Source organism: Heloderma suspectum, chromosome 3 (assembly GCF_057233095.1).
Source record: "Heloderma suspectum isolate Gila_16-S chromosome 3, 16-S_ref, whole genome shotgun sequence".
In the NCBI taxonomy this organism is placed as follows: domain Eukaryota; kingdom Metazoa; phylum Chordata; class Lepidosauria; order Squamata; family Helodermatidae; genus Heloderma; species Heloderma suspectum.
In genome coordinates, this window is record NC_139460.1 from 297,672,764 (window position 1) to 297,961,121 (window position 288,358).

At 43.4% G+C, this 288,358-nt stretch overlaps 6 protein-coding genes across 27 annotated transcripts in view; 4 read left to right on the forward strand and 2 right to left on the reverse strand.

The window, feature by feature from the left end:
- RSRC1 (arginine and serine rich coiled-coil 1) overlaps positions 1 to 22,123 on the forward strand; it is a 350,934-nt gene extending 328,811 nt beyond the window's left edge. For 4 of the 9 annotated variants that reach the window (XM_084847365.1, XM_084847366.1, XM_084847359.1 and 1 more), the window contains 3 exons: positions 2,842 to 2,948; positions 4,826 to 4,972; positions 7,424 to 22,123. In XM_084847365.1, coding sequence (XP_084703491.1) covers positions 2,842 to 2,948; positions 4,826 to 4,972; positions 7,424 to 7,516 — 347 coding nt within the window. In that variant the 3' untranslated portion in view covers positions 7,517 to 22,123. The remainder of the gene's footprint in view (positions 1 to 2,841; positions 2,949 to 4,825; positions 4,973 to 7,423) is intronic. The other 5 variants (XM_084847368.1, XM_084847360.1, XM_084847363.1 and 2 more) reach the window with 4 other exon arrangements.
- A 14,841-nt stretch (positions 22,124 to 36,964) lies between these two features.
- Positions 36,965 to 63,816, forward strand: MLF1 (myeloid leukemia factor 1). Of its 9 annotated transcripts, XR_014789615.1 has the most exons (11): positions 36,965 to 37,080; positions 43,523 to 43,676; positions 48,378 to 48,422; positions 48,551 to 48,595; positions 49,820 to 49,864; positions 53,456 to 53,542; positions 55,959 to 56,087; positions 57,463 to 57,622; positions 60,537 to 60,669; positions 61,339 to 63,057; positions 63,386 to 63,808. XR_014789615.1 is itself a non-coding variant. In XM_084847351.1 (10 exons), exons 1-10 carry the CDS (start codon positions 37,034 to 37,036, stop codon positions 61,448 to 61,450), a joined length of 957 nt encoding a protein of 318 aa, XP_084703477.1. In that variant the 5' UTR covers positions 36,965 to 37,033; the 3' UTR covers positions 61,451 to 63,816. The 9 variants fall into 9 exon arrangements, 6 of the variants coding, with proteins under 6 accessions (XP_084703477.1, XP_084703479.1, XP_084703483.1 ...); XR_014789616.1 differs by lacking the exon at positions 48,378 to 48,422; XM_084847351.1 differs by having other exon boundaries at positions 61,339 to 63,816.
- A 7,771-nt stretch (positions 63,817 to 71,587) lies between these two features.
- Positions 71,588 to 119,699, forward strand: GFM1 (G elongation factor mitochondrial 1). The gene is made up of 18 exons (XM_084847350.1): positions 71,588 to 71,717; positions 73,744 to 73,896; positions 78,111 to 78,243; positions 79,895 to 80,099; positions 81,947 to 82,063; positions 82,347 to 82,497; positions 88,216 to 88,370; positions 90,039 to 90,123; positions 90,324 to 90,461; positions 91,015 to 91,116; positions 92,441 to 92,497; positions 92,945 to 93,082; positions 93,551 to 93,633; positions 112,168 to 112,330; positions 114,505 to 114,649; positions 116,599 to 116,759; positions 118,211 to 118,264; positions 119,338 to 119,699. The coding sequence occupies exons 1-18, from the start codon at positions 71,670 to 71,672 to the stop codon at positions 119,467 to 119,469; spliced, it is 2,220 nt and encodes a 739-aa protein (XP_084703476.1). The 5' UTR covers positions 71,588 to 71,669; the 3' UTR covers positions 119,470 to 119,699.
- On the reverse strand, positions 91,240 to 107,310 carry LOC146351477 (latexin-like). Its single transcript, XM_084847358.1, has 6 exons — positions 107,115 to 107,310; positions 105,285 to 105,347; positions 103,684 to 103,861; positions 101,303 to 101,439; positions 96,109 to 96,171; positions 91,240 to 93,928 (listed from the first exon to the last, which is right to left on the reverse strand). The coding sequence occupies exons 1-6, from the start codon at positions 107,241 to 107,243 to the stop codon at positions 93,830 to 93,832; spliced, it is 669 nt and encodes a 222-aa protein (XP_084703484.1). The 5' UTR covers positions 107,244 to 107,310; the 3' UTR covers positions 91,240 to 93,829.
- An 18,965-nt stretch (positions 119,700 to 138,664) lies between the features above and the next one.
- LOC146351478 (ovocalyxin-32-like) lies at positions 138,665 to 153,517 on the reverse strand. The gene is made up of 6 exons (XM_084847369.1): positions 153,234 to 153,517; positions 145,184 to 145,246; positions 142,864 to 143,002; positions 141,270 to 141,397; positions 139,934 to 139,996; positions 138,665 to 139,283 (listed from the first exon to the last, which is right to left on the reverse strand). The coding sequence occupies exons 1-6, from the start codon at positions 153,486 to 153,488 to the stop codon at positions 139,122 to 139,124; spliced, it is 810 nt and encodes a 269-aa protein (XP_084703495.1). The 5' UTR covers positions 153,489 to 153,517; the 3' UTR covers positions 138,665 to 139,121.
- A 52,976-nt stretch (positions 153,518 to 206,493) lies between these two features.
- Positions 206,494 to 236,543, forward strand: MFSD1 (major facilitator superfamily domain containing 1). 6 transcript variants are annotated; one of them, XR_014789618.1, is made up of 18 exons: positions 206,494 to 206,676; positions 209,981 to 210,033; positions 212,370 to 212,482; positions 213,373 to 213,415; positions 213,573 to 213,640; positions 213,932 to 214,040; positions 214,845 to 214,947; positions 216,749 to 216,847; positions 217,851 to 217,962; positions 220,512 to 220,568; positions 221,749 to 221,905; positions 222,629 to 222,726; positions 224,471 to 224,583; positions 226,196 to 226,243; positions 228,461 to 228,521; positions 232,819 to 233,140; positions 233,768 to 233,879; positions 234,991 to 236,329. XR_014789618.1 is itself a non-coding variant. In XM_084847372.1 (17 exons), the coding sequence occupies exons 1-17, from the start codon at positions 206,517 to 206,519 to the stop codon at positions 235,048 to 235,050; spliced, it is 1,566 nt and encodes a 521-aa protein (XP_084703498.1). In that variant the 5' UTR covers positions 206,494 to 206,516; the 3' UTR covers positions 235,051 to 236,543. The 6 variants fall into 6 exon arrangements, 5 of the variants coding, with proteins under 5 accessions (XP_084703498.1, XP_084703496.1, XP_084703500.1 ...); XM_084847372.1 differs by lacking the exon at positions 232,819 to 233,140 and having other exon boundaries at positions 234,991 to 236,543; XM_084847370.1 differs by lacking the exons at positions 232,819 to 233,140; positions 234,991 to 236,329 and having other exon boundaries at positions 233,768 to 234,042.
- The last annotated feature ends 51,815 nt before the right edge of the window (positions 236,544 to 288,358 follow it).

The window sequence follows — 288,358 nt, forward strand, 5'->3', positions numbered from 1 at the left end:
CTGTCATGTGTGTGTTTGTGTTTCGTTTTTTAAAAAGACATATTTTGGATACTAAACACAAGGTCCCTGAAGCCCTTGTCTTGGTTTAACTGATTGTACAGTGCCGCCTGCTGTTTTCAGGCATTCACTACTACAGAACTATTGTGTTGATTTACAGAGATAAACCACGTGGTTTGAAGAGACAGATTGAAATTGAAGCTTGCCAAACCTCCTGCAGAACTGTATTGATAGTTTTCCTGTGTATTCATATTTCTCCTTTTTTTCCCACCACCTTTGATAATAAGATAAAAGCAGCAGAGCAACTAGGAGCAAGCTTAATTGTGATTCTTATAGAAGGAATGATTTATGTATGAAAAGTGGCATCAACAGTCACTAATACAAATAGTTCTGTATTTTCAGTCTGACTAGAGTGAAAGGACTTGCTGTCCAATGAGTTAGTATTGATTTTTTTTGTCTGTACCCTCTTAGCTTTCTGACTCCATTATTTTTTATTTTACTATGAAATATATATCCTTACTACTGACATCTGACAAACATTATATGGAAGTCATTTTATCTACCAATAATGTGTTTGTCAACAATATTGTAGACTAATGGATACAGCTTCCTTCCAGTCCATTTTTATCCAATTAATGTCACTGAAGTAATTCAGGAAAACATTCTGTGACTTTGTTTCTCTTGGGAAACATGTCCCCAGATTGTGCCTGTCATTCGCATTAGAGCACTCACAAATATCAAAGGTCATACCCATGTCTTCTCATGGTTTCCCATTGAATATTTAATACTGCAAAAACAGTCATGTGTATTGGTCACATGTGACAATGTACATATGATGTGTATACCTTTTCCCATACAGATGTGATATCTGTCACCGGTGTAGGAAAATCAACATGTGTGAATCAACCCTAAGATTCTAAGGCAGCTTGGCATTTGTCTGCTTGTTGAGTACGCTTGGGTATAAAATCTTGATACCATTTCTACCATAGGAGTGACTTGCAAGCATACCTCACAGGCCACATTGTGGTTTATCAGGGGGAGAGAATGGGCAACCTGTAACCTTAAGGGTACTTTTTGAAATACTTAATGCTAATTACATTGAGTTTTCATCACCCAAGGATTTCTATTTTGTCCATCCTGATTTATATGTGGATTCTTTCCCACCATCTCCTATCATCATACCAGTAGTAATGGCAGCATTCCATGGGTACATAAGCAAATACTCAATGTCAGTGAGCCACCTGATCTAGCCTTCCATGTCTGACACAAGGTATTAGCTTAAGAGGAATGTGCAGTACTATATTTATTTCTATTGCTGAGTATGCCAGCATTAGGTTTTTCACATTACCCTGGTCATTTCTCCCTAACGAGGCCCGCCTGGTTAAAACTTTTCGGTGCCAGGTTAAAACTGCCCTCTTCTCTCAGGCATTTGGCAGTGTAGAATGAGTTTCTTGATCGTCTCTGGCTGGTTGTTTCTGTTTTAAATATATGTTGTTGTTGTGTGTGTTATGTGTTCTTCGTTATTACATGAATGGTTTTATATTTTAAATAATGTATTTTAATTATTTTTAATTTCTGTGAACTGCCCAGAGAGCTTTGGCTATGGGGCAGTATAGAAATATAATAAATGAAAAATGAATTAATGAATTTAACTGACCGAGTGCAGCTTTAAATTATATATTGTGCAAAATTATGTTTTGTCTGCCTCTGAACAAGCAAAGCTTTTACATATAACCAAACATACATGCATTGTTTGTCTGCATAAATAAATATTGAAATACTCTGCTAGATAAGGGTTGGTGTACTTCAAACCATATGGAATGGACATTTTAAAGAATAATTACGGTTCTAATACTTTTTAAGGAAGTGTAGATGAGGGATCATGGCTTCTCTCTCAACAAAGCTTCAGTCTATCCAGAAACCTTTCCCAACCCAGCAAATATCACAAAACCTTGTGTTCCTCCAGTGTGTGCTGTAATACCTCTGTGATCTGAAGAAACTTTTAACTGTCATGGGATGGATTTACTTTGCGTTTCTCAGTGCGCATCACAGTACTTGCATTCTGATGCATCTTTTTGTTGTCAGTATATATTTGCCTGATCTTACTAATTTTGTTTCTATCAGAAGTGAAAAATGTATTATTCATATTTATTAAAATGAAACTCGGAGGAAATGAGTGAAATTACTATAGCATTATTTTTTCTAATTCTACAACATTCTTCAAATATTTCCATTGTTAAAAGCTTGAAAAACTTTTTAAAATGCCACATGGAAGCATTATTAGAATATTAAAGTAGCATACATGAATACAATATGGATACTTTCAGAGAGCTGCCTTTGGGATACAGTGGGCTCTGTATAGAATCACACATCATTTTATAGCAGTGATTCTCAGGGTGTTAGGTAGACCTCCTTGAGAAGCTCAGACTGTTGCCATATGATAGGTGGGCTTTTTATTGAGTCAGGAGACAAAATACCAAGTCTGTACTCCTTCCAAGCATTATACTGAACTATTTGTACGTTCTTCAGGGGCGGGGGGTGGGGTGTATGCCTATACTCACTGTAACGAGAATCAAACTTAACATTAACAGATGCTTTATCAGCAGTGTCATCCTGTTGTAAGTGGTGTAAATGGCAAAAATTTCAGTGTCGTTGTCTAAGGAGTTGTTTTAGCCTTCTCATCTTTTTTTCTGAATAAAGCAAGAATAGTTTATCCTAGACAGAGGCATAGCTTGCCACAAATTTTTCTGTTTCCTGAGCAGAAGAAATACTTTAGAAGAATATTACACAGTGTTGATCTTAAGCATATGCTAAACCATATTGACATTATACCCTCTTCCATAGACCAAACCAGCCTCGTGGAGCAAGTGAAACGAGTAAAAGAAATTGAAGCAATTGAAAGTGACTCCTTTGTTCCACAGACGTTCAGATCAAGTAAGGAAGTCAAAAAGGTAAGTTTTCAGTCTCCTTCCTTTGCATAGAGCCCGTTATGAGCCAGTGCAAAGCTGGTATATTAATGTAATTTACATTGACGTTGACATTGACATTGGCTGTTCATACTAGTAATCCTAATCCCCAGTCAGAAGAAATCAGACAAATATGGATCCTAGTCATGATGTGATACTGTATTTAAATGTGGTACATATTTGAATCATACATAAATATGTTTTTGTCAACAATAATGTGCTTAATTTGTATAATTTTTTCTAGTAGCAGTGAAATACAGATTCTGTTGTAAATAATGATTTTTGGCACAGTGATTATATTTTATGTATTACAATAAAAAGTATTAATGGCTTGTATCCAGAGAAACAAAAGGCTGATTCTACTTGCATACGAGGCCTTTTGTTTCCCCTTTCCAGTGTAGGGATGTCAGAGGAATCTAGTTGGGGGGTGGAGCTTGATGAGCTTTTATCACCTTGGCCCCCAGACTCCGACTCCGTTCCATCTTCTGCCAGCTGGCCCGACTCAGTGTGCAATGAGTCAGGCCAGCTGGCAGAATTTCCATGAGCGTGTGTGTGTGTAAAAAAATATTTGTGCAAATTATGGCTGTGATTTGCACAAATTATGCAAATTTGCACAATTTCTATCCAAAACATGCAAATATGTGCACTTTGCAGCTGAAATTTGTGCAAATCTCTATTTGTGCACTTTACAGACAAGACCAAAAAAATGCATTTAAAGTCCCTGGAACTCAGGGAAACTGTGTGGCTTGGGTCGCAAAAGCAAGCTGAGTCGGGTGCACCACGGAAGTCCAGCATGCCCCAAAATGTCAGCTCTATTCCAGTGGGAATGCTCTGGGAACACCCCCCATAGCCCCCCAAAAGTCCTGGATCTTCTTGAACAGCATGCCATGTAGTGTGAGAAGCTGCAGCCAGACAAAATTAGCACCCCCTCCACCAATGCACAGAGGTGGGTTTGAGGATCGAAACCAATATCTTTATAAATATCTGTCTTCATGTTTACAAATACAGACAGTCCTGATTAAAAACAATAATTATTCTGGAGAATTTTTGGTTAATTAAAGTGAGGGAACTCCTTCACACAGAGTTGTGGGTTTGGGAGTGGATTGAACAAGCACCTTCTGACAGATCGTTTTCCCAACACTGTCATCAAATTCTGTGTCAGAATAAATGTGCCCCCTGTAATGTACAAAGGGAAAGGCACTTTTGGTGCATGCTAAGCAAACCGATAAATTCTGTGTGAGTTTGTTTTTAAAAACTCATGCTGCTCTTCACATATTCTTGGACACATACCTTTTCTGATGTGGATGTTCAATCTCTGACACAGCCTTCTCCAACCTGGTGCCCTGCAGATAGTTGGAATACAACTCCCATAATCCCACAGCCACATCAATCTACTGCCACAAGTCAATGATGTTTCAAACTACTCAGGGCAGAATTTATTTGACTATAAAGACTGCCTGTTCACACAGAACGGTAACTTACACTCAGTGGATGAGTGTGGGTTGTTTTGAACCATGGATTGTATGTAGAACCGTGGGTCTGAATGCAGCCACATTGGCTTGTTAATCATGCAGTGTGGCTTATTTTCTTGAACAAGCCATCTTGAGAACCCACAGTTTGTTGTTGGGTTGTTCAGGGTTGTTTACAAGCACCCTCATGGCTAACAAGCCACACTGGCTGCGTTCAGACAAAATGATAGCCCACCCTGTGGAAAACATGCTGCATTCAGACAAAATGCTAACCCACGGTTCAACAAACAACCCACAGTTGAAAACAACCTACACTCAGCCATTGAGTGTGGTTAGCGTGTTGTGTGAACAGCCCCTTTGTGAATGTTACTCAGATCATCCTATCCCTTTTAGGCAGCAGAACCTGTTGAAGTTAAGAGTGAACCGGCAACTGCAGAAGTGGGAAATATTGGTCTGACTGCTACTGAAAAAGAAACAGTAACTGGAATAATTCCTACCGCAATCAAATACCAAGATGAAAACTCGCTTGCCCATCCCAATGTAAGTGTAGTGATAATTATTATGAAAGCCTTTGACTAACAAAGTTTATGTAGAGGAGGAGAGGCAAGGTTATGTGATCTATGTATCCATATTTAGATACAAGTCCAACAAACAGCCTTCAGAAAACTAAAACTCATAGCATGAGCAATACTGTGTAAAAGGGGATTCCAGTTGCTATATCCAGGCTTAGGTAGGGCTATTGGAAGATCTAATCATTTTCCAAGGCATTCTTGCATTTTTATTTTCAGATGAGAGAGAGAGTGTGTGAGGGGCGGTGGAGAACCACTTTTCATGATTTTACGGTAGATCTTAAAATTCACTTCCGTTCCAGAGTATCCTCCTTTGAACAAAGACTAGCCAGAATTCATAGAGCCATAAAACTAGTATCTTGCATGCCCCCACCCCCTCAATGCCTGTGCTGACTGAAGCACTAGGATCAGATCATATAACTAGACCAGTTGCCTATTTATTTTCAAGTTCAGTTTATAGTGATTTTAGCCTTTAAAACCTTAATCAACCTGAGACCAGAATTGGTCCAACTGCCTTCTCCCATATGAACCTGCCTGAAACTTGACCTCAGTTTCAGAGTTCCTGGTCTCTGTCCTGTCATCATTAAGAGGTTCAGCAGGTGGGAGAGGACCTTTTTGATAGTGAGACTGAAACTTTAGGATGCCCTCTTAGTGAGGTCCTTCAGGCAAACCCAGAAATCGACCACCTTGATGGCTAAGGTGGTATATAAATGTTAATAATAAATAAATGTATTTGTTTAGTCAGGCTTTTTATGCTTAATGACCTGCTGTTTTAGTCTGATGCTGCTGTTTTCACCATTCAATTCTGGATTTTGATTTGTGTTTTTAATATGTTTTAATTTGTTTGATATTTTTGTGTGTGCTATTTTTCTATAACCCACAAGGTTATATATTTTTATGGGAAAGGCCACAAATCAAATAATAATGTCACTACAAGGCACAGCTGTAAGGGCATGACAATCTGGCTGCATATCGTAATATATGGAAGTTCAAATCTAGCCTCTTGAGCCCAACCCTTTTTCTTTCTTTTCTTTACCTGACTTACTTCAAAGTAGGTGTGTTTAGAATCTAGGGTACTGTTAAAACTCAGGCCACATGCTTACTTCTGCACCCAAGGGGATGACAACAAATTTTAATGGTGCAGCTTTTTAACTGCACAAAGTCATATTTTCATATTAGAGAGCAAAACTGAGAGAATTTGGTGTCCTAACAGAATTCTTTTACATCTCATGATGTTTCCACCTGCTTCAAAGGCAACAACATAGTGATCATTCAAGAATGTAGTATGAATCTATGGAAGGAAATCTCTTCCTACCCTTACTCTTTGCTCAGGGGGTAGAATAACACCTTATAGTACAGTTTGGATAATTGGTTGGACACCATGGTTGATTTTTTGAAAGTGAGATGTCAAAGCTCAAGCCTGCCCAGAATTCCTCAGATGCCAGGTGCTTATGGACTGACTCCTCATTAGTAAGGAATGACACTTTTACATTTACACAGGAACAATTACCTTTACTACAACTACATAAGTTCCACAGTTGACCTCAAGCAATCAAAATACCTTTCAGGGGCTAAGCCTTAGTTATTTATCACATTTGTATACAAAGTGCTCTTGTGAGGTAGGTTAAGATGAGAAAAAGTGACTTTCTCAAGCCCATCTGATTTGCTTCACAGCTGACTAAAAATCTAAACCTCGATTTCCCACATCCAAACTCAATAATATACCATACAGGTTCCTGGTAATCTCTGGCTTTAATTAAGCCTTGCTGTACGTCCCTTGGATTGAACAGTCACCGCTCATTGTATATAGGGCATAGTATAGATGTCTGTCATTCATACATAAAACTTTTCTTCTACCAAGGCATGTAAAGGCCTAAGATACTTGAGGAAGCACCTCCTTTCCTGAGCTTCCTTCCCAATTAGCTTTAGGCGTTGTAGGCACTCTTCACTTGCCACAACAGATATCTGCAAATCTAGGGAGATGCATGAAGGATTCAGTCATCTGATACAGGGATTAAGTTCTAATCAGAGATGGCAGACCTCAGTCCTACCTAGGTGTGTGGCCACTGAATGTACTTAGTGCCACACTGTAGTTACTTAGTAGTGAGGGAAAGGTATTAGATTTATACTCGGGGACATTCCTGTGTAAATGTACTCAATCTCTGGTGCAAATTATGCCACAGTCTGACAGATGCTGAACATCTACAGAAAAACCAATACAATCCTAACTTTGACTAGATTATTTGAATGTACATTTCCCACTACAGTACTGATTGTTCAAGGTTTCTAGCAATGAATGTCACAGGGTATTTCCAATACTCTCAAACCCCAATCTCAGCAGGACATCTGACAATAAATGTCACAGGGTATTTCCAATACTCTCAAACCCCAGTCAGTTGTACCTTTTTTCCTTCTCTTGTAGCTCTTTGTTGACAAGGCAGAAGCAGAAGAAAGATGGTTCCAGAGACTGATTGCTCTTCGACAAGAGAGGCTAATGGGCAGTCCTGTGGCCTGAGTGAATTAAATAGCCTACAGAATTTCACTGTCTTCTGTGCTATAAAATTCCAGTGAGAAAATTGGATGAGTGTCCAAATAAATATGGCTGATGGGAAAAAGAAGATTTTAACCTGGTCTCTGTTTGATGCCAAATTTGTTTTAGTTCAGTACTGTAATTATGTAACTATGTGTTCTCTGAATGCCTGGTGGAACAGGTGGAATGTAGGTGGGTAGAATGCACAGGTAGAATGAAGGTGGGGTATGAGGGAGCATCAGAAGAACTGCTGAGGCACTGTCCTGAAGGCAGCCAAGAGATCTTGTCTGTGCTTTCTGATGGAATCCAGGCCTATTAGAAAGAACTTAACGGGGTTCTTTTCTCAAGCCATTTGACAACTGTGATACAATTTCTTTATAATGAAATCTTGATAACTGAAATCTACCCAGAATTAGACATTTCTTATTTTGTTTTATTTTTAAATAAATAAATAAGTTCCCCAGAATGAGATGTCTCTCTGTCAAAGACTTTAAACTATATACCTCTCTCTCTCTCTCAACAGAAGCAAGTCTGAGTTTTTCTGTTCTTTGATGTTGTCATTATCAAATTTTAATCATATGCTTTGCTGTCTGTGGAATAATTTATTGTGAATATAGAACACAGGCAAATAGAGGGAAATGAAGAAGTGATTATTTGGCTGTTTTCAAAGGAAACATATCTCCTTGTTAAGCTATATCCAACCGTAAAGTGTTTGGATACTATTTTGTTGTTGTTGTTGTTGTTCAGTCGTGTCCGACTCTTCGTGACCCCATGGACCATAGCACGCCAGGCCTTCCTGTCCTGCGCTCTCTCCCGGAGCGTGCTCAAGTTCATATTCATTGCATCGGTGATGCTATCTAGCCATCTCATCCTCTGCCGTCCCCTTCTCCTTTTGCCTTCAGTCTTTCCCAGCATCAGGGTCTTTTCCAGAGAGTGTTCTCTTCGCATTAGGTGGCCAAAATATTTGAGCTTCAGCTTCAGTATCTGTCCTTCCAATGAGCACTCAGGGTTGATTTCCTTTAGGATGGACTGATTTGACCTCCTTGCAGTCCAGGGCACTCGTAAGAGTCTTCTCCAGCACCACAGTTCGAAAGCATCAATTCTTCGGCGCTCAGCCTTCCTTATAGTCCAGCTCTCACAGCCATACATTACTACTGGGAAAACCATAGCTTTGATTAGACGGACCTTTGTCGGCAAGGTGATGTCTCGGCTTCTTACTATACTGTCTAGGTTTGCCATAGCTTTCCTCCCAAGGAGCAAGCGTCTTTTAATTTCATGGCTACAGTCACCGTCTGCAGTGATCTTGGAGCCCAAGAAAGTAAAATCTGTCACTGCTTCCATTTCTTCCCCTTCTATATGCCAGGAAGTGAAAGGGCCAGATGCCATGATCTTAGTTTTTTTAATGTTGAGTTTCAAACCAGCTTTTGCACTCTCCTCTTTCACCCTCAACAAGAGGCTCTTGAGATCCTCTTCGCTTTCTGCCATTAGGGTGGTATCGTCTGCATATCAGAGGTTGTTGATAATTCTCCCAGCAATCTTAATTCCGACCTGTGATTCATCCAACCTGGCGTTTCTCATGATGTACTCTGCATATAAGTTAAATAAGCAGGGTGACAATATGCAGCCTTGTCGTACTCCTTTCCCAATTTTGAACCACTCGGTTGTTCCATGTCTGGTTCTTACTGTTGCTTCTTGACCCTCGTACAGGTTTCTCAGGAGACAGGTAAGGTGGTCTGGTACTCCCATCACTTTCAGAATTTGCCACAGTTTGTTGTGATCCACACAATCAAAGGCTTAGTCAATGAAGCAGAAATAGACGTTTTTCTGGAATTCTCTTGCTTTCTCTATGATGCAGCGAATGTTGGTGATTTGATCTCTAGTTCCTCTGCCTCTTCGAAACCCAGCTTGTACTTCCGGTAGTTCTCGGTTCGCATACTGCTGAAGCCTAGCTTGTAGGATTTTGAGCATAACCTTGCTGGCATGTGAAATGAGCCCAATTGTACGGTAGCTTGAACACTCTTTGGCGTTGCCCTTCTTTGGAATTGGAATGTAAACTGACCATTTCCAGTCTTGCAGCCATTGTTGAGTGTTCCAAATGTGTTGGCATATTGAATGCAGCACTTTAACAGCAGCATCTTTTAGGATTTTAAATAGCTCAGCTGGAAGACTGTCATCTCCGCTAGCTTTGTTGTTACTAATGCTTCCTAAGGCCCACTTGACTTCACTCTCTTGGATGTCCGGCTCAAGTTCAGTGACCGCACTATCATGGCTATCAGGGACATTCAGATCTTTCCTGTATAGTTCTTCTGTGTATTCTTTCCACCTCTTCTTAATCTCATCTGCATCTGTTAGGTCCCTGCCTTCTTTGTCCTTTATCATGCCCGTCTTTGCACAAAACGTTCCCTTGAGATCTCCGATTTTCTTGAAAAGATCTCTAGTCTTTCCCATTCTGTTGTTTTCCTCGATTTCTTTGCATTGTTCATTTAAGAAGGCCTTCTTGTCTCTCCTTGCTATTCTCCGGAAATCTGCATTCAGTTGGATATATCTACCCCTTTCTCCCTTGCTTTTCGCTTCCCTTGTTTCCTCAGCTACTTGTAAAGCCTCATCAGACAGCCACTTGGCTTTCTTGCATTTCTTTTTCTTTGGGATGGATTTCGTTGCTGCCTCCTGAACAATGTTACGGACCTCCGTCCATAGTTCCTCAGGCACTCTATCAGGTCTAATCCCTGAAATCTATTCCTCACCTCCACTGTATATTCATAAGGGATATGATTTAGGTCATACCTGAATGGTCTAGTGGTTTTCCCTACGTTCTTCAATTTAAGCCAACATTTTGCAACAAGAAGCTCATGATCTGAGCCACAGTCAGCTCCAGGTCTTGTTTTTACTGACTGTATAGAGCTTCTCCATCTTTGGCTGCAAAGGACATAATCAATCTGATTTTGATACTGACCATCTGGTGATGTCCATGTGTAGAGTCGTCTCTTGTGCTGTTGGAAAAGAGTGTTTGCTATGATCAGCGTGTTCTCTTGGCAAAACTCTATTAGCTTTTGTCCTGCTTCATTTTGTACACCAAGGCCATGCCTGCCTGTTATCCCGGTGATTTCTTGACTTCCTACTTTAGCATTCCAATCCCCTATGATGAAGAGGACATCTTTTTTTGGTGTTAGTTCTAGAAGGTGTTGTAGGTCTTCATAGAACCGATCAACCTCAGCTTCTTTGGCATCAGTGGTTGGGGCATAGACTTGAATTACTGTGATGTTGAATGGTTTGCCTTGGATTCGTACTGAGATCATTCTATCATTTTTAAGATTGTACCCCAGTACTGCTTTTCCCACCCTTTTGTTGACTATGAGTGCTACTCCATTTCTTCTAAGGGATTCTTGCCCACAATAGTAGATACAATGGTCACCTGAATTAAATTCGCCCATGCCTGTCCATTTTAGTTCACTGATTCCCAAGATGTTGATGTTCAATCTTGCCATCTCATGTTTGACCACCTCCAGCTTACCTTGATTCATTGATCTGACATTCCAGGTTCCTAAACAATATTGTTCTTTACAGCATCGGATTTTCTTTTCACCACCAGACACATCCACAGCTGAGTGTCCTTTCGGCTTTGGCCCAGCCGCTTCACTCTTTCTGGCGCTACTTGGAAATACCCTCTGCTCTTCCCCAGTAGTATATTGGACACCTTCCGACCTGAGGGGCTCATCTTCCGGCATCATATCTTTTAGCCTTGTGATACGTTCCATGGGGTTTTCTTGGCAAGAATACTGGAGTGGGTTGCCATTTCCTTCTCCAGTGGACCACATTTTGTCAGAACTCTCTGCCATGACCTGTCCATCTTGGGTGGCCCTGCACGGCATAGCTTATGGCTTCACTGAGTTACGCAAGCCCCTTCGCCACAACAAGGCAGTGATCCATGAAGGGGATACTATTTAGTAGCACTGTGCAATAAAAATGAGACATACCACTGGAGTCTATGCTACCTTCCCCACTGATGCTCAACTACAAAATATCTGCAGCGAAGTCTAGACATGGAACTCCTTGACAAGAATTGGAATCTGGCAATTGTATAGGAAAGGCACCCAGTATCCCTAAACTATACATGAGAATAAAAATGTAGTTTTAAAGTATACCATATTAAGACTCCAGGTTCTTTAAACATTGAGTATTCTGTGTTATACATGCTTCATTCTCAAGTTTCAGTTACATTCAGAAATGTTTACATCACCACTGGCAGGCTAAGTCATATTAAAGACACTGCCAACTGCCACTAAGTGAAAGATTAACATTAGTTTATAAAGCAGCTATTCATATTTTATGGTGTTCACTTTGTAGAGTATCCCGGATGCTGGCTGAGATACAAAGTGGTACATGTGATATTTTGCATACAACCAGGGCATTTCAGCTTCTCCTCACATTGGTGCCTCCCAGAGGTTAGGGGGCACCTCTAGAGCAACACCATGATGGGGTAAGCGGGATTGCTGTTCGAAGTAAAAATGGGCTACCTATTTCCCTGTGTGCACAAGGAATTGTTTTTCACAAACACACAGGCCACTCTGGGTCCCATCCCTTTTCTCCTATGATAAATTACTTTCCTGTGTGTATAAAATATAATGCTGCATTAGGTGCTGAGTTATGCACAAAGGGATCATGTATATGTGGCCCCTTTTCTACATTGCATTATTATGGGATATATATATTGGGCTGGGGTGGAGAGATCTACAGCTTCTAACTAATAAACCCTCCTTTACACAAGCTAATTACTTTAGCTTTTCTGGCTAATAATTTCTTTTGGTGACGCTTGGGAGCTATGTACTAAGAATGCCTGAATTCTTTTTTTGTTATTAACAGTTTATTAGATGTTTTCCATTTTCCAATACAATACCAACAGTAAATTCTTAAAATTTACTTTTTAAAATTCTGAATTCTTAATAGTTGAGGGATTTTGAGAAAATTATTGAAGGCTACAAGTGAATGACATTATATAAAATCTTATCTGTTCCTTTTTTCCCAGTTCATGCTCAATGAGTTCTTTCTTTCTTTATCAGTAATACTTCAATACCTCTTAATATAATAACATCCCTAAGGGGGCAATCCTATGGCCGCTAGACAGCAGCTAGACAGCCATAGGATTGTTCGGTTTCCAGAAACTGACCTCAGAGCCCGCGCTCTGAGGTTAGTTCCCAGAAAACTGCCTCCCCGCCCCTCCCCTGCCACCTCATCAGTGGTGCGGATCATCCCTGGGCTCCACACTCAGATGAGCAGCATGGAATGGGGCAAAAGGGGATGTTCCCAGGGGTGGGGAGTGCAGAAGTGCTGGTATGACACTTCCTATGTGTCATCCACGCTCCGAAGTCCTGCAGCTTGACAGCTGAAATTGGCCGTCTAGGTGCAAATGCAGGGTGGGTGGAGAACAGGGGAGAAGATTCCCTCTGCGCTTCGCCTGCTCTGCATTGGATAGGCAGTCACCTCTGAGTTTGGAGGCAGCTGCCTCTCCTGATAGGATTGCTCCCAAGTGGTTCAAATATAAATATTAAAAATCACATTCAGTATACACTGTTAACAACAATTCCAGTTACAATAACAATATAAAACAATACAAGGAGCAGTAAGATAGAAGAGCATGTGATTAATTGCAATTAATAACAAGCCAGAGAAAACCTGGGTGAACAAGTGAGTTTTCAGGAGGCATTTGAAACATACCACATTTTCTACGTCTCCAACTGCATGAGAGAAGCTTTTCCAGAGGGCGCATGCCGCCACCAAGAAGGCCAGCCACCAAGATGTTACATGGAGACATTCTGTCAGTCGCAGAAAGATCAGCAAGGCCTCCTCTAAACATCTTAAAGGAAGCTGGGTATATAGAGGGAAGGTGATCTGCTAGATATATTTTTTATATATTCTTATAAATTTTATATGTTCTTTACTGGATACATATTTTAACTATTAGGACTAACATAGAATGTAAAATAAGAAACTTATTTGCTGTCATCAGGTGCTAAAAATATATATATATACAGAACTCAGAAGGAGATGCCCAAAAGGCTTATGACTGATTATTTACTTTCACTGAAGGAAAAAAAGAAAACCTGATTCCCCATCAGACAATGCTGGCTAGATTTTAAGATACTCAATTGCAAGGTGGGCATAGAAAACAAATCAATAAGCTAAAGGCATTTAGTATGGCAAGAATACTTGCTCATGGGGGTCATATTATGCACTCCTAATCTTCCCAGCCAGCTTCAGGGCATTAGATCATATTTATATCTTCTCCCATATATTTGTAGATACAAAGCACATTCATTCTTGAAGCATCATATTGCCAGCCAAACTTTGTTTTATCCCTTAAAATATTTTCTCTCTTGTATGAAAGATGAGTAGAAAGCTGAAGGAGTAGGAGACAAATTGCTTTATTCAGTAATATAACTAGTTGAATAATAAGTAGGCCTATTTTCATTAATCTATATACTACTGAAACTACCTTAATCCTATTACTAGTGTGTGATCGCATGCATTTTTTCTCAGTTGCTTTGCCAGTAGACAAATGGTCCTTCTATAACAGAGTAATACTTTTCAAAATGCTCTACTCTGTTGTAGTGTAATCAATGAAGTGAAATCTGGAAAGTGGGTTATGTGGCATGTCCTCATCCAGAGATTCTTTCAAAATATGTTACCAGTATGTAGGCAACCCTAGACTACCTGTTTAACCACACATAAAATGAGATGCCATCTTAGAGTACTATTAAATTCTTCACTCTAGATGTAGGGCATACAAAATTTTCTATTTCCAGGAATCACACTCTCAGACAAGACTTGACTTTTAATTCTTTATTCTAAAAATATCAGAATAACAATACATGCATAAATCAAACAGATAATACATTCAACATCATCTTAAGTCAAAGCTTCTAAGTAGAGCAATAACAATTGTTAGTTTCACGTTTACTAACCTGGTTTACAGGCGACATGTTGGGTGTGGTTGATCCAAAAGGATAGCTCCCAATGCTGTGTGTTTGAAGTCTCCTTTAAATACTTTTTGGAGGCTATAAAATACCTTTAGCTTGTTTTTACTTAATTTATTTATGTCCCATTCAGCTACATTCCTAAAGATATATTTATTCTAAATCACTCATGTCTAAATAATATTACTTCTTATCAAGATAAATGATTGTAATGACATTCCAGAATCTCATGACATTATAGGCTTGTTTGTGATACAAGAATTATTTCTCCATCCTGTCTTGTATGTATTCTCAAAACACATCTCTTATATTTATGATCTGAGAAGGTCCTCCTTGTTACCTTGTCTGATCACATTCCTGTTTTTATGAGTAAACTAATTGTTTTCATGTCACTATAAATCCAATATAGGCACTGACCCCATGGTGCCCCAAGTGCAAAACTTGGCACCTATTGTTTGGATTTCTCTCTTAACCGTAAAGAGTACCCAAAGCCAATCATCAATTACTAATTGTTTGGCACTTCTGTTTCCAGTCTGAGAAATCTCAAAGATTAGACCAGTCTAATTACTCTTGTACCAAGAGGCCAAGCTGCATTGCATTAGTAATTGGAATTCCATGTTTTAAACCAAAATTTTCTTGGAGGAATCTAATGATTGAATTTCCTAATTGGGCAGAGGAGGTAAGGTGGTACAAATATTAAAGATCTGTTTGATTTGCCACAGTTATATATATTTTCACTCCTTCCCAAGGGATTGGAATGTGTTACATCTTATATAAAGTAACTATAAAACATAACCTCATATTACAGTGCTAGAAGCCCATCTTAACCAAATATAAGTTTGGTCTATTTGTTAAAAAGTAGGGGGAAAGCACTGGGGTGGTCCAACCCCACATATTATCTCTTGGTGTTTGTCTTCCCCAACAAAAACCAAATGTGCCTCCTAACTGGCTATAGCAGCAAATCCCTCTTCCTCTTACACAGAGAGGCCTATTAGCAGGCTGCTCAGTGTTAGGGCAGGCACTGTGACCGTAACATTTGGCAGGCATGGACATGGTCACTTTAAGAAACCCTGCCAGCGCAAAGCTAGGCAGAGGTGGGAAAACTGACAGCAAAAAAAGATGTTGCTTAAAACCGCTGCAGGTCACGTACATAAGGCCAAACATAGCAGCACCAATCTAATCAAAACTGTACATATTCAGAAGCCCCGAGCCAGGCTAATTTAATTATGCACACATACGTCAGCCCTGAAGTCATTTCCCCAGGTATAATTTATGATTGGTCCAGGTGCAAAACTAGGAATTTCTCAATTTTTTGGAAAGGTCACAATTTTGAATAGCTGTAGGCTCAGCACTTTCTTGATTGGTTTGCCCATCCCGAATCCCCTCTTTTGACATTTGTGATGATTCCGGCCACGACTTGCCCCAACCTTTTGTTTTCAGCCTGGAATAGCTGTCTGGCCTGGTTTGCATGATCAGTGGCTTATTTCCTTGCCCCCAGTGGACGTGCTGATTGCGTGCCAGGGGATTAGCATAATTAGCCTTGGTAGCTGTGTAATTACCCCTTGGTATTGTGCTGTGTGAACCCAGCCAGGGTGACCTGTTGCCACAGAAAACAAGCCACCCAGAACTTTACAACAGCCCATGGGTTCTGGGTGGCTTGCTACCCATGCCAACAATTCACCTTGGCCAGGTTCACATGATGCAACAAACCGTGTTGAGGGTAATTATGCAAATCCACTTGGCTTGTTAACTGCCTACCAATCGTGTGAGCCTGGTCATTGAGACCACCTGGGAATCATTCCCTAGCTTCTTTGTCATGTCAGACATGGTACCCATTGCAACTTGGTAACCTTTGCTAAAACAGTATAAGAACCTTGAGTTTCAAGCTCTCATTGTGCTGGTTTACCCAATTGGATCTATTCATGGCTGTTGGACCAGTAACATACTGGGACCACGCTGTTGAAAGCACTTTAGTCTCCTGGCCTCCCCACTCATGATTCCAACCTGCTTCCTGGAGCATGGCAAACTTTGGAGTTCTGTGGCCACCCAGGGCCAGGTATCTCCTCCATTCATCCCAGACAATCCCAGATAGAGCCCGTTGCTTCAGTTGGCCTTTGCAATCCCAGATAGATGCACAAAGAGGCACAGAACACTGCTGTCACCCTGCTCCACCAATTTTGCCCAGATACCCCACAGTCTGGCTGCCTAGGTTCTCACCTTGCCAAAGCAAAAACCCACTGTGACCTCTTTTTAAAACAGATTTATTTTTCATGCTGAGACCCTAGGAGTTTCGGTGTGCCTCAGTTTTCAGTTTCAGGAACTGGTTACTCAAACCTAAGGAAAGGTATCTTTCACAGATCTATCCTATTTTCAGGAGGCCCGTCATCTACAAAGTGAAGCCTCCTATTCTGCACTCCCTTTTCTATTGTATGTTGTGAAAAGTGTGATACAATTCAGTCTAATTCTGGACAGTATTTGGCTGGAAACCACGTCACTCTGCAGCCTTCCCTGATCAACTTGTAGGAAGGATCGCAGCTGAAACTCCTATTGCTTCCCCATGTGTGTTCTGTATGCCCACATCAGTCAGCCAAGTCTTCAGGAAGATTCAGTTGATATGATTGTGGTTAGAAAGAAATGCCCCTTCAAGATTGTCCTTTTTCCTGAGAGGAAGCAGTGCATGCTCAAGGCACTGGAAATTGGAGTGTGTGTTTGTATCCAACTGTAGGTAACCCCATCCTACCATCCCCTTTTGTTGTTGTAGCTGTGCACCAGAACTAGCCTGATCGCATCACATGCTGTTAGGACAAGCCTCATGAAACCCTTTCCTCCCCAGTCTTGCAAGCTTATCCCAAACTGTTTTTTCCTCTCTCCCAATAGTGTCAGGGCTCCCAATTTGCCTAGCCCCAACACATGTTTGCAGCCTAGTCCATACACCGCAGCCCTCACTTAGGCATGGAGAGAACTCTTATGCTTATCTCCCCAATGTTCGCTTTTGATTTTCTCTGAATTTTCTTTGCCAATATTTTGGGATTTTTCTGCATACAGTTGCTGAGAAATGTGCAGCAGGAGAGGGGTATTTCATGTCCTGCTTTTGGGCTTTCCACAAGCATCTGGTTGCCCACTATGTGGAAAGAGGATGCTGGACTAATAGACCTTTTACATGATCCAGCAGGGCTCTTTTTATGTTCCTAAATTAATCAGTGTTATGCTAAAGGCAGCCAACTAGGTAGCATTCTGATTCTCCATCTTTGAAATGAATGGTACCTTAGAATTACCTTAAATGTATGGACCAGCTTTATTAAAAAAGGGCTCAGAGCCATTATTGCATACCATCTGGTTGCATCCAGTGTTATCTAGTAAAAGTGTGTATTTTTCTGTTGATAGTTCCTCAAAGTGAATCTACAGAGGCTTATTGGCCCTCATCAATTATTGTGAGGGCTGAACCATAGGCAGCTGCTCAGTGGGAGCCAGGAATTGCGCTGGGAATCAGACCACGTCAAGAGCCAGAAACAATGGTTGTGCAGGCTAAATTTAAGCCGAAAGAGGTAGGATTTCATCAGCCCTTCCTGTTAAGCAGAGCCAATGGCCAGCCTGCATGGGTAGAGCCTGCCCAGTACTGAAAACCTTTACTGCCTGAGCAGATGCTCCAAACTGCAGTCCTGGTGGCCCGCCACTTGGGCATCTGCGCACAGAACTGGATTCTTGGCTCTGGCCCCAGGAGCTCCTAATAATGGTGTATCCTGCCATGGATGGTTTGGATTACAGCAGACTACTGAAAGGAAATGTTCTTCTGTTACTAATTCTTTCCAGACAGTACTGCATTTTGTGCTCTTAGTAATTAAGAAAAAAATGTTATCTTACAATGAATAATGCATCAGAAAGCACAAAATAAAACATTCTCTTTCTAGTACTCGGATTCTTCCATTGTTTCCTGATACTTGATGCATTTTCTTCGTAAGTCTCTTCTTTCAGTGATTTGCTGCCAGCGTCATCTTCTGCTGCTCTGAGTGCCTTCAGAAAGGCTCCAGTAGGCAGCTATTCACCAGGCCCTGACTGTTAGGATGAGAGATCTGCTGGCTTGGATAAAGTCAAGGCAGCTGTTGAAGCTCTGGCAGGTAAACAGAGCCAGGCTGATTTCCTTTCCTCCAGCCACTGGGATGTTACCATCTCAATAATCACTTGAATCCCACAAGTATAATGGATTCTATAGTGGATTCTAGTGAGGCAAATGCTTATTCTGTCTACAAAAACACCCCTTCACAATGGGAACAAAGTATAGTTTCTAAGTAAACTTGAAGGCTATCTACATGTATGATAGTATTCTCTGTGTGGAGGCACAGCGTGTCTTTTCCAATTGTTCTATGAAACAGCCACGTGGAATTTACTCTGAACTAGGGGACTTTGGTGCTCACGGTATTCATCAATTCTCCTTATTGTATCCTGTTTGTTAACAACTGGACCCAATTCTATCTAGCCTTCCACCCCTCATTGCAATAAAAATTGCAATAAATTACACTAAAATCTCTTATTGCAAAAGATGTTTAAGGTATGTGATGTGGTTATTGACATGATGATGAGTATGGAAGTCATTGTTCTCCATTAACCTAATAAACAGTACTGGTTGTATATTCATATCTCCTTAAAGAACAACAGAAATGTTCCAACACAAGAATTTGCTTTTTAGATTTGCAACCTTATTAATATTTTCTGAGAGGTGCATCACAGGCTGCTGACCTCTGACACAGTATAAAAGATTTTTGTTGCCGTGACTGAAGTATATAAGCATTATTTATTTACTTGTAAATTATTGATGATCCTCTAATTCATATGTGATGGGAGGAAGTGGGTCTGCAAGTGACTTATAAGTGGAAGTGTGTCAAGAACCTGTAGAAATCAATGATGAATCTATCTATAGTTAGTCCCAGTGTAGGTTCTGTTTATGCAATCATGATGAATGGCAGATCTACTAATGGAGATTTTAAAAATGTTGTTATTAGTGATTAATGTGTAATACTTGAAACCCTGGGAAATATGTTTGTTTTCTGTGGTGTGTGTAAAGGATTTCTTGCTTGTCTTTTAGTGCCCACTGGATACCAAAACCTAGGGGGGAAAGGGGAATAGCATATAAGGGTTCCCTACACACACACACACACACACACACACACACACACACAGAGGGTTCAAGTAATTTACAGACTGTTATTAAGAGAGGTCTTATGCAATAAGCAGTCTATTGATATGGCTAGTCCAGCCAAACACACACACAAGGATGCACAGGATATTTTGTATTATAATTGGAGTTTGGTTTTCAAAAGTTGTTCTCTTAAAAAAAAAATCAGTCTAGTTTGCATGTGAAGTAGAACTGAGACCAGATTATCTCTTTCAGGGTGGTTCAGATCCCTGTCAGTTTGAACACAACTGTAGTGTGTTCCAGAGGACATTACAAAAAGGGTCTACAAGTCTGCCCTTGAATTTATATACAGTTAGTATAAAAAATATGTGTAATTTTCACAAGCTTGATTATTTTTCAGTCTTCTGATTTGCAAAAATGTCTCCGTTTACAGTAGTGATTGGGAATGAGAAAAGGGGAAAGAGAATTAAATGAAACAGTTGGCAAGAGGTGGTAGAGGCTCTGGGATCCCTCTGCTTTTTGGAAGCTTCATGTCAGTCACAATCAAATTCTGTCACCATATGCATTCTGAAAGTTCTGTAATTTCAGTGTTCTTCGTGTCATTTTTATAATCACTTTTTGCAATAATTGTTTCTTGAAGCAATTTCGTCTTCAGATATTTGTGTGACTGAATTTATCTTTCTCAATAATCTACAGAGTGAGGAAAAGGGACCCAAACAAACCTGGAAAATGATGAGGATAATTCTTGTGATGGTCTAGAAGAGGTCACTTGATTCTCCAGAAAGTGGTCCAGGGGATAGCCATGTATTTGCCTCTCTCATCATTCTCATCTCATCTCACCTACTTTTGATACAGTAGGTTGCTGTCTTCTGCCTGACTTCCTTTGTGCTGTAGCAGAGCCGGTCACACCATTAGGCAGAGTGAAGCAGCTATTTCAGGCATCTATTCTGGATTTCATGAGAGGGCAGCAAATTGTTATTTAATTTATTTTTATTGTAGCTTCTGATCCCAGGGAAATGTACTTATTGGATTTTCTGTCTCAGGTGCCAAAACAACTTGGGCAGCCTTGAATACATGACATGGGGATGGGGTGTCAGCCAGCAAAATGTCTTGGGCCCGTCTTGTGACCTAGGTGTCCTTGACTCTGCCTTCAGCTCCTCCAACATGTCTAATCATTCAGAACTGAGGGATTTTGCAATATAAACTCCCTCTTGGAAAGCCTCATCCCATTATGTGCACAAGTCCCGACCCTCCATAGGGTATATGCCCATCCATTTGGCCACCACCATTTTGTTTTTTTCCCCTTCTCACTCCAGTCCCTTTCATTATATGTCTTTTAGACTGCAAGCCTGAGGGCAGGGACTGTTTTATTAGTTTGTTTTGTAAGCCTCTCTAGGAGTCCTTTTTGGCTGAAGATAAGGGTAAAATGCTTCAAATTTGGCTGTGGCTTGTAACAGGATGCCAAACCATCACCCCTTCCTCTGCAATTAGGCTCCTCCTGTTTCTAACAAGCCCTTGCCACCTTTTACTAGCCCTTGCCCCCGATTATAAGAGGGTAGTGGGGGGTGGGTGGGAAGGAAGAGCTCGTTCCTTTTTCTGAGCTTTTTTTTTAAAAAAATACAAAATAACATGAATATTTAAAAAACATTGTATGGGAAAGCTCAGAAAATGATTCTAAATCAAGCTGAGGGGAGTTTACTCATCATGAATTCATACTTGGAGGTCTCATCAGTGTCTCAGATGTTTATATGTCAAGACTTAGCTTCTCACCTTTCCTCCCAGGTCCTTCTCTCCTCACATACTCATTGGCAATGTCACCATCCACCCTGTTAGTCATGCATGAAGCCTTGTTTGTATCCTTGACTCCTTCCTCTCCCATTCTCCTTATATTCAATCCATCACCAAGTCATGCCACCTCTCCCTTTATAACATTGCAAAAATATGCCTTTGCCTCTCATTCCCCTTATTAAAAATTATTTAAAGACTATTAGCAGAATGGTTCATCCTCTGATCATGTCCCACCCTGACTATTGCAACATTTCCTCTCTGATCTTCCATACTCAACACCTTGGCTGCCTCCCCTTTATCCAGAACTCTGCCTCCAAAATCATGTGTCTTGTGTCACACTGACAACACAATGCCCCTCCCTAAATTGCTATACAGTTTAATAATTAACAATGCAATTTGTTGCTAGCTACTGACAAAAGCAACAAACGTAGGGATTTACTAAAATCACTTACCTTTTGCGAATTATGCTGATGGTGGGGGGTTGGCGTTCCGTCCCTCCCCCCGGAATCCTGGCCAGGGGGAGGCGCTCTGTTCCTCCCCCCCGGAATCCTCCTTGGCCGGCTGTGCTCCGTGGCAGCTCCGCAGAGCAGCTGGCCAGGCCCAGCCAGGCCAGAGCCGTCCGCAGCCGGATTTCTGGCCGCGGAGGGCTCTGGGTAAAAAACAACAACCCTCATATGCAAATGGTGGCGGCTACGGCCACCGCCATTTGCGTTCCTTCTTTTTGGCCGTCTTAATCTACGTAAATATTTACGTAGACTATGACGGCGAAAATAAGGGGAACGCAAATAGCATAGCGGACGCTATTTGCGTTCCGCTTATTTTTGCCGTCTTAGTTTACGTAATTATTTACGTAGAGTAAGACAGCCCAAAATAAGGAATGCAAATGGCGCCAGCCGTAGCCGCTGCCATTTGCATACACCTTTTTTTTTTTTTTTTTATCCAGACGTTTTAGGCTACGTAAAAACTTACGTAGCCTATCACGTCTGTGTAAAAAACAAAACTTCAAATGGTGGTGGCAGCAGCCGGTCGGAAGACCAGCCACTGCAGCCGCCGCCCGGAAGATCCGCCCCAGGTAAGTCTCATCCCGGGGGAATCCGCGGGGGGGCAGGCCGTTCCGCCACAGATTTCGGGGGGGCGAATGCACTGGCATTCGGCCTCCCCGAGATCCGTGGCGGAATTCTCTGCCATCTCTACAAACAGGTACAGGCCAACTCACAGGATGGTTCCTCTAATAATTCAGTAAGGATCAGGGGCTTTATAAGGGAATAAAAACCAGGACACCATGTGATATCTTTGTTGGTCTCAGGCAGTCCATCTGTCAGGGTAGACACTGAGCCCATAGAATCCCAGAGTAGTTCTGATTTGGAGGAAGAGCAGTCGCTCCTGGGAGAGGAGCGCGCCCCTTTTTCCCAGGGCCCGCAGCTGACAGAGATTCCTCCCACCAACATTCCTAGATTAGAAAGCAGTCCAGGGAGTGACCCAGCACCGATAGCAGACTGGTTGGATGCGCGGCGCAGACACAGAGAGCGGCGCCAAATGGAGAGCGCGGAAAGGAGGCGTAGCGCCCGGTTGGCGCTCAAAGAACGGTTGCGCCCAGAGGATCCAAGGGAAAAGGGGAGGGATTCTCCCTAGTCCTTATATTCAGGGGGCTGCCAGTAATTGCCTTTCAAACGGGGACCAACTGTTCCAACTTAGGTCATAGGGATGCTGCTGCTCAGATCTAGTTGCTACCTGTAGAGTTGTAAATTGTAAAAGAAGAATAAAGCTTTGAAAAGAATCCCTTTGTCTGCGTCTGGACTTGGCTACTGGATTAGACTGAGAGAGCCCTTCAAGGAGCCCTTGACACCATCCTCCCCATCTGGATTTGGGCCTGGAAGACCAAGGAAAGGTGTGGGCGCATGGAAGGTAAGCTGTAAGCAAGCACAATTTGTGACAACAGATTACTGATGTTAAGACATCGGCCTTAGCTTCCAATTTCCTGGCTTTGTGGAGCTTGAGCCAACATGAGATAGCCATAACTATCTCATGATATCCTGATGAGCAAACTTTCTCAAAGTGGGCTAGATGAAACAACGATCCGGTGGATCCACAGTTGGCTACAGAATCGGACTCAAAGAGTACTTATCAATGGGACCTTCTCAAACTAGGGAGAGGTAACGAATGGGGTACCGGAGGGCTCAGTCCTGGGCCCAGTGCTCTTCCACATTTTTATTAATGACTTGGAGGAGGAGATGCAGGGAATGCTGATCAAATTTGCAGATGACACCAAATTGGGCGGGATAGCTAATACTTTGGAAGACAGAAACAAAATTCAAAGTGATCTGGATAGACTGGAGCGCTGGGCAGAAAACAACAGAATGACACTGAATAGGGATAAATGCCAAGTTCTCCACCTAGGAAAAAGAAACCAAATGCACAGTTACAAGATGGGGGATACATGGCTCAACAAAGCTTTAAGCGAGAAAGATCTTGGAACTGTTGTCGATCACAAGCTGAATATGAGCCAACAATGTGATGTGGCTGCAAAAAAGGCCAATGCTCTTTTGGGCTGCATTCATAGAAGCATAGCTTCCAAATCCCGGGAAGTACTAGTTCCCCTCTACGCAGCACTGGTTAGGCCTCATCTGGAGGACTGTGTCCAGTTCTGGGCACCCCACTTTAAGAAGGATGCAGACAAACCTATTCTATTCTATTCTATTCTATTCTATTCTATTCTAAACTCTGGTCTTAAAGTGCCAGGTTTTTAATAATTGAATTCCATTATATTCTTGCCTGTGACTTTCCGTTAGCCAGCTCCCTCTGCCATCTGAAGGTTATCTTCCCCGTTATAAGATTTTGCCCTTTCTCCCTCGCTGCCCCCTAATGCCTGGAATTGACTCCTAGAACACTTGCATAATGCTTCTCTTCCCCCCCACCCCACATTCCTTCTCAAAATCCAACTTTCCTGTGAGTATCTGAGCTGAATGCATATTTTATTACCTGCTTGCCCTTGCATTTGTCTTCTGCTCCCTTCCTCTGTTGCCTTCTCTGTGTTGATTTTCAGTTAGTAAACTTTTCAGGGCAGGAGTTTGTCTTTGTCTTATCTGTGAAGTGCCAGTCACACTGATGGTGCTATATAAATAATAAAACTAATGGCCCAACTCTTTCACAAATGGTCAGGCCCCATGATAAAGCTGGCACTATCTGTCAGTAAGGGCTTTCAAGTTAAGAAGCGCATGCAGTTAGACACAGCATTATGTACAAATATGTACATGTACATACAGCATACAAGGTTTGCCGTATGTACATGTACAGAGTATCATTTATTTCTTGCTGTTTGATGACATTTCTTTTATAACAAACTGGGCAACCCTTTCATCATACCTTGGTTAAAATGTGATAGGGACACTAAGAGCTAGTTTAAACTGCTTCAAAGGTCTGTGTGCTGCTAGTTGGCCATCCTTTGCCTAACGTGGGAAACCCCAGATATTCCTGTGATGCTATAAATGTTGTTTAGTATGTTAATTCCATCTTAAACCAGAAGGTGGCATCCAACAACCCAATCTTCATACTTCTTTTTAGTCTCTCATGTTGTATATGTAACATGCTACTATTTCAGTCTAATTACTTAATCTAGTGTTTACTCTTGGAAGAAGAAAACATCTATAAATTAGTTAAAAGGCAAATGTGCCAAAGAAACCAGCTAACAACTTTATTTAATGAGTAAGCATATGTAAAATTGCATTGGTTTCTGGTTGCCACTTTTCAGTGTTCACTGGAAGTTTACCTACATACTCAAGACTAGTGTATCCATGATCCATAATGAAATTTTCACCTTCAGATCTAATTCAGTCCCGCTAATGAAAAATAATGGATGGCGGGGCGGGAATCTCAAGCAGCTGATAGTTGGCTATCCTTCAATGACTGTACAATGTTTTCTCTGAATGTTTCCATAGTACATTTCTCTTGTCTCTGCGGTTTTGGTTTAGCTAAATATACACATCTTTTTCGTCTCTTTCTCCTTGGGAACATTGTTGAACATATTTCTTTTATAAGAAGCAGAAGATAAAGGAAAGCAAAATAACAAAATATGGACAGAAAGAACTTAAGCAAAGATCAATTGCTTAATTATCTTGGGCATTTGGAACATTTGATGACCAGGAGAGGCTTGTAATCACCTTTGCTCCCCCTGCACCTCTTGTACCTGCCACCAGGAGCCCAAAGTGTGAGAGACATTGGTAGTGGCAGCCCAAGTGAGAAAGCCTCACCCTGTAAGGGACTAGTATCTATCTGCTGCAGCAACCATTTTCTCAGAGATCTGCAACGGCCAAGAAAATTCGAATAAGGCTGGAAGATGCAACATCTAAGGTCTGGGTGAAAACTTTTATACACCTTTGCTCCTCCCAAATAACTCTTGCCTGTTTTGTTGTATTTTGAATGCATCGTAAGCTATATAATTCAGGGAGAAATTACCCAAATTTTAATTTACAATTACTCATCTGAATTTACTGTATATAGTCCCTGTGAAATCTCCCTGTGTGAAACACTTTTGTTTTTCCTGATTTCTCATGATGTGAGTAATGAATGACTGGATGTCTTCCAGGCCATTTGACTGAACAAGATTGTATGGGAAAATATATGTATTCAGCCCTCCTTGGAGGGAGCATGGGATATAAATGGGGTGGGTGGGTGAGCAGGTAGGTATCGTTTATTATGAATCTCTTTCACACATCATATTTGAAATTAATGGAATTTGCTCTTATCCATGCTATTAATTTAAGGAGAGCTTTCACAGGAGAGGTTCTTTGTACATTGTAGCCTTTGTTTTTGGTAAAAAAAAGAAACCCTCTAGATAATTTTTATGGAATTTAACAATACTATATTAATATCAACAATACATCAATATTGTAACATGGCTTTCTGTTCATGATGAATGGGCTTAACGAGGTGCCAATTCTGAATAAGATTTAAATAGCCATATCTTGGAAATTAATAAGAATTAATAAGGTAAATTAATTCCTAAGGGGAATTGCAGCAGAACTCATTAGTTCAGGAATAAAAATACCTCAAAACTTTTAATTAAAGATATTTACTCTGAATGAATACTACTTGGCAGGTTTCTGCAGACTCTATAATCTCATTTATGCAAATGTTTTCATATATTACTGGCGACATCATTAATCTCATTGGGAATGCCCTCCAGACTGACAATCCTGTAGCTGTGAGATTATTTCCTCCAAAATCCTTTTTATCTGCATAAAAGAACTCTGACTCAATCAGACAACAATCGTAAAAAGGTCTGAGCAATTAGAGACATCACTCTTGGAAATGGGCTACTGACGTTAGCATGTTAGTATGCCTCTCATAATGAGCTTCTTTCTAACAGGAGACTCTAACATCCAAAAGAATTAAGTTTCTAAAGCTCCTCCTTCTTTGCACAACAGTAAAATTTCAGAGACTTGAATGAATTGGGAAGGGGATTCCATCTCCTAAAAAGAGATTCTTGAACTAGTTCTACCTGGCTACACCTTCCATTCCATTTCTGTTTTGAGCTTCCTCCCAAGAGCTCAGGGCTGCATTTATGGATTTTGACGTACAATCTTGTTGTACAAAATGTCCTGGAAGGCTTCTAATCATTACTCATATAATGAAAAAATGGAGGCTTCACAAGGAGGATATACAGTGAATTCAGAAAAGGTATTATTGTACATTAATGCTTAGATAATTTGTCCCTGAATTACAATTGTCTTTCCTTAAGTTCTACTTTCTGTCCATATTTTGTTATTTTGCTTTTTTTCCATTGTCTTCCCTTCTTATAGAAGGCATATCATGTTGCGAGGGGGGAAATATGATGTGTATATTAAATTAAACTAAATATATTTGAGAAATCAACAAATAATAACTATCCACAGCAGGCCAAAGGCCTCACATTACTATTCTATTAATTGTAGGGGAAAGAGAGAGACGTTGTTCTGTAATTAACTTACTTATGACACAAGCCTCTGGACATCAACTACAGATGTATGCAATATACATTATTTATTTAATTAACAGTGTGGGATACAGCAAAAATAATATATCCAAGCAATAGCAAATATGAGATAATACACCCCAGCAGTTGAAAGTGTGTAGATTCTGCACACTATAATTAGGACTAATTTTACTGTTGCAAGATGGAATCCTGGTCCAGTTGTCCCCTTTGAAGATTAAAGAAAGGGACATGGAATCCACACTATAGACTGTAACACGCTGATTATGGGGAATAACGTATCCGTGAATGCCTATGTTAGCTGGCAAGGTGGAATACAGTCCTTGCCTACCAACCAGGAAAGTAGAGGATTGCTAGCAGCTGAGAAATACTGGCATTAGCAGAGGGAGAAGTGAGTTTGCCCACTCAATCACCTCAGCTGGGTCCAACTGCCATTTGGCTTCTCCTTTCCTGTTAGCAGCTACTCCATTTAGCTGCAGCAGAGGAAAAGGTGGGGCAGCACACTCCCTTGTACAGCTAGGACCCACTGCCATTTGGCTTCTCCTCATTCCACCTGGCCATCAAATATTTATATAATTAGCACCTTCATTTACCCCCCCCCGCCCCATCTGTTTTTTCCCCTATCCCTTTTTCCTTTTGTTTTGTTTCTGTGAGCAGAAACTCACAAGTTTACTATCAAATTGTTTTTTCATCTTTGCATATACAGTATCTAGAAATCTTTAGGCACTATTATTAATATTAATAATAATATTGAAGTCCCAGGTGGCATTAAATAGCAACTAGAGAAGAAAATGGGGGGGGTATCTTAGGACGCAATCCTATGGCCGCTAGACAGTGTCTAGATGGCCATAGGATTTTTTCAGTTTCTGGGAACTGAGCTCAGAGCCAGAGCGCCAAGCATGGTTCCCAGAAACCTGACTATCCTCCCCTGCTGCCTCATGGGCAGCACAGTTCGTCCCCAGCTCCATGCCTGTAAGAGCACTGCGGAGCAGGCAAAAATGGGGGGGGGTCCCGGGGGCAGAGAGGGGAAGAGACTGCAGAAGCGCTGTTACAATGCTTCCTATTCACCGTCCCACACACACACACTCCAACGCACCCCAGGTAGACAGCTGAAATCGGCCATCTAGCCACAAATGCAGGGTAGCTGGAACGCGGAGGAGAGGATCCCCTCTGTATTCCATCCACCCTGCATTGGATAGTGGGCCGCCTCTGAGTTTGGAGGCAGCCAACTATCCCCATAGGATTGTGTCCTCCACCACTTATATGTTCATACATTACTGAAGGGGGGAGGTAACCATTGGTGCCTAGGTTTGACAGGTGGGACTTGAATATGGTCTTGATGGGCTGCCCTTTGAGCTCATGGCAGGAATGCCTTGAAGGAACCTTATTTTCCTAGCAGTTGTCATTTTGCCTATGAACTGGTTTTCTCCAGAGTGTTTCACTTTCCACCAACATATTGTCTGGACCCTTCAGTTACACCTAAGGTTGTCCATATTTTAGTGCTCCTCTCCTGTCCAAAGGAAAAGAAATAGCATAAATTCAGTATTGGAGGATCCTGTTTCTTTTTAATTGGGTAGGAGCTTCTGAACCATCAGTGAAGCTTTCCCTAATGGGACACTGCTTTTATGTATCCTTGAAGATTTAGTGAAATCCAAAGCAGGCAAGAAAATGTTTATAAAAACACAGAAGCCAATGCCTATCAGAACACTTTCAACACTAAGGGTGCAATCCTATGCAGATAGGCGGCTGCCTACAAACTCAGAGGCCACTGCCTACCCAATGCAGGGCAGGAGAAGCATGGAGAGGATTGTTCCCTCCGCACTTCTCCTGCCCTGCATTTTTGGCTAGACAGCCGATTGCGGCTGTCTAGCCATGGGAGGGCAGAGCGAGGGAGGAGGCTGCCGTACGACACATTGGATGTGTTGTACAAACCTTTCCGCCCTTCCTGCCCTGGAATGCCCCACAGGAACCCTCCATTTTGGCCGCTCCGCACTCCTCTTGAGAGCTTTTCTGTGCTGCCTCCGAGGCAGCATGGAAATGGGGGAAGGTTGGTTCCCGGAAAACCAGATATCTTATGGCTGTCTAGCCGCTGACTAGCGGCCATAGGATTGCTCCCTAAAGATGTGCCACCCGGCAAGAGTTTATTTATCTTGTCTCTGTTAGGAAGAATGGCTATCAAGGCTCTGTTTGTCTAAACTAAGCGCTCAGTACTAAACAAAGTTAAAGCGAAAGACTCTGCACAACTGATTATAGTATTGAGAAATGGATTATCGTTGGGCATTAACAGAGATAATTATACAACGAAATAAATATAAAGTATTCATATTTATGTGTGTGTGTCCCTTCCTTGCAAGGAGCCCAATTCTATTTGCCATAAAAAGAGATGTAATAAATATAGTTATTGTTAATTTGGGTGGTTAAATCTCTCCCTCATAGCTTCCTACAAAAATGTCCAGTTTTTGTACTTGTGTAACCTCACATTCCCTACCAGCAACCCCTTGCCCTTGTGGTTGTGGGACCTGTTTCACACAGTAGTGGGATGAGTGATGGGGGAAAATGCTGGAGACCAAAATAGCAGTGTGGTGTCTCCAGCCCCCTTGTTCCCTAAAAAGAGGTAGGGGGAAATCAGTGGGCAACGTAGGATAGAAAAAGCAATAATTGGATTTATTTAACAGCGGAAGGGAGGAAGCAAAAGGAACATTAAGATGAATAAACAATTTAAAGTAAGGCTCTTAACATCAAAATGGGGGGGGGGAGTAGTCCATTAATTAGATGAGCCACAGCTGAGCAACGAGTTCTTAAAAGCTGCCACTGGCTGTACAGTCCGAGGCTCAGATGTAGGCGAGCTGCAGGGCTCAGTTTATTGTCACTTGGTTGAGCAGCTGCTGCACGCTCACTGTGGGAGGGCAGAAGAATACTGCTGCTTTCTCCTCACTGGTCTTCTCTGTTTTTTACACACACTTCTCTCTGGATTCCTTGGTCCTTTCCGCTCAAAATCTCTCTCAGCAACTTCCCTCAGAATCTATTCTCTTCCTCTCAAATCTTCTTAGAATTCCTCCACCCTGCCTCTCCCTCTTCACAGTCTCCTCACAGGGTAGTCTGGTGTCCTGCTTTACAGAGGACAGTCCTCTGTTTTGGAAACCTAGCAGAGAACAGGCCTCTGTTTGAAACCACCTTCTCTTTGATGGGCTATCCGGTCCAAGTCTAGTTTAAAAGAACTATCAGAAGGGAAGGTCCGGGGCCTCGAAAGTGCCCATCAACAGTTAGCACCTGGACAGCAGACTGAGCAGACACACCGGCCACCTAATGAGTTTTCTCCACTGTGGTGATGTTTTTTTTAATTTAAATAACAGTTATTTCTAAATTTGCACCTATATCTATATATATTTGCATATACAAATATTATGCAAATCGGCATCCCCCTTTGTTCTCTTTTTTTGGAGAGGTGTAAGCAGCCACCCTACTCCTCAGAACCACCAATCTCCTATCCCTACAGTGGCTCCTAAGAGTCAAAGTGCTGTGCTGCAGGTATCCCACAGGATTGTTTGACTTATATTGCTTCTAAATGTGAAGAGGGAGAGAAATGAATCTAAGTAGTCTGGAATGATAATAGGCTTGGGACCCCTTTCAAAATTCCAGGACATGAAGCATATGAATTACAGCACTGTGATGGAAGTTGTTGCATCTGCTGCGGGTCTGTCTTCACAGGGCCCCTCACCACCATCTTGTGTGGGTTTGTTGAAGGAAGAGCTGGTGAGGATAGAGGGAAGAGCACCCATTATTTTTGGTGCCAGTTTTGAATGGCGCCATTTATTTTGATTGGTTGAACTGCGTGCTCGGTTAGAGCCCAGCAAAAGGTGGCCTTTTGGACTGGTTCTGTAAGATTTTTATTAAGCCCATGTGTACTCTTTCTTGCACCTCTGCTAGTGGTTTCCTGTTGCCCACCTTGATTTGATAGGCTGCTGTTAAGTGTTGGTTTCTTACAGAGCTGGGAAGGCATTTTCCTCTGTCATTGACTGGCCTGTTGCTGGCTGAGGTTTTTCATATTCGTCATAATGTCTCCCCTTTCAGTTTTCTGAACTTTGTGAGATGGGGTGTGTGTGTTTAGAAATGGATGGTTGTGTTCTTTGAGATCTATTATTCAGCTTGTTTGAATACATATATTCAGACATGTATTCTAGTTTCACAAGAATTGGTTTGTCTCATAACAGTGAGCTGGGCAAGCCCAGTGCCAGGTTTGAGGGGCTCCGGGGCAAGGTTCCCTCTGTGGGATCCTCAGGATGCCGTGGCATGCTCCCCCACCCACCCCCATGAGCCTCTGTGGCTGTCTAATCTTCCCCCTATGTGAGTCTATAGTGATCCAGTCCTCCCCCACAACAAGCCGCATGGTGGCCTCACACCCACCTTGAGCAAAGTTACCAGGTGGCAGGAGGAGGAATGGATAGTGAGGAGAGAATACTGCAGAACTGCAGTGCTGAGTCCTTGAAAAGGAAAGAAAAAAGTCATGCTGATCCAGTTGGGATTTATTATTTTGTGTGTGTCTTAGTGCCAGCTGGGCAACCTGAAATGTCATTTAGCCAATCAAGGTAACTTTAAGGTTGTTTTAATGACAAATATCTGTCTAGGTACTGGACAATTAAAAAAATGCTGCATCAGCTAAGCCCTAGGAATGGATTGTCATTTACGATGATGTCATTTAAAGCAGGGTTGCCGAGTTCCTCTAATAGTCCAGATCATGTTTCTGCTGCCATTGCAAGAATCCAAAACATAGCTTTTGTCAAGTTAAAGGGGAAAGGGAATTAAAAATATGTTTTACTTACAAAATTTCAGCAATAAATGGAAAGCTATTAGGTGGCTGGAGGGGAGAGTAACATCACAACTCATTGCTGGTTCTGTCTCTGTGCTAGGGGCTGTAGCTCCATGGTAGAGCATGGAGACGATCCCAGGTTCAATCCCTGGCATCTCCAGGCAGGGCAGGAAAGACTCCTTCCTGAAACCCTGGAGAGCCGCTGCCAGTCAGTGTCAACAATACCAAGTTACAGTGACATAGGTAAGGCAGCTTCCTATGTTCCTATGTTCATCAGAATTTGTCACACTCTAGCATGATCAAGAAATTTAATCCAGTGCAGGGCTAGGCAGATGGGCCAGACTCAGTTTTTATTGGTTCCCATTGAATTCTAAGGGGCTATTGGGAACATGGTTTGGGGAAGGGGGGAAGGACCTGTTCTTTCCCACTCTGCTTTCCACTACCTTAGTTTAGTATTACTACGATTTAGCATTACTAAACTAAATATAAATCCATGGCACAGCTGCATTTGGAATACTATATTGAGGGAGTAATCCTATCTGGATAGGCAGCTGCCTCCGAACTCGGAGGCAACCGCCTATCCAAAGCGGGGCAGGAGAAGCACGGAGGGGATTGTTCCCTCCACGTTTCTCCTGCACTGCTTTTTCTGCTAGACAGCCGATTGTGGCTGTCTAGCTGCGGGAGCATGGAGCGGGAAAGGAGGCTGCTGTACGACACATAGGATGTGTTGTACAGGCATTTCCGCCCTCCCCGCCCCAGAACGCCCCCAGCCACAACCCTTTCTGGCCCCTCCGCACTCCTCTTGTGAGCGTGGAGGATGGGGCTGAGGCAGGGCGGACATGGGAGGAGGTTGGTTCTCCAGGAACCGACCTTGGAGCACTGGCTCCAAGGTCAGTTCCCGGATAACAGCATATCCTATGGCCGTCTAGCCACTGTCTATCGGCCATAGGATTGCTCCCTCTGTTATGGTTGCTCAGTCTCCAAAGAGATATAGAGCTGGAAAAGGTACAGAAAAGAGAGATCATAATGTTTAGGGACTGGAGTATCTTTCTTACAAACAAAGAGTATTTGAGGCTCTTTATTTAAAGAAAACAGCTAAGGAAGGTCATGGTATGGATGAATTAATTTATTTTATAGATTTCTATCCTGCCTTTTAGGGTATTTACTTTCCCAAGGTGGCTTACAAAACGACTAGAAAAGCAACTATATAATAAAATCACAAGCTATTAAAACAATTAAAAAACAACAACACTAAGGACACAACCCTATGCATGTTGAAACAGAAAAAAAGTCCTACAACTCCCAGCTGGCTGGGGAATTCTGGGAGTTGTAGGCCTTTTTCCAGTCTGGAGATGCATAGGATTGCATCCTAAGTAACACTAAAACAACAGCACAAGATAAACCCCATTTTAAAACACATAGTGCAATAAAATCACCCAAAATCAGACTAGTATAAAAACATTTTTAAGGCCCTTCTAAACACCAGCAAAGAGGGCCCTTTCATATCTGTGGGGAGGGTATGTCACTGATGGGAGGGCCACTACATTGAAATAAAATTTTCTAGAATTCTGGGTCACCCATTGAAATTGTTTGGCAGTGGATTTAGGACAGATAAAAATAATTCTTCACAAAACACAAGATTAACTTATGAAATTCACTGCCACAATATGTGCTGATGGCTACCACCTTAGATGGACTTAAGGGTATTCCAAATTCATATGGAATAGATCTATGAATGACTATGAGCTATTGTAGCTAAATGTTTATTTTTGAATAATTTGCACATTGTGAATGGCTTCCCCTCTTACAAATAAAGTGTTGCTTCTCCAGTCTATTGGTATTTTCACACAACATGCCGTGAAAGGAGTCACTTTAACTAGAAGGCACCAATTCAAAAGCAAAAACAATATGTCTTGTGGCAACTTAAAGAGTAATAAATTTATTATGGCATAAGCTTTCTTCTAGAGGCCACTTCATCAGATGCATGTTATCCTTTGTTGGCAGGTGCATATGGTGGTGGTGGGGGATGTAAATAGGTCAGAGGTAAATGAAATGTAAGGGGCCGCCGTGGCTTAGTGGTTAAGATGCTGAACTGCAGACTGGAAGGTCGGCAGGTCAGCAGTTCAAGACCCGAGTGCTGTGTGACGGAGTGAGCTCCCGTCTTCAGTCCCAGCTTCTGCCAACCTAGCAGTTCGAAAGCAAGAAATTGCAAGTAGATAAATAGGTACCGCCTCGGCGGGAAAGGTAACAGCGTTCCGTGCACCTCGGTGTTCAGTCATGCCGGCCACATGACCACGGAAGCGTCTTCGAACAGCGCTGGCTTTTCGGCTTAGAAACGGGGATGAGCACCGCACCCTAGAGTCGGACACGGCTGGCTGGGGACATCTTTACCTTTACCTTTTTTAAATAAAATGTTAAAAAAAAATACAGTGACAGTTACATTAAGCAAACACAGCAGGACAGTGTTGATGAGAAGACATACACCCTGTCATTGCTAAGTTCAAAAGCAGAGTTCTAAAGCAAGTATAGGCAGATAGAAGACTGTAGTCAATTGGTGGCCCACTAGCCAACTGGCAAAGTAGTACTTACGTTCTTAAGGATGTTCACTTACTCAGGAACACTTGACAAAGATGTCCCTATCTTCAAAAAGGGTAAAAAGGAGGAACCTGGGAACTACAGACCAATCAGTCTGACATCAATCCCTGGGAAAATTCTGGAGCAGATCATAAAGCAATCCATCTGGAAGCACCTTGACAACAATGCCGTGATTACTCGAAGCCAACATGGATTTGTCAAAAACAAGTCCTGCCAGACAAATCTGATCTCATTTTTTGATCAAGTAACCTCCCTTGTAGACCGTGGGAATGCTGTAGACATCATATACCTCGACTTCAACAAAGCTTTCGACAAAGTGCCCCATGATATCCTGATGAGCAAACTAGCTCAAAGTGTGCTAGATGAAACAACGATCCGGTGGATCCACAGTTGGCTACAGAATCGGACTCAAAGAGTGCTTATCAATGGGACCTTCTCAAACTGGGGAGAGGTAACGAGTGGGGTACCGGAGGGCTCAGTCCTGGGCCCAGCGCTCTTCAACATTTTTATTAATGACTTGGAGGAGGAGGTGCAGGGAATGCTGATCAAATTTGCAGATGACACCAAATTGGGCGGGATAGCTAATACTTTGGAAGACAGAAACAAAATTCAAAGTGATCTGGATAGACTGGAGCGCTGGGCAGAAAACAACAGAATGACATTTAATAGGGATAAATGCCAAGTTCTGCACCTCGGAAAAAGAAACCAAATGCACAGTTACAAGATGGGGGATATGTGGCTCAACCACACAACAAGCAAGAAGGATCTTGGAATTGTTGTCGATCACAAGCTGAATATGAGACAACAATGTGATGTGGCTGCAAAAAAGGCAAATGCTCGTTTGGGCTGCATTCATAGAAGCATAGCTTCCAAATCCCGGGAAGTACTAGTTCCCCTCTACTCAGCACTGGTTAGGCCTCATCTGGAGGACTGTGTCCAGTTCTGAGCACCACACTTTAAGAAGGATGCAGACAAACTGGAGAGGGTTCAGAGGAGGGCAACAAAGATGATCAGGGGACTGGAAACAAAGCCCTATGAAGAGAGACTGAAAGAACTGGGCATGTTTAGCCTTGAGAAGAGAAGACTGAGGGGAGATATGATAGCACTCTTCAAGTACTTGAAAGGTTGTCACAGAGAAGAAGGCCAGGATCTCTTCTTGATCATCCCAGAGTGCAGGACACGGAATAATGGGCTCAAGTGACAGGAAGCCAGATTCCGGCTGAACATCAGGAAAAACTTCCTGAGTGTCAGAGCAATACGACAATGGAACCAATTACCTGGGGAGGTGGTGGGCTCTCCCACACTGGAGGCCTTCAAGACGAGGCTGGACAGCCATCTGTCAGGGATGCTCTGACTTGGATTCCTGCATTGAGCAGGGGGTTGGACTCGATGGCCTTGTAGGCCCCTTCCAGCCCTACTATTCTATGATTCTGTGTGTTAAGATGGGCAGTTTTGCTTTGTAAATTTACATGTTGTCAGGCCATGGGTGTTGTTAAAAACAAAGACCAGACCAGATCATCGGCGGGGTTGTTTGTTTGTTTGTTTTCATTTGTGAGCCTTCTTAAATGTAAAAAGCGCTTTTTAATAATGATGGTGCTGATGCATCACGCAAGACGAAGATTTTATTGTATCTTTTTAAACTGCTGTTCGTTTTGCTTGTTTGCCTTTATACTTTTGCCTCACTTCGTGCTGTATATGTAAGCCGCCTTGTATTTTTAAAAATCAGGGTGGAAACGGACAGTGATTAAACTGTCAGCCAAAAAGGAGCTGGCTCTGCGCGTCGTAGCAATGGCGCGGCCAGAGCTTTCATCCTGCACCGCGGCCTTGATCCGGCTTCCTAACTTCCTGTTGCGTCTCAGCCGCGGCTTCGGTGGTTTCTCTCCACCAAAGATCCCGGGGGAACCCAGAACTCCCCGGAGGAGGGGGCGCGGCGCGGCGCATGGGAGAGAAGAGCGGCGCCCACAACAAACTGCCCGAACAAACCGCCGGAGCGGGAGGCCCGGCCTCGGAGCCGGTTGCTACGGTGGCAGCCCCGCCCCATTGTCGCCCACCGCCATGTTGGATACGCGCCAGAGCCAATGGGAAAGGACAGGCGCAGATTCCGAGGGAGGGGAAGGGGCGGGGCGGGGCGGGGCCGCTGCTCGGGCTCTCCGCGGGGGAGGCCCCAACGGACAGAGCTCGAGTAGAACCGGGCCGAAGCAGCTCCCGCCGCAGGAGAAGAGCCGCCCCGGAAGCCGCAGTCATGTTCGGGGGCCTGTCCGGGGTCTTCGAGGACGACCCCTTCTTTCGGTGAGGGGGCCGGGGGAGCCTGAGTCGAGCTTAGTGCGGGGGCCGCCATGAGGCTGAGCGGAGCGGGAAGGGCTGAGCCAGTGCGGCGGTATCGGGTCTCCCGTGCTGAGGGGTTTAGGAGAGAGAAGGGCTCGATTGCCACGGGATGCTCAGCCCCTCATGGCGTCGGCGGGCGCGGGAGAAGAGGAGAATTGCCGCATTCTGGCCTTCTAACCAAGGACAAGTCTTCGCAGTGCTGTTCTCTCTCGCTCTCATATCTGCTGTTCTGCCCCCCAATTACTGTTTTCAGAGGGGCAGCCGTCTTAGTCTGCTGTAGTGAAGTCAGCGAAGAGTGCGGTATCTCACGACTGTATCATGGCATACTCTTTCGTGGACTAGAGAGTGCTGCGTGAGATGCATGATGTGCTGTCCTCGGGTAGATGGCATGTACATGGGTTTGGGGTAGGGGATGCGGGATGACCCCACTGCTTGGCCTGCCAGCTGAGGATAACGCTTGGTGCATCTGATGCAACAGTCTAATCCGCGAAAGCTTATGGCATGGTGAGTGTCGTTTTTGTAATATTACGTGCTTATTCACGTTTAACAGAATCTGCCTCTCCACCCTTGTGTGTGAAAGGCCTTTGTGCCTCACAAATGTACCTCAAAGGCCTTTGTACCTTATGCATTTCATGGCCTTTTGGTCCCACTAATCACGGTCTTTCCCTGTGTATAAGTGTGTGTGTGTGTATGCCAGCTGAGGATAACACTTAATAAGTATGCCTAGGTGAGCCCTAGTCCATGAAAGTGTATGCTACAATAAGGGCACAATCCTGTGCATGTTTAGACAGAACAAAGCCCTACAACTCCCTGCATTCCCCAGCCAGCCATTCTGGCTAGGGAATGCTGGGAGTTGTGGGACTTTGTTCTGTGTAAACATGCATAGGATTGCACCATAAATCTGTCAGTTTTTAAGATGCCATCAGTCTCTTTTTGTGTCTGTATCTGCTGTAGCAAACAGGGCTACCCTTCTGGAACCTTCCAGTCTTCTGGAACTGTGCCACTGGTTGCCGTGTGAAGAATGGCTAGAGTCTGCTCTTGCTGCAGCACATCAGTGTTGTTTAGGTTCTTTACCGCCATACTGAGGGTGCCAGACTAACAAATGTTATAAGCAGTGCAGTTCTCAAGCCCAGCCAAAATAAAAGGTGTTTCCAAGGTGCTACCTATACAGAAACCTCATTGCTTCCAAGAAGATATAAGTTTAATTCATGCTAAAAGGATACATTTTTAAAGCTTTCTGGAAATGGGCTAAGTATTTTGTTTTTTAACTTTACAAATACAAGAATTGAGACTCACACTATTTCTGTGTTTAATTTCAGAAAACAACATGAGTGTTCGATATGACTTTTTCACAATCTCTACAATACAAAGTCCAATTATGTGTGTGTGGGGGGGTATTAATAGGCCTATGGAAAAATACTGATATAGATGGAAAATAGTGATATAAAAAGGTGGAAAAATGCTGGTGAAAAATACAGAGGAAGAATACTGATATAAAAAGGGTCTGAGAGAGCAATTAATGGGTTATCTTAATTTTGCTGCTTATTTGGTTTATTTTGAATAAATACTGAAACTAGAAGACAGAAAATGTTAATTTCATTTGGTCCATTTTGCCCTATCAAAATAGCACATGCGCAAAATAAAAAGGCAAGGAGGCAAGTTATAATATATAACTCTTCTAGTAATTTAGGCCAAAAGCTCTGGGATTCCTGCTTCTTGTTCCGTGTGTGTGTGTCAGATACTGTATTTGATTAACTTAAATCCCTATCTCCTACTTCAAATTTTAAGTTTAAAGATTTAGGCTGCAATCCTAAACAAACTTACTAGGGACTAAACTCCACTGAATGCAGTGGAAGTTATTTCTGAGTAAACATATATAGGATTGTGCTGCATGTTCCCTTCCTAAAAAACATTACGACTATGATCCTCTGTATTACTGTAGAGCTCAGTGGGGCTTACTCCAAAATAAAAGTACGTAGGATCAGGCCCTAAATGTAACATTTAAGCTTCCGAATTATAACTTAAATCTAGGAAAATAGGTTCCAGTTACTTAATCCACTTCAGTGTACTTAAGGTATTTCTCTAAACTGGGAGAAAATTGGCTGCCAGATCTCTCTCACTTTGGGGGATATACTTTATTTTTAAAATATTGTTCTCACTATAGAACATCATAACAGCAGCAAACACCCATTATTTCAGAATAAAACAGTTCTACAGTGTTCCTTGTGTTAGATAGTTCCTTTTATTTTTCCTTATTTGAGACAAGATGGAGACAGAGCTCCATCTTGTCTCAAATATATGTGTAGCGCCCTTGTTGCTGGCCTCTTACTTGTATGTCCTAGTTTAACCAGGGATAGGTTTTAGAATTCACTTTTTATTTTCCATTTGCCTGATGAATCCTTTGACAGAAGGTAGTTCTATCCTTTTGTGGACTAATTTCATGCCTGTATACATACTTAGAAGTTGTCATAATCAGGCTTGATTATTATTCTGATGTAGGTCTAACTTCTCTTATCAGCTGTACACCCAGGTGTTTGTTTTTGTGAACTCCCTTAGTCCGTACACACCTACTCCTACCTTCTGGTGTATCCCTCTTAAGCTAAAATTGTACATGATCACAGATAGTTTGGAATAAGAGTGAACTTGTGGATGAGTTTTCCCTGTGTCAGCAACTTTTTTAGGTTGCTCTTTTTGCACGGCTTTCAGCATTTATGTCAGCTTTGCAGCCAACTTCTACTTTATTGAAATCCAGCGGTGCTGATCTGAAGACTTGCATGCACAGGCAGGTCCTTTCCTTTGCACTCAGTCTTCCTTCATTTGAACCACAATCTTGTCTCTTTAGTCATCATGTAGAAGACCAAAGGTGACTTGCTTTTACTTTAAAAAATGGAGTGCAAATAAAGCAAAAAAGCACTGGGCCGTGCATACTCCACCTCTGGGAGATACTCAAGGTTGTATCCAGTTAATGGCTTCTGTTAGCAGAACAGGGAGGCCATGATTCCCCCTCCCCATGCAGCCCCCTGTTCACCCTCATATCTGCTCCAGAAGATTGGGGGGCCTTCCAGAGCAGATTGGGGAGGTGTAGGAGAAGAGGGAAAAGTCTCATTGTGTGAGGAAAAGTCTGCTTACACAGTGCTGGATTTTGCACACAGTAGTGTTGCTGGGTCAAGGCCAAAGGGTTCTGAGCCTCCAATTATATTGTGTCTGTTTTCTTTATTAGTCATCTAATTTCTGTCACAATATAGGAGGAGTTAAGCTTTAAAAATGCATAGCCAGCATCCCCTAGAGCACTTTGGAGGAAATCTCTTATAGGATGTTTGCTTTGGCTTCTTAATTGGTGTTTGAAGGGAAAATACATTGCATGGGGGTAGACCTGTCATCCCCAAAGCAAAGCAGTAAACATGAGGGAGTATCTGTTAAATAGAATCCATGCTGTATTATGTGTGAAGGAATAAAACTACTGATAGATGCAGGAAGTTTCTTACTGTGGCCAGTAATGCACAAAGATGAGTTGTTTGTGGAGGACCTGCCAACATGTAAATGGCAGTCTGTTTAAATAAAACACCCTACTGGTGGGCTGGTGTAGCACTGTGGCTAGGAAACTGAGCTGTGAACCTGGAAGTTCCCAGTTCAGATCCCACTTCTGCATGAACTCTCTTTTCTAAATTTACTAATTTGGAGTTCTCAACAAGGATGATAATTGCAAAATGAATGAATGAACATGTGCACTTTAGAAGTCTTTAAAAAATGTTATGATATCCACAATAAGTAACCTCAGTGGATAAATCTGGGATGTCCCCTAGTAACTTCTCAGTCTTTCTTCTTTTTTTGGTAAACTCACATTCCAGAAGGATATCTAGTCCTAATGTAGTAGTCAAAGAGTGGAGCAGAAGGACAATATTGTACATGATACTCATTAGAGTATTTAGTTAGTAGAAATCTTTGAGATACTGTTCGAATATAGACAAAGCTCATATCGGCAGTGTTTGGGCATTGGAGTAAACCATGGTTTATTGTGACGGGGAAAAGCCTAGCCTCCTGCTGGGTTCATGTGCTCCCTGTTCACTTTTCCTCTTCTCGTACAACAGTGAGGAGGCATCTGTGTTTGATTAGCTACAGCTTTTCATGTCATTGAGACTCGACAAGCTGTGGTTAATCTTAACAATGGACTGAAACAAGCCAGCTTTCTAAATCATGGTTTGAAACTGGCGTGTTTCAAACAATTATAGTTAAAATTAACCACAGACAACATGAGTTCAGACAACATGAGAATCCACAGTAAATAAAAAATGGAAGTGAAAGCTTCTGAACTCCTTGTAGCTGCACTGGAGGAGGAGGGGGAGCATGCAAGTCATGACAGTCAACCATGGCTTATCATCGTGACATCCAAAGGCAACTATCACTTGAAGCAAGGAATCCTTGCTTATTAAACCATAACGTGTAGCCTATTTGATCCTACTTTGCTCCTCCCACTTATGAGCAAACAAACCAGGCATAGCTTAGGGTTGCGTTTTCACCTGGGATTACAGTTTATTCTGCCCAAAGAAGCCTGGATTCATAAGCCAACAACAAACCTTTCTTTAAAGCTGGCTTATGATCCATAATGCTAAGTTATTGGTACCTTGTTTGCCCGCTCTTGCAAGTGTGGGAAGCAAAGTGGACATGAAGTGGTTGCATGCTGGTGCATGCAGCTTGTGCACATTCTGGGCCATTTTGAATATGCAAGCTGCCGTGGGCACACACCATGATTTGTGTCATGTGAACCTAGTCAGTGGGGTTTATGTGAGGGTTAAACACCTGCTGGATAACTGTAGAACAATCACATAACCCACACCACCTGGGGTCGCACGACACGACAAGCCATAGCACACACCCACTGTGGCTTGCATATTCCGAATGGCAGCTGCTGCACAGTGTGGTGCCCCACAAGTGAATTAACCTACAGTGGTTTACTGTAATAAGTGAACTGACTCTGTGGTCTAATAAGCCACAATTCCTGGCTCAAAGCGACAGGTGAACTCTGCCATTGTCATAATAGGTAGTTGGGTTTCTTGTTTTTCTTTTAAAAAAAACAAACATATATAGGGACCATGCAGTTGTCTGTTATACTAGCCACAGTGGCTGACAAGTGTCTGGTTTAGAAGCTGTTCAGCATCTAATTCAACTTGTAGTTTTCACTTGCAGTAAGTGCTATCTATTCTAGACACTGCAAACTGGATCATACAAGTGGATACTTCACCTTGGGATTAACTTCTAAAACAGTATACTAATATGAAAGCTTCCTCTGCCTCACAAGGAGAGATCTTGAATTGGCAAGCCAGAAATACTGTCTAGGATAAAATTGGTTTTATAAATGTCTCCCTGACCAAGCAGCTGTTCCTGGGAAGCTCTAGTAGATCTCAGTCAAAGTCTTCCCTGCTCCTGCCAAGTTTTTTTCCTGAATAGCGCAGACAGGTGCAGGAGTAATTTCCTTTTTGTGAAAGGCAGTCCAGTGCATTTTGTTTTCTGAGGAGTTGACTGTGATATTATTTTCATACAGTGTTCTGCTGTGGCTGGTGTTTCGTACCGAATCAGCTGTTCTAGTAAAGGTTTTGTGAGAAACATTATTAGTGTAACCTAAACTCTTTCCAAGGTACAAGCATATATAGCAGAACAAGCATAGTGGGATCTCTGTTTCCCTGTTGTAATTATGTATATTCAAGTTCTAAGGACAGAACAATATGCACTATTTCAGTCATGACAGATTATACCAATATAGAACTACAAAAGGTAAAAAGGTAAAGGTGTTCCCAGCCAGTCGTGTCCGACTCTAGGGGGTGGTGCTCATCTCCATTTCTAAGCTGAAGAGCCAGCGCTGTCCGAAGACGCTTCCATGGTCATGTGGCCGGCATGGCTGAACACCGAGGTGCATGGAACGCTGTTACCTTTCCCGCCGAAGCGGTACCTATTTATCTACTTGAAATTTCTTGCTTTCGAACTGCTAGGTTGGCAGTATATAGAACTACTAGTATACTGTAATTGGTAAATTAGACTCCTATAAAGTTCTAAACTCCTTCCAGTCAGTTCCTTTTGAAGGTAAGTAATCGTGCTGTGTGTCTGCATCAGGAGAGATTGAATGAACCCATTGCCCTTGGCCTCAGAAGAGATCATGCTCTGCCTCTCTGTATGAGTTGCTATTCTGGTGTGCTGCCTCCTGGTCTTTTTTGGTGTAACAATGAAATGTGTATCAAATTTAACTTTGAAAAACAGTGTGTGTTGGCTAATGAAAGTGTGGTAAACGCTGTATTTCCTCCTCCGAGATGGTGTCTTCTGTTAAATTGTACGTCTTGGAAGCTTACCTGTTTTCTAAATGTATAGATAGATATAAGCAGTCTCTCTCCCCCCTGCCCTTTAATATCGTCTTCAGGGATCCATTTGCTGCACATAATGAGCATCTACGGCGTTTCTTTTCTGAACCTTTTGGGCGGGATCCATTTCTTGCTATTAAAGGTGCTGGACAAGGACATTTAGATCAAAGAGGACATGCTGATCCTGGGATTGCTTTGAGGGACAGTCACAAGGTATGTCTTTCCTTAGTTTCATGCATTACATCATAACCTGTAATCCGTGGCAAGATATGGTGCTTCTCATTGGGGATTTTTTAGTTGCCATTCTCCTGATGATTTTCTGGGCAAGTTAGTTTACCTTTTGTTGCATCCAGTTTCTTGCATGTAAGTCAGGGATAATTATGTTTAAATCTCTTTTAAGTAGCCACCCAACATAGAACGTTAACTGAGAGAGAAAAAGACTAAATAAGACTTGTATTCTATTTGATCTCATTCTCTAGAAAGAGGTATGGCTCACTGATCTTTAAGTTTACATTTGTGCCAGTTTGTCTGATGGTGTGCAACCATGTAACATCTCTGTAACACTACTATAACATCATACCTAATGACATGTTGGTGAATTGGTACTATATGTCGTGTTAAGTTGCACTTCTATACACGCTTACCTGGAAGTGAGTCCCATTGAATTCAGTAGGGCTTACTTCTGAGTAGACATGCACAGGATTGCACTGGAAGTCACTAATTTGCTGACACAAGAATTCTTGGAATCTTCCTATAAGGAAGGTAAAGTAAATTGATATAAAATCTAATAGATATACTGTCTTCAAATATGAAACTGCAATAGTTTTTGGCTTTTCCTTTTAAATTAAATTGTGTTCTAGGTGTGCGTAATAAATCCATATTTCTGGTGTAAAACGTTGTGACTACAAAACTCTGGTTGGTTTCTGCATTTTGGAAGGCTATATGTATGTATTGTTTTAATCTTGGAAGTATCTTCTCTGACTAATGTCAGAACTGAGCCTTTGGAATTTGTATTCAAGGATAACACAACCACAGGGGGTTGTGGAATTGTGCCAAGAACAGTAGTCTATGAATGGGGAACTGATGCTTTAATATAGCTGACAGCAGCAGAAACTGTCACCTGCGGGTCAGGAGGGTAACCGCCAGATCTTGTTTTGTTTTTTTCCTTTTTGCTTGTACTCTGGTAGCTACTTTCAAATAGAAATCCAGTTGGGCTTACTTCAGATCTAATTCTGCTTTCATGAGCAGTATCAGGCTTTTAAGGCACATGTTAACATTTCACCAGATATGAAAAGATCGCTGCACATTTGGGCTTCTCAACCTTTTGTTCTGACTACAAGGGAGCTTGAACCTGAAAAAGAGAATGAATGAGTGGTCTATATCATATTATAGGTATCTGTGTGTGTCCTTCCCCAACTCCATTTCTTTAAATCATAGTATTACCTGTTCAGTTCAGAAAAGAATATATAGTTAACTACTCATTTCTGTTTAAAGAGGATTGGAGCAACATATACATTTCATCCTGGTCCTCAGTTATTATTTAAAAAGAAAAACAAAGCCCAAACACTCTTGCTGTAAGTGCCCCTCAGACATATTGTATGTTTACATAAGTAGATTAGAATTTATACTGTATGCACAACTCCCCAGGAAATGGAGGGGATAGAAATATTTTTTACTGGAATTTCATACCTTATATGGATCAGAAATCTAGGGCCTTCCTGACTTCATTGAACTGGGAAAAGCCCAGAATGCAGTCTTTAGATCCATGTTGAGTTTCTCATGCAGCTTCCCTTTGATCTGCAACAGTTATTTCATCTGTAGAACCATAATTCTGTCGATAGAAGTAGAGAATCTGTCTAAACTCATTGGGTTCTATCCAATTAACCCACCCCACCAGCAGTATCGCTTCCATGAATGGACAATGGGGAGAGGCAGTTCCCCTACCCCTGTAGTCACCACCCTCCTTAAAACCTGCCCCAGAGAGGTGGGGGACTTTCTGGAACAGATTTTGGGGGATGCATGGCAGAGGAGATAGTGGAAATTCCTGTTGTGCAAATGGAGATTTATTCGTGCTAAGTTGGTTTTTGTCCCATGCCCGCAAACAGCTCATTAACTGAGACTGAACACCTTGGGCAGTCAAGGTACAGTTTTTCACATGCCTACTTTTTTGGCAGTCAACCGGCAATGGCAATAAAGGGCATTTAAAAATAGAATGATGCAGACTAATCTATACACTTTCAAAAGTCAAACCTTCCCCCTGAAAGAGGGTAATGGATACCCTGCTGTCTGCCAGAAGAGGGCAATGGAGGATTTACCTGCTGTCGAGTTGCGCTATATACAAAGAGATAAGGTGCAAATATTTGCTTTAGTTTCTTGGAGGTATTGTGTTTTGATCAAATCAACAGCAGTAAAAAGAGTTCCTGTTAACTGACAACAGCTGAAAAGGTGCCTTATTTATCCTTCCAGCAGTGTGTACGTGTGAAAAGTTTTTTTTCTTTATGTATGTCTTCTGATTGTTTTAATGATGAAGGACTGTATCTATCTCAACACTGTTTATTGTATATAAAATTATATTTTTTATGGTCTAAACAAATAAACCTTGTATGTACTGTTTGCAGGCCCTCTATTTTGTGTTAAGATTATAGGTGCTGGGGAACCAGGTAAACTCTTCATGAAATCACTACAAGCATAAACATACATAGGGAACATAATTTATATCTAGCAGCTGAAAAAACCTCTAATGTCTAAGCGTATCCTGATACTGAGGGATACACCAAACCAGTGAGAGGTTGACTGGCAGATAGAATTACCCAAGTGGAGGGGCTGTGCATTTAGGAAGCAGGGCTGTTGTAATGATCAGCTCTGCACATGATTATATTATTAGTTCTTGGATTTACACTATGTATTACTGCATTCATTTTAGAAGGAAATAATACTGTGTAGCAGCATAGAAACAATCAGGTTCTTTGAGAGTAAGGTTTAAATTCATTTTTTTCCTTCTAAAACAAAGGAAGATTGTGTTATTTTTGAAGATTGCCATGCTTTTGTCTGTCAGTTGGCTTGATTATATTTCTTGCTTTTAAATGAAATCAGGTCATATCAACATGGGACAAACCTCTTCCTTAGAACATCTGCAGTAGCTAATACTATAATTGGGCTTGGTCATAAGTAATGTTAAACTGTCCTTTCATTAAGAGATTAAATCTTAATACTCTACAGCAAGGTGCTAGTTAGAACAATCTGGACTATTCAGGAACAGCTTGCTGCTGCTGCTGCGAAGTTTCTAGTCCACATATTTAAGGAAGGCTAAGCAATTCTTTCAAAACTAGCTACTCTGGGGTTACATGTGGCAGTAGTGCATTGCTGAGTAAATCCTCGATTTTAGTTGAGTGCAGGGAAGACTGTTCAAGCATTTGGCGGAATTTCTCTTGCACTCAAAACTCTGATAGTGAAGTTACTGCTGGGCAGGCCAAATCAGCTTCTCTGTCCCTGGGATGGGGAAAGAATGTAAAACAGGGAGACAAAGAAATGGGGATAAGAAAAGTGGGGATTACAAGGGATAAATGAGTCATGGTATTGAAAAGGTATAGAAATAGTAGGCTAAAAATGGGTAGAGTTGGTTTTACATGTACACTGGTCTTGCATTTGCACTGTAGAAAGTATTGTGTGCTTACTGAATTAGTAAAAAATGGCTGTTGTAGTAAAATAAAATTCCATGTGATAGTTGCATATAAGTATACCCTTCATCCATGCTTTTGGAAATTCAAATTTTATCCAGACTCTAATATTTTTTCCATGCAGAGATATTCAAGCCCACTTGGCTGATTTCTGAAAGTAACTGCATTAGATGGTGTTTATAGCATCATCTATTTATATATGTGTATTAGCATATAATTTCTTCACTGTGGATTTAGAAGTCAAACCATTCTGTATATGGTGATAGATTTACTCAGAAGTTCTTTGCAATGACCTTTGAAAGTGCTGACATGGGAGAGATGATTTGGTTTATTACCAGAGTTCTATGAATATTTGAGAGAATCTGTATGTATTTCATTGCTAACTCCACATAATCTCTTGCTTTTACATAAAATGATTGCTTGTGTGCAGACTAGCTGTATCACTTATTTTAATTTTTGTGAACTGCAGTTTATTTCAGCCCTTTGAAATTTAGTTACTAAAATTTATATTTTGGGTAGGAACAGATTTGTTCATTTTAATCAACATCTCTTCTGAACTGGCTGATCTTGACAGCAGATAGAATTTAATGTCTGGGAAAGCAAGGAAGTGTGCAATTCAGAACGTTGTAACTTAACTTACAGAACCATATTTTTAGTATATTTGAAAATATATTCAAATACAGTGTAAACTGTGTTAACTGAAGATCCCAATTTCAGGGTCAAATTCAATGTGACAGTGGCAGTCATGTTTGTTCACATACCTCCCTGTTCACAAATCAAGCAGAGAGGGGTGTCTAATTGTAGCGTCAAAAGGGGCACATGAGTGAGAGGAGCTGAATCCTTCCCCCCCCCCCATCTTACTTGTCCATGGCCTGTTTTTCCAATGCACTGTTCTCCCAGTCCAGCTCACTTCGGGTATCTGAACTAGGCTGTGGGGGAGTGGGCAGAAGTCTGGTTAGAAGGCCATAAAGAGATGGCAAGTTCATCTCCTCTTAACCCTCTTGTAGTTAAAATCAGACACATACAGCCACCTCCTGCTTTGTATTTGAATAGAGCAGTTGTGTAAACAACAGATATGGCTGCAAGCAATCGCTGAGTTTGGTCCTCTGTTTCTGTTATGCTGTGCTTTCTTTAAGCGTGAGTTAGGGAGGTTTTTTCAGATTTCATCTATTAAATATGAATCTTTAGTCCACAGTAGTAGTGCAGCAATTCACACAAGCGAATATTTTTCTTTCAGGCGATGAGCTGTCCCCTAATGCCTTTTGGCAGTTTTGGTGGCATGGTTAGTATACCAAAGAAACACAAAACTCTTAACTTTTGGTGATCTGGGCATGGCTTCTTTCTACATTTTAATCTTTACACTTTGTTACTAGTGCAACAATTTTACATGAACTGATGCTTCTCTTTCAGGCAACAAGTTTTCCGCTTATGCCTTTCGGCAGTTTTAGTGGCATGGTCAGTATACTAAAGAAATGCAGATCACTAATGTTTTGTGATATGGGCATGTTGTCATCATAAGGGCCTGTCCATACCAGTATTCTTGTCACATTTCATTTCAGTTTTTGGTCCCTCTGTGCCCTGGAACAAATCTTAAAATGTTTCTCCTTCATTCACGTTCCTCCTCCTTCCTGTAGGAAGTGTAGGCTTGAGGCAGTATCCTATTTGTCACTAGCACTAATGTAAATTATGTTACGCTAGCATAAGCTACCTCTAGTGCAACACTTATAGCATTTGCTGGCACAATGGGTTTCCTGTCACACCAGCAAACACTATTGGTATTGTGCTAGTGACAGTTTTTGCTAGTGCAGTGCAATTTACATTAGCACTAGTGCCAATTAGGATACTGGCTATGGTTTCTTAATTTTGTTGTGTGTATTGTTAACAAAGAGATGGGCAGACTTCAAGCTTGTGAAAAATCTGCTTTGTTTTTTCACTGTAACCCTGGGATCTACCAACAGGAGCCTGGTGCAAAATAATAGCTCAGGCAGATGGACGTATGCTAAGAATTAAGGAACAAAGTAGGGTGCCTCTGAGCACATGTTCAGCTCAGGAACCGTGGTACCAGAAACAAGCTCTCAGGTCCTTTCACACAAAAATCCACTCCTGGTTTTCCCCCAAGCATTATTTTTCAGTGTGGGGGGGAGCTTTTTTGTCAGAAACCATTCCAATCTATCCTCTGCCCACCCCGTGTTAACAAACACTGGATTTGCACAATTGCACTCCCCACCACAGATTGACCACATTGGGCCAAGGAACCTTAAGATAGGATCATGATATTGCTGGGCTCTGGGATGATAAAATGGCTAACTTAGCTTATAGCTATCTTGGCTTATACTAAACAAAATCTTCAGCTAGAAATTAATACACTTTTTAGATGAATAGATGATCAAGTTTAAAAAATCGAGGGAGGCGGGTGGCAAGATTCCAATAAAAAAGGTGATGGACAGTGAAAAGCACTTGTTCAGACTAATAGCACAAAAGCTTGTGCCTCTTCAATGAGATGAAGATCTCACATGAAATACAGGAAGTGAGTTTGGTGGCAGAGACTATGTGGACAATACCTCTTCCTTATGCAGCATTTTCATGAAAAGCTGCAGTCTGGATGCACCTTGCATGCATTCAGTCTTTAGGCTATAGTACTAATGCAACAATTTATATGAGCTGATATTTCTCTTTCAGGCCATGAGTTTTCCCATTATGCCTTTTGGCTGTTTTGGTGGCATGGTTAGTATACTAAACACACAAGTTTCTAATTTTTGGTGATATTGGCATGTCTCTCTCTTCTACTAAAGCTAAGCTTTTTGTAATTTGCTTTGTGAGTTGCATTTCAGTGTCCTTTTTTCCATTTTGTGGAACTTTTTAAAGTCCCTGTTAAACTTGTGGACATTGAAATGTTAATATAAAAGACATCTTTTTTCTCTTCCCCTTAAACTGTCACAAGAATAAAAACCCAGTTAAAGTTTCTGTAGTATCTGCAATATTATCTCTATATTAATCTATATATTCTGCTACAATTCATTCAGCCATATTCAGTTAATCTTTTCAACCGAATGAGAAGTCTATAACGTGGATTATGTGTCTCATACTACTTCGTGTTCAGTTATTCCAGTAACTACAGTAATAGCTTAGTGCATATTCCAGAATGGTGTGTTCCTAGAGGGTAGCACTATAGCGAGCATGTGGCTGGCTAAGGTTTGGGTCTACTATGCTAATGACACGGGTCCTCTCCTCTGACCATTCTATCAGTAAAATATTGTAGGTACATTTTAGGTCTTCTGAGGCCCTTTTCGCATGAAAGTTTTTCACAGAATAGATGTACTATTGTTACTCACAGGTTGTGTTGTGGAGATATTTGCATTTCCCCAACACTCAAGCCATCATATTCATTGCTGTGAAAATATTTTTAGTTTATTTGTTTATATTCTGCCTTTCTTCTTTGGCTCAAAGTACCTTTCCCACCCTCCAGCTAGCATGCCTACTGCAGTTGCAAGTGCTGAGTGAGTGTGACTGTGTTGTGATAGTGTAAATGATACCCTAAGTGTTGAGCAGGACATCTCTTCATCCATCTGCTTGCACATCTCCTGTAATGATGTCCTTGTGGTCTGCAAACAATTTTGCCATTAAAAATACACACATTAGTTTAGTTTTTTTAATTCTGTGGTCCCCTTATTTATTTATTTCATTACCGCCCAATAGCTGAAGCTCTTTGTGATAATCACTCTCTTCAGTGATTATCACACAGTTAGCTTAATCAGATTTAGGCTAATAACAGTAAAAGTATTTATCTCCTTCCCCACAATCCATTACATATCACACTGTGCCCTTTAATTGGGACTGGCAAGACAACCCAGCTAAATGCAGTTGAGATATGTGTTGAAGTCCAGTTGTCTGTACAAGCCCTTCTACTTACATCTTTGACTCTTTAATTCTTGAAATGTTGCTGACCTCATGCTCAGCTTGAAAACTTTGTTAAGGTTTCTCTCGATGCTTTTTTCTGACACTGGCTGTAATATTTATTTATAACATTTATATAATGCTTCACATCTAAACAGATTCCAGAGTGGTGAACAATAAAAGATAAAAGGAATAAAACACAATATTAGCAGTTATTTTAAAAACAAGAGTACCAGTGGAAACCATGACTGGTCGATCAGGGAAGGCTTGTGGAAATAAAAGTGTCTTCAGCCAGCACTGGAAACAAAACAGTGTTGGTGCCAGCCTTTTAATTCTAAAAGTTTTGTCATTCATATGGAAATGGTTATCTTAATTATATCTGCTGTGTCTTATTGGGCTGTATATTTTCTACAGGGTGATGGGTTCACCAATTGTGGAATGTAGCGCATTTGGCACTTTGAGAATCTTAAATATTTATATTGCCTAGCGTTCATAATTGCAGTGGGAAATTTAAAAATCTGTGGGTATTAAAGTCCAGTGAAGGCTGAGAAATCAGAAATGGTTGTGATGGGGCTTGTGGAAAGCATGGTTTGGAGGTTAAGCCTCTTGCCCTCTCTGGATAGTTCCATCATTAGTTAGAGTGATGCAGCTGATTTTGGGTGTCCCTAAAAGTTCTGTAATTTGTTATTGTTGTATTTTTACTCTCAGGGACAGGCATTTGTTGGATTTTCTGCCCTGGGAGCCAGAATAATAGGACCAGCCTTGGAATACTATTTACCCTGATTTGGGGATGGGGCAGCGGGCACCATCTGCTGTTCTGCCTCGGGTAGCAAACCATCTTGGGCCAGCCCTGTTTTGGAGTTCCAATCTCCCTGGCCATCCATTTATTACATTCCCTTCTTTCTGCCACCCTTTATCATTTTCTCAGAAATTCCAAATTCTGTGACTAGCACAGAAAAATACACTATACAGAGCAAATATTTATATGATTTGCTCAGTTCTGCACAGAATTTGGGTTTTGTTGCCATTACTTGGGCAGAGGGGGGTGTTGGCAGATGGGGTGTGTGCGTGTGTGTGTGTGTGTAGAATCTGCATTAAAACTATCCATGAATCCACTGGGCTTCCTAAAAAGGCTTTTGCATGCTTTTGTTAATGTTCTGTGTGTGTCTTGTGGTGGTAATCCATCAGTTGGACTGCTTGTGACAAATGGTATCTATGTAAACGGAAGCCTTGGTTACTGAGAAGTCATAATAGACATTGGAGCCAAGTCACAGTTCGTCATACAAGCCTGTTTGTTGAGCTCTCTCATCAGACCATATCCTCCTTCACAGAGAGTGAAATCTTATTCCTAAATTACAAATAATAAATCACAGAAGGGAATCTGAATTATGGATACTTTCATCAAATCGTAAATTGCTAACCTAGCCTAGTCATCCAAATTATCCATGTCAAAGGGTGTAGCTTTTATGAGCATATAACTATAACCTAAGCCTATGCTGTAAAAGAGAGGACTTTATTTTGTACCAATAATAATATAATGATACATAATAATATAATGATACATAAAAGAAAGAAGCCAAAAAGAAGCTTTTGTAATCTCAAATTGGGGAGGGCAGGTTCATGCTTTCTTTCACATAATGGTATAAACTGGCTTTTGTCAGTATTCCATTGCTTTGGTTACATTGGTGATAGTAACCTATAGCTGTTACTGTGCAATCGAATTTGAAAACTTGATGCTAGCAGGGAAACTACCTAAATTTCATACAATAAAATCAGTTCACATCTTGATCAAATTGGTTGAAGCTAATGAGAAAAGCCTTTCTGATTACTCTAGAGACCTGTATTTCAATGGCCTATTGCACTTTCCCCTCCAGTGGACTAAGGCCCAAGTGAGATGTGACCCATGATCTTCCTTCCATGGTTTTCATTTTAATAATGAGCAGGGAGCTGCTGTGAAAATTGGGGAAGCGTCACTTTGGAAGAGGGTGTCCTAATCTTTTCCTGCAATCTAAATTGTCTCACCCTAGTTGCATAGGAAAAAAAGACAAATAAAAATTTCCTGCATCATGTCTACTCTAGTCCCCGGCTCTGCACAGTGAGAGCTTAAAAGAGCATAATGGCAAAGTAAAAATGTTTTGTCTTAAAAAAAACAACAGCCATCACCTGCTGCCTTCCACACTTTGAACCTTTTTTTTTTTTTTTGCTGTAGCTTTTAATCACTATGTTTTTACCCTGGTGCTTTTGCTTGCTTTAAGTGTTTGCTTTTTGTTTAATGGGGATTATTTAAGATGCTTCTTTCTCAGTTTTCTGATGCGCCCTGCAAAATTGTAAATATTTATTTGTATATATATGACTGAACAGTGACAAGAGCCCTGAGCTGAACATATTATTTAAATTATCTTTTATCCTCTCTTTTGGCAGAACATGGATTTCAGGGATCCTTTCTCTTCAATGGACAGAATGATGTCAAACATGAGAAACAGTATGATGGACTTTCAAAGACATTTTGTAAGTTGGTGTTTTTCTTTATCTAAAACTAAAAGCTGCAATGGCTTTCTTCATTAAAGTAATAGGAGGAATAAAAAATTGGAGAATATAAAATATAAAGTACTAGAAGGTACTGTTAGAATTCAGTGCAGAAATATTAGCATTGCATTGTGGATAGGGATGTAAAATTCCCAGAAACTTGGAAGCCATGGGGGGAAAACTCCATGTTTTCCCCACCATGGTTTTCTGGGTGCAGAGGGGGGGAAAGAAAATTTTGGGGAAAACCCAAAAACAACCACCACCTAATACTACTGTAGTGCTCTTTATGGATCTAAGGTCACTTGGTTACTTTAGCAACATAAGATGTATTATGTATAACTTGGTTTGCTTATAAACATGGCTGGACCTCTCATGAGGCGGAGTTAATCCCTCATGCCTGCTGCCAGGAGTCCCAATACTGCCACCACTGCCTTAGCCTCGCCAAGTGAGGCATAGGGTGGGTAGGTGCTCCAAAGAGCCCCACTGGCCATTCTCATGCTGTAGCAGGAAAGCAGCTCCTGCAGCTCTGGGGAGCAGCAGCTACTGTTACCACAGCCACCACGCCTATGCTTCACTCTGAGGAAAGCATAGGTGGCCAGCCACTCTGCAGAACTATACTGGCCACTTCCCTGCTGTGGCACAGGCTACAACAAGAGAGTGTCCAGCACAGCTCTCCACAGAGCCCGCTCAGCCAAATGCCTCCCTCTGAGGGGTCCTTTTTCAAAGCGAGGCATTGGCAGCACAGGCAATCTACAGGGCTACCTTCCTGCCAGTGCCACACTCGCCCTCAGGTGGCAGGAGGTCTTGCGCCAGCTCTGCTCATAATATTATAATCAACATTTAAGACATTTAAAGAAATCTCAGTAAATGCAATTATTGTCTAAATAAACCATACTGCTAAATTTAATATTCCACAGATTTTAATTTATGAGCAAGTAATACATAAAATAGGAACCTAAGTGAAATATGTCTGACCAGAGGGAACTTCAGCAAGTAGTCCTTGAAACATCTGAATCATCCAGAAAGCCAGAAGCAGCAGGAAAAGCTGGAAGCAGAGGAAGACTGGTTTATGGCATCCATTCCTGTTTGAGGAATTGGTTGAGGTGGAGTTTGGAGAAATCTGATCTGAAGGAAAAGCTCTTGAGAACTTATTTAGCTGAGGAAAACTCTTTCCCCTGTCAGGAATGGTAACCAAGCATATTTAATTTAAGAACATTTAAGCAGTCTCCTGTTTTTTGAAGAGTGACATTTTATCCCCTTTTGTAAACAATTCCCATTAATTAACATTGTAATTTTAGTACATTTTGAGAGGCTGCCATTAGTGGTGGTGTCAGTCCCATGCCTATGCCATAGGAACCAGGCATAGAGGTTTTATTTTGGTGGCAGGTTTTGTAATTGGAACAGAATTTTCAAATGGAGAGGTCTGACTGGGAACTTCATTAAGAACTATGGCAGTGAGTTCCATAGACCAAGCCTCAACTTTAAGAAAGAAAGAAATGTAGGTGAGATAACTCACACATTGTTCCATTGTATGTAGTGGCAATGGCAGAATAACATACACTGTTTCTCTCACGTGTGACTTTTAGAACTACATTAATTGACTGCTATAGCATCTAACTGGAACAATTCCAGAAACTCAAGACTATAGAACAAAACCCAAATTGTCAATAATGCGGAATCCTTGGAAATTTCCCCCCTGAATGTTTCCATTTTTACCCCAGTGCTTCACATCTGTAATATTGAACATCGAATACATTCTAGCTCAAATTTGGGATTAATTGCATTTTTAAGCTTTGCCGTTATCTCCACATTGTCCATGAATTATGGGGTATTTTTTACAAGAAAGAGCTGTAGTATTTATGCATATGTTTTGCTGGAATCATTTTCACAAATTAAAGGTGTAACTTATCTTCCTCTCTACTCCCCCATGCCCACCATCTATGCTTAATTGCTGCATAGAGAATGAACAACACAGCCATATAAACAAGTTTGCAAACTTTAATAGCTGGCCTGTACATATCTATGTTAGTCCTTCGTGGTTTATAAGAAAGAAACTTAACTTCTGTAAATCTTCCCTTTGGAGAATTCTCAAGTAATTTTTTACTCACTACAGGTGCTCACTACAGGTGCTCAGGCAAGTGGTGGTTTAGAAGCCTGTTCTTGCACGCAGTACTTTTCATCCTGAATTCTGTTCTTTAAATGAGTGGCTACAGTGCTTATCATTCTAAACACTTTGCCGGCCTGGGTCTTGAGACAACCATGTTGCAGTGAGAGTTGCATTCCTATGAAATTTCATCTTTCATTGTCTAAAGGGAGCAATGCACACCATTAAATCTTGCCTTGCACTGTGTATCCTTGTGGTGGTTTTTATTTTGTTTTAAATTGTGTTTAACCTCAGGATAAAATGGCACTTGATCCAAATGCACACTCATTCAGTTCTTCCTCAGTGATGACCTATTCCAAGAAGGGTGATGAACCTCCAAAGGTTTTCCAGGCTTCAGCTCAGACACGTGTGGCTCCAGGAGGGGTAAGTTAATCTTTTGGGGTCCCCCACCTTGAGATGGATACATTTTTGAATGTATGAATATGCAGTAATGCATAGGGAACATAAGCTCCCAAATTGTCATGTTTAATCTGGTGAGTAGTTTGCAATTTAGAAAACATGTACACTTCTAATCCTAGTTTGTAATCATCTTTTGCTGGGTTGTGGTTTGGATGTAACAGCAAACAATGGTTTTCTGTGATCTAGGAAGTAGCAAAGTGAAGTGCACAGGGGGAAGGGTGAGTGTGCAAGTACAGGGCTCATCTCATAGTACCATTGGGTAAATTGACACAATGAATGCTTTTCAAGGCATTCGTTGATGAGACTAAACGAAATGTTGAAATACTTAAGCAGATAAGTTACTAAAATCTGGATGCAACAGTACACATAATTATCCCCTAAAATGCTACAAATAATTAGCAATAGCACAAAATAGCTGTCTTGATTCATCTGTTCACACCAGCTATTAAAGTTGAAACTTGCCTTTTAAGTGTTTAAGATGCCCTTTCATAATGCTTAAGATGCCCTTTCACTGGCTTCCTCACAGCTGTTGCATCTAATTTTGCTAAGAAATTTGAATTTGAACCCTGAAGTCAGGTTCATGAAAGATTATATGTAAGCAGGAGAAGACTGTTGAAAATAACCCACCGCAGATCACTTCAGAGCTCAGTCCTGTAGTTGGTTATCAGAAAGCTTCTAATAATATACTTATGAGCATGCCGATAAGCAGTAGCCAAGATTTTCAAGTTGGTTAGCATGTCATACTAATAGCTGGTGTCTCTTTCATGTAGCAAATACCAACACACACTTATCTCTGTAGCTGAAAGGTCCATTCACAGGCTATATTTAGGTTAGGCTTTGGTGTTTCTTGAAACCATTCTAACAGAACAATATTGAGACCTTGAAGTGGTAGAAATAGATCCTAACTCCTTTGTGTGTGAATCATAGACATGCATGTTGTGGCCTGGACACAGTTCAAAGAAGTGCATGCAAGGGCAAATTTTGCATGCAACTGGGTCATTGCTTGCTGGTTTTGCTGCAGCAGTTTTTGCTCCTAAGGAGACTAGCTGCTTCTTAAAAGGAACAGCCTCTTATCTCTTCCAAATTCGGCGTTGCTGCAGCAGAAATGACAGGTGAAGCTCCAGCTGTGTGTGGTTCTAATCAGTGCTAGTGCCTTTGTTCTGTGTTTTGTACTCTTCTCCCTTCCTTCCTTCCATATCCTATTTACAGTGAAGGCAAGATATCTGGGGTACATATATTGTTTCCATAATCTTGTAAAAGTTTGGTTGAAAAGGAAAATCCAAAAAGCTGACTAAAAGTATTCTTTCTTGGTGGTAAATGTTGTTGTCTTTTAATATAGATTAAAGAAACCAGAAAAGCGGTTAAAGATTCTGAAAGTGGGCTGGAAAAAATGGCTATTGGTCATCACATTCAGGATCGTGCTCATGTTGTTCAGAAGGCAAAGAACAACAAAACTGGCAATGAAGAACTGAATCAAGAATTTGTCAATTTAGATGAAGGTAAGAAACCTTATAGCCAGGATTTTTTTGTCATAACATGATCTATCAATGGTTTACATACGTTGGTTTGTGTAGACATGCATACACAGAAAAATGTAGTAGTAATAAGTATGTTTGTTTGTTTATGTCCTGCCTTTATTACATTATGTCCTGCCATTTCCACTTGCAAGGAACCAAGGCAGCTTACATTGTCCTCCGCCTCTCCTTTTTGTCCTCACAACAACCCTGTGAGGTAGGTTAGGCTGAGAGTCAGTGATCTGGTTCAGATGACACAATGGTCCACCATGGGTTAATTAACCCTTGGGGCACTAAAGCGTGTGCTGTCATCCACCATTATGAATATGCAAACCCTGGCTGGGGATTGCTGTAGTTTGTCACATCATCCGAACCTGGCCAGTGGGGTTTTTTATTTATTTATTTATTAAATTTATTAATCGCCCATCTGGCTGGTCACCCAGCCACTCTGGGCGATGTACAACATACAATAAAAACAGTTTAAAACAATAAAATTCTACAATAAAAACATTTTCTAAAATACCCTAACCCACCCCAAATGCCTGCCTGAACAACAACGTTTTTAATGCATGACGGAAGCTCATTAAAGAGGGGGCATGACGGAGTTCCCTAGGGAGGGAGTTCCACAGAGTGGGGGCCACCACAGAAAGGGCCCTCTCCCTCGTCCCCACCAGTCTAGCTGTCCTGGCTGATGGGACAGAGAGAAGGCCATCCGAGGCTGATCTTGTTAAGCGCCCTGTCTGGTGCTGCTGGAGGCACTCCTTAAGATAGGCTGGGCCAGAACCATATAGGGTTTTAAAGGTCAAAACCAACACCTTGAATTTGGCCCGGAAAACAACTGGTAACCAGTGCAACTCCTTCAGCACTGGAGTGATGTGATCTCGCCAGCGGCTGCCTTTAATCAGGCGAGCCGCCGCGTTCTGTACCAGCTGCAGTTTCCGAACTGTCTTCAAGGGTAACCCCACGTAGAGTGCATTACAGTAGTCTAAACGAGAGGAGACTAGGGCATGTACTACCGATGGGAGCAGATGGTCGGGAAGGAAGGGGCGCAGCGCTGTATCAGATGGAGTTGATACAGCGCTGTCCGGCTCACAGCTGACACCTGAGCCTCCATGGACAGCTGGGAGTCCAAAATGACCCCCAGGCTGCAGACCTGGTCTTTCAAGGGTAGCCGTACCCCATTCAACACCAGGTCAACATCCCCCAGCCTCCTCTTGTCTCCCACCAAAAGTACCTCGGTCTTGTCAGGGTTCAGCTTCAGCCTATTCCTCCCCATCCAGCCACTCACCGTCTCCAGACATTTGAACAGGGATTCTACGGCCAACCTTGGTGAAGCTTTAAACGAGAGGTAGAGCTGCGTGTCATCCGCATATTGATGACACTGCACCCCAAACCTCCTGATGATAGCCCCCAGCGGCTTCACATAGATGTTAAATAGCATTGGGGAGAGGATGGAACCCTGTGGCACCCCACAAGTAAGTGGCCACGGGTCCGAAACCTCCTCTCCCAGTGCTACCCTCTGGTACCTGCCGGAGAGGAAGGACTGGAACCACCGCAATATGGTGTCCCCAATGTCCAACCCCTCCAGGCGGTCCAGGAGCATACCGTGGTCAACGGTATCGAAAGCCTCTGAGAGGTCGAAGAGAACAAGGAAGGAGCATTCACCCCTATCCAGAGCCCTCCTCGTATCATCTACCAAGGCGACCAAGGCCGTTTCTGTCCCATGCCCAGGCCTGAAGCCCGACTGAAATGGGTCTAGATAATCAGTTTCTTCCAAGTGTGCATTCAACTGCACCGCCACCACCCACTCAATCACCTTGCCCAAAAATGGCAGATTTGAGACTGGGCGAAAGTTGTTCAAAACTTGAGGATCCAAGGAGGGCTTCTTTAAGAGCGGTCTTATCACTGCCTCCTTGAGGGCTGATGGCATCACTCCCTCCTCAAGGGAGGCGTTCACCACCGCCTTGATCCCCTCACCCAGTCTCTCTCTGCAGCTCATAATGAGCCAAGATGGGCAAGGATCAAGTAAGCAGGTGGTCGGCCGTACCGATGAAAGCACCTTGTCCACTTCATCAGGAGGAAGAAGCTGGAACCGATCCCACAAAACCGGTTTGCCACAGGCCGCCTCTTGCTCACTAACTGTATCCACAGTGTGCAGAGTAACACACCTAATCTGATCAATTTTATCTGCAAAGTGTCTTGCCAAGGCCTCACAGGAGGCCTTAGAATGCTCCAGTGGTTCCGGAGCCACAGGATCGACCAGGCTCCGGACCACTTGGAACAGCCTCCTGGGACAGCACTCTGCAGACGCGATGGAGGCAGCATAATATTCCTTTTTTGCTGCCTTCACCGCCACGTGATAGGCTGAAGATACAGCTGTAGCCCGTGTCTGATCGTCTTTGGAGCGAGACTTCCGCCACCGGCGCTCTAGCCGTCTCACCTCCTGTTTCAGAGCTTGTAACCGTTTTTTTGAGGGTTAAACAACCCTCGCATAACCCCATAATAGACAGCAGGTTATGCGAGGGTTGTTTAACCCTCAAATAACCCCCACTACCCAGGTTTGGACGACATGAAAAGCCACAGCACCTCCCATCCGGGGCTTGCATGTTCATAATGGTGGCCGGCACACGCCCCTGCTCTTCATGGGTAAATTAACCCACAGTTGGCTGTCGTGTCATGGGAACTGGTGCAGTGACTGCCCAAAGTCAACCAGTGAGCTCCATGGCTGACTGGGGACTAGAACCGAGATCTCCTGAACCCCAGTGCAACACTCTAACCACTACACCACATTGGCTCTGTAATGATGTCTCAGATTATTCCATATTATTTTTATTGGAATATCATTTACTGCATTGGTTGCCTTCAGTAAGGACATTCTCACTTTAAATGTATTACACAGCTGAAGCTCATGCATTTGATGAACAGTGGCAGAAGGAGATTCTGAGGTTCAAGCCCTCTGGAGGAAGAAACAATATAGATGCACCAAGACATAGAAGTATCCATCATGGAAGCAAGGAAGAAGCAACCAGAAGGTATACAATCATTGTTATCATCCTTGTATGGCATTACGGGAGTAAATTCTCAAATATGTCTAGCATGCTTTAAGATACTGGTGTGCAAATGCATTGCTTTTTCAGGAAAATAGTCATGACTGCTGTGCTGTTGGCACCATGCCTGCCTGCAAACAAGTTAGCATATTTATGTTGTGGTTGAATTGGAGGTTCTTTCTGTCCATCTGTCGAACTTCAGTTTAAACATGAGAAGTGCCTGCAGAAAGGAGAGGAAAAATTGTCTTAATGGCTCCAGCATCTTCGATCAATGCATAAATGGATTAAGATGAACGCAAATTGGGCTGGGGAACGAGGAGGTCATGCCACACATGACCGCTCCCCACCAGCTCTCTTAAGAGTCTCTTAACTTGATCCATGAATGAAGATTGAATTGAACAATAGTTTTATCCTTCTTAAAACAAATGTGGGGAAGGGGGTGCTGGTACACCACAGTTTGAACCCAGGTTATGGCCTCTATTTATTTCTATGTGAAATGGTACAGCTTTGTATTACTGCCGCTTTAGAGACATCTACCTATTGGTGACCAACACTCTTGGGTTTTTTAACAGATAGTTAAAAAGTTTATTGTGCAAGATGTTTTCTGTAAAAACCCTAAACATCAAGTATTCCCTTTTCTCATTACTGTTTCAGGGAGAAGACCTACCCAAGAACAGCCATAGAGGGGCCCCAATGGTCTAAATCTTCTGTGGAGAAGCTCAATATCAAGGGATCACATGTTCCTCTCAAAACAAGCAAAAAATAAATTGCTGTGTTGCTTTTCAAATTAATCTGGCTGTTTTGGGGAGGGCACAATAATTCTGGATCAATGAATAAGACCAAGCTTTCTGTTCTTAGCAGTAGTGATTTTGCTCTTTGACTACTGAATGTTTGTGACAGCTCAAACTCCTTCGCAACATTTGGTTTTGAGCAGTGAAAGTAAAACTGATATGGAAAAGCACTTTATGGTGTTAAAGCACAGAGTTTTTATGAACACCAACTGCTCTAGCAAGTGTGGAGACAACGGTATCACTGCAACTACAGGTGCATGGTTTCAAAGGAGTACAGTTAATAAACTGCTGTTTGTAACTCAAGCAATACTGCTGTGGTTTTGGTGAAGAGTCAGTCAAAGTCTAGAGCATTGTAAAGACATATCAATAGCTTTAAAGCAATACTTTACTGAGTAGCATGTGTACTACACTTCTATTAATCAGTCAATATTGATAGATGAGTCCTCAAAAAATGGTCAGGTAAATTGCTTAAATAAAACTGAATTTTGCCACCATTCTCTCAATTTTGTGAATTCCTTAGCACAGCCACCTCCCCTAAATTGATGGTCATTCTGCTGCCTTGGAAAATGATCCTGATTTCACCTCTGCCATATTCCTTGCTAAGGTCAAGTAGCATGTCGTTAGTCCCTTTCCTGTAGCAATAAACCACAGTCTTACTAATTAAACTGAGCTGTAACTATTTGGGCAGATTGGTGTTGGGAGTTATATTTGAGCTAGTGAACAACCAAGAAGTGTAATTCATTGCCACCTTTGTGAAGGAAAAGGTATTTCCAGGTATTCTAAATTAATTATTAGATATAATGGATTTTAAAACTTATTTTGAACAAAAAAGCCATTAATTTCCATGTTTTTATTTGTTTTCATTTTTGTATTTTAATTGTTGTCTTAACTAGTTTTGTACACAGCCTGTGATTTGTTAATGAAAGGGCAGTATATAAATATTTTCAGTAAAAATAGCATTTTCTTTTTTATCTGATGGCTGTTCAGAATAAGTTACCAACATATATTGCCTAAATCAAATTAATAACTTAACAAGTCAGGTTTTCTGGGGAGTAAAAAGGTATCAAGAATCTGAATTGCAGCATTTCCGTATTTGGGACTGCACATTCTGATTCCCTCTCTGAAGCATAATTATTTTAATATTTATTTTAACATGTCCCGTGTAGATCTATCTGTTATGGTTTGCACTAGTTTGTTTTCCCTTTGTTTTTAATAAAATAGCTTTCTGAATCATATTTCGATAAGTTTTATTAATAATTAATTTTACTTTGGTAAAAGTTTTAATTTTCATGAGTAAATGTAGTCATTCGTAATTGGAAAATATATGACCACTGAAACACATGTCACCTTCAAAATTCTGGACTGGAGCAAAAATCCACAAAAACCACATCAGGTGATTTAGAGCTGCTTCTAGCATGCATCTTAAGACTGTCTTTAGTGCTCTACTCTTCATCTTTACTACGTTCAGCTCTCTTTTGAAGATGCTTTCCTCTTGTTCCCTCGTGATTATTTGGCTCTTCCTTCGTTTGGTTTATTCTGTTTTGATGAGAAAGTTATGGACTACAGATGCAGAAGACTGTGGGCATTCTGATTTGGGGGGCATTTTCTCTTTCAAAACCAAAAAATGTTGCACAAAAATATATATCAGGGAATGCTTACACATTGCTTTCACAGCGGAGTTGCAGTTTTGCTGGCTGTGTGTTTTCACTGTGAAATATTCATGACGCTTCCATTCTTTTAATAGATGGGATGTTATTTAAAACGTAAGGTTATAGTCAACCTGTCGTTGTACAAGCTATAAGTACACCAAATTAAAGGCGCAATCCTATGCGTGTTTAGACACAAAAAGCCCCACAACTGTCGGTATCCCCCAGCCAGTATGGCTGGCTGGGACATGCTGGCAGTTGTAGGCTTTTTTCCTGTCTAAACATGCATAGGATTGCACCCTAAGTGAATTTGTCAGTTCTGCAAGTTAGCTCAAGGCTTCTCAGTTCAGACATTGCCCTTGTATAGGAATAGGCTTGGAAAAGTTTGAATTTCTGACATTTGAATGTCGTAACACATATAGACTATCCAACATAACATATACAAAGTAAAGGAACTGTACTGATACTTCTTTCAATAAATATCTTGGTCTATTATGATTTTTCTGCTCTTTAAAGTTGTGCAGGGAATAAATGTATATGTATGCATATTCTTGATACTGAATAAACATTTGCCTAATCCATAGTATTTGAGCTGGCAGTGTTGCATAAATCAAAATTCTCAAATCTAATGGAAAATTCATAAATAACACTTGCCACTTTTTTGTTAATAAAGAACTATTCAACAGAATAATATACCTCTTCTCATCAAATTATGTAAGTAACTAAGGCAGCTATCCTATACACACTTACCTGGGAGTAAGTCTCATAGAACTCAGTAGGGCTTCCTTTTGAGTAGACATGCATGGTATTGTGCTCTAAATGTATTTTTTCCTAAGAAGCAGCATGGTTGCATTTAAGAAAAAGGAGTACTAGCTTTCTGAACTGAACACTTGACCAAAGTAGCAATGATCCTTATGCAGCTGCAGGTAGACTAGTGTTCCTGAGTCCTTAAAGCAGGGGGATGTTATAATGTAGTGGTCCTCTGAGACTGCTGCCCTGAGACCCTACCAGCTCCATAAGCAGCCTAGCTAACTCAAACTAGCAAACATTGTTTAGTTTCACAGATGCTACTAGCTGCTGCCAGGGAACATGATTCTATACTCTGGATGTGGAAAGCTCGGTTCTGGCACAAATCCCTTGATTTATTCACTTCTACCATTAAGATTACAGCTGGCATGTGATCAAGCCAAGGAATCTAGGCATAGATTCTGAAATTGCCACCTGTTCACTGTGCTTCCCTGTTATATAGGGAACTTCTAATGGGGTTTAAAGCATGTTTATAGGACAACAGGTGTTCTACATATGTCACCATTCCTCTGGTTCTGGCCAGTCTACCCAAATATGAGCAAAATGTAAAGTATCTATTTCCATGAAACAGTGTTACAAAATGAACATTTAGCAAACTCCTTGGCCTATATGAATACCGGAAGGTTTGGGGAGTACAGAGTCAAGCTTGCAGAACCAAATGGATAGCTGCATAACTAAGGGCTACTAATCTATTGTTCTTTCTAAGCAAGTCAGCTCTAAATGCCAGTTAAAATTTTGCCTTGGCCATTTTACTGTGTAACAATCTGGTTCCCACAGCTGGCAGTGATCGGGTCTCAAAATTTCCTGTGCCTGATCTGTATTTGGGTTCATCTCAAAGGTTATTCAAATTAACTCTTCTTTTAAGCAATTAACTGATTAGGTATGTTAATACTGGCAGTACTTACGAGGTTTATGTATAATGTTTATTATTAAATTTATTAATTAAATTTATTAATCGCCCATCTGGCTGGTCACCCAGCCACTCTGGGCGATGTACAGAATATATAATAAACCTGTTTAAAACAATAAAATTCTACAATAAAAACATTTTCTACAATACCCTAACCCACCCCAAATGCCTGCCTGAACAACCACATTTTTAATGCATGGCAGAAGCTCATTAAAGAGAGGACATGGCAGAGTTCCCTAGGGAGGGAGTTCCACAGAGTGGGGGCCACCACAGAAAAGGCCCTCTCCCTCGTCCCCACCAGTCTAGCTGTCCTGGCTGATGGGACAGAGAGAAGGCCATCCGAGGCTGATCTTGTTAAGCGGCCTGTCTGGTGTTGCTGGAGGCACTCCTTAAGATAGGCTGGGCCGGAACCATATAGGGTTTTAAAGGTCAAAACCAACACCTTGAATTTGGCCTGGAAAACAATGATAACCAGTGCAACTCCTTCAGCACTGGAGTAATGTGATCTCGCCGGTGGCTGCCTTTAATCAGGCGAGCTGCCGCGTTCTGTACCAGCTAAAGTTTCCGAACCGTCTTCAAGGGTAACCCCACGAAGAGCGCATTACAGTAGTCTAAACGAGAGGAGGCCAGGGCATGTACTACCAATGGGAGCAGATGGTCGGGAAGGGGCGCAGCCGCTGTATCAGATGGAGTTGATACAGCACTGTCGAGCTCACAGCTGACACCTGAACCTCCATGGACAGCTGGGAGTCCAAAATGACCCCCAGGCTGCGTACCTGGTCTTTCAAGGGTAGCCGTACCCCATTCAACACCAGGTCAACATCCCCCAGCCTCCTTTTGTCTCCCACCAAAAGTACCTCGGTCTTGTCAGGGTTCAGCTTATTCCTCCCCATCCAGCCACTCACCGTCTCCAGACATTTGGACAGGGATTCTACGGCCAACCTTGGTGAAAATTTGAACGAGAGGTAGAGCTGCGTGTCATCCACATATTGATGACACCGCACCCCAAACCTCCTGATGATAGCCCCCAGCAGCTTCACACAGATGTTAAATAGCATTGGGGAGAGGATGGAACAAGTGAGTGGCCATGGGTCCGAAACCTCTTCTCCCAGTGCTACCCTCTGGTACCTGCCAGAGAGGAAGGACCGGAACCACCGCAATACGGTGTCACCAATGCCCAACCTCTCCAGGCGGTCCAGGAGGATATCGTGGTCAACGGTATCAAAAGCCGCTGAGAGGTCGAGGAGAACAAGGAAGGAGCATTCACCCCTATCCAGAGCCCTCCTCGTATCATCCACCAAGGCGACTAAGGCCGTTTCTGTCCCATCATCCCATGCCCAAGCCTGAAGCCCGACTGAAATGGGTCTAGATAATCAGTTTCTTCCAAGTGTGCCTTCAACTGCATCACCACCACTCGCTCAATCACCTTGCCCCAAAATGGCAGATTCGAGACTGGGTGAAAGTTGTTCAGAACTTGAGGATCCAAGGAGGGCTTCTTTAAGAGCGGTCTTATCACTGCCTCCTTGAGGGCTGATGGCATCACTCCCTCCTCAAGGGAGGCGTTCACCACCGCCTTGATCCCCTCACCCAGTCTCTCTGCAAAATTATTTTTAGGATACATTGCCAGAACATCAAACTTTAACAACGTCTTTTTTTTTTTTAAGGCCTGAACTCTTAATTTTCACCTGGGATTGCATTGTTGGCAAAAGCATCGCCTAGACTAGGTTTCCCCCCTCCCCCTAATGAAAGATGCTCAAATGCTCTATCCGTGCTGCATGTGCTTGTGGCATTCCACATTCTGTACACCCTTTAAATTCTCAATTTAGAAGTGCCAAACATAGAGTGGTGTGACTGATGAATCCCCGGCTGGATAAATTATTTGGCTCGAGGATTGAGTTGCTTAGTTACAGTGGCCTCCCAAAATATTTAACCATTTAAACTTGAACAAAATCAACTACAGTATATCAGAGTTCTTCCTCAAAGAACTACATTTGAAAAAATGTTTTAAAAGTTAGCTGTAGTTCATCTGTAGCAATACATAGCAGGACAGACATTCCCAGTGCTGCAGCTGTAGGTACATGGTTGCAGACCGCTCTCCGGGCCTTTTCAGCTATGTGTGCCCTTAGAATCAGTGGGCTTCCAGTAATGGAAAAATGAGAAGAAATCTACCTGGGGCTGAGATTGGGATTCAGTTCCGAGCATGATGTACCCTGTTCAGTAAACTTTAGTCTTGGAGACCACCAACACAACCAAGTGAAATGTGAAGGGTTTGTGACAACATGACAGTCTGAAAGTAAAAAAACCCTTTGGATTTATTCTATTTTCCCACCCCCGTTCAAATGAGGAAGATGCTTCTGTCACACCTTTTCAAAGGTGGGAGTCCTAAAATGCATCCTTCTCAATAACTGCACTCCATGATTTAACTGACATGTTCTCACATGTAATGGTGCACCTGCATGGACTGTTTTTGGAAGGGCAGGGGATGAATGGCATAACGAGGGATGAAAGTTGAGTGAATGTTTTGCTAGAACTTAATGTCATGTCATACGAATATTCTTAACTTAGGGAGCAATCCTGTGGCTGCTAGACAGTAGCTACATGGCCATGGAATATCTTGTTTTCCGGGAACTGACCTCCCATGACTTCTGCGCTGCCTTGGAGGCAGCGCAGAACAGCCCCTTCCTCTGCACTCACAAGAGGAGTGTGGAGCAGCTGAAACAGGGCGTGTCTGAGGGCGTTCCAGGGTGGGCGGAAATGCCTGTGGAACACATCCAATGAGTTATACAGCAGCCTCCTCCCCCACTCCACCCTCCCGCTGCTAGACAGCCACATTCGGCTGTCTAGCAGAAAATGCAGGGCAGGAGAAGCATGGTGGGAACGATCCCCTCCGTGCTTCTCCTGCCCTGCATTGGGTAGGTGGTCACCTCTGAGGTCGGAGGCTGCCGCCTATCTGGATAGGATTGCGCCTTTAGTGATGAATATGAATGAAATACTTTGCTGAAAAGTAGTGCTTGTCCACTCCTGCCTGTTTTTTCCACTTGGTGGAATATTCCTGCTTTTCAGTTGCTAGTTGCTTATGTTCCCATTTACTATTAGACCCCAGAACTAAAGCCCAGAAGTGCCTTTGTGGCTTGCTCCCTCTCAGTTTGGAAAGAGAGGACAACCTCTAGTTCCAGTATATTTTATTAAGGCAGGATGTACTTTATACCCAGATATTCTTAACAGATTCACCCATCCATTTTCCTCTATATGATGCACAAGTTAAGCACTTTTAAATCCTATTGATTTCAATGGGAAAGAAAAGTAAGTGCTTAACTCTCCCATGGAAATCAGTAGTGCTTAGAAGTGCTTAACTTCTGGTGGTGTCCAGGTTTGTCTCCCGCTCCCAGAACTCAAACTGGGACAGGCTATTACAGCTCAATCCTAAGCATGATTATTCAGAAGTAAGTCCCACTGTGTTCAATGAAGGTTACTCCCAGGTAAGTGTGAATAAGACTGCACTTTTAAAATCAGAAGAACGACTGCAAATCAGTTTTTTAAAAAAGGTTTGAGGGATTTCCAAAAGCCTGAAACCATGGTACCAGTGCCAGCACCAGGTTTTGGAGAGCCCTTGGGAAAGACACCTTCAATGGGCCTCCTCCCTACCTTCTCACTACCATTGTCTTCAGCTCCTCTTCCTGTTATCATTGCTACCACTTGCTTGCTTAAAAGGGAGAGAGCCAGTGAGCAATTAGGTAGTGGTTGCTGCTGCTGCTGCTCATTACCATCACCACTGTCATATGGGCCAGAGCAAGAGGCAGGTGGAAATTGCAGTCGCAACAGTGAAGAGAAGGAGCAACTTCAGGGGACTCTTTTCAGTGGGCTCCTGCTGTAGCTTGGGCCCTCAGAAGGTGCCCAATCATGCCTGCCCTTAACATCTCTCCTACATAGTATACAGACTAGAGTAAGATACTTTCTCCTGACACATAAACTAAATTGCAAAATGCTTTTTGGTTAGCCAGCATTTCATATGCTGATTAACTTTATTTAAATACGTCTATCCTGCCTTCCCACAACTCAGCCTGTAAAGGTGCTGCAAAAAAAAATTAAGACTACAATATAGGACTGCAATTCTAAGTGCACTTACTAGGTAATAAGCCCCAATGAACACAATGGGACCTATTTCTGAGTAAACATGTTTAGGATTGTGCTTTCAAGAGTATAAAACAAATCAGAGCTAGGTGAGACAGCAGTAGAATTTGGTTGCAGAAGAAAGAAAACCACCACCTTATATTTCTCTAAAGGTAAGTCTAAATCAAATGGATTTAACTTTGTGCCAAAAAGAAAACATGCTAAATGAGCAACTTGGAAGGGCATTCACAAACTGGACATTGCCACCACCAATGACCTGTTCCAGTTAGCTACCCATTTAACCTCTATGGACAGATCCACTTGGAGAATGCCTCATGACCTCAGTGAGCAGACAGGGACATGCAGGAGTATTTATACCATTCCATACTGTAATTTCCAAAACGAGAGATGCCATACATATGCCCAGAGGCCCCCTCTTTTATGGTTTTATTTAATGGCAGAAGGGCCCTATCTCAGTGATAGAGCACATGCTTTTCATGAAAAAGGTCCCAGGCTCAGTTCCTGGTACCTCCAGGTAGGGCTGAGAAAGATTCCTGGCTGCTACTCTGAGGAGTTGCTGCTACTCAGTGACAATAATGAGGTAGATAGACCAATAGTCTGACTGGTATAAGGTGCATGCATGTGTATTTCCCCGGGATATGTGTTTTGGGTGTGGTGAATGCTCTACCTGGGTGGGTGTCTTTGGGGTTCTGTGTATGTGCATGTGGGCAGGTATTTTGTCTGTGTTTTTCTGATCATCAGTTTGCCTACTGTGAAATGGGAATTTTGTTGCGCTTTGTGGGGGCACAAAGTGTTTGGCACTGGGGACTCAGCCCCTATCTCTACCTTATACTTAGTTTCTTGGCCAGATTACTTGTCTCTGAGCCGCACCAGTTGGCCTTTTGTGAAATGGGCATTACAGCAGAAAACAGAGGGTTCAAAAGAGTGGTTTTGTATTTTAGACCTTGGATGCTACTTCTGCCTTGTATTCAGGTTCTTGGGCAAGTTACTTTTCTTTTACCCTCAGCAGTTTGTCTCCTGGGAAAATGAGTTTTTTTGTAACAAGTGATGACCACTATGGCACTTGTTTTGTGACAGTGTCCATGACTCACACTCAAAATTTGAAATGTGCCCACTGGCCCCCCAAAATTGGGGACCCCTGGGCTAGTCCATCCCAGGATTTATACTACACTGAAAGGACAAGCCAGATTCTGGATAGAAAAACAGGAGTCTGCTTTTGCCCTTTGCAAGGGAAGAACCAGAACATTAAGGGCGCAATCCTATGCATGTTTAGACAGAGAGAAGGCCTACAACTCCCAACATTCCCCAAGCAGCTATGCCTTTTTAAGGCCTTTTCTCTGTCTAAACATGCATAGGATTGCGCCTTAAAACTACATTTGTGAAGCTCAGTCCGCACCAATGATGACATTTTCTCTAATTATTTAAAATACTTTTATGCTGCTCTTCATGCAAAAGGCTCCCAGAGCAGCTTACATATAATCAATTAAGGGCACAAAAGGCTCCCAGATTATTACATATAATCAATTTGTTGCAGAACACAGAGTCAGAGAGGCCACGGAGTGAAGGAAAAAGAGTTTCTTTATTTAACGCACGGGCTTAAGGCTGGAATCATTTCCAAAGAGCCAAAAGCCCCGATTTATATCAGCACATTGTTTTTATAGATATTGTGACACATAGGAAACAGCTCCTCCTCTCCCTCCCGTGTGGGGTTGCAGTCCTTAACATTTCTTCTCCTAGCACCATTGTTTATAATACAAGAAATGGGTTTTAGGGGAGCCAAAATAAGCAGAGAACAGCAGAGAACGTGATATACAGTTTCTATGACCTTAGCCTTTGTTGACAAGATAAGAAATTCCTGTGTCCCGTCAGCTTACAAACATATATTTCAGAGAGCAAGAGCTCAGCAAGAACATGAAGCATGAGACTGCATGAGGCTACTTAGTCTGACCCCCGATATGGCTGCTACAAATTAAGGGCACAAAAGGCTCCCAGATTATTACATGTAATCAATTAAGGGCACAAAAGGCTCCCAGAGTGGCTTACATATAATCAATTAAGGGCACAATCCTATGCATGTTTAGACAGAGAAAAGGCCTACATCTCCCAGCATGCCCCAGCCAGCCATGCTGGCTGGGGCATGCTGGGAGATGTAGGCCTTTTCTCTGCCTAAACATGCATAGGATTGCGCCCTAAACAAGACAGCCCCTGCCTGCAGGCTGACAATCTAGAAAGACGCGACACACAAGGAAAAAGCAACGCGGAGGGAAGAGGGCAACTTCCCTTTCAGCAGGGGTAGCAGCCTGGCCCTGCTCTCCCTCTCAGCTCCCCCTGCACAACCTGCGGGAACGGCTGCTGCTGACATCTCCGAGGAATACGCCTCGACACTCGGCTAACCCATCCAGGAACGGCGCAACAGGAAGGGGGACGACGTCAGGCGAGCACACGGCGCGGTCTCTTCCCTCCTCCCAGGCTGGATCCAGGGCGGCCCGGAGTCCCCAGCTTCTCCCTTGCGTTCCCTCCCCCGCGCTAGAGGGGGCGCTGCAGGGAGGCGCGCGCGCGTGGGGGGGGGAGAAACCGTCACGTCCGCGATCTCGCCGCATGCCCCGGAAGCGCAAGCCGGCTCAGGCAGGAAGCGGGGCTGGAGAAGGCGGCGTGACTTTAGGCGGCTGGGTCGGCCGGGGGAAGCCTGCGCTTCGCGTCATGTTGAGGGGCCGGCGGCTCTTGGGTTCGGCGTTGCCTAGGCGACAGGTGCGGAGGGCAGTGGCGGAGCTCGGCGGGGGTCGTTTCTGTGGGGACGGAGCAGCGCCGTGCGGCGGTGTGGTGGGATGGGAGGACGAGGAGGCGGCCTCCCTGGAGGCCGCCCCTGAAGCTCGGCTGTGGGTGATCTTTAAGAGGCCGGCGGCCTTTGTGGTTGTTCAGTCGTTCAGTCGTGTCCGACTCTTCGTGACCCCCTGGACCACAGCACGCCAGGCCTTCCTGTCCTCCGCTCTCTCCCTGAGTGTGCTCAAGTCCGTATTCAGTGCATCGGCGATGCTATCCAGCCACCTCATCCTCTGCCGTCCCCTCCTCCTTTTGCCCTCAGTCTTTCCCAGCATCGGGGCCTTTTCCAGAGAGTTTTCTCTTCGCATTAGGTGGCCAAAATATTGGAGCTTCAGCTTCAGTATCTGTCCTTCCAGTGAGCACTCAGGGTGGATTTCCTTTAGGACGGACTGGTTTTACTTATCATTAACAGCAACAACAGCCTGTGATTCTGAGAGCTGCATGACAGGCAAAAATCAACGAGGGAAGCTTTTGCAGTACGGGAGGAAAGTTTCCCCCTTGATTTTCTGCCTGTTGTTACACCCATTGAGAGGAAATTTTGTCTGCTGGAGAGTGGGGGGGGGGTCTTATTCACCCACATGTTTTAGCCCCCAACCCTGCCAGAACACTTGTTTTACGTTAAACCAAATGACCCTTGTTTGGGGGAAGGATGCAGCTTTCATAGTGCCCTGTTAAAGGACTTTGGAAGTCTTAACTTCGGAATATATGTGCCTTCCAATCCCTGTAGAAAATGTATTTAGAAAATATACATTTTGTACTTGGTTTTTGCAAATATTAGGATGTCATGCAAATCCAGCACAGGATTATATAATTATCAGGATATTAAATCTCAGAATATTTTATCAGTAGGATAAGATTTGGGAATGAAACATGAAAACAAGTAGCTAGAGTGCTATTAGAATAATAGCTAGAAAACTACTTTCCATTATAATAGATGTTCACTGTATAGCAGGAACAAGTACAGATACTTTGTGGAAATATTCACAGTTTTTGTGAACCGCCCAGAGAGCTTCAGCTATTGGGTGGTATAGAAATGAAATAAATAAATAAACAAATAAAATATTGACAAAATAGATACTGGATCTGTTTCATTGGTACATTATAAATTTTGTCACTATTTATGCCAGGTGAAATAAGTGACATTTGTGTTTTAGGGAAGATGCCACTGACTAGCACCTGCATGTCCAAATACATATCAGAAAACAACCTGGTGATAGGGACCTAGGATTTTAGCTGGTGACCAATTCATATATCCTGTCCCTCCAAAATATCTGTTATTTTCAAACTATTAAGAGTTTAGAAAATGTAAAAAACAGTGGGTGTGGTACTTTGGGATATGCTTACAAAAAAAATTCCAATACTTCAGAAACTCACTACTGACCACATAATATCTGCTGTAGCAGTTCCATTTGTTTTTCAATTTCCACAGTAAAATAAAATTCTAAAGTAGTAGATTACGATTTTGACAGAATGATTTTAGCCACTACCAGGAGATTTTCTAAGAGGGATCTGTTTGGAAATCCCAAGCTTTGATGTGTAATTCACCTACCTCAGAATGTGTACTATTTTGGGACCAAAACTGGCTACATAGAACTCTTTGTACATATTTTACAGGTCCAGTATTGGAATACACAGTTGTTGCAACACACAGTACTTTGTTTGTCCTGAATGTTTGCTGGTGTGTTACCCAGAATTATTGAGATTGCACATTCAGAATCTATCAGGTGCTTGGTAACCTTTGTGCATACACAACTTGTATAACTCAGAGGCATGAATTGTGGAGCAGGGAAAAATTGCCAGTAGAAGAACCAAAGCAGCCTTCCCCAACCTGGCACCCTCCAGATGTGCTGGATCACAACTCCCATCATCCCCACAAACATATTACATTGAAAACTTCACTTTATAATATGTACTTTTATACTCAGCATTGTTACAACCTACTCTTATATTTCAGCTGCTCTTAAACGGCCGCAGATGGTGTTCTTCAGAAATTGTTCCCGTCGAAAAGATTCGCAACATAGGGATTTCTGCACACATTGATTCTGGAAAGACTACGTTAACTGAGCGTATTCTTTTCTATACGGGAAGGATAGCACAAATGCATGAGGTACTTCTGAATATGTTGGCTCCAGCAGCGAGGGTATCCTGAGTTCTCTCTGATCTTACTGTTTCAGTTTAGTTGGGGGTCCCTTGTGGGGTGTTGAATAGAACTTAGTACATGCAGAGGCTTTAAAATAGGGGGTGCATGCATGAATACCAGAGGCAGTTTTTTTTAACACTTCCTAGGTTTTTAAAAATGCAGGAAAAGATATGAACTGCAGTTATCATTTTCCTCTCTTACATGTGCAGAAGAAATTGGGGTGTGGTGATGTCTGAATCTGGGAAGGGATTGCACTCTGTATTTGCTTGGTTCATTTAAACCTCAATATAGCATCAAATGCCTTGCATCAAGAATGAGCCGTAAAGATTTTGTGCAGGGGAAAAATATTGTTTTTGAAGGCACCCTGACAGAACTGAGAGATAAGACCATATCCAGCCCATCTTGAAGCACCTGCATTGATAGCCTGTTTCCTTCTGGGTGCAATGCAAGGTGCAGGCTATCTCCTGCAAAGCCTCAAATGGCCTGGGTCTCACTTTCCCTCTGGAGCATCTGTTCCATGTGCAAGTCCTACTACCCTTTGTAGTGTGCTGGAGGGTCTTATTAAGCAGAGAGGTAAGCTTTGTGTTGTGAGAGAGTAGGACCTTTTTGTTTGTGCTTCCACCCTTGTGAAATCAGCTTCCCAGGGAGCTCTACCAATCTGACAGGTGGATATTTAGTTGGAATTGCCAGCTGTTGTGATTTCCTGCTGAAATTTTAATATTTGTTTTAATTATATTTTATATATTTAATTATATTTATAAAACATAAATATATTTATATTTTCCTATTTAGATATATTTCTTCTTTTGTAAGAGGCATAGAGCGCAATCCTATGGCCACTAGTCAGTGGCTAGATGGCCATAGGATAAGTTGGTCACCCCCTCCCACGCTGCCTTGTAGGCAGCGTGGAATGGCCCCTCACTCGGAAGAGGAGCGCGGAGCAGCAAAAATGGGGCGTTCCTGGCCACATGTCAGGGCGTGGAGGTCAGAAATCCGGTACAACAACATCCAACATGTTGTTCAGCCACCGCTTCCCATGCTCAGACTTCCCGCGGCTAGACAGAAATTGGCTGTCTGGCCACAAATGCAAGGCGGCTGAAGTGCGGAGGGGACGATCCCCTCTGCACTTCTCCTGCTCTGCATTGGATAGGCGCTTGCCTCCAAGTTCAGAGGCAGCTGCCTATCGCGGTAGGATTGCTCCCTTAGAATCCTAAGTGGGGTAAAAAAATGTTATCCAGGACCATGTATATGCCATGATCCTGCTTGAGTTTAGGAAAAGAACAGAATATGGTATTGGCTCCAGAATTCAGATTCCTGAAAGTCTTTGCTTTCACTTAAAAAGAAAATCAAGTTTCTTGCTGTTGTGGATGCACAAGTGTACATGAAAATGTTAGAGTAATGAAATCCAAGAAGTCAGAGGGATTGATGAATAACATTGCTAGTCGTCTAAAATGCCTTCCTTATTTGTATAACTACCAGAACGAAAGCAAATAATCCAGAATAGTAAAAATTGTAGGTTGGATTGTATAAAATAAGAGTAATTCTGCACATTTGCTGAATTTACATAATTTACATAATTATGCAAGTTGCAGAATACTGCATTTCCTGAGCACAGAACCTTGTGGTACAGGATTTGCTTGCGGGAGTGGGTACAACATGCTATAATATTAGTGAATGTTACATGCTGAAAAATTAGTTATGAAGGACTTTATGAATTCTTATTAAAATATGTGGAGAGCATTCCTTTAGTGGTCAGGTACCTGTAGTTTCAGTGGAAGATCTTTCTGATCCACAAGACTTGTTGTTGTTGTTCAGTCGTTAAATCGTGTCCGACTCTTCGTGACCCCATGGACCATAGCACGCCAGGCCTTCCTGTCCTCCGCTCTCTCCCAGAGTGTGCTCAAGTTCATATTCATTGCATTGGTGATGCTATCTAGCCATCTCATCCTCTGCCGTCCCCTTCTCCTTTTGCCTTCAATCTTTCCCAACATCAGGGTCTTTTCCAGGGAGTTTTCTCTTCTCATTAGGTGGCCAAAATATTTGAGCTTCAGTTTCAGTATCTGTCCTTCCAATGAGCACTTCGGGTTGATTTCCTTTAGGATTGACTGATTTGACCTCCTTGCAGTCCAGGGGACTCGTAGAGTCTTCTCCAGCACCACAGTTCGAAAGCATCAATTCTTCGGCGCCTGGCCTTCCTTATAGTCCAGCTCTCACAGCCATACATTACTACTGGGAAAACCATAGCTTTGATTAGATGGACCTTTGTCGGCAAGGTGGTGTCTCTGCTTCTTACTGTGCTGTCTAGGTGTGCCATAGCTTTCCTCCCAAGGAGCAAGCGTCTTTTAATTTCATGGCTACAGTCACCGTCTGCAGTGATCTTGGAGCCCAAGAAAGTAAAAGGCTTTACAAACCAATATTCAAGGTTACTTGGTATCTAGAAATCATAGTAGGTAAATACTTTTAAATACTGTAAGAACCAGACATGGAACAACCGATTGGTTCAAAATTGGGAAAGGAGTACGACAAGGCTGCATATTGTCACCCTGCTTATTTAACTTATATGCAGAGTACATCATGAGAAATGCCGGGTTGGATGAATCAGAGATCGGAATTAAGATTGCCGGGAGAATTATCAACAACCTCCGATATGCAGACGATACCACCCTAATGGCAGAAAGCGAAGAGGATCTCAAGAGCCTCTTGTTGAGGGTGAAAGAGGAGAGTGCAAAAGCTGGTTTGAAACTCAACATTAAAAAAACGAAGATCATGTCATCTGGCCCTATCACTTCCTGGCATATAGAAGGGGAAGAAATGGAAGCAGTGACAGATTTTACTTTCTTGGGCTCCAAGATCACCGCAGACGGTTACTGTAGCCATGAAATTAAAAGACGCTTGCTCCTTGGGAGGAAAGCTATGGCCAACCTAGACAGCATAGTAAGAAGCAGAGACATCACCTTGCCGACAAAGGTCCGTCTAATCAAAGCTATGGTTTTCCCAGTAGTAATGTATGGCTGTGAGAGCTGGACTATAAGGAAGGCTGAGCGCCGAAGAATTGATGCTTTCGAACTGTGGTGCTGGAGAAGACTCTTACGAGTCCCCTGGACTGCAAGGAGGTCAAATCAGTCCATCCTAAAGGAAATCAACCCTGACTGCTCTTTGGAAGGACAGATAATGAAGCTGAAGCTCCAATATTTTGGCCACCTAATGCGAAGAGAAAACTCCCTGGAAAAGACCCTGATGCTGGGAAAGACTGAAGGCAAAAGGAGAAGGGGACGGCAGAGGATGAGATGGCTAGATAGCATCACGGATGCAATGAATATGAACTTGAGCACGCTCCGGGAGAGAGCGCAGGACAGGAAGGCCTGGCGTGCTATGGTCCATGGGGTCACGAAGAGTCGGACACGACTGAACGACTGAACAACAACAACAACAAATACTTTTATTAGGACCAACCAAAATGACACAAACTAGTTATAAAAACTCTCAGGATGGATATTAAGCAAAATGGGGGACAGCAGGGGAAGAAAAATGTCTGGGCATGATGTTAGAGTCTAAAAGTCTGCATTTTGTTTTACTGCTGTAAGCCACTTTGGGAGGGCTTCTGCCCTGAAAGGCAGCCAAGAAATGTTTTAAATAAACAAATAAATTTTGTGTGAATCTTAAGATGGAATGCAGGAAGTGATAAGCAAACGTTCAGTGCAAGCCTAATATGTGTCTACTCAGAAGTAAGCTTCCTTGAATTCAGTGGGACTTACAGGTAAATGTGTTCATGATGGCAGCCTTAATTGGTTTAGTCTCTGGTAGGTACAAAACAATTTCAGGATATACCAAAGGCTGCTGGCACAATGAAGGAATAATGGCTGTTCCCCCATATTTCCCTTGCATAGCTGAAAAATGGAAGTGAGAACTTTATAATTTGCTCACTATTTTGTGACATTTTAATTGGTCCTAGTAAAGGTACTGGCCTACTGAGATTGTTGGGTTGTTGTTTTTTAATGGACAAACATGACAAGCTATGTCTTAGGTAACTAGGGTTTAGCTTTAGATTTTGATCTGGCAATTTCTGGATGGTGTAAAATGTGGCATCTTGGAGCAGATTGCTGCCTTGCACAAGACAGTATAGCATGCATGCAGAATTGCATTGACTTGCAGAAATGCTGATGTGCTTTCTTTCACCCTAGGTAAAAGGAAAAGATGGGGTTGGTGCAGTCATGGATTCGATGGAGTTGGAACGACAGCGGGGGATCACTATTCAGTCTGCAGCAACTTATACCATGTGGAAAGACACAAACATTAACATAATTGATACCCCAGGTAGTGTGAGCTTCTAGCATATTCATACCTGTCATAAGCAACATACCCAGTGTTAAGAGTGTATCATTTTTACCTACAGCCAAAATGACGTCTGCTTCATCAATCAATTTCTTAGCCTGCTTTCAGCTGTTCAGAAAATGGTACCGACATTGTGTATCCATAGCTCCATTGATACGTAAGGTCCTTAACACTAAATGTGTAAAGTGGAACTTGAACTAGCCCTGTTATTTTTAATTGGAGGTTGTAGTGCCTAAGATTACCAGTCACGTATCATACAGCCCAGCTATGGTAGAGATGTTGCATGACCCTCATGCCTCATTGCCAACCACATTCTTATTAACTTGGTTCCAGTGTTCTCTGTATTTTCCACCAGTACTTTCTCAAGCTTTATTTGTCTGCTGTAGATCAGAGTTTCAGGCACCTCCAACAGGATCTTTTCTGCAAAAGTGTATGTGTGTGTGTTGAGGTTTAAGTCTCCCTGAGGATTTGGGTGCGGGTGGGGTATCAGTACTCTGCTTTCCCAACATGGACTTAAACTAACCTTTTAAACTGAAAATTGGGTATCAGATTCTTTGTTGTACAGGATGCCCGCGCTGATCCGCAAGGATATTTTTTCCATGGACAGTATCTATTTATGTATTGCATGCTCTTCCTCCAAAGAGCTCAGCGTGTCTTACACGGAGCCATTTTACTCTCATAACTCTGAGATATGCTGGGCTCAGAGTGACTCTCTGAAGGCTACTTACAGTGCAATCCTATGCATGTTTAGACAGAGAAAAGGCCTACAACTCCCAGCATGCCCCAGCCAGCATGCTGGGAGTTGTAGGCCTTTTCTCTGTCTAAACATGCATAGGATTGTGCCCTTAGTGAGCTTAGAGCTCAGTAGGGATTTCAGTTTTAAGTTTCCCACATTCAGAACCAATTGCTAACTTCAACTGTAGCGCTACAGTGACCCTCAGAGGGTTAGCTATGGCCTAAGTTGTTCTGTGATAGAGTTGAAAAACATGTGTTGGTACATGTTGCCAGCTCCAGTATGGTGTAGTGGTTGGAGTATCAGACTAGGACTGGGGAGGCCCAGCTTCAAATTCCCACTGAGCCATGAAGCTCACTGGGTGATCTTGGACCAGTCACTCTCGGTCCAGCCTAACCTGCCTCACAGGGTTGTTGTGAAGATGCAGTGTCAGGGAAGAACCATGTTTGCCATTTTGAGCTCCTTGGGAGAAAAGGTGGAATGTACATGTTATAAATGAATAAATGTAAGATTTGTTTACAGAATTTTTCTCTCACCTTTCAAGTTACAGGGGTGAATTTTTGCTTTTATGGCTAAATTCGTCTGTCTCAAATGAACTCTCTTGTCTTGGTGCCTGCCTTTGGTGCAATGCCAGAATATTTTTTGATTTAAGAGGACAAATTATCTCAAAATCAAATTCTACATACTCTGTATTTTTAATGGAGTATATTTTTAAAGACAGTTTTCTGGAAACTTGCTTAGTGACCATAGTGAAACGTTGATTTTGGCCTAAATTTGTTCCTCACCATTTCTGAGAGCCATATAGAACAACAGGAAAGAGGACCGAATTCAACAGGAGCAGGAATTCTAACCTAGTTGGAAGCTTTTAAATATTCTGGGAAATTTCTATGTCACTTTCAGGTCACGTTGATTTCACTATAGAAGTAGAAAGGGCATTGAGAGTTCTTGATGGAGCCATCTTGGTGCTGTGTGCTGTTGGAGGAGTTCAGTGCCAGACCATGACTGTGAATAGGCAAATGAAGCGGTACAGTGTCCCGTTTTTGACCTTTATCAACAAACTGGATCGAACAGGCTCGAGACCAAACAGAGCTGTGCAACAACTCAGGTATGAATTTCTAAATTAGAACCACCACCACCCCTGTCCCTCCCCAGATGAGGGAGAGAAGTGGGCCAAACATTTTCAAAATATAAACATGGATACAAAACACATGTATCTATGGTGTATCGTTCCAGACCAGCATGTCATAAGAACGAAAGAAGAGCCCTGCTGTATCAGACCAAGGGTCCATCTAGTCCAGCATTCTGTTCACACAGTGTCCAACCAGCTGCCTATGGGAAACCCACAAGCAGGACATGAGTGCAACAGCACCCTCCCACCCATGTTTCCCAGCAGGTGGTGTACATAGGCTCACTGCCTCTGATAGTGGAGGGAGCATAGATGCATCAGGACTAGTAGTCACTGATAGCCTCCTCCTCCAGGAATTTGTCCAACCCCCTTTTAAAGCCATCTAAATTGGTGGCCATCACGACATGTTGTGGTAGCGAATTCCATAGTTTGACTATGTGCAGTGTGAAGAAGCACTTTTATCTGTCCTGAATCTCCTACCAGTCAGTTTCATGGGATGACCCCAGGTTCTAGTATTATGAGAGAAGAAGAAAAATGTCATGCCTCTTAAGGGGGTAGGTGGGTAACGTGTTCAGCACTGAGTATTACGTCTAAAATGGGTTGAAGCATCCCTACTAGTTGATCCTTCTTACTTGTTATAACAGCTTTCATGTGTGAGATGGGTACCAGACCTCACTTATGTCCTGCTATAGCAGTAGTTGAGCCATGGACTTTTGACATTGTCCCTCGTGTAGTGTTTACTTTTAGGAAACAGCTGCTGGCACAGTGGGAATTGTGAAGCCCCTTATACAGGCAGGGTCTTGCTGCCATCTAGAGTGCCCAAGAGCAAACAGTATGTCCCAGATATTGATGATATTTGTCTTCTGAGCTTTTTCCATATCATCGTAAAGTTAAGAATCTTGGAAGCAAAACCTTCCAAAGTTCTCCTTGCAGCTGTTCCAGAGAAGGAGGGGGATACATGTAAGCCTGAAGCTTACCTAGGCATTTTCCCAGGCATTTTAGCTTTTTAGCTTTCTAGACTTTTAGCTTTGCTGTTTTAAATCTGTATTTTAAAACCCTGCATTGCTGCTAGGTTTTATTCTGGTTGTATTGTTACACTGTGGTTTTAATGTTTTATATATTTTATATTGTTTTATTATGTGCTCTTTGGTTTTAATTTTTGTGAACCGCCTAGAGAGCTTCAGCTATTGGACAGTATAGAAATGAAATAAATAAATACATACATACATACATACATACCTAGACTCATTCTTTTCACATATTCTTACAGCAAACATGCCAAATATATGTATCATAAGCACTTCGCCTATTTCAAGTTCTGTATATATTGATGATGATAATGTCCTTCTGGATCAAAGCTCCCATTTTGTTTCTATTTTAAGATGTGTGAAGATTAAAAAAAACTGTTAAGGTAAAAAAAAATGTTAGGAACCATTTAGAATGTCTTTCCGATGAAGAATTTATGGGGATTCTTAAAATAAAGAATACGTATCCTGTTTCAATTATAAAATTAAAGCACCCCCCCACCAAGTATGTAGCATCCTTCCAGAAGCGTCATCAAAACCTCCTAAATCACATCAGGTGCGTGCCTTCTGCAGTGTAACATCGGCAGGGCAGGACTGAGACCAGCCTCAGTCTTTAGTTGGTTCTAGACAGTGGAAGCCCTGATGGCTATTTTCACCTTCTGATCTAGAATGTTAGCAAAGCCTTCCCTTCAGATCTCTAAGGGCAGGCAGACTTGTATAAGGAGAAATGATCCCCAAGATTGGAAAATGATGTTTTTAGTTGTGATTTTTATAGGAGAATATTTACTTTTATCTTTGCAGATCCAAGTTGAATCACAACGCTGCTTTTATTCAGATTCCAATGGGACTGGAGGGAAATTTCAGAGGGATCATTGATCTAATTGAAGAAAAAGCTATATATTTTGATGGTGACTTTGGGTAAGGTTTCTCAGCATATGAAGAGATTTTATCTCTGAATCATGCTACTGGAGCAGATTCATTTCCACAAGTAGACTTTAGTATTTTGGTTATTGAACAAGGATTAGTAAGCGTTAATGCAGATGTAACATTTCTGATCTCTTAAGCATTACACATCCTACCCCCACCCCCCGGCTGATGTCGCTCATATTGAGAACCACTAGGTTTTTTCATGCCAGGTTTCTAAAATATCTGGTTGCATGGCTGAGCATTGATGGGCCATTTGTTTTCTCTGTTTCTGCAGACAAACTGTTAAATATGATGAAATTCCTCCTGAGTTCAGAGCAGAGTCTGTGGATCGCCGCCAAGAACTGATTGAATGTGTTGCAAACATAGATGAACAGCTTGGGGAGATTTTTCTTGAGGAGAAGATCCCAACTGTGGCTGACCTGAAGGTAAAAGGACTTAACAATACTTTCATTTTCCAAAAGGTTACCAAATACCTTCGATGTACTGTTTCCACTTTTGTCTCTCGCTGTATTTTGCATATACAAAAGCAAACAGGGTTGGACACTTTCAGAGGAATTAGGAGTAAGAAGCTTAGATCAGTACTGAGTTCATGTCCTACAGCAGGAGTAGGCAATTTGTGGCCCTCCAGATGTTTTGGCCTACAACTCCCTCCCTTACCATTGGCTATGCTGACAAGGGCTGATGGGAACTGAAGGCCAAAACGTCTGGAGGGCCATAAGTTGCCCACCCCTGTCCAATAGTGACACACTCCTTATGTTTTCTCAAAATAATAATAACTCCTAGCATTTAAGTAGTTTTGAGCGTTCAAAGTGTTTTACGTACATAATCTCAGTAATATTTAAAACAACCCTGTAAAGTAGGACAGTATTTCTTAGCACCCATATTGCAGATAGAGAGTTGGGTTGAGAGAGAATGGCTTGCCTGAGGCCACCCAGTGAGTTTACAGATGAAGTGAGATTTGAACAGGGCACTTCCTGATTCACAGCTCAGTCTCTTAGCCACCATACCGCATTTGCTTTCTTTCTGAGTGTGAGCTGCTCACAGGGTTCCCATTACCAACCACTGCTGGCATTAGGCTGCGCTCCAGGGGGGCATCCCTTCTTTCCGTGGTTGGGAGGGGCCACTTCCAGTGGTGGAGAGACGATCCCAGATTCAGTCCCAGGTGGCAGGGCTGGGAAAGACCTCTGCCTAAGACCCTGGAGAGCTAGGTCGTCCCTGGAGTTGACAGCATGGGACTAGATGGATCAGATGTGGAGCCAGAGTAGACAGTGTTGGACTGTGCAGGCAGGCATGGTATAAAACAGTTTAATGCGCTCCTATTCTGTGGAGCGGAGCAGTTCTTTCTGTGTTGTACAGATTCAAGGGTTGAGTGTAGCACAGATTTAGACTTAACTGTATTCGTTGTTCAGATAGTTTAATAAATTAGCATGAGCTTTTGTGGATTACAACCCACTTCATCAGATGCTGTAAATGGAACTGGAGGCTTTGAGTCTGAAAAGACAGGGCGCAGTCCTATGGCCGCTAGACAGCGGCTAGACGGCCATAGCATTTTTTGGGTTTTGGGAACTGACCTTGGAGCCTGTGCTCTGAGGTTTTCTTTCCCAGAAAACCGCCTCCCTGTCCCCTTCCCCGGTGCCCTGTAGGTGGCATGGATTGTCCTGGGCTCAGAAGAGCAGAGCGAGAGGAATGGGGGCGTTCCCAGGGCTAGGGATGGCAGAAGCATTGTTACGATGTTTCCTGTGCATCGTCTGGCCACCCCCAGCTCTGTACCACTCCAGCTAGACAGCCAAAATTGGCCATCTAGCTGGTAATGCAGGGCAGCTGAAGGAGAAGATCCCCTCCATGCTCTGCCCACCCTGCATCGGATAGGCGGTCACTTCCGAGTTCAGAGGCAGCTGTCTATCCTGATACGATTGCTTCCTCCAACAAGTAGACTTTCAGCAAGCATTCCATTCTCTTAAAGCAACAGTTACAAACCACGAGGTGCACTAAGAACCTTTATAATGTGCATAGAAACTATAGTCCCTATTGAGTCCCTGACTTGCGCAATCAAATTCCTTTATCCTCTCATGTTCCAAGCAAGCCCCTTATTTCAATTTCTTTAGAGCCACTACCATGAGGTCCTTGATGGTTTTGTCCAGGGAGGTTAAAGTGTTCACTGACAGGTTTATTGATGTTCTTATGCTTGATGTGTGATCTGTGCCCATTTAATCTTTGTTTTAAAGGTAGTCCTGTTTGGCTGATGTAAGTGGCTTTTGGGCACTTTCCCATTCAGATACTTTACTGCCCAGTAATTCGTGTATATGGTCTCATTAATATATTTATTACTTATTTATTGCATTTATATCCCGCCTTTTTTCCTTTTGCAAGGAACCCAAGGCAGCTTACATGATCCTCCTTCTCTCCATTTTATCCTCACAACAACAACCCTGTGAGGTAGGTTGGGCTGAGAGTCTGTGACTGGCCCAGAGTCACCCAGTGAGCTTCCATGGCTGAGTGGGGACTAGAACCCAGATCTCCTAGTTCCCAGGCCAACACTCTCACCACTACACCACGCTGGCTCTAATATAGATGGTTCCCAGTGGGCAAAATGCCTTTAAGGTGGCATGGCATCAGTCACACCCTGTCTTCTCCTCTTTTATGTACTTATGTACTTAACCACTGGGGCCTCCAATTGCTGCCCCCTGTTCTAGTGGAATTAGTAGACAGAACAGTGGTATTGAACCAGAAACCTCTACTGTCAAGTCTCAGCTCAGCCATGGTTCTACTTGTTTCATTGGGCAAATTATTGTCTGTTTTGGCCTCAACTATAAAATAAGCTTGCCACGGTGAACAATAAGTTGCACAGCTGAAGCAAGAGAAAACATGGCTGAGCTGAGGTTTGAAGGTAGAAATTTCTGGGTCCAAACCTACTTCATAGGGTTGTTATAAGGGTAAGAGATACCAAGATTTTTGTTTTTTTAAGAACTCTTATGCTACAATCAAATACAACTGGACTACAATTATAAATGAATGAATGAGGATTAATGGGTAGGAAAATGTTAGCAAAGCTGTTATGCTTTTTTTGTTTTAAATAGGATGATTATATAGCCAGCTTGCATTTAGAGATAGCTTTGTGTGCTGGGGCATCACATTTCGTTGCCTTTAGGAGCAGAACTCATTTGCACTCTTAGACTGGATGTGTCTGCAATATCTTTGTCATGACACTTTATTGCTATCCAGGGCGGCGGCAGCCTTTCAGTACCAGGCATTAATAGCCACAGATGACCTGACGGGAGGATAGTGGCTTAAGGAGACCAGCTGCTTAGTGTGATAGACAAAGTTGTGACAGATCGTAGAGGTCATCTGCAATCTCTTGTTTCTGTTTTATAAATATGAATGTGATATTTGGACCTGCATACCTTGGTTTTTAGGCAAAATCTAATGTAGTTGGTAAACTATTTTGACTCAGGGTTTACTTGCTGGTAAAACAGTGGCGACACTGTTCAGACGACGAGCTGTGTCTCACTGTGGGTTATTTAACCCACGACAAAGCACAGTGCCTATGGGCACCAGGTTGCATATGCAATCCCCGCTTGGGGTTGTTGTCTTGTGCAAACCCAGTGAGTGATTTACGTGGAGGTTAAACAACCCTTGCATAACCCTAAAACAGACCACAGGTTATGCGAGGTCTGCTTAACCCTTACATAACTCACACCCGCTGGGTTTGGACGACATGACAACCCCCAAGCAGGTGTTACATATTCAAAATGGCAGCCACACACATTCTGCATGTGCTGTAGGTGGGCTGTTGTGATGTGCGAACAGCCCCACTCTCTTTTTTTTCCCCTGCCCCCTTGTGTCTAATTTCAGGTGCAGTTGGTGTAAGCAGACACTGCTTCACCGTAGCTGAACCCACTAAGGCAAGGACTGAATTTGGCTTGAGGACTTGATGGGCATGGAAAATACAGCTTTGAATCTGGAAATAAACCTCCTGTTACCCTTGTTAGCCTTTGATGACTTCATGGTCTAGAGAACTGCAGCATGGTGGTTGTTATGCAATAGTTTTCCATTTTATTCCACCTCTTACATGACACTTAAGAGGAAGAGTCCCTTTTTAAGTGCTGCTGAGTGATCACTTGCTCCCAAGGGTCAAAATGCACCAGCAGTTGTGTTGGAGTATTAATTTGGAACCTCCATCCCGATTGCCAGCTTTTGATGTTATCCATTAGCCAAACAATTAAAGGGACGTCCAGCTCATCTGGATATCTAGGGATATGCATACGTTCCAGTGTTTGAAAATCCAGCAAAGAGATTTACAGCCTGATCTTATTTTAATTCAGAACTATGTACCTGTGTTCATAGGATTGCAGCCTTGGAGTCTTTCTCACCCCTTGATGCCATGCTTGTAAAATTCCCAGAGGCTTCTGTCTGGCCAGATACTAGTTGGTGGGCTAAGTAGATTTTTCAAATCTAGCATGGTGCTTCTTATGTTGACACTCTTACCTCCAAGTAAACATGTGCATTATTTTAGCCTGACTCATTAGTTTAGCCTGATTATAAGCCGATTATAATATTCAGTTCATTCTATGTTTCTCTACTTATGGGATGAATGATTCATCTTAAAATCAGCTCTCAGTTGGATTTTCTGGCACATACAACAGTTTGGTTGTGAAAGCACATTTTCTTTGTTCTAAGTGTCCTTGTCTCCTCCAGTAGCCCCTGAAAGCTAATTAATTACAAATTATTTAATGGCTGTGGAAAGGCCAAATGGCAAGTTTGTTTGTGCTAATTTGTCCCCAGTGAAGGATTTCTACCCTGTGGCAGGCAGCCAAGTTTTGGCTTGAACTAATTTTTCATGGAAAACATGTTGGATATTTCTTATGAAGGTCATGGTTTTGGCAGCCAGTGCTCATTAAGCATCAAGTGCTTATATAAATACCTTGTTTCCTGATACCAAAATATTATAGCTGAGGTGAAAGCCTGACTGATGTGCCACAGCTGCAGAAGGCAGGGAACCAAAGTAATTTGCAGAAATAAAGAAAGAAAAAGGGAGGGGCTGTGAATAGAACGTGGGTCTTCCAGTCAGGGTGGCATAATCCAGCTGTGACATGCTGCATTGGGAACTTCAGGGTTTGAGGGCTTAAGGACCTGGGGTAGCAAGTTAATGCAGACTCAGAGCCTTTATCCAGCATAGAAAGGTGTGCAACATCACCATCTGTGATTGATGGGCAGTATGATGCTTTGGGATTAGCCAGGCCTGGTATCAATAGTAGGAGTTCAGCCTTCTGCCTTTGCATGCTTGCTGCACCACAGCCTTCTCTTCTAGTTTAAATCTTGATCTTGAAGACCTGAGCTAGAAAACACACCCTCCAGGTCCACAGCTCCAGTCCGATCCTGACAGGAATCGGTGAGGTTCGAGCTGAAGCTGTGGCTGCTGCACCATTACAGTTCTAGCTGTAGCTTTGCCCACTGTGCCATAATGTGATGCTGTGTGTCTTCCAAAACTGTTCGGAGCTGCTCCTTCTGATGTTCCCCACCCCAACTTTGTTTAGTGCCACTGTAGTGGAGTTCTGGTTGTAGCTGCTGCAGTGCAAGCTTGGCTATAGCCTACCTTCAGCTGGTTCCACACCCACAAACCTCAGCTCTACGTGTAGCAGCTCAGTGCTCATGCGTAGTGTGGTTCTCTTTGACACTTGCATTCTCAGGTGTCTAGTACAATAATCCTGGACACCATTGACATTAGCACTAATTAGATAGGAAGATTACTGTACAGCACTTTTCTCCGACCTGGTGTCCTCCAGATGTGCTGTAGTCCAATACATGGGATGCTGAGAGTTGTAGTCCAATACATCTGGAGGACACCAGGTTGGAGAAGGCTGCTGTAGAGAGTTTGTTTTCTGAGTGAATTTTAGCCACCTCTTGAGATATTTAGAAAAACAAAAATTTGAGGAAGAACTGAACAAGTGTCCTGTTAGAAAGTTATTGAGACATTTTTCCATATTGAAAAAAGAAGCAACAAGGCTATGTCTGTGTTGTGTAGTTACAAACATTATCTTTCTCATTATGTCTTTCATCTGGTGGAGTGCATGATCTGTTAATTCTTGAATGCAGAGTTCTTTTAATAACAAACATTAAGGCGTAAGTCATCTGTTTCTCCCTAGCTTGCAATCAGAAGAACAACACTCAGTAAATCCTTCACACCTGTTCTGGTTGGAAGTGCTCTGAAGAACAAAGGTGTGCAACCTCTGTTGGATGCTGTTCTAGAATACCTTCCAAACCCATCAGAAGTGCAGAACTATGCTCTTCTCAACAAGGAGTGAGTATTCAGAGTTAAAGTTGGCAGAGGGCATCTAGTTTATACAGAGCTTATTTTCTAAAATAGACAGCTATGACTAATAGAACTAATATTTTCTTAATTGAAAACTATCCCATATTACTGTTTCTTGGAGATGAAAGGCCAACATGAAGGAAGGAATGAACTGCCTAATACAGTATGCTTTCTTCTACGACTTGGGACTACTGCCTTACACTGTTTACTTGGGAGTAAACTTCATTGAACTTAATGGGACTTACTTCTGCATAGCATAATAATTCTGCTTACTCTATATTCTGTTAGTATTCACAGTGTAAAGCAGACAATTATTTTTGTAATAAGCAAAAGTGACAAATAGTTCCAGATTAATTATACTGGATGAACAAATTAACTTAACATTTTCATAACTAATAAAGCTGTTGTTCATCTTCAGCACTTCCTTTTTCATCACATTTGGGAAAACATAGTTCGCCTTATTACATTAACATATTGACCTGGTTCTCATGTAACAACAGCCCATGGAATAACCCACCGATGGGCTGTCGTACATGAGCAGGAGAGAGTGAGTACGCTGCCCATGGCATGCCCACCACTTATGCTTTTACTCAGCAACCCATGAGCGGCTCCTTAATAGATTGCCGAGTGTGACATCTGAACTCAGACCGCTATGGCTTGTTGTTAGGTTAATCGCTGGGTTGTTTAGTCCCTAAACAACCCAACAGTCCAGGTTTGGATGTCATGCTTAACAACCTATGAAGGAGCTGCTCATGAGTTGCTAAGTAAACCTATGGGATGTTACATGTGAATTGGCCTGCTAGAGCAAAGATGGTTTAAAAATGAATTCAAGACCCATTGGCTGTGGATGCAAACTGAAAAGAAAAGCCACTTTTTCATCAAATTTGGTGCAGAGCAGAAGCTTGTGCATTAGTAACAAGTTCCAGAGGGGTAGATTTGTTAGTCTGTTGAACTAAAAACCAGAGATTCCTGCAGCACCTTTTAAAGAAAACTTTTTGTGCTGCAAGCTTTCATAGGATAAAGCCCTCTTTGCCAGATGTATGAAGTTGCCTCGTCAGCTGGTTGATGCATGTGTAGGTAGTGGACCTAGGAAAAGCTCTGGAACTTTGATTATCATCATCCCCAGTGATTAATCAGGCAGCAAATGTTCACCTGTGGTTAAAACTTTAGATAATTGCCAGTTAACAGTTAATTGATTTAAAGCATGAAGTCTGTATAACAGCTGGATTGCTGGAGATGGGCGAGGGCTTTTTTTAAAGAGATGAAGGTGTTATAATAGAGGCATTGCTATTTGTGGTATGGATGCTCATCCCACTGTCATCTCTATTAAATTAGCTTCCCAGATTTTTATGTTTTAAAACCGTGCAAACTCTTGCTTGACCAGAGATGATACTGAGATAACATAGGAATATACACAATGACAATAATGCCTCTGCCATATACCATCTTCAACTCTCTTTAAACACCATTGCCTGTCTCCACAGGATCAGATAATGTAAGATGCACAGGGCCGAACTGAGGATTCTGTATCTCCCATAGGCCTTCAGTGCCTATTGAGAATCCTCACTGAACTAGGCTGAAATAGTACTCTACAACAAGAGCAGGCTGATCAACACTGTTAAATATTGTAATGCAAACTATTTTTTTTTTTTTAAGGAATTCCCAGGAAAAATCCAAGATACTGCTAGGTTCTGTCAGAGACAATTCCCTGCCTTTTTTGGGCCTGGCATTTAAACTTGAGGTAGGTTTATTTCTTCTTTTTGTTTGATAGAGGTTTCTAATTAATTGAGAGGCATTGTTTCCATGACACCCAGGACATTAGTAGTGACAATTTGTCGTACATCTCGGGATATGTTTTACACTGATTTGTTTCTTGGCATCTCTGGTTCTCTTTTTTTTGTCTCCCACGATACATGAGCTGCTGTTTTTTGCCACTCGCAGGCTGGACGTTTTGGACAGCTCACATACGTTCGTGTATATCAGGGGATGTTAAAGAAAAGTGATTACATCTACAACACCAGGACTGGGAAGAAGGTGCGGGTGCAGAGACTTGTCCGCCTGCACGCAGACATGATGGAAGTGAGTTGGTATATGATCCATGTGGTATTCTTATTGCAAGTGAAGTCTCCTTTAGTCAAAAGAGAAGATAAAAACTAAGGCATTCTTATACAATTTGTAGCCAAGCGACTGTATCAAAGGGAAGGCCCTTCTAGTCAAATGAGGTAGCAAGCGTTTTAAGTTCCTTGCATGCACAATGGGATTTCATTTCGAGGTAGTTATACTTAACATTTCATTTCTTGTCCAAATGGTCTGCTTTCAATTTATATGATTTTAGTTGGTCAGTTTAATGTACATGCTCTAAAACTAATAAACTATATGTGTTCTTCATACTTTGTTGGGTGAACCCCTTATGTCTGGCAGTTAAGGATAGGCTATATAAAATACAGTATATATGCAGAATGCCTTATGACTGCTATGGAATGGCTACCAGCTTCTCTTCAGTAAGCCTATGTATTTAGTGCAAGTGGGTTTCACTTGAAGCCACAATATTAGATCTCCCTTGCCATTTCTTTGAATACCCATTTTTGCCTAATACTGTAAAAAGCACCTAAAATGCAATTTGTTTTGCTAGGACGTGGAACAAGTTTATGCAGGAGATATCTGTGCATTATTTGGCATTGACTGCGCTAGTGGGGATACATTCACAGATAAATCTAGCACTGACCTTTCCATGGTAAGTTTCTCCATAGCTGAACTACTGTAGCTTTCTTTACGTTTAATTCTGAAAAGCTCAATCCTGATTTTCCTCCTCAATGTAAATGCCATCTTTACAAAAGAAACTTTAATATTTTTTTTTTGGAAAAAGTTTTTATTTTTGGAATGCTTTTACAGCTATTACAAACTTTTTAAAACCTAAAGCATAACATTATATGCACGTATACTAATGGAAGTTCTACCATTTGGTGGGATGAAAGGGCATGATCACAAATGTACAATGCAATGAATACCACTGTGTGTTTTGTTTTCGTTTTGAAAAAGTGTTAGATTCTGTTATGCATAAAACTTTACTCTGACATTCTCCAAAAGGGAAATAGGTGGATAGCCTATTTTAGGAGATAATTCTCCACCAGTGTTCTGTTGGGTTCAGGGGTCAGTGGGTGAGAGCAGGAACTGGAAGTGGGCTTAAGAGCTCTCTTCCCCCTGCCCACCTAACTGTAGGAATGTGAATGAATGCACCAGGAAGATTCCACATTTGTTTGAACACAGGATTTACCTGAGCCTGGTTCACTTTTTTCTCTGTAGTGAGGAAAACTGAAAAGGGTTCTGAGTAAGTCTAAGACTTGTTCCCCATGTCTCCCCCCTCCCCCCGAACCCTAGATAAAGTGTTAGACGTAGAGTATAGTCTGAACAAGCCCTAGGTGAGGTGAATTCACTCATACTTGACAGCAATGGAAATAATTTGTTTGCATTGTACACAAATAGACAGGAGAGTGTGTATATCCACTGCTAAACAAACTAGGTTTGCCAGAGAGCCCATGCACACATATCAGAGTGGCACAATTAATCCCAGCTCCCTGACAAGTGTACCACTATGATAAAAACATGTTGCTACACACCTCACATTTTTTAGGTATGCGTCTCAAAAATATAGTCTGTGAAGCAGCCCCATATTTGTGCCTACAAGACAGACACCGCCCAGCCTTCCTTTGAAGAGTAAGATCCAGTTCAGACACATCAATCTCAATCTGATAAACCAAACACTGTGCCCACACACTTTCTCCTTTTGCACACCAGAATGCAATATTTTTGGGATTTTTTAACTACAGTTTCCCATTATCTTCAAAATGAGAAACTGTGGTTTAAAACTCAGACTACACACCAAGTGATCAAACCAGGGTCTGATCCTCTAATGAGAAACTAGAGTTTAACAAGTCGTAAAAGTTTTGAATTATGGAGAGTAAGAGAAGGGAGGAGGGAGCTTGTGGGCATTCTTGTCTTAATCTTCAAGAGTTTTATATGGATGTTCTTTTGTACTGATTCTGTTTTATGTTTTACAGGAATCTATTCATGTCCCTGATCCTGTCATTTCAATATCAATGAAGCCATCCAACAAGGTGGGAGTGTGAGTTTGAAAAGAAAGATCAGTAGTAAATTAGTTCTGTAGTCTGTTAGTACTGCTGTGAACTGACTGGGGTTTTTGGAGGAAAAAATGTCAGGGCTTGGCTGCACTTGCTACTTCCATTCAGAAGTAATTAAACCACATCTTCTGGTTTGGAAGCTCCTACTCCTACAAAGTTTTGATAGCCTTGTGGCCTCAGCCAGCAGTGTGAGCATGTGTGATCAATTCCAGCCGGGCTTTTACTAATGTCAACACAGCCCTGAGCGAGACATTCTCTGTTTGTGATGCTTGGAAGTCAGCATGTCTCGTGGATAGCCTGCACTTAATGGAGACTGCGCAACTCCATGTTGTGGGGTTTTGCTGTAAGCGTACCACTTGGACTGTTGGTTACTAAATGATTGAGAAAACGTTGATTTACTCTTGTGGATTTTTCTCCCTCTAGAATGATTTGGATAAGTTTTCAAAAGGTATTAACCGCTTCACAAGGGAAGATCCCACCTTCCGAGTCCATTTTGACACAGAGAGCAAAGAGACAATTGTTTCAGGAATGGGAGAACTGCATCTGGAAATCTATGCTCAGGTGATTGTCAAGACTGCATTGGTGAACTGTATTGCTGAGTCTCAGTTAACAAAAACATTTATTTAATTCATGTTATAGCCTAGCTTTGCTCACTGGTTGCATATGTGGCGATATGGATGACGTAAATTATACAGTGCTGGTCCAGCTTCTGTAGTGGGACCTATGTTAGTAATTTCTTGTAGTCCTAGTTTGTAAAGTTTTTCTTGAGGTGGAGGATTTTTCTTTCACAACTACAGGATCTGGACTAAAGCCTTACTCAAAAAAACAATCTGCTTATGGAGTGGGGGTGGCTTGCATCTGTTACTTATCTAAGAAATTGTAGTTAGAGATAATCTCAACTGAAAAATCAGATTTTGGCGTGCATTTTTCCTATGATTGTAGATGACATATTGAGTTCCTTAGTGAGGCTGTATCTATTTGGTAGCATGTTTAAATCAGTATAAATGTTTTTGTGCTCTTTTTATCTAGCGAATGGAAAGAGAATATGGTTGTCCTTGTCTTACCGGAAAACCTAAAGTAGCCTTTAGAGAGAGTATTGTGGCAGCTGTACCGTAAGTATTCACTCTTGCAAGCGAGAGCCACCAAACCAAGACCAGGGGACATTCGCTTTGGTTCTTAAAATATACATGGAATTGAAGGAATTTCTGGACCCAAGTCAACCTGTTGTGTAGCCATTGTTCTAGCTGTATAGAGTTGCTTTAAAGAAGTATTTTAACAACCTCTAAGAATAGCATTGAAGGTGTGCAGCTATTCCTGTGCTGCACGTTTTGGCTGGCGGCTATTCCGTGTTACTTTCACTCCATGCTGTGGATGCCATAGAACTTGCATATGCCAAGGAATAATTTCCTGTGGATAAACAGCAGCAAATATTAGAAAAACCAGAGTATTAGAGAAAGCAGGGAACTGTGCTTCATCTCTAGGCATTGGGCAAACATCATGTTCTGCTCCTATCTAGTAAATTTGTGTCAGGTAACATTTCTTTCCTCCTTCTCTCTTTCTTTCCTACTCATATGTTAATCAAGTGCTGTGAATTATAGACCAGGACAGTCCAGAATGTGGATGACAGAACAGGGAGAAAATCTTTTCACTAATATAATGTCAAGTAATGCCACGCACTGTTGTTTAAAGGCTGACTTTTCAAACCTGTAATACCAGCATGTTCTCTGCGTAGTTAATATGCATAGTAAACCATGCAGCAAGAAGGAAGTCTTGATTCTCATAGCTTGCAGCACTTCTGTTGCAGTGTGCAATGCAGAGAGGAACACAGCAACCCCACTAAGTCACCCTCTGTGGATCTCGCTCTTATGGCACTTGAAAACAGCATTTATACCTTCCTGTGGATGTCCCTCTTAGTTCTGGCTTTGTGTTGCATTCTCATTGTGTGTCATGTAGGCATTCTGGTTCCTGAAGCTTTTTCTAAACAGCTGGGCAGTCTGCAGCATAAGGCTGATTTCTCCCAGGCATGTGAGAGGGTTCCTGTATGGAGTTGTAGCAAACGGCAATCTTATTTTGGGAAGACTCTGTGGTTAGGTTTTGCTACAAGCTTTGAGCTAGTTCATCTCTTATACAAGAACTCTACATGATGCACTCCAGCTGCATTCATGCAGAGAACTATAGTGTGGGAACTTAATCTTCCACACATTCAGCCTCTCAGCTGTGATTCATGCGTAGGTATGGATGCCTTTTGTAATGAGGCTGATTAACAAATTTATATATCTGAGGTGGAGAAGGAATTCCATCACGCTCAGATTGGTTAAGATTTGTCTTCCCCTGTAGTACGCAGTTTGGCATCATTGAAGCTAATTTTGGAGGTGCCATAGGTTGAATCCAAAGGTTCCGTTCTGATGGAAGGAGCCTCCCTCTGATGGAGAAAGAGAACCTGTGGAGGATCCTGCCTTTAGGAAGGGGGTTGCACTTTATGATTTGCTCTAGACCCTTTCAGCCCTGTGATTCAGTGGGAAGATGTAAATGTATTAGGAGCTGGTCTAAAAGACTGGCCAAGGAAATTTCACTTTCTCTTTACTTTTTAGGTCCTCGGCTACTAAAGTTAGGAAAATGCAACAAAAATCCCAAAGACTTCCAGTAAGAGTCAGAGTTGTCTGTACTTCACAATAAAATAATGATGCTGCACCTAGGTAACCAGGGTTGCCAACTGGCCAGGAAAAAAAAGAAGAATGAAGAAGAGCCTAGCCTTCTTCAGTGCCTTCAGCAAAGGGTAATATGCAGAAATGAGCAGGTGAAGCTATTCACTGTAGAGAGTGAAATATTATCACCTCCTGATGGCTTCAGATCAAATAGCTGTTAAAGGACACCTAGAATAGTAGGTTCAAAGTTAGCTGCTCAGATTCTGCACCAAGAATTCTGTAATATGTATAGTTTATGCAGATTTGCAAAATTTCTCTCATTTCGTGTAATTCCAAATTTTTACTAAACTAGTTTGATGTATTTTGGTTTGTCACCCAACCTTGGAAATCATAGTCCGGTCCTCCTCTGGCTTCTGAGATTGCAACAGGTGTTAACGACACACTTTCAAACTTAGATGTGCAGCCATAGGAGTCAGAGCTTTTGGGTACTGTTTTGGTGCTGTTGGGTTTTTAAAATAAGGAGTACCGAGTTACTCAAAAAGCTGAATTCTGTTGCTTCATATGGCATTTTGCATTTTTTCTGCCCTCCCACTGAATCATGATATATCCACAGCTCTGGAGCCAAGGTCCTGGTCTTGAACCAAGGTTGTAATCTGTGTCCAAGCATGAACAATAGCATCACTTTACTTTTCAGGCTGTCTTAATCCTATGCTATGCTGCATGGCAGGCAGGCATATTGGACTAGGCATGAGACTCTTAATACAGCCTATGTTGTTGCCTCCAGCTCTGGTGCTCTTGAGTGCCCCCTCCTCTCATACCATCCAGCTATGTGTCCTGGCCTTTTGCAGTATTCACTGTGCTAGAATTTCCCTATCTGCAGATAAGGATCTTGATTCCACTTCCACCCCCCTTATTTTAAATATTTACAATGTTGTTACTTGCCTGGGAGACGATATCGTGGATTAAAACCACATAGGAAAATTCAAGATAATCATCATTTCTTTTCTGAAATGAACAAAAGGGAGAAAGTACTCTGGCTTTAGTAAGTATGGCTGTCTTTCAAACATAGCTAACTAATTTCAAATGTCCTTAACAAGCATGAAACACTAGAGAGCTGAATAAACAGAAGAGACCTATTTTCCCCCTCTTCACTTCATTTAACCACTTAACATCAGGGAAGCAAACTCCCAAAGTTTAAATAATCTCTGGTTTCTCAAACAACTGTATGCCATCTTGGTTTTTTTAAATACTGATTTTATTCTCTTAAGGAGAACAGCTGTTGTTTCCATAAACAATTTCATAGGGTAGAACTGACTCATTGCTTGTTGTATCTTAGCATTCAATCACTATGGAGACTCTTTCCTTGGCTTGTGGTGATCTGGATTTTTGTGACCTCAGATCCTTTTTTGTTGTTAAGTCATGTCTGACTCTTTGTGACCCCATGGACCATAGCACGCCAGGCCTTCCTGTCCTCCGCTCTCTCCCGGAGCATGCTCAAGTTCATATTCATTGCATCCGTGATGCTATCTAGCCATCTCATCCTCTGCCGTCCCCTTCTCCTTTTGCCTTCAGTCTTTCCCAGCATCAGGGTCTTTTCCAGAGAGTGTTCTCTTCGCATTAGGTGGCCAAAATATTTCACCTTCAGCTTCAGTATCTGTCCTTCCAATGAGCACTCAGGGTTGATTTCCTTTAGGATGCACTGATTGGACCTCCTTGCAGTCCAGGGGACTCGTAAGAGTCTTCTCCAGCACCACAGTTCGAAAGCATCAATTCTTCGGCGCTCAGCCTTCCTTATAGTCCAGCTCTCACAGCCATACATTACTACTGGGAAAACCATAGCTTTGATTAGACGGACCTGTGTCGGCAAGGTGATGTCTCTGCTTCTTACTATGCTGTCTAGGTTTGCCATAGCTTTCCTCCCAAGGAGCAAGCGTCTTTTAATTTCATGACTACAGTCACCGTCTGCGGTGATCTTAGAACCCAAGAAAATAAAATCTGTCACTGCTCCCTTTTCTTCCCCTTCTATATGCCAGGAAGTGATGGGGCCAGATGCCATGATCTTAGTTTTTTTAATGTTGAGTTTCAAAACAACTTTTGCACTCTCCTCTTTCACCCTCAACAAGAGGCTCTTTAGAGCCTCTTCACTTTCTGCCATTAGGGTGGTATCGTCTGTGTATCTGAGGTTGTTGATAATTCTCCAGGCAATCTTAATTCCGACCTGTGATTCATCCAACCCGGCATTTCTCATGATGTACTCTGCATATAAGTTAAATATGCAGGGCGACAATATGCAGACTTGTCGTACTCCTTTCCCAATTTTGAACCAATCGGTTGTTCCATGTCTGGTTCTTGCTGTTGCTTCTTGACCCTCGTACAGGTTTCTCAGGAGACAGGTAAGGTGGTCTGGTACTCCCATCACTTTCAGAATTTGCCACAGTTTGTTGTGATCCACACAATCAAAGGCTTTAGCGTAGTCAATGAAGCAGATATAGACGTTTTTCTGGAATTCTCTTGCTTTCTCCATGATCCAGCGGATGTTGGCGATTTGATCTCTAGTTCCTCTGCCTCTTCGAAACCCAGCTTGTACTTCCGGTAGTTCTTGGTTCACATACTGCTGAAGCCTAGTTTGTAGGATTTTGAGCATAACCTTGCTGGCATGTGAAATGAGCGCAATTGTATGGTAGTTTGAACACTCTTTGGCATTGCCCTTCTTTGGAACTGGAATGTAAACTGACCTTTTCCAGTCTTGTGGCCACTGTTGAGTGTTCCAAGTTTGTTGGCATATTGAGTGCAGCACTTTAACAGCATCATCTTTTAGGATTTTATATAGCTTAGCTGGAATACTGTCATCTCCACCAGCTATGTTGTTAGTAATGCTTCCTAAGGCCCACTTGACTTCACTCTCTAGCATGTCCGGCTCAAGTTCAGTGACCGCACTATCATGGCTATCACGGACATTCAGATCTTTCCTGTATAGTTCTTCTGTGTGTTCTTTCCACCTCTTCCTAATCTCATCTGCTTCTGTTAGGTACCTACCTCCTTTGTCCTTTATCATGCCCGTCTTTGCACAAAACGTTCCCTTGAGATCTCCGATTTTCTTGAAAAGATCTATAGTCTTTCCCATTCTGTTGTTTCCCTCAATGTCTTTGCATTGTTCATTTAAGAAGGCCTTCTTGTCTCTCCTTGCTATTCTCTGGAACTCTGCATTCAGTTGGATATATCTTCCCCTTTCTCCCTTGCTTTTCGCGTCCCTTCTTTCCTCAGCTACTTGTCAAGCCTCATCAGACAGCCACTTGGCTTTCTTGCATTTCTTTTTCTTTGGGATGGATTGAGTTGTTGCCCCCTGAACAATGTTACGGACCTCCCTCCATCGTTCCTCAGGCACTCTTGTCTATCAGGTCTAATCCCTTAAATCTATTCTTTACCTCCACTGTATATTCATAAGGGATATGATTTAGGTCATACCTGAATGGTTTAGTGGTTTTCCCTACGTTCTTCCATTTAAGCCGAAATTTTGCAAGCAGCAGCTCATGATCTGAGCCACAGTCAGCTCCAGGTCTTGTTTTTACAGAGCTTCTCCATCTTTGGCTGCAAAGGACATAATCAATCTGATTTCGATATTGACCATCTGGAGTCACCTCTTGTGCTGTTGGAAAAGAGTGTTTGCTATGATCAGCGTGTTCTCTTGGCAAAACTCTATTAGCCTTTGTCCTGCTTCATTTTGTACACCAAGGCCATGCTTGCCTGTTATCCCGGTGATTTCATGACTTCCTACTTTGGCGTTCCAATCCCCTATGATGAAAAGGACATCTTTTTTTGATGTTAGTTCTAGAAGGTGTTGTAGGTCTTCATAGAACCTATCAGCCTCAGCTTCTTCGTCATCAGTGGTTGGGGCATAGACTTGAATTACTGTGATGTTGAATGGTTTGCCTTGGATTCGTACAGAGATCATTCTATCGTTTTTGAGATTGTACCCCAGTACTGCTTTTCCCACCCTTTTATTGACTATGAGTGCTAGTCCATTTCTTCTAAGGGATTCTTGCCCACAGTAGTAGATATAATGGTCACCTGAATTAAATTCGCCCATGCCTGTCCATTTTAGTTTGCTGATGCCCAAGATGTCAATGTTCAATCTTGCCATCTCATGTTTGACCATCTCCAGCTTAACTTGATTCATTGATCTTATACTCCAGGTTGCTAAACAATATTGTTCTTTATAGCATCGGACTTTCTTTTCACCACCAGACACATCCACAGCTGAGTGTCCTTTCGGCTTTGGCCCAGCCGCTTCACTCTTTCTGGCGCTACTTGGAAATACCCTCTGCTCTTCCCCAGTAGTATATTGGACACCTCCCAACCTGAGAAGCTTATCTTCCGGCGTCATATCTTTTAGCCTTGTGATACGTTCCATGGGGTTTTCTTGGCAAGAATACTAGAGTGGGTTGCCATTTCCTCCTCCAGTGGACCACATTTTGTCAGAACTCTCCGCCATGACCTGTCTGTCTTGGGTGGCCCTGCATGGCATAGCTTCACTGAGTTACGCAAGCCCCTTCGCCACAACCAGGCAGTGATCCATGCCAGGGTCAGATCCTTTAGGGTTTGGTAAGAAGTGTGGAACTAAAGATCTCTAAAAAGGCAGCATGCTCCAGAAAGTAACACATACAGTTCTATTAGGTATTTAGGGCAAACCTTCTAGCATGGCTGTTTTTAACGTTTCAGGGTTTTTATTCCTCACGCTATTAGCCAGAGCGATACTGTTGCCAACAAAGAGACTTAAAAAAAACACCATTTATATGATTGACATTTTTCAGAAACAACTGTAGAGAACATGGCCAGGTCGATACATATAATTCAGAAATATATTGAACAAATTCACAACTCCATAAATGAAATAAGATAAAGTTTTAAAAAGACAGCATGAGAGTATTCAGAGATGTTCCATTTAAGAAATATTGAAACAGCGTGTTTCTTTCAGAAAGAACTGTCACCCCAGTATGAGACTTGAGCTGTCATGCACATCCTCCATTTGGGGAGAAAAGTAATGAACTGTACTGTATTGTGTTTATTTGAGCACGGTTTCTCCCAAGCCACCTGCACAGTCCCTCAAAAGAACTTGAGTGTTTAAGTTGGGAGGCCCCAATAGAGAGCGGAGAGGGCTCCTGAGGTTGAAATGTATCCTGGTAATGCAACACCTGAACAAACACATTTTAGTTCTTGCTGATTAGGAGCAATTCATAGTGTGCCTCACCAAGACAAGGGAGACTGTGACCTGGTTTGCGCGATCAAAGGAAGCCACTGTGGCTTATATAAACCACAATTTAAATTGTGGTGTGTGCCTGGTGTGATTTCCATGATCACTGCCCAGGTGCAGCTTGTTATGTCATCTGAACCCAGGCAGTATGGCTTGTTGGAGGCGGAAGCAACCCTTCAATAACCCTGTTATTGGAGGGATGTTTCCTCCTCCAACAAGCCATGTCACCAGGGTTCCGACAACACAACAAGCTGCACCTGGGCAGTGATTATGGAAATTGTGCCTTGCACGCACCACAATTTAAACTGTGGTTTATATAAGCCACAGTGGCTTATTTTGATCGTGCAAACCAGGGCAGTCTTCCTTGTCTTGACGGGGCACACTATGAATTGCTCCTTATCAGCAAGAACTAAAATGTGTTTGTTCAGGTGTTGCATTATCAGGATAAATTTCAACCTGATCCAAGCCTCAGGAGCCTGCTCCGCGCCCTCCCACACGCGCTGCAATTTAAATACGCCATGGTGGCTTATTTGATTGTGCAAACTGGTCCTGTGTTGTGCTGCCTCCTTTATGAAGACAGAGGCGCAGGCAGGGGTGAGGGACTGGTTTTACTGTCCCTAGCAATTTGTCAGGTTTTCTTAGGCAAATACAACTCATATTTTTTTAGGCAAGTGTAACTCATACTTGAGGCTTCTCAAGGGGGAGCAGCCCAATGTTCTTTTGCTCTGTTGTTTCTTAAGGTTACGTCATTTTTGTTGAAGGAAAACAGCAGTGTTGGAAGAGCTCAGGTTGTCATCACACAGATTACCTCCCAAATGGCTCCTTTTGAAAGGAGTCTTTTGAAGAGCACCTCATTTAATTAACTTAAAAGTGGAAATAACTTACCACTTGCTTGACACTTTGAATTTGTACCATTTTATACCAGGTGTCTTCTGTTGAATTCTGCCATATTATGTAACCACAGGCAACCCAGGCTAAGTGCTGAATAGGCTCCATTTCTGCAGACATATTTCCATAACTGTCTGGCAACAGAAACAAAGTTTGTATTGAACTGAGGGGTTGTTTTTTTAACACTTCAGTTCTAGGCACTGTATATGAATTTTAATCCTTTGCCGCCAAAAAAAGGATGCTTTGTAGTTCGGTAAAATGTATGCAAATCCATGTGTCTTGCATCAGTTTGCAGAACTTGCATGTACAACTGCATAATTAGGGCAGCATGAGTAGGAGTCATGTAGGAGGGACCCGTAGCTATGCTAGCTATACAAATCCTATGTTCATAGGCTGGAACCGTACGTGCATACTGTGTCCTTGTTTCCATACATACATATCATGACTATAAGCTTGCTGTGTTAAAATGGCAGCAAAAATTCTCCAGTTTCTTCACTGGATACCAGGTTTTACACATGTAGGATAACTGACAAACTGAATGTAATAATATTTTCTAGACAAGTAGCCATTTTAGTCTGTTGCAGCAAAACCAACGAAGAGTCTTGTGGCACTTTAAAGACTAACACAGTTATGGCCTAAGCTTTTGTGGACCGGAGTCTACGTCACATAGAATATCCTGAAAGGGCGGAGATGCATGTACCCACACATGCATGTAAAGAGAAGAAAAAATGTTCGCAGTGAGGTCAGAGGGTGATGAATTGTAAGAAATAGACAGGGTACAATCCTATGGTCCCTGGAGAGCATCCCAGGGACCATAGGATTTTTCAGATATTCCCCCTCCCAAAGTTGAAGACACTGCTACAACTTCAGGAGGGGGGCTCCAGTATCCAGTCCCTCTCCCTCACAGCTGCCACAGGAAGACGCGTGGCACCTGCTTTCCAAGGTCAGAAAAGAGGCTTTGTAAGACCTCATAGAGGTCAAAAACATGGTGTTTCAGTAGGTGGGGAGAGGTCAAGATAGGAAAAAATGTGATGGCTTCTCCAGCCCCAGCTCTGTCCCCAGCAACAAGCATCCTCTAGACAGACTCAGAGGCCCATCTAGAGGAAAACTTACAAAAAGGATGGTGGAGAGGTGGAAATTGCCTCCCTTGCTCCTCTCACCCTGTTGGCAGTAGCCCGGCAGGGCTCTGAAATCAGAGGCTTCCTTCTAACAAGCGAAGTTAGATTATGTATCGAATTATTATTATTTACCCCTTATTTGCTTTTCCCTCTGCCCCCACTGCTAACATTTTTTCCTTCCAGCTCTGGACTCAAGTCTGCAAAAGCATATTCTTTTACTCTTTAAAGTGCCACAAGATTCTGTTGCTTGTTTTGTAATAATATTGTAAGGCAGCCCTGTGTAGTTTGATACTTGCCCAGGCACGTTGCAATTTCTTTTGGATGAACAGCTTGCTCAGTCCTCTCGGGCCACCCCGTTACATGATGACCTGTGTTTTCAAAAACTTACTTGTACATCTGATACAAAAACTGAATAATCTAGCAAGCGTTTAGCTTATATTCATCTATTGTATTGATGAGCTTATAACTAATTGCAGCTGGTTTAAAGCAGAGGCAGCCAACATTAAGGTTGACCCACCAAGGTTTTCTGTGTGGCTCTTTGCCTCTGCTACTGGCTGGTTGTTATAAGTGGAACCAGATAGAGAAGCCCACCTTGCCGCACCAGATAATCTCACCTGGCAAAGCCAAAGATTGGGGTGGCCTAGGAGACTCGTGGGTTGCACCAAATGGAGGAGCAAAGCTGTCCTCCATCTTTTTTATAGTTTTAATTATTACTTCTAATTTATAAGCCAACGTGGCTTATAAAGTTTTTAAAACTGAAAAGGTAGGGTAAATTATTAACAAATAAATATTATAGCCCACCTCATCCTCCAACTGAAGAAACCTCACCTATCCCTGACTTAAAAGAAAGCTGCCAACTTGTGTTCAAGCAAGGAGTCCCTCCAATAACAAATTCAGATGGTGAGTGCTAATTGAAATGGGACCACTTAGAAACAGAGGGGAAGGTATCACCATGCTTGGGAAACAAAAAACGTCTTTTTAAAAAAGACCACTAACGGGGGCAAATGAACAGTCCAATGAGTCTGAGCAGGCTCAGTAGCCACAGTATCTTGAGTGTCAGTTGGAAAAGAAAAACAAAGCCTGAGGCAGGAGAGACAAATGCCCTGCTTGGAGGAAATCGGTGGTTAGAAAAAGAGCACTCCTGTTAGGAGGAAGGGTACACTTGTTGCAGATTCCATTTGTGATTAATTGTTTCAAAAATTTCACTAGACATTATGCAGTTTAGCATTCATACAGAAAGTCACAGATCTTTTTTAAAACCTGGAATATTTTGTGCCTCTAATGGTTCTGGCAGATTCTTGATTCTGTTGTAAAATTTGTTATCGGCTTGCTCTGTATTTGTTCCGAACTCCCCTTCCACTGTATAATGCACTTCTGGAGCAACATGTGGGTCACCATGATGATAAAGAATCTCAGAGGTGCAGTTCACAGGACTGTCCTGTTGCAGGAATAATCAAAAAAGTTTAAAACATCAGTACAAAATGCTAGCATTTTTCTAATGAGAAACACATTTTGCTTCACTTTTGTTTTAATATAAGCCTGATACTATGTGAACAAAGTAGAGCGAAGCCATTCCTACTGTTAAGACTATCCATGCACCTCCCTTACGCAAATCCTTTCTTGAACCCTGGATGCTCAGAATAATTGCAGACAGTTCTCAATTCCAGGAAAATGCCACACACATTCTTCCCCTCTCCCTTTCCTCTTTCTGATTTTTTTTTTTAAATAGGGTTAATAGGCATTTTTATGCACTGTTTAAAAATCTAAGTTAGTGACAGAAAGGAATGTTTTTGTTAAACTTGCATGCATATCCTAAACATATTTGCTTAACAGTAAATACGAACATCACTTGATTCCTTATCCTTTTGAAGACTTGGAGCTGATGCATGAGGTTATGAAACTTCTGTCTGTTATAGTCAGTTCATACACATAAGTCCTCAAGTGGTGAACATAACTGTCTGAACCAGCAACACCCCCTCAGATTTTCATCAGAACTTAACTTTCATATAATGATCCAAAGTTCTGCAGGGATTTACGCAGACAGGGGGCTGCCTGGCCCACTAATCTTCTATGTCACAAGGGATTTTCAGACTCCCCCCTGCTACTAATAGCTTGGAGGACTATTCATAAGAACAAGAGAAGAGCCATGCTGGATCAGACCAAGGGTCCATCTAGTCCAGCATTCTGTTCGAACAGTGGCCAAGCAGCTGTTGACCAGGAACCCACAAGCAGGACATGAGCGTAACAGCACCCTCCCACCCATGCTCCCTAGCAACTTGTGAATATAGGCATACTGACTCTGATACTGGAGGCATCATATAGTCATCAGGAATAGTAGCCATTGATACCTTTATCCTCCATGAATTTGTGTAACTTCCTTTTAAAGCCATCCAAATTGGTGGCCATCACTACATTTTGGGGAAGCGAATTCCATAGTTTATGCACTGGATGAAGAAGTGCTTCCTTTTATCTCCCACCAATCAGCTTCATGCGATGACCCCAGGTTCTAGTACTATGAGAGAGGGAGAAAAATGTCTCCCTCTCCACATTCTCCACACCATGCATAATTGTGTAGACCTCTATCATGTCTCCCCTTACCCTCTTTTCCAAGCTAAACAATCCCAGCTGTTGTAACCTTCTCTCATAGGGGAAATACTCCAGCCCCTTGAGCATTTTTGTTGCCCTTCTTGGCACTTTTTCCAGCCAAGAATGTGTTTGAGGACTTTCCTTAGAGTCAACCTTTGCTTTGTTATAGGTTTCCTTGTAAATAATATGTGAAAAGATTCCTGTCAGGAAACACACACGGAACAAGAAGGCCCTAAAAAATCCTGACTGACAATAAACAAAGAGCCAGAACTTACTTTCTGCAGGGTTTCTTCCATTGCAAACTTCAGGCGGTATTTATGTCCAACACCTGGAATGTCCTGAAGTAAAAAGAGAATTATATTGTTTTCCTAACAGTATGGCATTATTCTGTACCTGTATGAAATCAGTACTGAAAAACAGGAAATCTGGAGGTTACAGAAGGCATTAAAAAAGTCATGAGTAAAGCACACTTAGGGCGCAATCCTATGGCCGCTAGTCAGCAGCTAGATAGCCATAGGATAGGTCGGTTCCTGGGAACTGATCTCAGAGCACGCACTCTGAGGTCGGTTCCCTGAGAACCCACCTCTACCCCCCCCCCCGTGCTGCCTTGAAGGCAGCGCGGAATGGCCCCGAGCTCAGAGGAGGAGTATGGAGCAGCAAAAACAGGGTGTTCCTGAGGGCGTGCCGGGGCGGACGGAAGTGCCATTCCGATGCTTCCTATAAATCTGCCGGCGTCTGCCCCCCCCCGCTCCGATTTGCCACGGCTAGGCAGCTGAAATTGGCTGTCTAACCATGAATGCACAGCGGCTGAAGCACGGAGGGGACAATCCCCTCTGCATTGCTCCTGCCCTGCATTGGATAGGCGGTTGCCTCCGAGTTCGGAGGCGGATGCCTATCTTGACAGGATTGCACCCTTAAATCCCACTGATTTCAGTAGGAGTACACATTTCCATTGCTTTTTCCTGTTGAAATCAGTGGTGCTTAACTTTAGCGGGACTGTGCCCAAGTGTTTAAAGCAGTGAGCAGCTGCCTCTTAGAACCCCAGTTTGATACCATTTGTGGATGTGACAATGGTGATACGGATGGTGACTGTGTATACCAGCCTTCCCGAACCAGGTGCCCTCCAAATGTTTTGGATTTTAACTTCCATCAGCCCCAGACAGCATGGCCGCTCACAACTTCCTTAGGGGGCAGTGAGAATTTTTTGGGGAAGTAATTTGACACTTATTTGCCATGCTCGATGTGTTTCAGGCATTTTCTGTATTGGCTGCAACTGGTGGGGTGGGGGTGGAATCAGGTCTGTGCTGTTTTGGATTAACACTTTTATGGAGAGAAAACAATTGCGACAATCAACTTTTGATCTATTAAGCATTTATATTTTCCCTTTTCGATGTGCTGTGGAAATACAGGCCGCAGTGCCACTTTTTTTGTTTCCGCGTGTAACAAAAGGAGACGGCAGGCAGGGAAACCAGGGAGATGCCTGGAAGTAGAATAGTGGGGGCTAAACCTGTAACAGGATGGGCTGGGGACAATACACGTGTAGTGGGGTTGAAGTAGTAGATCATTCTGCAAACCTCAGGACTGAGCACTTTTCAGCGCAGCTTTCAGGACCACGTGGCAAGCCTGGCACGGGGAAGAGAAAGCTTTGGAGCAAGGCCTTGGCTTGCTCTGGCCAGTAATGGCGATCGCTCTGGGCCAAGTCGAGGGGTTTGTGCGCCTTTCAAAAGCAAGCCTCCTCTCTTGCACCACGGAGTGGTCCTTGGTGTCCTGGATTAAAGGGCGCTGCGAGCGCGCGCTCCTCCGCAGTGCCCGGTGGGCGTGAGAGTGTGCTTGGATCGGTAGTATTTAGTCCAGAAACGCTTTCGGGGGGCAGCGCTCGTTGCAGTCGCGATTCTCTCGCCCCAGGCGAAAGAAGTGGCGGATCCCCGCCGCCCCGCTGAAGCAGAAGCGCCAGCCTCTCGGCGGCTTCGACAGGCGCCTCTTCGCAGCCCGCTCCTCTGCAGGCTGGCCGGCCCCCCGTGCTCTGTGGCTGGGAGGGCCGGAGGGTAAGGCGGCGCCCTCCTTGGGCGCGGCACCCCCACCCAGCCCCACCGACAGGTGCTCACCTCTCGGCTGGCTTGGCGCACCTCCCGCACCGCGAAGATCTTGCTGGGGCTGCCGTGCTGGTAGTTGATGTAGTTCTCCACCACCCCGGCGGCTCTGGTGGCCGGGTAATGGGACGGCGGGATCTCCATGGGGCCGGCTCCGGGGCGCGCGGCGGGCTGCTTGCGGAGGCCGCGGCGCTGCTCGCTCCTCCCAGGCAAGGCGGAAAGGTCGGTCGGGCTGGGCTGGGCCGGGGCGGTGGCAGCCGCCGCGCACAATAGGGTCTCTTGTGCCGCCGCCGAGAGAGAGGCAGGAAGGAGGAGGAGAGCGAGCAGAGCGGAGGCTGCTGGGGCGCGAAGGCGCAACATCTGCCCGCCGAGGAGCCGCATCTGGGCGGGGGGGCCTCCTGCGCAGGCCGCAGCTGTGGCGCACGCTCCCCGTGGTCGAGAAGCTCGACCAGCGCGCGAAGGGGGCCCAGGGCGAGGCGGGTGTTTGCAGGGGACACATGGAAATGTCCCATTCGGTCAACAAAATACCGGGCAGCGTGAACTCCAGAAGGGCTGCGGGCATGTTTTCCCGAGAGTTCATCGGGACTTATTCCCAAAGAAGTCTGCATGGGATTGCAGCCAAAGTGCTTTGACCCCTTTAGCGAGGGCTATCCGGATACTAAGGATGTTTATTTTGAACTAAATTCCCACGGAAATCAATTGGTAATGTTCCTTGGCTTCGAAAATTATTTCCAGGAAGCAAGCCTCACTGAACTGTCTTCCAAAATGCTGTAGTGCCACCTTCCCCACACTGCTGCCCTCCAGATGCTTTGGACTTCAATTCCCACTAGCCCCAGCCAGTCAGGAATGCTGGGAATTGTAATCCAAAGTATCTGGAGGGCACCAAATTGGGGAAAGCTGCTTTATAGGGAAGCAACCAAATCCTAAGTATGTTTGTCTGGAGCTGAATCTCACTGAAATCAGTTAGGATTTGTCTTAATAAAGCTGCATGCTTTCCAGAAGCAAGACTCCTTGGACTCAGTGGAACTTTCTTCCAATAAATTCATTAAGGATCCGACTGCACCTGATTTAATTTGGCAAAAGCTTTTGTTGGGAGCAACCTGCTTAATCAAATGCCTTAAGGAACGCGCCACTTGGTGCCTCTCAGTTGTTTCCTTTCTGGAGTACCTGCAGCTCTGATTATCTGCAGTAAGGGATATATGTCCACAGCGTTCTGTGCAGCCTGGAGTAATGGACAATTTAGGGAACAGCTAGGCCCCCTTTTCCTTCCTAGAGAAGCCTGCCTTCATAGTTTCTCTCTGACTGTGGTATATTTGTGGCCAGATTATTATTTTTCTTTCTTATAAAATTGCGGTCTTCATTATAAAAATAATAATAGAATCATAGACTTGGAGGGAGTTTTGTAGGGAGGGAGTTTTGTAGGCCTTCTAGCCTAATCTCCTGCTCAGTCCAGGACAACTATAGTACAACTATAATGAATAATTATTTCTGTTAAAGACTAACTTGTAATAAGTATGTTTGTAGACTTAGCTGTAGCTGAAAACCTTTTTACAAGTTCAAATGAAGTGTTGTACAGAGGATTCCCACATGCACTCACATACTGTAAAATGAGTTTGGTGTTGTGTTTAGATACCAATAATTGACTGTGGTGCCTTTAAAAAGCCAACAGCCAACCACTATACTTTGTTTTTGCTCCTACATAATTAAAAATACTTTCCCCCTGTAAGGTCTGTGTTTATTATTTGGAAATACTCTGGGGTATTCTTTCACAAAGAGCATCAGGCCACATTTGCCTCTGTGGCGAGAGGAAATCAGAGATGCATTTTCTATATAGCTTCTCTCTTTAAATCGGTTTTTTTTATCTTGGGCACTTTTCAGATTTACCCTTAGCAATGTTTTCTCAGTCATAGAATCATAGAATAGTAGGGTTGGAAGCGGCCTACAAGGCCACTGAGTCCAACCCCCTGCTCAATGCAGGAATCCAAGTCAGAGTATCCCTGACAGATGGCTGTCCAGCCTCGTCTTGAACGCCTCCAGTGTGGGAGAGCCCACCACCTCCCTAGGTCATTGCTTCCATTGTCGTATTGCTCTAATGGTCAGGAAGTTTTTCCCAATGTTCAGCCGGAATCTGGCTTCCTGTCACTTGAGCCCATTATTCCGTGTCCTGCACTCTGGGATGATGGAGAAGAGATCCTGGCCTTCCTTTCTGTGACAACCTTTCAAGCACTTCAAGAGCGCTATCATATCTCCCCTCAGTCTTCTCTTCTCAAGGCTAAACATGCCCAGTTGCATGCATATCCTAAACGTATTTGCTTAACAGTAAATACGAACATCACTTGATTCCTTATCCTTTTGAAGACTTGGAGCTGATGCATGAGGTTATGAAACTTCTGTCTGTTATAGTCAATTCATATACATAAGTCCTCAAGTGGTGAACATAACTGTCTGAACCAGCAACACCCCCTCAGATTTTCATCAGAACTTAACTTTCATATAATGATCCAAAGTTCTGCAGGGATTTACTTTCTGTGACAACCTTTCAAGCACTTCAAGAGCGCTATCATATCTCCCCTCAGTCTTCTCTTTTCAAGGCTAAACATGCCCAGTTCTTTCAGTCTCTCTTCATAGGACTTTGTTTCCAGTCCCCTGATCATCTTTGTTGCCATCCTCTGAACCCTCTCCAGCTTGTCTGCATCGTTCTTCAAGTGTGGTGCCCAGAACTGGACGCAGTACTCCAGATGAGGCCTAACCAGTGCTGAGTAGAGTAGAGGGGAGTTGGTATTTCCCGGGATTTGACACTGTTCTGTAGGACCACCTGATCCTTTTTAGCTAGCCCAGGACTACTTTTGCTGGCCTTGCATAGCAAAACAAGGGTCAGGGAAACTACATCACATTATCTGGGGCTCTTCTGCTTATGAAGATCAGCACTAGGTTCTGGCTTATATGAGCCCTATCAGGTCCCCTCCTACCTGTGAGAATCTGTCAAGGAAATTGGCAGAGCTGCTGCTCAGCTGGGGAGTTTGGCTACTCTGATAACATTTTGGCCAGGCTGAGCTACCTTTGGGAAGTTGGATCACTTGTAACATGTAGTTGGCAGGGTTGCTGTAAGCCACACATTCCGCTTTAGCCACCCGACCCCTAAATATGGGCATAATATAGCTCAGGCTAAAACAGCCTCTTAGTTTTTAGCGTTGCAGAACAAAAAGCAAAATAATATAGCACATTTCTTCCCCACCCACCCACATACATGCACACACTGATGTCCATTGTTTGAAAAAAAAAAAAAAAAAGAACATTGTTATTTGTTTTTACTTTTGTGTGTGTGAGAGGGGACACTGGTACCAAATACCGACAGTAATGAAGTCCTGGATTGTTTCCTAAAATCAGCTGTTATCATTACCACTGTAAGTAGAAATGGCCATGGTGTCAAAAATAACCAAGAAATTTGGTTTGCAAACAAAATAACTGTCAATCTAGTACTTTATTTAGTCATTTATTGGTGTTATTTATATGCCAGCCCATAACAATAAGTTCTCCAGGTGGCTCACAAAATAAAACAACTACTGGAAAACTATAGAACAATAGACTAAGGATATAGGATTAAATGCAGTATTATCATCTCCATGTCAGTGTAGAGTGGAAGCTGGTCCTGATAACCAAGCACCATAGCTTTTAGTTGCCAATCCTTGCTACCATGACAGCTGGAGTTGGACAAAATGGAGGTGCTCCAGCAACACCACTTCAAATGTGTCCCACATCTTCTCTCACACAGGAGGGAATGTTGTTGTTGTTCAGTCGTTAAGTCGTGTCCGACTCTTCGTGACCCCATGGACCATAGCACGCCAGGCCTTCCTGTCCTCCGCTCTCTCCCGGAGTGTGCTCAAGTTCATATTCATTGCATCGGTGATACTATCTAGCCATCTCATCCTCTGCCGTCCCCTTCTCCTTTTGCCTTCAATCTTGCCCAGCATCAGGGTCTTTTCCAGTGACTTTTCTCTTTGCATTAGGTGGCCAAAATATTTGAGCTTCAGCTTCAGTATCTGTCCTTCCAATGAGCAGTCAGGGTTGATTTCCTTTAGGATTGAACAAGAGGGAATGCCTCTTCTAAAATGGTGTCTGCTGCAGTTTGTGCATGCCGCCTCTAAAGCAAAAAGCTTTTCTGCACAGCTATTGTTTGCTTCAGGATCAATTCTGCATAAATGAATATAAATTAATACTTCTAATTCACTAAGCCTCAGCCATTTGCAACAACCAAGGGGAACAGGTTTGTACTCACAGGTTCAGTGGTAAGCTTTACCATCACCCATGTATATTACCTGCATCCTCTTCCAAAAAGTAAGCCTCAGCATTTCCCTGGCCTTAATAGATATCCAGGATAGGTCAAAAGGGGCATTTGCTCTTGCTCTCATGTAACTGTGGCCATCGCTTCTAGCAGCAAAATGTCCTGGGCTGCTCTTCCTCCTGAGCATGTGTTCTAAAATGGAGTGGATTTTTGAGACTGTTGATTAAGCTGGCCTGGGAGGTTATTTATAAGGCACGCTGGCCAATTAGGATGCAGCTACATGGGCAAATCAGAATGTAGTGGGATTGATTTAGATATGCTACATTGCTATACCAATGTGGAGCCCCCCTACTTCTAAGTGTAGAGTCAAATTGGGTTGGCCAGTTATTCTCCATGTAAACCCAGCTGGCGTAAAGTATCACGCAGGAAAGCCTCAGTGTGAACTGGGGAGCTCTGCAGCTATTTCCATGAATGGGAACAACAGAAAAAAACACACACTACCCTCATCTTGGAAATGGTTGCTGGTTGTCTCCTTGTAAAGCCTGGGTCAGGTTGTGGTTCCTCCATACAATCCTCTGCAAGAAATAGTTTTGTTGGGTTTGGAGCAAGCTCCAGGCTGTATGCGTGTGTGAAGCAGCATTCAGGTGAGAATGATGTGTCCTTGCCTGTACACCTAAAGGCAATAGAAGATCAGTAGTGTCAGCCTCAGTGCACCCCGCATAGTGCTACACAAACTGAATGGACGGTGCACTTATTGCAGAGCAACATTGTTTGTGTCTTTTGCAGGTTTGACTTTACTCATAAAAAGCAGTCTGGTGGGGCAGGCCAGTTTGGTAAAGTGATGGGATATCTAGAGCCTCTGGAGCCAGAGAACTACACCAAAGTGGAATTTGATGACAGAACAGTTGGAACAAATATCCCAAAGCAGTTTGTGCCAGTTATTGAGAAGGTGATGTATAGATTTTTCCAGGTTTTGTAATATATCAAACTGGGCATATATCCCTTTTTATCCGCATCTTAAGGTCATGCAATTGTGACAGGACCCCAAGCTACAGATGGACATCTTTTCAAGCTGATCCGATTGCTGCTGGGGATTTCTGGTACCTCTTTCTTGGGCAATTCAAGTAGAAGCAGAGCTCATTCCATCCTGCCTGCTTCTCTCTGGCACTGGAAAACCTGGCCACAATACTGTTGGGCCCTTTGTCAGTCTTTGCAAAGTGAAATTCCATAATACTCTGTTCCATATACTTGAAGTAGGCAGAGATGGACTCCTGGTGGCTTTCACAGTCGCCATAAATTAGAAGTCCCCGCTTTCCTTCCATGTTGACTTGTTTTTATGAAAGCACTCTCACGTGATGAAACAGGCACAGCAATGGATTCCTTCCTTTGACAATTACACACACACCACTGTCCAGTGTTGCCTCTCTTTCAGCATGCAGCAGGAATTGATAAGAGCAAGTAAATTCAGAAGAACTGCTGGATTTTCTACCTTCTAGTAAGATTTCTCTGTTAAGAAAAATATAACTGCGTAAAGTTATACCTTTCAAATTGGTTTTGTGTTATAAATGCACATACATTAATTATGACTTTTGTAAAATACAGTTTGGGAGCAGGGTTCAAAGTGGGCTGACAAGTCATGGTTATGAGCTAACATTTTTAGCAGCGCATCTATGATGCTAAACCATTGGCAACTCTGCTAATGGAAGGGAGCAGGAATTTGCTTTGCATACACAGGAAGCAAGCAGAGTATGTGTGTGTCCTCAAGGCTGGCTCCTGGTTTAAAAACGATGGCTTGCAGAGAACCAGTATCATGTCTGTACTGAACCTGTGGTATATGGTCTCCACAGGGACAGCTCCTCACTCCTTCAGGCAGCATTCCGATCAAGCTGGTTACTTTGCTCCGAGTTTATGCAGATCTGTCTAGTTCTGCATGCCCATTCAAGAGCTCCATATTAATGTTACATCTTCAGAGGAAATACCTTAGAATGTGTCATGTCTAGAATATGGTTGAGATTCAAAGGGCAGAATGTAGTCTTCCTTGCACATGTTCAGGAGTTGCTGATTTCCTCTTCCTAGTGTAGCTGTCCATGCTTAACAGTCAGGGCCTCTGTTCATTGAGGTGCACAGGGCAATCGTTGGAAGGGGAAATCAGCAATACCCACACGTACACTTGCACAAAGGACCACATGCCATTTCAGTCCTGACTGCATATGCTATATTTCAGGTGTTTTAAGGTACTGTAATTGAAGACAAAGTTTAAGATAGATTTCTTCAACCGGTGGGAAGAAGGTGATAGACTTGCAACAGATTCTCCAAGTTACAGCAGTCCAACACAACCTGATGTAGTTGTAACCCTAGCTCCTTTTGAGTTCTCAGCCTGTATGTTTAAATAAGCATACTTTTTAGATAGTGAACACACAGCTAAACTTTTCATTGAAATGAGACGTTCCCACTGTTAGGATAAGCTAGAGGTCTCCTACAAAGCGGTATGTTTCTGGCCTCGCTGAGACTTCATCATTGCATGGGGAATCGCCTGTTGCCTTGGTTTTAGCCTGTTGTTTTGTGAAGAGGCTTCACCACTTGCTGTTTGAGAGAGAGGATGAAAAGAGCAAGCTGTTTTCTCTGCTGTATCTGTGCTGTATTTTTTGTTTTAATCTTTCTTCCAGGACATAGCTGCTTTTGGCTACAACCCCTAGGTACACTTAACTTGAAAAGCATTTCTGTGGTAATCAGTGAGATTTCCTTTCAAGTCAGGGTGTTCAGGAACTGAGTCCCAATCTGCTAAATCAGCATCAGTACCTTTTGAAAGCTCTGATTTGTTTTGGAGAACATTGTATGGTGAGATTTCTCCACCAAATGTTATTATTTCTTTGTAGGCTGTTGTAACATGCATCAAGATTTTGGAATCATGAATGCTCAACTTAAAACAGGACAGTTCTTTTATAATAGCATAACAGTGTGTTGCTGTCTCAGGGGTTTCCTTTTCAAGTGAGGCACACCCTTTCTGATCCAATAATATTATGACTGCAAATTGCTATTTTGCTTTATATCTCTCGTCTACTCGTTCTGGATTTTAAAGTGTACACCACCGTTTGAAACTGAGATTACTAATCTCCTTTACAGGGATTTCGTGAAGCGTGTGAGAAAGGCCCCTTGATAGGTCACAAGATTTCAGGGGTGCGGTTTGTCTTAGAGGATGGTGCTAATCACATGGTAGACTCAAACGAAATAGCTTTCATCCGAGCTGCCGAAGGTGCCCTGAAACAAGGTATCACTTCAGAGATGGGGGGCTTTTAACCTCATCCACAAAGGTCTTCTCTTTTCATTTTTTCCCCTGTTGTTTATCCATGATATTTGAGTACAAAGCACATTCTTGCTATCACTTTCATTCTTGTCATTTTCCTCAGCAACTTCAAGCTTCTAGTCCTTACACTTTAAAGCTGCCCACCTCTTCAATCCTGTGAAAAACTCTTCCCTCATTCTCTCTGCTGTGAGGAAGCTCATTGCTCTCCTATATCCACACCTGCTTTCATGTTTTCTCCTATGCTGCTGTTTATTCCTGGAACAGCTTCCTCCTTTTCCTTACAAGTCTCTTTATTGTTGTTTCTGCCAGTCATGGCTGCCATTACCTTACTTTACTGCCTTGCTATAGTTAATGCTTCCTGGTGCTACTCTTTCATCCTCTGTAGTAGACTATAGACCTCTGAACAGGACAGACACATTATGTCTGTCTTTCTTACAGAGCAAAGTGTGCTGTTGTCATTAAACCTTTGGTGGTGGTTCATTTTTGCTAGGAAAGTCACTGCAACCGAAAACCCATTAATGATTGGGGGTTCCCTTTAAATGTTTTTTTCCCCCAAGGTGAGACTAGGAAGGATGTTTATTTTTGGAAAGATTTAATGCTATCCAAGAGAGTGGTTAATGTAGATATGACTTAAGTTAGTATTGAGCATGACTGTTTTGAATGCTTACTATTTCTGTGTAATGTGATTCTACTAACTTTTATGTTATGTGAATAGTGAGTGTACTTGTATTGATATTCTCTCTCAGTGTGGGCATATAAATTAGGGAGGTGCAGATTTTGTTTAATCTGTTTTGTCTATGTTTTGTGGAGCATCAGGAGCATTTCATTCCATCGTCTGCTTTTTGAAGGAATCAGATATTTTTTCACCTTCGGAAAACTACGCAAAAAAGTCCAGTGCAATTTATGTAACTTTTGCTGGCACATAACAGTTCGTGTATTTTTCTTAGCTCAATGTACAATCAATAAGCAGAGTGCACAAAATAAGTGCTATACAGCAGAGGCTGAAGAGAGAACAGAGATATATAAAATGTGTTTGTTTTTTTTAAAATGGCATATATATTAGCATGTTTTCCAGTAACTTTCATACTTTTGTATGACTAAATTTGCATTCAGTTCCAGAAAGCTTTTTTTTTTTAAGGTCCACAAGTCAGCACAACTCAGAAGGTGCTGGTCCACTCCAGAATCTGTGGGTCAGATTCACAGAAATCCAAAGTCATTTGAATCCATTTGGATTTCTCCAACATCCCTAGTGTATTATGTGTGTGTGTGTGTGTGTGCATGTGAGAGACAGTGAAGTTGCACTAGCAGAAACTAGGTTTGCAACTTTGTGCAAGGGGAGAATCTAACTAAAATTCCGCTCATGCAGTGTGCTCTGCTTGCGCAAGCTCCACCAGCGTGACCGATAGTTTCAGCAGAATTACACAAGTGCTGTTTGATTTAGTGGAATGACGCTGTTGGATCCTGCCCATAAAGTATTAGTTAAAAAGAACATCATGCAGCATTTGCAATTCAAGAGAGCCATTCTTCCTAAGAGTAAATAATGATTAAATATATTAGATGATTACTAGGCCATCCATTCACTGATTTGTCACATTTCACAAACTTGCTGACAGCTGGTCAGCATTTTAATAACCAGTGAATTTAACCAAAGTTAATAATCCGAGATTTCCTTAACCCGCCTGAATTCTTGATTTTATTAGACGATTTCCAAAAGTTTGCCAGAGTAATCTTTTCTGCAGCCAATAGATACACACCTTTATTGAAATTGAAGATATATTGTTGTTTGTTTACAGAAATTCATTCATATATATATATATATATTTTATTTTTTTTCCATTGTATTTTAAAAATTAAAATAAGAAAAAAATAAAATGATGCGATAACGGTATTCTAACATTTTCTTTTTGACCCAGCTTTGGATAATGTGACAATGTGTATTCTTGAGCCCATTATGTCTGTGGAAGTCATAGCACCCAACGAATTCCAAGGAGTGGTGATTGCAGGACTCAATCGCCGCCATGGCATCATCACAGGGCAAGATGGAATGGAAGACTATTTCACTCTCTATGCTGATGTATGTACTGCTGAGTGTATTCAACTTCCTTTACAATGGAACAGGACCTAACCATGACTTTTTAAAGTAGTATTTTAGCATTGCTATTTTAGTAGTCATTGCTATTATCATTATTATTATTACATTTCTATACCAGCCCATAGCCCAAGCTCTCTGGGCAGTTTTCAAAGATTATAGAGGTTCACCTCCCTTCAGTTACTATTAAGATATTCATTTCCTTTTTTTATCCTGCCTGTTCTGAGCTTGTTCACGCTGTCCAATTCTTCCATGCCACTGTGTGCATAGATACGTGACTATGTGGACCATCCATGTGGTGGAGCTGTGATCACAGCAGTTACTTTCATCTCACCAGCACACTCATATGTTTGTGCACCATAGAATTTGGCGGTGTCAATGAGCCCTATAAAACCAGTTTGATTCAAGGAACATTAACCATACGTGGAGGCTTGAGTTGAAAGATTTTCTTCCTCAAATTTCTGTGTTCTCTGTTTTGGGGAGTTAACACATTATAGAGGTAGATGTCATTGCAAAGTGCATGTTTCAAGTAAAGAGTAAGATATAGATGTAACTGAGTTGCTAATTACTACAGCTTAGCTTTCCAGTGTAGCTAATGAAAAATCGGTAGTGCATCGTTTGAAGAAGGCTGTGCAGCAATATCTCAACACAAAAGTATTTTTTTTATAAATCCTATATTACTGTTGTTTTTAAGATACGAACATTGGATCCAACCCTATGTTAGTAGTGTGCTTGTTCAAAGCTTCCTGTACACAGGTACAAGAAGTTTTGTTAATTTTTCCTGCTATCTGCAGCTCCCTGTTCCACCCACAAGGGACTTGCCAGAGTAGCTTTTCAGGAGACTGCCGGAGGGGGGGGGGCATGGCGGCGGGCAGGGGGGTGTAACCCTCCACCTCCATCTTTGGATCCAAGCCATGGTTTACAACTTAGATGTCAAAATACTTGAATTTAAGCTGATTCAATGCTACTACATGTGATTTAAATTCAAATGCTCTACCTCAACTGGATTGTGGATTAGGCTTCATGCTCACATCTCTTGACTTGCTTAGTTTTTAGACAATAGTTAGGGCTGAGTTGACTATACCAGACCTTCCCAGTTCCTGTACCAAGAAGCGTTTATGTCTATTAAAGGGCTTTAACTAGCTTAAATTCTTCTTGATACAAAAGCTGGAGGTGTCCTCTACAGAATTCTGTTATGCAAATTAATATTGTGTAAATGTATACAACCTTTCACACTGTCCACGTTTTGGAGAGTTTTAGTTAACTCTTTAAAAACAGTCAGAGAGAGACAACAGATAAATTAATATTTTATTGGTACTGATGATGTAAAAACATACATATACGTGAAAACCTACTCAATGTAGATTTTCTAAAAAGCTAAATCATTTTCTTTCCATTAAAATCAATATAAAATACAATTATTTATTTGTTATCAGGTGCCGTTGAATAATATGTTTGGATATTCTACAGAACTGCGGTCATGCACAGAGGTGAGCAGATAAGTTCAGAGCAGGTTAAAACAAATCTCTTTCCATCTTATAGAAATAATCATGTGCCGTGTGCCTACCATTACCAGTGTTGCAATAACACTGCTACTGTAATGCCTTAAGGATTTTTGTTTAGGTGGTAATGTAGCCTGTGGTAGTGATTGGCTTAGCTTAATGTAACAAAGCAGCAAGCCAGGCAGAAAGGGTCCTGGCTGTTATAGTCGGATCTTAGAGAGCAGCAGATCAGGCAGAAAGATCTATAGAAGAAGGGGTAAACCAAGCAGGTACCTAGAAAGGAGTCTAAATAGACTGGACAAGGAAAACAGGCTAAGGAAAGCAAAGAAAGTCTAGAAAAAGAGGTTTGTGAATAATTGAGAGCAGAAGCGGCCGGACTTCAGGCTTGCAGGATCTTCCTTGTTTTTTACTAGAACCCGGAGATCCACCAGCATACAATTAAAATTAAAGAATTCTGAGAAGGGACTTGTTTTGAGCACCGGAACTGAACAGAGCTCACACTCCTTCCACACAAAAATCCTGCTAATATTATTAAACACTTAGGAGTTGGAACTCCTTGCAGATCTACTGCAAATCACCTAGATATCTACAAGTAGGTTCAGAATTACCTTTTTTCCACCCTTGGTCTAGAGAAGTCAGGGGAAGAGGAAAGGACCAAATGAATCAGAGAGGGGAAGAAACACTGGGAGAGAGGAACAAAGAAAGGAAATGTAGATGTGGCTAGAAGCTGCAGAAAAATGGTGGTTTGAAGTTCTTATGCTTCTGACTTGAAATAGCCAGATTTTCAATTGCATGAAAAGGAAATGTAGAGAGAACTCAAAAGTAGCTGGCTTTTATCCCCAGGAAGGTAATGTATGTATGTTGATGAACATAATTTGTCCTTTTGGAAATACGAACTGAGACGCCTGTCTAGGAAACACTGGTAATTTGCAATGGCACTTTCTTACTGTGATTGTTTCATGGTATAATCCATGAAAGCTATGCCATTTTTTTTTTAAGTGTAATTTAATACTTAAGTATTTGTTTATAGTGCCCATAATGTGAAGATTATCTTTCTCCAGGGAAAAGGTGAATACACAATGGAATACAGTAGATACCAGCCCTGTTTACCCAGTGTACAGGAAGAATTAACAACCCGATACCTAGAAGCAACAGGGCAACTTCCTGGGAAAAAGGGCAAGGCTAAGAGCTGATTCACTTCCATGTGAGCTGATTGTAAGAATCTGCTGACAAGCTTCTACTGCTGCAAAGCTCGATTGATTTAAAGACTCGAGAAAATTCAGACTAGGCCGCTGAATTTCATCCTGGATCAATATTTTGACTTTATTAAGTGACTAACAGACTGTTGCTGAAATGTTCACATGGAAATTCTGTTAATGAATCACTATCTTAACTTAATAAAATGTCTTTGGCTTTGTTTTAAGTGCTTATTTTGCATTGACTTCCACCCCATCCCACTTGGGAGATACTTCTTAAAAGCTTGGGAATGGCAAGACAAGGCTGTCTGATTTAAATAGGATACATAGGAGAAAATACAGAGCATTGGGGACGGGATCTGGACTTTGGAAGCTGCCCCAACGAGGCAAGCTGGGCCAAGAATGTGACTGCAAAGATTGCCTTTGAAAAGAGAAAGACAATCTTTGGAACTGGGGTGAGCAATTGGAGATGGCATCCCTTTGAATAACGCAGTGATTCCCACCCTGATTAAGGGCTGCTGATCAGGCAGGGGTAAGGAAGGGGGTTCTTCTTTGCAGAGAAAGACACGGCAGGTCACAGAGGCTGCAGGGCTGGGCGGGCGGTCAAACAGTTCCTCCTGGGGTTACATCCAAAGGGCAATTCCCTCCTAAAAGGAGTGACATCGAAAAGATACCGGGGGAGGGGGGGTCTCTGAGAGCAACCTTGGTGCCAAGGCAACTCTGTGCTTTTATCTCCTGCAGATATGGGGACACTTTACAAGGGGCTCTGAGAGATTCATCTTACTACTTTTCTGTGCTTTTCCTTGACAGCACCAGGAAGCAAAACCAACTAGCTTGCTAGCTCTTAAAGGCACAGATGCTGCTCCTATAGTTCCCACCTGATACACCACCTTTTAGGGTTTTGTTCTCTTTTTCTTCAAAGGGATAAGGAAACTGATCAGACCGTGTGCCTGCATCGTGTACATTATGAGCTGAATGGGGTGCCCTCCTCCCTCAGCAAAGGCAGAGAGAGCTGAAAACAGGGCAATTTAGTTCTGAGGAGATAGTTTGCCCCCGGGACCCTCCAGGAAGTTCCCCAGCCTTATGGGTAATGATTTGCACATATGAAATTGCCACGTATGTACAAATGACATCTTGAAGTTGCTGTTGCTGGAAGAAGGGAAAGACAAAAAAGCGCACAAGCAAGCACAGCGGCATGGGAGCAGCTACCTATTAATTATTGATGTGGGAGGGGAAATGAAGCCACGGTCAGGTGTTTGGTGCCCCGCCTACCCAGAAATACCAGCTGTCTTGGCCTGGGACCATAGGATATTCCGCTTTCTGAGGCTGTAGACAATGCTATGCTTGAGGGAGGAGAGATACAAGATTGGGCCTTTCCATGTCCCCACCCTCTCACAACAGCTGCAGAAAGCACCATGGCAGATGCTCTTCCGAGGTTGCAACAGTGACCTCAAAGAGGTCAAAAAGGGACAGAACAGTGAACGGGAAGGGTAGATGGGCTCAGAGGCCTCTCCAGCTGAAATTTTTATTTTTAAATAGGAATGGGAGGCAAAATAGCCTCTGTCTTCCTCCTGTCCTGCCTGGCTCTTGCTAGCAGGGCACAGGCTACAGAGAGGAATCCCTAGGATTGCTCTCCTAATTAGTTCAAGATAAAAGTTAGCCATTTCATTAACTTTTTAACTACTTAATTAGTTGATTCCCATACCTTAATAGAACATACATGTAGTATCTCAAACAGTTCTTAGGGACAATCACCTGAAAAAAAACGTGCAAGTTGGAAACTGTCAAGCTTGACTAATACTGCATTGCCATCCTAATGAAATAGATTTACAAATGCTTACCAAAAATTATTTTCCCCTAACATTAAAGCACTGCGCACTTAGTGGCTCTCTGTGTCTTGGCTGGTGGCATTTCTGTGTAACTTTCACTCTGTGCTGTGGAGGCCACAGAACTCGCATATGCCAACAAAGAGTTTCCTGTGGATAAAAAGCACCAACTATTAGAAAAATCCAAGTATAGAGAAATTGGGGAACCGTGTTTCATCTCTGGGCATGTTGTTGACAATGTGCAATGAGCCACAGGCCAATCCAATCCAGAATGTGGATGATAGAACAGCAGAAAATCTTTCCACTAAAATGTTGCCAGGTAATTCCATGGACTGTTGTTTCAAGTATGACTTTACAAACCTAGTTCAGGTCATGATAATCCAGTGCTAAGCACACAGGAAGGCCATGGGATTCTTAGTACATCCTATGTAGGTCCTCTCAGCTCTGGGGCTCTTTAATGTTCCTCTCTTCCCCCCTGTTGTGTGGCCTAACCTGTTGCTATGGTAATCACTACATTGGAATTTTCTTTTTCTTAACTACCCCCGCCCCCCCCAAAAAAACATTTTTTACTGCAAAAGAATGTTACTTACCTGAGAGACATCATCAACGAAGGCAATCTGGAAGGAAATCTCAAGATAATCATTCCTTTTCTGAAATAAAAGGGGCCAGGGGGAGAAAGATTACTGTGCCTTCAGTGAGTACAGCTGTCACTGAAGTGCAGCTAATGACTTTCAAATGACATTAACAAGCATGAAACAACAAATATCTGATGAAAAAATAAATATTTGCCCTTTACCGATGTCACTGTTTTTATAAAAATAACAGAATTAAACAATATTTCAGTTAGTTGACAATAATAAACATACTACAACTCCTACAGGAACACTCAGAGATGTTCCATTTTTAAAATGTTGGAACTAAGTTCTAGGAAGAATTCACACTTCAATATGACACTTGGTCTCTTGGGTGCACACACACTCGTATGTATCCTTCATTGGGGGGGGAGAATGAAATGGGCTATGCTGTATTTCTTTGAATGCAGCATCTCCCATCCAATCAAAAAGAATTAGGTCAGCTTTTTGCAACTTACTCCCCTCCAGATGTTTTAGACTTTTGTTGTTTATTCGTTCAGTCGCTTCCGACTCTTCGTGACTTCATGGACCAGCCCACGCCAGAGCTTCCTGTTGGCCGTCACCACCCCCAAACATTTGTATCCCGTCCTATATCATTAGGATCTCAGACCTGAACTCCCATCAGCCCAAGCCAAAATGACCAATGGTCAGAAATGCTGGCAGTTGTAGTCCAAACATCTGGAAGGCACCAGGTTGGAGAAAGCTGAACTAGGTGGGAGACTCCAAAGAAGAGAGAAGAAATTTGTCCCTGGGTTGAAATTTATCCTTGTAACGCAACACCTTAACAAAGACATTTTAGTTCTTGCTGCTAAAGAGCAATTCATAGTGAACTTCAATGAGCCAAAGGAGACTATGTTTTGAGGCCTCCTTTATGAAGCCAGAGGAGCAGGCAGAGTTTTGCCACCCCAGCAATTTGTCAGGCTTTGGTAGGCAAGTAGAACATGCCTTCTTAGGCAAGTATAACTCATACTTTGAGGTTTCTCAAAAGGAAGTGGCCCAATGTTGTGACTTCTGCTATGTTCTTACTTAAGGTTATGTCATTTTGCTTCGAGAAACCAATTAGTAGCAGTGCTTGAAGGGTATTGGCCACTGCAACCCATCACAATCTATCCTTCGATACATTAACTTACCGCTTGCTCAACACTTTCAGTTTGCTCCATTCTGTGCCAGTTGTCTTCAGTTGGATTCTCCCATGATACGTAATTAGAGGCAACCCAGACTAATCCCTAAATACGCTACATTTCTTCAGATACATTTCCAAACTTATCTGGCCAGAGAAATAAAGAGCCTGCATTGAACTGAGAAAGTCTTGAGATACGTTGTTCCTTCCTAGGTGCAATTTATGAATTTGCATTCTTTGCCCCACCTGCATCCCCCCCTACACATACCAGTAAAATTTATGGAAATCCCTAGGTCCCCCCATCACTTTGCACAATGTGCATGCTCTACTCTGCATCCAGAACTTGGACCTTTGTCTGGCAACTAGATAGGTAAAGGGAAGGGAGAAGGAGTAGGGCTGGCTTTAGGAATTGCAAGACTGCACGGCCATGACTAGGATCCACATAGGAAGTACCAATAGTTGTGCTAGCTACAGAAATCCTGCACTCGTATGTGGAACTATATGTCAGTAAAAGGCTGAGTACAAAGCAGGGTTGGGGTGTGAGCCCCACATAATAAATAGCTCCTTTGAACCCACAATTTTTAGTGCGAACAGAAACCTATTTCACAGAAGGGAAACTTTCTCCCTCCTCCTCCTCCAACCAATTTATTCTGCCCATCTCTTTTTCTCTCTCACTCTGGTTCACCACCCATACACACTCTCTGGGCTGGTTCACACCCTGAAAATAAGCTACAGTGGGCTGGTTGTTCACTCGCTAACCCACATTACTCCCAACAAGATGATTAGGCACTCTGCGGCTTGCCATGGCTTGTTTCCCCCTTAGTTCCGCCACATGCTCCTGGCACGCATCCGATGGGCCTCTGCAGCACAGCCTCAGCAGCCTACCCCAATACTCCACTAATGAGCATATTTCCGCTCATTTGCGGAGCACAGGGTTTTTGTAGAATTAATTAATTAATTGGTTGATTGATTAAATTTATTAATCGCCCATCTGGCTGGTCACCCAGCCACTCTGGGCAATGTACAAGCATATAATAAAACAGTTTTCACCTTCAGGGAGATGTGCACAAATTTAACATTTCACTACTGTCACCACTGCCACTTGTCGCTGTTCAGTTGTTCAGTCGTGTCCGACTCTTCGTGACCCCATGGACCATAGCACGCCAGGCCTTCCTGTCCTGCGCTCTCTCCCGGAGCGTGCTCAAGTCCATATTCATTGCCTCGGTGATGCTATCTAGCCATCTCATCCTCTGCCGTCCTCTTCTCCTTTTGCCTTCAGTCTTTCCCAGGGAGATTTGTGCAAATTTAACTTTAAAAAAAAAAGGTGAGATTTGCACATATCTGCTGAAGTACAGGAACTACTCCGCTTTAGCACAGTAACAAAGAGTAATTATGCAAATTCCCCCAGGACGTGACTGATACTTGCAGCGTGTTTAACTAACCACTATGGATGGAACCCTGAACAGGAGCATACAATGCAGAATTTTGTCATACGTCCCACTTCTGATCAATTATTTCAAAACTTTAGTGAATGTAAGTCAGCGTCACATTAACACCTCATTTGTAGAGCAAAATTTCAAGTCACAGAAATTCTTGTTTTAATCTGGAGTATATTTTGCCTTTAGTAGTTTGGGTATTTTCTTGATTCTGTTGTAAGATTCATTATCTGCCTGCTGTCCACCCTAATCTGCTCTTCTGCTGTATAATGCCCTGCTGGAGGAATCTGAGGGTCATTATGATGACAGAGAACATCTGTTGTGAAATACACAGCACTGTCCTGCTGCAGAAATAATTATACATGTTTAAGACTTCAGAAGATGCTAATATGTTCTAATGAGAAACACATTTGCTTCATTTTTTGTGTACTATAAGCTTGATTCTACCTAAACAAGATAAATCATACCCCTGCTTACCATTACTCATGCATGCATATCCTTTACTCAAATCCTGGATGCTCAGATTAATTGTAGACAGCTCTCTATTCCACAAAAATTTCACACATGTCCTCTCCCTCCCCTTTTCCCTTTGCTGGTGGATGGGGGTTATACAGATGGCTAATATAACAGTCTTCTCCTGTTGTGGAAGCATCCTGTGAGAGGTGATCTGAGCGGCAGTGCTGTCCAGGGTGGATAATTTTTTGATCAACTGGATTTTTTTAAAAAACAAACAGATTTCTAAACATTTGAATCATTTTTTTTTTCATTTACTTAATTACCTGCGTGGGCGCAGCTTGTCATGTCATCAGAACGCAGGCGGCATGGCTTGTCGGAGGGGAAAACAACCCCCAAATAACCCATGGCCTGTGGTAGGGTTATTTCCCCCTCCAACAAGCCACTTTTGCTCATGACTTCTTGATTGAAGAGAGACCCTATCTGGGAATATGCCTTCCTTGATGTTGTAAAATGCTGTGTTGAACTGTAAATTAATATGCTGAAGGGCACAATCCTATATGGTCTGCCTGCATACATGTAAGCCTCTGAACTTGGAGGCTTACAAGTATCCTACGCAGAGCAGGAGCATTTAAGCTAGACAGGCACTTTCGCCTGTCTAGCTGAGGCTTTGGGGAGGGAAGGAGGCTGGAGCGGCCACTGGGTTTATTGTATGGCTGCTGCCCCAGTCTCCTCCCCACCCCCGGGAACGCCCCTTTTCCCCATCTCCATTTTCCAAGCGCGGAGAGGTAGCCAGCACAGTTCTCTCTGACACAGTGTGATTTTATTTTTCCTCTTTTTTTCATGTTGTCTTCCCTATACCTCCTTACATCCACATATATTTCCCTTAAATAGTTACTTTTATATCTTATTTTTAATATCTTCTCATTTTATTAATTTCTCTCATTTCTTAAATCCACCTATACTTGACTTTTGTCAATAAAGATTGCTTCCTTCTATAACTTCTCTCTCTGCTCCTAGTAAATAACCTTGTAGACTTCAGATGCCACAATGAACTCTTGTCCTCTTTTGAAATGTAACAAATGTGGTGTGAAGTAAATAGAATGCAAAGTTTTACCCTGAATGTACCATGAATTGTAAACATCCTGAATGTACCCTGTAACCCAAAACATTTAAGTGTCCATTGAGAACATCATGAAATGTGAAAAGGTTAACTTTTAACCATTCCATGTCATGTGCATATGAAGTATTCTAGCCCAGGTCAGGAAAGGAAGGTGTGAATGGAGAATGAATGGCATTATTGCAGGAGGGCCAGATGAGGGTATGGACTTGAGCACGCGCCGGGAGAGAGCGCAGGACAGGAAGGCCTGGCGTGCTATGGTCCATGGGGTCACGAAGAGTCGGACACGACTGAATGACTGAACAACAACAACAGATGAGGGTGCTCTGGTATTTGCTGAAGATTGGCAAAGTATCAGTTGCAGAAGATGGAAATGGGCCAATAAAAGAGGAGTATCTGCAGATGTTTTGAAAACGGAGGATGGCATGTTATGACCACAAAAACAACCTTGAGAGATGTTGGGGAGTCGGAAGGAGGTGTCAATCTGTCAGTAACAACGTTAATTCTGGAATTTGGGACATGCTGTATTATCAACAAAGAACATACTGAACATACTGATACTTTGATCTCATGAGCCCCAATGAGGGAAAAGGGTATAAAACCCCTGAATCTGCCATTGTTCAGGACAGAGCGGCGTGGTTGCATCTGGATCGTTTGTATGTGCACATACCAACAGTACCCTCGATCCACAGGACACATATTAAGTGCTCTGGCCAAGTACTTATCATAGAATCATAGAATCATAGAATAGTAGGGTTGGAAGGGGCCTACAAGGCCATCGAGTCCAACCCCCTGCTCAATGCAGGAATCCAAGTCAGAGCATCCCTGACAAATGGCTGTCCAGCCTCGTCTTGAAGGCCTCCAGTGTGGGAGAGCCCACCACCTCCCCAGGTAATTGGTTCCATTGCTGTATTGCTCTGACACTCAGGAAGTTTTTCCTGATGTTCAGTCGGAATCTGGCTTCCTGTAACTTGAGCCCATTATTCCGTGTCCTGCACTCTGGGATGATCAAGAAGAGATCCTGGCCTTCTTCTCTGTGACAACCTTTCAAGTACTTGAAGAGTGCTATCATATCTCCCCTCAGTCTTCTCTTCTCAAGGCTAAACATGCCCAGTTCTTTCAGTCTCTCTTCATAGGGCTTTGTTTCCAGTCCCGTGATCATCTTTGTTGCCCTCCTCTGAACCCTCTCCAGTTTGTCTGCATCCTTCTTAAAGTGTGGTGCCCAGAACTGGACACAGTACTCCAGATGAGGCCTAACCAGTGCTGAGTAGAGGGGAACTAGTACTTCCCGGGATTTGGAAGCGATGCTTCTATGAATGCAGCCCAAAATAGCATTTGCCTTTTTTGCAGCCACATCACATTGTTGGCTCATATTCAGCTTGTGATCGACGACAATTCCAAGATCCTTCTCGCTCGTAGTGTGGTTGAGCCACGTATCCCCCATCTTGTAACTGTGCATTTGGTTTCTTTTTCCTAGGTGCAGAACTTGGCATTTGTCCCTATTAAATGCCATTCTGTTGTTTTCTGCCCAGCACTCCAGTCTATCCAAATCACTTTGAATTTTGTTTCTGTCTTCCAAAGTATTAGCTATCCCTCCCAATTTTGTGTCATCTGCAAATTTGATCAGCATTCCCTGCACCTCCTCCTCCAAGTCATTAATAAAAATGTTGAAGAGCACTGGGCCCAGGACTGAGCCCTGCGGTACCCCACTCGTTACCTCTCCCCAGTTTGAGAAGGTCCCATTGATAAGCACTCTTTGAGTCCGATTCTGTAGCCAACTGTGGATCCACCGGATCGTTGTTTCATCTAGCACACTTTGAGCTAGTTTGCTCATCAGGATATCATGGGGCACTTTGTCGAAAGCTTTGTTGAAGTCGAGGTATATGATGTCCACAGCATTCCCACGGTCTACAAGGGAGGTTACTTGATCAAAAAATGAGATCAGATTTGTCTGGCAGGACTTGTTTTTGACAAATCCATGTTGGCTTCGAGTAATCACGGCATTGTTGTCAAGGTGCTTCCAGATGGATTCCTTCATCATCTGCTCCAGAATTTTCCCAGGGATTGATGTCAGACTGACTGGTCTGTAGTTCCCAGGTTCCTCCTTTTTACCCTTTTTGAAGATAGGGACAACGTTAGCCCTCCTCCAGTCATCTGGCACTTCCCCGGTCCTCCATGATTTCTCAAAGAGAATAGACAGCGGTTCTGAGAGTTCTTCTGCCAGTTCCTTTATGACTCTAGGATGCAGTTCATCTGGCCCTGGAGATTTGAACTCATTCAAAGTAATGAGGTGTTCCTTGACCATATGCCTGTCGATCTCAAGCTGCAATCCTGCCCCTTCAGCCTGTACTTCGCCTTTGCCAGGGGGGTCATAGACCCTCTTTTGGGAGAAGACTGAGCCAAAGTAGGAATTGAGCACCTCTGCCTTTTCTTTGTCCTCTGTTATCATTTTGCCATCCTTATTTAATAGCTGAACAACCATTTCTTTCCTCTGCCTTTTACTATGCACGTAGCTGAAGAAAGCCTTTTTGTTGTTTTTAGCATCCCTCGCTAACCTCACCTCGTTCTCCGCTTTAGCCTTCCTGACGCCATCCCTGCAATTCTGTGCTACCTGCCTGTACTCTTCCTTTGTTACTTGGCCTTCTTTCCACTTCCTATATGTGTCCTTTTTTGTTTTCAGGTCATCCCTAAGCTTTTTGTGAAGCCACATTGGCTTCTTCTGTTGTCTTCCACCTTTTCTTCTTGTTGGAATTGTTTGTGATTGTGCCTTGAGAATTTCCTTTTTTAAAAGTTCCCACCCATCTTGGACTCCTTTTCTCGCTAGCATTGCTTGCCATGGGACCTTACTGATCATTGTTCTGAGTTTATTAAAATCAGCTTTCCTAAAATCCAGGGTACGCGTTTGAGTACACTCGGCTTTTGCTTCCCTTAGAACCAAGAACTCAAGTACAACATGGTCGCTTTCCCCCAGAGTTCCTGTAACTGCTACTTTATCCACTAAGTCATCTCTGTTGGTTAGGATCAAGTCAAGGATAGCCGATCCTCTAGTTCCTTCCTCTACTTTCTGTAGGAGGAAGTTATCCGCCACACAAGTCAGGAATTTCCTGGAGGGGCCATGTTTTGCAGAATTTGTCTCCCAACAAATATCGGGGAAATTGAAGTCCCCCATTACTACTACATCATGCTTCCTTAAAACATTGGCTATTTGCTTTTCAAAAGTTTCATCCTTGTCTTCTCCTTGATTGGGTGGCCGGTAGTAGACTCTGACCACCAGGTTCCTTTTATTCTTTGCTCCATTTATTTCAACCCAGATGCTCTCGATGGGGCTACCAAGCTCCTCCTCCTGTATTTCTGTGCAGAGATATGTATTTTTCACATACAGTGCAACCCCGCCTCCCTTTCTGTTCCTCCTGTTCTTTTTGAACAAGTTATATCCTTCAACTGCTGTATTCCAGTCATGAGAGTCATCCCACCAAGTCTCAGTTATACCTATCAAGTCATAATTTCCCTCCTGTATTAAGAGTTCAAGTTCGTTCTGTTTGTTTCCCATACTCTGGGCATTAGTATATAGACATCGAAGACCATGTGCTTCATAGTCTGGCTTTCTTCCTACCTGTGTCTGAAGACTATTATTGGACGCTATCAGAGCTGTTCTCTCCATTGCAGTGCATGCGCCTACGTCCATTGTTACCCCCAACATTACATCTCCCTTCCCCGTAGGATTCAGTTTAAAGCCCTCCTGATGAAGTTCTTCATGCTGTGGCCAAACACATTCTTCCCAGCCTTTGTGAGGTGCAACCCATCCCTAGCCAACAGCCCATCTTCCAGGGGTGTTCCCTGGAAGATGCAACCCATCTTCCACCACACACTATACTTGATAGTGTGTGGTGAGTATGTGTTGGGTAGAATTCAGGGAAAGGATTTTACTGTCTGGGGCTTAGATAAGGCACAGTTATCTTTGCTCTGTCATAGTCACTGTTTCGTTTGGATATAAGACAGCAGACTTAGGCATGGGCCTGACTGACACTGTATCACCGTTGCCTCAGTGGGCCAGTTGCAGTATAGACCGATCTGGAACTGCGCAACAAACAGGGACTAACTGTATATTTAGGGAGCAATCCTATGGCCACTAGACACTGTCTAGAGGGCCATAGGATATGCTCTTTCCCAGGAACCGACCTTGGAGCCCGCGCTTCAAGGTCAGGCAGTGCGGAGAAGTCCCGTCCTCCATGCTCAGAAGACGTGCACAGAGTGACTTAAAAGGGGCACGGCTGGGGGCGTTCTGGGCGGGGAGAGCGGAGTTGCGTGTACGACACATCCTATCTAGCGGAAAATAGCAGAAAATAGCAGTGCAAGAGAGGCATGGGGGAAACTATCTCCCCCGTGCCTCTCCTGCCTTGCTTAGAATAGGTGGTCGCCTCCGAGTTCGGAGGCGGCCGCCTATCTTGATAGGATTGCGCCCTTAGTCATGTAATGCACCACATTTGGGTAACTAAGTTTTGAGAAAGAAGCGCACAGCTTCTTGAGGATTGATTTGTGATAAGCTCTTACCTAATAAGCGCATAACCTCTTAAGCCTCAGAGAGCATGCAACTCTCTGAGGAGGTTCTACTTTTAAAATAAATTTTTGAAATAAATTTCTTTTATTCCAATAAATCTCCTTTTCTTTCATCTACATTGGTTGTGTGTGTGTTCTTCTCCACCTCATAAGATCCCAAACCTCTCAGCCTGATCAACTGAGTGGTCCTGGGTAAACTGAAATCCATATTTCACATCTCCGCACCAGCTACAAGGGGGCAGGGAGGGGGAGTGTGGCTTCCTGGCTCTGAACTCAGAGCCAGGAAACCAAACAATCCTATGTCCCCCAGATGCTGTCTAGGGGGCACAGGATTGTTCTCTTAATAATCATATTTGCACCATTAAGAAATATGTGAGGATCTATCAGTGGCGAGCTGGTTTTAAATCAATGATTTAAATTATGGCTTTCCCTTGGTGATTTAAACATTTATGTAGAAACAGCAGGAGCATTTTCATAATACCACAGCTTACGTATCCTATCTGAGGATCATCCATTAACAAGAGCTGGTTGTGTGTGGAGGAAGTCCTATTATTTCAAGAGATATATAAATTTGGTGTGTCTGGGCAACATGACACATTAATTTAACAGATTTATATGCCGCTTACCATATTTTTTTTAAATCTATATCTATTTAAAGAAATAGGGTTAAAATATACGCCATTGAAACCTTTACATTACTGACAATAAAAAATGCATCTGTTAAAAATAAATGCTATGCTTGCAGATCCTAACCATATTTGCATAGAAGTAAATATGTGCATCACTTGATTTCTTACTCCTTTGAAGAGCTGGAGCGGATATACGAGGTTATAAACATTCGATCTATAATAGCTGATTCACAGATTCAAGTCATGAGGCGATAAACTTAAGTATATGGACCAGAAAGACTCCCTCAAGTTTTCATAAGAACTTAACTGTGATGCAAAGATCTGAAGGGATTTCCACAGAGAGGGGGCTGCCCGCTCCACTTCCCTTTGACATAATATGGAAAGTTCAGGCTTCCCACTGCATTATGATAAACGTATTAAAGATTACATTCCGGAGCTGGAAGGACCAGGGATATGAAGCCAAGAACACGGACTTTCCTTAGAGGTCACTAGTGCTTTGATTTGAATTGGTTTCCCTGGTTGATCCAGTTCCTTGGAGAAATCCAGTCAGGAAACATACATGCAACGAGAAGGTGGTACACTCTAGAAACCCCAACTCACAATAAACAAAGAAGCAGAACTCCCTTTCTGAAGGGGTTCTTCTATTGCACACTTAAGGAAGGCGATACTTAGCCCAACAATTGAAATGTCCTGTAGCAGCAAAAAGAGAATTCATGGCTGCTTATCTTGAATATTTTGTCAGACTCTTCCTAACAATATGGTGCTATTCTGTATCTGCACAGGGTCAATATTGAAAATCAGGAGATCTGGAGCTTATAAAATGCATTCAAAAAGCCATGAGGTAGAGCACATTTACATGCCATTGATTTCAGGAGGGAAGCGTGGCGTTTAACGCTCTTCTGTTGAACTCAGTGGGACTTTATAGGCTTAACTTTACCTGGACAGACCTCAGGGGTTTAAAGCCGTGGCCAGCTGCCTCTTAAAATCCCATGGTTGATACCATCTGTGGATATCACAACAGTGAGGGGGCCACGAGGAGGAGACACAGCTTGCTTAGGAGGCGGTGAGAAGGATCACAAATAAGTGTCTCTCTGCCACCATTTCCAGCCTGCTCCCCACCCAGTTACTGCTCTGCTTTGACTGAGATCCAGGCTGGATGCAGACTGAAGAGGAGGCCTCCACAACTGCATGTCTTCAGGTACTCTGAAGCTATGTGCCAAGGCACAGGCAGCTGCTGCTGCTTGAGAGCACTCAGCAAGAAGCCGCTAGAACGCTCTCTCACAGGCAACCTGTCCGGGGCCGCCACTTGGCTCCTCTCCGGAAGGGGAGGAAGAGGGGAAGGGGAAACAGGAAGCGGAAAGAGGGCCCATTGCTATTTTTGTGGATGAGGTGGCAACAGTAGCCAATTTGTCTTCAAAAACATTGCCTCTAATTGGCAGTGTCCTGGCAACAGCGGTGCATTTTGGCCCTAGTCATTTTAGACTTACAGCGCAATCGTATCCATGTTTAGATAGAAAAAAGTCCTCCAACTCCCAGCATTCCCCAGTGAGCAAGGCTGGATGGGGGATTCTGGGAGTCAGGGGACTTTTTTCTGTCTAAACATGGATAAGATGTATTTATTATTACATTTATATCCTGCCTTTTTCTCTCCTGCAAGGAACCCAAGGTGGTTTACGTGCTCCTCCTGATCTCCACTGTATCCCCGCAACAAACCTGTGAGGTAGGCTAAGCTGAGAGTCAATGATTGCTCCAAAATCACCCGGTGAGCTTCATGGCCAAGCAGGGGCTAGAACCCGGGTCTCCCGAGTCCCAATCCAACCCTCTTAACTACCACGCTACACTGGCTCTACAGTGCACCCTTAATGGTCTTATGCATAGAGGCCTCTTTAGATGGCATTACTTCAGCTGTGAAGCACCCAGCTGCCATATCCCTCTTCACCCTACAACCACCACTCCATGCTTTACAACTGTTTCTATATTCCATGATACATTAAAATGTCTGGCAAGCCTGATTTTGAAAAGCAAAACTCTAAGCACATACAGATTGCATCTGAAGCTCAAAGTTAGGCTTCCGGGCATCAAGACAAAGAAGGAGACAATCCTGTTGCTGCTGTACCTCCCCATCAGCGAGGTCCCGGGGCTGCTTCTATATGTGCAGCTCGACAGCCCAAATCCTTTGCTGATGTAGGGCGCAATCCTATGCGTGTTTAGACAGGAAAAAAAGTCCTACAACTCCCAGCGTCCCTCCAGCCAGTCATGGTGGCTGGGGCATGCTGGGAATTGTAGGCCTTTTTTCTGCCTAAACATAGATGGGATGGCCCCTCAGACTTGGAAGTCAACCCCCCTGTGTCCGCAGTGGGCTGGCTTCCAGGTAAGCGTCGAAGGATCGCCGTTCCGGGCCGCAGCGCCCCCTTCTGTGGCCCCACCGCAGGTGCTCACCTCCAGCCCGGCTTGGCGCAAGCCCATCCTTCGGGACCTCGCGCCGCGGCTGCGGAGCTGGGAGACGAGAGACCGGCACTGCGGCGCCAGGACCTCCACCGAGCCCGCTCCGGGGGCGCGGCGGCGGGCGCGCCTTCTCGGCGGAGCGGAAAGGGCGCCGCGGGGGCGCGGGAGGGAAGCGCGCAGAGCGAGCGCCGCCCGGGCGCGGAGGCGCGGCCGAGCCCTGCATTTAAAACGGGGCGCTCAGCTTCCGTTTCAAATGCAGAATCACAACTCGGGCCTCATCAGGGGGAGCTTTTATCCTGCGACGGCGGTGGCGCCCGCGCGGAAGTTTGGGGGCTCTTCGCCTGACGCCGCGGCCCTCCTGCCCTAAACGCCCCTTGTCCTGTCTTTAAATAGAGCGATGGATCGCAGATAACGAGCTATCGAAGGACCCCGTTGTGCAGGATTTTAGGCTGGTGTAGAGATGCCCTTGCTCTGGGCTGGCCATATTTCCTGGAGACAAAAACGGGATATTGGGATGACAAAAACGGGGCAGGGTTATGTAATATTCCGTATGCATGAAAAACAACCTAAACTCACTGCGAAAGAACATGGAAAGGGGCGCAAATGAATAACACTAATTTATTGCATACACACACAAAAACACTCATGAATATACATATATAAAATCATGAGCAGTAAACAAATTTATATGGCATACCACACCGAACACTCTAATGCAGGACTGCAGTGGCCAGACTGCAAAAAATTATAAACATACACCAAAAAGAAGGAATGAACACCCCGACTGCTATCACAAGCCGGTATATGCTAATGTCCCACCGGAGAGTTCCGCTGTAATAAAAGAATAGCGAACAGCCTGTTGAACCGAAATACGAGTCTGAAAAGTCCGAATCAAACTGAACGTAGGGCAGAAAGAATCTCTATGGGCAGAATGATGGTAGAAATAACAGTAAGACTCACCCTCCTGGCTCCCACACGCTGAATGGGGCTTAGCGACTGCCCCTTGAATTCCCCGCCACTGCAAACAAGCAAGGGGACGGCGTCCGATCGTCGCTAGCTCAAGAAGCCTGGCCTGGCTGGATAACATAAATGGACCTTCCTCTTCTGTCACACTAGTAGTTTTACTGCACATATTTATTAGCATAGATCCTTATGATAAACGCGTTCAGTTTTTTACAAAAAATTAAAAACAGGACAAAATTGACATTTATATTAAAATGACGGGACGGTCGGGAAATATGAAAAAAAGGTACTGTCCCATTTAAAATAGTACGTATGGTCTGCCTACCTTACTCCCTTTGCACGCGCTTCCTTTCCCCCCACCCCCTCCTTCCCATATGTGAGTCTTGATCTCACTCCTTGCGGGTTTAACTCTCTTCACAGAGGAAACTGAAGCGGAACACAACAGGGTAATTTGACAGCTAATTTATCTGAGATCTATTTAAAAACAGAACAAAGGGCATTTAGTGCAGGAGACACTTTGGATGATCACAGCGTCATGTAACGAGCCTGCAAACTTTGAAAATTCATTGGGGCTTATTCCCAAGTAAGTGTGCATGGGATTTCAACCACAGTGCTTTAGAGCAGCCTTCCAGATGTGTTGGACTACAGCTCCCAGCATCTCTGCCATGCTGGATGGGGGGATGCTGGGAGTTGCAGTCCAACACATCTGGAGGCTGCCAGGCTGGGGAAGGCTGCTTTAGAGGGTGAGCTCCAAATCATGAGTATGTTTATTGGAACTGAATCCCATTGGTAATTTTTCTTACCATTGTGGCTTCCAAACCTGTATGCTTTCCAGGAAGCACGTTCCATGAACTATCTTCCAGTAAATGGGTTTAGGATTGAGATGCACCTGATTTATTTTGGCAACTCGTGTAAGGTACCAGATGGGGAAACCTCAGTGTGGATGTGGAGACTCCCTGCAGCTATTTTCATGATTCGAAAGGCCACAGAAAACCACCACCCAGGTCATGGAAATGGCTGCTGGTTGTCGCTTTGTTTGGTTCAGGTTGTGGTTCTTTCACAGCAAGATATTGTTTTGTTGGGGTGGGGGCAGCCCAGACTATTTGCATGTGTGAACCAGCATTCAGGCTTTGTGCTTTTGCTTACCAGATCTAAAGGCCTGGGCATTGCATTCCAAAGATACAAGAACAGTAGTATCTTAGGGGGTTGGACTCGATGGCCTTGTAGGCTCCTTCCAACCCTACTATTCTATGATAGTGTCAGCTTCTACCACCAAAGTGAATAGATGATACTTTTCTCACTGAGCATTTTTGTGTCTTTTGCAGGTTTGACTTTACTCATAAACGGCAGTCTGGTGGGGCAGGGCAGTTCGGTAAAGTGGTGGGATATCTAGAGCCAGAGAACTACGCCAAAGTGGAATTCGACGACAGAGCGGTTGGAACAAATATCCCAAAGCAGTTTGTGCCAGCTATTGAAAAGGTGATGTAAGATTTTTCCAGGTTTTGTAATATATCAAACTGGGCATGTACCCATTTTTATGTGCATCTTAAGGCCAATTATATGTAATTTGTGAGAGGACCCCAAGCTGCAGATGGACATCTTCTCAAGCTGATCCGATTCTTGCTGGGGGTTTATGAATAGCACAGCAGTCTCCTAATTAAATAAATTAGGCACTTTGAAACATCAAGATTCTTTCCTGTGATTTACTTATAATCAATTTTTAGGTATGATGGTTTCAGTGGTTTCTCACGCTTCTCACCTTAGATCCCAGGATACCACCGTATATTTTGGTTTAAACCAGCCTTCCTAACCCGGTGCCTTTCAGATGTTTGGGGCTACAACTCCCATCATCCCCCACCATTGGTCTTATTGCCTGGGGCTAATGGGAGTTGTAGTCCAAAAAAATCTAAAGGGCACCAGTTTGGGAAAGGCTGCTCTACGTGATACTCCATCAACCATGCAACATCTGATGTGATGACGTTATTTCAGGGATCCACAGCCAGTCAAGAGCTCCCTGTATTGTTTTATTGAAAAGTGTTGCATTTTAAAACATGTTTTAAAGACACTGGCTTGGGCCCTAAGTTGCTCTTCTGTTGATGCAAGGTAGCGGCAATTTTTTGCCAGCTTCTTAATTCTCTTCTTTAAAACTTTTTGGTAGGCAACCTGGTGGCTTCCAGATGTTTTAGTTCCCTGAAGCCCAACCAGCATGGCCAACGGTCAGTGTTAACGAGGACAGTGGTCACAAGCATATGGAGTGCACCAGGTTGCTTACTGTTTGTTTTCTAGCAGGATCATTTACATTAACCTGGTTTCATGAAATGTCTTTGCAGAACGAATTTCAGCAGATCATTTAATATTCGCCAACAATTTCCTTATTATGGATGGATTTTTCTCTTTTACCAGATCATTTAAAAATAAATATGCAGACTTGCTTCCCCACAACTGCTGCATCTACTTGCGGTTTTCTCTGTGTACTAGAAGGGAGTGCATTTCCATTTAAATCAAAACATGCTGGGAGACAGTTTCTAAAACTCTTCTTTGAGGGTCTACAGCTTGATGTGAAGCAGGTGAGGTCTGCTTCAGTGCTCACACAGATTATCCTGTTTTTGCTTTTTGAGAAAAGAGCTTGAAAGCACATACATTCCAAGAACAGAAACTGAGGAAATGAATATAACAAATATTCCTTACACAGGTAACCTTGGGCTACATCTGTTATGCGAGTGGACTTCAGTTCACGGAGCGAGTTAGGGCATCTTCCAGAGAAGGTGGTCCTGGGGGTCTGCTGGAGGGGAAGGAGGAATCCATGCTGCTGTTCCAGTGGTGGACAGACACTATTGGATGCAACCCTTTGCTTGGCTAGATAACCTACAATAGGATCCAGCTGATTTTGCCACTCTAGCATGTGGGTGTTTTTCAGTCATTAAGGTAGAGGAGCCCAGCAAGGACAGTGCAGCAAGCTAGACCACTTCTCTCGATCACCTTGCAGAGAACTGCTACAACCTGCCACTTCATGTGGCAGGCAGGTGAGCATCCATGGGAGTAGATCTACATGTTAGGCAGGCTGCCTCAGTGGAATGTAATAGCTGATGGCATGAAACATGGCAGATTTTACATAAACATGGTTGCAGTCAATGGGATAAGTTATGTTTCCTTGATTTCAAGAGGATTTTGGTACAAGCCAGGGCCAAACTAGACAAGACACCATTTATGCATTTAGCCATTCCATGAATGTCTTCTTGAAAGTAAGTAGCAGGTGCAGGGGTTTGATACAGATTGGAACCCTGCCAGGGGAAAAGCAGGAGGGCTTTAAGCTTTCACCCCTCAATGTAGTTCCAATCTCTACCAGGCCCCCTGTACCAAGCCTCCCATTCACACCAACTGAAAGTTTTCTTTTGATGCAAATAGTAGGCACATGGGGTTTGATCTGGACTGAGTACACAGGAGGGGGAAGAGGGTTAAACTCCCAACCCATTACAGCTGGGTCGCAATTAGGGGATCCTGCTATTTACTTTTTAAAAGTCAAAAAAGTTTAAACTGCCTGATTGCTGCCTCATGTAGTTTGGCCTCAATTCTCTGGATCAGGTCCTTAGGTCTGCAAAATCTGCTTATATAATTTAGGTTTCAATCCTATGCATGCTTATGTAGGAGTAAGTCCCACTGAACACATGGGACCGCTTGAGTAAATATTCATAGGGCTGTGCTGTTGAGTTCCTTCCCTAGTATTCTTAAGCAAAACCTTAAGAACATAAGAAGAGCCCTGCTGGATCAGACCAAAGGTCCATCTAGTCGAGCATTCTGTTCACACAGTGCCAACCAGCTGTCGACCAGGAAACCACAAGCAGGACACAAGTGCAGCCTTAATTTGTGTTGGCAAATAATGTAGTGTAGGGGGTGCAGGGAGAGGGCTGTTGTCAGTATTCCATCTGTTTTTATTTTCCCACCTTGTTCAACCTCCTTTGCGCAGCACGGAAAAATAATTCTGAAGTGGCTCAACCAATAAGACAACACACACAAAAATGTACCACTATTCATTTTACTGGAGGTAAGTTAAGTCAGTCTCAAATGTTTGTTTTCAAAACTTAAAATATTTTATCAAATATTTCACTAAAATGGCAGTTTTTAAAACTTCAAGACTTTTGTTCGTATATATTAAAAATTTATCATACAAAGTTATTGCTAGTGCCAGAAACCTGATGACAAATCAGTAGTTCTTCTTACATATATTAAACAATCTGCAAAAAAATGGTTTAGGAAGATACAGAGAAAAAACTTTTTCTGTTTATGAAACTACCCAAAAAAGAATATATTCATGGCGGATCAGAAGGGACTAGTGCAAAGCTTACAAATATGCTGCAATGATTTATATAGAAGAATAATCACAATATTGATTTTGGAATATTAAAATGGTAGGTGCTCTACACCATTGTAAAAATGTTTACACCTTTATAAACACAAGCATTCCTCTTGTTTAAAAATTACTTTCTGGATCAATGAAAAACCCACTAGTAGATCCCAGTTCTGCTCCAGAACCTTCAGCGGACTCTGAAGATTCTTCCTCTGCAGCGCAGTCATACTTCACTTTCAGAGGCTTGTCCAGCTGCCAGACAATACGCATATGGCAGGATAGAGACTGGAGAAATGTGAGATAATAACCAGTATTTATGTAGTGCTTTTGAGTACGTGGGGGAAGACCCACTGAGCAGACCTGCAGAGGACTGGACTGTGAGGCTGCAATCCAAAATCTGCTTACTAGAAAACAAACCCCTTTTTGTTTAAATGTAGTAAACATCCACGGGATTGTGCTGCAAAGTGTTTTGCAAACATTGGTCTGGTTTGCATGATCAAAATAAGCCAAAGTGGCTTATTTAAATCACATTTAAAGCATGGGTTATTGGGGGGTTGTTTCCCCTTCCAAGAAGCCACAGTGGCTTACTTTGATCATGCAAACCAAGTAAGTCTCTCAATTATTCATATAACAACCCTGTAAAGTACAGCGGTATTATTCCCAAATTGTAGGTGGGTTGCTAGGACTGAGTGACTTGACTAAGGCCTGCAATCCTATACATGTCTACTCAGAAGTAAGCCTTATTGAGATCAATGGGACTTAAGCATATATAGGTTTGCAGACTTCGTGAATTCATGGCAGAGACTTCCTAGTTTCTGTTCAGCGTCTCAGCCCCTTCACTATGCAAGCTTTCAAAATATGGCTATAGATTTCTACTAAATAATCTCACTTATTTTATGGGGGAGTTGCCATCTTAAGTAACATGCTTTTCTTACCTCTGAGACATCACTATCAAGCAGAACAGTGTAGTCAAATTCAAGTACATCATTGGCTCTTGTCTGGGCAGGGAAATAGAATGAAGACATTCAGTCAAAATTAAAATGGCATTTTAAAAGCAGCATCTTGTTAGCAATTCAGAAGTTGTAATTCATGGTTTGATTAAACCAAATATGCAGGAGAGGAATTATTTTTTGAGTTGGGTGTGTGTGTATTTTTGATTCTATGCCTTTGTGGGTGTTCATGATATTTCTGTAAAACCACTTCATTCTGTTCCAAGTACTGTCAAAGCATTTCGGATATTACCCTCTTCCCCACCATCATACACTACGCGCAGGGCTTCCTTGCTCCCCACCCTGCTTTTGCACACATTGGGAAACGGCTTGCATTTACTGTACATTATTTTCATATACTGCACTATACCAATTATGATGCTTATGTGATAACCAATGCATATGTGCTGTCTCCATTTGGTGGCAGAGGAAGTATTCACACTAGAACAGGAGCCTGAGAAGTCGTACTGATTTAGGTTGCACTCTTAAATATATGCAGTAGGGAGTAAGCACCATTGAATTTAGTAGATTTTACTTCCAAGTAAGCATGCTTAAGATTGCACTGCACCTGCCTTAAACAGAACTGCAGGTTACAGCCACACTGTAAACACAGTGTTGATCACAACTGGTCCTGTTCATATTGCTTCAAAAGTTGTAGCGAACATCAAGGGTTATATACAATGTTGCACGAGTAGACTTCCACTCATCCAACAAGATCTTTCTGTTCTGTCTTCGCAGCCCCCACCACACCCCCAGAGAAGATTGGGGGGAGGGCAGGCTGTAGGGGGAATCTGTTGATAGATGCTGTCCCGTCAGAGGAAGACACTAATTGAATACCATGTCAGGTTGCCTGAAAAACTCTCCCAGAGGTTAAGAACGTAACTGGCAGCACTTGCCAGGCTACAGAGAGGTGCAAGGGTCAAAGAAGACATAAATGAACAGTATAAGGGCAATTCATTGTAGATATATATGGGTTTCTTGTCGCATGGGAGCACTGTGCCATCTATGCACAGCCCAGAATTCTCTGCATCTATGTGGACATGTGAGAGAACTAGTCAGTTGAGCATGGGAGCTATGTGGCTTTGGCAGGCTGAGGGAGTACTTTTATGGCCTGTGAAGTCCTCTGGAAAAATCTGAGATTTCCCATAATAGTATATCAGGGACTGGAAGGAGATGGCGTGCTTAAGGGAGTTAAATACCCGACAGGTAAGCCAAACTGCCAATGAAACCATCCATGGCAGGGCCTTTGCCTTTTTGTGCAAACCATGTTAGCTTCACCTACCCACTGCTTCACATTCTTGATCTGTGACATGATGTAACCTGTGTCTTCGGTTGACTTTTCCCATGCAATATAATCGCTGCCAATGCTGGCCAAAGGCCACAGATGAACTAGGGAGGGTTCGTTATCCTCTGCAAGGGACAGAAGAGAATGGTTTACAAAATGTAATAACGAAATTCTTTTATAGTAGGCCGATACTGTTTCTAAAGACCTATTGCTAAAGACCTATGCTCAAGGCCGTGTTGTGCATACAAGCAGGGGTGTGCGTGTTTTCAAACAGAAATGTTTAAAATTGAGCAAAGAGACATATAACATTTTAAGAGTGGTAGAGGTGGGTTGATAGTGCCATCACTGCTCTGTAAAGAAACACCGATTGTTCTGTGGTGAACTCTGGAAAAACTGCTTCTGTAATTTTTGGCATAGCTCAGCTTCAATGGGGAAAAGCTAGCTGCGAAGGGCAATTATTGGCTAGCACCCATGCCATTACTAACACATTACCACTCCCCTTTCCAAATGTGGAGCAGATTTGCAAGTGAGTTTTTTAATGTTTGTGATATGGGTATAGGGAAGATGAAGGATGAATGTATATACAAATAAGCATATGTGCTGCTTAAAAAAAGATGGACTGATAGCTTAAATGATCCAATCTTCATTGCTGGTATGCATGTCTGTCATGTAAGCTGTGAACCCGAGCGCACACCACAGGTAAAGAACCTGCTGCAACTGATAATAAAATCCTAACTGGTTTCATCTTCAAGGAAGCTCTGGAGAGGCTCTGCAGTGGGCTACAAGGAAGGAAAAAATTCTGCTTAGTCTTCAGGTCTCCTTATTGAGGGACTGAGCTTCTCTCCATTGAGAATGCAAAAGGATATTAAATCCCAACAAGTGATTGCCTTTCTGTCTTCTCCCACAAGGAGAAAAAAGAAGGGGGAAATAGTTACTATTCACAGAAACATCCTACATGCCGCCCTACATGCAAAAGCACACTGACAGCTGTAGCCAGTGCAGAAGCCTCCCTAGTCTGGTAACTTCCAGATGTGGGAATTATGGGAGTTGCAGTCCAACACAACCGGAGGGCATAGAATCATAGAACAGTAGGGTTGGAAGGGGCCTACAAGGTATCACATTGGGGAAAGCGGCTCTAGAACATCTTCCAGCAACTCTCTACAAACTCTTTTTGTGTAAGAGTTTTTCTACACAAGGCTATTAATTGCTGTATCTAGTTTTGGTTTTGTCACAGAACTGAGATTCGAACTCTACACAAAGAACTTTTTCTTTCCTGCTTTTTCACTACACAACCTCTAAGTGGAGCTGCGCTATACCGGAATAGCTCAAATACACAAGGACAAACAGTGCCATTTTCCCCGTTCTAAAGTAATACTCCATTTTCCCCTTTCTAAAAAAATTGGGCAAGCGCTCTGAAAAAACAGAAGCAAAACTGGAGGATCACAATGTCATCTGAAGAGCCCGAAAACAACCATGAGTAAGAAATCCCGAGCGCACAATAAATGCCTCGTGTAGAAAAGCTCCTAAGACTGATTAAAGCTAATAATTTGAAAGGGATATACTAGAGAGAACATATTTGTGACAGGTATACTTCTGATGCTTAGGTAAAGGTTGTGGTCCCCCTGCAGACGTTGATCTGTGTCTTTGTTGAGGACGCAGTTCATTTTGACATGCGGCTTAGGCTTTTTCTTTAGGTAGAACACGGTTGCAAGGCAGGTCCCTAGATTTTGCTGAAAAAGCAAAACACATAATGTGGACCTTTTACTTCCAGACTAAAAACATCTTTATTAATCCCACCACCAGCACCACTTAACCCACTGGCCAGTCCAAGAGCACATTCTGAAAAAACTTTACAAGCACATCAAGGCAACTTTAGGAGCGTGAAGTTGTTGGGAAGGGTGATTTTCAACAGGGAAAACAGCACGGGGAAAGGATCAACCTCCCCTCCCAATGCACTATGGTTGCGATCCAGAACACATACTCCTGTGGCTGCTTTTTAAAAACACTCTAAGTACAGCACCTGAGAGAGATGAGCATATGGTAAACATCTCGTCCAGACCTGTAGTTTTGGAGAGCCGCTACTAGTCAGTGTTTATCAGGAGTTCACAAGCGTTTTGGCCCTGAGGACTGCATCCATACACATACACACACACACACACGCGCGCGTGTGCATGCGATATGGAAGGCATTGAGCTTCACCACACCAGGCTAAAATCCCACATCATTACCAGGGCTTCTGCTTCCAGATTCTTTGCTGGTTTAACACTGGCTCTTTACATGGGGCAGACACGTGCTTTCTTGTGGGGCAGGGGAATTGGAAGGGGTGGTGCAGGGCCTCCCCGCTGCCAGGAGAGGGGGGCCCACCACATGGCATGAAGGATGGGTCAGTGTGCCTGCTGTCGCCCCACTCCACAAAAGACAGGTTAGCGCGCCTGCGGGATGCAGCGCAGCATGGAGGAATCTCGAGAAGGCAGCACCCCAGAGGCGGGCAGGGGACAGGGGAGGCATGTTTTCTATATGTTTATTATACAGCCACTAGTTGGCACTGCTGATATATCGGATTGTGTCCGTTCCTTTTCAAGGCGAGATGAATGAGGAAAAGCACGTGAAGCGTCCTGGAGGTTGACAACATCATCTAAAGGACCCACAAATTTCCATGAATGGCCAATCACAAGCATGCAATAAATCATTTGTGAAAATAAGCTTGTTAACTTGCTACTGGAGATAAGGGAAGGGCATCTTTTGTTAGCACTAGCAAGGGAACCCCTTCCTTATGTCCAATCTCTCAGCACAGATAGGAGATAAGGAAGGGATTTGGAACAATGGAACATATTACCTGGGGAGGTGGTGGGCTCTCCCACACTGGAGGCCTTCAAGACGAGGCTGGACAGCCATTTGTCAGGGATGCTCTGACTTGGATTCCTGCATTGAGCAGGGGGCTGGACTCGATGGCCTTCTAGGCCCCTTCCAACCCTACTATTCTATGATTCTATGATTTCCTCACTAGCACTGGCTAGTGGGAAACCCTAGGGAGAGCCCCCATGATTTTTTCGGTGGAGGTAAATGCAAGGGTGTGTGGCGGGCCACCAAAAACAGCTTGGTAGACTGCACTGTATCCCTGATTTAGAAAATATTAAGCTAAATGGACCTTATGGTCTGATTCACTATAATGCAGCTTCATAGGTACATGTGTGTCCTTAGAACATCACAACACTGAGATGCTGCTTCTCCAAGTCCAGATAATGAATTTCTGCCTGTTGTGCAGTTGTTGCAGGCCCAGGAGCCCACAGCAAGGACAAAAAATGCTGATCCTATCAGCATCTTGTTCTTTCCCAGAAGGTGGGAGGAATGGGGAGAAATACAGGGGGGGAAAGAGTCAGGCTAGTTTTGCTTGAATGGATGCATGTGTATAGCAAGGAGGAGGAACAACTTCAGCCTCCATGGGACCATGTGCTCTGCTATTAGGAAGATGCTGCTGAGCTGTGACTAAGAAGAAGAAAGGCCTTTGCACAACATTTCAGGGCAGCAAGCAAATGTCTCTAGAGTGGGTATCAGCACTGCTGTCCACTAGAGGCATCTGTCCAGGCCCAGGTGGGCTACAGCCTGGCAATGTATGGATTGGACTTGTCCCACTGCCAATCTCGCTGTCTAGTAGACAGAGACATATCAGCTGTCTCCGCACTTGGCTGCTGCTCGTAGATCATGCAGCGCCCACACTTTCATGGGACACAAATGGGCAGAGATTCTACATCTGTATAACCAGGAGCCCATTATAACAGGTACGCTAGTCAAGCAGCAAGATACAAAAGGTGGTTTTCACTCCGTGGATGAGAGAAGGGAATCGTACGAAAGGAGAACTCAATAAAAAAAATTAAACATGCAGGAAGTTCAGTTTTATGATGCAAACCTACCCCAGTTTGAATGTCTTTTGTAGAAAACTGCAGGAAGTATTTACGCCCAACTCCTGGGATAGTCTGCAAGAGAATGAAGCAACAGTTACAATTCACAGTATTTTCTGTTTTTTAAATACCTAAAGTATAAATAACTAAAAGCATCAGATCAAATTATAATAATATGGAGGGAAGGACATATACAAGCATTTATGCAGGGAAGGGCATATACAAGCAGCTTCCACAGCAGAAAAGTGGGATCCATTTGTTAGGTACTAGAACAGATTTCAGGGCAATACGAGACCTGAAAGAATTTTGTTTTTATGTGGATAATGACCGCGGGATTAGAAAGGGCCATTTACATGAAGATTTAACCATTAAAGATTGGATGCTGGTTTGAGTGTACTGATTCTGGTGTGAACGCTGTTTTTGGATATTTATGTTTATATTTTGAATTTTTAAAAAATATATTAATACTTGGCACTCTGCTGCAGGTTACAAGTGCTTCCTATAGATCACGGATAGGCAACTTGTGGCCCTCCAGATGTTTTGGCCTACAACTCCCATCTTCCCTAATCATTGGCTGGGCTGCTGAGAGTTGCAGGCCAAAACAGCTGGAGGGCCACCACTGGAGCTGCCCACTACCACTGTATATAATCTCAGTCACCTTTACAAAAGCTCTATAAAAGATGCCAGTATTATCATCACCGTGTTAAGAACGTAAGAAGAGCCAGGCTGGATCAGATCAAAGGTCCAGCTAGTCCAGCATTCTGTTCACACAGTGGCCAAGCAGCTGCCCACGGGAAACCCACAAGCAGGACAGGAGTGCAACAGCACCCTCCCGCCCATGTTCCCCGGCAACTGCTGTACACAGGCATACCGCCTCTGATACTGGAGGTAGCACATAGCCATTAGCAGTAGTAGCCATTGATAGCCTTCTCCTCCAGGAATTTGTCTTAACTCCCTTTTAAAGCCATCGAAATTGGTGGCCATCACTATGTCTTGTGGTAGCAAATTCCATAGTTCAACTATGCGCTGTGTGAAGCACTTCCTTTTATCTGTCCTGAATCTCCCACCAATCAGCTTCACTGAGACCCTGAGGTCTCAACCTGGTGCTCTCCAGCTGTGTTGGACTGCAACTCCCACCATTCTGGGAAGCTGGGAATGATGAGAGTTCCCGTCCAACACATCTGGAGAGCACCAGGTTGGGGAAGGCTGAGCTAAGGGCTTGCCCAAGGCTAGCTAATGAGTGTGTATCAGGAGTGAGATTTGTACGAGTGATTTCCAAGCTCGGAGTGACTACTTCACACAGGGACTTGGATATGACTGTGATAAAACCAACTTTCATTAGCTAAATGGAGAGAGAAACCAGTGGAAGCTGGTGGCTCTGATGTCAGTGGGGCAGTGCATCCACTCCATGTTTCAATCAGAACTCTAAAGGAGCTGTCCAAAGTGCGGAGCTTGGATAACTTTAGAGTTCTGACTGGTTCTGATAAGCAGATTTACCCACTTAGTGGAACCAAACATTACATTTAGTTGTGCATGTGCACAACTGGAAGACGGGAGGGGAAGGGCTAGGGAGGAGTGCTTGGCCCAGATGTTTGTTCCTGGCATGATGAATCATGGTTCATATTGGAACGTGTAGTTCCACCATGGTTTACGAAGCCTTGAACAATATTCTGAACCAGTCCAGTGAGTTAAAGCCTACAGATTGATGAAAAGCATAAACGGGGGGAAAATATGTGAGCCAGGATAAATATATAAATAAATATATAAATAAATGTATAATGCTTTAATAGATTTTAGTTGAAATATTCATATCCTACTTTTCAGTAATGGCTTCCAAGGTGGCATACAAAACATACAAATAAAACATAAAAATACAGTTTTGAAGTAAGTCCCATTGCGTTCAGTGGGGCTTACTGCCAGGTAGCTGAGCATAGGATTACAGTCTGAAGAGGTCTTCTTTGGTCTCTACTTGCTCAGGAGAGACTTAAAAAGAAGGCCTTCTATTACCACTGGTGCTGCAATCTTCTAACTGCAGAGGGCATGGTTCAGCCAAAATTAAGCACTGTTTTGTTTTGTCCCTTTGATTTTAGGGGAAGAGATTTATATATGCCAGATGGATGCTATGTTCTTTGTCATCTTTGCTTATATATTTATTATATATTCTATTTTATGTTCTTAGAAAGTTTTAAGCTGCAAGGCTAAAATGTGGAGGAGCAGCATTACCAGACTCTGCGGGCTATCCAATGAATTAATCATAAATGAAAGAAAAAACAGCCTGTCCTTAAAAAAATTGCTAACCTTGTTCAAACCTCTCTATTCTACTACCTTGTAATAAAACCGTTCCCCCTCTTCAAGGATATCATCAGCCAAGCAGGTATATTAAATCTTGGGCATTAAGAACAGGCTGAGAGGAAATGTGTTGTGTGTGTAGAATATTTAGGACCTTTCCATGGTCTACTTTCATTTCATATTCCCAGTTCTCAAGCTGGAAACGTACAGAAGCATCCAAATAACTGCAGGCTGGAATTTTGCACACTCTGGACAGGTGATCAAGGGCATAAGTAAATTGTGGGTTACCAGATTTTCAGCTGGCCCCTGTAGCTGTGCCTGTAACAGCTGCTCATTATATAGGTTTGCAGGTGACAATATTTATTTCCATAATGTGAAAAGTTTCAGCAGCTGATTTCTGCAGAGCCAACTGCTGTTAAAGTCAGCTGTTGTTAAAGTCACAAGAGCAAGCTGGGCCAGGAGCTTTCTGATCAGTTGGCAGCCTTTGTTACCTAGCTTCATGATATAGCTTGCATTGTGTATGGGTATTAATTTTCATGCATCTTTTACTAACTTTAAATGCTTGGGCATGTAGATACAGCCCTGTAAACAGTACTGCCCTGGTTCCTAAACTCTCACCCAAAGCACCAAGTACATTTTCAAGCACTTTTTCTGTCTAACCCAAAAGGATGTAGTTTGATGGATAAGGAAAGGGTGGAGGACATTCCAAAACTGCTTGCAAGATTGAGTTTAAAGCTTGACAATGCAATGCTTTTTTTCTAGCCTCCTCACTAGGAAAGAAATGCATTGAGGACTCATTTTACCTCTACTAGATTAATCTTTCACGACAGTGGGAAAGAAACAAAAAATTTAATGAGATTTCTAACTTCTGGCATGCTCCTAATTATTGCATCTGGCTACCAAATATTGTTAAGATTTTAATAAGTATAATTTACTTAAGGATTTTTTTAATAGTATTCCCATCAGGAAATGATAGTGACACAAACAAGTTACCCCATATTCTGTTAGGGCCCAATGATAAACCAGATCCATTATGAGATAGCTGTTTATAAGAGATATGGGTGGGTTCATATATAACTCTATGCCCACTATGGCAGCCATTTTGTGAACAGGCAAGCCCCCTCCCCTTTAATGGTATCCACAAGATCATTAGCTGTTGAAACAAAGATATGTTTTTTATTGTTTTTTAAAGAAAAGCCTTGAATAAAGCTCAAGACCCAATAGCGAATGCCCCTAAATTACAGATTAGGAAATGCAAAATCCTAACCCCAAAAAGGATTTATGTGTCTGTAACAAGGAGACAATTGGTTGGCATGGCCTGGCAAAGCCTCATCTGCCATGCTTACCCATGCCAAACAGATATAAAAGGCACAGGAGCCCCTGTAGCTTGCAAGTATTTATCCCAAGCTGGCATCAGAGAGGCAGCCTGGCCTGAATAGGCTCTTTGAACACATGAAATTGTGCTGCACTTATGTTTTCCCCCACCTCCAAAGCAGTGGGTTTTTCCCTTAGAAGAGTAGCTTCAGATCAAACTGCATCCAAAAACATATTTTTGATGAAGTCCAAAGGCTGGAAATGTTAACAAACACTCTCCTTCAATCCAGGCCAGCCAGCTGGTTTGTTTTGTAAAACACTACAGACATTACTTACTCTTTTTTCTCCCCAGCAAACGCCTCTGTGTTACAAGAGAGGAAAAAAGAAAACATTGCCCCAGGCTCTGCTGCCTACTTAAAGAATTTTTTTCCCAGATTTTCAGAATGACAGAATGCAATACAAGGCTGAATACTCAAGTGGAGATCCTAGGACATTGACAGTTTCAGCTTTAACCCACTGGGACTAGGTTTGCAGGGCAGTCTTCAAAGTTTTCACAAGTGAAGCTTGAGAGGGAGGGTGAAGGAATTGTTGCAAGCCACCCATGTTTATCCTCTGCTTAAGAAAGACTCAGCACTTGGCTGTACCAAAGATCTAAACAACCAGCCTGGCTTTCCACCAGCATGTTCGGAGAGCACAGCAGATCCCTGGATTTGCAATTTTATTGATTGCAGCATCAATTATAAGACACATGGCAGGATTGGATAACATCCCCAAGGTTTCTGAGAATGTATGAATGACTTTCATCAAGTACTCCTCTCTGTAGTACTATACTGGCTAAAGGTCAACTCGGCTTTTTAACGTCCACAGACACAGGGGGTACAACACTCCAACAGGGTGAAATCCTATACAAAAATAAGTCCTGCTTGAGTTCAATGAAGCTTGTTCCCAGGTTATGTGGGTAAAGCATTACAGCCCAAATGACTAGTGCTTTTGGGAAAGTACTAATAAAGTAGCCACTTTCACTTTGTGCCAAAAATTACAAGTACATTTTGAAATGTATAAGTTCATGAATATAGCTGTAAAATTAGACTACGTTGGCGAATTCACAGGTCTCCTTCTCTTGTAAGATTAGAAAACTCTGGAAAATCCAAAGCTGCTGGCAGGAGATTCAGGGCAGACCAAAGGAAGCACATCTTCACACAACACACATTCACTGCTACATGATAAGCTCACCTCTAGCTTAGATGGCTTCAAAAGGGAGATTAGATCTGACAACCTTAATTATAAAGTGTGTTCCAAGCATCCAAATCATGCTTTCTTCCCCTTGCTCCTTTGGTGGTGGGAATCATGGTAGCAAGAAAATCCTCTTGGACCATATGGCAAAAGGATGCTGCTTGTTCTTGGTTATATTTTACTAGATGACTTTAAATTATAAGAATCCTACCATTTCTAATTGAATTTTACTTTTGTACAGGTAGGATGGAAGTATGATTTAAAGCAGAGGTGTTGAGCCTCAGGCCTGGGGGTGAAATCTGGCCCGCCTGGGGTCCCAACCCAGCCCTCTGGGGTTCCAGACGCCTCCTTTCCCTGGCTCCACTCCCAGTCCCCTGACTACCGATGATGGTTTGGCAGTTTCCCAGCTTTTGAACAATTCCCTCCCCACCCCCATGCTAAAAGGCTGAAATGCCTCTCCTAAGGCTTCTTACTGGCAATAAAAGCTTTAAGCTACAGCATGCTGGTATTTTCTGTATTTTTGGTCCCACCCCTTTTGCCTTTAGCCATACTACTCGGCCTCGGGCCCCCTCCTCCAAAACTGAATTTGGCCCTCGGGCTGACAGAAGTACCCAGCCCCTAAACCAGGGGGCCCAGACAAGTTTAAACAGTGTGTGGATAGGCTTAAGAGGCTGCAGGAACTGGCCCTAAGGTGCTTCTGGAATTTGTAGAAGATGCGATTCACCTGCAAAACCTATGGAGAATGTAACTTAAGAAGCACCCATTCAGCTTTAAAAGAAGCAGTGCTACAGCCTTGAAGACCGCAGCAGTGGCGGCAACGGAGACATCTAGGAGCTGGAGGGAGGGCGCTTTCCAGATGAACAAAGGAGGCTGCCTTATTCCGAGGCAGACCATTGGCCCATCTAGCCCGCTATTGTTGACACTGGGTTTCAGGCCGGATTTCTTTCCTAGCCCTACCTGGAGATACTGGGGATTGAGCTGGAGACCTTCTGCATGCAAAGCATTTGCTCTACCACTGAGCTACTGCCCCATCTGCAGCACCCGCTTTTGTTGCTGCTACAGACCACCAAGAGCTACACTGAGAGACACAGTGCCTCAAGGGAAGAAGCCCCACATGGGGAGGTGGATCCATCTGGCTGCTTGCACCCACTACTGGGTTGAAGGGAGGGTTCTTCCTTCAAGGCTCACTGTGGGTTGCCCCTTCAGGGAGCAGTCAGGGCTGCCCTTATTTCAGCGTATTGTCTGCTTGTTGCTAGAGTGCAGGTTGGACTTTCAGGGTTCTGGGATTTTGTCCACTCAGCTCTTTTTATTTTTTACATCTTGCTTTTCTACACAAGGCATTTATCATGCACTCGTCATTCCATACTCATGGTTGCTTACAGGTTCTTTAGGTGATGTCATGACCCTCGAGTTTCACGTCTGTGTCTAACCAGCACTGTCAGCGAGGTTTTTTTTGGAGCAGCGAAAATGCGGCATTTAATTGAGAAAGTGAAAGAAAGCGAAATTTTGTCTTGTGCGTTTGCAGTATTTTGCTATACCACAGTGCGACCTAGAGGTTATGTAGTGGAAAAGCAGGAAAGGAAATGCTCCTCATGTAACCCTCAGATCTCAATTCTGCAACAACTGGAAGTGGATACAGCAGATTAACAGCCAATTAACAGCCTTGTGTAGAAAAGATCTCTATCTGCCAGGCCAGAGTAGAACCCAAACTGTGCAAGTGAGTTCTTGCTTGAGGCAGTGTATCCTTTATCCTTTTCTTCCTGATTAGATTGGGGGTTGAACTTTTGGGCAGTGCAGATGCCCTAATGTATTTTTGGCTCCTATGTGAATGAGGTAACATCAGTTTGCCTGTTGGCTATGTTTTGTGTTGGTCCAGCTATAACTCGCAAATGCTTAACTTATTGTTAGATTTTCTTTTAATGCTTGTATTTTTGTACTGTAATATTAAAAAACATCTCATGGCCCATTATGCTCTCTCCCCATGCCCCCGCGCTAGAAAATTGTTGCAGTGCCACCATCAAGTATTTTGTGGTTGCAAATGCAGCTTAATGAAAAAAAGGAGGTCACTGCGCTTTCAGCATAAGAGCTCAAATATCTGAATTTAGCAGGTAAGGTATTTCCTCCCCACAACCCAGTATTCACCACCGGCGTAATAGTGTAATAGCTTAACGTTGGCACACCGCTTCTGTTAAGATCTGCAAGTAAAATTATAGGTACTTCAAGCCAAACAAAGGAATCCAAATATTTCAGTGCTTAGTCAACATCAGGATCCAGTATCCTATCTGGGGCACTCTGTATTCTTGCACTAGCCGATTTGCAAAGGCATTTACATGTCTTTGTAAATGGTTCACAGTTGTCACCTTGAAGACCTTTCTTTAGAAACAATGGTAGTATTTCCAATCTAGCAGCTGCAGGGGACAGGGAGATACTGGTGAACTCATGAATCTAAACTGGTGATTTTCCAGTACTAATTCTTTGCAATAGAGAAACAGCAGCATGGCATTGATGGGAGTCACTAGTTCACTGCTAACGTTTCAGCCTAAGCAAAAGTGTGGATCCAAGCATCCATTACATGTCTTGATCATCCCCAGCAGACATAGAAAACAAGTTGTCTTGCGTCCCAACGTGGATGATGGCTAAACTTCTTCGGAACTTTCTCGCCCCAGGCTAACTTGATGGAGTCACTCCTGGTGTCTCGGTAAAACGCGTGCTCGTCTGTACTGGCCCTTTGCCAAGTGCTAAAAGGACAAATGGTCACACCGATTCTCTACGTGTGAATTGCATGCCATTGTACACAGATGGAATAGAGTTACCAACTTTTGTTCCTTTCAAAGCTCCTCTGTAGTTGAAACAGTGACGACGAGACGGGAATATCGCGGGTAAATCTTTTTCCCGAAATGGAGATGAAGGGAGATGGGAAAAGCTTCACTTGCAATTTTTCTGCCATCTTAAAGGCACAGTGGCCCGGGGGGCGGGGGAGAGTGAGCAGAGAAAAACCATCATCGCTGGAAACTACAGGTTCCAGAAACAGGGCAAGGAGCCCAAGGAGGGCCTCCCCTCCCATCTAGGGCTTCACCAGAGCCACAGCTCCCCAGGGCTAATTTCAGAACCAGGAACACTGTTGCGGCGGACACGCCTCTGACCATGTGCAGAGTGCATTTCCCTCCCATGAAGTCCAAGGATGGAGCTCTTGGAGGCTCGCTCTCCTTCCGCCGCCCCCCCTTACCTTGACCGACGCCTTCTTGACGTGCCCCGGCACCCGGAGAGAACTGGGCGACCCTCCCATGTAGTTGAAATAGTGGACGGCCGTCTGGGCGGCCCGCGCCACTGGCAAGCTGGAGGCGTCCAGCGCCCCCCGGGCCGGGAACAGCAGCTGCTCCTGCCAGATCAGCTTTTGCTGGGGCCAGCCGTCGCCGCCGCGGCCCCGAGCCGAGCAGGACGACAGGGCCAGCAAGAGGAGGGACGCCGCCAGTCGCTGCATCGCGGCGCGCGGGTGGACTGAGCCGGAGCGCGGCACGAGCGGCCGCCCGCGCACAAATAGTGCCCGGGGCTGCCGGCCCCGCCCCTGGCCAGCTCCGGCCCCCGCCAGGAGGCGCCCTTCCCCGCAGCGCCGACGCGCTTCCTTCCTTCCTTCCTTCCGCTTTCCCCGCGCTGCTCGCCGCTGCGCGCCGTCGAGGCGCTGGCGCCGCAGGGCAGCGGCTGGCTGGATGGGTGGCGGGGGCCCCGCTCGCCCGCGCGTTCTCGGCGCCCGAGCGGCAGCAAGGCGCCGGAGGAAAGCCTCCGCTCCCGCCCGCCCGCCGGCCTCACGCTTCGCGGCCCGACGCGCTTCTCTGCCTGCGGCAACGCAAGCGGCACGGCCGCCCCGCCTCCGCCCAAGGCGAGGGTCGTAGTAGCCGAGGCCTGCCCGGAAAATGTGGCATCTTGCAAACGCCTCCTGAAAAGTTCAGCCAGGCTTTCCCTCGGCTGCAATCATCTTATTATATTTTGTTGCTGTTTATTCGCTCAGTCGCTTCCGACGCTTCGTGGCTTCACGGACCAGCCCACGCCAGAGCTTCCTGCCGGCCGTCGCCACCCCCAGCTCCCCGGAGGCCGAGTCCGTCGCCTCCAGAATATCATCCATCCATCCCGCCCTCGGTCGGCCCCTCTTCCTCTTGCCTTCCACTTTCCCTAGCACCAGCATCTTCTCCAGGGTGTCCTGTCTTCTCATGATGTGGCCAGAGTACTTCAGTTTTGCCTTTCATATCATTCCCTCAAGTGAGCAGTCGACTTTCTTTCCTGGAGTACGGACTGGTCCGATCTTCTTGCAGTCCAAGGCACTCCCAGAATTTTCCTCCAACACCACAGTTCATTTGTTATATTTAGCAGTATATAAATATCACAAATAAATAAGTCAGTTGGGCAGCTGAGGGGGAGAACTCCACAAACACGTCTCCCCATCCCTAGAAGTAAAATTAAATACCTAACAACTTGCTGCCCTTTCGTGACACCCAAAGTCTTGCTGTTTGAGGTGACCCTGTGGCAGGGCCAAACGTGGCTTTGACGCAGAAGGAGGATGACATGAGCCAGTGTGGTGTAGAGGTTAGAGTGCTGGACTGGGGAGAGCTGGGTTCTAGTCCTCCTCAGCCATGAAGCTGATCCGGTGACTTTGGCCCAGTCACTGACTCAGCCTAACCTACCTCGCAGGGCTGTTGTGAAAAAATAAATGGAGAGGAAGAAGTTCATTACGCTGCCTTGGGCTCCTTGGAGGAAAACCAGGATATAAAGGTTACAAATACATAATATCTCATGAAGACTCTAGTCCACTGAAAGCTTACGCCAGGGATGGAGAACATCTTGCTCTCCAGGTGTACTGTACTCCAGCTCCCATAATCCCTGATCATTGGCCATGCTGATTGGGGCTGATGGGAGTTGAAGTCCAACAACATATGGAGGCCCACTGTTGGTTTATTCCATAATAAATGGGTTAGTCTATATGGTGCCAGAAGACTCTTTGAAAAGCAAAGGTAGTGGTGCTAGGCGTAAGCAAAGAATCCCAAATCCATAAAAATGCAGGCCAAAAAAAGGAAGAACACTGAGTAGACATGTATGGAATTGCACTGTTTAGGAAAAAGGAAATCCTACTTTTTCTTCCATTATAAGGCTGAAGGTGTGGTGTACATGAAAGATTCCCAAGTATCTCATTCAGGGATGACAAGACCCAAACCTGCTTAACTTCTTCAGCAAGATCTGTGTCCCCAGATATTACTGAGGGATCCGCTTAGCATATAGCAAAGGCTAATCTAACTAACATCCTGTGTATATCCCATTGAGTTCAGTGGGACTCACTTTCTCCCAGGTAAGTCAGTTGGACTTACTTCCAAGTAGTTATGCATAGGATTGCATTGTAACTCTGCACAACCACTCTTGCACCCCATCTTAAGAATATCAGAAACTGTAGACTTTGGAGCTTTAACGTCATGGCCTACATTAGCAACCAGTTCTGGAGAACTCAAAAGCTTGTTCACAACTTTGGGACATTTGCTTGGTTGTCCCATAGTCCATTGCTATGCTGGCTAGGGAATTTTGGGAGTTATAGGACTTTCTTCTGTCTAAACATGCAGAGGATTGCGCCCTTATTTATTTTACTCTGCCCAGTCACGAACATTCTCTGTGTGGATCACAAAACTAAAAGAATAAAAACACCATACAAAAGAACAACAATAAACAGCACAGGAAAAACAACAATGTAAAACATAGAAGAGAAGCCATTACAATTTAAAATCCAAAATGCCTGAGAGAAATGCCTTCAGCTGGTGACAAAAGGATAACAATGTAGGCCGGGGGCAAACCAGTGGGGAGGGCATTCCATAGATGGGGTGTCACAATTGAGACAGCCCTCTCTCCTGTAGCCACTTTCCTAGCTTCCTTCATTGGGGGACCCAGAGAATGGTGTCTGAAGATGACCTGAAGGTCTAGGCACTGTATTACCCTACAGTAGCTTCTATGTTATTTTTTTAATTATTTAGCAGTTTTATCTTGTTAGTTTTCAAGAATCTGATTTTTATGACTGAAGATTTAACTTTTTCTCAACTGGTGTGAACTGCTTTGGACACCTGTTAGAAAAATGGTGCAAGTGAGCTGACTTCAGCCTTTAGTGGTCTAATTTTTTTAATCTGCAAAATTATTGTTCCAAAAATGTACAAAGAGTGACCATTCCCCCAGCCCCCACTGACAAAGGTTTTGTTTCATTCTATTGGTGGTGGCTGAAACCACACAGCATATGTTCTTTTTTATATTTTGAGTCATACTTATATTATTTACATCATGATCTGATGTATGTTTGGACTAGAACATAATGGTTGCTTTAAATATATGATATATGTGTATGGTGATATGATAGCTTCCAAATCTGCTGCCTTCAGTCTAGGCATTTTTGTTAATTAAGAATGCAATCCTATGTATGTTTAGACAGAAAATAGTCCTACAACCATGGCTGGCTGAGGAATGCTGGGAGTTGTAGGACTTTTTCTGTCTAAACATGCATAGGATTGTGCCCTTATTACTTTAATTTTGCTGGCGGAGATCACCTGGTTCATCCCCAATGCTGCTAGACAATGTAAAAGCCCTGCTGCTGAATCAGACAATTTTGTCCCCTCCAAATTGGACAACTATATGCCTCCAGGGAGCCTACAATCAAGACATGAAGGCAATACCCTTCCTCTGCTGTTGCCTCCCAGCATCTGGTATTCAGAGATAGACTGCTGCTGAACATGGAGGTTTCATTTAGGTATCATTGTTAATAGTGGTTAACTACCTGTCCTCTAGCTTGCTGCCCACTTGCCTGTAGCTGTTGCATGCTCTTAGGTCTGATCATCTGATACCAGCCCCTTGAAGGATGGGCAGGCTCTATGCTAATAAGGTACGTACCACCTAACAGTAAGGGCATCACGGTCAGGGAGAACACATGTTTGGGTGGTAAGAGATCATCGCTGTGGGTGGGATGAGTAATTAATGTGCTTCCCGAAAGATCTCCTTGAGGCTCAGCATGGCAATGGCTGTTTACTTTTCCAGAACACACATAAGGTAACAATAATAGAATATTTGTATATGAAATGCACAGTGTCCCCATGGCTTCCCCAAATAGCTATGAGACCAAGTTATTGAATGCTAAGGTCAGGAGATACATAACATTAAAGCAGCTCTGTAAATAAGCCACCCCTCCTCCTCCTACCCACTTACCTGCGTGGAAATCCTATACTAGGCTTCCTTAAAGTGTGGAATATCCACCTCTCTTGCAAGTTTTGAAAACAGCAACCTTTTCCCTAAATAGATGTGTGGCAATATTTATTCCAGAGTTTGATTAAAATCAAAGGGCCCAGAAATTGCCATGGCTCAAAAAGAGTTGCTTTTAACCGGTGGCCTATCAATTGACCATCTCTGGGGTAAGGGTTAAAATGAAGGAGGAAAACTGCTACAATTTTAAATCATCATACCAGACTATTAGCTTACAAGCCAAAATGTTCCTTTTCACATATCCTGCTTCTTAGCTATTAGTGTAGCAGTCATTTAGTTTAGCTTACATCATATCCAAAAAGTTTGTATCTTTACCTCCCCACCCCACAAAAAATCCTAACATTTTTTGTAACCAGCACCCAACTCATAATTGCTAACATATGTCTTTCTAATGTTGTGGAAATTCAGACAAAACACAATGTTTTTGTTCCGTCTCTGGCATTTCACAACTAGATTTATGGAACAAGTTGTTTTTAACGCTTCTCTGTAAACATCCACATGCTTTCCTTAAAAAAGAAAAGAAACAAAGTCATTCATAACTTTTCCCTAATTTCATCATAATTATTTTTATTTTCATTTATTAGAAACAGAACCAAGCCTTTCCTCCAACCTGTTAAAAGGAGGATAGGTTTATGAATGGGTATTAACCATGATAGCTAAATAGGCCCTCCATGTTTAGAAGACCCTCTGAATACCAAATGTTGGGGATAAACAGGGCAGGGGTGCTGCCTTCATGCCCTGATTGTTAGCTTCCCAGAGGCCTCTGATGGGCTACTTTTGGAAAGAGAGGCTTTAATCCAAAAAGAGATGAATGGAAGGAAAACAGCCACTCACACTTTTCTTCAAATACTTGTGCAAGGCAGTTCTCATGGGTCCAATTGCGCAAGCTCCTGCCCAAGCAGAAGAATATCTTTCGAGTTAAGTTTCATTTTTCTTGTGCAACGCTCTAGCCATTAGTAGGGGTAGGCAACCATTGTGGTCAAAGGACACAACTGGCAATTTGAGAAACTGCCCTGGGCACCACCACAGAATGGCTGACATGGGAGGCATGGCAAAGGACAAGGGGGGTCTGAGCCGCAACATGCTAAACAACTCGTTTGGACCCACAGTTTTCAGCAGCAACTGACACCTATTTCAAAGCAATCTCAGCTGCCAGGTAGAAAATATGTTATTTATTTTTAAAAAGTGGGAGGGGTAGGGCACCTGGGCGAGCACCAAGAAAGGTGTCCAGGGGCGCATTGGAGCCTGTGGGCACCATGTTGTCCACTTCTGTTCTAGAAGTGCAAAACAGCTCTTCTGTGAGCAGGAGATGCTTTCTGCATGCAAAAGGGCTCAGAATGTGGCAGTAGGTGAACCTTTTGTCTGATCCATTGGGATTCTCCCCATGCTCTCTATTATATAGCCTGCTTGAAGGCCCCAGCGAGGCACTACTGTTGCATGTGAAGGGATGGGAACCAATTGAAGATACTAGCCAATTCTCACAGAAATCAGAAATAACCCTTCTTAGTAATTTTGGAGTGTTGAGCCAGTCTTGGGAATGTGCCAGCCCCCAATCAGATCATGATGCCCCAGGTCCTTGCTCATCCTGATTTCTGAACATTTTCCAAAATGTGGGGAGAACATAAGTTGGAGCATTCCAATGGAGCATATGTTGAAATATTCACAAAACCACTTCAGTAACCATTCACTGACATCTTCTGAGAAACAACAATGTTGAACTACCTTCATGTTGTAGAAAATGGTGCATGAACTGGTCCTAAGTTGAGGTGGCATGTCCAGGATGTCTGAACCTAAACTACACAGGATGGCTGTAGCCCCCACCCTCCCTGATAATTCAAATATAAAGGCTATCTTTACATGAGGCATTTATAGTGCACTCATGATTGGTCACTCCTGGAAGTTTGCTGGCCATTTACATGAAGCTGTCAACCTCCAGGACACATCCAGTTGCATTTGATCTTTATCCCGCTAAAAAAAACATCCCACACCTGAGATAATCCACTGTTTAAATGTAAATCCGCTTTAATGGCTCTGTGTAAATGTATGGTCCCGTAATAACCACAGCCTGGGAAGCCATTGAGAAGAGCAGGAAAATCACAACTGCGTTTCCCCCTCCTCCAGCATGTCTGCCTGTTGACCTGGGCTGGGAGGAGAGTTTTCTTGGCCAGGCTAGGAGAGGCTCAAATCAAGTGTGGAGCTGGCTGGGGGAGAAGGAAGAAGAAGACGGCGACTCCCTATGTAAATGGCTGGAAGCCACACAATATCCCTGTGCGCTGCTTTGCAGAGAGAGAGAGAGAGAGAGACTTGAATCCCTCAGGAGACCCTCTGATTCACCACTCACTCTGTGCCCCGAGGCCACAATTTGTGATTAGATCTGGATCTTTATCTTGCTTAGAATGTGGAACAGAAGCCCCAGTAAATTGTGAAATAAACAGCCTTGTGTGATGAACCCCAAAGTGTGGGATGAAAGTATGTTTAATCTCAGGTCTGGGGGCCAGATTTGGCCCACCTGGGATCCCAATTTGTCCCTCCCATGTCCCCCATCAGGCCACACCCCTTTCTCCTAGCTTCACTCTCTTTCTCCTGACCACGGATGGTTTGGTGGGTTCCCAGAGTTTGCGCAGTCCCCCCACCCCTGCAAGTCTAGGGCTGGATCTACACTTACCGCCTTTTTTCGCTTCCAATGAGGTTTCACCGCCTGCCTTTCACAGTACGCAGTAGCCGCCTCAAATTGGAACCGGAATTTCCCACTTCCGTGCTCCCGTTTTCAATACCCTAATATCCTAGTATTTCCCCTTAATGTGCTCGGATTTTCTGCCTTTGCTACCATATCCGGTCGTAGTCCCCTCCCCTGCCTGTCCATATGTGGTGGTGTTTGTATTTCCCTCCTGTCCAACCACAGCTCTTGACGGCCCCATGTCTTCTTCCAGCTACTGATCGCATAGCTTCTTCAGCAGCCCCTTTTTCTTCAGCAACAAGTCGGCCCCAGTCAGTAGTGGGATGGGCGACCACCTGGGAATCAGGCTTCCTGCATTGAGCAGGGGGTTGTTCTATCCCTTCAAATGAGATTAAGTTTTACCCCCTCCTATCCCCTGCTCAGGATGTTTTTTTTTTTAATTAAGGTGTTATCCTCGCAGAATCGGGGCTTCTCCGCTATGTTTTTTTTTTTTTTCTAATTCAGGCATGATCTTCAAAGCTTCGAAGTTGTGAAGCAAGGGTAATGCTTTAATTTAAAAAACACACACATCCTGAGCAGGGGAAAGGAGGGGGTAAAACTTAATCTCATTTGAAGGGATAGAACAACCCCCTTCCCCTTCATGGATCACTGCCTTGTTGTGGCGAAGGGGCTTGCGTAACTCAGTGAAGCCATAAGCTATGCCATGCAGGGCCACCCAAGATGGACAGGTCATGGCAGAGAGTTCTGACAAAATGTGGTCCCCTGGAGAAGGAAATGGCAACCCACTCCAATATCCTTGCCAAGAAAACCCCATGGAACGTATCACAAGGCTAAAAGATATGACACTGGAAGATGAGCCCCTCAGGTTGGAAGGTGTCCAATATACTACTGGGGAAGAGCAGAGGGTATTTCCAAGTAGTGCCAGAAAGAGTGAAGCGGCTGGGCCAAAGCCGAAAGGACACTCAGCTGTGGATGTGTCTGGTGGTGAAAAGAAAATCCGATGCTGTAAAGAACAATATTGTTTAGGAACCTGGAATGTCAGATCAATGAATCAAGGTAAGCTAGAGGTGGTCAAACATGAGATGGCAAGATTGAACATTGACATCTTGGGAATCAGTGAACTAAAATGGACAGGCATGAGCGAATTTAATTCAGGTGACCATCATATCTACTACTGTGGGCAAGAATCCCTTAGAAGGAATGGAGTAGCACTCATAGTCAACAAAAGGGTGGGAAAAGCAGTACTGGCGTACAATCTTAAAAACGATAGAATGATCTCAGTACGAATCCAAGGCAAACCATTCAACATCACAGTAATTCAAGTCTATGCCCCAACCACTGAGGCCGAAGAAGCTGAGGTTGATCGGTTCTATGAAGACCTACAACACCTTCTAGAACTAACACCAAAAAAAGATGTCCTCTTCATCATAGGGGATTGGAATGCTAAAGTAGGAAGTCAAGAAATCACCGGGATAACAGGCAGGCATGGCCTTGGTGCACAAAATGAAGCAGGACAAAGGCTAATACAGTTTTGCCAGGAGAACACGCTGATCATAGCAAACACTCTTTTCCAACAGCACAAGAGGCGACTCTACACATGGACATCACCAGATGGTCAATATCGAAATCAGATTGATTATGTCCTTTGCAGCCAAAGATGGAGAAGCTCAGACAGAGTGCCTGAGGAAGTATGGATGGAGGTCCATAACACTGTTCAGGAGGCAGCAACGAAATCCATCCCAAAGAAAAAGAAATGCAAGAAAGCCAAGTGGCTGTCTGATGAGGCTTTACAAGTAACTGAAGAAAGAAGGGAAGCGAAAAGCAAGGGAGAAAGGGGAAGATATATCCAACTGAATGCAAAGTTCCAGAGAATAGCAAGGAGAGACAAGAAGGCCTTCTTAAATGAACAATGCAAAGAAATTGAGGAAAACAACAGAATGGGAAAGACTAGAGATCTTTTCAAGAAAATCGGAGATCTCAAGGGAACGTTTTGTGCCAAGACGGGCATGATAAAGGACAAAGAAGGCAGGGACCTAACAGAAGCAGATGAGATGAAGAAGAGGTGGCAAGAATACACAGAAGAACTATACAGGAAAGATCTTAATGTCCCTGATAGCCGTGATAGTGCGGCCACTGAACTTGAGCTGGACATCCTCGAGAGTGAAGTCAAGTGGGCCTTAGGAAGCATTAGTAACAACAAAGCTAGCGGAGATGACAGTCTTCCAGCTGAGCTATTTAAAATCCTAAACGATGATGCTGTTAAAGTGCTGCATTCAATATGCCAACAAATTTGGAACACTTAACAGTGGCCGCAAGACTGGAAAAGGTCAGTTTACATTCCAATTCCAAAGAAGGGCAACGCCAAAGAGTGTTCGAACTACCGCACAATTACGCTTATTTCACATGCCAGCAAGGTGATGCTCAAAATCCTACAAGCTAGGCTTCAGCAGTATGCGAACCGAGAACTACCGGAAGTACAAGCTGGGTTTCGAAGAGGCAGGGGAACTACAGATCAAATTGCCAACATTCGCTGTATCATGGAGAAAGCAAGGGAATTCCAGAAAAACGTCTATTTCTGCGTCATTGACTATGCTAAAGCCTTTGATTGTGTGGATCACAACAAACTGTGGCAAATTCTTAAAGTGATGGGAGTACCAGACCACCTTACCTGTCTCCTGAGAAACCTGTACGAGGGTCAAGAAGCAACAGTAAGAACCAGACATGGAACAACCGACTGGTTCAAAATTGGGAAAGGAGTACGACAAGGCTGCATATTGTCACCCTGCTTATTTAACTTGTATGCAAAGTACATCATGAGAAACGCCAGGATGCATGAATCACAGGTCGAAATTAAGATTGCTGGGAGAATTATCAACAACCTCCGATATGCAGACGATATCTCCCTAATGGCAGAAAGCGAAGAGGATCTCAAGAGCCTCTTGTTGAGGGTGAAAGAGGAGAGTGCAAAAGCTGGTTTGAAACTCAACATTAAAAAAACGAAGATCATGGCATCTGGCCCCATCACTTCCTGGCATATAGAAGGGGAAGAAATGGAAGCAGTGACAGATTTTATTTTCCTGGGCTCCAAGATCACCGCAGATGGTGACTGTAGCCATGAAATTAAAAGACGTTGCTCCTTGGGAGGAAAGCCATGGCAAACCTAGACAGCATAGTAAGAAGCAGAGACATCACCTTGCCGACAAAGGTCCGTCTAATCAAAGCTATGGTTTTCCCAGTAGTAATGTATGGCTGTGAGAGCTGGACTATAAGGAAGGCTGAGCGCCAAAGAATCGATGCTTTCGAACTGTGGTGCTGGAGAAGACTCTTAAGAGTCCCCTGGACTGCAAGGAGGTCAAATCAGTCCATCCTAAAGGAAACCAACCCTGAGTGCTCATTGGAAGGACAGATACCGAAGCTGAAATATTTTGGCCACCTAATGCGAAGAGAAAACTCTCTGGAAAAGACCCTGATGCTGGGAAAGACTGAAGGCAAAAGGAGAAGGGGACGGCAGAGGATGAGATGGCTAGATAGCATCACCGATGTAATGAATATGAACTTGAACAACCTCCGGGAGAGAGCGCAGGACAGGAAGGCCTGGCGTGCTATGGTCCATGGGGTCACGAAGGGTCGGACACGACTGAACAACAACAACAACAACCCCCTGCTCAATGCAGAAAGCCTGATTCCCAGGCGGTCGCCCATCCAACTACTGACTGGGGCCGACCCCGCTTAGCATCCGAGATCAGACAAGCGCACGCAGGAAAACAGCAGGAAAACAGCACAGCGCTCGAGTGTGAACCAAGCTTGTGCATTCGATGAAGCACTGCAACGGGGAAAATGGGTGAGTGTGAATAATCACGTTTTAATATGAGAGCGTTTAACCCAACGGGACACCGAATTCATTGCGATGGTGGGCGCAATGTAGATCGGCCCTAGAAGGCTGAAATTCCTCTCCTAAGGCTTAGTTACTGGCAATAAGAGGTTTATATCCTGATATTTTTTGATATTCTGGCCAGCCCCTCAAAAGTCTTGCTGCTCCTTTCAGATACCCATTCCAACCTTTCTTTTGCAAAGCAGTTTTGGAGCTTCTCCAAAATGGAATTCAGCCCTTGTGCTGAAAGATGTTCGACACCCTTGATTTAAAGGGACATGAAGATCATTCTGAACCTTCCAACTGCACATTGCTTTCCCCTCTGACGTCCCTGCTCCGGGCACTTTTCCTCCTGCCAGGCTGTCTTCTAGTATTGGAGCCAGGATGGGGCTGAAAAAATACTCAGTGGGGCAGGCTGCAGGGGCATGAGCAACTGACAGTAGACAGAAGGTCCAACATTTCCTGCCTTTTAAATTGCAACCCACTGCCTGCTGCCACTGACATATGTACCTGGGGCCTGAAAGTGGTGGGTGGGAATTGGTTTTCTCCGGCTTTATAGCTGCAGACTGACATCACATATTTCATGCTATAAGGACGGTTTATCAGTGCATGGTGGCTTTACCCTTCTACTGATTTGTATTGATAGGTGTCCTTCAAAGACTAGCAGCCTGTTTAATTTAAACGGAATTGCTCATTGACTTTAGACTTCCAATTTAAGGTTTTCCTGTTTCCCCCACCAAGTTCATGGCTGCCCTACACTTCTTTGACATTAGAGCTGCTAAGCCTATGAGAGGCAGAGGTGCCATGACACTCCTTTCTACAGCAGGGTGAAACAACCTGCTTTATCAAGACAATATTGGAATTGGTGTCTGAAAGGAACTGCAAGACTTTTTAAAGTGTTGGTCCCAGTGGGATTGGTGGGAAGGGATGATGTGCCATTTGGGCTCCGTTTCAGACAGTCTTGGGCTATCACGGAGGCCCAGTGTGATATCAGAACAGATCAACAATTACTGGCGGATGACACTGACAGCTCTTGGTTTGGGAACATGCTAGTTGCCATATGAAGCACATGTTTCTCAACCAGTTCTCTCACACACACACACACACACACACACACACACACGGAGAAGATGAGCAGCCAAATCTTGCCTCAATAAGCCAGAAATAAACTCCCAGCTACTATATAATCAGAATGAAATTATGTCAAGGGCAGAAGAGCAGAAATATAGATTTAAGCTATAACACCTGAGCATATTTAGGAATGTGCATAACAACTTCATGGTAGGGATTTGTGATCAACTACCTTTGGTTGAAATACCACATGTATGAAAGTTACGAAAGCTATAAAACCTGTCTGCAAGGTCTTTGCAAGAAGTCTGTGTGTGAGTGTGCATGTGTGCAATGTTTATGTTCCTGACAATGATTTGAAATCCCTTCCCCACTTGTGACAACTGTTAGAGTATTCGGTTTTATGTGTGGCTTGTAACGCTTTTAGACTTACCTTTCTCGCTGCCCTGCAAGCTTTCCCTCCCCCAATCCAAGGCTGTTTCAAATATCTGAAGGGGGAAATCTCAGAAACCTCAGTTCAATCACATGTGAACTTGGCTTGTTCTTTGCTGCAAGTGCAAGCCATGATTGTGAGACAGACTTCATGGCCTAAAGTTGTCTCAATTCTGAAGTAAGAGATAGAAGAACATCCATTTTTATTTTCTTCTTATCTTGGACTATGTGTGTCAAAAGTCAGTTATTTATTTATTTAATTTGTTTATTAAACTCATTTTTTTTTACCTCCAGACGTTGTGCAGTATAATTTAAAACAATAATAACATAATTAAATGCAGTAAGGGTGCAATCCTATTGAGATGGCCGGTCGTCTCTGACTTCCTCTGACATCAGAGATGACTGCCTATCCAATGCAAGGTGGCTGAAGCATGGAGGAGAGGATTCCTTCCCTGCTCCGACTGCCCTGGAGTTTGCCTTAGACACTCGATTTCGGGCATCTAGGTGCAGCTTCATGGAGGGGGCAGGAACGGGGCTGGAGACTGTATAGGAAGCTGTCTAAAACAGCTTGCGTGGTCCCCTCCCCAGACCCAGGAACACCCCCTTTTCGCACTGTGTGTGCTCCATGTTATGAGCAAGGACAGGCACAGAGGGGCAGCCACTGCGGTTCTGTCCACCTCAGCTACGAGGGGGGAGCGGGTGGGGAGCACGGTCCAGGCTATGAGCTCGTAGTGCTATCTATGAGCTCAGAGCCAGGAAACCAAACAATCCTGTCTCCCCCAGATGCTGCCTAGGATTGCTAGGGGACATAGGATTACTCTCTAAAATCACAATAACAGTAACACAGTATAAAACGAATATGCATAAAATATAATACCAATGCAAAAACTAAAAACACCATCAGAAGAGTAAAAACCACACCACAGAGATAAAAATAGTAGATCTTAAACACGAAAAAGAGTAGAACACTTTTAAGGGCGCAATCCTATTGAGACAGTCGGCAGCCTCCAAAGTTGGAGGCTGCCAAGTATCCATTGCAGGGTGGCCCAGCATGGAGGCGATCCTCACCCCCGTGCTCCATGCCCTGCATTTTTGGTCAGACGTCCAATTTTGGCTGTCTAGCCATGGCTTCAGGGAGGGGGAGGGAAGGAGACTACATGGCGGATAGAACTGTGCTGGCTATGAGGGGGAGGGGGCGGGGAGCATTGTTTCTGGGAACCTCTTTCAGACCCCTGGCTCCAAACTCGGTTCCCAGAAACTGAAAATTCCTATGGCCCTCCAGACAGTGTCTAGTGGCTATAGGATTTCTCCTTAAAAGGACTTTCTGCCTGTTGTGAAACTACTTTAACAATAAAGTTACTCAGATAAATGAGGCCAGAAGTATGTTGTGCATGAATAATAGACGAGAGAGAGAGAGAGAGAGAGAGAGAGAGATGGATGGTAGGTAGGTAGGTAGGTAGATAGGTGTGGTAGGAGTTATAGTGGTCATCACACAAGATGATTCTGTTGTAAAAGTATGATTATAAGAGCAAACATGCTTGCTTTTAGCAGAAATTGTTTTCTAGACTCGGCAATGGTGCCCATGGTGATTTCCATAGCTTTGAGGCGACGACTTCCGTAGTTTTGTGACTGGCAGCTTCACATCATCACTGTATCCTTCATTGTGATTATTTAGCAGTTTTGCAAGATAGTAGTCATCTTGTGCATAAACTCATACCCGTCCAAAAAGTTTATCTTTAGGAACAAGGGTGTTGGTTTTGCACATTAATGTAAGTGCAGTCTACTGAAATGGTTAGAATGAGAATTAAGTTAATAACTTCTTCTGCTTTTTAAGAAATGCTTTTTGTTTCTGTGAAATAGAGAACATTCATTCAGGCTTGTCTGAACTATTGCTAGACAGGAAATTTGTAAGAGAGTGCTGCTTTGGTGACAAACCTGGGGGCAGGGCAGAATCAGGGTTTTGCAGCAGAATCTTATTGAGGCAAATTCAAGAAGAATATTAAAATACGTTTGCAGCAGGGGTGGATTAAAATCCCATCTCCCAAACTGGGAAGAAATGGTAGATGAAGAAGATAGGTTGTGCATTTTCCTTTCCAGATAACTGATTATTATTTTAAATAAAGGCACAGTTGTCATTTCAGTTCTAGCATATTTTTTCTCAAGGTAACATGTCTCTTGTGGGGTGGTGGCATTTTCCCAGCATGAAATTGCAATCTTTTCTTGCTGGGAAATTTAATCTTACTCCCTTACCTAGCTGGTCCTGTGCAAAATACAGTGCCATGTATATTGTAGTTATGGATACATAACCAAGGAACCTATTAGCTTCTGCCTTTAACACCAGCAGTGACAAAGAACTCCGTCCCTCCTCCACTTTCTCAAGCTATTTTGAGAACTTTAAAAGTAATTTAGGGCACAATCCTATCAGGATAGGCGGCTGCCTATCCAATGCAGGGCAGGAGCAGCATGAAGGGGATTGTCCCCTTCGCGCTCCAGTTGCCCTGCCTTCGCGGCTAGACAGCCGATTTCAGGAAGCCATGGAAATTCCTGTCTAGCTGCAGGAAGGCAGGGCAGGGCGGGGGGCAGATGCCGGCCGATGCATAGGAAGTGTTGGAACGGCACTTCCGCCCTCCCTGCCCCAGCTCACCCCAGGAATGCCCCATTTTCCCCGCTCCCCGCTCCTCTTACGATCGCAGAACATGGTGCTGATCTGCGCTGCCTATGAGGCAGCGCCGGAAGGAGTGGAGGTTGGTTCTCAGGGAACCAACCTATCCTATGGCTGTCTAGCTGCTACTAGCGGCCATAGGATTGCCCCCCTTAATTCTTTTCTTTTAACAACTGTTTTAGAGAACAAGTGCTCCCTGTTGCATCACTACAATAGGAGCAGTCATAGGTAATCTGTAATTTGTAGGGCCATTCCTACCATTAGACAGTGACCAGGTTCACACACGCACGGGTGGTTAATAAGCTACAATGGTTTATTAATCACCCCTGCGTATGCCGCCTGATTTTCCTAATTACCCTCACCAGGGTGGCTTGTCATTACATGCAAACCCAGTGAGAATGGGTGGCTGGGGTGGTTAACAAACCACCCAGAACCCCCACTCTCTTGCAGGGATGATGGGTAGTTTGTTAACCACTCCCAGCCACTCAACCACCCGGGTTTGCATGTCATAACAAGCTGTGCCCAGCAAGGATAATTAGGGAAATGAGCCGGCACACGATCAACACCTGTGGGGGTGGTTAACAAAGCCACTGTGGCTTATCAACCACCCTCATGTCATACAAGCTGGGCTAGTGAGTCTGCTCTCTCAAGCAGCAGAAACTGGGCTAGGGTGACAGCAGTTCTTCCATTCCCCGAGTATGCTAAGCTAACCGACTTCCCTCAGGTGTGGTGGAGGAAGCTGTCCTTTTTGTCAGTCTTGGAGTAAGATTCAACTGCCACTTTGGTCAGATTCTGCATATGGAAGAGGGGTTGGGGTGGGTGGGCAGCATCTTGTCACTCACCTCAAGCCCTTGGATCGGCAAAACGCCTTGGATCAGCCCTGAGGATGTGATGCTGTTCCCTCCTTTACAGCAACCCCCCTGCCATGCCCAGTTAAACCTAGGGGGTGCCCTCATCCTTTCCAGAGCTGAGACATATCACTGTACAGTTAGCCTTGGGTGTTTGAGAAACTTTTGTCTGGGTATCATTTGATTACTGTCAGCTTTAACAGGAAAATATTTATGGATGAACTGCCTGCCACATTTCCATGGTCTCTTCCCATAACTTGAACAGAAAAACACGAGGGTTGTTCCTCTTTATTCCTTGTGTCAGAGAAACAGCATGATGAATGTGGGTGATCTAAGAGCATCTCTACACCAGCCTAAAATCCTGCATTTAAAATGGGGCTTTCTGCTTCCATTTTAAGTGCAGGGTCACAACAGATTCCCTTTACATGTGCTTCCTTCTCCCCTCCTTCTCCCCTTTATCTGAGTCTTCCATATGTTTCATTGTCTAGCTCCTCTTCTTGAGGCTTTTCCTTTTTCACTGAGCAAACTCAAGCAAAAACAAGCAGGGTAATTTGATAGCTCATTATCTCCGATCTATTTAAAAAACGGAATAGTGCAGGAGACGCCCTGGAGGTACATTGCACCCACAAACCTCCATGAGTGAGCAATCTCAATACCAGGATAAAAGCTCCGTGTGAGGACACCCTAAATGTGACCAGAGTGCAAGTTTGGGGTGTGTTGGGGCAACACAAAGAAATATGACCTTTGCCTACTATGGATTTGGGGGTGGAGCTAGTTTGAAACATTTAAGCTAAAGGATCTGAGATCTCTCGATTACACAGCTCTCTGAAAAGAAAAACAGAATCTCTGTGTTTACAACTCAAATAGAAAGTTGCCAGAGGAATATCTTGATCCTCTCCTCTCCTTTCACATCACATCCATAATCCCACAGTGTTTGAGGGAAGTTTAGGAGATGTTTTGTAGAGATACCAAGCACACAATAATTGCATTAATTGTGAATGATACATTAATTTATAAATCATACTTTCCCCTTTAAATTATGTGCCAGTAGAACCTGGCAAAGGATCCAGCCCTCAGTTGCATGAATTTTAAATGTGGAATCTGTGATTTATACATGCGGGCATCCTTCATAACTGACTCATTATGCATGGACTTAGTATTGCAAAGTTTGGATGCAGGAAATCCAAGTTCTAAATTCAGCCATGAAACCCACTTGGGTATTTTGGGGCAAGTCACTGTGTCTCTCAGCTTAATTTACCACACAGAGTTCTGATGAAGCTAAAACGTCACAGTGTGATTCCTTTGGATGTAGAGTGGAATACAAATGCCTTCATTACATTCAATCTGGCATTCTCCAGAGGTGTTGGACTACAACTCCCATCACCCCATGCTGGCTTGGGATGATGGGAGTTGTAATCCAACACAGCTGGAGAGCACTAGGTTGGGGAAGGGTGACTTAGTGTCAGGGTGGAAACTGAGCCCATAGAACCCCAGAGCAGTTCTGATTCTGAGGAGGAACAGCAATCTGTGGGAGAGGAGCCAGCTCATCCCTCACAGGCACAGCAGCTGGCAGAGATTCCTCCTGCCAGCATTCCTGAGATAGTTAGTGATCCTGGCAGTGAGAGAGTGCAGGAGGCGGGCTTGCTAGATGCTCGACGCAGACGCAGGGAGCAACAAGCGATGGAGGGCGCAGAAAGGAGGCGTAGCGCCCGTTTGGCGCGCAAGCAACGGTCGCGTCCCATGGACCCAAGGGAAAGAGGGAGGAACTCTCCCTAGCCCATAAGTTCAGGGTCTGCAAGTTACTCTCCTTCAAACAGGGACCAACTGCCTACCCGGAGCATAGGCTACTCTGCTGTTCATTGCTTAGACGCTGGTGATTAGCATCTGAAAGAGTCATTAAGTTGTAAAAGGATTAAAGCCTTGAAAAGAATCCTTTTGTCTGTGTCTTGAGTTGGCTATTGGAGTAGACTGAAAGAGGCCACTAGGGTGCTCCTTAGACCCTATTGGTTTCTCTTCCTTTTTTCTTTCCGTGCTTTCAGAGGTAGTGCGTAGATGGCTGTTCATCAAAATGAGCCATCATGACTTCATTCCAGAATGATATTTTTGTAGAGTTGCAAAAATCATAGCGATTAGCTGTGTTTTTCCATCTCTGCAATCCAGCCCTGCTCCTGATCCTCGCTATTAGCTTCAACCCCATCTGAATTCCAGTATTAATATGCTAAGGTTTATGCTTTTCTTTAAAGCAGGGAGGGGAGGAGCATTTAACCCTTTCTCACCATTTTCCAGATCTAAATTGCCCTCCTCAAAATCTGCTATTAACATATACCATGAGTGTCCTTTCTTCAGTGTGGCTAATAGCAGTTTCTTTGATATGTATGTGTGATTTCAACCAGGAAAATAGCATGGGGTAAAGAGTTAAATCCACCCCCACCCCTTTGATGCTCAAAGTTTAAAAAGAGCAGGAAATCCAATCACAGAATGCAGTTGAAACAGAACCAGAAGAAATATTAGAGAAAGAAAGGGCAGAAAAGATGTTCAGTTCTTTAAAAATGTGAATCCACAAATTTCCTCTCTCTGTGGCTAATAGCATCCCTTGGAAGGGCTCCCAATCTGGAGAGATGGTTAGACCCCCTGTCCCCTCTGTGGCCTGATCCAAATCACCCCCCTACTTTTACAAAAAAGAAAATGATGTTGGGACCACCAAACATGGAGCAGTTTGGCCTAAGAGAGTGAGATGAGAAGTCCCTGTTCAAATTTTACCTCAGCCATAGACACACAAGATGGTGCTAGGCAATCCATTATTATCACAACCTTCTCCTCCCTACCCCCACCCAATTTCTATACACTTGAGATGATCTTGGGCTAGTCACACTCTGTCAGCCTAACCTACCTTGCAGGGTTATTGTGAAAATAAATGGGCTAGCCCTCATGTGTGCCACTCTGAGCTCATTGAAGGAAGGATGAGAATCTAATATGACAAATGATAGAGATGATAATGGCACCATTTTGTGATAGAAGTTTCCTGACAGACCTCCTGTTGTGTTACAAGTTACAGATTAAGAAAGGGAATTGTTTGTGAGTGCTATAGATACGCTCATTTTGGTATTAAAAACATTTTTTAAAAATGATGTGCCACTGAAGTTCATTCCCATGAAAGTACTTTGCAGGCACAAATATGCTGAAAAGAAATGGGAAGGTGGCTATTATGAAACTTTGTAAAACATCTTCAGACAGGACTTAAATGCCTCATGCTGCAGATAAAGATGGATTGTCAAAGTCTCTGATCAAAATCTTAAGAGCCCACATCACGATACAGGCGTTCATTGTTCAACATATTTGCATCGGCATGGGAAATGAGCATCTGCCAGCTCTCAACATTACATTTGCCTTTTTCCATTCTAAAATATTAATTTGGTCCCTGCTGGTGTTGCCTTTTTTCCTTAAAGGCTTTGGATGGTCACAAACCCAGAACCCTTGACATTTCAATTTTGTTTACAGACAGGGCAGCAACAATTTGTCAGGAGCCATTGTTGCCAGCTCTGAAAGGAATCTCACTAATGAATGAGCTGTGTTGTGCTGGTGATAAGACAAAGCAATGTTTGGAAGGGCCGATTGCCAGGTAGAAGAGAAAGGCTTCTGAAGACTGAAAGAAGAACCCAGTGACAACGATGCATTCACATTAGCTGTGGTGCACAATGTCGCTTTGGCTAGGGCCAGCACTTGCAAAGGGAACTGGGAGAGCAACTGTCAGCAAGCTTTGCAGTGACGTGTCTATTGATGCTGCAATAGAGGGAAGGACATGGGCTCCATGATTGTTCTTGAGGTTTGGCAAAAACTAATCTTGGACCTTAGCAACAGGCCAATAGTTGCCAGAGAAGGCATTTTTGTTTGATTGATCTATTGTCTGAATGTGAGACATCTTATGAGTTAAATGCCTAAACCTAGTACCGAATGAGGGATTCAAATCTATTCCTCTCATCCCTCCCTTAAATTGGAAACATAAGAACCAAATGAGATGTACTCTTGTGTGCAGTGTTTGGAAACATATGCACTAAGTTCTATACAGTCCTGGCAGCACCAGGGTATGAAGGAAAGATCACCTTTTTCAGAGCCATCCTATGCATGTGAACTACAAAGTAAACCCCACTGTGTTCAGTGTGCATAGGACTGCAGCCCATTGTTTTATGCTTCCCAGTTTCCTCACAAACTTTATGTAATAAAAAATGTGTATCCCATCTTTTGGTCCCAAAATGGAACATGCCCCCCCTCCTCCAAAGATGGCTTTAATCAGATAAGAAAACAAACAATAAAATAATAAAGCTCAATTCAAAATATAGCAGCAGAAAAAACTAAAGAACTCCAAGATCGAAATCAGTGCCACTCACTGAAATAACAATGTTTCTAGTAGGGATGTACGAAAGTCACTTACCTTTTCGAGGGGTGACATTCGTGGTGGTGGGGAGGCGCTCCGTCCCTCCCCCCGAAATTCTCTCTGGCTGGCTCCACTCTGTGGCAATTCTGCGGAGCCGCCGGCCGGGGCCACCCGCAGCCGGACATCTGGCCGCTGGGCAGCCTGCAGGGATGCAAATAGCGGCGGCTGTAGCCGCCGCCATTTGTGTCCCTGTATTTTGCCGTGATAGGCTACGTAAATATTTACGTAGCCTATCACGGCAAAAACAAACAGCAAACGCAAATGGCGGTGGCTACGGCGGCCGCCATTTGCGTTCCCTTTTTTGGCCGTGATAGGCTACGTAAATATTTACGTAGCCTATTATGGCAAAAGAGATGGGCACAAATGGTGGCCACTACGCCATTTGCACCCCTCTCTTTTGCTATAATAGCCTACGTAAATATTTACGTAGGCTATCACAGCCAAAGAAAAAAGGGAACGCAAATGGTGGCCGCTGTAGCCGCTGCCATTTGCGTTCCCTTTCTTTTGCCATGTTAGGCTACGTAAATACTTATGCAGCCTATCACGGCTTCTGCAGGGACGCAAATGGCATCCCTGCGTTAGCTGTGATAGGCTACGTAAGTATTTACGTAGCCTATCACGGCTATAGTGAAGAAGCGAATGGCAGCCGCGGTCGCAGCCACCATCCGCAAAGAGGCGCGAATGGCAGCAGGAAGGTGTCCCGTTTCGCGCGCCTTTCGCGGGGTGTGGGTGGGTGGGGGCTTTGTTCCGCCACAGATTTCGGGGGGCCGAACACACTGGCATTTGGCCTCACCGAGATCCATGGCAGAATTCTCTGACATCCCTAGTTTCTAGATGATAATGAAAAGGAGAGGGGTCTGCTAAATGAACTTCCTGAGGCAGAGAGTTCCAGGGAACAAGCAACATAGTGGAGAAGGCCCTCTCTCACATTTGTTGTTGTTCAGTCATTAAGTCATGTCCGATTCTTCGTGACCCCATGGATCATAGCATGCCGGGCCTTCCTGTCTTCCGCTCTCTCCCGGAGTGTGCTCAAGTTCATATTCATTGCATCGGTGATGCTATCTAGCCATCTCATCCTCTGCCATCCCCTTCTCCTTTTGCCTTCAGTCTTTCTCAGCATCAGGGTCTTTTCCAGGGAGTTTTCTCTTCACATTAGGTGGCCAAAATATTTCAGCTTCAGCTTCAGTATCTGTCCTTCCAATGAGCAGTCAGGGTTGATTGATTTGACCTACTTGCAGTCCAGGGGACTCGTAAGAGTCTTCTCCAGCACTACAGTTCAAAAGCATCAATTCTTCGGCGCTCAGCCTTCCTTATAGTCCAGCTCTCACAGCCATACATTATTACTGCGAAAACCATAGCTTTGATTATATGGACCTTTGTCGGCAAAGTGATGTCTCTGCTTCTTACTATGCTGTCTAGGTTTGCCATAGCTTTCCTCCCAAGGAGCAAGCGTCTTTTAATTTCATAGCTACAGTCACCGTCTGCGGTGATCTTGGAGCCCAAGAAAATAAAATCTGTCACTGCTTCCATTTCTTCCCCTTCTATATGCCAGGAAGTGATGGGGCCAGATGCCATGATCTTAGTTTTTTTAATGTTGAGTTTCAAACCAGCTTTTGCACTCTCCTCTTTCACCCTCAACAAGAGGCTCTTGAGATCCTCTTCGCTTTCTGCCATTAGGGTGGTATCGTCTGCATATCGGAGGTTGTTGATAATTCTCCCAGCAATCTTAATTCCAACCTGTGATTCATGCAACCTGGCGTTTCTCATGATGTACTCTGCATAAAAGTTAAATAAGCAGGGTGACAATATGCAGCCTTGTCGTACTCCTTTCCCAATTTTGAACCAATCGGTTGTTCCATGTCTGGTTCTTACTGTTGCTTCTTGACCCTCATACAGTTTTCTCAGGAAACAGGTAAGGTGGTCTGGTACTCCCATCTCTTTCAGAATTTGCCACAGTTTGTTGTGATTCACACAATCAAAGGTTTTAGCGTAGTCAATGAAGCAGAAATAGACACTTTTCTGGAATTCTCTTGCTTTCTCCATGATCCAGCGGATGTTGGCGATTTATTTATTTATTTATTAAATTTATTAATCGCCCATCTGACTGGTCACCCAGCCACTCTGGGCGATGTACAACCCACCATAAACAATTTAAAACAATAAAATTTTACCATAAATTTTTTTTTTAAAAAAATACCCTAACCCACCCCAAATGCCTGCCTGAACAACCACGTTTTTAATGCACGATGGAAGCTCATTAAAGAGGGGGCATGACGGAGTTCCCTAGGGAGGGAGTTCCACAGAGTGGGGGCCACCACAGAGAAGGCCCTCTCCCTCGTCCCCACCAGTCTAGCTGTCCTGGCTGATGGGACAGAGAGAAGGCCATCCGAGGCTGATCTTGTTAAGCGGCCTGTCTGGTGTTGCTGGAGGTGCTCCTTAAGATAGGCTGGATAGAGCCTTTGATCTCTAGTTCTTCTGCCTCTTCGAAATCCAGCTTGTACTTCCAGTAGTCCTCGGTTCACATACTGCTGAAGCCTAGCTTGTAAGATTTTGAGTGTAACCTTGCTGGCATGTGAAATGAGCACAATTGTACGGTAGTTTGAACACTCTTTGTCATTGCCCTTCTTTGGAATTGGAATGTAAACTGACCTTTTCCAGTCTTGTGGCCACTGTTGAGTGTTCCAAATTTGTTGGCATATTGAGTGCAGCACTTTAACAGCATCATCTTTTAGGATTTTAAATAGCTCAGCTGGAAGACTGTCATCTCTGCTAGTTTTGTTGTTACTAATGCTTCCTAAGGCCCACTTGACTTCCCTCTCTAGGATGTCCGACTCAAGTTCAGTGACCACACTATCATGGCTATCAGGGACATTCAGATCTTTCCTATATAGTTCTTCTGTGTGTTCTTTCCACCTCTTCCTAATCTCATCTGCTTCTGTTAGGTCCCTGCCTTCTTTGTCCTTTATCATGCCCGTCTTTGCACAAAACGTTCCCTTGAGATCTCCGATTTTCTTGAAAAGATCTCTAGTCTTTCCCATTCTGTTGTTTTCCTCGATTTCTTTGCATTGTTCATTTAAGAAGGCCTTCTTGTCTCTCCTTGCTATTCTCTCGAACTCTGCATTCAGTTGGGTATATCTTCCCCTTTCTCCCTTGCTTTTTGCTTCCCTTCTTTCGTGAGCTACTTGTCAAGCCTCATCAGACAGCCACTTGGCTTTCTTGCATTTCTTTTTCTTTGGGATGGATTTAGTTGCTGCCTCCTGAACAATGTTACGGACCTCCGTCCATAGTTCCTCAGGCTATCAGGTCTAATCCCTTAAATCTATTCGGCACCTCCACTGTATATTCATGAGGGATATGATTTAGGTCATACCTGAATGGTTTAGTGTTTTTCCCTACGTTCTTCCATTTAAGCCGAAATTTTGCAAGAAGCAGCTCATGATCTGACCCACAGTCAGCTCCAGGTCTTGTTTTTACTGACTGTATAGTCTTGTTTTTACTGACAATCTCAATTTTGAGATTGTGCCCCAGTACTGCTTTTCCCACCCTTTTATTGACTATGAGTGCTACTTTATTTCTTCGAAGGGATTCTTGCCCACAGTAGTAGATATAATGGTCACCTGAATTAAATTCGCCCATGCTTGTCCATTTTAGTTCGCTGATTCCCAAGATGTTGATGTTCAATCTTGCCATCTCATGTTTGACCACCTCCAGCTTACCTTGATTCATTGATCTGACATTCCAGGTTCCTAAACAATATTGTTCTTTACAGCATTGGACTTTCTTTTCACCACCAGACACATCCACAGCTGAGTGTCCTTTCGGCTTTGGCCCAGCCACTTCACTGTTTCTGGTGCTACTTGGAAATACCCTTTGCTCTTCCCCAGTAGTATATTGGACACGTTCCGACCTGAGGGGCTCATCTTCCAGCTTCTTAAAGCAGCCTTCCCCAACCTGGTGACTTCTAGAAGATTTGGACTATAACTCCCAACATTCTTGACTACTGACAATGCTGCCAGGGGCTGATGGAGCTGAAGTCCAAAACATCACCAGGGCATCAGGCTGGGGAAATGTGCTTTAAAGTAATAAGGGAAGATACAGCTACCACTCCCCACCCTTGGTAACAATCTTCCTTCATTTCTACATTCTCAATTATTACAGAACTGCCAGTCTTGCATGGAAATTAGGCTTTAATCTAGACCCCCTTCGAATGACAGAACACTGATTTCTGCCTATTTGTCCTTTCTACTTTGCTTTCTTGAGGGATGTTTCCTGAAAGCAGTGACTAATCATTATTCTAATACAATTGTGAAATGATTCTACTTCACTGCAGTTTTGTTCTTGGAGGAACTATACTTTTGTGTCTGACCACAGGCTTCTTGGGAAATAAGTAAGATTTCTGGGTTCCCAGTCAACAGTGAGTTGGCCACTGTGTGAACAGAATGCAGGACTAGATAAACCCTTGGTCTGATCCAGCAGGGCTCTTCTTATGTTCTGGGGTAATGGAATGTATCATTGCCACACACACCCATTTCTATGTCTCCACATCACATAAAATTCTCTGGGCAGCTTACAACAAATTAATATAAAAACAGTTTAGATACAAAATAGAACATAAAACTATACAATGAAAAGAAACATAAAATAGAACAAGAAACAAAACTCACAGGCAGCAACCCAAAATTAAAAACACATATTTTAAAACGGAGAGCCCCAGACTACACATATTATTTTAAAAGCCTGGGTGAACAGAATGGTCATCACCTTTCAATTTATGTAGTGTTTTTGGTTTGTTGTTGTTTTTAAATGTGCAGTGCACATTTTATTTTTCTGGTGCATTTAAAACATTCATTTCAAATGTGAGATGCTTCATATAAGATGATCACTCTAAATAGGTTACAATATGTTAGTGCAAGAAAAAAGGCAGGCATGCTGTAATGTGTGACAGATGTGCATACCAGGCATGGGGTTTACAGCCTTTGGCAGGATTCATTTCCATCTTTACTTTTGTACCTCATATAATCTCAGCCTCTATATTTTTTTCCTGTGGTGTGGGTGATATTCAGGGCTTACATTGCCAGAATGACAGGGCACAACCCTGACTCAAAGTTAAATCCTCTAACCTGGAAGCCCCACCTTCCTAATCCCAGACATATGTGTGTGTGTGGGGGGGGGAGTAGCAGTTACTTAGAAGTCATGAACATCACTGCAGATGTTCAGGTGCACTTTTTATTATACACAAGTGAAACACCCATCCTTATGGCAAGTGGTGAGTATGTGTAGGGCTACAACCCAGTGTGAGATCCTTGTCAGTGAAGTCCAGGATGTCTGGGATGGAGGGCTATGTTTATTCTCACTACACCAATGTTGAGAGCCAGTGCAGTGTAGTGGTTAGAGTGTTGGACTGGGAGCCAGGAGGTCTGGGTTCTAGTCCCCACTTGGCCATGGAAGCTCACTGGGTGACTTTGGGCCAGTCACAGACTCTCAGCCCAACCTACCTCACAGGGTTGTTGCTGTGAGGATAAAATGGAGAGGAGGAAGAGGATTATGTACACTGCCTTGGGTTCCTTGGAGGAACCCAAGGCGGGATATAAATTCAATCAATCAATCACTCAATGTTCCAAAGCAGTTTTCACTATAGGAGTAGAAGGCAACCATTTCTTTATATCTGGCACGGCCACTGCCAGTAACATCATTTGAGCCTGAAGGGTCTGGGGTGGGGGGCAATCTGGTCCTCATCCCCAACAATGTTCTGCACCCTTGCTTTATGTATAAGAAACAGATTGACAAGGGAAGGTGCCTTATATTGAGCTGGACTGTTGGTCCATCTAGCCAAGTATTGCCTACTTTGAGTGGAGGCAGCTTGCCAGGTTCTCAAGCAAGAAGTGGCTTGTCCAAGCCATGCTATCTTCCGCACCTTGGATAGCTCCTTCGGCGTTCTGACTGAAACCCGGAGCGGATTCACCGCCCCACTGACACCAGAGCCACCAGCCTCCACTGGTTATGGCCCCTCCATAAGGGCTGAACTCAAGGCTGGGCTGGCTCCAGGCTTGATGGGCTCCTTGGTTTAGTGTCCTCGGGTGGTCCATCTCCTATGCCAACGGTCTCCCCCGGTGGACTTACCCAGTGGCAGCAGTGCTCCTCCAATTGGACTGCAAGGACGTCCAATCAGTCCATCCTAAAGGAAATCAACCCTGAGTGCTCATTGGAAGGACAGATACTGAAGCTGAAGCTCCAATATTTTGGCCACCTAATGCGAAGAGAAAACTCTCTGGAAAAGACCCTGATGCTGGGAAAGACTGAAGGCAAAAGGAGAAGGGGACAGCAGAGGATGAGATGGCTAGATAGCATCACCGATGCAATGAATATGAACTTGAGCACGCTCCGGGAGAGAGCGCAGGACAGGAAGGCCTGGCGTGCTGTGGTCCATGGGGTCACGAAGAGTTGGACACGACTGAACGACTGAACAACAACAACAACAACAACAAAGATGGTGTTTCCCACAACTCAAGCAGTGTTCTAGATCAGTGATTCCCAACCTCGGGCCGTAGATGCTGTTGTACTACAACACCCATCATTCCCAGCCAGCATGGCTGGTGGTCAGTGATGATGGGAGTTGTAGTCCAATTGCATACAGGCGAGGGACCATTGGTTTAAAGCAATATACAGTTGTATAGCTCAGTTCTGTTAAACCTCCTTTAGCAAAGAGTAGTTTATCCTAATGGAGCTGAAGAAACATTCCTAACTCTGGCAAAGGAGCAAAATTGTCTGGCTTTGCCCCTTGCCAGGGAAACTCCCACCTTTTCCCTTTGATTCAGACAAAAGCATGTGCAGCTGGGGCTTTGTCTGCTTTTCCGAGTGCCTTAGCAGCTTTTTGGCAACTAGGATAGTCCACAACAAAATCATCCATCGCATCACCCTTCCTCCACCCCTGCCAAGAAACTACTGAGCATGGCAAAACGAGGCTGAAAAATTCTTCCTTACAGTGTGAGATGGCTAGAATTGATTTTCCTTAAAAACAAAACAAACCCTGCAATTGTATTTAACTTTTTATCTATGCATTTGATTGCTTTGAGCTTAAACAGGACACAGGCACCAGGGAAACAGCATCAAAAGTAGAGAAGATGTTTGTGAATCACCAGCAGTTAAATCTCTGCCTGATACTTCACAGGTGCCAGGTTCAGGATTTGCTGTGATGGGTGGATGCTGCTGTATTCAAGATGGGGCCTAGCTAAAGTGCGAGGGACCGTAGTTTAGTAGCAGAACAGATGGTTTGCATTCCGATGGGCCTAGGAAGTATATCCAGGCAATAGATTTCAGGCCAGGAAAGTCTTCTATAGGCCTGCCAGTTCGACAACACTGAGTTAGGTGGACTGATGGTCTGTCTCGGTATAAAGCAGCTTCAGTACTCAATGTTCAACTGTTGCTCTTGCACAGGAGTTGGGACCCTTGCTCCTCAGCTATAACTGGCTCCAGTTGTGCTTGTATAACAGGAGTGCTATGCTGGGTCAGGGGCCAGATTCCACAAACACACACCAATGCCAATGGGGAGAAAGAGTGAATATGGGGCAGGGGAAGGGCGGCCCCGCCCCTTGATCACGTCACTGCCAGGTCACAGCCACACCACAGAGGCACACCCAGGATTTAATGTTGGGGGACGGGGCACAGTGCAGCAGAACTGCCTGGGAGCCGTTTTAAGTAAAAAATATGGACTAAAAGGACTTGCCGAAAATGCGGCTTTTCAAGAGGGAAGCTGCTAGTTGGATGCAGATTGGTGACAGAGTCATCTGTCACAAATGACCCTGATGAGCTCCCCATCTGCATTAAATCTGCCATGTAGATCGGCTCCTGGAACACTCCGGCAGACATGATGACATCACAGGACATGGGCAGGGGCCCATTCCCAAAGCCCTCCCCCTCCATGACATATAGTCCAGTGCCATTGTCCTTTTGTCCATGCACAGAGGCATGGAGCTCCATGCAAGAGAGGCACAGAGCTGCATGCCTCTCTCTGAATGGAGAAAAGGATGGCACATGGAGGAGCAGCTGAGTGCTAGCTGAGTCCCCAGCTTTATACACCACTTGTTGTCCCAACTTGGGTGGCAAGCGGTGCATGAATGAACTCTTACAAAATGGATAGGATACATGATAAAATGTGTGCTTTTAAAAAGTAAGATACATAATAAAAATATGTAGCTGGTCCACACATTACAGGATAAGATATATATGCTAAATGTTTAATCTGAACTGGCATCTACTGTAACAAACGATGCAGCCCTTTGTGAATATGAACTGAAATATCGATAGAGTTCTTGGGATGCAACAGCCACAATGTCAGGATTTGAGTTGGTTTTATGATAAGCATCATAAAATGATAGGTATCGGGGAGAGAACAAATTGATCATAGAATCAAAGGTCATGTAGTTTATAGTTTCCCAAAACAGGAAATCCACAATCAGCATCCCTGATAGGTGGCGGCTAACCAGCCTCTGCTTAAAACGTCTAACGAAGGATCCCCATTGTTCAGACAACTGGCTAAGTCTCCCTTGCTCCAACCCACTAGAGGGGCTGTAACTCAATGGAGGAGCACATCCTTTGCATGCAGAATCCTAGGTTCAATTCCTGGCATCTCCAGGTAGGGCTAGGAAAAATTATTGTCTGAAACCCTGGTGAGCTGCTGCCAGTCAGTGTCAATAACACTGGGCTTGATGGACCTGTGGTCTGACTTGGTATAAGGCAGCTTCCTATGTTCTGCTCACACAGAGAGCCTTTCTACATGAGGCTTTTATTGTGCAGTTGTGATTGTGCACTCATGGTAGTCTGTGGTAGGGATGTCAGAGAATTCCGCCACGGATCTCAGGGAGGCTGAATGCCAGTGCATTCGGCCCCCCGAAATTGGTGGCGGAATGGTCTGCCCCCCCGCCCCCCCCGGGATGGGACTTACCTTGGGCAGATCTTCCTGGCGGCGGCAGCTCCAGCAGCGCCTCCGGCGGCGGTTCGGCGGAGGCGGCCGGTCTTCCGACCAGCTGCCGCCGCCGCCATTTCCAGTTAAAAAAAAAACAAAAACAAAAAAAGTGGTAGGCTACGTAGCCTATCATGGCTAGATTTTTAAAAAACACCGTGATAGGCTACGTAAATGTTTACGTAGCCTATCACGGCTGATTTAAAAGAAAAAAAAACCGCGCGTACGCAAATGGCGGTGCCCATGGGCGCCGCCATTTGCATTCCTTATTTTGGCACGTCTTAGTCTACGTAAACATTTACGTAGACTAAGATGGCGAAAATAAGGGGAACGCAAATAGCGTAGACGCTATGCTATTTGCGTTCCCCTTATTTTCGCCGTCTTAGTCTAGGTACGCTATTTGCGTTCCCCTTATTTTCGCCGTCTTAGTCTACGTAAATGTTTACGTAGACTAAGATGTGCCAAAATAAGGAACGCAAATGGTGGCACCCATGGGCGCCGCCATTTGCATACGCGCATTTTTTTTCTTTTAAATCAGCCGTGATAGGCTACGTAAACATTTACATAGCCTATCACGGCTGACTGCAGGGACGCAAATGGCGGTGGCTACGGCTGCCGCCATTTGTGTCCCTGCTAGCCAGCAGCCGGATGTACGGCCGCTGGCGGAGCCGGCCGGCGGCTCCGCAGAATCCCTGCAGAGTGGAGCCGGCCGGCCAGAATTTGGGGGGGGGAGGGACGGAGCACCTCCCCCGCAGGCCAGAATTTTGGGGGGAGGGACGGAGTGCCTACCTCCCAGCATCAGCATAATCCACGAACAGGTAAGTGACTTTCGTACATCCCTAGTTTGTGGGTCTTTACATGACATCGTCATCCTCCAGGGCTTCTCCTGTGCTTTGTGACCATTATCACATTTTTTTCTTAATAGGGAAAGTACGGTATTTTTTTCTGAATGGTCTCTATAACGCTATAGAAATCTCGTGTAATTGTGCAATTACACTATACCACAGTGCCACCTAGTAGCTGAATAATGGAACATACAGGAAGGCAGACAAAGAAAACCCCTGGGGGGAAAAACACATGGAAAAGAGACAAACTTAATCCTGCAAAGAATCCAGAAGCAGAAACCTCAGTAAAGGTGCAGGGTAAAAGCTTCATGTAGGAAAGCTTATAGCTGACTAATTGGAGCAGAATGTGCATGTGGATGAAGATGCACATTCAGGTGTGTATCCACATTGTGCCCCAACCATTCCTGCACAACTATGAGTGATTAGAGCTGGATCAGGAGGAAGTCTTCCAGCATGGTGCTGGCAGGCAATGAAACCACCTGTGCAGTTAGGGCAATAGGGGGGCTTAATTTGGCTTCAGTGACATCATCATGTAGCCAGATACGATTGGCTGTATGGTATCATGAAAACATGCTCATTGCTGGATTCCTGAATGACTGGGACCACACAGTGAAGAATTCCTTTCAAGAGAGGGAGAAAAGCTACCAAAGCAGCAGTAGCTGATTAAGGAAGCAATGGTTGTGAAGTGGGGGGGGGGGTATGCAAAACAGTGGAAGGTAAGTTGTTTAAATGGACTCTTCTACCCACCCAATGGCAACTTTCATATCAAAACAGAGTCTTTTAAAAGTTCAACCCCATTGACCTCATTTTGGTCAGAACAATGAAAAACATCTGTCCTTTCAGGAAACGCTGCATTTTGTCCCCTTCCAAGAAAGGAGAAATGAAAGTTCATCTTCTCTGTTGGAATCCTCTCCATCATGAGGCTTAATCCCCTCTTTGGGTACTACTGAATAAATCTGTGGATCTCTGCATTGTGGCAAAAAAAAAAAAAAAACCTCCAGAAAACAGGATGGGATACTTTTACTCTTGCCAATGGAAAGTGAATTTGGCAGCACAGGGGACATTCCTGCTTCATTAGCCCACATACCACAATACTGAGTTCCTAATACTATCAACAGGTTCTTGTTTTCAGGCCAATGACATCAGACACCGTCATCTATGAATTTTCCTCCCTAATTCTTACCACTTCTACTTGTTTCTATTGGCCTAACATTTAGAACCAGCTCAAACACACCCCACCGAGCTTGGTGAGTGGCTAATATTCAGAAAGTTGCTACTGCATGGTTTCTGGGGAAACTCCCTTCCCTCCATACCACACCCTACCTACACCATTCAGCAGGGCTCCCAGCCTTCTCTGTAGTATTTTCTGCAGGGGGGCTGCCATGGGAAGGACAGGGTGGTGAAGTCTGCGTCCGCCAGTCGAGTTACCTAAATCTGGACATTCCTAACACTGTCGAGTTCTCCAGCCACACCTTCATGCCTGGTGTTCTGGCTTCCACACATGTGAGCTCTGTGCCCAATCAGGAAGAGATCTGGATCAGCCTTCCCCAACTTGGTGCCCCCCGGATCTGGACTCCCCAGTGTGGTGCCTGCAGACACCTATCTGGGTGCCTGCCAGGCTCCCCGGCCTTCCTGCTATCTCTCTCTCTATCTATCTATCTATGGCTGCCCTCCAGTGCCATCTTTATTTGGTTTCAAAAGAGTGGTTTTGTGTTTTATACCCACCTTTGCCTTGTACGTAGGTTCCTGGGCAAGTTACTTTTCTTTTAGGGTGTCTCTACATTAAGCAACCCCCGCCCCCGGCAACCTTTCCAGGGCTTTCTGCTTTTACTTTCTTTGTGGGATTAGGAGGGCTTCTTTACACAGCAGACACCTGGTTTGCATAAAGGAAGTGCCTCCCTCTGTCCCTCCCTGGCATGTATGCAAAGAAGCAGGGTAGGAGATGGGGAGTCTTGCTTTCCTTGCTTGTGCTGTACTGTTTCCTCACAGCCCAAGGCACACTTACTTGGGTATAAGCCCCGCTGAAGTCAATGGGACTTACTTCTGAGTAGACATAAGATAACGCTGTAAGTCTGCAACCCTTGGCACACTTACTTGGGACTAAGCCCCACTGAACTTAATTGGGTGCTCTGAATTAACAGAGGATGTTGATTCTGAGCTTGGTGGGTTTGGGGATCAGATCTGTCTCCCTTCATTGCAGGGATGCATTTTACTCTCTTCTCCCTCTGGTCTGCGATCGAGACACAAGTGGTTTGAATCGAGGGAAGTCCTTCTTCAGTACGTTCATGGTGCTAAACTGGCATTACACGCTGCTGATATGGCACCATTAACTTTTATTACTAGTTTATCTTCGATCTTTTTGAAAGCACGATAAAGGAGAAAATGTGCGCAAGGCGTCCTGAAGACTGACAACATCATGTAAAGGACCCACAAAATTCCATGAGTGATCAGTCATGAGCATAAATAAATCACTCATGTAGAGACACCCTTAGTCTCACCAGTTTGCCTTCTGAGAGAAATGAGTGTTTTGTGACTGGCAATGCTCACCATGGCAACTTTTTAATAAATAGGCAAGCCTCCACATGGCAGCCATTTTGTGAAAACACCCACAATATTCTCTCAAAATTCCAACTGTGCTCACTGCCACAAAAAAGGTTGAGGACCCCGTATTAGAATACATTTCCCATCATCCACAGGCAGTTTCCCCTCTCCTTCTCTCCTCCCCAGTCTCCTCAGCAGAGCTAAGCAGCATGTGCAAGACCCCAAACCCAGAAGAGCAGAGCCTCATAAAGAGGAGACACTGCCGCTCTCAAGTCATTCTTAGAGTTTAAGCATCAGACAGACAATCATCTTCAGTTCCTCAACGATGTTGGTGAAAAACAGACAGGTGCCACTGAGGTGGTAGAAGAATGTCAGGTAGAGTGCAGGGGCCCCTAGCAGTCTAGTCCATGGTGAGGAGCCCAACTCTGTTGCTTGGCACAGCTGTGAGGGTAAAGCTGTACTCTTGCCCATTGCGGGCTTTTCTCTTCATTTCTCTGCCTCAGCTGCTGCAGCTGTTGCCCCCAGAACCCCAGATAGCATTACTTTTGCTCATGAAGGAAGGAAGAGGCAGGGAAGGAAATGCCATTCTGGAAGGAACCTCTTCCTTCTTACTTCCATCAGCCACGCCAACAGCCGGCCCTCAGGCAGACTGCTGGCTGCTGAGGGAGAGAGGCTGGTGAGGTTTCATGCCTTTCCAAATGTGTGCTCTGCCTTTCCAACTGTTCAAAGCAGACAACAAAAATAAAACCACAATAAAACTCAAATGAACATTGAAACCCACATTTAAAATACACTAACATGAAAATAAGAGTCAAGCTGAAACACTGTCAGTCATTCAAATCGAAGCCCAGCAGTCAAACACACTTCAGCCTCCAAGTGGTAGATGAAACAGATATGCCTTGCGCTGTTTCCAAAGATTAATGAAGATGAGCCTTTACCAAATCCCCCAGGCTGGACATTCCAAAGTCCTGAGGCAGTGATGGAAAACGCCTTATCCTGCCCCACTGATGTTCTTGCTTCTTGCAGTGATGGGATTTTCCACTGGGCCTCTCCTGTGGGCCATAATAAGCAAGGGCTGGGGTGGGGTTCCGTTGGGAAATATTTCCCAAGAGACAGCAAAGGACTTGTGGATCTGTTTGCTCTATCAACCCTGCTATGTAGTTCAGCCTACTGCAGACTTCCTCAACCTAGCACCCTCCCGATGTGATGGACTGCAACTCCCATAATTCCTAGCCAGCACGGCCAATGGGCCAACACAAGGCTGGCTCACTGGATGCATAGCCCCCCAACCATCTTTTGGTTCTGCTGGAGTATCAAATTCATGTTGAGCATGGCAGACATTATGGGGGACACAGGCAGAAGCAAGCTACAAAGCTATGAAAGCGGACCACGTGTTGCTTGTAGCAAGTGATGCTAGATATAGTAAGATCCAACAAATAAAGGTTAATTGATATCCAAAAAACAAGAGAAAAGTAGCATAGAACTACAAATAAACCAACACTACTAAATCTACTAGGTTCCTCCCGTTCCTTTATAAAACAAATCCAAGTTCCCTTCAAAATCCCAGGTATATTTTTCAGTGTAATGTGATTGACGCTGAAGTCTCTTAAAGCCATATCAGCACAGGCTGGAAACTAGATCCTGTAAAAAAAAATCCTTAGCCCTTAGACCAGCCTAGGCAAAGCTGGAATCAGCCTTGCTGCCGGTAGTGGTGGGTTTAATCCATATGTCTATATTCATTTTTGGGGGAGGGATGCAGTAATTTGCCCATAAGCATCCATTTCTCCAGTCCATGACCAGGCTGCACCAAAGCCTAAGCGGAGTGCCACTTTGCAAAACAGGACAACATAGCAAAGAGCTGTAGTAAGTCCCCCTACTGCTTCCATTCCTTGTGCCCAAATCCTGGATCTAGTTGGAGAATCTGGGCCAGTTTGAGCCCTGCCATTATCTGCTTCCACCTTGCTCTGGCCCTGCACCGTTTGCCAAAGCATAAATAGGCAGCTGCCCCCAAGTGCAATGCCCATCAAGCATATGCCTAGTAGGGCGGCCGCTTGTGAATTAAAAAAAAAGGTAAAGGTGTCCCCATCCAGTCGTGTCTGACTCTAGGGTGCGGTGCTCATCCCCGTTTCTAAGCCGAAGAGCCAGCACTGTCCGAAGACGCTTCTGTGGTCATGTGGCCGGCATGACTGAACACCGAGGTGCACGGAACGCTGTTACCTTTCCCGCAGAAGCGGTACCTATTTATCTACTTGCAATTTCTTGCTTTCGAACTGCTAGGTTGGCAGGAGCTGGGACTGAAGACGGGAGCTCACTCTGTCACGCGGCACTCGGGTCTCGAACTGCTGTCCTGCCGGCCTGCAGTTCAGCGTCTTAACCACTAAGCCACCGCGGCCCACCCCCCGCAAAAAGAAAGAATATACACCACTTAAAAAGAGGACAAAAGAGGACACTGATTTCCATAACATTTGCATATGTTAATTTATATGTATAGATGCAAATTTATAAATTATTATTATAATTTAAATAGAAATACAGTACATCTCACCATAGAGTGGAAGACTGTGATCAGGTGACCTGTATGCCTTGCTGTCCAAGAGCTGCTGATGGACAGCTTCAAGGCCCAGCTCTCCCTTCTTGGACTGAGGACTGTCCTCTGTGAAAAAAGACACAGGTCTACCCTGATGCCTACCGCAATACCCATCAAGCATATGGCCTTCTCCCAAGGACTCTAAGGGCGCAAAATGGTGGCAAGCTTGCGCAACATGAAAGACCCTGTCCCTGGATAGCCTCCTGTCAGAAGATCACACTGTAATCTAGTTTGAGTTTTCATTTCAGTCTGAGCAGTAGGTAGATAGCTTGACAATGTCAGCTGTAGTCATAGGGAAGAAAGAAGCAAAATCAATCATCTTAAACATCTCACCGTTTTTGATCATGTCCATTTTATAATAGTAGTTTATGCAGAGATACTATGAGCAATATTTTCTAGAAACTTAACCAGAGAAATATGACCTTCCAGTCCTATGTTACTGACCTTCCATGAGGTAATATAATTAATTCCATACTTGCAAGGATCACCATTTTGTTAAAAGAGCACTTTGCTTATTAATTTGTTTGGCCAGCTTTGATTCACTTTATTCATTGTTCTCTACTATAAAAAGCTGGCTGCATATATATGTTTCTCCTAATGTAACGACTAATATTTATGAAATTCTTTGGGGCCTCTAAACTGTGGGTGATGAACTCGGAGATATAAAATTGCAAAGCAATGTAATCTCTATGGAATGAAAATTTTAAATCAGCTGCCGTGCCAGATGCCCTTAAGGGAAATAAAATATTCTGTGATTTTGTTGCTGTGTTAGCATATTTTTCATTTTCTTCCTGTAGAGAAAATAAATATGAAAGTCTGTTCCACAACGCAGCAAAGGAAGTACTGGCTTTAAGTTGGTTTGTGGATTGGCTGAGAATTATATACCATGGGTCCCTGCTTCCTTTCATGATTACTCCGTTGAACTATCATAGCTTGCTTAAGTTTATAAGTAATTTCTTCTGCCAGCTTTTTATCTGACCTGTGTAATAACTGCTGGTTTTCATTGCATTGGGCAGCTAAGAAAAATAGTTGCCTCTTCCTTTCCAAATGACCAGATGATTTGTCTTGCAATTTTAAGTATAACTTTCTGAAGATACAGGTTAACACGTTTACATTACTGATTGATTTGGGCTCAGAAACTGCCCTATCCCCATTCTCTTGAAGGTCAGAGTGGGTAACACTACTCTTTTAATTAATATGTTAATTAAAAGCAACACTATATAAAATGCTATGAGTGATGGTAATAGAAATAAATGTCCTTTGAGAAACTGCTTGACATGTGGAACTTGTTTCGGCTCATAAAATGTTGAAGCAAGACTTGCTTTTAAATATACAGTTTAGTACAGAGATACAGGCCAGTGGCTGGTAGTTGTGTTACACAGGAGTTCAGACATGCTGGCTCTCTTTACGTGTGTAGTTAGTTTGTGCTTTGCACTTATATTGGCATCGCCCTGACACCTTGGTTAAAGAATCCATTTTGTTCCAGAAAGGGCAACTGAACCAAAGGCTAGAAGGCTGCCAGGAATGAGAACAGAGCCCCAGATGGTTGCAAAAGGGTCAGAATCTAATAGTTCAGCGATGCTCTTCCTCCATTAATCAAATTAAAGGGAGTTATTCCCATGAAACTGCAGGTATGTGCAAATGCCTATCTGCCAAGTCTTTGCCAGGCTGTAAGGTAATGAAGGTACCTGTGAATTGGCCAGTCCAGAACCTTGGCAGGAAATATGGTCCAGTCCTGAAGAGTTCCCATCCCGAGATAGATCGGCTGGTTAAAGTACCACCTGGGTACTCCTCATGATACCTTTTGTTTTGCATACTTCCATCCAATGTCATGGAGTCCTTTCTACTCTTTGGGGATCATTGCACCTCAAGTTTATCGCACATTCCTGGTTACTTACTCACTGAATTGTGTGGGTCCATTACATGACGTCATCATTGTTCAGTCATTATTCCACTGTTTCCTCCCACCTATCCCGTGTTTTTCTCAAACAGGAAAAATGGGTTATTTTTCCAGACATGCGCAAATGGAGCGCCATGTCCTCCCTGTGTATGTCTCCCCTGGCACGAATGAAGCACTGAGTGTGGTTGTTGGGGGCGTGGCCATGATGTCAAAGGTGGTGATGATGGGCGTTCAGCCTTCCTGCTCCTGCGCCATTTTGGCTCCTTGCCATTTTCAGCCCGCCTGTTCAAAACAGAGCAGCAGAACGGCAGAGCGCCAGCAAGGGGGGGCGGCAGAGCGGAGGAGCAGCAGCGGGGCTGAATGGCAGGGACTGGCCAAAAGCATGGAAGAGGGAGGCGGGGCCTGGGGAGATCGGGGGAGGGCTGTCCGTGTGTCAGTCCCCATCCACCAGTAATGTGCAAGGGGAGGGAAACAGGCAGGAACCCAGGAGCAAGTATCGCTGAACCTGGAGTGTGTGTAATGCCTCTTCACGGAAACATAACGCTATGGGAATGGCCATCTACAGAGAAGGAAGCGCGTGCAAAGGGAATCAGTTGTGATTCAGCATTTAAAACGGAAGTGAAAAGCCCCGTTTTAAATGCAGGATTTTAGGTTGGTGTAGAAATCCCCTTTGTTTCCAAGTCTATAGCTAGCCTTGAGTTTCAGCACCAAGCATTCTTTCTTTCCTTTTACTTGGATACCCAGCACATCTGTGGTTTCAGCTCAGCTCTAAGATCAACCCAGCTTTTGCTTTGCTTCCAACACTTGTGATTTTTTTTCTTGTCTTGTGATTTTTTTTCTAGCACTATCATCTCTCTACCCTGGTGCCTAGCCCACATTTCCAGGGCCAGAGTCTTCCTTTCCCTTCTCTTATACCATCTTGTTGCCAGAGAAGTTCTGTGTTGATGTGTACACTGAGAGAGAAGGCTTTACCCCTTGAGTCCAAAGCCCGGTTCTATATGCAATGTGGTCTACCTGTGGACTTCCTGAGTCTCCCCCTTTGGTGCCCCACAGGGGCTGTGTCCTCCATTTGAGTTGCTGACTTTGAATCCAATGGTGGTCAGGCAGGGAATTCAGGACATTATGGAAACTGCTACAAGGGTCTCAAGTGATGCACACCCATTTAACTATGCTATTTAGCTTTCCACCCTCCTCTGCCTCCTTTCCCTCAAATCTCCTTGCTCTGTATTTGTTATTTTCCTCAGAGTACTTGGGGTCTACAGAGAAGCTGTGTTTTAAGGCTCTCCATTTTAAATTCTATTTTTGCAACCAAACTGTTTTAGCTCTGGGGGGGTCTCCTAATAATGGCTAAGCTTCTGTTTGGTCTCCCCATCATTGGCATGAGTACCACTAGTGTCAGAACCACCATTGGATATATCATCCATTGGCTGTTGAGCTATTTTTCTTCACTTTAGAATAGCTAGTCCCCACATTGTTTAAGTGCTGTGCTGTGAACATGCCACACCTCTGGAAAAGGCCCCTTTATTCCCACATCTGGCTTGACATATGTATGCATGTGAGTTCAGGTATGCATGTGAACATGGACACACAATAACAATGGTGGACTTGTGTCTAAGACACCTGGCTTCACATTTCCATTCAGTGCCATTTTGTGCTATACATTTTGCATTTGGGAACTAATTTCTGAGCATAAAATACACATGTATATAAAAATGGCCTGCGAATGGAAGGTATCCCTGTGTGGAATTTGTGCCTTTTGCTTCCAAAAATACATGAGCAGGAGTCCTGGCTCGCACGCATCAGTGCCATTTTAAATGACATCGTACATCTGTTCCCAAATACAAAACATACGAAGTTAGAATTGTCCCCTTACATGCTAGTTTTCTATGTGCAAGGAGTCTCTTATATGGGAAATCAATCTGAACATTCAATCACGCTTCTACAGTCTGAAGTGGTACAGAGTGGCGTAATGTGATTCTGCTGATTGTGTAGATCAGGGATGGGGAACCTGCGGCCCTCCAGATGTTGTTGGGCTGCAACTCCTATCACCCCTGACCATTGGCAATGGTGACTGGGATTGATGGGAGTCTGATTCCAACAACGTCTGGAGGGTCACGGGCTGCCCATCCCTGGCGTAGCTCAGCACGAAGACATGACCTCACTGATTGCCCTTGGGCAAGTCTTGTGTGTCAGCCTGAGGCTCCTTCGCTCTGAGCTTTTATCCTGAGATTGAGAAGAAGTTTGCAGGCTCTTTACATGACTCCTGTGACCATTCAAGGCGCCCTTTGCAGGCTCTTTACATGAAGTTTGCAGGCTCTTTACATGACTCCTGTGACCATTCAAGGCGCCCTTTGCAGGCTCTTTACATGAAGTTTGCAGGCTCTTTACATGACTCCTGTGACCATTCAAGGCGCCCTTTGCAGGCTCTTTACATGAAGTTTGCAGGCTCTTTACATGACTCCTGTGACCATTCAAGGCGCCCTTTGCAGGCTCTTTACATGAAGTTTGCAGGCTCTTTACATGACTCCTGTGACCATTCAAGGCGCCCTTTGCAGGCTCTTTACATGAAGTTTGCAGGCTCTTTACATGAAGTTTGCAGGCTCTTTACATGACTCCTGTGACCATTCAAGGCGCCCTTTGCAGGCTCTTTACATGAAGTTTGCAGGCTCTTTACATGACTCCTGTGACCATTCAAGGCGCCCTTTGCAGGCTCTTTACATGAAGTTTGCAGGCTCTTTACATGACTCCTGTGACCATTCAAGGCGCCCTTTGCAGGCTCTTTACATGAAGTTTGCAGGCTCTTTACATGACTCCTGTGACCATTCAAGGCGCCCTTTGTTCCGTTTTTAAATAGATCAGAGATAACGAGGTATCAAATTACCCCACTGTATTACACTTCAGTTTCCTCCGTGAAAGGAGCGAGATCAATGAAAGATAATGGAAGACTCAGCTGGGGGGGCGGGGGGGGGGAGAAGGACCCACGTGAAAATGGGAGTCCTTGTGATCCTGCATTTAAAACGGAGTCAGAAAGCCCCGTTTTAAATGCAGGACTTTAGGCTGGTTCCTTACCTGTGTTAACATCTAATAGGGCTGTTATGAGAATGGATAAACTGGCATGCTGAAAATGCAAGAGAAATACAACGATGACAACAACAAAGACATACTTCAGACTTGCAGTGTAACCAGGAAATGATGGACATTCCTTACACTGTAAGGCTTACAGAAAAGGACTTAAGATATCCCCTTTCCCCCTTTGTAAGCAGAGAGATAACTGAGGAGGAGGAGGAGGAGGAGATGGTAACAGCAGGGATAGTATCTAAATAGGAAAGCCATGAGGAGTTCGTTTAAATTTAATGTTTAAATATTTGCATGTGGATAGGTAGAATATAGATCCAACTGCCAGCAACTTTGCTGAAAATTTAATGAACAAGAATTTGATAATTTATGGCACAATCCTATGCATGTTTACTTGGAAGTAAGCCCTGTCGTGTTCAATGGAACTTACTCTCAGCTGTGTGCATAGGATTGCAGCCTAAATCAGTATTAGTATAGGGATGTGTGACAGGTTATAAATTTGAAAGTACACAGTTCCTTTTATGCATTTTTCATAAGGAAAGAAATGCCTTGCTTAGATTAGAAGGGGAGTCACTCAGCCACTTTAATTTCAGCTGAAGCCCAATATAAGCAAAACAATAGAAGGGATGGGAAGGGTGTGAATTTCCTGTGTTAAGACTTATGGGGCTGGTCTTCTGCATTGCATCACAAGTCACTGCCAAAACAGATTTTAACCCCACCCCTTTTAATCAGTGAGGCCCTATGGAAGTTGGAATTTGCTTGCCCAATGATACTTTGGTTGAAATACTAACACAGTTACTAGGGGGTAAACTGCAACACTTCTGACTGAACTTGCATCAGATTGCTCTGGAACAGTGCAAACCCAAGCTTGTTTGTATGTCCAATTGAGTTCAATGGGCCTTATGGCCTAATAAGCAGGAGCAAAGATTTAGTGAGTTTGGGTATTTTTACAGCTAAGGTTTTAACAGACTGAGTCTCTCGCTTTCAATTTGCATTACTGTAGTTCAGGAGAAAGCCAAAAGGAGGCATTTGTAATGCAGATGAGCACTCTGTCTGATTAAAGTTTTACATATTCATTCCTGGCCCCAATGAAGCAAGAGCCTTTAAATCTCATATGTAAAAAATGCCCCCACGTGGTTCAGGTGAGATTTAAATAGGAGACTTCCTAATTCATGCTCTCATCTACTGTGTCACCAGCTAAAGCTCAAAACACTGGATGCAAGCTTTTGAGTTACACAAAATACTTCTACTGTAGCATGAGATCAAACAAAATTTTAAATAAAAAGCAACAATGGATGATGTTACATTCCTGAACCAGGCTACACTTTACGCAATAGTTGAGTGCTCTCCAGAACAATGGAGCTGGGAATCTCAAACAGGGACGTCTGTTGATTCGATCACCAATTGTCCCCTGCTGAAGAGATCAGATTAGAATCCCTTTAGGTCAAGCTACACCATTCATTGCAGTCACCTGCAATGAAAGACTGACAGGCATGAGAAAGGATGAGATGAAGGGAGTGTTTACCATTACCTGACGGTCACTTTTTGCCGGAAACATATGGTGCTTCCAGGCAAGGCTTGTACAGTGCCATCGTCATGCCTCATTGACAGAATTTTAGGGGTGTGTGTGTCCGGATGTCATCAACTTCCACTTCGAGCCCTTCCGTGTTTTCGTACTTGCTTCTTCCATCTTTTTTCTTGCTGCAGAAAATCCGTTAAGGAGAAAAAGACAGAATAGCTGTATGTTGCCTTCTGATTGGTAGGATTAGGCTCCCTCTGTCGGGAAGCAGCCTTAGACTGCAGTTGCTTTTACTCCAGTTGAGTTCCAGGCCTGTGTCCGGATAGACAATAAATAAGTAGGATAAAAGCTGGAGGTGGAGGAAGTTTCAAGGGGAAGGGTACTGGCATGGTAAAAGTTAAGTACTTTCTCCCCTTATATCCCTTCTCCCAAGCAAGTTGTCCACTCCAGAGGGTTATTTGGGTTTTGTTACATGTGGCTGCAGCATAAGGGGCGTTCGGACTTCATTAGATGTGACTGCAGTGTAACGTCTAGGAAGCAATCCTATGGCCGCTAGACAGAGGCTAGACAGCCATAGGATATATTGTTTTCCGGGAACTGACCTTGGAGCCTGTGCGCTGAGGCCGGTTCCCGGACTACTGACCTCCTCCCACTTCCACACTGCCTTGAAGGCAGTGCGGAACAGCCCCATCCTCCATGATCACAAGAGGAGCACGGAGCAGCTGGAAAGGGGCATGGCTGGGGAAGTTCCAGGACAGGGAGAGTGGAACTGCCTGTACGACGCAACCTATGTGCTGTACGGCAGCCTCCTTCCCCGCTCCATGCTCCTGTGGCTAGACAGCTGCCAGCTGTCTAGCAGAAAAAGCAGGGCAGGAGAAGCGCAGAGGGAACGATCCCTCCCATGCTTCTCCTGCCCTGCTTTGGATAGGTGGTCGCCTCCGTTCGGAGGTAGCCACCTATCTCAATAGGATTGCTCCCTTAGTAGCTCAGTGAGTAATATTTAGTAACTCACTTATTGAAGACAGTAAGACTTACTTTCACGTAAGTGTGTAACTTTAGGCTACATTCCTATGCACCATTACCTGGGGATAATCTCCACTGAACTCAGTGAAACTTTCAATAACCACACATAGGTTTGGAGTGCAGAATGGCATCAGCTAACGGAAAAAAGCGCCACTGCCTTATTGCTGTTTTGTCATATTTTGCAACATCTTCGCTAGAGTCCATAATAATTTTTTAAAAAGAGTAACTCTGAAAGCTAATAGTTGTTTCACCTGAGTATTTATTGTCTGGAACGCTGAGCAAAGTTTGATTGATCAGGGTGATGCAAAAATGTGCGACTACAAGCCCACCGATTTTATAGCCCCTATAAAGTGCTGTATACAGTTTTTGCTCAATTTTATGCTGTTAAACTAAACATTTGCTATCATATGGCACTTTGAGTGCTTTGATTTATGTAAAGACAGCAATTGCTTCGGTAATAAACATTCTAAAGTGTGGGCTTAAGAGTAGTCTACTGTATTTATTTGTGACATAAACACTTACCTGCAATGCATTTGAGAATCATCTTAGATTTAACTCATATCATACATTAAAGACATTAAGCTTCAGACACTACAAGGTCATCTCCAAGGTAAAGGCAGCTGTGATGGAAAATCAAGCAAGGATAAAGTGGTAACTATTTTGAATTTAAACTGATGGGGGGGAAAGCATTCTATATCTCCTGAGAGATTTTTTTTTTATTGAATTGAATTGAAAAGCTATACTAAGCTATTATACTTAATTTAGTTTTTAACCCAAGGAGATAAGTGTATTTCCAGTGCAAATTAATTGCATCTGAAAACTGCCTTTAATTTTGTGGAAAGAACATAAGAAGAGCCATGCTGGATCAGACCAAGGGTCCATCTAGTCCAGCATTCTGTTCACACAGTGGCCAGCCAGCTGTCGACCAGGAATCCACAAGCAGGACATGAGCACAACAGCACCTTCCCACCCATGTTCCCCAGCAACTTGTGAATATAGGCATACTGATTCTGATACTGGAGGTAGCATATAGTCATCAGGACTAGTAGCCATTGATACCTTTATCCTCCATATAACCTCCTTTTAAAGCCATCCAAATTGGTGGCCATCACTACATCTTGGGGTAGTGAATTCTATAGTTTGACTATGCACTGTGTGAAGAAGTACTTCCTTTTATCTGTCCTGAATCTTCCACCAATCAGGTTCATGGGATGATCTTGGTTCTAGTATTATGAGAGAGGGAGAAAAATGTCTCCCTATCCACTTTCTCTATATCATGCATCATTCTGTACACCTCTATCATGTCTCCCTTTACTTGCCTTTTCTCCAAGCTAAACAATCCTTGTTCTCTTCCCTTATAGGGGAGTTGCTCCAGCTTGGATCTTTTTAATTGCCCTTTTCTGCACTTTTTCCAATTCTACAATATCACTTTTTTTTAGGTGTGGTGACCTGAACAGTACACAGTATTCCAAGTGTGGTCGCACCATAGATTTGTATAAGGGCAGTATGAACCCAGAAGACTTTAAACTGGGCATGGTTACTCTGCTTGTTTTCAGTTTTGCTCAGTACTGAGCAAAATGTCAAAAAACAATAAGAGTGTATCTACATTCCAGACTTAAAACTAGTCAACTGTTATTTCCTTGTTCCTGGGAACCTTGGAAATTGTTTGGGGCCAGGCTTCCTGTCATAAAATCACACCATCCTGGATTAACTTGGGGGAAAGCTGTTTAACCCAGAAATTGGCAGGGGAAACATGGGATCGAGCAAGCATGCTGCCTCCCATCACTTCTGTTTTCAAATAATAATCCAGGAACAACCTGTTCCTGGGTTGTTTTGTGATGTCTGAACCTGGAAACTCTGGGTTGTTTATGGGTTAAACAACCCAGAGTTAACGCAACAACAAACCATGGGTGACTGTTCCTTGATTGTTAATTGAAAATGGAAGTGGCGAGCAGCGTGCTCGCTCACTTTTGTGCGCCCTCACCAATTCCTGACTTAACCCAGGCATTGCTGTGATGTGCAAACCAGGTCGCAGAGGTCTAGTGAGCAGGTAGGCAGTGGCATCTTCTGCTCCTCCTTCTCACCATCACAGTTGTTTGGGCCAGAGCAAGAGGCAGGTGAACAAGCAGGTAGCAATACTGAAGAGGAGGAGCAACTCCAGGGGGGTCTTGTCACTGGGCCCCGCCTGGGGTGTGGGTCCTTGGCAGGTGCTCAACCATACCTACCCTTGAAGCTAGTGCTGTTCCTACTCTTATATTTTAAAAAATCAAATGTTGCAATGCCACTGGTGCAACCTGTCTTAAATCACACCACAACCCATTTGTTGGTCTGACCCACTAGTTAAAGACCAGTGATGATTGCAGACATCTAGAGGCCAACGGAGACACAAACAAACCAAGGGATAGAGCAAATAGGCATGACCATCAACCTGGACCTTGACCTTTACTCACCTTCTCAGTTGGTGAACAAAATCAATGCTACCTTGTTGATGAGAGACATTCATTTTAATGGGTTTTAACTGTTGTAACACTTTAAACACTGATCTGTAACAGGCCAGGCCAATAACAACATGTGGGATTTTAAAGGTTCCTGAATGGTGCTGCTGCTATTATGCCAGAATCAAAATCCAACCAGAGTTGGTTCCAGGAACTTGGGGAAACTCAAGCAAGACACTCTCAGTAAGACCCCTTAATCAGGAAGGGGTGGTGGCATGAAATGAGACAATATTCAGTTCCACTTGTGCGCACACATAATAAGAACACCCAGGCTACTAAGCATGCTGCAGAGATCTTAGAGGAGGGGAGTACAATTTCTCACCATGCAGGATGCCCCCAAAGGTCAGGATCAACAAAAGAGAGACTTAATGTTCTGATCCATCCATAGCAGGCACTAATAATGTAAGGCATGTTTGATGGCAGCTTCCCCCAACCTGGTGACCTCCAGATGTGTTGGACTTCAACTCTCATCATTCCTAGCCAGCATGCCAACGGTCAGGAATGTTGGGAGTTTTAGTCCAAAACAACTGGATGCACCTGGTTGGGGAAAGCTGTGCTATGGAAAGTCCAAAAGAGCAACTTATTCCAGTACAAATGCTGGAGGTGAACTGAGTCCTTATGAACCTCTTCATCCAGTTCATCCTTCCTACACTCCACCCTTGTGCCTGATGAATATGAACCCTGGCCTGAAGAGAAATGCTTCTTCTGTCTGTGGCCTCTTTCCTGCTGCACCGGCCTGCACTGTTGCACAAGTTAGCGGCACAGGACCACTCAGGTGGATCAGGCTTGGGGAAAGGTGTCTGTGAAGGTCTTTGCCCAGGTTCTGCAGGTTCCTGACCACTATCCTTAGGTTCAGTGCCAGGAACCCAGTCCAGTTCCTCTTCTGGTGGTACAGCAGGCCTGGACTCACCTGACTCATTCTCCTCTGACTCTAAGATGGAACCATGATACCTATGCCACTTGTGCCCTTTCCATGCAATGCCATACATGTTGAGGATGCCACTCCATCACCCTCTGTGGATTGCAGGTATGTTCAGATCTGTCTCCTAGAAACATCAGAGATGGTGCACATCTCTCCCATACTTGCTGCAAAAGCTAGTCTGTAAGAGGCCCCTTACAATGTGAGAATTGAGGGGCTATTGGTATGGGAGGACATTGCTACAGCAAGAGGGCAACCCCAGCAATTGCTGTTGCTGGCTGTAAGCTTATCAGCTGCAATCAGCCCTTCTGGGTTGGCGTTTGCCCCGATTCTTCTGTGAGACAAATCGATGCCAGAACAAATTAGTGATTCATTTGGTATTGTTGTTGCACCACTGCTTATCTGCGCTTTCTGTCATGAAAGGAATTGGGCAATGGTACAGGAAGTCTGAAAGAGCAGCCCCACCCGGCCCTGAAGTATGCTGAGGGAAGATTTGTGACAGGAAACATCTAAGCGTAATAACCACATTAGTCTTGTGGTGTTCACAACAGGCGATTTTCCACTCAATTCATAAGTTACATTGGCGATATGATAGTTGCCATATATGAAACTTGGGGAAATGCCATATGGGGTTTCATTTCTCATGGGGCTGCCATAAAATATGGGACTTCCCTCCAGCCGTAGAAATAAGGATTTTAGTAGAAAGGAAGACAATAACATTCCACCTGTATGCTTGAAGAATATGTGCTATAATGAGCTTTTCTATATAATAAAGAGCACTTTATTATGAAGCATTTTGTACACTGAAGCGCTTTAAAAAAGGTGGATTATGGGAACTTCCTAAGCATAACTTACAAAATGCCTGCCGAAAAGCAAACTTCAGGGCCATTTTTAGTTATTGTTCTCTTTTCCATGTGTATTTTATATCACATTTGGCAGAGATTAATCAGTATCTTCAAGAATGTCTGAAGAGTAGCTTCTGTATCTCAGATAACAAGAATCAGTTTCAAGCTGGGAGGGGCAAGTAAGGAAGAGTCAGCTGCCAGGTCCTGAAGCAATTTGCCTGTTAAGTTATATGACGTTCTATCTGAGGGGAAGGGCCAGAGAGGATAGCATTTTCAAATGGAAGTGACAAATGGCATTGACTGTCCAACATTTTTCCCCCAGGTAAGGATCCAGTTGCTAGTGTCTGGCTGCTGGTGCTATTTACATTGCATTAGTGGAAACCAATGCTTACACAACATCAGGAGTGCTTGCTAGTGCTATGCGCATCCCCTTTCAGATGTTCCCTGTACAGATTCAGTGAATGTGTGCAGCGAGGAAAGGAACTGGGCCTTCTGCCCTTGCCGCTTGACCTTCAGCAGAAGGTCTGCAAGGGGCGTCTATGCACATACAGGTGCACGCATATAGGGTCTTCCACACAATCAGTCTTAATTGCACAGGATTCCCAACTGCACAGAAGACTCTTGAGTCTTACAGCTGTACATGCTTGAAAGCCTCTTTAACTGAATGCCTGGTCAGGAGCAACAGTGGGGATGGAACTATATCCCCACCCCCACATTCAGTAAATATCTAAAAATGGCTTGTTTGGGAGATTTACCTAGGATCGCTGATTGCTGATTAATACTCTCAGGTTATTCCATGTGGATAGAGAGAGAGATGTGTGTGTGTGAATGTGAGTAAGTAAGCTTTGACAAACTGAACCTCTCAACATATCCATTAAGAGTGCAATCCTATGTATGTTTAGACAGAAAAGAAGTCCTCCAACTCCCAGCAGCCCCCAGACAGCCGTGCTGGCTGGGGATTCCTGGGAGTTGTAGGACTTTTTTCTATCTAAACATGCACAGGATTGCACCTTAATTTGTTTAAATTTGGCTGGACTATATCCACTGTTTTATAATGCTGGAAAGTTAAAGTTGGCTTAGGCATTTGAGGATAGACCCTGCCTCCTTAAAATTATTTTGAATTTGGGTTCATAGAAGAAAATGTCTATATGGAAATGGTCAGAATTTAGAGGATCCAGAAAGTGTCACAGAATCTAGGGGATCAGTCACCAGGCTGGGGAAGGCTGCTTTAAGAAGCGGGTATGCAGGAGAGGGCCTTCTCCACTGGGACTTACATCTGAACAGATATGTAGAGGATTGTGCTGTTCATATGACTTAATCCCAGACACATAAATGGTCTATCATACCAACCCTATGGATGGATTCTCACATGCCTATAGCATGCCAAAGACTATAGCAACCTTCCTCAACCTGGTGCCCTCCAGATGTTTTGGACTTCAATATCCATCAGCCCCAGCAGACCCAGATGCCAACTCTGTCCCCATATCTATTCTAGCAACACTATTACAAGACCTAATAATATCATCCATAACATCAGGGCTTCACATGCCTGCTCATCTTCCAATGTAGCAATTACCAGCAATGTCCTATTGCATTCTACATAGAACAAACAGGCCAGTCTCTACACAAAAGAATAAATGAACACAAATCTGACATCAGAAATGGCAATATTAAAAAATACAGTAGGAACACTTCAACTTCCCAGGACAATGTCACTGACCTCAAGGTGGCCATTCTTGAACAAAGGAACTACAAGGTCAGATTTCAGCATAGAATAGCTAAAGAAGAATTCATCAAGACATTCAGCTCTTATCTCCTGTGACCTGAATAGGAAAAAGGCTTGTTATCACACTACGTGAGTTAATTAGCTCATCAGTGCAAGGATATCTGTGTTACCATCCAACACTGTTAAGGTAATTATCACTGTTTGTACTTTATGCAAGAGACAGTTCTGAGTTACAGACAGCATTTATATTTTCAAAAATGGGGGTCAGCCATTACTTCTTTGTCCTAGAATGCTAGGTATTTTTGATAACTTCAGTCCCTACCAGTCATTCATTCAGTCTGCAGTTTATTATATTTTTAATCCACCCAACAGCAAATGTTTTCTGAGCAGATTACAAACGCTGAAATAATAAAATACAATACAAAACAATAAACTGCACAGAAATAGAATACGTAAAAACAGCCATAAAATCTAAAAAACTAAACTCTAAAATGCCTGGGAAAAAAGAAAGCTCTATGCCGTGTGCTGAAAACATAACAATGTAGATGCCAGATGAGTCTCCTTGGGAAGGACATTCCATAAATGGGCCACCACAACTGAGAAGACCCTCTCTCTTGTAACTACCTGCCTAACCTCCTTTGGCAGGGGCACCTCCAAAGATGATCTAAGGGTCTGGACAGGTACATACAGGAGGAGACATTCCTTTAGATCAGTAATGACGGGGTGCCAAAAACAGGGGAAAACAAAACAAAATAACAACAAAAATAAAATGGCTTCTGTAGCTGCTACGGACTGCCCAAAGGGTCAAAATAAGCTTGTTTGCAATTTAAAAGGGGAGGGCAGCTCCCAAATTTCAGGGGTTGGCAGGGGCTGTACTGGAAATGTGCAGGGGCCACATTCAATCACAAGCTGTATGTTGCCCACCCCTGTTTTAAGATACTCTGGTCCCAAGATATTTAGAGTTTTAAAGGTCAACACTAACACTTTGAATTAGGTTTGGAAATAGACTGGAAGCCAGTCCATTCAAAATCACTATTTTGAAACTGAGCCTGTACTGCCAACCTCATGGCCCCAAGATCTGGCCTAATTTTTTAACTTTTCTGTTTTTCCCACAATCCCCTGCCTTTTATATCACCTAGCTTGATAAAGAGTTCTCGAGAACTCAAAAGCTTGCATAACCTTTTGTGGCATTTTAGCTGGTCCTAATAAAGGCATTGCCCAAGTGTGGATTTTGGATCCCTCCCCCCATCCCCGATTTTGGGTTTTTACTCATGAACCAATTTTTGTTTTTTATGTACTTTCCGCATTTCACTTCCCTCTGATCTCACTACTTACAATGCCCACCATCACCACCGCAAGTATATATTCCTGCCAATTGAGGATAATACTTCATGAATCTGATGGACTGAATTACCCCTCTAGAAAACATCTGAAAAGCTATTTGTGTAGTCCAAATGTGTAAACAATTTTTGCATCTAGATTCTAGTATGTACATTCCCTCTATTCATTGGAGGTGTAGCCCAGAGAATGATTTGAGGTGCATGAACTTAAAACTGAACAGGTGTCAGGCTAGTACATGCCAGGATAGAAAATTATTAAGCCATCCTAAGAAAGAGTGGGTTACAAGCATAATAAGTAAATAAAATAGAATGCCCACAGCTGCTCTAACTGTAGCTGTAATTCCCAAGCTAGTACACTGGCACTACCCCATTTATTCAGTAACGTGCTGCCAGCAGAGTATTTTGATGATGAGCCTACTAGCTTTTATTTCTCAAAAGATATATTTCATAGTTTTAATAATATATTTCACTCATGTATAAACATACAAAAGAAATACAGAACTGTTTGCCTTCAGGCAGTCCACAGGTATACAGCTCTAGAGTGCCACCATCTGCTAAACACCAGCATCAGCTTCTCAGAAATAAACCACAGCACAATCCTGTGCATGTGTATTGGGAAGTCAGCCTCGCTGTTCAATGGGACTTACTCCCAGGTATAGGTTTGCAGCCATACTCAAGTCAGGCTGACCCAATACAGGCTGACCCTTGCTTTTGCAGATGGCAAATGATCTTATGCCTCTTGTATGAAAGTAAGTTAAACTAAAATAAACTAAATTTATATCCAAGTAGCTGTGTCTAGGATGAGGCACTGATGCTGTGGCATTCAAAAACAATCACTTTCACTTCTTAAACTTCAGAAAGTAGGCTCCATTTAGTTTCGTGAAGCTTTGGTATGTTTAGCAATGTAGATTTTGTAACGCTTGTTCTCAAGGCCTAAAACCGAACATGCCAAATCTTTTGTGCTACCTCCTAGTAGGGAACAGGGAAAATACACTTTTTACTATACTTATTTAGGAGTAAATCCCATTGCATTCAGCCCCACATATTTCCGAGTACGATAGCCATCGGAGAAAAATCCATCTCAATCATGGTGTATCTTAAACGTGCAGCCAAGCAAATACCAGAAAAGTTTGTGGAAAGAAGTACAGGATGCTAATGAGTTTTCTACTCCTTTGGCAATACAATTTCTGCCTGAAAGATAAAAGAAATCCTATGTATCTGATTCACACAGCAACTCGAAACAGAAAAAAAGAAGGTAACAAAAATCCAGTGTGCTTCCTGGAACTTGCCTTTCTAGACCCACGAGTTTTGGGGTGGAGATATATGAGCTTTGGAGTATGTGTGTGTGATATATTAATTTTGTTGATAAGTTGGACGGGTTTCCATTAAAACATTCGAAAACTTGATAAAACCTCAAAGTGCAGCCGACTTATTCTGTCGCAGCAAAAGCAAGGGTGTCCTGTGGCATTATTTAAGGTGAACATTTCGGTACTTGGGCCATGCCCATCCAGGAGGAAAACAGTCACAGCTGCTCTCCGCCGCCCGTCTGTAGCCACGGAAACCATTTGGGAAGGCCAGGAGGACTGAAGGCGGCTGAAAAACTTACGAGGCTGCTGAACGTGGGAGTAATGAACATGGAGATAAGAAAATTTAGAGACAGTCCCTATTGACACTTCCCGTTTACAACTGAACTCTGCTCGTTTCCAATGCAAAATATATACACTTTTCATTACAGAAGTGACAGAAAACAGCACAATGTCACTCTTCGCCTATAGAGATTCATGGCCAATTGTGGTTTTCCATTTTTACTCGAAGTTTTGAGGCTATATATGTGTCATCCACATACAAACAGAGAACGATGCTTTAAGGCTCCCCCATTCCAACTTATTCCAGGGTGTGAGAAAGGTCTATAGAAATCAATGGACAAATCCAGGGTTATAACATAGCAGCATGTCCACCAACAAAAGGTAGCAGCAAAGACTAGACTTCCTGTTCTTTTAAACTCGGTACTTAGGTTCTGTGCGTGTGGTGGTCTGATCTTTAAACTTTTATGGCGCAATCCTATGCATGTTTAGACAGAGAAAAGGTCTACAACTCCCAGCATCCCCCAGCCAGCATTGTAGGAGTTGTAGGCCTTTTCTCTGTCTAAACATGCATAGGATTTCACCCTTAAAAGAGCAACACATCTGAATGCAACTGAGCGCTGGATTTAGGTTGAAAGTGGACGCGGGGAGGGGCTTAAAATAATTGACTTTTGCTGCACATATGGATTTTCTATGGCAAGGTTTTTGCTTTTGTTTTTGGCTGGAAATCCAAACCAGCTTCATTTCTAACTTGAAATATTAACAGCTACTATTTCGGGCTGCTGTAAGCTGTGACTCCCAGTAATAGCCCACACCCCGCGCAATATTTGGATACCGCACTATACCGAGATCAGCAGGGAATTTAAAAACAACAAAAAATAAAAATTTCGTACAAACTAAGGCCTGAGTTAGAACGTGTACTGGGAGCTCCTGTGCCTTTACTGCTACCTGTTGTTTCTGAGTGGACAGGCTGTTATCCAGTCTCAACTACACCAAAATCCTAGATTTCTCTAGATCTCTACGGGCAGATCCCACCTCCGCTTCGGGGACGAACATATGGCTTCTGTTGCGGCTAAGTTCTATTTGGTTATTATTTTTTTATACTGTAGTTGTAAACTTTTAAACGCTTATATTGTATTTTTCATCCTGTATTTTATGGCCTTAATTGTCACGAACCGTCCAGAGAGCTTCGGCTATTGAAGGGTTGTTGTTGTTGTTGTTCAGTCGTGTCCGACTCTTCGTGACCCCATGGACCATAGCACGCCAGGCCTTCCTGTCCTGCGCTCTCTCCCGGAGTGTGCTCAAGTCCATATTCATTGCATCGGTGATGCTATCTAGCCATCTCATCCTCTGCCGTCCCCTTCTCCTTTTGCCTTCAGCCTTTCCCAGCATCAGGGTCTTTTCCAGGGAGTTTTATCTTCGCATTAGGGGGCCAAAATATTTGAGCTTCAGCTTCAGGATCTGTCCTTCCAATGAGCAGTCGGGGTTGATTTCCTTTAGGATGGACTGACTGGACCTCCTTGCAGTCCAGGGGACTCGTGAGAGTCTTCTCCAGCACCACAGTTCGAAAGCATAATAAATAAAGAATTGCAAATACGGAAGTTCCCTATCCAGATAAGGAGATGGGCTAGTTTCACTTTCTCAAAACAGCAAAGGAAACCGGGTAGATCCCAAACGTGACGGCATTTGGGTTGGTCCTGATTTTAACTTTCTCCTGTCTTTAGTGCCATCCATTGTGAGTCAGTCCATCGCTTTTCCTTCGCTACTTCCCGAGTTCGCAGGAAACTCTCACGTGATCGCCTTTGGCGTGTCATATGACCAGGCCCTCATGTGACCGCTCGCTGGGCTTCGCTGCCCTGGGAGAATCGGGGCTGGGGTTGTGCTGTCAAGATGGCGGTGCTGGAAGAGGAGGAGAGGGCCCTGCTGGACGAGGACTCGGGGCCGGAGGAGAGCAGCTGCCCTGCGCGGGAGCCGTTGTCGGCGTTGTGCGACCCGGAGCGGCTGGCTCACAGGCTGCTGGTCCTGGCGCTCATGTGCTTCCTGGGCTTCGGTGAGTGAGCAAGGGACCGAGCAAGGTCCTGCACTCGCGGAGGTCTGTGATAAGCGGGCTTGAGAGGGTGGGGAAACTTCGCCTTAAACCCCCGACAGCTGCGTGCTTGTGTGGCCAGAGAGGGGCGGTGCGAAAGTGTTTCAGGAATAATTGACCTGGCTCCTAAGTGATCTTGGGAACAAGCCAGGAAGAATTATTCTGCCTACCCTACGGTTGCCCCAAGTTGTTTCAGGGCTACGCTAGGTTCTGTGCAGCAGAGTGGTGCAACCAGGGTGGTGCTTCTCATTTTAGATGAATCAAGATGTGCCTTCATTGTGTGTTGGGGTTCCCTCCTTCCGAGAGAAAAGAAGTAAGTTGCTGTGCAAGCGTTAGAATGGGGAAGCATCAGAATGCAGCGGGTGGACAGCCGAACGGAGAAGTGAAACAATGCTGGTTGGGGACTTACTGAATTAATGGAACTGGAAAGTTTGAAACCCTTCCCCCTTTCCTTCCTGCAAAGCAGGACGTGTACAACACTTACAAAAGAACTAGTGCTTTAAAATGCATCAGTAGGACATAGGAAGCTGCCTTATACCACACCAGACCATAGATCTTTCTAGTTCTGTATTGTCTGATTCTACACTGTCTGGCAGCCACTCTCTAGGGTTTCTGTTGGGAAGTGGGGTTCTTTGCCCTGCCTGCATATCTGGGGATTGAATCTGAGACCTTCTCATGTCAACCACTCATTTTTGTGAACTGCCCAGAGAACTTCGGCTATTGGGCGGTATAGAAATGAAAGAAATTAATTAATTAAAAAAATATATCTTCTACCATGGAGCTTCTCCACTGAGAAACTTTGACTACTGTGTATACATCCATGGATAAGGAGAACTAGCTGTACCCGTTGCAAAAAAATTCATAACCATGTGTGTAACTTATGCTTAAGTAACTTCGTTAATCAGCTATTTTACCTGATCGTGAGATTTCATAACTTCCTATTAAATTTATATTAAAACTGTTAGAGTAGTACCGTAAGCGAGAAAGTTGTTAAGTTTTGAAAGCTTTTTTTTTTTTTTAAATAGAAATCGCTATGACCCACGGTTTTGGAGTTATATATAACAGAAAAACATATTTTTTCCAATTATTTTGATGAAATTAGCCACCAAAGTGATTTTTGGTATTTTTTGCCAAATCTGTGTGGTGAATGCATTAATTAAAAAAGTAAATAAGCCAAATGGAACTTGAGATATTGATTGCTAAAGAAATTGCTTCACGTTTTAATGTATATCACATGGTGAAAGATTTCATAACAGAAGTGCATGTAAAGAATTGAAAGTGCTAATTCAAGTACCAAATGGCGATTTAACCATTTATTTATCTCTAAACATTTTTGTCACACTGCATCTTCAGTTAGTAAGTTACATGCTTGAGCTGCTTCTTTAAAAGTATCATATACTACCCCATTATATGTTCTGATATGTTTGTAACTGGTGTACAACAATGTGTAGTAATAGTAATCTAATAAAATACCGTTCTGCATCTGAAGGAGATACACCATACATTCTCCCTAGACAGAGACAGCCTAAGGCACTGGGGATTGCATACATCAGGGATAGAAAATCTCAGACCCAGGGGCCAAATCCAGCCTGGTTGGGGCCCCAATCTGGCCCTTCAAGGTTCTGCAGATAGCCACAAACCCTTTCCCTCAGCCATCAATTGTTTGGTATGTTCCTGGCTATTGTGCAGTTTTCTCTCCATTCTGAAAGGTCTAAACGCTTCTCCTAGGATTAGCAACTGGCAGTTAAGAGCTTCAGGGTGCAATCCTATGGCCACTAGACAGCGGCTAGATGGCCATGGGATTTTTCAGTGTCTGGAAACCAGCCTCGGAGCCCGCACTCTGAGGTCGGTTCCCAGGAAACCACCTCCCCGCCGCCTTGTAGGCAGCACAGATTGTCCTCGGCTCTGCACCTGGAAGAGCAGTGCTGAGCAGGAGGAAACGAGGCAGTCCTGGGAGAGGGGCAGGGATGGCAGAAGCAGTGTTACGGTGCTTCCTATGCATTGTCCGGGCAGGCCCCCCCTGCTCCAAACCGCTCCGGTTAGATAGCTGAATTCAACCATTTAGCTGGTAATGCAGGGTGGCTGGAGCGCGGAGGAGAAAGATTCCTTTGCTCTCCGCCCACCCTGCATTGGATTAAATGGGCACCTCTGAGTTCAGAGGCAGTCACCTATCCCAATAGGATTGCACCCTCCAGCTACAATAGGCAGGTGTTTTTAGTGTTTTGGGCCCTCCTCTTTGCCTTTCACTCCGCCCACTGCTGAAATGCGGCCCCCAAAAGCTTCTCCAAAATGAAATTTGGCCCTCAGGCTGAAAGAGCTTCAACACCCCGGCCTAGATCCTGTAGCATGCAGTAGAGTTAGGGATGCGGAACCTCTGGCCTGTGGCCAAATCCAGACCTCCAGCCTGCCCAATCCAGACCTCCAGGCTTTTCTGAGGCCATGCTCCTTCATTGGTCCTACTCCAGGTTACCAATATTATTTACTCCAATTACAACTATTGATTCCTTCCAACTACAAAGGGGGGTTGCACATGTTAGGGAAGGAGAATGCCTACATTCAAATGTCTTTTTCCCCCCTGTTGCACGCTTGACAAAATTAAGAGTCACTTCTGTAGCTCCACCCACTTTGGCTCTGGCCCCACCCGCTGCTGGAATGTGGTAGGGGGGGAAACCCTGGACAGGTTTTGACTGAGATAATGTGGACCTCAACAGGAAAATGCTCTCTTGAATTAACTTTAACAATTAATTGGAAAGCTGTCAACTTATTTTCGGGGGTGCAATTTTTTTTTTTGCAAATCTAGGCATCGGCAGCTTTAATTTTAGACCATTCCGAACTCGATCGGATAATACTTAGGGGTCAAAATGGAGTGAACAAAAATTTGTGTTCTGTATTAATATATAGATGGTTTGCATGTGAAGTGACTACTGGAAGGCCTATGCAGTGGGCTGGGTCCTTCTGTCAGCTTGCTCCAGTGAAAAGAGCTGCTGAGTCTTGGGGTGGGGAGGAAGAGTTGGAGGGGAAGGAAAGGAAAGGGACAGATGGAGACTGTAGATTCCCCCTTTATTCCTTTAATTCTTTGCTTCCCAGTGGTCAGACAAAGAGAATGGAGGATGTCTTTCTCCCTACATCCAGCTTTCCCTGTCTCTCCCTGTGATGTTCTTGTGGGATTTAAATTGTTTATTATTATTGATATTATAAGCATTTTCAGGATATAGTCTTTTTTTCTTTTTTTACAATTCCTGATTTGTTTCTTAATTTTCCTGTGCAGGAAGCTATTTTTGTTATGACAACCCAGCAGCTCTGCAAACTCAAGTTCAAAGGGTAAGTGAAGGAAATAATATCTGTAATAAGCTGCATTTCATCTTTTCTCACGAAAGAGATGATCTTTTAGTAATATGTTACTGTTCAGTAACATCAGGGGGAAACTTACAACCTGGTTTGCAAGTAATGACAATCCAGGGTATGGGTTGTTTTAACTAAAGGTTGTTACGTGCAAACCCAGAACTATGGGTTGTTCATGGGTTGTAATGCCAGGCTACAGAGGTGGCGGGCAAGAGTGGTCAGAAAACCCTGCTGCTCTACATGCCAGTATTACAGCGCTGCAAAGGCATCTGGGACACAGGGAAGGAGCAAGCGAAGGAGGAGGGAATCAAACAACCCAGGAATTGAAAAAAAACAACAACCTGTTTTTTGCATGATTGTCTGGCAGACAAATCATGGGTAAACTTTGGGTAAGGCAAAAGCCCATACTCCTGGTTGTTGTTACATGTGAACCAGGACATTATATTGAGCCTGTTAAAAAAACACAAAAAACCTAGACGTATCGTTAAGCTGCTTGCTGGTTCAATCCCTAATAAGAAAAATAATATTGCTAATTATAATGTGATTTAAGTGTTAATTTTGGGGGGCTTGCTGATCTGAGGATGAATCCAAGGAAAAATTTAGAACTCACCAATATATGAGTTTGTAGTGATATTATCTAATGTTCATGCTGACACAAATGGTCTCTGTTTGTGTCACTATGCTAACACAAGCAGCTGTATTTGGTTGCAATCCTAAAGACACTTACAAAGGAATAAACTCCATGGACCTCAGTGGAATTTAGTTCTGATTAATATGTGCAGGCTTGTGCTGTTAGAGGAATCAGGACGCTGGTAGGTCTAGAATGTAAGCTGGATTAGATTTGCCAAATATCCAATTTCTAAAGATTGTCCCGGTATTTTTTTTCCAGAACCTGGCTGTCTCTTAAGACAGCTTTGTAAATAACTATTATGCCTTCCCAGCAGCCAGGATCTGCCAACAGCACTGTTAGCTAGGAAAATAGAGATGCACTCAAGACACTTTGTCTTCTGTCTTTAAAATGCTAGGAGAAAGCGTGTCCTTGGTCTCCCAAGAGCTGGAAAGAGAATGCATGCAGCCACATTAAAGGGCAGTTTCGACTAGTGAGATAGTAAAGGCACACAGTGGCAAAGGAGGGGGAAGGTGCAGGCAGTGGAAGGCAAAGGGAATGGGCAAGTAGCAAGGTATTTGCAAGGCCACCTCACATGATGGTAATGACAATAAAATGCTGCTCTGAGTGCTTTGGAGGAAGAGCGAGATCAATATAAATAAAGTGGTAACTTTGTTAATAGAAGCACACGGGCTCTATTCTAGCCAAGGCCGATCTGTCCACATATGTCTGATCTGACCACAGTCACACATGCCTCGGTGATGTCCCATTTGGACTACTGTAATGCACTCTATGTGGGGCTGCCTTCGAAAACTGTTCAGAAACTTCAGCTGCTCCAGAATGCTGCAGCCAGACTGTTGACCAGGGCTGCTTACAAGGAGCATGCGACTCCCTTGGTACAACAGGTTCTTTGGCTACTGGTCTGTTTCTGGGAAGAAGTCAAAGTGCTGGTTATGACCTATAAAACCCTATATGGCTTGGGACCAGGCTACCTGAACGACAGCCTTCTCCCATACGAGCCTGCCCAGGTTTCTTCAGAAGAAGCCCTTCTTTTGAGACCGTTGCCTTTAGAGGTGTGTTTGGTGGCAACCTGAGAGAGGGCCTTTTCGGTGGCCACTCCCAAGCTATGGAACTCCCTCCTAAGGGAGACAAGGTTCACTCGCCCTCTCCTGTCCTGCTTGCAGGCAAAGCCACTTTATTCAAGAAGGCCTTTGGCCTGTAAGTGGGTCTGCTGAGTTGGATGGGTTTTTTTTATTTTTTATTCTGTAATTATGTTTTTATTGTGTTGTAATGTATTGTTTTAATTGTGGCTGTAGGCTGCCTTGAGTGCCATTTTTTGGTAGAAAGGCGGGATACAAATCAAATAAATATGAAAACATGTTTCACATGAAGATCTTACCCCATGCCCTCCGGGAAGTGCTAGAAGCTGATGTTCCCCATGCCCAACCTTTCACCAAATCCTGATGGCTCCATAAGTGGAGCAACCCAGCTCCTTTCTGACAGCCAGTGAAGGCAAAGGATGTCTGTGAACCTTCTTTCTGATCCCACTGCTCATCACTTTAGGGGAGAGGAGACACACCCTTATGGATGTCCGCCTGGTGTTGTAATGAAAGACATTCCATTGGATGGATGTTTCTGTATACAAGTTGGATAACTAAAGTGGTGCTAAACTATCATAGTTCTTAGAAGTGTGTACTTTTTCTTCTAGGATATGAAAGTGAACACAGCTCAGTTCATGTTACTATATGCCTGGTATTCCTGGCCTAATGTGGTTCTCTGTTTCTTTGGAGGCTTTCTGATAGACAGAGTATTTGGAATAAGGTAAGTGTAAACCACCTATCTTGAAAATAATGTAACTTGATCCGTATGTGTTTATTACTGGCTGAATAATTATGAGATCTACTTGATTCACATGTCAATTAATAGATTCTTGTTAATGTTCTCTTTGTCTTGCTTGCTTCGTCAAAATATACTGGAACAAGTTGCGCCCTGCAACAAAATCTTGGAATGTATAGAATGTTTGCTTCTATCCAGGACCCTAGCCACTCCCCATTCCAGCTGGTTCTGTGTCCCCCCCACCCCCAGCAGTCAGCATTCTGTGCCCACTTAACATGCTGTGCCCTCATTGGGCTATATTTTTCGGGGTAGGGGTGAGGGTAACATTCTGGTGCCTCCTGGCTATATGAAAATCTTGGATTTCTCCATGGGCTTCTATAATCAGCCTTCAATTCTGTCTCTGGTGACATTTAAAAATAGCTTTTCAGTGTGAACCAAGAAATGACCTATCCAGATGATGAGAAGATTCTCTTTAACCTTTTATCTATTTGGCTGTTCCTCCTCTTCCATTCTCTTCACTTACGTTTTTTTCAGCCAGCATTCCCTTGTCACTGAGCACGCTCAGTCTTGTTTGAGTTGTTTTGCTGGGTTGCCCCCCTCTTTATAGTTTTTTTTCTAAATATTTTTTGTGTTTTTGCAAATCTCAGGTCCCCCCCCCCCCCCAAGTCCTCTTGTGCACAGGTGGTGCCATTTTGGCTATTTAAGCAACAGCACTCAGAACTGAATCAGAAGTACAATATATAATTTTGCAGTCTCGTCTGCTTTGACTCTTGGGGAGAATTGTATTTTAGTCCTGGTCAGTCGTTATAGTGGACTTTTTGTATATTGGCTATTCTTTATTGTAAGGAAGACTTAAAATTTAAACTTTCTTGCAGGTGGGGCACAATAATATTCAGCTGTTTTGTCTGCGTTGGACAGGTAAGTGAAGTAGATAATATATAGTAGTTAAATACAGAGAATCCTGAAAACATTTAGATTAATCTGTTTTAACAGCTACCTGAAACACTTGCCTGTGATATGGCTTCACTACTTAATTGAAATGTAATGCATATTCCTCTGTATTCCTCTGTTACAGGTGATTTTTGCAGTGGGAGCAATATGTAATGCTTTTTGGTTGATGGAAGCTGGCAGATTTGTATTTGGGTGAGTTTATATCAATTGTGTATAAACATTTGCTACCTTCTCTTTTTGTTAAAAGCACAGTCCATCTGAAACTGTTATGTTTTTTAAAAATAACCCTGTAAAGAGTTGCAACTCCTTTTAAACTTGAATCAGAAAAATTAGCTTACTTTCCTTTTGATTTTCTAGATTCTATCTTAAGAATCTAAAAAAACTTGTATACCAACATGGATACTTAGTGCTAAACCACAAGTCAGGGTCGTGTCATGTTGTTTCAAATACTTGTATTCATGAACTGTGACTTGCTTCATTTAGGATTGGTGGAGAATCCTTAGCAGTGGCACAAAATACTTATGCTGTCAGTTGGTTTAAAGGAAAAGAATTAAACCTTGTGTTTGGACTACAGCTCAGTATGGCTAGAATTGTAAGTCTAAAAATCTATTTTTATATTTCTTATAATTAGTAGCACAAATGTAGTGGTGATTTTTTCTGATTTATTCCTACTATGCCCATTAGAATGGAAAGAACAGTTGTTAACTAGGGACAACTGATGGCTGCAGATCTCACAACTTTCCTTCAGAATTTTCTATGCAGCATAGTTGCACTACATTAAAACAATACCAGGAATGGAAGGTTCAGTTTATTCCTACTTATATTTAGCATTACTTCTAGGTTGCCTTTAAGGGTGGAACCGTCAAACCTTGAATAAGGTGTGTGCTTAAGCTGAATAAAGTATGTGCTTAGGTAGAACTTGAAGTGCAACATATAGTGTATAGGGCATTTCCTAATGCAGAAAAACATAGAAAAGATCTGACTGAGGAAGTATATAGAACGTAGTTATGGGTTCTGGGCTCTTGATTGCAGACAGGTGTTCAGGCGAACCATATTTGACGTCTTGTGTGGGCATGTATAAATTGAATATTCAAATGTAAATCTTATTTAGAATGGTTCTTGTGGGCCTGTTGTTCTTCTAGACCAGGGGTAGGCAATGTGGGGCACCAGTGTGCCTTCGGACACTTTTCTTGGTAGCCACTGAGGTGCCCTAATCCTCCCACTTAAACAACAACAACAACAACAAATTTTTGTGCTGGCAGTTGGGATTTATTTATTTATTATTAAATTTATTAATCGCCCAAATGTGCCTGTGGGCCCAAAAAAGATTGCCCATCCTTGTTCTAGGTTATGTTGAAAATATATTTTGACACTTGTAGATCATTTCTATTCCTAGGGGAGCACTGTGAATATGAATATTATGGGATGGGTGTACTCCAAAGTTCAAGATCTTCTTGGTTCAACAGGTTACACCACTCTTGGTATAGCACTGTTGATAGGTGAGTAAATACTTTTACCATTAACTTTCCATGAATAATTTGGGGTTTCCTGTGTGACTGGAAAGTTGTGGTTAGAAGTTCAGTTTCTGACAAAACTGAAACTACAGGTGTTGAATGTAATGTGGGAAAGCAGAGTTGAGACTTTAACTTGAAGCTTCATGATGGCATCCCTCTCATCAGTTTGCTGTGACCGATTATGGACTTTTGATGGTGTTATCAGAAGGGCTACCATTCTGGAATAATCTGAACTTGTGTTCTTTTAGTGAGAGAATCTACTTTCCTTCTCTGTAATAGCACATTCTGTTTTTAATGGGGTAGGGCAAAATATTTCTTAAGCAAGATATTGTATATGTGAATATACAATATCTTGTATTGCACCATGCAACACCAGCACCATGCACAAGCTAGGTATCTGACACGATGACCTGGTTCAGACATAAGGACAACTCAGAGTTGTCGTTGAATTGTGTGTTGTCATTACGTTCAAGCCCTGCACTATAGTTGTGTAACTATGAGTTGTTAACTGTGAACAATCCAGAGTTCACAACTCAACAACAAACCATGGGTTGTTCGTGGTTAACAACCCATAATTAAACCATAGTGCAGGGTCTGCACATAGCAACAACCTACAATCCAGTGACAACTCCATACTCTGGGTTGATGCTATGTGTGAACCAGGCCATGAGAGCAACGCAGCTGTAGGGTTGCAGCATACTCATAGCCTATGCAAGTCCATTAGGGTTACCATTTTCAGGCCTACTGGAGCGAACAAGTCAGCATTCAACACAAGAACTGAGACAAGGGGTGAAGCAGCTGTTTAAACAGTTGAATGCTGAGTTGAGGATCTGTGTTAAATATTGCTAAACTGTATGCACGTAACCACAGATCATAGAATCATAGTTTTGGCTTAAAAATCCAATTAGCCTCAGCCACCATGCCAGTGGTCAGGGATGATGGGAGTTGTAGGCCAAAACATCTGGAGGGAACAGACTGGGGATGGCTGCCTTAGGCTATCTCTACTTCCATATCTAGCAACTTAGCTGCCAATTTTGAACAGTTAATGAATACTGTAAACCCAAAGTTGAATTGCACAGCATTTTAGTAAAAAACTTTGTTATGCATGGTAACATTGTATGACATGGTTGCCCATTCTGGGATTGGATTTATTCTAAGCTAACAGTCTGTATGCTCCCATTATAATGGCTATGTGATGCAATGTTACATTGGCATTCAGAGGGTTATGACTGTTGTCACCAGCCACCATCGAGAATACACCAGTTGCGGACGGGCTGTTACGCCATTCAGGGTTTTTGGCCAAAACTCTTAATGGTGCTAACCGAGGGCTGAAAGGTGCAGAACCCATTTTGGGGATAGGGTTCAGCACCTTGGATAGCACCATTAGAGTTTTGGTGCTAAAACTCTGAATGGAATCACAGCCTCTCCGGAACTGGAGTCACCAGCCACCACTGCGTATTCTCTACCTTGCTGTGCTAGCGAAGGACTGATTCATGCTTGCATATCGCTCAGTGACGTCACAGCAGAATTTGTGAGCTCTCTAAATTGTTTGTAAACCATGTTGAGATCGTTCTTGGATGATAGGCAGTATACAAATTTAGTAAACGTATTGCCTGATGTAGTATTAAGTGATAAAGTAGTTAGTGGCATTTGATGCTGGCCATTTCACACATGTAAGTAATCACTTAACATTACAGTGATTTGTGAAATTATGAACTCCCCTTAAGTTTCCATTAATGGAGTAGCTTTTGCTGTTACACAGACCTTTCCCCCTCTTCAATTGCAGGTGGTGCGACGTGTATCTTTTCACTAGTCTGTGCTCTCCTTCTTGCTTATCTGGATAAAAGAGCAGAGAAGATTCTTTGCAAAGAGCAGGGGAAAACTGGTAAGTGGGTGTTAGTCTTTAATAATATCTTCATTTCTGAAAGTGTGTATTGAAAGAGACAAACGTTTGAACTAGTCCCCATCATCTTTATTTGCCAGTATACATGTGAAAGTTTCTCACATTTTAGTAGGAAAGCTTCTACTCATAGTCCTAGAACTGTTTGCTGTTAAATGAGAAATTGAAGACCCTACCTCCTCTCAATTATACACTAGAATGAGTCAGTGACTCAGTTCGCATGGTGTAACAATCCATGATTAACCAACTGTGGATTGTTGAGAAGACAAATGGGAGTAAACGTGCATGTTTTCTCCTGTGTTTTAACAATGGGTTTAAACTCTGGGTTTTTTTGTCCCCCAGCAATTTCTGGGTTTGGATGTCACGATAAACATTCCATGGACGGAGCACCCCTGGGTTGTTTATTGCAGGGGGAGTGGGCATGTGCGCAGGAACCAGCTCCCTCGCTCCTGCTGCATTTTCAACAACCCACAGTTAACAAACAGTGACTTGGTTCACATGTAACTACAACCCAAAGTACGGGTTGAATCGTGGGTTGCGGTTGAATCGTGGGTTGCGGTTGAATCGTGGGTTGCGGTTGAATCGTGGGTTATTACGTGTGAACCCTGCACTGTGGGTTAACTATGGGTTGTTAACCATGAACAACCCAGAGGTCACAATCCAACAACAAACAGTGGATTCTCTTCCTGGGTTGTTTGTGGTTAACAACCCATGGTTAATCCATAGTGCAGGGTTCGCACATAATGACAACCTGTACTCAACCCGTACTCTGGGTTGTTGTTACATGCAAACCAGGTCTGTGGGTTGTTGATGACATGTGAACTGGGTCAAAAACAGGAAATGGGAGAGCTGATTTACCTGGGGATGGTCTTCCTTTTCTTACGAGGGCGGGGGGACTGTATAAAGTTTAACTTTGTGAAAAACGTCTTTCAACCAGTCTTTTAAAAATGTAGCTTAGAGCTGATGCTGATGTTTCTCTTTTCTCAAGGTGAAGTGATTAAATTAACTGATGTGAAAGACTTCTCATTGTCCTTATGGCTGATATTTATTATCTGTGTTTGTTATTATGTGGCCATCTTCCCTTTCATTGGACTTGGAAAGTAAGTGCATGTTTAACAACATATTAGACTTGTCACTTTGTTACAAAACATTTGATCTGTCTGATCTTTTTAAAAAAGATCTCTGCTTCCCATTGTGTTGACTTAGAGCTTTCTCATAGATGTCTTATTTCACATATGGATACCAGCTTCATGTAGGAAATAATCCTGTACCGTTGTATGTCTGTTTTACCCCATCTGCATGTGATTGATAGGCATCATGATGGGCGCAGAGTTGGCTTTTAAGCAACATTTGGAACAGCAATGTAATACGGGGGTGCAGAACTGTTTGCAGAGAGGAACCGCTGGCCCCCCACCGGGCCCGCTGCTGGCCCCCCACCGGGCCCGCTGCTGGCCCCCCACCGGGCCCGCTGCTGGCCCCCCACCGGGCCCGCTGCTGGCCCCCCACCGGGCCCGCTGCTGGCCCCCCACCGGGCCCGCTGCTGGCCCCCCACCGGGCCCGCTGCTGGCCCCCCACCGGGCCCGCTGCTGGCCCCCCACCGGGCCCGCTGCTGGCCCCCCACCGGGCCCGCTGCTGGCCCTATGATGTAAGGGACGTCCCCAACCCCTGATATCACCCCCTTTCTTCCTTTGTGCTGGAATGAGGCATGGAACCATGCTACCCTGCATTCCCAGTTCTATCTCCGATCTGAGATAGCAGCGGGAATGAAGGAGTGGCCACTCTTCCCCATGTGGGCATGACCTAATGCTGAGGGTGCCCTGCATTGCACCTTGGAGATAGCAGTAAGAATGTGGGGCATTGGGTCTTGCCTGCATTTGAGGAGAGTGAGTTTCAGAGTCCACTGTCCCTCATCCCTGCTGCTATCCCGAATCAGAGATAATGGCAGGATTCCACCGCTGGTGCGCAGAATCCCACAGCAGAATCCTGCTGTTATCTCCAATCTCAGGTTGGAGATAGTAATGGGGGATTTCCTCTGAAGGGATTCTTTTAGGGGGATGTGGCTTGGAGCCTAAGCTCCACCCCCTGGAAGAGGTTGCATGGGCCAGATTGATAGCACTGTGGTCACTGTTTCCAATTGGTTCAGCAACATTTGCATTTCATACTAGGTCTTGGGTGACACCACTTAGGATTAAATCCAAGGTTGCCTCCTGTCTGGTTGGTTCCATGACCAACTGTTCTAGGGCACAATCACTCAGGGCATTGAGCTTGGCATGTGTTTTGCTTTTGCTTGAAAGCACAGCAGATATCACATTACAATGGGCACTGTAGTCCAAACTAAGGGAGAAGCTACATGCTTTAAAGCGATAATGGAGTTCTCAACTTCACATGTGTCTCATAAGGCTAATATGGTAGCTGGGTGGGGAATCAGCAGGAGAGAATCAGCAGGCAAGAGGAAGATGCTTCACCCTTCCCTCACTCATGGATTCTCTCCTGTATTCATGTCACCCGGCAAACATGCGTAGCTCTACCCTTAGCCATTTCAAAAGAATAACACACCCATTTCTACCTTGCAGTTTGGGATTTTCCACATTACAGAATCGATAGTGCCCAATACATTACCGGTACATGTTCTGATCCCTTTCCCTTTCCTTTCCTTGTCTTTGGTGATTTTAGGTTTTGAAATTTAGGGCAGAGTTTGTCATTTAACATTTGAGCACTATACAGAGATTAATAAAATGATATTAGAGCCAGCCTTTCAATTACTCACCCAACACTAATAGCTATATCAGAAAGTACAGCTGACGAAAGACTAGTTTCAGATAAATTATGCAAAAATCATTATAGGAAAAAAATCCATGTTTAACTGAGCTATACTACATCTGAGGTGCAGAACCTCCAGCCCACAGGCCTCATCCAGCCCACAGGGCACTCCCATCTGAATCAGTCATAGAGGCGTGTCCATGTTGTGAGTCCTGTAGGACCCTTGCCCCTTGAGATGTTTGCCAGTCTCTGTGCTGTGCAAAACCAAAACGCAGGCCAAGCTCAGCTCTGCAACTGGCATTAATTTTGCAGATGTGCGTGTTTAGCAGCAACTCCAGCACCCCACCCCCAAAGGCTCTGCTTAGAGGGTGTAATTTGGGTGAAAAGTTTGTTATCCATCAATCTATTCTTAAAATTCAGATTTTTCCCAGGCCCCTGTCTGATACTCTTGGATTAATCTCTTGAAGTCTAAAGATCCTCTCCATCTTGCCAGGATTTGTGCCCTATTTTCCCTCCCCTCCCCTCCCCTCCCCTCCCCTCCCCTCCCCTCCCCTCCCCACTCATCTGTTCCTCTCATCTCCCTTAGAAGCTGAGTAGTACGACCAGGACTTATCTCCAGTCAGTGTACCATTTTCTAGCGCAGCTCTGTGTGGACGGTCATGTCCAGGCCACTTCCTTGCTCCTTTTTCTGGAGCATATTGGCAGATGTTTGTTGTGTACAGTGCAGAATGGTTTCTTCTTGCACATTACTTTAAACAGCAGTCCTCTTCAACAGAATGTCTCTTCTTGGGCTTTGCCTTTAATACAGAGGACTAGTTCTTCGTAGTTATTCTAGGCTGGTGTGAGATGATCAAACTTTCATGGTTTTTTGTTTTGTTTTTTGAAACAGGGTTTTCTTCATTGAGAAATTCAAATTTTCTTCTCAAGAAGCAAGTGCAATCAACAGGTAAGTGTTGCATGTTTTTGTGTTTTGTCTCAGCCCAGGACCTTGCTGTATGGCACTGTCTCCCTCAGAGCAATGTGTCTGGAGCACACACTGAACAGAAGCAAGATTCCGAAAGGAAATTTAACAATTTCTCTGAGTGGGTGTGCAGTATAAGGTTAAATACCTGCAGCCCTTCTTAAGAATCTTCAGCCTCTCAACTTTCCTTAACTTAGGAAGGTAAACCTCTAGGTCAGCCTTCACCAGCCTGGCGCCTTCCAGATGTGTTGGACTGCAATGCCCATGCTTCCCAGCCAGCATAGCCATTGCTGGGAATGACTGCTGGGAATGATGGGAGTTGCAGTCCAACACATCTGGAAGGCACCAGATTGGGGAAGACAGCTCTAGCCCTTGTGTTTACACCCTTGTCTTGTAGACACAATTGACTCCTAGGCTGGAATCCAGAGAATTGCACAATGGTTCTATGTGTCTAAAGGGGGGTTGGGCTTGTTCTTTGAATAGTACCTGCTTGTTCCAGTTCAGGGAACTGAACTCTCAAAAGCAGTTTGATGTGGAAGCGGGCTCTGCTGTTCAAAGGCGGTGGGGGTGGTGGGAGGATAAAATCCCACTGGGAGCATACTTGACCCCCTCAAACGCCATCCTTAAGGATGAGTCAAATGGCAGCCCCAATTTCTGGTGTGGTCTTCAGTCAGAGAGAGGTTGTCCCTCTTTCATATATCCCTGAGTCAGTCCTGGGTTCTTCTGCCAAGGTCTCATCTTTAACTACCCGACAACTTTGGATGTGCTTCAGAGTTAGTGTTGATAAAATCCACTCTTTTCTGTAATATGCATCTGTTTTGTAAATTGTGGATTTTTTATGCCTGGGCTTCTAGAGTACCATTTCAGTGATAATTCACTTTATAAAAGGGGGCAAAAGAAAGGAAAAAAAACTTTTATAAGAGATTCAAAAACCTGTTCTAAGAGATCAACCCAGCTACAGCACCATCAGTTGAGTGGTGGTATGATTATCATATCCACTGTAATATCTGAGGTCAAGAATAATTCAAGAATAGAATTTATTGGGGGTGGGTGAAGCAAGGAAGGGGAGTTGTATTATGATGGAAAACCTAAAACATTTAACTACAACATATTTTGCATCTTGATCACATGGCTGTTTTGAAATAACTTCTATTTTTTTATATAGCATTGTGTATGTCATATCAGCACCCATGTCCCCTGTCTTCGGATTCCTAGTAGACAAAGTTGGAAGGAATGTTACCTGGGTTATATGTGCTGTAGTGACTACTCTAGCTTCTCACATCATGTTGGCCTTTACTTTCTGGAACCCTTGGGTTGCCATGGTAGGTACAATAGATACATATGTACAATCCTGATTTCCTTCCTCCCAGTATATATGACACAGACACAAAGGCTGGGTTCACATAACACGCGAACCCTCGCTCAGTGGTTGAGTGTGGGTTGTTGTTGAACTGTGGGTTGTTGTGTTGTCTGAACGCAGGGTGTTTTCCACAGGGTGGCTTGTTAACCATGCAGTGTGGCTTGTTAACCACCCTGAACAACCCAACAACAAACTATGGGTTCTCAGGGTGGCTTCTTCAAGAAAAATAAGCCACAGTGCATGGTTAACAAAAATAAGCCACACAGTGGAAAATGCGCTGCATTCAGGCAACATGGTAACCCACGGTACAGCAGCAACTCAAACTCAACCACTAAGTGTGGGTTATTGTGTTATGTGAGCCCAGCCAAAAACTTTGAAAGCAATTTTTTTTTTTTATAATGGGAGTTTAGACTGCTTCAGGGCATTAATGTCAGTGAGAGTAGCCGTGCTTATCAGCTGGGCAATTGTACTAGATGCTATTTGTTGGGTGTTCCATTATCTCTACTGACCAGCTGTTTTAGTATCCACAAGTTATTTCAGTAGCAGAATGAACAAGTCAGAGCAGCCTCTTATCACTGGGTAGCTGAGTAGAAATATGACACCATTTGTGAAACCCATATGACTTGTTCTCTCTGGAAGTGTTGGTAGACAATACTTAATGTGCTTTTAAATCTGTTTTCCACAGTGTTTGCTGGGAGTAGCATATTCCCTGCTTGCCTGTGCCTTATGGCCTATGGTAGCTTTTGTTGTCCCTGAACACCAGCTGGGAACTGCTTATGGCTTGTAAGTAACAGATATTTGGAACTTGGTGCTTTGGGGTGAGCATTTGTCTTTAAATGTTTGGATTAATAGCATCGTCACTGCTCATGGTTTCCTTGCTGTTTTTTATATTGCTAATCTCTCTTGCAATCAAAGGATAAATTTGGCTACATTCCTAACAAATCACATTTTGATTCACCTAGTTACCTTAATGCAAACATCCAAAAATATGCACGCTTCTCTTCTTGGATTCAGTCTTGGGAATGGGAAATTATTTCTGGAATTGGTGTTGTGTATCGGGGGCCAGAAAATCCTTCTAGCGACTAGTGTTCAGGGCTCTGCCCTGCCCCATACGCCTGACTCAAAACTGTCGACCTGGAAGAATAGACATGTAGCCAAGCCAAGAAAGGGACGTAGTCCATGGCCCAGAAGGGGTGGCCATTACCATCTGGAGTGAATAATCAAGGTAGCCTTTTTTGATAGCCTATGACCCTAGTAAAATGATTAGCCATGATGGCCGCGGGGAAGGAGTAGCTTTCACCGAAAATCCCCACATCAATAGCTTTTAAAAAACCAGCCCAAAATGCATAAAACTTGTTTGGAGCTATATGTAATATCAGTGTAACTGATCAGTGTTGGATAACAGTCTAAATGAGGAAAGTTTGGTGTATAATATGCAGAAGACATGACCTCTATGAAATATATTATCTGTAAGTGAAATTTAAAAAATGATTTCTCCCCCACACATGAGTTACACATTTTGCACTGTCCTTCATCTTTTTAGTGATGCTCCCAGAAATAATTTCAATACATTATGGATCTTTCCCAGTCAAGTTAAACCCTCTTGGGCTCTTATAGCCCCAAACAAGTATTACGTATTTTCAACAATTTCTTTTTTTACACAAGCTGTTCTTTCAGTGAAAGCTACTCATTGGCCATGGCCATCATGGCTAATAATTTTACCGGGTTCATAGATTATAATTTAAAAAGTCTACCGTGATGATTCACTCTAAATGGTAGTGATCACCCCTTTTTCAGACCCTTGGCCTATGGATTAATGGAACTACCTGTGTATCACAAGTACATGTGTGCGCACATGTCAGAGCCTAAGCAAGGGAGGGAGTGTGGCTCACTGGTAGAGCGCATGTTTTGCATGCAGAAGGTCACTGGTTCAGTCCCCAGCATCTCCAGGCAGAGCAGGAAAAATTCCTGCTGGAAACATTGCAGATCCGCTGCTAGTCAGTGTCGACCGTATTGGGCTAGATGGATTGGTGGTCTGGCTGTGTATATGGCAGCTTCCTAGGTTCCAAGCCCCTTCCCTGCTTCTGTTGCCACCACACGACCATCCCCATCCCAAAAAGTTTTTAAATAATAACCCAGACACGGCAGGGTGACTTTTGCCTGACAAATGCAGGTTACCCCTGGATCCCCCTCTTTGTGGGCCTGCTTGAGAGTGTGCCGCTGCCACCCATGCTGATAACGAGGCTATAAATATTGTACCTGTGCCTGAAAATGCTGTTGCCAGGAAGGTATATGAGGGCCTTCCTATCTTCAAAGATGTGTCCTCCTTTACTCGCTGCTTCTTATTTTAAATGGTCTGATGTCTGGCTAGTATATATTTAATTGTGTAATGTGTGTTTATGTTTATCTGTGTGTAAGCTGTTTTGAATTTTATAGAAAAGTGGGGGTAATATTTTAAATAGTTTTTCTTTTTAGTAGTTGGCAAATAAGTGGAGCTTTCTAACCTAATAATTCTAATGCTTTTCAGCATGCAGTCAATCCAGAACTTGGGTCTAGCAATCATTGCCATTGCAGCTGGTATGATACTGGATTCCCGAGGATATCTGTTTCTAGAAATCTTCTTCAGTGCTTGTGTGTGCTGTAAGTATGAAGTAATATGAAAGTGCAAAATGTCTCCTTTATCATCCTGCCTGATCACTGAATCTGAAGAGGCACTCCTGATGGGTCCCCAAGGGTTGGAGATCTGTTTGGAAACCACCAGGAGTAGGGCCTTCAGTGTGTTGGCTCCCACCCTATTACATGTCCTTCCAGCTGAGATCAGGCATGCATTTACATTACTATGTTTTCAAGGTTTACTGAAAGCTTTTATTTTTCAAGCAAGCATTTCCTGAGTAATGACTAAATTCCATTCATAGTTTTTATTGATGATCCTGCTGTTGTAACTTTTTCATATTTTAATTTGTTGTACACTGTTCCTATATCTTCTGATGTGGAGTGGTGTATAAATTCTATAATGAATAACTAACTTACATGAAAGGGAGCTAAAAAATATGCAGGAGAAGTTCCTAGTGGAATCTGAGCTAGTGCCACGATTTATTTCCCTCTTCCCAACTGTGCAGATCAAAAGGAAGTAGGCTTCTGTTTGCTGCTGTTGACTTTGCTTTGAAATGGCTACTTCACTGGATTTTTAAAAGCATGCTTGCTGGAATAGAACAGTTTGGGTAAACTTTAGGCTGCCTTACACAGGCACTTTTCTGACAGGAAGACAAACTCTGTGTGGGTATTTGAGCATACAGGGGTTCTTGAGCCTGAGGGATATTAGACAACAATTCAGCTATGTGCTGGCCTAATCATCGACCTACAACAGGAGTGGGAAACCTCTGGCCCAAGGGCCAAATCTGGTGTCCTTGGTGTCCCATTCTGGTCCCCCGGGGTTTCCCAGCTGGCCATGCCCCCTTTGCCCTGGCTCCACCCCCTTTCACCCAACCGCTGATTGGTGGTTTCTCAGCTTTTGCACACTCCCCCCTCTTCTAATCTAAAGGTTGAAATCCATCTCCTAAGGCTTAGTTGTTTGGAATAAGAGCCTTAAGCTATAATACACTGGTATTTTTATGTGTTTTGGGCCCTGCCCCTTTTGCACTGGATCCCACCCACCCCGAGAGATACTCCAAAATTGAGTTCAGCCCTTGGACTGAAAGAGGTTCAACACTTCTGAACTAGAGGGTAGCAAGACAGCAGTAGGCCAAAGCAAGTCATGTGGCAATGGTTGGTTCTTGCAATAAGCTTCCAGTCTGACCCGAGCAGCAGTCCTGGTCCTTGTTGTAGATCTGCCTGTCTCCCCTTCCATCTTTGCCTTGTCTTGGACCCCTTGGTTCTGCGCCACCTGCTTTGCCCCATCCTTGCTTTTGTCTCAGTTCCCCACCCCACCCCCCCTCACTCGTGAGACCTGGTTTCCCTGATGACAGCATCTGCCTCCGACAGCCGGGTGCAGACACGTGCAGCTGTGGCACTGTTGTGTGAAAGTGGCACATTTTGCTGTGGTTGCGCACGTTTGGAATCAAAGCACCCTTGTGTAGTTTTGCACATGATTGTAGCCACCCTTTGCTGATAAAGTTGACCTGGTCATATGAAACCTTTCTTCATGCAAGATAAATCTCATATTTGAAACTCTGTGGCTTGTTGCATCCTTTGCAATAAGACTATTTTCCTTTACATCTGAGCTTTCTGTAACTCCTTACTTTTGTCTTTTTAGTGTCGCTCATAGCTGTAGTCATGCTGTACTTTGTGAATTTGCTCAGAGGTAAGCATCTTCATTTCTTACTCCCTTCACTTGACGTGTATGTGTTTGTGCTTGAGCCAGCAATATGTACAGATGGTAATCTTAACTTGAACTCATGTTACATACCACAGAGGCACAAATTTGTACCCAGAATCAACTGTGCAACAGTCCTTAATTGTAAATCCCTTTTGCTAATGCATCCTGGTCTTGTCTAATGCAGATATTTCCACTAACTGTATCTAACTATATAATTATATCTCACTAATATTTTTGCAAACTATATCTTTATCTTCCGTGGACCACTTTGTATCATGTTATTAGCCTAGTATATTAAATGTGCAATATTTCCCAATTCCATCACTCTTACTTTCCTTTTGTTGTGACCGTACACCGCATCCAATAGTGTTTCAGTTATTCTATTTAAAATATCTATATACTACATTCTCCACTACCAAAGTGGCTCCTGACGTGGTGTACAATCACCTTAAAGCCTATAAAACTGCAGTGGTTCAGTCCTAAAACCATAACAAAGTGAAGTTAAAAACCAGCACAGCTAAACTGAATGTGATCAAAGAATCAAGAGAACAAAGTTCAGCTCTGTGCACTCACTGCATAGCAATAGTGAGTACAACAGGTTACTTAAGTGTGGATTAGGCCATACCCTTATTTTAACAGAAGCAGTTGCAGATGGCTCATAGTGCAATCCTATATGTGTCTGCTCAGAATTAAGTCTCGTTGCATCTAGCATAAGGAAGTGGATATAGGATTGCAACATCAGTTAGTGAGAGACGTTCCCACCGCTGCTGCTGCTGCTACTTCAGAATCCAGCAGTGCAGGGTCTGGGAGCATACTTGGGGCAGTATCCAATGCTGCCATGGCACTAGCGCTAATGACATTGTGCTTACACAACATCATTAGATTTTGCTAGGCAAAGGAGGAAAGCAGTGATTTGCCAGCCAAATTTGGTGATGAGTCACTCCTTTTCCCCTTTGCATAGGAAATACAAATGATGTTGTGCTAGTGTTTTATGCTAGTGCAACGTCATTAGTGCTAGTGCTGTGACAGCATTGGATACTGCCCTCTAGCTACAAATCTTGTGCTTTCAGTGGAGTGTAACCCTGTCCAGGGCAGGCAAAACAGACAAATCTCCAGCCATATGTTGATCCACCACCATAAACGTTACCTTTCTAAGATGTTTGATCCAAGATGTTGCTCTTGTCAAGGTCTGGGTTGGAGCTATAGAGAAAATGCTGTATGGAATGTTGACGTTCCATGTTATTGTCCCAGAGGGCAGAATAAATGAAAGTTACAAAACTTGGCTTCAGTATTGAATTAAGAACACAGCCTTGTGGATCACACCAGATGTTCACTTACTCCTGCATTCTGTTGCCAACAGTGGCTGACTAGATGACGCTTGGAAGCTTATAAGCAGGGTTATCTAGTCTTCAGAAGTTTACTTCTTCTGAATCTGAAGGTGCAGAGAGCACTTATCTCTCTCAAAAAAGAAATGTACTTCCCTTCCTGTGAAACTGCATTTGGTGAGGTTGGAGTTACTTAAAAAAAAAAATATTTCTAATAATTGTCTTGAGTTCTGGCACTTCCTAGTCAGGATTTATTTATAACTTGAAATCTGATCTCATCTAATTATGCAGAGTGTTTACACTCCAAAACCTGTCTGCAATTTTTAAATCGTATGATTATGAATAGCGGCAGATTTATAAACAATTTCCAAGAAATTTTTTTTTAGAGAAAGTAACAAATGTTGGGTTCTGGATGGTGTAGAAGAGTTACTTTTAGTAAGTGATTTCAGGCAAATAGCGGGGAGTACATAACAAGACACCAAACTGGAGACATTTTGTTGCTCATTTCTAAATAGCTAATCTTGAACACCAAGTTATACATCATGATTAGTCTAGGCCAGGGGTGGGCAGAAGGTAGATCTGGAGATCTACCTTCTGCCCAGGCCTGGCCTAGGAAAGAGGAACATGTATTTGTGTGATGCGTATGCATTTTCACTTGAGTATTGGTTATGATTTTCTTTAATTGTGTTCTTAATATGTGAAGCTGTTTGTATCGTTTTGGATTTGTGTTCTTTGTGCTACCGCTGTCTGACTAGGAACCAAGTAGACGGGCCCGCTCAAGCTTATGCCAGGAAGCAGAAGTTTCAAGGTAGAAAAGGACTCCTTCTGAACGCTTCCATGTGATATATTAAATACACAAGTATCTTTTCTGCCCTAGGCGGTGACCTTAACTGGTCTGCAAAGAAAAGGGAAAAGCTGCAGAAGCTAGCTGTGGCTGAGTAAGTATATAGTTGTGACGCTAACCTACAACACTGTGGTATATTACAAAACAGTAAGTCTGCAGGTGCGAATAGTATGCAGAAGACAATAGTGACCAAAATTAACTTTTGCCTGTGAGAGGTGGGTGGGGCAAACTAGTAATTGTAAAATACAAGAAATTGTTCTACTTTGCATGGTGTTAAAAGCTGCCTGCAGTCATCATGGTCTGGCATGTGAATCATGAAATACAGTCCTCAGCCAAGCAGTTTATGTGGCTTAGAAACTGCACCTTCTAACAGTTCTAAAAATAAAAATGTATCTATCGCTGGCAACATTAGCAAGTTACAAATCAAATGTTGTGAGCTTTGACATTTGAACCAAGGCAAACCTTGATTCAAGAGCACATTTTTTTCCTCCAGGTTAATATGTGGCTGCAATCAGAGATTATAGTGCAATTGTCTAGTGTACAACTGACATCTTTCAGTTGTATTATTTGAATGTCAAAGTTTACCGTGAAACAAAGTCAGTGTAAAAGACTCAGGGCCCTTCCCAGTTTAAGAAATGGAGTGTTTATTCACGTAGCTTTATGTAAGAATCCAAATATGGATTTAGGATTTCAACTCTAGGTTCTTAATCCTTAGAAGTATACCAGTGGCTCAGCTGTGAATGCTTTTGATTTAGTTTGTTTCATAACTATTTATACGTGTATCTGAGAAGTCTTAGAACTATTGGCCTGCCATTCAGCTGTTGACTACCTAGTGTACTCCAGAAATGTTTGTCGCTGTGCACTTCCCTTCTGCGGCACAAACTATTTCTGGGGTTAGCAACAGGTGTCCATGGACACCACAATGTCCCTGGACACCTCTGCTCCTCGTGATTTATATTTATAAATATATTGTGTGTGTGTCTGTGTGTCTAACTTTAAGTGGCTAGGAAGCAGCACAGCTCCATCTTCCTTCTGCCCTGCCTTCCTTTTCTCTTCCCAGCATGCCTTTGGGCCCTCCATGGGGCCCAGGGTATTCTTCAGAAAGAAAAGGAAGAGGGTGGGGCAGCTGAAGGCTGGAGCTCTGCGGCTTTCCAACCACCTGCCAAAACTCGGCCGGGGGGGGGGGGGGAGGGGAAAGGAAAGGAAGAAGCTACTGCCCAGTAAGCTTGGGGGACTGTGGAGGGCAACGGGTAATGGGGAACAAGCTTGAGGGGCAGTGGGGAGGGGTTGGGAAAGTTTTTTTCATCTGACACATCATGGAATTCTTCAATTTCTTAACACTAACAATGCAAGTTTAGATACCTTACTGCTATGTGGTCTTAGAGCAGTGGCTTTCAGAGTTCTTCAAGGAAGCCTTTCTGAGGAGTGTTCTAGATCTAATTCACTTGGGTGCTTGCCAGCTCTCCTGGGCCTCATCATTGTTCCACATGAACTGTGACAGCACTCCATAAAAATCTGGCATGTAAGAGAGGAATCAGGGATGGTGCTAAGCTCTCTTTCAGGGAAGATTCTTAGTCACTAAGGAACCCTTGAGAAATTTCTGAGGAAGCCCAGGGTTCCTCAGAACAGTTTGAAAAATCAAAGAAATTAAACTCCACATAAAAGTCACTTCAAATGTGACAAAATCCCTATATGGAAAGCACTTTCATTTAGGACATAGCCCAGAGTTAACTGGAGACATCTTGAGGAGAAAATAGAGGATGCTTAAGTGACATCATAATTAGTGGAACTATGGTATGGTTAAAAATCTTTGGGGCTGTTCACAAGTCACGGCAGCATTTGGTGGCAAATCCAATGCGGGGATGCACGCTGCTTGCAAGCCGCTTCCATTTTCTGTAAACAACCTCCCATCAGTGCGATCGGAGGTTGTCAGCGTGATGTGCAAATCCAGACTAATTTAAATAACCTGCAATTTGCTGCCCTGACGTGTGAACCAGGTCTCTGTGTGTGTACGCATGCACGTGTTTGTGCACCCTGTTCATAGCAGTCAGTAGAAATGTATAAGGAGCACTTCAAATATTACCTATTAATTTAATTTATTTATTTATTGAATTTCTTAATCGCTCATCTGGCCGGTCACCTGGCTACTCTGGGTGATGTACAGCAATACAATTTTAAAACAAAATTCTACTTTAAAACATCGTATTTCTAAAAATATCCTAACCCACCCCAACTGCCTGCTTGAACATCCATGTTTTCAGTGCGTGGCAGAAGCTCATTAAAGAGGGGGCATGGCGGAGTTCCCTAGGGAGGGAGTTCTACAGAGTGGGGGCCACCACAGAGAAGGCCCTCTCCCTCGTCCTCACCAGCCTAGCTGTCCTGGCTGATGGGTCAGAGAGAAGACCATCCGAGGCTGATTTTGTTAAGCGGCCTGTCTGATGTTGCTGGAGGCACTCCTCGAGATAGGCTGGGCCGGAACCATATAGGGTTTTAAAGGTCAAAACCAACACCTTGAATTTGGCCTGGAAAACAACTGGTAACCAGTGCAACTCCTTCAGCACCGGAGTGATGTGATCACGCTGGCAGCTGCCTTTAATCAGGTGAGCTGCTGCCTTCTGTACCAGCTGCAGCTTCTGAACCATCATCAAGGGTAACCCCACGTATAGCGCATTACAGTAGTCTAGACGAGAGGAGACGAGCACATGTACTACCGATGGGAGCAGATGGTCGGGAAGGAAGGGGCACAGCCGCCGTATCAGATGGAATTGGTACAGCGCTGTCCGGCTCACAGCTGACACCTGAGCCTCCATGGACAGCTGGGAGTCCAAAATGACCCCAGGCCGCGGACCTGGTCTTTCAAGGGTAACCGTACCCCATTCAACACCAGGTCAACATCCCCCAGCCTCCTCTTGTCTCCCACCAAAAGTACTTCGGTCTTGTCAGGGTTCAGCTTCAGCTTATTCCTCCCCATCCATTCCTCCTTGAGAGCTGATGGCATCACTCCCTCCTCAAGGGAGGCATTCACCACCACTCTGATCTCCTCACCCAGCCTCTCTCTGCAGCTCATAATGAGCCAAGATGGGCAGGGATCAAGTAAGCAGGTGGTCGTCCTTACGGATGAAAGTACCTTGTCCACTCCATCAGAAGGAAGGAGCTGGAACCTAAATTGGGATAGGTTAACACTGATTCACATATGGTAGCAATAGTCCTGTGGCGGTTTTTAAATGTATCCCTCTGGAAGTTGCTTCACAAAGCAAAGGCAGTGATTGGTGAGTCACCATGTTAACCTTACTTTTGAGCGTATGTATGTGTGGAAGGATCAATTTCGTGGAAAGAGCCAGATAGTGTGTTCTGCCTGGCTGCAGAGAAATTTCTTGCCACAACGACCAACCTCAGGTATTGTATATAAAAGCAAGCTTTGGTGTACTTAATATATATCACACAAACAATTTTTATTTGTCTTCTGGAGTCAGTTAAAAGTTTTGAAATGTAGAGGAAAAGGGAACACTGCTACACTTGACATTTCAAATGATGGGAACCCAGTCATTTATTTTTTACGAGTCTATTAAATCTTGAGAATAGAACCACAGAATTCAGTTACTTCTGGTTGGTCATTTCCTCAGTGGTTGACTTACAGTGCAATCCTATACATGTCTGCTCAGATTGTGTCTTATAAGTCACACTTACACACTTGATAAGCATGTATAGGATTGCATCCTTAAACTCTGTTTTCTTAAATATACCCTTGTTGAAGAATATGTGCTATTTGTATTTTTTTACACTTTCTTGTGAACTTTTGGGAAACCCTTGTGTGATTTAAAAATGTGTTGAATACTTGCCTTCTTGCCCGCACTTCTGTCCCCAGCCCCTGTGGCAGTATGAATCAGGCTAAGCAGAGGCTCTGTAGAGATGGATTCCAGCTTTCTTTTCAGCACCATAAAGGCATAATAGGACAAATACAAAAGGTTCTAGAATCTGTAATATGGAGTTACTATTGGCAATAGAAGGCACTGTGTCATCTAACTATGGCTTTAAAGTTAAAGCCACCGACCACATCTCTCGCACAAACGTCTGTGAAATGATCAGTGCGTGTACAACCGCACAGTGCTACCCCTGCACGCTTCCTGTTAATTTCAGTAGAACATACATAGGAAAGGTTCCTGGTGCATTGTGCCCTATGCCAGAGTGGAAATCCCAATCTGAAAACAGTTGCTTGCTTGTATCTGAAGCGTGCTGCTTTCTCAAGTTAGTGCATCCCGTCTGTGTTATCTCTTTACACATCCTCAGTATCCCACTAACTGTTCAGCACAGCACCACGGCATTTCTGAGAAGCAACAACAAACTCGTGAACAACCTGTTACAATAACCTGTCACTACAATATATTTTGCAGAAAAGAAACCTGAATAGGAAATGTCTTCCAGAAGTGGGCAGCATTTGATCAGCGGCATGTCCAGTTGAAGAGTGTTCTGTGTGTCCCTCCAAGTGCTAAACATCAAGCTATTCAAAGTAGTTGATTTGGAAAACGTAGTTACATGCATTGAACTTCTTAAACGACTCTTAACTTGAATGAATGGTCAAACTTGCATCTTGATCCAAGCACTTGGTCTGCAATCCAAGTTGGACTGTTGTGTTTGTGTATCTACACATCAATGAAGAGATTGTTCCTAGTGAACTGAAGTCAGCTTCTTCACCTTGTTGGTCCAGATGTTTTGGTATATGGGCAGCACTTTAAATGATTATCTTTCTGTTGTGGAATAGTGGTGGTTCGTCTACTAACAATAGTATATTGTTACTGAATAACTGTATCTTGTGTTCAGAAAGGATGGTTTCTTTACAAAATGTGGTGTTAATGTTTCTTAACTGCAAATGGTGGCTTCATAATAAACCATGATTTCGGGATTGTGAGTCTTTAAATGAAAGCCTAATGATATATATGTGGTCAAGTAATCAGAGAAGTCCTGTGAAATCAAATGCCATATCTCTGGGAGAACCAAGTTTTTCTAATAGGCTGCTAAGTAGTCTCTAAGGTTAGGGGAGTTTGTCTCCTCCTTTTCTTTTGTACTGGAACTGTATTCTGTTTTAAAGCATAAATTTCTTGTTAAAGGCAAAGTTTAAACTTTGACCATGTTGAAACTCTCACTTTGCACTGGAATTTTGACCTTTATAAATAAATACTGGAGAAGAGTCCCTGTCTTTACTGGCTGTCCCATTTGTTTGACTTAATTTGCCTTCCCTTAGGTACATCCAACCATAACCTTGATCTAGGAATAACATCCAAAGATACTCTAGCATATCTCATTACTATATATGTGTTAATAGCATTCCCTTTGTTTTTACAGAGCAAAAAGACGGGAAAAAATCAGACGTCAGAACGAAGATGACTTAGCCAAATTGCAACCAAAGAATGACTTTAGTTTGAGGAATAGGTATCTCTCAAGATTAGGTGCTCAGGTACTGGTAACCAAAACATTTCTTCCTAAAAGATTGCAATATGTATCACTCTGGAAAGGGCTTTTTCTTTGGACTTAAATACTAATCCTAAAGTACAATTAAACAAAAGCTATAATTTAGTGTTAATAGCACATGCTTTGCATGCAAAAGGTCCCAGCGAAAAGTTTTTTTGGGAGCAAGGGCCAGGTGAACACTTGATACTACCAGTTAAAGGAGACAGTTCTGGGCTAGATGGATTGGTGAGAAAACACAGGAGGTGAGCATCCAAAGTAGATCACAAAGAAAAACAAGTTCTCAGGATGCAAAAATAAATTTATTGTAGGAAGCCCTATGCATTTCAGCCTTTCTCTTATTTGTAGGCCTTCTTCAGGGGGCTGTATTGGAGTCTGGAGATTTTTTTCAGCAAAAGATTGCCTCCTGTGTCAATCTATGGGTGTCACCAATAGATTGACACAGGAGACAATCTTTGCTGAAAAAATTCTGCAGACTTTTTTCTCTATTATAGCCCCCTGAAGGCCTAAAAAATAAGAAAAAGGCTTCCTACAATAAATTTATTTTTGCATCCTGAGAACCCGTTTCCCTTCTTTGTGATCTAGATGGATTGATGGTCTGATACTGTTTAAGGCAACTGTGTATGTTCAGAGGTTAGTGAAATGTGATATACAAAGTAAAACCCAAGTATGTCAAACTTGCATCATTTTCTGCGAAGTGGTCAAGTAAGTATCTTGGCAATGTCACCCATGCTGCTGATGGGCTCTTCTATAAAAGTTAGACAAATTTGGCAATGGTAACTTTAGACAACGTAAGAGAAGACCAAGCTTGAGAAAGAAACTAAGCTGTTCTACGCAGTCATGAACATCACATGATTTTTCTACCGTACTGGCCATTGACTGTGAACAGACTCCACTGAAAAGCACTGCATTTGAATGCATTTGAAAGGTCCATCTGTGGTAGATCCATATTGGCCTGTTCACACATGCAAGTCACCGCTCTATGCTGCAGTTTGCAAGTGGCGAATATGCATATGTCAACCTGCCTGTCATTGCTTAGTTAAGCTGATGAGTTGGCAATAGTTGCTGATGAGATGCCTTGCTCTTTCTTACTTTTGCAGCTGCCAGACATCTGTGTTTGCCATTTACCTGCGCTGGCACACAGAAGTGTGCTGAAATAGCAGAGTTGTGACAAGACATGGAAATGCAGTGTGTGAAATGCTATGCAGCACAGGACCTCAGCCTTCCAAAGCAGAGAGCTACATTATAGAATGAAAACAGAATATGCAAAAGTCTTCAGCAAACAAAAACAGTAGCTGATCTCTTGAAGATTTTAAGATGCTGAATTGAACTGTGGGCCAAAGTGGGTGGGGAGGAATAACTAAAAAAAAGAGTCATGGATTTGCATCTGTGTGCTGCTGTTGGTAGCCTTCTGCTTTGCTTAGAATCCATATCTGTTTATAATTAGGGGCAGTTTGGATTTAGAGTGCAATTATGTAAATCAATATAAATTTGAAACCATTAACCGTGAATGTTGATCTAGGCATCAATATAACAACACTCTGTCTCTGGACATCTTTATTCATATTCTAGATTTATTCTAAGAAAGGGAAGCAATAATGGTTAATCCACTAGACTGTTAATTTCTGTGAAATTATAGTTTTTATCGGAAACAATTAGAACTTTTAAATACTTAAGTAGATGTCTTGAAAATAGCTTTAATGTCAGGTATTTTTGTTTTTTGTGTGGATGAAAAGCAGAAGGTTGACATTTCCTGTGGAAATAGCTCCGTATGTATTTTTCTTATCATGGCAAGCATAGCAATTTCATCGAAAAATGGTAGAACTCACCAGTTACTGTTCATTGCAGTAAGAAATGCTGAGATTGCTTTTGTGTCCATAAAGGAGATGGATTAAAATTCAGTAAGAAACAGACTTTAGGGTCTGCTTTAGGCTTTCACTGCAGCAGAAACCTTTTAATATGAAGCTGTTACAAATGGTTGGATCTAGACGTGCCCTTCCACAACTGGCTCTTTCTGTTTGCAGAAGGGACTAAAATCCAGTGGAGATCCAGGATCTTCTCCCTGCATCCCCCATGACCATCTGCTATGTGTTCTGGCAGGTTCCCTAACTCTCTGGAGCAGTGTTTTGGAGGGCTGCAGAAGGAAGGAAGAATTGGCAAAAATTGCCTCTCCACCCCCCAATTCCGGATCTGACCTATAATTTTAATCTTTATTCCATTACCATTGACTCTTGCCGCTACTTTTAACTTTCGTACTAGGATATTGCACAAATGCTCTGCTGGGGGAATCTCTTAATCTTCCATTTTCTAAGAGTGTTAATGCTGGCTAAATTCTAAATAAGGAGCAATATTCTCAGGGTTTTGAACATGTGTGTGTCTCTGTTCAAGGCTCCTGAACATAGAAGTTCTCTAGACCCAATTATAAAGAGTACTTGTGCTAAAATGAGTGACTGAAAAAGTTACATATCCCACGCCAATTGAGTGGAATTTTGTTACTGGTAAGAATTTCACGGGGGAAATAAAATAAAAAATGATACTGGGGGTGGGGGGGAATGGACTGGAAATTGATGGCTTATTCACTTATTTGTAAATGTAATTATTCCCCTTTCCCATTAATAAAGCTCAAAATAGCACAGTAGGATGTTGCTCTTTAATACTGATTATCTCTCTTATTTTATAACAAATATTGCAGTGTTTTTCATTGCAAGGGCCAAGGACCACTGGGCGCTCCTAGTCACTTCAAATACAACGCTCTCTCTTGTGTGTGCGCTCTCTCTCTCTCTCTCTCTCTCTCTCTCTCTCTCTGCAGTAGCTACTCACTCTCAGTAGGGGCCCTCTAGCTTTGCCTTGTTTGCTTTAGTGGTGATACAATGTCAGACAACTTGTGCTCTTGTGAAAATGCACTCAGATCAGATACAGATTTGTATATAGTCATCAGACTAAACATTTAACAAAACATACTAGATATCAATACAAAGATAACACTTTTGCATAAAGTTAACACAAACCCAAATCACAGACCTCTAGTTAGAAAAAGTGAAATTACAGAAACCTATATAAAATAACTCATGAACTTAAAGTTCTGTATCTCCCTGGAACGCACAGCAGAAAATACAATCAAGCAGTACTTCAAATGGTTCAAATGCTATCCTTTCCAATAACCAACATGAAATTTAGGTTTCCAGACCTTAGATTTTGTCATCAGGAGCATTTTTTAGGCCTGCTGTTGTTTATTAGACTAAACTCATTGACCTGGTTCATGCATAATGGCAACCTGTTTAAAAACCATGGGTTGTCGTGCAGGAGCGGGCATGCTGTCTGCAACGTGCCCCCCTCTTCTGCTTTTATTGCACAACCCATGATGGGCTTCTTTGTAGGTTGTGCATTGTGGCGTGTGAACCAAGACTGTGGAGTTGTTTAGGGGCTAGAAAACCCAGCGGTGAACCCATGTTTTGTTGTTTAGCCCCTGATCAACCCATCAGTTCAGGTTCGCACATCATACTACACAACCTAGAAAGGAGCTGATCATGGGGTGTGAGGTCGAAGGGAAAGAGGTAAGCATGCTTCAGGCAGTATGCCTGCTTCTGCACAACAGCACATCACTTTTTAAACCAATGGGTTATTATGTGCAAACAGGGCCATAGGTAACTTATTTATTATTTAAATTTATAGCTCCCATTCACTTGCAGGCCAAGGGTGGGGTACATCCATATCAATAAAACAGAACAACTTAAAACCAGCATTAAAAACTCAGTGTAACACTAGGGGGAAAACAACATGGTACCATATTCATCCACTTCCAAAAGCCTGGGCAAAGAGGTGCTTCTTGCCTTGGTGACAAAATGCATACAATGAATTTGCCAGTTGCCCTTCAGATGGGAAGGAATTCTACAACCTTGGGGCCACTACAGAGAAGGCTTAAAGCTACAGGTTTGCTTAACATGGGCTTATTCTTTTGTTGAATGTTACAATACTAGTAACAAATAGGTTGGCTGTAAGTTTGCCTGATACTATTTTAAAAGATCATTCCTTTCTTCTAGAACATCACCCCCCACCAACCATATTGGATAGCCTTCTGTTTTCATTATGGGTATTGGGGTAGAGCTTCTCAAAGTGGGGGGAGGAAGTGATATGTAGATTTCTTAATGGTAATAGGGCTATAAACAGTCAAAAGACCCAGACTTTTCCCAAGATGTGCATTGCACCAATTTGGATTTCGGAGAGTAGGTTGTGAGTCCTCTATGAGGGTTGGCTTGGTTAAATAGAGGTGATGAAGCATGAGGAGAGGTGTGTGTGAGAGTTCTGGCTTGATGGATTCAGTCTTAGCCACTAGAAAGGAATTGTCCCATCTGTTACTGCTGTTTAAAAACTGCATCATCACGGAGCTGGTTATTAAGGCTATGCTACTGAGCGCTGCCAGAAGCAAATAGGAAAACATTCTGCTCGATACAAATGACTCGGTATGAATGTTATTCCATTATTTTTCAATGAACAATTTATCTTTGAATACTGGTGTGAAGTGAAAGGCATTTATCTGAAATAGTTCCAGCACATTGTATAGGGCTGTTCTAGTCATTGGTTTTGTTTATTTTTACTATTTTATATCGCCTTTCTGTAATGACTACCATGCACAACATTGTTAAAAACAATGGTGTCCTTTTATTTTCCCAGCGTAACAGGTTTGCAGCCTGGGGCAGAGTGGAGTAAAGACTCAGTCATAAAAACATAGGAGTGGCCCTACTAGATGTTGATCTGCAAAACTTGTGAGCCAGATACTGCTAGGAAGCTCATAAAGCATGACATGATGGCAACCCATTTGTCCCCCAGCACCTGTTATTCAAAGCCAAACTTTCTTTCTTTCTTTCTTTCTTTCTTTCTTTCTTTCTTTCTTTATTTATTTATTTATTTATTTATTTATTTATTTATATTTCTTAATTGCCCATCTGGCCGGTCACCTGGCCACTCTGGATGATGTACAATTTAAAATAGTAAAATTACACATTAAAACATCATCTAAAAATACCGTAACCCACCCCAAATGCCATATATATATATTAAAAAAAACATATTATACTCTGGTTTCTCTTCAGATTGTATAAATCTTTCGCCTTTTACTGAACAACCAAGTTTTCAGTGCATGGCGGAAGCTCATTAAAGAGGGGGCATGGCGGAGTTCCCTAGGGAGGGAATTCCACAGAGTGGGGGCCACCACAGAGAAGGCCCTCTCCCTCGTCCTCACCAGCTTAGCTATCCAGGCTGATGGGACAGAGAGAAGGTCATCAGAAGCTGATCTTGTTGAGCGGCCTGTCTGGTATTGCTGGAGGAGCTCCTTGAGATAGACTGGGCTGGAACTGTATAGGGTTTTAAAGGTCAAAACCAACACCTTGAATTTGGCCCAGAAAACAACTGGTAGCCAGTGCAACTCCTTGAGCACCAGAGTGATGTGATCACGCCAGTGGCTGCCTTTAATCAGGTGAGCCACCGTGTTCTGCACCAGCTGCAGCTTCCAAACCATCTTCAAGGGTAACCTCACGTAGAACACATTGCAGTAGTCTAGACTGCCTCTGAACTTGGAGGCATATTTAGCTGGTATGTATTTAGTTGTTATGGTTAATCATATGTCACCCCCGCCCGCATTGTCTTGCAGTGGACAATGTCTTGTTTCTTGCCCACCCCAAGAGTTTTTGAATTTTCCAGATGGTCTTCTCATCTCTTGCTTCCTGGATACCCTCCTCCACTTGTGCCATAAATCCGCTGACAGTTTTTTCTTCATTCTGTTCTGTTTTTAAAATGGCCAAATGCAGATCACTCTCCCCCAACTGGGTGCCCTCCAAATGTTTTGGACTTCAATTCTCATCAGCCCCAGCCAGCATTGCCAGTGGTCATGTATCTTGGGAGGTGTGGTCCAAAACATCTGGAGGGCACCAGAATGAGGAAGGCTGGTATACACACCCTGACCTGACTCCTATTCCAAAGGGTCCGTTCACATGTAGTTGCTTAGTGAAATGCAGAAGTGGCACCTTGGCATTCCTGCATAATGCAGCAATGGCAGCTAGTACAGTAAACAAAGGTCTGCTTTGTAACAGCTAAAATAAACTTGTGTCCTAATTTCCATTCACAAAACGCAGCTTTCTTCATCCCTTCTCCAATGTGGCTGCTAAAAATCTGCTTTTCTGGGTTGGGCCCCCCTCTAAAATATGAGGGCATGAAGCGGTGAGAAAGCAGGAGTGAATATGCAATGAAACGCAAGAGGCCCCTTTGCTTATAAAGCACAAAGAGTTGATTTGGTAACTCTAGGTGGAGGTGCTTCTCAGTCTAAAAATAGGTTTAAATTGCTGAGCACGGGGGACAATTTTTGTTGTGGCTCAGTGATAGGTGTTTGCTCCAGCCTAGAGAGCCTGAGACCTGGGGCCCCCTGTGTACAATCTAGGGAGCAACTTGCCTATTTCTGTTTTTAAGCTTCCTTTCCACACATCATCTGTAAAAGTGTTCAGGTCTAATTAAGGAAGATTATGGAAGATGTTTTTGATATTTAACACTCTGGTACTTTGGTAATACCACAGGGAGTAAGAATTCTAATGAGCCAGGAAACAAAAGATGTTAATCTGCACTCCACTTCAAAGATTTTTTTTAAAAAAATAACAACAAAAAACAATCCAACCTGCAGCACAGAAAATAAATCATGGGGGAAATTAATCATCTTACAAGTTTAGGGAAACATTTACAAACTTCAGGTGCAGCACAGCTCCCTAAAACTGGCTATATTATCCACGTTGTATCTCCCTGGCTATGGAGAGAGAGATGATCATGCATGCTTACTATTTGCAAGATTAGCCCTTTGAAGGCTAGGGACAGGTAAGAGGCACCGTTTGCCTTCTTTTAGGCTCCTCCTATTTCTTGTTTGCATGGTAGGCCAAGATACTTCTGTCTGTGGCCTTCTCTCTGCCCTATAAGCCTACCTATTTACCTGTGCAATGTCTTTGGGGACCCATTTGACCTCCCAATGTTGCCAGGACAGTTTGGCCAAGTCCGGAGTTGATTCTTTTGGGCCACCTGTTGATGTGGCTCTTTTGAAAACTTTAGGATGAGGCCACAATGGCACTAAAGAGAGTTTCAGCTGATAGGCGGTATCGAAATGAAATAAGTTTGTTGGTCACCCAGGAATATGTTTGTGCCTGGCAAAGAACAGGGAAATTAAGATATGGTAGCTGCATGGATGGATTTTTCTCTACTTGGGGTGTGGAGATAGCTAGTAAACCATGAAACAGCTGCTTTCTGCTGACATTGGTGGCTTCTGCTCACAAACCTAAAGCTGTTGTGAATGATTGCTGTGGTTGTGTCGATCTGTCAGTGAAGCGCTATTTGTTCCTACTGTGCCCTAGATCTTATTCTGCTGTTGCCATTGCTGTTTTAGTGCTCAAATTATAATTCGGACTTTCAACAGACCGTTCTACTAATGCACTGTGGGTAAGACCTACCTATGCAAAGTGGGGATGTGATACTTTGCAGTATGGGAAGCATCAAGGTATAGGTCTATCCAGCTCGTATATATTAATGTGTCAAATTACAATTCTGCTATGTGTATATCAGTGTGTTACTTGCTTAGAAGGCTTTTTCTATTTCCATTGTGCTCTTCCTTAATCCTACCCCCAGAATACCTATTAGTTCCTTGCAGCTAATGGTGCATTGCAAGTGGGAAAGAATTTCTTTCCCGTTAGCATTATCTAGCTTCAGGTTTTTGGGTGGGAGCTTGTGTCTACCTTGACAAGAGCCCGGGCTTTGTCTTTTCTGCAGGAATCACAAGAAGGCTTATGCAAGCTTTCAAATTGCCCATATAACTCACAGCTGAAGACCATTTTAGCTTGCAAAAATTATGTGTTACTGTTAACAGGCTAACTCTTTTATTTGCTGAAGATGATGCAAATTCTGCTTCTACTTACAACATACCCAAGATTACAACTAGTATATGTTGTTAGTGGTGTGTATATAATAAAAGAACAGCATGATCCAGACAATTTTAAGCACATACCTGTGGATTTTAATAGGAGAGAATGAAATGGGAAATCAGTGGGACTTAAAAGTATTTAACGTGTGCTGGATCAGGCCTTAAGCAATTTGCTTGTGTTTTGCGACAGCATTCTACAGGGGGAGGAGGACTCAAATCACAGGTATTGATGCACCATTAAGTGCCCCCCTTTCACTGTGAGGGTTTTTGCAGCCATTTTCTGCCCTAGGAAACAGGCAAACAGCTTAAGATATGTGGTCTCTCTTGTAGATACAGTTGAGAGAGATTCATAAAAGCATAACTCCATTTAGTCACTCTACACATGCTGTTTTTTATACCATAATTTGAATTATGCCAGTTGAATTGTTAAGATCCCCCCCCCCCCTAAAACATTTAACTGGTGCTAGGGCTAAAGTAACCCAGCCTTCCCAGTCTGGTGCCCTCCTGATGTTGGTGGACTACAGTTCCCATTGGCCACAGCCACATTGCCAGTGGTCAGGGCTGGTAGGATTCGTAGTCCAACACATCTGAAAGGCATGAAGTTGAGAAACACTGTTGTAATCTAGGTTAGCAGTTCATGCAAACGAAAAAATTTCCCATACAAACAGCTCCCATTGTTGTGGATTAAGAATCCATCTGCGTCATTCCGCTAGTGCCAATGACATCGCAGTAGTGGAAACTACGTTTCCGAACTATGTGCAAGAAGAGAATCCAACCCAAGTTATGGTTGCACAAGTGTAATGAGCAACTACTTGCATCAAGGAAAAAGTTTGGCGGAGCTCCGCTAGTGCTATTGGAGTTCGCAGAATGATTGCATTGGATACTGGCAGAAGGGTAGGGAAAATTGTCCCTTTTCATAATCCAGTAACAGGGACATAAAAATGATGTAAAGTAGCCATCCACCGCACAACCTGGCACCATCCAGATGTTTTGGATTACAACTCTCATCACACGTGAGAGGGCCTTCTCTGCAGTGGCCCCACACCTTTGGAACAAGTTGCCGTCAGAAGTCCGCCATGCTCCGTCATTGCAGGTTTTTAAGAAGGCCTTAAAAACGTATTATTTTACCATGGCCTTCTCTTGATATGACTGCTGTTGTTGCTGGTTTTATTCTTGGCTTTTAATTGCTATTTTACTGTGTTTATGTTTTTATTGCTTTTAATGTTTTTAACTGTTTTTATGTATTTTATTTCTGTGAGCCACCTTGGGAGGGCTTCTGCCCTGAAAGATGGCCAAGAAATTTTTAAAATAAATATAAATAAATACATAAATCAGATGCAGCCAGCATGTACAATGGTTAGGGATGATGGGAGCTGTAGTTCAAAACATCTAGAGTTTATCAGGTTGTGGGAAGCTGATGTAAGGCATGCCTCAGGTTTAAGGAATTACATTAAGCAGTCATAAACATAGATGGAGTTGCAACGACAGTTATAACACCAATGGTGTTTAACGAGGATTGCCAATGTTTTTCTCTGGCAGGCTGTTGTTGTTCAGTTGTTAAGTTGTGTCCAACTCTTCATGACCCCATGGACCATAGCACGCCAGGCCTCCCTGTCCTCCACTCGCTCCCGGAGTGTGCTCAAGTTCATGTTCATTGCATCGGTGATGCTATCTAGCCATCTCATCCTCTGCCGTCCCCTTCTCCTTTTGCCTTCAATCTTTCCCAGCATCAGGGTCTTTTCCAGGGAGTTTTCTCTTCGCATTAGGTGGCCAAAATATTTGAGCTTCAGCTTCAGTATCTGTCCTTCCAATGAGCAGTCAGGGTTGATTTCCTTTAGGACTGACTGATTTGACCTCCTTGCAGTCCAGCGGACTCGTAAGGGTCTTCTCCACCACCACAGTTCAAAGGCATCAAGCTACTGTGCCTTTAACAGGTGCATGACTGCAGCACATCCAGCAAGGGAAGAGCTCCCTATCATTGTGCTGCATGCTGGAAGAACCTTTACTGAATTTCTTCTCATCACCCAGGAGTTAAAAATACAGTAACCCTCCCAGGAAAAGAGCTGGAAACCCTATAAATAATATGGCTTCCTTATATTCTAGGTGTAGGGCAATAAAGAATCCGATTGCACTTGCTTTTCAAAGAACAGTATTGTTACTATCTGCTGCTTAATACCCTAATAAATAGATGGCTGCACAATAAAGAGCATAATGGAAATCAATACTGCATACTCCACTTCTGACACCCTCACGAGAGTCCTCTCAAACTTGTTTCAATAATCCCAGAGATTGAAAGTGTGTGCACTGCTTCATCTTTCATCTCTTGGATCAATGTTTTCCAGTGGTCACTTCTAAGAGCCCTGATTCATCATGAAATACTTTCTGGATAATCACAAAACTCCCTTGCTGCCATCTCTGTCGACACACCACCAAACCAAATGTTTAGGCTGCATATCAGAAGGAGGATGTTGCCTTCATCTGCACAGTAAATATTTTCTTCATACCAGCAGATTTAAGATGTCTATAAGTCTTTAAGTAGTCTCCTGTTTTGTTTTGTTTTAATATTGTTACAGTCCCTTTGGTGCATAGCTGCAGCTGTGTGGGAACCATTTCTCTGTGGTATTATCTGTGTTGCTGCGGAATGTGCATGAATACCAAATTGAGTGGGTGGGTGTGATTGCATGGGACTTTCTCACCTGCTCACCTTCCTGCTTGATCAGGTGAAAAGTCACACATGATCAGCTCCATAGCTGATTTATTATTTAAAATTTCTATACTGTCTTGCAATAGGAATTTGCTGGGCAGTTTGCATAAATGGAAAATAGAAAAACAATTAACATACAGATACAAGAAACCAGAGCAATCATATGATTGCCTGCTGGTTCAGGAAATCATATCTAGGCTTGTTAAGCTGTGATATACATGTGCCTTTTGCCTGTGCATGCAGCCCTTTACTCCTCCCTTTGGAACATGCAGGCATCAGACTAGACAGTATCTAATTAACTTTGGTTTCCTGTTTCATCCAAACTGGGAAACTTGGAAACAAGGTTTGGAACAAGCCAGGATCTTATGCCATAGTTTGAAGTTTTACATTCCTGGCTTTTTCCTAGGTTGGTAAAAGAGTTTGGCAGTAAAGTCAAAATGGGAAACTCTGGGTTGTATCCCATGTTAGTTCTACTTAGAGTAAACCCATCAGAGTGAATGGGACTTAAGTTAGACTAATACAGGATACAACCCTCTAGTTAATTAGAGACTTCCTGGTTTGATTGCTGAGTTCCATGAAGGGGCTGTGAGCCCAAGGAAAAGGCACATGTATATCTCAGTTTACTAAACCAGCATATGACTGAACACAGCCAAAGACCCAAAAGGGAGCAAGGTCTTAATGTGAATGTGAAGGAATGGCTCTTGAAGTATAATAGTGTGTGTTGTTAGTAGAATCATAGAATAGTAGGGTTGGAGGGGGCCTATAAGACCATTGAGTCCAACCCCCTGCTCAATGCAGGAATCCAAGTCAAAGCATCCCTGACAAGTGGCTGTCCAGCTTCATCTTGAATGCCTCCAGTGTGGGAGAGCCCACCACCTCCCTAGGTCATTGCTTCCATTGTCGTATTGCTCTAACAGTCAGGAAGCTTCTCCTGATGTTCAGCCAGAATCTGGCTTCCTGTAACTTGAGCCCATTATTCCGTGTCCTGCACTCTGGGATGATCGAGAAGAGATCCCAACGTATTGCCAATCTTTACATGTTGGTCTGTGCAATCATGGGCCTTTGTGCCAAGCACAAAGCTGCATTTCCAGATTCATCTCCAAGAGCTTCTCATCACAGAAACTCCATGCCACCATTTTAGCCTTGCAGTGGCTGTATTCCTCCAGAATAATCATGTTTTTCTTCTTTGATGGTTTCTTAGAGCAGGGGTTTTCTCCTTCATGGATCACTGCCCTGTTGTGGCGAAGGGGCTTGCGTAACTCAGTGAAGCCATAAGCTATGCCGCGCAGGGCCACCCAAGATGGACAGGTCATGGTGGAGAGTTCTGACAAAATGTGGTCCACTGGAGAAGGTAATGGCAACTCACTCCAGTATTCTTGCCAAGAAAACCCCATGGAACATATCACAAGGCTAAAAGAGATGATGCCGGAAGATGAGCCCCTCAGGTCGGAAGGTGTCCAATATACTACTGGGGAAGAGCAGAGGGTATTTCCAAGTAGCGCCAGAAAGAGTGAAGCGGCTGGGCCAAAGCCGAAAGGACACTCAGCTGTGGATGTGTCTGGTGGTGAAAAGAAAATCCGATGCTGTAAAGAACAATATTGTTTAGGAACCTGGAATGTAAGATCAATGAATCAAGGTAAGCTGGAGGTGGTCAAACATGAGATGGCAAGATTGAACATCGACATCTTGGGCACCAGCGAACTAAAATGGACAAGTATGGGTGAATTTAATTCAGGTGACCATCATATCTACTACTGGGGGAAGAATCCCTTAGAAGACATGGAGTAGCACTCATAGTCAAGAAAAGGGTGGGAAAAGCAGTACTGGGGTACAATCTCAAAAATGACAGAATGATCTCCGTACGAATCCAAGGCAAACCATTCAACATCACAGTAATTCAAGTCTATGCCCCAACCACTGATGACGAAGAAGCTGAGGCTGATTGGTTCTGTGAAGACCTACAACACCTTCTAGAACTAACATCAAAAAAAGATGTCCTCTTCGTCATAGGGGATTGGAATGCTAAAGTAGGAAGTCAAGAAATCACCGGGATAACAGGCAAGCATGGCCTTGGTGTACAAAATGAAGCAAGACAAAGGCTAATAGAGTTTTGCCAAGAGAACACGCTGATCATAGCAAACACTCTTTTCCAACAGCACAAGAGGCGACTCTACACATGGACATCACCAGATGGTCAATATCGAAATCAGATTGATTATGTCCTTTGCAGTCAAAGATGGAGAAGCTCTATACAGTCAGTCAAAACAAGACCTGGAGCTGACTGTGGCTCAGATCATGAGCTGCTTCTTGCAAAATTTCGGCTTAAATGGAAGAATGTAGGGAAAACCACTAAACCATTCAGGTATGACCTAAATCATATCCCTTATGAATATACAGTGGAGGTGAGGAATAGATTTCAGGGATTAGACCTGATAGACAGAGTGCCTGAGGAACTATGGACGGAGGTCCGTAACATTGTTCAGGAGGCAGCAATTCAATGCATCCCAAAGAAAAAGAAATGCAAGAAAGCCAAGTGGCTGTCTGATGAGGCTTTACAAGTAGCTGAGGAAAGAAGGGAAGCGAAAAGCAAGGGAGAAAGGGGAAGATATATCCAACTGAATGCAGAGTTCCAGAGAATAGCAAGGAGAGACAAGAAGGCCTTCTTAAATGAACAATGCAAAGAAATCGAAGAAAACAACAGAATGGGAAAGACTAGAGATCTCTTCAAGAAAATCAGAGATATCAAGGGAACGTTTTGTGCAAAGACGGGCATGATAAAGGACAAAGAAGGCAGGGACCTAACAGAAGCAGATGAGATGAAGAAGAGGTGGCAAGAATACACAGAAGAACTATACAGGAAAGATCTTAATGTCCCTGATAGCCATGATAGTGCGCTCACTGAACTTGAGCCGGACATGCTAGAAAGTGAAGTCAAGTGGGCCTTAGGAAGATTTACTAACAACATAGCTGGTGGAGATGACAGTATTCCAGCTGAGCTATTTAAAATCCTAAAAGATGATGCTGTTAAAGTGCTGCACTCAATATGCCAACAAATTTGGAACACTCAACAGTGGCCACAAGACTGGAAAAGGTCAGTTTACATTCCAATTCCAAAGAAGGGCAACGCCAAAGAGTGTTCAAACTACCGTACAATTGCGCTCATTTCACATGCCAGCAAGGTGATGCTCAAAATCCTACAAGCTAGGCTTCAGCGGTATGCGAACCGAGAACTACCGGAAGTACAAGCTGGGTTTCGAAGAGGCAGGGGAACTACAGATCAAATTGCCAACATTCGCTGTATCATGGAGAAAGCAAGGGAATTCCAGAAAAAACGTCTATTTCTGCTTCATTGACTACGCTAAAGCCTTTGATTGTGTGGATCACAACAAACTGTGGCAAATTCTGAAAGAGATGGGGGTACCCGACCACCTTACCTGTCTCCTGAGAAAACTGTACGAAGGTCAAGAAGCAACAGTAAGAACCAGACACGGAACAACCGATTGGTTCAAAATTGGGAAAGGAGTACGACAAGGCTGCATTTTGTTGCCCTGCTTATTTAACTTATATGCAGAGTACATCATGAGAAACGCTGGGCTGGATGAATCACAGGTCGGAATTAAGATTGCCGCGAGAATTATCAACAACCTCAGATACGCAGATGATACCACCCTAATGGCAGAAAGCGAAGAGGATCTCAAGAGCCTCTTGTTGAGGGTGAAAGAGGAGAGTGCAAAAGCTGGTTTGAAACTCAACATTAAGAAAACGAAGATCATGGCATCTGGCCTCATCACTTCCTGGCATATGGAAGGGGAAGAAATGGAAGCAGTGACAGATTTTACTTTCTTGGGCTCCAAGATCACCGCAGACGGTGACTGTAGCCATGAAATTAAAAGACGCTTGCTCCTTGGGAGGAAAGCTATGGCAAACCTAGACAGCATAGTAAGAAGCAGAAACATCACCTTGCCGACAAAGGTCCGTCTAATCAAAGCTATGGTTTTCCCAGTAGTAACGTATGACTGTGAGAGGTGGACTATAAGGAAGGCTGAGTGCCGAAGAATTGATGCTTTCGAACTATGGTGCTGGAGAAGACCCTTACGAGTCCCCTGGACTGCAAGGAGGTCCAATCAGTGCATCCTAAAGGAAATCAACCCTGAGTGCTCATTGGAAGGACAGATACTGAAGCTGAAGGTGAAATATTTTGGCCACCTAATGCGAAGAGAAAACGCTCAGGAAAAGACCCTGATGCTGGGAAAGACTGAAGGCAAAAGGAGAAGGGGACGGCAGAGGGTGAGATGGCTAGATAGCATCACTGATGCAATGAATATGGACTTGAGCACGCTCCAGGAGAGAGCGGAGGACAGGAAGGCCTGGCGTGCTATGGTCCATGGGGTCATGAAGAGTTGGACACGACTGAATGACTGAACAACAACAACAGGCAACCTTTTAGGCCCATGGGCACATTTGGAAATTTGAGAAACTGTCGTGGGCGAAGCCATAAAATGGCTGCTGTGGATGGGCATGGCTAGTTACAAAGGACAAGTAAGCTGCCCAGAGGCATTCATGGGAAATTAAGATGGCAGCAGAAGGCTCCCACTTTGCTTTGGAGCAATCCTAGCTGCCAGTAATAAAATATATATATATATATATTTTAAACATAAACATTATGAGGAGTAGGGTGTCTTGATGAGCACCATGGAAGGTTGTTTGGGGGCACATTGGTGCCTACTGGGAATGTGTTGCCTACCCCTGTTGCAGAGCACAGCCTGTGTTCCCAACCACATAACCCCTTCCCTGGTACATGTTTTCTGTTTCCTTTTTCAGGATGTGTTGAGTCAAAATACTCAATTTCGTTTACAAAATCTGTTGATTTGCTTGATCAAAAGTTTAACTTTGAATGGGCATATATATGGAAAACATCAATGTTATATTGCTAAAATGCTCATGTCATAGAGGTGAAACTACTGCAATTGTACTGGCAGTATGCTATTAACCAAACACTTTTGTGCTATGAGCCAACCACTAGATGCCACCAGTGTCCCATTAATATAATCCAGCTAAGCTTCTTTTTATACAGAAAAGTAACAGTTTATATAACAATTCTTGTAGATCTAATCACTGTGGTGGATAGCATCTCCTGCGTTTACTTCAGATTATCACTTTATTAGTATCAGAGTTAGCTACAAAGCTTAAGCTGAATATGGCAACATCTTTTCGCTGAGGGAATCAGTTTTATTTTGTTTTTTAAATCAACACGTGGGGCTTAAATCAACTTTTTCTTCAAAGCAAAAGCTGTCTATACAATATGCCCTCTTACATTAACACGATTAGGAATGATATTTTATAACTACTAAGGAGAGGACAAATTCTCACTGGATTAAAATCTCAATTAGATCCAGCCATTTCTGACCAACTCACATTATTCCCTCTTATTTCTGGTGTTTGGAGGTGAGTGCCGGTGCTTATGTAGTCAAAATGGCACCATCCATGTCCAAGAGGGGAGATATTAGGCTCAAGGAAACCCCAAGGTTTGCAGAAGTACAAAATAATCTTTACATAAAAAACCATACAGGGGAACACTAAAAACAGTTCAGTGTAGACTGAGCATGCTCAAGACTGAGCATGCGCAAAAATGCTCATTGACTGGGAGGAAAAAATGGAAAACTAGGAATGGAATGCAGTATTGTAGACTAGGGCATAGCTGACTGCCTGGAACCATGAACAGAAGCACTCTACACTGCAGCATTTTGATGCAGGTCCCATTGGTTAAGTCTGAATTGTCCTATGCCACTTTGTTTTGAGACTCCTTTTTCTAACTTGAAATATTACAGCTCTTCACAGTGACTTTGGGAGTAAAGTAAACCTAAGAATACCATGGTAGATATTTTAATATTTGCACGTTCATATAATAATTCTCAAATAATTCTAAAAAGAAAAAAAGTTAAGGGCCAGTTAACAGTATTTTCCCAACTGCTTTTCCCCATCTGGTCACTTCTGAATCAAAGCAGAGCTCATTAAAGATCTCACCTACATTCCAAATTTTAAAAAACAAACTTGCTAAAGTTGAGCTTCTACATAGCTCAGACCTAAGATACTACAATTAGGACTTCAAAAATTGCAAAGTGTAATAATTCACTTTATTATTATTATTCAAATTATTATAATTCATACACATAAAACATGTGTGTGTGTGTGCATGTGTGTGTGTGTGTGTGTGTGTGTGTGAGATAAACACATATATAAACACCAGGGGGGCAATGAGCACTCCCCCCAAACTACTATCTGAGACCGACCCTGCAGGACTGGAACTACCAAACAACAGTGCCTCCGATACACATCTCATGATATCAGTCCAGGAGGATACCATGGGCAAAGCTATCAAAAGCTGCTAAAAGATCCAGTAAGAGGAACAAGGTAGCACCCCACCATCCCTCTCCTGGTAAATGTCATCCATCAGGGCAATCAAGGCCATTTCAGTCCCTAAACCAGGCCTGGACCCAGACTGAAATGGGTCAAGATGATCCTTCAAGAATGTCTGCAATTACCAGCCACAATTCGCTCAAGAACCTTTCCCCAAAAGGGGTATTTGTGTCAAGTACCACAGGGTCTGGAGTTGGCTTTTATTATTTATTATTATTTATTACATTTATTAATCGCCCATCTGGCTGGTCACCCAGCCACTCTGGGCGATGTACAGCATATAATAAAACAGTTTAAAACAATAAAATTCTACAATAAAAACATTTTCTAAAATACCCTAACCCACCCCAAATGCCTGCCTGAACAACCACGTTTTTAATGCACGACGGAAGCTCATTAAAGAGCTTCTTGAAGAGAAGTTACAACACTGCCTCTTTCTACGTCGGATCCCCTTATACCTGGCAAATACTTCCAAAAACTTAATGCTTTGTTTTGTAATTTGGGGGGCGGGGGTCCTTTCTACAAGAATATCTTTGAAAAGGATGCAACTTCCAATTAATGAAGGTGGGTTCAGTTTTCCGGATCTTGCTACATACCATCGGGCTTATTTGCTGACCTGTACTAAATGTTGGTCTTTTCCACTCAGAGTTAGGGATGTCAGAGAAATCTGCTGCAGATTCAAATGAGGCCAGATTCCAAGGAATCTGGCCTCAGCAATCCGCAGTGGATCGGGACCACTTACCTCCGCTCCAGAAGGACTGGAGGTGGAACGACACTCGGCTGCTTCTTGCCAGCCAGAGCCGTTCGCCTCCTCCCTGTCCCTGCCCATTGCCATGTCTTAAAAAAAAACAAAAAACAAAAGGCGATCGGGAGGATGTGCCATAGACTTATACACAAATAGAGTCATGAATCTTGCATTTAAGTCTATGTGTCCATAGACTTATATGCAAGATTCATGACTCTATTTTCATATAAGTCTATGGGCACATTCTCCTGATAGCCATTTTTTTTTTTTTAAAGACATGGCAATTGGCAGGGACAGGGAGGAGGCGAATGGCTCTGGCTGGCAGGAGGGAAGGTAAGCACCCCCCAAGCCAGTTTCCCCCCGCCCGGAATCCTCCAGAGCGGTTCCTCTCCACTCGGATTCCGGGGGGGGGGGGAGGAATGGATCGCCTCATCCCCCATGGATTCCCCACTGGAACAGACGGTGGGGAATCTGTACACCCCTACTCAGGTTTGATTTTTCACCTTGGTCAGTGTTGGAATCTTCTTGTCTGGAGCCTCTCTCCACATGGATGGCATTAGGTTCTTGGCATATTAAGGCAGACAGAGCTCTTCCCACAATCTTGGCAGTTAGAGATGTGTGGCATATAATGTCACGCCAATTACGGTTTGTCCCATTTTCCCACGCTAAATTTGACTTTATGGGGAAATCCAGATTTAAGAATTGGAAAGAAAATGTTTCTGTGGTGGACTTGGACAGATGAAATGATCTTTACCCTGGATCAATTATGGGGTGTTCATGATGAGTTTTTGCTATTTTCAACTTTGCAAGATTTGGTTTGCCTGCTACAGTGGAATGGCAGTATTTGCAATCGAAACATTTGTTAGTATCTAGATTCAGTCCTGCTGCTTTTATTACCTCGGAATCTCTTTTGCTATTGGAAACACCTATTGAAGCTGACCAGATATATTGACCCACGATTCATGTTTATAAATACTTGTTATTAATGAACAAATACGATACATGGGGTCTATAGTGGGAAAGAAACAGGGAATTGGAATGTCCTGTTTTGTCTAATCAATGGACTGCCGTTTTGGCATCTGTATTAGATATCTCCATGGATCTCCGGTTATGCCATATTCAGCAAAAACTTTTGTTTCAGATCTATTGGACACCACAATGTCTCTTTAATAAAGGTTTGTTGGAGGCGTTATGCAGTTAACACTTCTTTTATTCACATGTTTTGGAAATGCCCAATAGTTGCCTCCTTTGCGGAGGAAGTTACTATATGGATAAATTTTGAATTGGAAAGCTCTTTAATATTTAGTGATGTACATGCTCTCTTAAATTACTTACCTGCTTCTTGGAATGTAACACATGGTCAGTGTAAATGGATCTTTCGTACTCGCTTGGTTGCTAAAAGACTGATACTACGATATTGGAAGGATAAAAGCTCACTGCCTATAAGGCAATGGATTGAAGTAACAATGCTAGTAACATTTGAAAGGGTGGTATATAGGCATAACTTGCAGATGGACTTATATTTGGATATCTGGTCTGCTTTTTTATGTGTAATCTATTCTCTTTTTTTTCTCCCTAGAATATTGTAATATTTGAAACCGAGGATTTTAGAATATGTTGTTATATTTTTAATTTTTTGGTTTTGTTATGTTTTTGTTTGTTTTGTTTTGTTAAAACTCATTATAAAAGACTGATTTAAAACAACAACACTGCCTCTTTCAAGGCAGCAGGTACCACTCTCTCTCGCAAAGATGCATTCACCACACCTAGAACCCACCCAAATATGAATTTGTTGTTGAGCCAATGTATGGTAGTATAATGTATCATAGAGCTTCTTCAAATAGGTGGAACTCTAGATCCAGCAACTAGCTGTTGGCTGTCACCTTTCTTTTGTCAAGGCTCCTGTGCCTCATATAACAGACATAGTGGGAAAACATTCAGCTGTTGATTGTCTTTCTGTATTTCAGGCAGGCGCCCTGCCAGAAAGCAAGATGGCAACTCTAGGTAAACCTCAAGAGTGACCTAAGGTCATCTTTCTCTACAGTTGGGATCAAATTATTTTTCTTAAGAGGAACCTTGAAATTATAATGATTTTATTAAGGCCAAGAAAAATAAAGCAAGCCACCATTGTGATGTTGGTTTGATATCATGTACAAATGCACTGTTGCAAAAATGGTGGAGGTAGTTTTGCTGCTTCGTAAGCAGATGCACACATTGTTTTTCTCAAGCATATTCTAAAAACAAAACAAAACCCTCCTAGAAAAGCACGGTTCTTCAGCAGAATGATATCCAGCATGGTGGAGCTTGAGATCCACAGGTAAAAAGGCACCTTTTGGCTGGTAGGTCATCACCACCTAATTCCCAGAACAGTTTTACAACTTTATTTTTAATATTTGCCCTTCTTTATAAAGGCCAAAGATAAATATGCATACTGATTTATATGTCTGTTCCTAGGGATGTATGGATTTTTGAAAATCAGTTCTGCTTGCATTCATGGATTGTGAGGTGCCTTTTGTTCCATTGTCCACTCATAGATGGAATCAGATTTTTCCCAATTTCCTGAATTTGCACAAATTTGCACTTGTGCAAATGCACAACCCCCCCAAGTGCAAATCCCCCCCCCATGTGCATTTTCATACTTTAGCTTCTGGGGGAAATGCGCATTTTCAGCCAGTGCTTTTTATTTCAGGTATTCTTCTATGATTAAATTTGCATAAAATTCTGGAAAGTAAAAAAAGTGGTCCGCAAGTCAGCCGAATCTATGTGACTTGGGAAAAGCTGGTTCACTGCAGAATCTGCAAGTCGGATTCATAGAAATCTGAATTCAACTGATTCCATTGCAGATTTCTCCAACGTCCCTATCTGTGCCTTGCCTCCAACAGACAACTCACCTGACTCACAAGGAGAGGGGAAAAGCAGATGGCTGATACTATGTTTGGTATTCTGCTGTGCACATTTGTTGTGCAAATTGTGACACTGGGCATGACTTGGGTTTGAACTGCATGTACAGAACCCCAAGTTCTCTCTTTAAATGAACCTTCACCCCTCAGGGGCCTAAATCATCATTACCTCCAGCAGAGGCAAGGAGAAAAGATGCCTGCACAAAATTCTGGACATACTGGAACTAGCAGTATTTTTGGAATTCAGTGTGTGCAGGATTTTTGTTGTCTTAAGTTTTCTTGAAGAGGAGACAATTGAAGCCTAAATTAAATATATTTAATTTTCTGATGTGCCTGGAGTTCTGTAAACATGAAGCTGCAATGTGCTCCAAATTACTGAAATGTTCTATTTTCCAAGAGCATAATCACTGCAATTAATTGTGCTGTTTACATGTTTACAAAGCTTGCTCATGGAGCTATTATGCAGCTGTTAATGTCAGCAGTGGGGAAGCCATTTAGTTACTATTTTGCATTTGCCCTATTTGGGCACTTCGAATTAAAGCTTTCCTGACAAACAAGGGACCCTTAGTATATTGAGTGAATTCTGCAAAGATATCCTGGGCACATAACATTACTGGCATGAGTAATGTCAGTGAAATCAATGTGGCGGCTGATTGGCTTATTATTGTCAGGTTGTCCCAGAGCTACTGTCAATTAGATCAGGATTTAATTGTCCTGGGTACCGACGACATTGTCCAAACATGTGATGCACCGATGTTCTGTTCCCCAAATGTCTCACTGATGGTCTAATATATAGCTGATACATCCAGTCTACCTGTGTATTGGTTGTACCTAATATCATGATACTTAATTGTATAGTGGGAGAGGCCCTGGTAATAGAAGCAAAGCTCAGAATAGATTCTGCATTGTCTGTTGTAGGAAAAACAACAGACAGACTAACAAATGTATTATAACATAAACTTACATGGTTCAGCAGATGTATAAAGTGGTCTCCTAAGCAGAAAGCAATGTGTGTGCATGCAGAATTGTGGTTATTTGGAGCCATTTATCTCCTAGATATGTTTTATACATTGGCTATGGTTATCCCAGAAGGATATCTTGGGCCCATAATGGACATCTTGCTGATCACATCAAATTGATGAAAAGGGCAAATACAATGCTAGGAAAGGAGTTAGAAATAAAATGACAATCAATGCCCCAGTTCAGTCACAATGATCTCAGGCCCATAAACCATGGTTTTTCAGCCTGGGAACAAGTTGTGCACTTCTACACTCCCTCCTTGCCCATGTGATCAGCTTCGGTATTTCTATATTGTTTTGTAAAACCACAGTTTCCTGTGACCTCAGAACTAGGAAATTGATTTAATAGCTGCTCACAAACTAGGATATAAAACAAGAGTATGATCTATCTTGGTTTGTAAGATGCTATTAAACAATAGTGTTGCCATTTAGACATCATGGGACAGAGGTTTCACAAACCAGGATAGAAGCGCCAAAGCAGGAGGGGAGGGGAGGAGGGAGCATGTGGGCCCATGGCTTGCTCAGGGGCCAACAAACCATGGTTTATTGACACAAGATTACTGTGTCTAAACCAGGCCAGGCCAAGTTTAAATAAATCTTTACAGCCACATTTAGAATACTGTGTACAATTTCAAAATAGGATATGTTATAGCTGGAATTGAAAAAAAATAGAGAAGGATGCCTAAAGTGATCAACAGGTTGAAGTACCTTCCTTACAAGAAACACCAAAGGAGGGAACAAAATAATTTTAGTTTAGAAAAAAAATATGACTTAAGATAGGGGGAATATCTTGAACAATTATTCTAATTTCAAATGCAGTAAACAGAGTCTTCCCCCCTCCCCATTCATACTTTCAAATGTTGAGGTCATCCAGTGCAATTAACTGGAAATAGATAAAGACATACAAAAGGAAATCCTTTCTACACAATACATAACTTAGAATTTTCCATCACAAAATATAGTGATGGCTACTGTTTTAGAGCGTGTGTAGACATGTCTGTAGCTATGTAGCCCCTGGGTGTGCACACAAGTCATCTCATTGTATCACTAAATGAGAAAGTTCAAACTCATGCCAGCTCACAACTTCCAAGCTGTGATTTTCCTATTTGCAGAAAAGGGGCTACAATCTTGCACCTATTTGCTCACATTACACTGCCTGTATGAGTACACCATTCATGAAAGCAGTTGCTTACAGGATTTAGTCTGCTGGGCTGATGACATAAAAAGGTTGAGATGCATTCCTGGAGGAGGAGACGTCTATCAATATGCATGATAATTAAGTGGAAGCTTAATTAGACATCTATCAATATGCATGATAATTAAGTAGAAGCTTTATTCTCAAAGGCATTAAAGCAGTTGATTATTAGATGTTGGGGCCAAACATGGAGTGACCACCACCTTATTGCCATGTTTGAATAATGCCAAGGGCAAATGTCTCCCTGCTGGCTATAATATTGGACTATGTGGAACTTTTTCATAAGAAGAGCCCTGCTTGGATCAGACCAAGGTCCATCTAGTCCAGCATTCTGTTCAGGCAGTGGCGAGCCAGCTGCCTGTAGGAAACCCACAAGCAGGACATGAGTGCAGCTGCACCCTCCTGGTTGTGTTTCCCAGCAACTGGTGTATATAGGCATGCTGTCTCTGCTATTTGAGGTAGCACATAGCCACAGGACTAGTAGCCATTGATAACCCTCTCCTCTAGCATTTGCCTAATCCCCCTTTAAAGCCATCCAAATAGGTGGCCATCACTACATTTTGTGGAAGTGAATTACGTAGTTTAACTATGTGCTGTGTTATTCCATGGAAAGAACCAATAATAGAGCTGATAGATTTCTATGGCACTTCTGCTTGAAAAATGATTGCAGGATTTTGCCTTCCCACAATGGAAATATGGGTTCATTGCCTTGGGTTGATTCCAACAGCAGGCCCATGTAGTGCTGAGGGTATGGTCTTAGCCTGAACTGGCCCATAGACACTACAATACTTTGGTTCTCATTATGTTACATAAATTTCCCTTTCCCTTTATTGCTGAGATCAGGCAAGCAATGCATTACAATACTGCCTTTTCCCTAAGAATAATTAGTGTTAGATCAGAAGTGTTATTCCAAAGCTTCCTTATAAACAGGTATTTATTAACACTACACAGCTTTGAATTCCATCTTTCAGTTTTTCTGCCAACATTTAGCAACTATCAGTTATATACAGTAGTGACTTTGCTGTAGCGTAGGGGTGTTGAACTTCTTTCAGCTTGAATTTGGAGAATCTCTTGGGGGCCACATTCCAGGGGTGGGTGGGACAGAAGGCAAAAGGGGCAGGCCAAAAATACCAGCCTATTTGAGCTTGCAGCTCTTCCTGTCAGTAACTGAGTTTTAGGGGAGATATTTCAACCTTTTAGAATGGGGGAAAACTGCACAAAAGCTGGGAAACCAGCAAATAATTGGTGGTCAGAGGAAAGGAGGTGGTGCCAGGGGAAGGGTATGTGGTCTTCTGAGGTACCTTAGAGGGCTGGATTTAGCCCCGGGGCCTAAGGTTCTGCACTCTTGCTTTATTTTATTTTAATGTAGGTATTTTAATTTTTAATTTTATTTATTTATTTTCATTTTTCATGTATTTATTTATAAATGTAATTAGTTAATTAAATTTCTATACCACCCAACAGCCAAAGCTGTCTGGGCGGTTCACAACCTTTCTGCCTTAGCGGAAAGTACTTTTGCTTACTCAAATCAGGGGACAGCTTTCTGCTAAGGCAGCTGTAAACTGCCATGTGTAAAGATATAATATGGGTATTCATTACAAATGTATAGAATCTGTGAACGGAGAGCTGACTTCCAGTTTGCCTCCACAAAGGGTTATTTAACAACAGTAGTTTTAGTTGCTGGCTAAAAATAGATGTTGAAATCATTATCTGTGCGACCTGTCATCAACGATACATTTAAGAGCAGCAAAGCAAAATATGAAGAAGCATAGAGTTGTAAGGTCTAATTTAAATATAAGACCTATCCTTAAATATTTTATATTATTGATATATTCCTGTGCCAATAAGTTCTGACATAAATATGGCAATCCATAATGTATCGACCGCAATGTCAACATTATTTTTAAGCTGACTCAAGAAGAAAACCTCATTGTTGTTACTGATATATAAATGCCATGTTTCATGAGACGGGACAAACGGTTTTTACAACCACTGAAAATACAGTCTGAATTTAACCCTTTCCTTTCCACTAAATGGGAACATTTTTCTAAAGGGAGTTACAACAACACTGCATAACTTCTGCCATGATCTTCTCTTTATTGTATGTGAAACATCTTTTACATTCACTAAGCTGTTGCCCACGCTGGCTGGGGATGATTCAGTTTGTAGTACAACATGTCTGGAGGGACCAGTTTGGGGAAGGCAGCATTAAGGAATCTTGGAGAACTCATTCCTAGGACCCAATAATGCTGTCTCTGTGGGAGGATTCGCACATAATGCTAAGGCACTCTGTGAATAAGCCACCATGGGTTGGTTGTTCGCTTGCTAACCTGAATGATGATTGGGTTTGTTCCCCCTCAGGCCTCCCACCAGCTCTGGCACGTATCCCAAGCACCTTTGTAACAGAACTCCTTGTTTCCTCAGTCCTTACCTTGGTTTTTGCCACTCTGGTTGCCAGCTCTATAACTGTTCCCAACAATCCATGACAAAGTCACCCTGCCGGGTTCAGACAGCACATCAAGCCACCATGGGTATCAACAACCCTAAAACAAGCCATGGGTTCTCAGGGTGGCTTGTTCTTAAAAAATAAGCCACCCTGCAGAAACTGCACTGGGTTCACACAACACGGCAACCCACCATGGGTGAATAGCCATAGTGGGTTTCCGTGATGTGTGAACCAGGACTGTGTTTCCATCTTTTTCTTTCTTTCTTGGAAAGGTGAAGGTAGGTTGAAGAATACATCACAATAATTTACAGATAAAAACCTTTCTCAGAATTTTGTATCTAGTAAAAACTTGCATGTTTGGCTATCTTTCAAGCCTGATAAAATGATGATCCTCAGCTGAGGGCACCTTTCAAAAATGTTCTCTTTGCTTTGGAGATGTATTTGTCTCCCCCACCACCTGTCAATCTTTACCCAAGATTTACTTACCCATTATTATTTATTTAAAATATTTCTTGGCTGACTTTCAGGGCAGAAGTCCTCCCAAGGCGGCATACAACAATAAAACACACAATAAAAACTGATGCAGCAATAAAAACAGTACCCGTTAAGAAGCATGGGGGCTATTTCTGTTTCTTCTAGACTCTCCATTTGTGGAGTTCCAGCCACACAGGGCAATTGCATCCATATTAATATGTGTATGCCTCATTCATAAATAAAGTAGGGTGGTAGGTCTGCTCTACACAAAACAGAGTGCATTGGGGAGGGAAGCAAAGCCTGCCCTGTCCTCCACCATATCTCACTGCATCCCCTTTTGCAGCACCAATGCAAGTGGAGTTGTTACTATAGTCCAACACCTAAATAAAACTTCCACTACTCTGTGGAAGAGTGTATATGAGTGTGAGGGACATTATGAGAACATATAGTCGATGTGTCTGAAGTCCAGAATCCAACACCAGCCTGCATCATCAACAGTTAATAGATTTCTTTACTAATCTACCTAAATTTGCTGACTCTTATATAATGTACATGTGAAGTTGCACTTATCTAGCTCTCATGTCAATAAACACTGTAAATGTTGCATTACTTTGAACCCAAGCAGTGGCACTCTTGGGACTGAGATTCAAATTAGCTTATCATTAAAGGAATGAATGGAGGATCTAAAACCAATCTCCTGTTGGGAAGAAAGCACATTCATTACTGAACTAGAAGAGGTAATTTTCACTCGTTTGGAAGCCATTTACAAACTTTATTAGGCAATACTCAAGTGATGGATTTCAAAAGATATATGTTGTACAAGTAACTATGGTTTGGAAGACCATAATTAGGTTAAAATAATGAATGCACTTTCCTCATTAATAGCTAGTGTAAGGCAAAAAGAATACACTTGGGACAAATACATATACTGGTCCATGTGTAGACCAGCTTTTCCCAGCCTGGTGCCCTCTAGATACACTGGACTATACCCATCATCCTCAGCCAGTATGGCCATTCATATATCAGCCCAGTAGGTAGGTCAGATATCATATAACATATACAAAGTCATGAGGATTCTCCTCACAAGGCAGCTGATGGTCAGTGGCCCTGCGGTTCAGGGAGAGGAGAGTCCATCTGGAGCAGGAGCAGGCACCTGGTGTTATCGACTTCCCCTGCTTTCCTCTCTTTCTTGGAATGCTTCCCACAGGGCAAATTGTGTGGGGGTCAGAGGGGAAGGTCCAACTGGAATAGGCCCTGGTCTGTTTCTCACCTGCATCCATATCTCCTGGGGTGCTTCAAGCTGGGCAGCTCCTAGTGCTAATGAATCAGTGCCCTTCAGGGGTAAGCTACAAGTGTAATTGCAATTGATTTTCCACACTGCTAGGGGATATTGTGCTTTGTCTGTGATTACATCCCACTATATGCTGTCCACAACAGTGCCCTTAGTACTACTTTTCCATCCTTTTAAAGGGGCGAAGTTTTAATGGAGAAGACTCTTATGAGTCCCCTGGACTGCAAGGAGGTCCAATCAGTCCATCCTAAAGGAAATCAACCCTGAGTGCTCATTGGAAGGACAGATCCTGAAGCTGAAGCTCAAATATTTTGGCCACCTAATGCGAAGAGAAAACTCCCTGGAAAAGACCCTGATGCTGGGAAAGATTGAAGGCAAAAGGAGAAGGGGACGGCAGAGGATGAGATAGCTAGATAGCATCACCGATGCAATGAATATGGACTTGAGCACACTCCGGGAGAGAGCGCAGGACAAGAAGGCCTGGCGTGCTATGGTCCATGGGGTCACGAAAAGTCGGACACGACTGAACGACTGAACAACAACAATAACAACAAGTGACTTATTGTCAGGAGCGCCCTTGCTGCCTTCTGAAATCCTCAAATAGCCAGAATCAACACGCAGACAAAAGGGCTCTTTTCCAAGGCTTCATTGCTATTCAACCTAATGACTCTTACAGGTGCTAATTGCCAGTGACTAAGTGGAAAACTCCTACCAGGAGAGTATAAGCTTCAGGAAGTCAGTTGGTTTCTGTTTGGAGAGAAAGCGCAGCAACTCTCTGAACTTAAGTAGTAGGAGGGGAGATTCCCCCCCTTTCCCATGGGGCATCAGGGCGCAGCTGTTGTCGTTGTGTCAAGCGGGCTGAGCGCATCCTCTCAGCGCCCACAACCTCTTGCTTGTCTCTGTGCCTGTGCCTCGTGTCTAGTAGCTCAAGATGTCCCTCCCTCTCCATGCCAGGGTCACTGTCACTCCCAGGAATGTGAGCGGGGGGGGCCCTCTCCCTCCAGCTGTGCCTCTGAAAACTGAGTGGGTTTCTCTCCCATGGATTGTGTCTCTTCCTCAGAATCAGAGCTGCTTTGGGACTCTATGGGCTCAGATCCAACTCTGACATCTATCAGGCAGCTGAATCTATCACAGATCAGTACAGATTCATTATACCTTTTCGAATAATAAAATCATGGAAGGGGACATTTAGACCATTGAGTCTAACCCCCTGCTCAGTGCAGGAATCTAGTTTTAAGTATCCCTGATAGATGGCTGTCCAGTCTCTGGTGGAGTGCCTCTAGCAACAGAGAGTCGACCATCTCCCTAGGCAGTTGCTTCCATTGTCTGACTGCTCTGATTGTTAGGAAGTTTTCCCCTGATGTTCACCCAAAATCTGCCTTCCTGTAACTTAAGCCCATTATTTTGGGTCTGACAGTCTTGGATGATAGAGAACAGGGTGTGACCTCTTCTGTGTCACTATCCTTTAGGTATCTGAAGACTGCTATCATATCATAAGAACATACGAAGAGCCATGCTGGATCAGACCAAGGGTCCATCTAGTCCAGCATTCTGTTCACACAGTGGCCAACCAGCTCCCCATGGGAAACCCACAAGCAGGACACGAGTGCAACAGCATCCTTCCACCCGTGTTTCCCAGAAACTGGTGTACATAGGCATACTGCCTCTGATACTGGAGGTAGGATATCGCCATCAGGATTAGTAGTTATTGATAGCCTTCATTTCCATGAATTTGTCTAACCCCCTTTTAAAGCCATCCAAATTGGTGGTCATCGCTACATCTTGCGGAAGTGTTTAATTATGTGCTGTGTGAAGTACTTCCTTTTATCTCTCCTGAATTTCCCACCAATCAACTTCATGGGATGTCTCCGGGTTCTGGTATGATGAGATTATCCCCCCCCGCCCCCCCCCCCAGTCTTCTCAAGGTTAAACATACCCAGTTCCTTCAATCTTTCCTCATAGGACTTAATTTCTAGTCCCCTGATCATCTTTGTTATCCTTTTCTGAACCCATTCCAATTTATCTGAATCCTTCTTAAAGTGTGGTGTCCAGAACTGGATACAGTATTCGAGGTGAGGTCTGACCAGAGCAGAATAGAGTGGAACTATTACTTCCCGTGACTTAGAAACTATACTTCTATTGATGCAACCTAGACTTGCATTTGCCTTTTTTGCAGCCACATCACACTGCTGACTCATATTCAGCTTATGATCATTTTCAACTCCAACACAAACTACTATCAAACCAGGTATCCCCTACCTTATACCTTTGCATTTTGATTTCTCTTTCCTACATGAAGAACTTTGAACTTGTCTCTGTTAAATTTCATACTGTTATTTTCTGCCAAGTTTTCTAAACTATCAAGATCATTTTGAATTTTGTTTCTGTCTTCTAAAGTATTAGCTATCCCACCCCATTTTGTGTCATCTGCAAATTTGACATGCATTCTCCCCACCTTTTCTTCCAGGTCATTAATAAAAATGTTGAAATATACAGGGCCCATGACTGATACCTGCAGCACCCCACTCGATATCTCTCTTCATTTGGATGAGGAACCATTGACGAGCACCCTTTGAGTACGGTTCTCTAGCCAGCTGTGGATCTATCATCCAGCCCACACTTAACTAGCTTGCTAATCAGAATATCATGGGGCACTTTGTCAAATGCTTTGCTGAAATCAAGATATATTACGTCTGCAGCATTTCCATGATCTACTAAGAAAGTTACCCAACCCAAAAATGAAATAAGATTAGTCTGGCAGGATCCCTTCCCACAGGGCAGTTGATGGTAGATGGCATGGGAGGGGGTGGGGGGAGTCCAGCTTGAACAGGCCCTGATGTCTTCCTCACCTCACTTTCCCCTTTCTCTTGTTCTTATATTCTGCCATTTGTAGTTCCTGTTTGGACTAGAGAAGGGGGCATCCTGTTGATTGGCCACATTCCTAGAGGTCTAGTGCTTTGATTAGCACTATGCAGGGCTGGCCCAAGACATTTTCTGCCTGAGGCGAAGAACGAGATGGCACCCAAAAGGCAATTGGCCTGGCAGCTGAATCTTTCTTCAACACTGGTGAAAGGACATCATTCTTCACTGCACCTGAAGGCAGCAGGCAGCTTTGGGGGGTGAAGGGCAGGCCGTTTGGCACACCGCCCTTTCCTCCAATACCTTGCTGCCACCTCCCAGCATCTGCTGCCTGAGGCTACTGTCCCACTCTGCCTAATGGCAGGGCCGGCGCTGCCACTATGCCTAATTTAAAGCTCTGTTTTTCAGTAACAGGTGGTGTGGGGCTTGAGGCCTATCTCACTAGCTACTGTGACTATGCCACTTAAATATACATGCCATTGTACGTAAAATGAGCTCCAGTTTATTAAAGGCCCTATGAAAAAACCAGCTTTGACTGATGTGATTCGTATAAGGAATGAATACACATGCATTTTTTTTACTCTTCTCTGAAACAAATTCATCAAATTGTTATGCAAGTATGAGCTGGCAAATCAAATGTCAGTGACCAGCCTGAGTCACACTTTTCTCATGTATGAGAGTCTATGACAACCATTTCCTAAGCTGCAGTATACCTAGAGAGAAGCCCTCCTTACCTAAGAGGGGAGTGGCCTTCCCCCCACCCCCAGGTAATGTTGTCTCTACCAGGTGTGTTTTTGGGCAATGAATTATATGAGCCTTTTTTTCCTTTTCCTTCACATGCAGCACAACTGAATTGCAATTTTCAAGAGCAGCCAACAGATTTCTAAGCCAGTCTTCGTGTTTCCTTCATCACGTACCACCTGTTCTGTTTTCATGCATGTTTTAAAATTGATAATGAAAGACATCTGTACTCTGTGTTACTAGATGGGGGAGGGCATCTGGAAGCTAATTTTCAAATGTCACTATTTATATAGCACCATCAGAGTGCCTGCTGCTTTACTAAGAATAAGAGGTCAGGTCCCTGCCCCCAGTGCTGGCTCCAGGTTTGGGAGGGCTCTTGGGCAAGGGCCCTGCCATGTGCCCCCTCCCTCAGTGAGTCTACCTTCTCACTGCCCTGGTCACCAACCGCTGTTGCTCCTCATCCTCTTTCTCACCATTGCTACCACTTACTTGCTTGACAGGCGGCCAGCCAGTGAGTAAGGAGGCCATGGCATCTCCTGCTCTTCCTTCTCACCACCACCATTATCTGGGCGAAAGGGAGAGGCAGGTGAACAAGCGGGCTGCAACGGTGAAGAAGAGGAGCAAGTCCAGGGGGCTCAGGTCAGTGGTCCCCTGCTGCAGTGTCGGCTCTCAGCAGGTGCCCGATCATGCCTACCCTTGATGCCAGCCCTGCCTGCCCCGAGCAGTTTACAGTAAAAAAAATTCTACACAGCGGAAACAGTGAAACAGAAGGCAGGGGTAAACAGGGAAGCGATACATGGTTTTTGCTTCAGTTACATGTTGTTGTTGTTCAGTTGTTCAGTCATGTCCGACTCTTCGTGACCCCATGGACCATAGCACGCCAGGCCTTCCTGTCCTGCGCTCTCTCCCGGAGCGTGCTCAAGTTCATATTCATTGCATCGGAGATGCTATCTAGCCATCTCATCCTCTGCCGTCCCCTTCTCCTTTTGCCTTCAGTCTTTCCCAGCATCAGGGTCTTTTCCAGAGCGTTTTCTCTTCGCATTAGGTGGCCAAAATATTGGAGCTTCAGCTTCAGTATCTGTCCTTCCAATGAGCAGTCAGGGTTGATTTCCTTTAGGATGGACTGATTTGACCTCCTTGCAGTCTAGGGGACTCGTAAGGGTCTTCTCCAGCACCACAGTTCGAAAGCGTCAATTCTTCGGTGCTCAGCCTTCCTTATAGTCCAGCTCTCACAGCCATACATTACTACTGGGAAAACCATAGCTTTGATTAGATGGACCTTTGTCGGCAAGGTGATGTCTCTGCTTCTTACTATGCTGTCTAGGTTTGCCATAGCTTTCCTCCCAAGGAGCAAGCGTCTTTTAATTTCATGGCTACAGTCACCGTCTGCGGTGATCTTGGAGCCCAAGAAAGTAAAATCTGCCACTGCTTCCATTTCTTCCCCTTCTATATGCCAGGAAGTGATGGGGCCAGATGCCACGATCTTCGTTTTTTTAATGTTGAGTTTCAAACCAGCTTTTGCACTCTGCACTTTCACCCTCAACAAGAGGCTCTTGAGATCCTCTTCGCTTTCTGCCATTAGGGTGGTATCGTCTGCATATCGGAGGTTGTTGATAATTCTCCCAGCAATCTTAATTCTGACCTGTGATTCATCCAACCTGGCATTTCTCATGATGTACTCTGCATTTAAGTTAAATAAGCAGGGTGACAATATGCAGCCTTGTCGTACTCCTTTCCCTATTTTGAACGAATTGGTTGTTCCATGTCTGGTTCTTGCTGTTGCTTCTTGACCCTCGAACAGGTTTCTCAGGAGACAGGTAAGGTGGTCTGGTACTCCCATCACTTTAAGATTTTGCCACAGTTTGTTGTGATCCACACAATCAAAGGCTTTAGCATAGTCAATGAAGCAGAAATAGACGTTTTTCTGGAATTCTCTTGCTTTCTCCATGATACAGCGAATGTTGGCAATTTGATCTGTAGTTCCCCTGCCTCTTCGAAACCCAGCTTGTACTTCCGGTAGTTCTCGGTTCGCATACTGCTGAAGCCTAGCTTGTAGGATTTTGAGCATCACCTTGCTGGCATGTGAAATGAGCGCAATTGTGCGGTAGTTTGAACACTCCTTAGCGTTGCCCTTCTTTGGAATTGGAATGTAAACTGACCTTTTCCAGTCTTGCGGCCATTGTTGAGTGTTCCAAATTTGTTGGCATATTGAATGCAGCACTTTAACAGCATCATCTTTTAGGATTTTAAATAGCTCAGCTGGAATACTGTCATCTCCGCTAGCTTTGTTGTTTGTAATGCTTCCTAAGGCCCACTTGACTTCACTCTCGAGGATGTCGGGCTCAAGTTCAGTGAGCGCACTATCATGGCTATCAGGGACATTAAGATCTTTCCTGTATAGTTCTTCTGTGTATTCTTTCCACCTCTTCTTCATCTCATCTGCTTCTGTTAGGTCCCTGCCTTCTTTGTCCTTTATCATGCCCGTCTTGGCACAAAACGTTCCCTTGAGATCTCCGATTTTCTTGAAAAGATCTCTAGTCTTTCCCATTCTGTTGTTTTCCTCGATTTCTTTGCATTGTTCATTTAAGAAGGCCTTCTTGTCTCTCCTTGCTATTCTCTGGAACTCTGCATTCAGTTGGATATATCTTCCCCTTTCTCCCTTGCTTTTCGCTTCCCTTCTTTCCTCAGCTACTTGTAAAGCCTCATCAGACAGCCACTTTGCTTTCTTGCATTTCTTTTTCTTTGGGATGGATTGAGTTGCTGCCTCCTGAACAATGTTACGGACCTCCGTCCATAGTTCCTCAGGCACTCTGTCTATCAGGTCTAATCCCTTAAATCTATTCGTCACCTCCACTGTATATTCATAAGGGATACTTATCAGTTACATGTGCTTAGGCTTAATTATAGGCTGAGTTACATGAGGACAGGGTGGAGAGCCTGTGACCCTACAGATGTTGTTGGGCTAGAACTCTCATCGCACCTGACCATTTGCCATGGTGGTTGGGGCTGATGGGATTTGAAGTCCAACAACATGTAGATGTTATCCACCCTTGTACTGTGTTGTGGACATTGATATATGTTCTCAATAGTGCATTGATACTCAGTGTATGGATATGCATGTTTATAACTTTGGGTTTTATTTTTTTATTTTTAGGTCTATGAATACTTTTTATTTATTTTGTCTTTATAAATGAAATAAACAATACCAACAACCTGATCAATAACTAACTTTGGGTTTTAAAACACTCTGGGGGCATCTCTACACCAGCCTAAAATCCTGCATTTAGAACAGGGCGTTCTGCTTCCATTTTAAATGCAAGATCACGACTCCCTTCTTCACATGCTTCCTTTCCCCCCACCCCCTTCCCCCTTCTTCTCCCCATATCTGAGTCTTCCAGTATCTTTCATTGATTGCCCTCCTCTTCTTGCCGCTTTTACTGCTTTCACAGAGGGAACTCAAGTGGAACACAAGGGGGTAATTTGATAACTCATTATCTGCGATCTATTAAAAAATGGAACAAAGGGCATTTAGTGCAGGAGATGCCTTGAATGATCACGACGTCATGTAAAGAGCCTGCAAACTTCCATGAAGGAGCAATCTGAATTGCAGGATAAAAGCTCAGTGTGAAGGAGCCCAGAGTAAGTTCTATGTTTATGTATATGGCTCTGGCTATAGTCTTATTGTACTTAAGAAGACTATTATTGTTTGGATTTGGATCCTTGGATCCTGGAGTGGACCGAAAGTCAGCGTAGGGATTTAAGGAGGGGTGTCATGATTAGTGCAACAAGAGAAGAGAATGATTTTGGCAGCACAGTGCAAGATGGATGAGGGAATGGAGCGTTAGGATTATGAAGTTGCATATCAGACCCAACCGTGTTGAAGGACTCAACACAAACCAAAGAGCAATAAACCAAGAAGATTAAAGTGTGAAGAAACTTTCTGACCCATTGTTTACTTTGTGTGTGTGTTTTCCTCCTCAAGGGGCAGGCCAAAAATAATGAGGTCAGGTGAGGTTCTAAAATAAATGTGGCTTCTCTGTCTTCAAGGTCAGAACAACAAACCATAGTACTGCCATTTTAGTAATCCATGAGTAATGTGTCTCACAGCTAGAAATTGAGTAGGCACAAATCTTTTGCATATAAAATTGGATTAGTTATCTAATCTTCCAGTCAATGAAGGCACAAGTAATTTCCAGAATAAAGAAGGATGTTTATAAAAGCTGCCTGGCAAAACACTGTTTCACTGTTTCTGTAATATTGCTTTTTGTGTCCCATGGAGGGATGATCTAAGATTTAACAGAATCCTTGATTTGTGGATGGGAAAATGATTACTTTAGTTACTTTCCAGCAGTTTCCTGGCTTTAGAAGGAGCTTCTAAATTAATACAAAATTGGACATCATTGCATATTACCTTAGTCCATCTGATGTATTGGTTTTGTTTTTGGCAATAAGTAGCTTGTCACAATGTGTTAGATGACACATAATGAGGCTCTCCCCACCTCAAATATTGAACACTAAACTGTAGCACTTTGAGCCCATGAAAGAGTCTGTATCCCAGCATAATAGGATTTTTTAAATGAGATCATATATTACCAAATCTCTATGGTATATCAATGTTTTTGAGGCTTATCAAAACAGTGTTTAATATAACACTGTGTCAGCTTTTAGAAAATTCAGATACATTCTTGATTTACTTGGTCAAATATTCAAATACAAGAAACAAAATGAAAAGAAGAAGCCATCAACTCCATAAAACCTGCGGCTTTCTGTGTAAATACAGTACTTACAGTTGAAAACTCAAATTAGTGGTTTCATAAAGAACTTGTCCAAACAGAGCTTTGAGCTGTAGGGTCAAGAGAGCTTACTTCGTGGTAGACAGAAGTGTCCAAGCAACACTGAATTTCTGGGTCTAGCTGCCAGTTAAAGTTTTCACCATGCTCCTGATGTAGTACCTCTAATTCAAAGGGAGCTTCAGTCCATCACCTGATGCTGATCAGAGCACCAGAAAAAGTATAATGTGTGTGTCTCAGGGTAGGTGTTAATGGTGGGCCCCAGCACCTCCCCTAGTAGCCTTCAAAGCTGGTAAAGAGTCATGGGTTGGGTAAACAATCTTTTTCATGTCTGACTTTGCCATCAACATTTGATTATATGCACAATGCCAGTCTAGAATGGAAGACCATTGACCAGTCCCCCTCTCAGGCTTCATTGGTCCTTATGCAGTGTACAGCCTGCAGTTGGTTGTTGTTGTTGTTGTTTACATTTTCTATATTGTTCCACACTGCTTACAAAGGCAGACACAAATGGGAAGAGATGACTAAAATGTTTGGGCATCACAAAATATGACAGATTTTAGTTACAAACCTCAGGTGTATGTGTTGGAGTGAGGAGTACTCCATATAATGGTTGTATGGTGTGGAGTATTCCAGCAATTTATGCATGGTTCTTTCATTCCAGAATGACTTTTGCAGCATTTAATTCATCACAGCCCATGCCCCAATGCCCACAGTGTGGATTGTTTGTTCTCATAATGAGTGACCTCCAAATATAGGGAATTTGGGATAGTTTGGGTGTAGAAGAGATGTGCAAAAAGATGCATGGTGTGGAGAAAGTAGATAGGGAGACATTTTCCCCCTCTCTCATAATACTTGAACCCAGGGTCATCGCATGAAGCTGATTGGTAGGAGATTCAGGATAGATAAAAGGAAGTACTTCTTCATACAGTGCATAATTAAATTATGGAATTCATTTCCACAAGATGTAGTGATGGCCACCAACTTCAATGGGGATAGGCCAAAGAGTAGGAACTCTTAGGAAAGGAACAGTTTAATCAGCATCTTTCACTATGCCACAAGGAGCCATGACTAACTTCTTAGTATTTTTTAAAAAACAAAAAACATCAACTTCCTGGCCCAGCACTTTGAAATGAAGCTGGTAGGTTTTCTGATGCCCAGGAGACATGTACATTGCTACGCTTTTAAACCTACACAGTTTTTCTTGGCTTTAAGAGTCCTAACAGTTTACCAAATTGTGAGTCTTTTGCAGCCCACAACAGATCGTGGTATTTCATTTGCTTTTCTAATGTCTCATCTAAGGGCAGTATCCAATAGGGCTGCTGTGCTCCCGTTGATTGTGTTGTGTCGGTGGGACCCACCACTTGTACAATAGGGAGTTAGCGTTTCATAAAGGAACCCCAGAACCTAGCAGAAGTGCTTGTTTCCGGATTGTGACAGGTCAGCAGACATCAATTCTGCAAGCTCCGCTGACCTGCCCCATTCAAGAAACAAGCCTTTTTGCTCATTGCAAGTTCCTTTAACAACCACTACCTCCCCATTGTGCTGCTAGTGGGTCCACTGGCATGCAGGCAGCATAGGATACTGCCCTTGGTCATTACAAGAAACATATTCATGCCTGGATAAGGAGAAGGCAGGCAAAGACCCCCATCTAGCCACCTGCTCCTGGATCGGTTAGGAATTGTCTGTTCTCCTTCCCAGCTCCCCTGTATTCAGAGGAACTTATTGTTCTCCACTTTTTGTGGAGGCCAATATTTGAAGAGCCTGAATTTTCCTTATCTACCCCCACCCCCACCCACCCCACACAGGCCTCCAGGTCAGGTCACAGACCCATATATGAAATTAAACTACTGTTAGCCAGCCTAAGACCTGAGGATATTTCAAAATAAATAAATGTTGTGGTGATCCTTTGCATCTGTCTCCCAGTGACACCTTTCGGGGGTGGGGGGAGAAGCTGCAGTGCCAATGTTCTGAACAATTTCTACGCATCACTGAGAGTGTACATGCTAAAGCAATGCACTCTCTCTTTTCCCCTGATCTATACTGAATAATCCTCTGTATGGGACAAGTGTGGGCCAAACTAGATGTGACTCCAGATTATCACTCCCCTTTATACTAATTAAAATTATGATTCTTTTCCCTTTTTCATTGTAGCTGGGGAATGGGCCATAAAAAAGAAGTTAGGGGGCAGGAACACGGGGTTGTTGGGGATGGGAAAGCAGGAGATTGTTGGAGGAACTTTAAAAGAAAATTTACAATTTTTGAAATAAAATATTTATTAAAATGTCTTTGCCTTTAATGAGGACTCTTAAAAAAATCAAAATAGCAGCTGGACAGCAGACTGAATGGGCAAGCACACTGATTCCCTGGTCACAGGCTTCGCCACTATGGTGAAATTGCATTTCTATTTAAATTATATTAGTTATTTCTAAATTTGCATATACAGTATACATGTAAATTAGCATATGCAAAAGTGGCCATCTCTGTAGGGTCTCTTTCCGTTATAAGATTTGGGAGTAGGTTATGAAATTGGTGGGGGAAGGGGGGCTCCATGTTGACTCTACTGGGGCTTAGACTCTTTCTGTTTGTTACGTTCAGTCAGGTATTAACGGCAAATCCTTTTAGTTCCTAGGATGTAAAAAGAAAAAGGTAGTTTGTACAAGATTACATCAGAAGAAAACAAAACATCTGCAATCATAATGAATTATGATAATTGTGCCTGGCAACATGCAGCAACTGAAAGGAAATTAATTTAACATCCTTTAAATATGAATAAGTAATAAACACTGTCATGCACTGGGACTCTTATTTTGTTTAAATTTTGCACATATATTAGCAGCTTTTTGCAGATTTACAAAAACAATACCCCCTAACTCTCTCTCTCTCTCTCTCTCTCTCTCTATATATATATATATATACTATATATATAAGTTCTGTCCAGTTCAAGTTTGGTTCAAGATAAAAAACCAAAAGAAGGCAGAGCAGGGAGGGGCCTTGAAGTTGCCCATCAACAGTTAGCATCTGGGCAACAGACTGGGCAGCAGGCACACAGGTCAGCTGGTCACAGCCATAATGGCATTGTATTTATGGTAATTCTCTCTAAATTTGCATATGTACACATCAATTAGCACATGCAAATTTTATGCAAATCTATGCAATCTTTTCTCCTCTTTTTTGGTGCTGAATTTCCTCTTTGCTGGAGATCCATAAGTGGCCAATCTAACAAGGTGTCATGAACCTCTTGTCCCAGAGCTAGGATGAAGGACGTCCAAGGCACAGAAGATGAGGTGCTCTCAGCCAACAATGAATTTGAATAAAATATTTACTCTCCCCCCAAACAACAACAACAACAACAACACAATGAGGTCACTTCTGATCCCAATTATTTTATCCCATTACCAGGATACAGTGAAGACTCCCAGACTTGGCCTCTCAACACTAAATTGGGCAGAGGGCTTATGTCAAGGAGATAGATATCTAGTGGCTGCTTGCCAACTCCACAAGAGCCCAACTTTAGTGACGAGAAGGACTAAATATCTCCAGAAGAAAGCCAACAGTAGCCTTCCCCAACCCGGTGCCATTCAAATGTGTTGAACTACATGTCCTATCATCCCCATGGTGAAAGTTGTAGTCCAACACATCCGGAGGGAACTCTGTACAGGGAAAGGTGAAGTCAGGGGGCCTCTTGAAGCTGAGCAGAAATTGGGGAACTCAGTCTGAATTTGACTGTTGCTGATAGATCACCCTTGCTTCCAGCTCCATAGAAATTTGTTCCCCAATTCCTGTCTCTTTAAGTTGGGAGTGGACACCTCTGTGGCTCTTCCTGGAAAGATCCGTTTCCAACATTAGCTCTTTGTGTCTATTTCTGATTGTTAACAAGATGTCATGAACATCGGCCAGAACATACCGAGGCTGGGCGGCAGGAGTTGGCAGAGTGCTTAGGGCAGGCCATACCAGGTAAGGGGAACAAGGGAGAGTTGTGTAGTATCTGCCCCCTGCTCTGGGCCTGTCCAGAGCCAAAGGATGGCTGGGGGAGTCGTGACTCAATCGTCTGGTCTTTGTTTGCTGCTCTGCAATGCCAGGTCTGTTACCCAGAAAACCTCCCTCATCCATGACATGATCCTGGATGGGGGTGCAGACCTGGCATATATTATGGAGATCTGGCTGGCCGAGGCCACTGCTCCAACTCTTGCGGCCATCTGTCCAGCTGGATTTTCATATGCACAGCAGCTGAGGGCTGGGGGTCGGGAGGAAGAGTGGCTGTTATCTATCGAGAGTCCTTGGTACTTGGTACCAGACCCCCTCTCCGGGAGACCAAGGTTGCTGAGTGCATGTACTGGAGGTTAGGCCTGAAGGGCAGTCTGGGGATTCTGCTCATGTACCGCCCACCCCGCTGCATGACTGACTCCCTGGCTGAGGTGCTTGAGGTGGTCTCTGATGTACATGTGCAGTCCCCTAACTTATTGGTGTTGGGGGACTTCAACGTACATTCAAGGACCGTCTTCACAGGGGCACCTCAGGACTTCATGGAGACCATGGCTTCCTGGGAGCTGCACCATATTCCAACTGGGCCCACCCATGTAGCCGGTCATGCACTAGACCTTGGGTTTATTTCTGGAGAAGCGGGGAGTGATCTGGAAGTTGGGATTCCAGCCCCCCTTGTCATGGTCAGATCACTGTCTGGTGACGTTGGACTTCTCGGTTCCACAACCCCTCCGCAGGGGTGGAGGACCCATTAAAATGGTCCGCCCCAGGTGTCTTATGGATCCGAATGGATTCCTGAACGTGCTTGGGGATTCTCTGCAGCATGCCAACGGCCACTCGGTTGAGACCCTTGTTGGTGGCTGGAATGCCGCAATCACTGGGGCATTAGATCGGGTGGCTCCGAAACGCCCTCTCTCCCTGAACAGGGCTCGGACTGCACCATGGTTCAATCCGCAGTTACGAGCTCTGAAACAGGAGGTGAGACAGCTAGAGCGCCGATGGCGGAAGTCTCGCTCCAAAGGCGATCAGACACAGGCTAGAGCTGTATCTTCAGCCTATCATGTGGTGGTGAAGGCAGCAAAAAAGGAATCTTGTGCTGCCTCTATCGCATCTGCAGAGTGCTGTCCCAGGAGGCTGTTCCAAGTGGTCTGGAGCCTGGTCGGTCCAGTTGCTCCAGAACCACTGGAGCATTCTAAGGCCTCCTGTGAGGCCTTGGCAAGGCACTTTGCAGATAAAATTGATTGGATTAGGAGTGTTATTCCATGTGCTGTGGATACAGTTAGTGAGCAGGAGGCGGTCTGTGGCACACCGGTTTTGTGGGATCGGTTCCAGCTTCTTCCTTCTGATGAAGTGGACAAAGTGTTTTCATCTGTAAAGCCGACCACCTGCTTACTTGATCCTTGCCCATCTTGGCTCATTATGAGTTGCAGAGAGGCTGGGTGAGGGGATCAAGGCGGTGGTGAACGCCTCTCTTGAGGAGGGAGTGATGCCATCCGCCCTCAAGGAGGCAGTAATAAGACCACTTTTTAAAAAGCCCTCCTTGGATCCCCAAGTTCTGAACAACTTTCGCCCAGTCTTGAATCTGCCATTTTTGGGCAAGGTGATTGAGCGGGTGGTGGCGATGCAGTTGAAGGCACACTTGGAAGAAGCCGATTATCTAGATCCATTTCAGTCAGGCTTCAGGCCTGGGCATGGGGCAGAAACGGCCTTGGTGGATGATATGAGGAGGGCTCTGGATAGGGGCGAATGCTCCTTCCTTGTTCTCCTCAACCTCTCAGCGGCTTTTGATACCGTTGACCATGGTATCCTCCTGGACCGCCTGGAGGGGTTGGGCATTGGAGACACCGTATTGCGGTGGTTCCGGTCCTTCCTTTCCGGCAAGTAGCAGAGGGTAGCACCGGGAGAGGAGGTTTTGGACCCGTGGCTGCTCACTTGTGGGGTGCCACAGGGTTCCATCCTTTCCCCGATGCTATTTAGCATCTATGTGAAGTTGCTGGGGGCTATCATCAGGAGGTTTGGGGTGCGGTGTCATCAGTATGCGGATGACACGCAGCTCTACCTCTCATTCAAATCTTCACCAAGGTTGGCCATAGAATCCCTATCTAAATGTCTGGAGACGGTGAGTGGCTGGATGGGGAGGAACAAGCTGAAGCTGAACCTTGTCAAGACTGAGGTACTTTTGGTGGGAGACAAGAGGAGGTTGGGGGATGTTGACCTGGTGCTGAATGGGGTATGGTTACCCTTGAAAGTCCAGGTCTGCAGCTTGGGGGTCATCCTAGACTCCCAGCTGTCCATGGAGGCTCAGGTGTCAGCTGTGAGCTGGACAGCGCTGTACCAACTCCATGTGATACGGCGGCTGTGCCCCTACCTTCCCGACCATCTGCTCCCATCGGTAGTACATGCCCTGCTCTCCTCTCGTTTAGACTACTGTAATGCGCTCTATGTGGGGTTACCCTTGAAGATGGTTCGGAAGCTGCAGCTGGTACAGAAGGCGGCAGCTCGCCTGATTAAAGGCAGGCGCCGGCGAGATCACATCACTCCGGAGCTGCACTGGCTACCAGTTGTTTTCCGAGCCAAATTCAAGGTGTTGGTTTTGACCTTTAAAACCCTATACGGTTCCAGCCCAGTCTATCTCAAGGAGCACCTCCAGCAACACCAGATAGGCTGCTCAACAAGATCAGCCTCGGATGGCCTTCTCTCTGACCCATCAGCCAGGACAGCTAGGCTGGTGAGGACGAGGGAGAGGGCCTTCTCTGTGGTTGCCCCCACTCTGTGGAACTCCCTCCCTAGGGAACTCCGCCATGCCCTCTCTTTAATGAGCTTCTGCCACACATTAAAAACATGGTTGTTCAGGCAGGCATTTTGGGTGGGCTAGGGTAGTTTTAGAAATGTGATGTTTTTAATGTTGAATTTTATTGTATGAACTGTTTTTATTGTTGTACATCGCTCAGAGTGGCTGGGTGACCAGCCAGATGGGCGATTAAATAAATAAATAAATAAATGTCAGAAAGAACAAATACACTGCTTCAGACAATGCTGGCTCCAGATGTTTGAGGGCCCCTGGGCAAGACACCCTCAATGGGTCCCCTCCCATTGTGAGTCTACTTTTTCATCACCATTGGCACTGGCTGCCATTGCTCCTCATCCTCTTTCTCATCATTGCTACTACTTGCTTGCTCGACAGGCAGAGACCCAGTGAGCAAGTATGCAGTGGCATCTACTTCGCCTTCTCACCACCACCACAGTTGTCTGGGCTAGAGCCATAGGCAGGTGAACAAACAACCTGCAATGGTGAAGAGAAAGAGCAACTCCAGGGGGCACTTGGCAGTGGGCCCCTGCTTGGATGTCGGCCCTCGACAGTTGCCTGACCATGCCTACCCTTGATGCTGGCCTTGGCTTCAGTTCACCAATGACTGCCTTGACTGCCATTTTTTGGTAGAAATGCGGGATATAGAATAAATAAATAAACAAACATATCCTGTGTACAAATGGAAAAATAGAGTGAGTTGGCAAGACTGGCAGGTAAAATGAGAAGACTGTATGCTGAGGGAAAGAAATGGAATAAACTGGTTATGTTTTCAAAAACCCACAAATAATTTCTGTGCCTGGATTCCCAAATAAATGTATTACATAAATTATTAACAGTACACGTCCAAGTCCTTTGTGGCCCTGTCATTTTTTGATTCATACATTGCACTCTGAATTACTGGCCATGGATTAAGCCAGCCTCTCTTTGTCTGTTTGGAAACTTAAAGGAGGAAGCAAGCTCCTTGCACCAGGTATCTCTATAGGCAAGTGATGGGGAACCTCTGCCCTGAGGGGCAAATTTGGTTCTCTTGGGGTCCCAATCTAGCCCTCCAGGGTTCCCCAGATGATCATGCCCCCTTCCCCTGGTTCCATACCCCCAACCATCAGTCAGTTGGTGGTTTTGTGTAGTTTTTCCCCTATTCTAAACGATTGAAATGCTTCTCCTAAGGCTTAGTTATTGGCTGCAATAGAGCTTCCAGCTATGATATGCTGGATTTTTTTTTGTAGTTTTGCCCCCACCTCTTTTGCCTTTGTCTCTGCCCACCACTGCAGTGCAGTCCTCGACAGCTTCTCTCAAATTGAATTTGGCCCTCAGGCTGAAAGAGGTCCCCCACCCCTGCTACAGGCAGTAAAGATGGGAGAATACTTAAAAGCACACACCTGCTCCCCCCCTTTCCCCATGGTCCTGGTGAAAGGAGAGCTCTCACTGCCGTTGCAACTCACATTGAATAGGCTCAGTTCTCTGACACAGGGCCAAAGGAACTGTTGGTGTCTCATCCTGGTTAGCTTTAGTGCAAACTTGCTAAGACTGTAATGTGAACTGGCTCATAGGGTCCACAGGTTTGCTGGGAACTGATTATGTGCTGTATTGGCAATTCAAATACTATATCGTACGTTGTATACAGGGCTGGTGTCAAAGGTAGGCATAGTCGGGCACTTGCTGAGGGCCCACACTCCAGCGAGGGCCCACTGGCAAGAGCCCCCTTGAGTTTCTCCTCCTCTTCACTATTGCAACCCACTTGTTCACCTGCTTCTTGCTCTGGCCCAGGCCATGGAGCTGGTGGTAAGGAGCAGCAGAAGATGCTACTGCCAACTTGCTCCCTGGCTCCCTGCCTGCCAGGCAAGCAAGTGGTAGCAATGATGAGAAAGAGGATGAGGAGCAATAGTAGCTGGTGACAATGCTGGTAAGAAGGTGGACCTGCTGAGGGAGGGGCCCCATTAAGGCCCTTAAAAATCTGGAGCCAGTGCTGGTTGCATACAGGCAGCGAGAGCCAGGTAGGTCTGGAAAACTGCAGCACCTCCACCAGCCCATAGTACTGTACAAACAATTAGCATTCACACTGGACAAAACAAACAGCTTACACTTCATTCTGAGTGGCAAAATATTGCTGAGAGCTAAATGAAGACCATTTGGTGTAATGGTGAACTGGGTTTTGTTTCATTTATTCATTCAATTAATTTATATGGCATTTTTCAGTGTTGCTGTTCCCAAAGCAGCATACAATAAAAATCAAAACAGTATAGCAATGAAACAATAACAATAAAACCAGGAAGACAAAATTAAATAAGTATAATAAAAAAGAGAAAAATCAGACGTACAAAAGCTTTAAAGGCCACCAACACTAAAATTGTAGTCCCACATCCCTATATTAAGGCCTCCTCACTAGATTTTAATTCTTGGGAGGTCTCACACAGGAAAAAGAGTTTCCTTACATATGATTTGTTTCAAGTGGCATTTCAAAATATGTTTTCTGTAGCATGTGAAAAGAAACCCTTGAATTAATGGTTGTGGATGGCCTTTGGCTTCCATTTTAAATTTTGGTTGATCTTTTAACCTGGAAAGAATTTTGTGTGGTTGAAATTTGCTGATACTGAACTCAGGTGAATTTGAAAGCTGTTTTTTTTAACCCAAGGGAGATTTCTTTTAAGATCTTTAAGAGCAGAAATGTCTCATTGTACTTTGCTATGTATGAAAAAAAGCCTTCCTCTCAGGCTGAATGCCAGCAAACAAATTCTACCTCACAAAATGAAATGACACTGGCAAAAGACATTTGTCTAAGAAGCAGAAAAATGAGTTGGTCAGGAGAGGGAGAATTGAAACGAAGGGCAGAAGAGCAGAAGGGAAGCAATTCTTCATCTTCTTGAGGCTTGCCCTGCTTGCAGGCTGGTGGAATTATATTTATATTGATTCGGTGAAGATGTCAGAAAGAACAAATAAACTGCTTCAGTGTAGTAAGTAAAGCATCTGATTATAGTGTGAAAGATCTTTTAGTGCCCAGCAGGTTGGTTTGTAGGCAGAAGACTATCTGCAAGTCTGTCTGTGCTCTAAGGAGAACTTGAGGGAACTGAATACTCCAAACTTCAGTTTTATCATCTTGGCTTCCATTTTGGGATCAATTATTCCACTGAAGGAAAGTAAAAGTTCTGTGCCATTTGTTTCAGGCCCTACTTGACACTTTCAGCACCTCAAAATCTCAAGGTGGCATGAAATTACAAGTAACCTGCCACTGTATTCCCCAACCCCAAATTTTTTAAATACCAAAACAGCTTGGGATCTATAACCTTGAGTGGAGCACCAGTAGGGACTGTGTGATGAGGAGCTAGCTATCCCTTTCCCCTTAGGTCAAGGGTGGGCAACATGTGGCCCTCCAGATGTTTTGGCCTACAATTCCCATCAGCCCTAGCCAGCATAGCCAATGGTGAGGGATCATGGAAGTTGTAGGCCAAAACATCTGGAGAGCAACTAATGGCCCACCCCTGCATTAGGTCATAGGGTGGCCATGCATCCTTTTTGACAGAGGACCATCCTCTATTTGAAGGGCTGTCCTGGCTCCTACCCAAGTCTGGTTTAAAGATAAAGAACCATAAGGGGGGAGAGCAGGAGGGGCCTTGAAGTTGCCCATCAGCAGTGGGCGCCTGGAGAGCAGACTGAGCTGGCAAGCACACAGGTCACCTGGTCACAGTCCTCCCAATATGGTAAGATTGCATTCCTATTTAAATTATAATAGTTATTTCTAAATTTGTATTTATACATATAGATTAGCATATGCAAATTTCACACAAATCTGTACCCTCTTCTGCCCTCTGTTTTGGCGACACATAAGCAGCCACCCTAGGTCATATTCCCCCTTCAGGCGCAATTCTATGCATGTTTAGAGAGGAAAAAATGCTACAACTCCAAGCATTCCTCCAGCCAGCCATACTGGCTGGGGCATGCTAGGAATTGTAGGACTTTTTCCTGTCTAAACATGTGTAGGATTGCACCCTCAAGCAGCTCCCCCGCCCCCCTCTCACATACAGAAGAAAATATACATAGGCACCAGTTGACTGATCCTCTCCCTCAGCCTTTCTCCCCTATTCATTTGAAAATTAAATGCCAGTTAAGCCTTACAGAACATTTCCGACATCCCCACCATTTTGGTGGGCATCTTGCTAGTACAGAAAACAATACAGCAAAAATTACATGACACGAACACACCACAAAGCAACAGCATGAATACAGAGCTCAAAGCAAACTTGTGCGGTTGCCATGAAAACGCTTGGTTGAGAGTAAGTTTGTCCAACAAATAGAAAAAGCCCACAATTTTGGCCTTGTTGCTAGAATTTTTGAATAAATGCCAGCAGTGTCATTTCCCCGTACTGTGTATGCTTGAAACCATCCATGTGCACTATGGCGCCAAGTTGTTGAGCTCAGCCTAAACATACCATTTCACGTTGCTGCATGAGAGACTCCACCATTTCCTTGGCGGAGACAACATTTTACGTCCTCAAAATGTCTGTGGAGTGACACATGTAGCTTTGATGTAGCTTCATTCCAAGGGGCATTCTGGGAGAAAAATGGAGGCTGCCAGTGAGGGAGGGAATTCTTAAAAAAGGAACGAAATTAAGAAGCTGCATCCTGATTTTGGCAGGCCCAGCCAAAGCACAAGAATATTTGAAGTTGAAAGTTGGAAACCTTAGGTAGGAGAGGCAGGAAGGAGGGAGAATACACAAGCAGAAATCAGCTATTTTCCTCCTACAGACAATCCAGAGGGAAAATAACAGCAAAACAGGCTCACAGTGGAAGGCCAATCCAAGCAAACAAGAATATATGGTGAGCATCAGGGAATTTTTAAAGTGTAATGATGCACAGCCTGGAAAATTAGGTTGCAAATAGGGAACCCTTGAGTGAGAAGATATTCATATATCGAGGAAGGGGAGACATGGACCCATATAGCATATGTGAATGCCATGCAGTAACAATATCTGAACATTCAAAACTCTTCATTGAGGGAGAATAACGTTAAACCATTTTGGAACAAAAATCACATCTGTTTGTATAACGTATGTTTTGAAGCATTTATCTATCTGTTCATTGGATAGCAGAGTGCACCTGGAGCAACCAGCGCATACCTCAGGACTTTGGATGCTTCCCTTTCTACTTAAACTGTACTAGAGAAGCAAAGACCAGATGGATTACAGCGTATTTAGCCTTCTGTCCACAGACTTCCATGGTTTCATGGCCATGTAAGCAAATGATTCACTCTAAATTTAATTCTTACTGACCATAAAAATCACCTTACAGGTTGAATTTTAATGAGCTAGAAAAACATTAACAAATGTGACCTATTGCTGTATATGTGGCATTGGTGGAAAGGTTAGCACCTCTATGGGGGCAGTGGGAGGTGAGGGAAACAATATTTTTGGGGAGTTTTGCTGTTTACTTGCTAAGAATTAGATCTTAAGAATTTCTTTGTGATTAAGAAACTGCCTTATTCTAGGGGTTATATCCAGTGGGTTGTATCCAATGTTCATCTTAAGTTCTATTCATTGCAATGGGCACACTTTAGCTAGGACTAACATTGGATACAACCCTAGGATTATACCCTAGGAAAATATGAAGTTTGCTGATCCTCACCTTTTTTTTTTTTTTACCTTGAAGTAAGCATGCACGGCCTGTATCTGGATTGGGACCACTGTGTGCAGGTAGAGGAAGTTTAAACCGTCTCATCCCACCACTTTCTTCTTCCTAAATTCACCCCTTTCCTAAATCCTCCCTCAGTTAGTGTCAGTGGAGTCCCCCCACCACTTCTTTAGCCCCCCACATTGGTAGGGGGGAAGACAAATTTAGGGGGGAAAGTGTCTCACTGGGAGTATGCTTGGTGGTCCCAGTCTGGATTGGGGGCCCACATGCTTACTTTGAAGTAAAAAAAAAATGGTAAGGATCAGCTGCATGCTATGTATTTAATTTAGGCCTGAGGGAAATACAATCCCCATTTATGGTTTCTATATTTCCCGATGCTACTTGGAAGTTTTCTTGGAAGATCGAAAGTGGAAAGTGGTGTGTGTGTGTCAGTTACAAGAGGTCTGCAGATTCCTATGTCTCAGTCTCAAACCATGAATCGTGGTCAGTGATGTGCAGCATCCAATCCTCTTCAAGGCTCCTTACTTTAAAATCAGAGGCGTCATGGCCAACGTTGTATCTTTTTTGCAGCCCACATCTTTCCAGTGTCTCCCTCTTTACAAGGGGCCCTGAAGGAAAAGGGCACAGGGTGGTTCAACAGAGGGTGGTGTGTGAGACAACTAGAAACTTGTGGGTGTATCAAACTAAGAACTGTTAGTCTTTCACTGACAGAAAGCACTGTGATAGGTATGTTTATTTGATGGTTTGGGATTGCCACAGTTTTTCTCCACCTGGACACTGCACCTATTGTCACAAACCTACTAACAATGGCACTTATTACAACCTGTCAGACTTGAAGGCGAAGTGCATGGAGAGAAGGAGACCCAGAAAACAGGCTGGCAAATAGGGGTAAAAATGAACTTGAATGAAAGGGAAATATTTTTTTTTCCTTTAAAGACAGAAGGATTCTTCATAATCTCTGATCTGTGCAAGCAAGCCTTCAGGGCATTGAATGAATCTTATAAACTAGATTAAATAGTGTTAAAGAGTAGAAAATTATTGAGTAAATTCTGAACTCAGAGATGATTGACCAGTCCACGGAGTATCTTGAAAACCACTGGAAAAATGCCTGCATATTAGCTTTCTGCCCACAGTGGGTCAGTCATGTGTAGCTGTTGTTGTTGGCAGTTGCTCAAAACGTATGTTTGCTATAGCACAGTGAAAGCAGAATGCTGCATTGGGTGTTGGTAGCTGTTCTGCTTCAACCGGGCATTAGGTTATTTGTTATATTCTCCCTAGTTTTTGCATTTGAACTGCATTAATTTTCCTATACAGTTCTGTCTCCAACTGCTCAGACCTTACTAGCTGCTATTGTGCATTGATTGGTCATTCCTGGGAAGAATGTCTAATCCTGTTCAGGATTGCTCTTCCTCAGTAGAAGTAAAGCCTCGCTCTGGCCTGGTTCCTTGTTGCTCTCCTCGTATGGTTTTTTCACCTCATCCATGCCATTTCTTTTTATCTCAGCCTGCTTCAACCTTCCATTCTGCTTCCTCCTCCTCCTCCTCTTCCTCCTCCTCCTCTTCTCCTCCAGTTAAGCATTGATCCTCTGCGGCTGAATCTACACATAGCAGTTATACCGTTATCATACCGTTATCATAACTATTGGTGCCTGTTGGTGTCATGTGTACCAATAGTTATGATAACGGTATGATAACGGTATAACGGCTGTGTGTAGATTCAGCTGCGTTTATTAGTTGTTTGCTGTTCAAGTTCTGTTATCAATAAAGTTGAACATTGGTTTACATGAAAGTGTGGATTGGATGTGAGTTTCACTGCCTGAACAGACCCCCCCTCCCAGTGTGCTGAGGCAGAACAATAGGACATGACAAGTTTGCCACAGGCAGAAAGTGATCATGTGCAGGGATTTTGAGGGGCTGTTACATCCCCAGATTTTCATGGGAGCTGGCAGTTGCTCATTCATTTCCTTTTATAATTTTTTGGGTAGGCTTTCTCTTTGGAGGGTTGATATTAATAACTGCATTTCTGACACAACAGAAGTCAGGCCAGAGGGCCAGGAATCGCAGCTTGGCATTTTCCTTTCTCACACAGGATAACAGCAGCCTTGCGACTTTCTCCAGTGCGCAGGGATCTGAGGATTTACTGCCTCTTAAACTGCCATGTGAGTACTTGAATCAAATGGCTGTGATTGAGCTGTTTGCGGTGGGATTCAGCATGCTGAATCACTGAGTTATCTCTCTGGGGGGAAAAAAGCAATGAAATATAGTCTGCATCGTTTGAACTGAACACCTCCAAGAGGCCATCCAAATACCAGATATATACATGTCATCTCTGGTGGATTCTGAATAAGACTTTAAGCAGCTGCAGTTGATTCTGCTTAGCAAGTTTATTATGTTTTTCTAATTTCTTACGCTTTCTCATAAGGGCAGGTTCTTACTAGGCTGCCCACTTGTGAATTGCAAAAAAAGAGGTCATGCATCACCAAAAGGAGGAATAAGAGGACAACAGTTTGCATACAAGTAGCATATGCTAATTTATATGGATAGATGCAAATTTAGAAATAATTATAATTTAAATAGAAATGCAGTACATATCACCATAGTGTGGAAGACTATGACCTGCTGACCTGTTTTCCTTGCTCAGCCTGCTGCTGATGAACAACTCTCCCTTTTTGCGGGTCTTACTCTTTATACTGGACATGGACTGGACAGCCCATCAAACAGAGGACACCTTCAGAGCTCCGGCAGTCCTTCCACAGGGACTGTGCTCTGTAAAAGAAGATATATGACCACCCTAGCTCTTACATTACTTGTGCAGATATAAGACCTGTGAATAAGTTACAGGATTGCTGCTAGCCTAGTGATCATACATTAAGCAGACTTGCTGGCTAAAGTGATGGAGGTGGTCTTAGACTTACCATTGATTTCACCAAATATATTGATGCTGAGGGACTTTCAGTGCAATCCTGCATAGGTTTACTCAGAAGTAAGTCCTACTGAGTTCAGTGGTACTTACTCCTAAGTAAGTGTGCATAGGATTGTAGCCTTCAGCGTCCACCCCAAGGCCTCCTTACCCCGACATCACTGGAGGGGTGTTGCCCCAACTGTGTGATTATCTCCTTGACCAAAACAGTGGAGACAGGATGATAATTATTCAGACCCTGAGGGTGTAGACACTTAGGCCCTCTTCACATGAGGTTTTTATTGTGCACTCGTGGTTGGTCATTCACAGAAGTTTGTCCTTTTCACAGCATTGTCAACCTCCAGTGCCTCTCCCATCATTTTTAAGCTTTGTTCTGCCTTTAAAAAAAAAATGTCGAAAGTGCAGTAATAAATATAAACCGCCATCAAAGAGTTGGTGTATTTCTGGAATCAGGCAATATTGCAGTGCCATCTACTGGCTGTATAAATGAAACATATGGAACTTGCCCACAAAGGAAACAGCTCCCCCACCCAAAAGGGGAAGCACATGTATTGTGCTGATCATAATCCTGCAAAGACTCCGGAAGAAGAAGTCCCGGTAACGGTGCGGGATTATTGGTTCATGTAGAAATGCTAACAACAGCAAGTACTTTACAATTGCCTCTTTCAAGGGGGCAGGAACTAACACCTCCCAAAGGGAAGCATTTACCATAGCTCAGATTAGCCACTCCTGACTGGCAAGAATCAACCCAGGATGGGCAACGGGTCAGACATGTATGAGGTTGGACACAGTGTCCACATCCTCAGATAAATCAACTGGAACTCATCATAGCAAGCATGTACGGTGGCCAGCTTTCCTACCTTACAGAAGAAAATCCTCTGTTTTGCAAAGCTAGCAGCAGATAGTCCTCTGTTTGAAGGTGTCCTCTAATTGAAGGGCTGTCTAGTCCAAGTCTTGTTTAAAGTCAAAGAACCATAAAGGGAGAGTTGGGAGGAGCCTTGAAGTTGCCCATCAACAGTTAGCACCTGGACAGCAGACTGAACAGGTACACAGATCACCTGGTCACTCCGGTCAGATGTATTCTATTTTTATTCAAATAATAATTATTTCTAAATTTGCACCTGTACATATAAATGTGCAAATGCAAAATGGTTTCCCCTTTTGTCCTCTTTTTTGCATGTGATGCATTTCCTCCCTTCTGGCAGTGTGTACGTAGCCACCCTACAAACATGACAGGCAGTAGACATGGAGACCCCCTGCATAGGGCCTAAACTCAATATAGCATCTTGGTCTGAATGGACACAAATGATTTTATCTGCAAAGTGACTCACAAACATGTAGGGTGGCCATGTATGCGTCCCTCCCCCGCCCCCAAAAGAGGGCAAAACAAGGAGCCATACTTGCACAAAACCTGCATATGCTAATTTATGTGTATAGGTACAAATTTCAAAATGGTTACTATAATAGAAATAGAAATACAATAAATCTCATCATACTGAATGTGACCAGGTAACCTCTATGCCTGTTCAGTCTTCTGTCCAGGTGGTAACTTGTTGGGCAACTCTAAGGGCTCTGCTCTCCCCTTCTTATGGTTCTTTATCTTTAAACTGGACTTGAAATGGATGGTCCTTCAACTAGAGGATGCGCTCAAATAAAGGACTGTTCTTGGTAAAGTAGGACACAGGGCTACCCTACAAACAATCCAAAGCTGACCTCTGGGGGTAGGATTTGGTTCGAATTCAGGCCACTTGGAAAAGCTCCACTGGGAGGGGCTGCTCAGATGCAATGCGGACAGAGAAGCTGCTGCCATAACCCTCTCCCTCCACCCTTACAGAATACTGTCAGCCTTCTTGGTATAAAACATCAAATCCAGTGCATGGCCTGCAAAATGTGTTGGCCCCATTGAACAGACAGACAGCCCCATGGCTGTAATGGGGGCCACAGGGTCCAAATTTATTTCCAAGCACATTTTAATATTCTGGCTGTAATTTTTAAAGCCTGAAATGGCTTTGAACCAGTTTTATCTTTGAAACACCTGCTTTCACATGAACTCAACCATACACTGAATAGAACTGATGACTGCAGGGAGCAGGGCCTTTTCTGTATTCGCACCCTTTTTGTGGAACTCCCTCCCCAAAGAAGTCCACCAAGCCAGCATAGGTTTTATTTTTTGAAGTTTACTAAGGGCGCAATCCTATGCATGTTTAGACAGAAGAAAGTCCTACAACTCCCAGCACTCCCCAGCCAGCAGCTGGCTGGGGAATGATGGCCAGTTGCAGGACTTTCTTCTGTCTAAATATGCATAGGATTGCATCCTAAAAAAACCCTCCTGTTTCCAAGGTCCATTGGGAGATGGTTGAGGCCTTGATTACGTTAGTTTGTATAGTTTTTATTTCTGAATTTGCTGGACAAATTTTTAATTTTTCCCTTTGCTGATTGGATGTTATTTTTATATGTGCAAGTTAAACTGTTATTATTTCATATTGTTATTATTGTTTTATACTGCATTGTTAGCCACCTTGAGGGTTCCATGAAGCCATGTTTGGTGGGGTACAAATTTTAAAACAAACAAATACATAAAAATACATCCCCCCCACCATATGTACTGTATAAAAAACCTGAAACGCTCCATAATATTCCATTCATCTGATGAAATGAACTATAGTCCACAAAAGCTTATGCCAGAATAAATCTACTAGTCTTTAAGGCAAGGGTGCAGAACCTCTTTCAGCCTGAGGTCCAGATTCAATTTCAGAGAAGCTCTTGGGGGCCGCATTCCGGGGTGGGATGGGGCTGAAGCCAAGAGAGGCAGGGCCAAAATACCAGCATGTTTCAGCTTAAACCTCTTCCTGCCAGTAATGAAGTCTTAGGGGAGACATTTCAACCTTTTAGATTGGGGAAAAAACTGCACAGAAGCTGAGAAACCACCCAACCATCAGTGGTTGGGGGAAAGGAGGCGGGGCCAGAGAAAGGAGGTGGGGCCAGAGGAGGGGGTGGGACCATCTGGGGAATCCCAGATGGGCCAGATTTTACCCCCAGGCCTAAGGTTCTGCACTCCTCCTTTAAGGTGCCACAGTATTCTTGTTTGTGTTGCAGTAGACTAATATGGCTACCCTCTGGAAAACTTATGTATGCGCAACTTGTTTGACTGCCAAAACTGGGAACTGCAGGCTAGTGGACAATTCACGAATCTGCAGAAGGAGACAGGCCGTCCCTTGTACTATTCATTCATAAATGTTATCATCCTGTAAGAAGTAGCTTCCAGTAAGGCACTCCAATTCTTGCATGCGCACAAACGTTTTTTTTAATGAGGTGCCTAGGCACTGCAACAGACTTAACCTATCTGCCAGTATCCAGTCTTGCAGTTTTCAAGATCTGACAGGGAATAGTGTTGTTCATTCATTAGAGATATTTTGATGCATATTAAAACAGAAGTGTGACTTGCATGTATCATCTTGCGCCCGCAAAAAGTAACATGAAAAACAACTGACTGTGTCCATGGGAAAAAAATGAAATTTGGGTCATTTTTCTTCCCTTCCTTAGTATTTCCAACACACTTGTGGCCAGATTTGACAAGCATAAACAGGAATTGCACACTTACAGTTATT

What these genes read in the sequence shown, in the direction of transcription:
- GFM1 (XM_084847350.1), top strand. Translation starts at nt 71,670, where the DNA reads ATGTTGAGGGGCCGGCGGCTCTTGGGTTCGGCGTTGCCTAGGCGACAG. An exon ending in GGATAGCACAAATGCATGAG is followed by an intron (nt 73,897 to 78,110) that starts GTACTTCTGAAT and finishes CTTTCACCCTAG; the next exon opens with GTAAAAGGAAAAGATGGGGT. An exon ending in TATGCTCTTCTCAACAAGGA is followed by an intron (nt 88,371 to 90,038) that starts GTGAGTATTCAG and finishes TTTTTTTTTAAG; the next exon opens with GAATTCCCAGGAAAAATCCA.
- MLF1 (XM_084847355.1), top strand. Translation starts at nt 43,416, where the DNA reads ATGGTGTCTTCTGTTAAATTGTACGTCTTGGAAGCTTACCTGTTTTCT. An exon ending in CACGTGTGGCTCCAGGAGGG is followed by an intron (nt 56,088 to 57,462) that starts GTAAGTTAATCT and finishes CTTTTAATATAG; the next exon opens with ATTAAAGAAACCAGAAAAGC. An exon ending in AAGGAAGAAGCAACCAGAAG is followed by an intron (nt 60,670 to 61,338) that starts GTATACAATCAT and finishes TTACTGTTTCAG; the next exon opens with GGAGAAGACCTACCCAAGAA.
- MFSD1 (XM_084847370.1), top strand. Translation starts at nt 206,517, where the DNA reads ATGGCGGTGCTGGAAGAGGAGGAGAGGGCCCTGCTGGACGAGGACTCG. An exon ending in TGGTATAGCACTGTTGATAG is followed by an intron (nt 214,948 to 216,748) that starts GTGAGTAAATAC and finishes CTTCAATTGCAG; the next exon opens with GTGGTGCGACGTGTATCTTT. An exon ending in GGAACCCTTGGGTTGCCATG is followed by an intron (nt 221,906 to 222,628) that starts GTAGGTACAATA and finishes TGTTTTCCACAG; the next exon opens with TGTTTGCTGGGAGTAGCATA.
- LOC146351478 (XM_084847369.1), bottom strand. Translation starts at nt 153,488, where the DNA reads ATGCAGCGACTGGCGGCGTCCCTCCTCTTGCTGGCCCTGTCGTCCTGC. An exon ending in CAAAAGACATTCAAACTGGG is followed by an intron (nt 143,003 to 145,183) that starts GTAGGTTTGCAT and finishes TTGCTTTTTCAG; the next exon opens with CAAAATCTAGGGACCTGCCT. An exon ending in TTGATAGTGATGTCTCAGAG is followed by an intron (nt 139,284 to 139,933) that starts GTAAGAAAAGCA and finishes ACATTTCTCCAG; the next exon opens with TCTCTATCCTGCCATATGCG.
- LOC146351477 (XM_084847358.1), bottom strand. Translation starts at nt 107,243, where the DNA reads ATGGAGATCCCGCCGTCCCATTACCCGGCCACCAGAGCCGCCGGGGTG. An exon ending in TGCGCCAAGCCAGCCGAGAG is followed by an intron (nt 105,348 to 107,114) that starts GTGAGCACCTGT and finishes TTTTTACTTCAG; the next exon opens with GACATTCCAGGTGTTGGACA. An exon ending in TCCACGATATCGTCTCCCAG is followed by an intron (nt 93,929 to 96,108) that starts GCAAGTAACAAC and finishes GTTTATCCACAG; the next exon opens with GAAATTATTCCTTGGCATAT.